This window comes from Heptranchias perlo, chromosome 15, assembly GCF_035084215.1.
Source record: "Heptranchias perlo isolate sHepPer1 chromosome 15, sHepPer1.hap1, whole genome shotgun sequence".
Lineage (NCBI taxonomy): Eukaryota > Metazoa > Chordata > Chondrichthyes > Hexanchiformes > Hexanchidae > Heptranchias > Heptranchias perlo.
In genome coordinates this window covers 5,732,984-6,021,341 of record NC_090339.1, presented here as the reverse complement: position 1 = coordinate 6,021,341, position 288,358 = coordinate 5,732,984, and the positions used below count along the sequence as shown (strand labels likewise).

General features: G+C 43.6%; 1 protein-coding gene across 5 annotated transcripts; it reads right to left on the bottom strand.

The window, feature by feature from the left end:
• Positions 1-46,002: 46,002 nt before the first annotated feature.
• Positions 46,003-287,562, bottom strand: klhl13 (kelch-like family member 13). 5 transcript variants are annotated; one of them, XM_067996801.1, is made up of 9 exons: positions 287,451-287,562; positions 248,231-248,401; positions 239,636-239,710; positions 119,143-119,284; positions 104,588-104,720; positions 95,366-95,562; positions 93,585-94,380; positions 54,786-54,899; positions 46,003-47,283 (listed from the first exon to the last, which is right to left on the bottom strand). In XM_067996801.1, the coding sequence occupies exons 2-9, from the start codon at positions 248,284-248,286 to the stop codon at positions 46,796-46,798; spliced, it is 2,001 nt and encodes a 666-aa protein (XP_067852902.1). In that variant the 5' UTR covers positions 248,287-248,401; positions 287,451-287,562; the 3' UTR covers positions 46,003-46,795. The 5 variants fall into 5 exon arrangements, with proteins under 5 accessions (XP_067852902.1, XP_067852903.1, XP_067852901.1 ...); XM_067996802.1 differs by lacking the exon at positions 248,231-248,401; XM_067996800.1 differs by lacking the exons at positions 248,231-248,401; positions 287,451-287,562 and adding an exon at positions 286,989-287,432.
• Positions 287,563-288,358: the final 796 nt, after the last annotated feature.

The window sequence follows — 288,358 nt, the reverse complement described above, 5'->3', positions numbered from 1 at the left end:
AACCAACGGGGTTAATTCCCAATCATCCAACCAAAGTGGGTAATTCCCAATAATTGAACCAAAGGGATTGGCTCGCAATAGTCCAACCAAAGGGATTAATTCCCAATAGTTGAACCACAGTCACTGATTCCCAATAGTCCAACCAAAGTGGGTAATTAATTCTCTTGTGCCATTTTAGCTTACAGAAGCAGGTGATACCAACCAAAGAAGAATTCTTCTTCTGTGGGTCAAGTGACGTTGAATGTTGGATAAAAACTATGAACCAGGCAGTCTTGTGACTGAAGTCATTGTCAAGGAGCCTTGGTGACTCTGTTATCAGTACAGCAAGCTATCTTGCTCGAGCTTCCACAGTTACCACTTTCAAAGACACATCTGTATGCTGGAGTGAACAGTAAAAAAGGATCTTATAAACAGATGGGCCATTGATTGGTCAACTCACCTGAAGTGGGATTTCTTTATGGTAGGTTTACGTATTTTAAGTTAGACATCAATCACTGAAAATGGAGAGCCTGCCTGACTGAATAAAAATGCAAAGTGTCAGTAAGCATCAAGAACGGCAGCGTGTAACAATCAGTATTGAAGGTAAACAGTATGTGCCAACTGAGCTAAATTATAAAGACAACTGAAAAAGGTAACAGCCGACGACAACTCATTGCAAACATGACTCAGGGGTGACCTCAAGGCATCACAGAGGAGAAAATCACCGTCGGACGACAGTCTGCCTGCTATCAAGGAGAGGTTATATACCAATGTCACTAAGAGACAGCTGTCACACTAGAGGCCAACCAGTGATGCACTGATTATAGACTAAGTTTGAAAGTTTAGTAACTTCTATATAGTTCTGCTAAGAAGCAAACCCTGTTAAGATAGTGGCCTACACTTTCTGGCCTCTTTCCATCAGTTTTCCCACAGATCTGGAACGAGAAGGCCAGAAATATGTGGGCAGATTACAACGAGGAAAACACAACCTTCATCATTCTGCTATTTGCCTTGTGTTAGAGATCAAGATCAAGAGCTAGCAAAGGAATCCATTCTGTATGAAAAGAATCCATTTATAAAAGTCTGCAGATGTAGCAGACCTTGCAGTGTCTGTACAGACATCAGAGACAGCCTGCTTTCTAGGTCAGGCTACACATGTTTACATTTAGGCTCAACTATATCACCCTAACTCTATCTATAATAAATACATCCTATGCTTTACTAACCCTAAACACCAGTATTTTTTGTTACTAAAATGGACGTCAGATAAATGTATAGGTAGCCTAGACATCTTGACACAAGCTGGTACAGTAAATGTGTGTAAAGGACATGGAATGCAGAATGCACATGGATTAATGCAGCTAGTCGCAGTTTAAATGAGATGAGAAGCCCTAAGTTAGAAGAAGTTAGAAGAAGCAGAAGGAGGAGATGGAGAGAGAGAGAGAGAGAAAGGAGAGAGAGGGAGAGAAAGACAGAAAGAGAAAAAGAGGAGAGAGAGGGGCTGAGCTCAACTGGCTGTAACGTGCATTCTTTTACAACAAAGCACCTCTTGTAATCCTGGTATTGGCAGTGAGTTGATATTCATTTAAACCTTAATAAATGTGTAACTGTTTGACTCCATGTCCCAACTCATTCTTGGCACATAGACATAGGACTGCAGCCTGTGTTTACATTATTACTAAAATACATCCTAACACCTGTTTGGACGCTGGATGCCAGGGGCCATCTGTTAGTCTCTTGCATCCAGCCTTCAAATAGCAGCAGAGGGGGCCTTGGAGGTTTTTGTGGGGAGGGATCTGTGCAGTGGCTCTTGGTGTTTGCACTATTAGTATATCTGCCATTCTTTCTTACAATCTGTAACACCTTGGGACGTATCTCTACTGGATTCCACCTGCTGTAGTTTGGCCCACTTGCAAACTCTGTCTGAATCCTTCTGTAGTTCAGTGGCTGCTTCCTCAGATTCCAGTGACTTCTCACTTCCCCTCCAAGTTTAGTTTCATCTTCAAATTAAAACAACTTGCATTGGGTTTCTGAATTCAGCTCAATGATGTGGATTGGAAACATACCCAGCTTACCAATCATTGCTTATGGCAAATCTTTTCTTCTCAGCTCTTGTATAATTTAAAATGTACATATTTTAAGAGAAAAGGAGGAATAAACAGAGAAGTGCATTAGGCCAATGGCCCTACAGCTATACATTAGTGTTCTTGGCATCATTCTAAAACTGACCTAGAATATATTGGGTGATTAAATAAGGTGCACCTCGCCAAAGTTGAAATGTTTTAAAATAAAGTTATGATAGAAGGTTGCTGTAGTGACTCGAGGCCAAGTCTGACTCTCTGGAGAAATAATACTTGCTTTTTTTTAAAGCACATATTCCTTGCTGAAAATCTATAAAGGCTTCAATCTTCGATAAGCCAAGGGTCTGCGCTTGAAGTTAAATAGAACCAAAGGAGAAGGATTTATTGCTGATTGATTTGGCAAAGGTGAATGTTAAAATGATGTTAGAGCCTTAAAATTCACAATGAGTTCACCCTGTTAGTTTCACTGTTATATTTGCTTTAGTTTTTATTATACTGCAGCTCAGAAGTGACCTGTCGCTGATATGAGTGAATTGACAGTTAATGTGTCCACATGAGATTCCTCTATCCTCTGACTATATATGCGGTAACTTTCAAGGAATCCTACACTCACCTGACGAAGGAGAGAGCCTCCGAAAGCTTGTGATTTTCAAATAAAACTGTTGGACTATAACCTGGTATTGTAAGATTCCTTTCTTAAAATAGCACAGAAGGGAAAGTCATCTGAACACGTTAAGAGTTTGTTCAATAATATCACTAGGAGTCATTCCTAAACTTGTAAATTTAAAGTTCAACATAAGGGATGGGTCCCTGATCCAGCATTCCCCACAGTGACCATCACTCAGAGCAAGGGCAGGTCAGAGTGAGGAGGGATGGGTCCCTGATCCGGCATTCCCAACACCGACCATCACTCACAGCAAGAACGGGTCAGAGTGAGGAGGGATGGGTCCCTGATCCAGCATTCCCAACACCGACCATCACTCACAGCAAGAACGGGTCAGAGTGAGGAGGGATGGGTCCCTGATCCAGCATTCCCAACACCGACCATCACTCACAGCAAGAGCAGGTCGGAGTGAGGAGGGATGGGTCCCTGATCCGGCATTCCCAACACCGACCATCACTCACAGCAAGAGCAGGTCGGAGTGAGGAGGGATGGGTCCCTGATCCAGCATTCCCAACACCGACCATCACTCACAGCAAGGGCAGGTCAGAGTGAGGAGGGATGGGTCCCTGATCCAGCATTCCCAACACCGACCATCACTCACAGCAAGGGCAGGTCAGAGTGAGGAGGGATGGGTCCCTGATCCAGCATTCCCCACAGTGACCATCACTCACAGCAAGAGCAGGTCAGAGTGAGGAGGGATGGGTCCCTGATCCGGCATTCCCAACACCGACCATCACTCACAGCACGAGCAGGTCAGAGTGAGGAGGGATGGGTCCCTGATCCGGCATTCCCAACACCGACCATCACTCACAGCAAGAACGGGTCAGAGTGAGGAGGGATGGGTCCCTGATCCGGCATTCCCAACACCGACCATCACTCACAGCAAGAGCAGGTCGGAGTGAGGAGGGATGGGTCCCTGATCCGGCATTCCCAACACCGACCATCACTCACAGCAAGAGCAGGTCAGAGTGAGGAGGGATGGATCCCTGATCCGGCATTCCCAACAGCGACCATCACTCACAGCAAGGACAGGTCAGAGTGAGGAGGGATGGGTCCCTGATCCAGCATTCCCAACACCGACCATCACTCACAGCAAGGGCAGGTCAGAGTGAGGAGGGATGGGTCCCTGATCCGGCATTCCCAACAGTGACCATCACTCACAGCAAGGGCAGGTCAGAGTGAGGAGGGATGGGTCCCTGATCCGGCATTCCCAACAGCGACCATCACTCACAGCAAGAGCAGGTCAGAGTGAGGAGGGATGGGTCCCTGATCCGGCATTCCCCACAGCGACCATCACTCAGAGCAAGAGCAGGTCAGAGTGAGGAGGGATGGGTCCCTGATCCGGCATTCCCCACAGCGACCATCACTCACAGCAAGAGCAGGTCGGAGTGAGGAGGGATGGGTCCCTGATCCGGCATTCCCAACAGCGACCATCACTCACAGCAAGGGCAGGTCAGAGTGAGGAGGGATGGGTCCCTGATCCAGCATTCCCAACAGTGACCATCACTCACAGCAAGGGCAGGTCAGAGTGAGGAGGGATGGGTCCCTGATCCGGCATTCCCAACACCGACCATCACTCACAGCAAGGGCAGGTCAGAGTGAGGAGGGATGGGTCCCTGATCCGGCATTCCCAACACTGACCATCACTCACAGCAAGGGCAGGTCGGAGTGAGGAGGGATGGGTCCCTGATCCGGCATTCCCAACACTGACCATCACTCACAGCAAGGGCAGGTCGGAGTGAGGAGGGATGGGTCCCTGATCCAGCATTCCCAACACCGACCATCACTCACAGCAAGAACGGGTCAGAGTGAGGAGGGATGGGTCCCTGATCCAGCACTCCCAGCAGGAAGTGGTGATCACATTGGGAAATCTTGGGAAATTGTGGCTTCGCAGCCCATTATTTCCTGGCCGTTAAAGTTAATTGTTGGAAAATCACGTCCTACGTGCCCACAATTTCTCGACATGCTGAATCTCCCCCCACCCCATGTCTGGATCACGGAATCACTCCAATAGATTCAACTTTTCAATGACTTCATCATGCTTCTCAACTCAGCTGAATTTTTATTATGAATAACTTTGATTTATTTTGCATTGAAATATGTAGAACAGAACATGGGACTGTAAGCAATAGCAGCAAAAGGTGCAGTCATACAGTGATTTATCTCACCTATATAGCTGTGACTGTCAAAATCATTGTATGACAGCAAACCAAAAACACTCGGGTGTGCATTGTGTCTTAGCACAGGCCTGGTAGGGGTTTATACCGTCTAATTTCATAGAAGGGTGCATTTTTTTCTCTGTTGTTTAGGCAGATGGAGTTTTGTGCATGAATGCAACTTACGCCTGTATATGTGGAAGAGTAGGTGGGTGGGTGGTTCAGTCTCTATCCTTTCCCTTCAGCTCAAATCCAAACCATGTGGAGATGAGGAGGTTGCTCATTACTGGATGTTGACTGACATCTGAATTCCCTTCAGTTTCTCTTTTTTCTTTTAGTTCAACCAGAAGTACTTCCCAGAATAGTATTTTCCTCAAAAAACAATGTGAAATTCTACATATTTTTTGGATTTTTTTTAACAGTTTCAATGCTGTTGAGTTAACAAAATAAACTTGCTTCGAAAGTTTGAGTTGGTCACAGTACTCTCTGCGAATCATTCAGTCCAGCTAATGAGATTAATCTGACAACAAGGAGTGTGACTGTGCACAGAGCTTGTCGAATCAATGTGGTAACAACATATGGAACATACTGAACAGTTTTACACAGTATAGCACATCATTAATATCGCAGTGAAGGCAGTTTTCTTCCTGCTTTTAATAGGGAAATATTTCTGCATTATATTTTTAGAAGTCTTTAGATAGACAGGATATGTATGATTAATAAATTGGCTTCAGATATCTATAGCTGAAAAAGGACTTCTGTTGTAACTGGAGGGCAGGAAATTGATTAATCCATAGCTTCAATGAGAACCAGATGGCTCTCTCAGTTGATGACACAGTCTGTATTAAAGGACTAATTAGATCATTATTTTGCGGCTGGGCCACAATTTCTTTGAAATGTAAATGCATGCAAGTTTTCAGCCTGGGGGAAGGTAGACAAATTCATTATCTGTATTCCACCACTCATCAGGTGATGTCAGGAGATGGGGTTAGTTAACATCTGAAAATTAACACCCTTGACATGAAAGGCTTCTTTTGACATAAAGATACCACCATATCTTTGACATAAAGATACCACCTCATCTTCAGTTCAATGTTCAATATCTTTAGCTAGTTTGGCACTTGGTCTGCCACAGCCACATACAAACATCACATCACAAATCTCTGAAAGCCTATTTCCTCAAAAAATCTTGCAGATAATTGGACTGGGTAAGAAATATATCCTGAAGAAAACATTGTGATCCTATGTGCAGTGATTCAAACCTTATTTATTTACCATATAAAGGTAATGTTTGTACCATCAGTATCTTGCTGTGCCTTTCTGGTTCTGTGTAATCATCTTAAATTAGATAAATCTGACTATTAATTTTAGTCCTAATGTAATGGTATGTATTGATATTGCAGGAGACAGAAGGGGTGTGGTGGGCACTGCACATGTGGTTCAGTGTGTTATACCCATAATTAAAGATTAATCATCCATCTCATGGCATGTTAACCATTCTATGATTCTATGATTCTAACTAGTGCCCATTTAACTGTACACCAGGAAGAATCTGTGCATTCAAGAGGAGAGAAAATAGACAAAATCCATCAACCACCAGCTTCTTGACTGAAGATTTAATTGTTACTTTAACTTTTCCTCCCTCTTTAGTTCTTCCTATGCCATGAACAATTTCCTAAGATGGCGGGCAGGTGACTTATTCCCGATGCCAATGCTGGTCTTGAGTAGGAGTTGAGGAGGTAGCAATTGAGGAGACTTGTCTCACAATTCCTCTGTCTGGTCGTGAAGAAGCTTTTGTCTTCCACCCAACCATCTGCTCCTGGCAGCAGGGCTGAGAGTGGAAACTTTCTCTGTGTATAATTGTTGGTATAAGCTGAGGCTTATCACTCTATGGCACAGCCTGATGATGTACAATACTACTGTACTGCCCATAGTATTTCAGTTTCTTAAAGGGCACTTCCCACTTGTACCTTCCCTTGGAGCTGTAGAATCTGATGTTAATGTGACATCTCTGAAGGTGCCCTTTTCAGAGCTAAGCTATTGCCAAGAAGGTTAGAGCACTTCATGGTCTAGTGATTGACTCAACTTCTGAGTAAATCTTTCTAGAGAGGGTAATTCCACATCCTGAGCCCTAATCTCAAAAACTGTTTCTGATTTCTACTTGGCATAGGGCATAAGTGAACATCCATTCCATAAGTTGCATCATGTTCCTACTCTTGTTTTGATGACATAGTACAGACAAAGCTTCCCAGTTAAATGGCAGATCTTTGGTTAAGTGTTGGGAGCAAGCCTATCCCTTTCAGTAGAGTTCGCTGTGAGAATTGTTGTAATTAAATGGGGATTTCATGCCCCTACACTTTGGGTAGCAAAATGATAATCGTCAAATCATAGAATCATACAGCACAGACGGAAGCCATTCTGCCCATCGTGCCTGTGCAAGCTCTTTAAAAGAGCTATCCAATTGGACCTACTCCTACTGGTCTTGCCCCATAACCTTACTAAGTTTTCCTTTTCAAGTATTTATCCAATTCCCTTTTGAAAATTATTATTGAATCTGCTTCCACCACCCTTTCAGACAGTGTAGTCCAGATCATCATAACTCACTGCATTAAAAAAAACTCACCTCCCCCACTGGTTCTTTTGCCAATTATCTTAAATCTGTGCCCTTGGGTTACCAGCACTCCTGCCAGTTGGAACAATTTCTCCTTATCTACTCTATCAAAACCCTTCATAATTTTGGAGGCATTATGCTGTTACTTTCTAGCTTGTTTCTAAAATGACCACCAAAATCTCCAATGAATTTCTGAAGCTCTAAAATTCTGGTAAGATTTTGAAAGAAAGTATCCTGTCTCACAATGTCCAACCAATTATGTCGTCATTCTCAATCTCACAGGCATATGAGGCAGCTCGCAGGTTTGTATTAACTACGAACACAAAGTAGATCCCAACTTATTACCTTCACTGTTGTTATGAGTGGCAACAAGAGAGAGAAAAGGACCTGGGGAAGTGACACGTCAGTCAATCCTGCCAGGATCGGTCTTTTATTCACTCAACATAGGCTCCAGTGCAGTATTGATCATGGACCCAGACAGTCTCAGCTGAAAAGAGGAAGTGTAGCATTTGGAAGCAGTAGTAATAAATTATGAATGTTATATTGCAACCTTGCACTAAAATAGCTCAACAGTATCAACATATTGATGCTTATTTGGTGTATTAAAGAAATGCAACAGAAATGTCTGGTGATCAGGATATGGTAAGGGAACACTATTTTCTCATCGGGGAGATAGCTGTGGATGGAGCTGGTCCAGGGAGGCAGGTGGATTGCAACGAACCGGTTTTAATTTTGTGTGTTCTATTATTGATATCCTTGTATTTGCTGCTTTGCTTTGTGGTAACACTGAGTCAGAAGGTTGTGGGCTCAACAACCCCACTCCAGAAACTTGAGCACATAATTTAGGCTGACACTCCCAGTGCATACCTAAGGGAGTGCTGCACTGTCAGAGGTGCTGTCTTTTGGATGAGACATTAAACCGAGACATCTTCCCTCTCAGGTTGATGTAAAGGGTCCCATGGCACTATTTGAAGAAGAGTGGGGGAGTTCTCCCAGAGTTCTGGCCAATATTTAACTCTCAACCAACATCACTAAAATAGATTGTCTGGTCATTATCTCATTGCTAATATTGAGAAACTATCTCTTGTTTGTGGGACTTTGCTGTGCATAAATTGGCTGCCGCATTTCCTACAATACAACAGTTCATAATTCATTGGTTGTAAAGAGCTTTGGGATGCCCTGAGGTCGTGAAAGAGCGCTGTATAAATGCAAGTTCTTTCTTTAACTGTATTTATTGATCAATGGCTCACTTGTGTTGTTAGTGGATTGTAAGTTCACAATGGTCCACACGCTGGAGATTTGACCCCATTTGTCGTCCTACCTCTTGAGCAGAGGTTCAATCAATAGCAACTCTTCTCCACTATTGGCCAACGGGATCAACCTCATGAAATGATTGATCATTACTAAAGTGCTCTGACCAGCCTGGCCTCGTGGAGTGATAAGACAGCTTATAATAATTGATGGCACAAATCAGAGAATCACAGGGGCAGATGTTGGTCTTTACCAGCCTGGGCGTTAAGCATCACATAGGCGGAGTGCAGAGGGCAGAATCTGGCGGGGAGGTGGGCTCACGGGTAACAGAACCCGTTGGATTTTCATTCCGTTGCAATCAGTGTTCAGGCAGGTTGTGTTAGCAGTGCGTGATCCTCCCCCCTACAGTTAAAGACAAACATTACCCCCATAGAATTTTATGGCACTGAACTGAATTTGGCTCATCACTCTGGAAGTGCAAGACATTTGTAATTATTTAATATTTTAAAGAGAAGTTACATATACAATGTATTTTAGCTGCCTGAATTTTCTTTAAAAAATAATTTTACAAATTCTACATTGTGATATCAGATCCTGTACACTATTTCTGTAATCATGCTCTTGGGCCCATTATTATCTTGTACTTGTTATATCACACATTTACTGTTATTCGTTACAGGTCAGCTCTTCTGACCTTGAGTTTAATATGGTGTTAGCCTTGGCTCAGTGAGAGCACTCTTGCCTCTGAGTCAGGTTTTTTATTGAAGTTCCACTCCAGAGATTTGAGCACATAATCCAGGCTGACACTTCAGTGCAGTACTGAGGGAGTGCTGTGCTGTCAGAGGTACTGATTTTCAGATAATTGTAAACAATTTTACAACACCAAGTTATAGTCCAACGATTTTATTTTTAATCCCACAAGCTTTCGGGGGCTTTCCCCTTCCTCAGGCGGTGTGAATTTCCACACCGCCTGAGGAAGGGGAAAGCCCCCGAAAGCTTGTGGGATTAAAAATAAAATCATTGGACTATAACTTGGTGTTGTAAAATTGTTTACAATTGTTAACCCCAGTCCATCACCGGCATCTCCACATCATGATTTTCAGATAGACATTCAGCCATTCAGCCTGCTTCCTCTGGCAATTCAGATGGCGTTAGAAATTCCATGATGCTGTTTAAAGAAAATTAGGGAGTTCTTCAGTGTCCTGGTCACCATTCCTCCCTCAACCACCACAATCAAAAACAGATGAGCTGACTGCTGCTAATTGTGGGGCTCTGTGCACACATTGGCTGGAGTGTTCTCCTACATAACAACAGTGACTGCACAGTAATTCATTGGATGTGACATAAGTTCATAACAGTGTGTCAACAAGTGTTAAATTTTAGGAGAGTGCCAAAAATTAATGAATGCTCCCTTAGTGCTGATACACAAAATGACTACAAGTGCGAGGGGCTGTCTCTTGGATAAATTAACTCGAGATATTAATGCTTGAAGCAGTCATCTGAAATCCCTCTCTTTACTATGATCTAAGCTGACACTCCAATACTGTACTGAGGGAGTGCGGCATTGTCGAAAATGCCATCTTTCAGATGAAACGTAATACCAAGCCCCCATCTTCCATCACAGGTGGATGTAAAAGACCCCATGGCACTATTCAAAGTAGAGCAGGGGAATTAACCCAGTGTCCTGGTCAACATTTATCCCACAACCTACATCACAAACAGGTATTTACCTCATTGTTGTTTGTGGAATCTTGCTGTGTGTAAATTGGCTGCTGCAATTCCCGAAATTACAACAGTGACGACACTTCAAAAAATACTTTACTGGCTCTGAAGCACTTTGGGACATCCTGAAGTTGTGAAACACATTATATAAATGGAAATGTGTTCCTTCTTTCTTTACATAACAACAACTACACTTCAAAAGTAATTAATTGTATGTGAAGTACTTTGGGACTCCCTGAGAGAGAACGATAATTACTGCATTAAAGAGTATTTTTTAAAAAGACTAGGATGCTGAATAGGACTCTGACTGTAGGGTTGTAGTATATGAACACTTAGTGGGTTCATCTGAAATTCCTCTCCTGTTTTAGTGGAGGAGTTAAACCCTTTAAAATAAATGGTTAGAATCATAGAATCATAGAAGTTTACAACATGGAAACAGGCCCTTCGGCCCAACATGTCCATGTCGCCCAGTTTATACCACTAAGCCAGTCCCAATTGCCTGCACTTGGCCCATATCCCTCTATACCCATCTTACCCATGTAACTGTCCAAATGCTTTTTAAAAGACAAAATTGTACCCGCCTCTACTACTGCCTCTGGCAGCTCGTTCCAGACACTCACCACCCTTTGAGTGAAAAAATTGCCCCTCTGGACCCTTTTGTAACTCTCCCCTCTCACCTTAAATCTATGTCCCCTCGTTATAGACTCCCCTACCTTTGGGAAAAGATTTTGACTATCTACCTTATCTATGCCCCTCATTATTTTATAGACTTCTATAAGATCACCCCTTAACCTCCTACTCTCCAGGGAAAAAAGTCCCAGTCTATCTAACCTCTCCCTATAAGTCAAACCATCAAGTCCCGGTAGCATCCTAGTAAATCTTTTCTGCACTCTCTCTAGTTTAATAATATCCTTTCTATAGTAGGGTGACCAGAACTGTACACAGTACTCCAAGTGTGGCCTTACTAATGTCTTGTACAACTTCAACAAGACATCCCAACTCCTGTATTCAATGTTCTGACCAATGAAACCAAGCATGCTGAATGCCTTCTTCACCACCCTATCCACCTGTGACTCCACTTTCAAGGAGCTATGAACCTGTACTCCTAGATCTCTTTGTTCTATAACTCTCCCCAACGCCCTACCATTAACGGAGTAGGTCCTGGTCCGATTCGATCTACCAAAATGCATCACCTCACATTTATCTAAATTAAACTCCATCTGCCATTCATCGGCCCACTGGCCCAATTTATCAAGATCCCGTTGCAATCCTAGATAACCTTCTTCACTGTCCACAATGCCACCAATCTTGGTGTCATCTGCAAACTTACTAACCATGCCTCCTAAATTCTCATCCAAATCATTAATATAAATAACAAATAACAGCAGAACCAGCACCGATCCCTGAGGCACACCGCTGGTCACAGGCCTCCAGTCTGAAAAACAACCCTCTACAACCACCCTCTGTCTTCTGTCGTCAAGCCAATTTTGTATCCAATTGGCTACCTCACTTTGGATCCTGTGAGATTTATCCTTATGTAACAACCTACCATGCGGTACCTTGTCAAAGGCTTTGCTAAAGTCCATGTAGACCACGTGGTTACCCCTTTAAAAAACTCAATCAAATTCGTGAGACATGATTTTCCTCTCACAAAACCATGCTGACTGTTCCTAATCAGTCCCTGCCTCTCCAAATGCCTGTAGATCCCGTCTCTCAGAATACCCTCTAACAACTTACCCACTACAGATGTCAGGCTCACCGGTCTGTAGTTCCCAGGCTTTTCCCTGCCGCCCTTCTTAAACAAAGGCACATCTCTAAAATAGCTGTTAAAGAAAACGTGTGCAAGAGTCTTCTTAAATGCCGAAAATAGTTGTTTGTCAAAGAAAGAGTGAGTTCATCTTTTGGCTTACATTCCTTTATTAAATTGGGTGTGGAGAGCAGTTGAACAAACAGGGTACAATCAAACATAGATATGCGTTCTTTAATTCCAGTCTGTCTCTGGGTACAGTAGAGGCATTGCCTTCAGTATTGTATTACCAACTAACAGCAAAGCATGGTCTTTTTGTGTCACCTTTCCTTATACTTGGACAGGTGTACTGAAACCTATTTAATATACATAGGCTGAGTGTCTCTGTTCGTCACTCAAACACTATTTAAAAACAACTGGCTTTGAAACGGCTATTTCCTTACAAAGATTGCTGTATCTTTGCTTACTTAAATTATGTGTGATATTCCTCCCATCAAACTTGATCTTACCCAGATTACTGTGTCCTTGTTTTACTTCCTCTTTACTTTGCAAGTAACAAGGTCAGGGCTAATTTAACAGTCTACAGGACTATCTTCTTCTTATGTATATTTTTCCTGGGCTTGAGTGATACATAATTTGCATCTACACAATACCAGTCAATTGACATGTTTCGACTTCTTTGCTCCGAGGAACTCCCTATAATTTATACCAGTATCGACCATCTGCCTCATTTCCCTTTAATTGGGTGGCTATTCAACCCTATCAGTCTCACACTGTTTCCCTTCCCCTCGTCCATGTCTCAACATACCTCACTTTTTCTTTTATTTTATTGCTCCCTTTCTTCTCTCAAATACTTAACACAACATAAAGCAACAAACAAAATAATTAAAACAATTAATACAATGATTTAAAACTCAAGAAAACGTGTGGTATTGGAAGGGCAAAATCCACAACTGCTTATAAGGCTTCTGTCTGAAGGATTTTTTGTAACATTGTGGGGCCCAACAGGCACCAATAATCTATCCCCAGTTTTGGTCATCCCTGGTTGGTGTGAGGCAAAATGTCATGTTGCTTGACAAACCAGATATATGGTGCAATGCAACACCGTCCACTCTTCAAATAAGCCATGTCAGTTCTCCAAGTTCCATCAATTGACCTGTAGAGAGCAGTTAGGGGATTCTTCATCCAGAGTGAAGCCTCCTACTAGCGATGAGCTCTACAGCACATAACAGCCGAATAGCCATTCCTGGAACAGCGAGAGGTATCTGCAGCTTTCTAGACTCCCTCATTCCCACTAACCAATGTCCTTAGATAGTTGACAAACTCCTCATGTATATCCTCTTCCAAAAAGTCTATCAAGTCCACTTTAAACATTTTCATCAGTCTTTCATCAACAGATAGCGATAGCATTGCCCCTGTTACAGGAATCAACCTTGAAATAACATCATTTCACTTGTGTCTTCCCAGCACATCACACCAATCGAAGTCTTCACACCTTACACCAAACCATATTCCCATCTAATTTCCAGATTTATTTTAATAGAATTTGGGATCCAATTGTTTACTAATACCATTTAACCCCTTTTTGAATCGGATTTAAGTAAACAAAAAATCTTCATACACAATTGCCTTTGAGAGTAGTTGTTTCTTTTTTAAAACTGTTTGACCATTACGGACAGCATCCATCGACAAAACAAAACCATTGGGTAAATGTAAAGATCAAGAATACAACACATCATTATACAATACTGTGCCTGACTCAGTGACTTCCAGTCCATCTTTACTCGGATTATTCCCTATTTCCAGGCAGGTCGTCTCCATATCCCGGCCAGTCACATTCTGTTCAGTCTCATCTTTTTCCTCAATCGGAATCCTGAGATGTTGCACTTCTGCTCTTGTCCGACAGCCTATTCCTTCCTCATTACGGTCCACGTTGCCAAGATGAGGACGACAACCGCCTCCCTGGTGTACATGTAACAAAGAAAGACCAAATGTTATATCTGTTTTTAAGCAGCAACCCTGCCCTTTCTGTAGGGTTTGCACTGGACTCTGTGATACCAGCTGTACAGTATTTTCCTTCTCTGCTTTTGTATGGCCAATTTCAAATTGCTTTCTCCCAATTTATCCATAACCTCATATGGACCTTCCCAATTGGCTTTCCAGTCACCCCCTTTTAAAAAAAATTCAGCTTAACCTGATCCCCATGGAGTATCAGACCCTTCGAACAGGTCGATGATCCTGGGGTTGTTTTCTTTGGAACAGAGGAGGCTGAGGGGTGATTTGATTGAGGTGTATAAAATTATGAGGGGCCTAGATAGAGTGGATAGGAAGGACCTATTTCCCTTAGCAGAGAGGTCAATAACCAGGGGGCATAGATTTAAAGTAACTGGTAGAAGGATTAGAGCGGAAATGAGGAAACATTTTTTTACCCAGAGGGTAGTGGGGGTCTGGAACTCACTGCCTGAGAGGCTGGTAGAGGCAGAAACCCTCAACTCATTTAAAAAGTACTTGGATGTGCACTTCAAGTGCTGTAACCTACAGGGCTACGGGCCAAATGCTGGAAAGTGAGATTAGGCTGGGTGGCTCATTTTCGGCCGGCACAGACACGATGGGCCGAATGGCCTCCTTCTGAGACATAAATTTTCTATGATTCTATGATCCTGTTGTGTATGCAATTGAGCTGCCCCCATTTTATTTGCAGCCAATAGGAGAGAGGGCTCTGAGGACCACTGCAAATTCTGGAGGAACTGATGGGTGCGGCGGGTAATGATAGGAAGTGGTCCACCTGTGGGGCGAGAGATCGGCATTTGGCGTCCCATCATGAGTTCAAACGGACTGTGTCCTGTGGAACACATGGGCATTGCCCTGATAGCCCTGAGAACCCTGGGTAATGCAGCAACCCAGTCGGTCGGATCACGTCATCCGTCCCTTTAAACACGGCTCTTTTGAGTGCAGCTTTAAGGGTGCGGTTAAATCATTCTACGTCTCACCAGATTCGGAGTGATAGGAGATGTGAAAATACTGCTACACTCCCACCACAATTGATTAATGGCGTCCTACAAGGGTAGAGAAGACCCATCGGGTGAAAATCTGTTCCCAAAAGACCCTGGCAGTTGTAACCGCATCATTCGTGCTGGGAACGCTTCTATCCATCGGGTAAACATATCGGTTACAACTAAAATATGCCGATATCCACCCTTAACAATGGGCAGTGGGCAGAGGGCCAGTGTAATCAATCTGTAATCACTCCCAAGGGCCATTGTTCAGGCGGGAAGTATCCATCGGCACTTTCTTGGCTGCAGGGGCTGGATTCATCTGGGCACAGATCAAACACAGACTGAGGTGATGCTGTATGTCGACCCACATTTTTGGCCCCAGTAACAGCTGTGGAGCATGTCTAGGACCCACTGGGTAGATGCATGACCTCCTACAGAAGGAGGCCGTTCGGCCCATCGTGTACGTGCCAGCCGAAAATTAGCTCCTTGCATAAGCATAACGGTGTAACCCACGTGAGGTTTTGGTTATGAAGAAAATACAATACATCATCATTAACAATCAATGAGTCTCTATGTGGTTGGAATAATAATGGCAGATCTGTCCCATTTTGGAGAGCATCTCTAGTAAGTTGTATGTCAGGATCGGTGGCCTGGCAGGCCGTGAGATCCATGAGGCTGGTCCTGACAGCAGCTGCCGGCAACTCCACCAAGGGCACCCAAGGGTTACCAGATATGGCCGGCTAGCGGCTTGGCCAGTTTATTGTAATCACCGTGCAAACTGCCGCCATCGTTTTGGTGCGCTTTGACCTTGCAGATGGCTATTTGCCCAGGTCGCTCCTCATATATTACGATATGGCACCCAACTCCGCCTGATGCACGAGTGGTTTGCCTTCAGCTGTACAAAAATCCCTTTTCTGCCACATTGGCAGGTACTCAATTAGAGAATTGCACACAAATGAGCTGTCAGAATAAATAGTCGCTTTTCCAGTGAGGGTCTGTAATGCGGTAACTACTGCAAAGACCTCAGCCTTTTGGGCCGAATACTGAGGGAGACATTTAATTAGTATCTCCTGATCGGCGGAGGGTGACTGTGGATCTTGTTAAGGGATCCAGCAGGCTGCTCCAGTGTGATACTGGCCTTGGTCGTAAAACCGTGAACCATCTACATAAACACAGATCGACCCCAGTATAGGTCCAGTTCATATGGGACTGGTCGACCCCAGTATAGGTCCAGTTCATATGGGACTGGTCAACCCCAGTATAGGTCCAGTTCATATGGGACTGGTCGACCCCAGTATAGGTCCAGTTCATATGGGACTGGTCGACCCCAGTATAGGTCCAGTTCATATGGGACTGGTCGATCCCAGTATAGGTCCAGTTCATATGGGACTGGTCGATCCCAGTATAGGTCCAGTTCATATGGGACTGGTCAACCCCAGTATAGGTCCAGTTCATAGGGGACTGGTCGACCCCAGTATAGGTCCAGTTCATACAGGACTGGTCGACTCCAGTATAGGTCCAGTTCATACGGGACTGGTCGACCCCAGTATAGGTCCAGTTCCTATGGGACTGGCCGACCCCTATACAGGTATCGTTCCTGTGAGACTGGTCGACCCCAGTATAGATACTGTTCATATGGGACTGGTCGACCCCAGTGCAGGTACAGTTCCCGTGGGTCTGGTCGACCCCAGTATAGGTGCAGTTCCTGTGGAACTGGTCGACCCCAGTGCAGGTACAGTTCCTATGGGACCGGTCGACCCCAGTATAGGGACTGTTCCTGTGGGACTGGTCGACCCCAGTGCAGGTACAGTTCCTATGGGACTGTTCGACCCCAGTATAGGGACTGTTGCTGTGAGACTGGTCGACCCCAGTATAGGTCCAGTTCCTGTGGGTCTGGTCGACCCCAGTGCAGGTACAGTTCCCGTGGGTCTGGTCGACCCCAGTGCAGGTACAGTTCCCGTGGGTCTGGTCGACCCCAGTATAGGTGCAGTTCCTGTGGAACTGGTCGACCCCAGTATAGGGACTGTTCCTATGAGACTGGTCGACCCCAGTATAGGTCCAGTTCCTGTGAGACTGGTCGACCCCAGTGCAGGTACAGTTCCCGTGGGACTGTTCGACCCCAGTATAGGTGCAGTTCCTGTGGAACTGGTCGACCCCAGTATAGGTGCAGTTCCTGTGGAACTGGTCGACCCCAGTGCAGGTACAGTTCCTATGGGACTGGTCGACCCCAGTATAGGTGCAGTTCCTGTGGAACTGGTCGACCCCAGTATAGGTACAGTTCCTGTGGGACTGGTCGACCCCAGTGCAGGTACAGTTCCTATGAGACTGGTCGACCCCAGTATAGGTGCAGTTCCTGTGGGACTGGTCGACCCCAGTATAGGGACTGTTCCTGTGGAACTGGTCGACCCCAGTATAGGGACTGTTCCTGTGGAACTGGTCGACCCCAGTGCAGGTGCAGTTCCTGTGGAACTGGTCGACCCCAGTATAGGGACTGTTCCTGTGGAACTGGTCGACCCCAGTATAGGGACTGTTCCTGTGGGACTGGTCGACCCCAGTATAGGTCCAGTTCATATGGGACTGGTGGACCCCGGTATAGGTCCAGTTCATATGGGACTGGTCGACCCCAGTATAGGTCCAGTTCATATGGGACTGGTCGATCCCAGTATAGGTCCAGTTCATATGGGACTGGTCAACCCCAGTATAGGTCCAGTTCGTATGGGACTGTTCGACCCCAGTATAGGTCCAGTTCATATGGGACTGGTCGACCCCAGTATAGGTCCAGTTCATATGGGACTGGTCGACCCCAGTATAGGTCCAGTTCATACGGGACTGGTCGACCCCAGTATAGGTCCAGTTCATACAGGACTGGTCGACCCCAGTATAGGTCCAGTTCATACAGGACTGGTCGACTCCAGTATAGGTCCAGTTCATACGGGACTGGACGACCCCAGTATAGGTCCAGTTCCTATGGAACTGGCCGACCCCAATACAGGTATCGTTCCTGTGAGACTGGTCGACCCCAGTATAGATACTGTTCATATGGGACTGGTCGACCCCAGTATAGGTCCAGTTCCTGTGGGAGTGGTCGATCCCAGTATAGGGACTGTTCCTGTGGGACTGGTCGACCCCAGTGCAGGTACAGTTCCCGTGGGTCTGGTCGACCCCAGTATAGGTGCAGTTCCTGTGGAACTGGTCGACCCCAGTGCAGGCACAGTTCCTATGGGACCGGTCGATCCCAGTATAGGTACAATTCCTATGGGACTGCTCGACCCCAGTATAGGGACTGTTGCTGTGAGACTGGTCGACCCCAGTGCAGGTACAGTTCCCGTGGAACTGGTCGACCCCAGTATAGATGCAGTTCCTGTGAGACTGGTCGACCCCAGTATAGGTGCAGTTCCTGTGGAACTGGTCGACGCCAGTATAGGTGCAGTTCCTGTGGAACTGGTCGACCCCAGTATAGGTACAGTTCCTGTGGGACTGGTCGACCCCTGTATAGGTGCAGTTCCTGTGGAACTGGTCGACCCCAGTATAGGTGCAGTTCCTGTGGAACTGGTCGACCCCAGTGCAGGTACAGTTCCTATGGGACTGGTCGACCCCAGTATAGGTGCAGTTCCTGTGGGACTGGTCGACCCCAGTGCAGGTACAGTTCCCGTGGGACTGTTCGACCCCAGTGCAGGTACAGTTCCTATGAGACTGGTCGACCCCAGTATAGGGACTGTTCCTGTGGAACTGGTCGACCCCAGTATAGGGACTGTTCCTGTGGGACTGGTCGACCCCAGTATAGGGACTGTTCCTGTGGAACTGGTCGACCCCAGTATAGGGACTGTTCCTGTGGAACTGGTCGACCCCAGTATAGGGACTGTTCCTGTGGAACTGGTCGACCCCAGTATAGGGACTGTTCCTGTGGGACTGGTCGACCCCAGTATAGGTCCAGTTCATATGGGACTGGTGAACCCCGGTATAGGTCCAGTTCATATGGGACTGGTCGATCCCAGTATAGGTCCAGTTCATATGGGACTGGTCAACCCCAGTATAGGTCCAGTTCATATGGGACTGGTCGACCCCAGTATAGGTCCAGTTCATACGGGACTGGTCGACCCCAGTATAGGTCCAGTTCATACAGGACTGGTCGACTCCAGTATAGGTCCAGTTCATACGGGACTGGTCGACCCCAGTATAGGTCCAGTTCCTATGGGACTGGCCGACCCCAATACAGGTATCGTTCCTGTGAGACTGGTCGACCCCAGTATAGATACTGTTCATATGGGACTGGTCGACCCCAGTATAGGTCCAGTTCCTGTGGGACTGGTCGATCCCAGTATAGGGACTGTTCCTGTGGGACTGGTCGACCCCAGTATAGGTGCAGTTCCTATGGGACCGGTCGACCCCAGTATAGGTGCAGTTCCTGTGGAACTGGTCGACCCCAGTGCAGGTACAGTTCCCGTGGGTCTGGTCGACCCCAGTATAGGTGCAGTTCCTGTGGAACTGGTCGACCCCAGTGCAGGCACAGTTCCTATGGGACCGGTCGATCCCAGTATAGGTACAATTCCTATGGGACTGCTCGACCCCAGTATAGGGACTGTTGCTGTGAGACTGGTCGACCCCAGTGCAGGTACAGTTCCCGTGGAACTGGTCGACCCCAGTATAGGTGCAGTTCCTGTGGGACTGGTCGACCCCAGTGCAGGTACAGTTCCCGTGGAACTGGTCGACCCCAGTATAGGTGCAGTTCCTGTGGAACTGGTCGACCCCAGTATAGGTGCAGTTCCTGTGGGACTGTTCGACCCCAGTATAGGTGCAGTTCCTGTGGAACTGGTCGACCCCAGTATAGGTACAGTTCCTGTGGGACTGGTCGACCCCAGTATAGGTACAGTTCCTGTGGGACTGGTCGACCCCAGTATAGGTGCAGTTCCTGTGGAACTGGTCGACCCCAGTATAGGTACAGTTCCTGTGGGACTGGTCGACCTCAGTGCAGGTACAGTTCCTATGGGACTGGTCGACCCCAGTATAGGTGCAGTTCCTGTGGAACTGGTCGACCCCAGTATAGGTACAGTTCCTGTGGGACTGTTCGACCCCAGTGCAGGTACAGTTCCTATGAGACTGGTCGACCCCAGTATAGGGACTGTTCCTGTGGGACTGGTCGACCCCAGTATAGGTGCAGTTCCTGTGGAACTGGTCGACCTCAGTGCAGGTACAGTTCCTATGGGACTGGTCGACCCCAGTATAGGTGCAGTTCCTGTGGAACTGGTCGACCCCAGTATAGGTACAGTTCCTGTGGGACTGTTCGACCCCAGTACAGGTGCAGTTCCTGTGAGACTGGTCGACCCCAGTGCAGGTGCAGTTCCCGTGGGACTGTTCGACCCCAGTATTGGTACAGTTCCCGTGGGACTGTTCGACCCCAGTATAGGTACTATTCCTGTGGGACTGGTCGATCCCAGTATAGGTACAGTTCCCGTGGGACTGTTCGACCCCAGTATAGGTACTGTTCCTGTGGGACTGGTCGACCCAAGTGCAGGTGCAGTTCCCGTGGGTCTGGTCGACCCCAGTATAGGTGCAGTTCCTGTGAGACTGGTCGACCCCAGTATAGGTCCAGTTCCTATGGGACCGGTCAATCCCAGTATAGGGACTGTTCCTGTGGGACTGGTCGACCCCAGTGCAGGTACAGTTCCTATGAGACTGGTCGACCCCAGTATAGGGACTGTTCCTGTGGAACTGGTCGACCCCAGTGCAGGTGCAGTTCCTGTGAGACTGGTCGACCCCAGTATTGGTACAGTTCCCGTGGGACTGTTCGACCCCAGTATAGGTACTGTTCCTGTGGGACTGGTCGACCCCAGTATAGGTACAGTTCCCGTGGGACTGTTCGACCCCAGTATAGGTACTGTTCCTGTGGGACTGGTCGACCCCAGTGCAGGTGCAGTTCCCGTGGGTCTGGTCGACCCCAGTATAGGTGCAGTTCCTGTGAGACTGGTCGACCCCAGTATAGGTCCAGTTCCTATGGGACCGGTCGATCCCAGTATAGGGACTGTTCCTGTGGGACTGGTCGACCCCAGTGCAGGTACAGTTCCTATGGGACTGGTCGACCCCAGTATAGGGACTGTTGCTGTGGGACTGGTCGACCCCAGTATAGGGACTGTTCCTGTGGGACTGGTCGACCCCAGTGCAGGTACAGTTCCTATGGGACCGGTCGATCCCAGTATAGGGACTGTTCCTGTGGGACTGGTCGACCCCAGTATAGGGACTGTTCCTATGGGACCGGTCGATCCCAGTATAGGTACAGTTCCTGTGGAACTGGTCGACCCCAGTATAGGGACTGTTCCTATGGGACTGGTCGACCCCAGTATAGGGACTGTTCCTATGGGACTGGTCGACCCCAGTATAGGGACTGTTCCCGTGGAACTGGTCGACCCCAGTATAGGGACTGTTCCTATGGGACTGGTCGACCCCAGTATAGGGACTGTTCCTCAAAATCCCCTGTGTCAGCAATGATTCTATGACTTCCCCTGTCATTTGCTCCGCGTCCTTGGGACAGGGGTATTGTTTCTGAGGTGGGGGATCATCCCCATTTACTGTTACCTCCATATCAGCAACTCTGCCACAGTCATGCTTATGTTCTGCCCAGACAGCCTGATGCCTCCAAAGGATGTCTGCAAGGCGATCATTGGATGTTTGTAATAGCTCATGCACATCGTAATCCCCCTTTCCCTTAACCGTATATATGGAATATACGTCAGAGATTATAGTGGAAACGTGAGTATCATGGGGTGGATCGGGTCCCTGCCAAATCATCCGGTTGGCTACATCTATAATCAATCTCCCCTTCCTAATTCCATCAGCTCCCAATATTGATCCCTCATGAGTAGAGACCACACATATCGGTGACTCAAATGCTGCCTCTCCGATTGTTAACTGGAGAGGTACAGTCATCTCAGCCGAGATGCTGCATCCTCCGACCCCTGTAAGGTGGAGGCACCGCCCACTGGGGTGAGTAATGGAGCAACCGGCCCCCGTGTCTACTAAAAGATCTTCTGGCGGCCTCGTCCCAAGGCGGGAACACAGGGTCTGCCCTCTTCATCGAAATTGAGCCGACTCACCGCGGCCACCAAGGCCACGCTCCGTCATTGAGGTTTGAAGGGGTTAAGGGGATTGTCCTTACCCTCCTTTGTCAGAGCCATCATCCCCTGGAAGACGTCCCACATCTTCTGCTCGGACTCGCTGTCCTCCACAGGTGGGGCTGAGGAGGTGGCGAACCTCTGTTGCCTGGGTCCCTGCCCGTAGGCCCCACCTCCCCTAGCCCAGCACTGTCCTTTTGAGTGGCCTGGTTTACCACAATTATCATTCATCTTTTGCTGTCGGCAATCCTTGGAGAAATGCCTGGATTTACCACAATTGTAGCAATTCCTTTGGCTTGCTCCTTTGTTGGTAACAATTGGGTCCGCCTTTATTGTGGTCACCCCCTTTTGGCGGTGAGAGGTCCTGCTTGGCCAGGCTGGAAGGGAATGTCCTGGTGTATGTTGGGCTGAGGTTAGGCAGCGGTCAAGTCTATTGCATGTTGTCGATGCGAATGGCCACAGGTGTGACTAACCTTCTGCTTACATTTACTAATAACCAAACCCCAGAACATGGGATCATTTTCATTAAGGGCAGCCCATGGGTTGTCTCCTCTATTATGATTATATACCTCCAAGACGGTCCTGAGATAATAAGTGGATTGCTCGTCTTTTGACTTATGATCTATTAACTTCCCCATGTCGGTCACCACACGATAGTTCACTGCTTCACAGACTGATCGCAGTCGTACCTTATGATCCGGCCAATGTGGACCGACCGTTAATCGATCCGGTAAGGTGACACTCAGAGGTAAGGCCGCCTGAATCAACCGGCATGTATCCCTATTAGTCAAGACATGGGACCATTGCAGTGCCCGGACCTCATTAAGCATCTGGGTTGGATCTCCTATACCCTCGTACTTGCTCCCCAAGTGCACATAGCTCAGTAAGAGTCAAGTCCCTGTCGACCTGCTGATCCTCATAATTATAAGTCGTTCGTCCTGCGGACGTATCCGTATCCCCTCTAATTCAGACCCACTTAGGAACCATCCCCACAACCCCCACTGCTTGAGACCGGGTATGGCCAGACTCCTGATTTACATTCCTTACGCCAGTACTACTAGCGCTACTACTGGACGGAGAGCTTACCCCTTGACTGCTACCACTCTCCTCCTCCCGTTCATGTCTGATGGTCTCCTTTTGATCCCCTTCCTCCCAGCTCTGGGTGGGGTCCCCCCCACTGGAATATGAACCGGACTCCCCTTCTTCCCCGTGTTCGAGGGATGGGGTCCTCCCCACTATAATCTGAACCGGACTCCCCTTCTTCCCCGTGTTCGAGGGATGGGGTCCTCCCCACTATAATCTGAACCGGACTCCCCTTCTTCCCCGTGTTCGAGGGATGGGGTCCTCCCCACTATAATCTGAACCGGACTCCCCTTCTTCCCCGTGTTCGAGGGATGGGGTCCTCCCCACTGGAGTCTGAACTCCACGGACTCCCCTTCTTCCCCGTGTTCGAGGGATGGGTTCCACCCCACTGGAGTCTAAGCCGAACTCCCCTTCTTCCCCGTGTTCGAGGAACAAAGCAGCGACCCGTATTTGTTTGTTTGATTCCTGCTCACTTTTCCTCGCTCTCCTTTCCTCCCTTAATTTGCCCTTTATTTCCCTGTCCTAATTATCAGGGTGGATCCCCCACAACTCTTTATCGGCTGTTTTAATATTAACAACAAAACAAAGAACCCTCATTACGAATCCACAGCAACGTGCCAGGAAAGAAACAAAACAGAAAAGAAAGACAAGGCCAGGCAAGTTAACCGGGTCACAATGCTTCTGAGCCCATTCCATTGCCCATGGTTTCCAGTGATCATTATTTCCTATTTCTTTTTCTGCCATCCCAGCAGAATAGTCTGTTCCTTCTTGGATTTGGCTTATTTCGAGATGATCAGTCTCCTCGCAAAGTTTTCCATACAACGACCTCCCTTTCGTGATATCCATAGAGTTGAGGACTGTATAACTGGTACAGTAGTATTCCAGCCACTATGATGTTATAACACTATACAACTTCATGTTTGTTACGCTCTTATTTAAGTACTACTCACATGTAAAATATGTTTTTTTCCTAAGCAATGTGGTTTCACGAAGCCATTGCACATTTGTTGACAGTAGGTATAGTCGGCCGTTTATCCCCCAGAGCTCGTCTACCTCGAGTCCGACGTGATGTAGGTCTTCACTATTTGTCTGATGCCAACCGCCTGAGGTGTTTTCGAAAAGCACGTAAGAAAAGGCCAGGGCTGGCTCATCATTGTTAAAGAATACGTGTACGAGAGTCTTTTTAAATACTGAAAATAATTGTTCGTCAAAGAAAGAGTGAGTTCATCGTTTGGCTTAGACTCCATTATTAAGTTCGGCGTGGAGAGCAGTTGAACAGAGTACAATCAAACGTAGATATGCGTTCTTTAATTCCAGTCTGTCTCTGGGTACAGTAGAGACATCACCTTCAGTATTGTACTAAAAACTAACAGCAAAGCATGGTCTTTTTATGTCACCCTTCCTTATACTTGGACAGGTGTACTGAAACCTATTTAATATACATAGGCTGAGTGTCTCTGTTCGTCACTCAAACACTATTTAAAAACAACTGGCTTTGAAATGGCAATTTCCTTACAATGGTTGCTGTGCCTTTATTTACACAAATTATGTATCCTCCCATCAAACTGTTTTTTTAAATTCGTTCATGGGATGTGGGCGTCGCTGGCAAGGCCAGCATTTATTGCCCACCCCTAATTGCCTTTGAGAAGGTGGTGGTGAGCCGCCTTCTTGAACCGCTGCAGTCCGTGTACTGCAGGTTCTCCCATAGTGCTGTTAGGAAGGGAGTTCCAGGGTTTTGACCCAGCGATGATGAAGGAACGACGATATATTTCCAAGTCGGAATAGTGTGTGACTTGGAGGGGAACGTGCAGGTGGTGTTGTTCCCATGTGCCTGCTGCTCTTGTCCTTCTAGGTGGTAGAGGTCGCAGGTTTGGGAGGTGCTGTCGAATAAAACTTGGCGAGTTGCTACAGTGCATCCTGTGGATGGTACACACTGCAGCCATGGTGCGCCGGTGGTGAAGGGAGTGAATGTTTAGGGTGGTGGTTGGGTGCCAATCAAGCGGGCTGCTTTATCTTGGATGGTGTCGAGCTTCTTGAGTGTTGTTGTAGCTGCACTCATCCAGGCAAGTGGAGAGTATTCCATCACACTCCTGACTTGTGCCTTTTAGACGGTGGAAAGTTCTTTGGGGAGTCAGGAGGTGAGTCACTCGCCGCAGAATACCCAGCCTCTGACCTGCTCTTGTAGCCACAGTATTTATATGGCTGGTCCAGTTAAGTTTCTGGTCATTGGTGACCGCCAGGAGGTTGATGGTGGGGGATTCGACGATGGTAATGCCGTTGAATGTCAAGGGGAGGTAGTTAAACTCTCTCTTGTTGGAGATGGTCATTGCCTGGCACTTGTCTGGCGCGAATGTTACTTGCCAATTATCGGCCCAAGCCTGGATGTTGTCCAGGTCTCGCTGCATGCGGGCTCGGACTGCTTCATTATCTGAGGGATTGCGAATGGAACTGAACACTGTGCAATCATCAGCCAGCATCCCCATTTCTGACCGAATGGTGGAGGGAAGGTCATTGATGAAGCAGCTGAAGATGGTTGGGCCTAGGACTCTGCCTTGAGGAACTCCTGCAGCAATGTCGTGGGGCTGAGATGATTGGCCTCCAACAACCACTACCATCTTCCTTTGTGCTAGGTATGACTCTAGCCACTGGAGAGTTTTCCCCCGATTCCCTTTGAGTTCAATTTTACGAGGGCTCCTTGGTGCCACACTCGGTCAAATGCTGCCTTGATGTCAAGGGCAGTCACTCTCACCTCACCTCTGGAGTTCAGCTCTTTTGTTTGGACCAAGGCTGTAATGAGGTCTGGAGCTGAGTGGTCCTGGCGGAACCCAAACTGTGCATCGGTGAGCAGGTTATTGGTGATAATATGCCGGGCTATGAGGTTACAGATTGTGGTGGAATGCAATTCTGCTGCTGCTGATGGCCCACAGCGCCTCATGGATGCCCAGTTTTGAGCTGCTAGATCTGTTCTGAATCTATCCCATTTAGCACGGTGATAGTGCCACACAACACATTGGATGGTGTCCTCAGTGCGAAGATGGGACTTTGTCTCCACAAAGACTGTGTGGTGGTCACTCCTACCAATACTGTCATGGGCAGATGCATCTGCGACAGGTGGATTGGTGAGGACGAGGTCAAGTAGGCTTTTCCCTCACCACCTGCCGCAGGCCCAGTCTGGCAGCTATGGGTAATGGACATTGAAGTCCCCCACCCAGAGTACATTCTGTGCCCTTGCTACCCGCAGTGCTTCCTCCAAATTTATTTGTTCCATTGTGCTCAACATGGAGGAAGACTGATTCATCAGCTGAGGGAGGGCGGTAGGTGGTAATCAGTAGGAGGTTTCCTTGCCCATGTTCTTACCCAGATTACTGTGTCCTTGTTTACTTCCCCTTTACTTGATGGTTCTGATTGTGTTTGCAAGTAACAAGGTCAGGGCTAATTTAAGAGTCAACAGGACTATCTTCTTCTTATGTATATTTTTCCTGGGCTTGAGTGATACCCAATTTGCATCTACACAATACCAGTCAATTGACATGTTTCAACTTCTTTGCTCTGAGGAACTCCCTATAATTTGTACCAGTATCGACCATCTGTCTCAGTCTCATTTCCCTTTAATTGGGTGGCTATTCAACCCTATCAGTCTCACACTGTTTCCCTTCCCCTCGTCCATGTCTCAAGAATAGCCAAGAGAAAATTCCAGATGAACCTTGTTCAATGCTATCCCATCATATAATTACAAGGCCCACATTTTGAGTTTGGAAACAAAATTGTGGATTCAAAAATCTAGATTTTGTGTGAAGATGTCACCAAAAGACAGAAACTGCAGATTTCATCAGCGTTTCCCACAGATTTGCACTGGCCTTGGTAATTAGTAATCAGAAGGAACAAGAAAGTAGGTATTTCAGTACCATCGGGAGGACTGCAAACAGCACTCGAACAAGCAATTTATCAACAGCAGCTGCAAGAGTGCAATTGGAAAATGCGCATGTCGATCTCATTCGTTAAGCCCAGAGGTAATGCTCAATCATCAGTAAACCTTATCTGCAACCAGCAACCCAAGTAACTAGTAGAGTTACCTCAAAAGGATTTCATGAATTTAAAAAACATTTGTTACTGGATTTACCAAACAAAAGCATTCAATATTTTATGCACCTAATAAATATTTTATAAAGATTTATAAAACAAAACACTTATTTAAAATCAAACTCATTAGGTTATAATTTAATGCCCTCTCCTCTTTGGATGGCAGTTATACTGTAACTCCCAAACTACAGTACCCATTCTCAGCTGCCAGCAAAACCGGAAAATGCTGGAAAGACTCAGCAAGTCAGGCACAGCATCTGTGGAGAAAAGTAACCAGTTAGTGTTTCAGGCATAAGCCCTTTATGAGAACTCGAAGATATTAGGGAGGGAAAAGGGGCAGGGGACATAAACACAAGAGAAGGAATGGGCTGTCAAGTGATTAGCTGGAGAACAGGAAATGGTTAACTGACAGAGGTGATGATTGTATAACACAAGAGGAGGCAGGACGAGAGAAACTAGAAGATGATGTGTGAATAGTTGAAGCAGGTAGCTGTCCTGGTGAGGAGGCAGGGGAAACATGAAAACCTGTCAAAGTGGAACTGTATTGGCTCCCCTCTCCCATCCAGAAATGCTGGCATACACGTACTACATTGCCTGCACCTATTGCTCAAGAGAAAATTGCGGCTATAGGAACATAGGAACAGGAGGAGGCCATTTAGCCCCTTGAGCCTGTTCCGCCATTCAATAAGATCATGGCCAATCTGTGACCTAACTCCATATACCCGCCTTAGTCCCATATCCATAAAATACCTTTCGTTAACAAAAATCTATCAATCTCAGATTTAAAATTAACAATTGAGCTAACATCAACTGCTGTTTGCAGAAGTGTTCCAAACTTCTACCACCCTTTGTGTGTAGAAGTGTTTCCTAACTTCACTTCTGAAAGTCCTGGCTCTAATTTTTAAGCTCTGTCCCCTAGACCGAGACTCCCCAACCAGTGGGAATAGTTTCTCTCTATCTACCCTATCAATTCCCCTTAATATCTTGAAAACTTCAATCAAAATCACCGCTCAATCTTCTAAATTCCAGGGAATACAACCCTAGTTTGTGTAATCTCTCCCTGTAATTTAACCCTTGGAGTTCATGTATCATTCTAGTAAATCTACGCTGCACTCCCTCCAAGGTCAATATATCCTTCCTAAGGTGTCGTGTCCAAAATGGAACACAGCACTCCAGGTGTGGTCTAACCAGGGCTTTGTATATCTGTAACATAACTTCTACCCCCTTTGTATTCCATTCCTCTAGATATAAAGGCCAGCATTCCATTAGCCGTTTTGATTATTTTCTGTACCTGTCCATGACATTTTAATGAACTATGTACATGAACCTCTAAGTCTTTTTGGACCTCCACTGTTTCGAGCTTTTCACCATTTAGAAAGTACTCTGATCTATCCTTTTTAGGTTCTAAGTGGACGACCTCACACTTGCTGACATTGAAATCTATTTGCCACATTTTTTCCCATTCACTTAATCTATTAATATCTCTATGTAATTTTATACTTTCATCTACACTGATTACAGTGTTGGCTATCTTTGCGATCGGCAAACTTGGATATGTGGCTCTCTATCTCGTCATCTAATTCATTAATAAATACAGTGATTAGTTGAGGCCCCAACACAGATCCCTGTGGGACACCACTAGTCACATTCTGCCAATTTGAGTACCTGCCCATTATCCCTACTCCCTGTCTCCTGCTGCTCAGCCAATTTCCTAACTGGGTCAATAATTTGCCCTCGATTCCATGAGCTTCAACTTTAGTTAACAATCACTTATGAGGTGCTTTACCGAATGCCTTCTGGAAGTCCATATAAATAACATCCAAAGACATTCCACTAACCACTACTTTAGTCACCTCTTCAAAAAATTCAATCAGGTTCGTCAGGCATGACCTACCTTTCACATATCCATGCTGGCTCTCTCAGATCAGCTGAAAATTTTTAAGGTGTTCAATCACTCTATCCTTAGTTATGTAGGGGGTGGTGGTGTGTGTCAGCTTCACCTCTGACTTCTGAGCGGTCCGAATCGCCCCCACTCCCTGGGTTCGAGACCTTGGACTTATTTGGGGGTTGTGACAAAGTGCAGCAGACAACTGGTTTTGGTGCAAGAAACTTTGACCTTTATTCAAGAGAGAAAATACAACACAACAATCTTAACACTCTAATAAAATGGGGAACACTTCAGTACACACGAGGGAAATTACAGTAGAAAGATACCTCACCCCTCCCAAATCCCACTGTACTAGCTAGGTTGGACTCTAAAGGGCCAGAGATAATGCTCACCAAACGAAACCTTGACAGTAATTCACCCAGAGGTAAGTCAGAAATAGATTGTAGAGTGGAAACTTTGCGGATCTTCGGTTTTCTCCCGAGTTGGTTTTCTTTGGTCGCGGTGGCTCATTATTACCCGGTTGGTTGGTGGTAATATTCGGTTGGTTGTTTCGTAAGGCCCTTGTTGCCGCGAGGTGTCTGATGGTCACTGGGACTGTTGCTCTGGTTTCTTCTTGTGTGTCGGCCTGCTTCTAGAGCTGCTGACCTTCCCTGTCCAACTGCTTTCCTTGTTGTCTGCTGGAAACTGCTCTTCTTTCCAGACACAGGCAGAACCAAGACAAGCAGCCCACCACAGCCAGCAAGACAGAGAGAGAGAGAGCTTTCGCCTTGTCGATGTCTCTCTTACAATGTCTGTTTAAACAGTTCTTACAAAGTTCTTTGATGGCTTTTTGATGGTCCCAATCATATTGCAAATTGCTTCTCCCAATGGGTCATTGTTTTAATTCTGATTTAGAGCTTGTCACATAAGGCTTCCTTTTGTATCCAACGTCCTAGGTGTTGGTGGTTTCGCTTTAAAACAAAAGCATGGCCCCACCATGTCTGGAAAAGTTACCTCTTTCAATGGGAGTGATTGTCGACCCCCTGCTGTCCGTTTTGCATTAAAACAGAGACATGTCTGAAGCTCCACGGTGTGTGTTTTGTTGATTTCGTCTGGTGACCTCTCACCTATCCTTCCATCTTAGGATTTTAGTCAGGGTCCACAGTTTTCCCATACTCAGGGTTTTTTAGGGTTTTTCTCCGAGTTTTGGGGGATCTGTCAATTTTGAGAATCTTACACTCCCCCCTGTGATACTTTAACCTTGCTTCAAGTATCATACTGGTAAAAGGTGAGCAAAATTCTCGATCCTCGAGAGCCAACCTTCCCCTGTAGTTTAGATGCAGACACAGGTAAGAATTCAGTTACATTCATATCCAAGCACGGAGGGGGTCCAACACCCCTGTATTGGAAAATACAGTACATACATAGAAAAATAATACACGGTGAACAATAATACTTAAACTACCAACCACCTTATTTAAAATTTAACTAAAACACCCAAACTTAACAATCTCAAAATTAAATAACAGAAGCTATGTACATCCGCCGCCCGTCCCCGGGCGGCCAGGCTAATCCCTGTTCGGGTTATAGCAAACTACTCCCTTCGGTGTGGCTGCCCTGTCCTGTACCTTTGGTCCCTCGCAGCCTGCGGCTGCTGGCTGGGGACCTCTGTCCTCAGCTCGATCCCTGACTTGAGGGGCTGCCCTTTTAAACTGGGGAGCCGGTGACCACGGTTTCTTTGGCCGTGGCGTTCATGGAGGCCTTCTAGGGACTCTGGCTGGTCGGGGTTTTCTGGCTGGTGGGTGTTTTCTGGCTGGTGAGTCTTTAACTCGAGCCACTGTCCCCTCTTGTGCGGTCTGTGGAATCTCCACTGCCACTGGCTGGGGATTTCTATCCTCAGGCTGTACCTCTTCTAAACCTGTGTCAGGGGCAGGTAACTCTCTGCCCTCAGGTCCCACCTCGTCTGAGTCCCAGATGAGCGGGGGAGTGTCCCAAACGGTGGGTGGGATGGCCCTTCCCTTAAAACAAGCCACTGCACCCGCTTGTGCAGTCTGTGAGTTTGCTCCTGCTGCAGGCTGAGGATTTTTATCCTCAGACCTTGCCCCAACTGGCTGTTCCCTTCTTTCAGATTTAAACAACTTACATTGGTTAATGTGGAACCATTTGGTGCGCCTCGGCAGCTTTATGGCGTATACCATGGGGCTTGCCTTATCTACAATGCTATAGGGCCCCATGTATAATGGTTCTAGACTGCCTACCCGAGCAAAATTCCTAACCATAACCTGATCCCCAATCTCCCACTCGTGGTGCGTACGGGGTTCTAACAGCAGTCGGTTACTCCGATGCTGTTTTCCCATGTTGCTAGCAGCCTGCCAGTGAACCTTTTTAAGGTGTTCAAACAGATTCCTGACGAAGCTGTCCCGGTTCACCTCTCTGAGCTGACCCTCCGTGAGCACCGGGGCTAGCACATGGGTGGGGGTCCACATAACCCTACCAGTCATGAGCTCGTGTGGGGAATACCCCGTGCTTTTTGACTGGCTGGCTCGGATCCCCATTGGGACCAACGGTGAGACTTCTACCCACTTTCTAGGTGAGTCTACCGTCTCTTTCCTCAGCCTTTCTTTCAAGGTTCTGTTCATCCTCTCTACAATCCCTGAGGACTGTGGGTTGTGTGCAACGTGCCATTTCCCCTCTATGCCGAGTACCATAAGGGTATTCTGCATGACCTGCCCGGTAAAGTGGCTCCCTTGGTCGGACTCCACGTGCTGTGGTAGCCCCCATCGTGAGAACACCTCCCTGACCAGGATCCTGGCTGTACTCATAGCCGTGGCTGTTCAACAGGGGAAGGCTTCTACCCACTTTGTGAATACATCTACCAGGACTAGGCAGTACTTATAGCCTCCCTGGGCGGTGGGTAGGGGCCCGATGTAGTCGACCTGGATCGACTGCCATGGTCCCTCGACCCTCCTGATGTGTCCCATAGGTACCTTCCTTTTGTGGGGGTCAGGATTGTTAGCAGCACACACCAGACAGCTGGCACAGAACTCGACATCTTCCCTGAGTCCTGGCCACCATCCTGCCTGTTCCACCCGCTGCCAGGTGGTCTCAGGCCCGGGATGCCCCGCTCCTGGACCCTCATGGGCCAGTTGAAGGAATTCCCTCCTGTGCTGCTGCGGTACTACCCATTGCTCTCCCTTAAACAGCATGCCCTCCTTTATAGAGAGGGCTGCTGTGCTGTAAGGGCCCTCTACCCGTTTCCCTTCTGCCACTGCACTGAGGACTGCCTTGAGAACGGGGTCTTGGGTTTGGACCATCTTAAGGTCCGGGGTTAAAGCTACCCCTGCACTCCCCTGTGTCCCATTCCTACCCGTGACTGCTGCTATAGGACGGGACCCAAATGGGTCCCAGAAAGTGCCTGTGCGGGCACCCTCCTTAGCTAGCACGTCGGCCTGCCGGTTGCCCTCACTCCGGGGTTCTGTGGAGAATGGGCTTTCACTTTATGGATGAAAACCTCCCCTTCCTCTCCCACTGCTGCTAAGATTTTCTCCAGCAAGGGTTTCACTGTGAGGGGTCTCCCGTCAGCGGAGGTGTATCTGTGGCGGGACCAGATGGCCAGGTACTCCGTACACGAATTGCATGTGAACATGCTGTCCGAGCAACTCGTGTATGGGGTGGGGAAGATCTCGGGGTGTGTAACCACGTACACTACCGCAGACAGTTCAGCCTGCTGGGCGCTCATGGTGCTGGGGAGCTTAATTGCCAGGTCTGCCGCTGGGTCATAAACTCCACACCCCGTGAGTCGCTCACCAGCAGATACTGTGCTGGAGCCATCCACATAGATTTCACGGCCTGTGGGGTGTATCCCGGCCCGTAAACCTATGTTTACTTCCCAAACCCCTTCTATGGAACACCGGTGGGCTGTTCCAGGATATACCAGGTTAGCTGCGAGCCGGGCCCTTTTACTTTCACCTCCATCTGTGAGAGAAGCAGGGTCCAGCGAGCAATGCGGGCACTGCTCACTGTCCCATCCTTGATTCTCCCGTCCAGGAGCATCTGGGTGGGCGTGTGATGGGTGAGGAGGGTGAGGGGAGAGGTGCCTGTGAAGATCAGCGATCTTTTCACAGCCCAATATGTGGCCAAGAGGTGCCTTTCACAATTGGTCATGATGTGGAGATGCCGGTGATGGACTGGGGTTGACAATTGTAAACAATTTTACAACACCAAGTTATAGTCCAGCAATTTTATTTTAAATTCACAAGCTTTCGGAGATTTTCTCCTTCCTCAGGCAAATGTTTCAAGATCTTCAAGAGGAGATCTTGAAACATTTGCCTGAGGAAGGAGAAAATCTCCGAAAGCTTGTGAATTTAAAATAAAATTGCTGGACTATAACTTGGTGTTGTAAAATTGTTTACAATTTCACAATTGGAGTAGCTCTTCTCCACATCTGTGAGTATCCTGGAGGAGTAGACCACCGGTCTCAGCTTGCCATGCCACTCTTGGAGCAGCACAGCACTCAGGCTGTCCCCGCTGGCTGCTACCTCCAGGAAGAACTCTTTCCCTCCATCTATGGCCCCTAGAGCTGGTGCGGTCTGCAGATCTTTCTTGAGCCTGACAAATGCTGCCTGGCAACCCTCATCCCAAACCCACTCCACTCCCTTATGCAGGAGTCGGAGCAGAGGGGCTGCTGTGGCCGCATAGTCCTCAATGAAGTCTCTGCAGTACCCGGTTAGCCCTAGAAACGATCTCACTCCTATGACTGTGTTGGGGACTGGGAACTCCTGTACTGCTTCCCTTCTAGCTTTATCTATGGCTCGTTCCCCTGCGCGGACGGTCAGGCCCAGGAATTTCACCTCCTGCTGGCCGATCTGCGCTTTCTTTGGGTTCACTTTAAAACCTTTACTCTGCAGCAGCTCCAGCAATTCGGCCAGTAGCGGGCCATGCTCCCCGACTGAGTCGGTAAACAAGAGCAGGTCGTCTACATACTGCACCAATTGCCTGGGCTGGCTAAATTCCTTTAAACTACTTGCCATGCACTGGTGAAAGATGCTGGGGCTGTTATGAAAACATTGTGGCAAACAGTTCCAAGTATACTGTTGCCCTTTAAAAGTAAAGGCGAACTTATACTGGTCTTCCCTCCTCAAGGGGATCGACCAAAACCCATTCGAAATATCCAGCACTGTGAACGTAGTCGCGGATGCTGGAATGCTTCCAATGAGGTCGGCAACTGCTGCCACTGTGGGGGCACACGCGGGGATATTGCTGTTGAGCACCCGATAGTCCACCGTGGCTCTCCATGAATTGTCCGGTTTCTTGACCGGCCAAAGCGGAGAATTAACATGAGTGGCTATGGGCCTCAGCACTCCCTGCTGCACCAACGAAGATATGGCCATCTCCATATCGGGCTCTGCTTCTCCAGGAAAGTTATACTGCTTCTGGGGCCAGGCCATGGGGTCCCCGTCTACCCTGACCTCAAACCCGGTGACCCTCCCGCAGTCGTGTTTGTGCGTGGTGAACGCAGGTAGGTGAGCCTGCACGAATGCTTTAAATTCCTCCGAGACACCCTCCATCATGAGCCCGAGGTCGTAACCTCCTTTTGGCTTCACAGTACACAGGGTTCCCTTCCCTTCTTTTCCTGGGATAACTACCACGCCATTATCCTCACCCGTGTCGGCTCCCCAAAGGCAATGGTTGCGGAGATCCACGAGAATCCCGTGGCCCACGATGAAGTCGGCCCCTAAGATCCCCTTTCCTCCCTCCACTTCCCACCTCGCCAGGACACATGTCCACTTGGTTTGGAGTGGGCCCAGGTGGACTGAGAGCGGCTTGGAGAATGCTCCCGCCTGTTCCTTACCGGTGAACCCCGATAGAACGTATGGAACTCCGCTAGACAGAGGTGAGGTGGTGGGATTAGCTGCATGGATCACGGTGCATGATGCCCCGTATCCAGCAGATAAGTCCCTTTAACCTTCTCTACCTCCATCTGCACGAGCGGTCTCTTCCATCCATCATACCGGAGAGCACACAGGTAGACAGGCTGTGCGGGCTCCAGTCATAGCGAGGCATCGTCAGAGGGGGCTGAGGGAGCTACCACACCGGTAGTGGCTGCTATTTTTCCCTGGCTGGCCATAAAAGATCGCATGGCCTCAAAAAATGACTCCATGGCAGCGGGGGCAATTCTTGTCTCTGCCTCCCCCGTCGCTGCCTTTTGGGCTGGGGCGGTGGGATTCTTTCCCTTGGTGTCCTTCCAGGGGTTTTTACAATCTTTGCGCCAGTGGCCATCCTTCCCGCACCCATAGCAGTTTAACTTAGCCTGGGCGGGACGATTCCCTTCCTGGTCCGCCCTTTCCCTTTTATGCTGGGCCCCTGGTTTAAGCTCGTGGATTTTCCCCTTGGGTTGGGGCGTCTCGATACCCCTGATATTTTTAAATGCTATCGTGAGCTGGCGGATCACCGTTTCCTCGGTGGTCTGGGGGCTACGGGGATCAAACCAGGCCACAGCTCGAGTTCGAATTTGGGGCAGGCAGTTTGTCATGAGACAGTGGAGCCAGTGGGCCAATTGATCTCTGTTCAGGAGTGTCCGCCCTGGCATTCCCAGGCATGCGCTCCGGTAGACTGGCCACAGCCTGTCTGCGAAAGCCTGTGGGGACTCCCCAGGGAGCTGTACCGTTTTTTCCACCCGGGCGAACGGACTCCCGTCATTTAGTCCCATGGCCTCCAATATCTCATCCCTTAACTCCTCGTAATCTTTCTGCCCCCTTTTGCACTCATCTGATAAGGTTTGGAGGAGGTCACCCCCCAGAGAAAACAGCAGCATTTTTGCTTGTTCTGCTTCATCGCAGTCATTAACGCACGCTGCCTGCTCCATCTCACGGAAGTGTAGAGAGGGGTCTCCCTTCACTGTAAGCTTAGGGATATGGCTAACCATGGCCCTGAGCTGTGGGGTGCCATGCGGCACTACAAACTGGTTCTGGATGGCCCCTAGGTCCTCGCCATCGGCGGGCGGGCCGTACCTCCGTTGTCGGAGGGGGTACACTGGTCCCGGTCCTGGTCTATCTACCAGGGCTTGCTGGGTCTCCCCTAATGCTTCATTCTCCACCCCCCCTTGCTGCCAGACCTCCTGAAAACTCGGGGCTATGGGTGATGGCCGTGAAGCCTCTGGTTCCCTAACCAGTGTCGTTCTGGGAGCTGCCTGTGGGACTTACCTGCTTGGGTTGCCGGTAAAATCCGACTGGCCCGCCTTCGGGCTAAGGAAGCATACCATGCCCTTGGCCCTCGCTAAGGCCATGCCCAAACGTTCTATTTCTTGCATACAAGGGCCATGATCTGCGTCTTCAAACCCCTGGGCGCAGGCCAGCTTATATGCTGCCTTTACCTCACATACTTTCTCCTCCATCTCTTTTAATTCTTGCGTGAGGCTGTGGATCTTATCCATTAACCTAGCCTCACTGCCTCTCGCCTCTCTGACCTGGTATTCCAGGTGCTCCATTCTACCTCTAGCGCTACTTTTGGGCTCAGCGATCTGGTATTCCAGGCGCTCTACCTTTGCCTGGTGGTCCCTTGCCATCTGCGCCCTTTCTTCGCTTATTGCCTGGAGCGCTGCTACCCCTTTCTCTTCCGTTGCCGTCTTTTCCTGCAACTCTGCTTAACCTTGGCTGCTTGTACTGCTACAGCACGGTCCAGTACCAAGACCTGCTTTTTAAAACACAAGAGCCAGACCGCCTTCTCAATACCCTTCTTATACTGTTTACTTGCTGTCCACTGGATGGCTGCATCTATGGGACGCTCGGCCTTTAACATATCGCCCACCCACTTTTTCACGATATTTACCTTGCCGCACACATAGGCAGACAACCTTTCCTCCATTGCGGATTCCTCTTCCAAATCAGTGTCCACTGTGTCACATACCTTTTGCCAAAGTCCCATCTGGGTCGCCATTTTTAGGGGGTGGTGGTGTGTGTCAGCTTCACCTCTGACTTCTGAGTGGTCCGAATCGCCCCCACTCCCTGGGTTCGAGACCTTGGACTTATTTGGGGGTTGTGACAAAGTGCAGCAGACAACTGGTTTTGGTGCAAGAAACTTTGACCTTTATTCAAGAGAGGAAATACAACACAACAATCTTAACACACTAATAAAATGGGGAACACTACAGTGCACGCGAGGGAAATTACAGTAGAAAGATACCTCACCCCTCCTAATCCCACTGTATAGCTAGGTTGGACTCTAAAGGACCAGGGATAATGCTCACCAAATGAAACCTTGACAGTAATTCACCCAGAGGTAAGTCAGAAATAGATTGTAGAGTGGAAACTTTGCGGATCTTCGGTTTTCTCCTGAGTTGGTTTTCTTTGGTCGCGGTGGCTCATTATTACCCGGTTGGTTGGTGGTAATATTCGGTTGGTTGTTTCGTAAGGCCCTTGTTGCCACGAGGTGTCTGATGGTCACTGGGGCTGTTGCTCTGGTTTCTTCTTGTGTGTCGGCCTGCTTCTAGAGCTGCTGACCTTCCCTGTCCAACTGCTTTCCTTGTTGTCTGCTGGAAACTGCTCTTCTTTCCAGACACAGGCAGAACCAAGACAAGCAGCCCACCACAGCCAGCAAGCCAGAGAGGGAGAGAGAGAGCTTTCGCCTTGTCGATGTCTTACAATGGTCTGTTTAAACAGTTCTTACAAAGTTCTTTGATGGCTTTTTGATGGTCCCAATCATATTGCAAATTGCTTCTCCCAATGGGTCATTGTTTTAATTCTGATTTAGAGCTTGTCACATAAGGCTTCCTTTTGTATCCAACGTCCTAGGTGTTGGTGGTTTCGCTTTAAAACAAAAGCATGGCCCCACCATGTCTGGAAAAGTTACCTCTTTCAATGGGAGTGATTGTCGACCCCCTGCTGTCCGTTTTGCATTAAAACAGAGACATGTCTGAAGCTCCACGGTGTGTGTTTTGTTGATTTCGTCTGGTGACCTCTCACCTATCCTTCCATCTTAGGATTTTAGTCAGGGTCCACAGTTTTCCCATACTCAGAGTTTTTTAGGGTTTTTCTCCGAGTTTTGGGGGATCTGTGAATTTTGAGAATCTTACAGTTATAGACTCTAGTAATTTCCCGACAACAGATGTTAGGCTAACTGGTCTATAATTCTCTGGTTTCCCTCCCTCACCTTTCTTAAATAGTGAAGTGACAAGTGCAATTTTCCAATCTAAAGGAACGGTTCCTGAATTGAGAGAACTTTAGATGATTATAGATCGGGCATCTGCAATGTTCTCACTTACTTCCTTTAAAACCCTGGGATGTAAATCATCTGGCCCTGGGGATTTGTCACTCTTTGGTGCCATTATTTTCTTCATTAGTTAATTTGCTTACATTAATTTTGATGAGTCCCCGTCCCTGATTCAAAATTAGTTTCCTTGGGGTGTCCAGAATGTTATCCTCTTCCTCTACTGTAAATACTGATGCAAAGTGAATATTTAACAGGTCTGCCATTTCCTTATTTTCATTTACAATATCACCATTATCAGTTTTTAAGGAGCCCACATTGCTCTTGACCACCCTCTTTTTCCTAATCTAATTGTATAAATATTTTGTTGATTTTGTTATCCCTTGCAAGTTTCTTTTCGTACTCCCTTTTTGTAGCTCTTACTGTCTGTTTTGTCACCCTTTGCTGTTCTTTGTATCTCTCCCAGTCACCAGGATGTGTGCTTTTTTATTTGCATTTTTGTATACTTTTTCTTTTAATTTTATATTGTCCCTTACCTCTTTTGTCAGCCAATTCTGTTTTTTTTTGGCCAGTACAGCTCTTGCCCCTAAGGGGTATAAACTGGTTCTGTATCACATTAAATTCTTTTTTGAACACCTCCCACTGATCATCTGTCATTTACCCATTAACAGATTTACCCAGTTTTCTGTGGACAGTCTCTGTCTCATCCCACTGAAGTCGGCCTTACCTAAATTTAGAATCTTAGTAGCTGTTAGGGTTTCTCCCTTTCAAACATAACATTGAACTCTATTATATTATGATCGCTATCAGATAAATGTTCACATACTGTTATGATGTGGAGATGCCGGTGATGGACTGGGGTTGACAATTGTAAACAATTTTACAACACCAAGTTATAGTCCAGCAATTTTATTTTAAATTCACAAGCTTTCGGAGGCTTCCTCCTTCGTCAGGTGAACGATGTGAAAATTTTCACATCGTTCACCTGACGAAGGAGGAAGCCTCCGAAAGCTTGTGAATTTAAAATAAAATTGCTGGACTATAACTTGGTGTTGTAAAATTGTTTACACATACTGTTAGGCTGTTAACTAAATCTGGCTCATTATTCATTATTAAATCTAATATGGCCCCTTGTTGGTTCTAGGACATATTGTTACAGAAAGCTGTCCTGAACACACAAGAAATTCAATACCTTTCTGACATGAGCTCGTCTGCTTATCTCAATCAGTATGAAAGTTAAAATCACCCATTAAAACCACTCTGCCTTTGCTACATGCTTGTCTACTATCTGCATTTATATATTCTGCCACTTCAAGCTACTACCAGGGGGCCTATACACAACCCCCACTACAGTCTTTTCTATTTCTTAAATCTACCCATAAAGTCTCCACTGCCTGTTATATCCACCTCTCGTTATATCCTCCCTTATCATTGAAGTAACTTCATCCTTAATCACTAAGGCTACTCCTCCCCCTCTACCAGTTTCCCTATCCTTCCAAAAGACCTTATAGTCTAGTATATTCAGTTCTCAGTCCTGACTATCTTGCAGCCATATCTCAGTAATGGCTACCACTTCATACCTTCGAAGTTGAATTTGCACCTGCAATTCAATTTGTTCCTTATACTCCATGCGTTTATATAAAGAACACTTATTTGGGCCACACACCCTAATCTGTCCTCTAGTTTATTGTTTTTCTCACACATTGCTTATTTTTCTCTCCTGGTTTAATTACTTTACATCTTTTAGTTTTCCCTTTACCTGTAGTGCCCAAAGCATAATTTCTGACTATTACTCTATTCTTTTCCTTTTCGTTTGTTTTAGAATTATTATTTATACTACCTTTCCCACCTGAGCCCTACAGTTAGGATCTGAAGTTGTCACAGTCAATAATGAAGCCAGTCTTGCTTCGTCGAATGATGAGGTGCTGTTCCTTGAGCTTGGGTTGAGCTTCATTGGAACAGTGTAGAAGGTCAAGGGTAGAGAGGTCAGAGCGGGAGCGGGATGGAGAATGAAAACAGCAAACGTCACTGAGCCCGGGTCACACTTGCAGACACCATGTTAAGCAAAGTGATCACCTGATCTGCGTTTGGTCTCCCCGCTTTAGAGACTGCATCGTGAGCAGCGAATACAGTATTCTCGGTTGGAGGAAGTACATGTAAATCACGCTCTCATCCGGAAGGAGAGTTTTCAGCCCTGGACGGTGGTGTGGGAAGTGGTGAATTGGCAGGTGTTGCATCTGCTGCACTCGGATGGGAAGGTGCCAGGGGAAGGAGAGCAGGTGTTAAGGGTGATGGAAGAGTGAATCAAGGTGTCCTTTGGAATGGTGAAAGGGAGGTGGTGAAGATAATCTGTTGAATGTGGAGACTGGTGGGGTGGAAGGTGAGGACAAGGGGGGCCCTATCTCAGTTCTGAGAGGGAGGGAGGGGTCAGAGCAGAAGCACAAGAAATGGGACTGACTCAGTCGAGGGTCCTATCAACCATGGTGGAGGGGAATCCTCGGTTGAGCAAACAGTGGGACATTTCAGAAGCTCTGGTGTGGAAGGTGGCATCATTAGGGATGCGATGGAGGGAGAGAAAGTGGGAGAAGGGAATAGAGTCCTTTCAGGAAGCAGGGTGGGAAGCATAATTCAGGTAGTTGTGGGAATCAGTGGGCTTGTAATGGTCACCAATTAACAGGAAGGATGTAATTGCACTTGAGAGGGTGCAGAGGAGATTTACGAGGATGTTGCCAGGATTGCAGAATTTTAGCTATGATGACAGATTGGATAGGCTGGGGCTGTTTTCCTTGGAACAGAGAAGGCTGAGGGGTGATTTGATTGAAATGTATAAAATTGAGGGGGCTAGATAGAGTGGATAGGAAGGACCTATTTCCCTTAGCAGAGGGGTCAATAACCAGGGGGCATAGATTTAAAGTGATTGGTAGAAGGATTAGAGCAGAAATGATGAAAAATTATCACCCAGAGGGTGGTGGGAGTCTGTAACTCATTGCATGAGAGGGTGGTACCCTCAACTCATTTAAAAAATACCTGGATGCGCACCTGAAGAGCCGTGACCTGCAGGGCTATGGACCAAATGTAGGAAAGAGGGATTTAGGCTGGGTGGCTCGTTTCTCAGCTGGCGCGGACACGATGGGCCGAATGGCCCCCTTCTGTGCCATAAAATTTCTATGATTTCTATGTCTATGGACAGCCTATCCATTCAGATAGAGAAGTTCAGAAGGGAAGGAAAGAATCAGAGATGGGGAACAATTTTTAAATTCTTTTTTCAGTGGCGGTTGCACCAGGGATGATGAGTAATTATTTAAAGCAAAATTAAGGCCTTTATTATTTGAAATGAAAAAAGGACTGAATTTGTTGAGGAATCATGAAGGAGGCCATTCGGCCCATCGTGCCTGTGCGGCTCTTAGAAAGAGATATCCAATTAGTCCCACTCTCCTGCTCTTTCCCCATAGACCTGCAATTTTTTCCTTTTCAAGCATATAACCAATTCCCTTTTGAAAGTTACTACTGAATCAGCTTCCGCTACCCTTTCAGGCAGTGCATTCCAGATCATCATAACTCGCTGCGCAAAACTATTTCTCTTCATTTCCCCCCTGGATTTTTTGTCAATTATCTTAAATCTGTGTCTTCTGATTACCAACCTTCCTGCCAGTGGAAACAGTTTCTCTCTGTCTATTCTATCAAAACCCTTCATAATTTTGAACACCGCTATTAAAAATCTCCCCTTAACTTTCTCTGCTTGAAGGAGAACAACCCCAGCTTCTCCACATAACTGAGGTCCATCATCCCTGGTACCATTCTAGTAAATCTCCTCTGGACCCTCTCCAAGGCCTTGACATCCTTCCTAAAGTGTGGTGCCCAGAATTGAACACAATACTCCAGTTGGGGCCTAACCAGTGTTTCATAAAGGTTTATCATAACTGTCTTGCTTTTGTACTCTATGCCTCTGTTTATAAAGCCGAGGATCCCCAATGCTTTTTTAACAGCCTTCTCAACTTGTCCTGCCACTTTCAAAGATTCTTACTTTGATTACTCTTTACGGGCCTGTTTTGTTACTTTAATTGAAACTGGTTATGTCTAATTTTACTTTATTGCAGCAATTCACATTTTCCAGCGTAAACAGTATCTAATGAGATCATATTTCAGATACCACAAACATGTCCAGATATGATTCCATTATATTTACAGTAAAACATGACATTGAAATAAAAATTAGCCATTAAATCAACAAAGCAGACAAATGGTTTGTGTTCCTCCATGATTTTTAATAATGGTGAGAAACTGGGAACTGTGGAGGAGTGAAGGGAGTTAGGTGTCCAGGTACACAAATCACTAAAAGCTAGCGGACAGGTACAAAAAGTAATCAAAAAGGCTCATGGAATGTTGACCTTTATGTCAAGAGGGCTGCAATACAAAGGGGAGGAAGTTATGCTACAGATGCATAGAGCCTATTTCATTGAGTTTAGAAGGTTGAGGGGCAATCTAATTGAGGCGTTTAAAATGATAAAAGGATTCGGTAGAGTAGATAAAGAGAAACTATTTCCTCTGGAGGCAGAATCCAGAACAAGAGGGCACAATAAAATTAGAGCTAGTCCGTCCAGTAGTGAAATCAGGAAGCACTATTTCATACAAGGAGTGGTGTAAATCTGGAACTCTCTCCCCCAAAAAGCTGTGGACTCTGGGGGTCAATTGGAGCTTTCAAGACTGAAATAGGCAGATTTTTATTATTAAGGGTATCAAGAGATGTGGATCAAAGGCGGGTAGATGGAGTTGAGGTGCAGATCGGCCGTGATTTAATGGAATGGCAGAACAGGCTAGAATGTTCATTTAAAGCAATCAATTTCATCGTTCTAAAATTAGAGACTGCCTTTTTTAAATTGCCATCTTATTGTAATAAATCAGGTCTGTCACATAGAAAATCATAGCTCTAATTACTTAAAACCCAATTTAAACATTAATTAATTTTAATGGACATTATGTCCTACAGTTACCAGCGTCCCCACTCCCCGGCCCTCTGCCTTTCCACATATTGACACCATATTCACATCTCCATAACACCAACGCCCCTCTCTCTATAGCCCTGTTCCTGCAATTGCTGTATCCCTCCCTCCATGACATTTACTTGTCAACTATACGCCCTCCTTGCCAGGCTCCAGCTGGAGCCGCACACTATAGTCCTTGATTTCAGGCTATCAGCCCGACGAGTCAGAATTTGGAAATATTTTCAGTCCCAAATCCATTTTTTAAAAAGTTTACAAATAAAGACATCACTTTTCCCAGCATGCTTGTTCAGACAAAATAAACCAAAATAATCAGTCCCCGAAGCCACATTATCATTGAGAGAGATGAAACATAGACTGAGATAGAGAGAGAATTCTCCAGGGCAAACAATGGGCCATTCGGGCAGTATTAAAACAGCAAAATACACAGTTTATTCCTCTTTCGTGGCAGATCTTTTATCACGCATAACTTTATTATACGTGAGTTATGAGATCTTTAATATTCCTTGGTATTGCATTGTGATTCATTGTGTTCCCATCCATTTCGAGGCAGAAAAAAATTAAACCAGAAGAGACCAAAGTAGGCAGATGATAGCCTGGAAACCTCATATACCAGTGGTTTTCAAACTTTTTTGTGTGGGGGCCTCCTGCAAAGTACTGCAGTACAAAGGGATCTGGGGGTCCTAGTGCAAGAAAATCAAAAAGTTAGTATGCAGGTGCAGCAGGTGATCAAGAAGGCCAACGGAATGTTGGCGTTTATTGCTAGGGGGATAGAATATAAAAAGAGAGGTATTGCTGCAGTTATATAAGGTATTGGTGAGACCGCACCTGGAATACTGCACACAGTTTTGGTCTCCATACTTAAGAAAAGACATACTTGCTCTCGAGGCAGTACAAAGAAGGTTCACTCGGTTAATCCCGGGGATGAGGGGGCGGACATATGAGGAGAGGTTGAGTAGATTGGGACTCTACTCATTGGAGTTCAGAAGAATGAGAGGCGATCTTATTGAAACATATAAGATTGTGAAGGGGCTTGATTGGGTGGATGCGGTGAGGATGTTCCCAAGGATGGGTGAAACTAGAATTTGGGGGCATAATCTTAGAATAAGGGGCTGCTCTTTCAAAACTGAGATGAGGGGAAACTTCTTCACTCAGAGGGTGGTAGGTCTGTGGAATTTGCTGCCCCAGGAAGCTGTGGAAGCTACATTTTAAATAAATTTAAAACAGAAATAGACAGTTTCCTGGAAGTAAAGGGAATTAGGGGTTACGGGGAGCGGGCAGGAAATTGGACATGAATTTAGATTTGAGGTTGGGATCAGATCAGCCATGATCTTATTAAATGGCGGAGCAGGCTCGAGGGGCCGATTGGCCTACTCCTGCTCCTATTTCTTATGTTCTTAAATATTGATCCACCCCCACAGACCCCCTGCAAATAATGACGTACTTCCAGGGACTCCCTGCAAATACTGACCCACTCCCAGGGACCCCTGCAAATATTGGCATGCCCCCAGGGACCCCCTGCAAATACTGACACACTCCACGAGTCCCCTGTAAATACTGACATATTCCCGGGGACCTCCTGCCAATACTGACACTTCAATGGACCCCCATGCAAATTCTGATACATTCTCAGGGACCCCCTGTAAATACCAAAACAACCCCTATCCTATCAATCACAACCGAGTTAACTGTGCTATTAAGTAAAAAAAAACAGAAACCTGATGACAGACTGACAGAAATCCGATAAACTTTCAAACTCACTGGGATCTCCTCAGAGAGCACTTAAGGGTCAGAGGACCTCAAGTTGAAAATTGGTGCTATAAAACCTCTAATAGTGGGTATAAAAAGCCTCTCCAGCATTTCTCAAGTACAGAATCTACTAGATCGGCCGATTCGCAGCAGTTCAATTGATGGGAACTACCTACAAGTTGGGTGCTGGGCTCACTTGGTTTAATGCAGCCAGACAAAATGAAGAGGGCAAGGGTCGAGAAAAGAAAAGCATTTTCATTTTTTAAAAAAAAGCTCAAGTATTAACTTCCTTTTGAACAGCAGAATGTCCCCTTGGAACGGACGTGGTCTCATAACACTGCAAATATAAAGACAGAGGTATCTCAGGTTTGAAAAAAAAGCTTTTATGAAGGATCTAAACCCAAAACATTAACCTGATCCTTTCTCTTTACAGATACTGACCGTCCTGCTGTGATATTTCCAGCATTTTCTGTTTATACTGTCAATCGGATACATTCTAATTGAATGGTGCAGCAGGCTCCAGAGGCCGTATAGCCTACTCCTGCTCCTAGTTCTTACATTCATTCCTTCAAAAAAAAGTGAAGTTAAACTCCATTAATCATCAGCTCAAAGGTAAAAAGAGCAAACAGTTAAATATAAGTCGATATTGTAACTTGCGTCAAGCATATTTTGGAAAGGATGCAGGTTAGGAAGAATGTAGGCCTGGTGATTTCAGTTAAACTTTTATTGAACAAAAAATGTTGAGCATCATAGTTCATGTCCACTGAGCTGCAGCAGCTCTCCTGCTGTCACTGCACGGTGTGCTAAATAACCTCATCAACAAAGATGTACAGAGGAGAGACCTATACAGCAAACAAAGGAGAAGGCAAGAACTGACCAGGGTTAAAAACAAACTGGCCAGCTCTTCGAATTCAGCAGAAGTGAAATGATGGTAGCACAAATACTGCGTACTGGAATCCAAACCATCAGCGCTGCGTTTAACTTAAGATACCAAAAGACAAGGTCTGTCCCATAATTTCAAATAGGTGGGGCAACCGATTAACTTGGGTCAACATTTTAATGGAAAACAGCCACATGGCAGGCTGTCTTCCCACATCTATACGTACTGTATTAAACTATTTTTGAAATCTTGAAGCTCATGGTAATGAAGATGCACCCATAGGTTAGTTAATGGACTGTTTTACATGAGTCATAGTGGGAGACCCTCAGCATTGCACAGTCCAAAAAAATATCACACTGTATAACAGTAAAATCGCTAAACTTTTTCAGACAGAGTTCAATCCCGGACATATATATATTATTATGTCTCTCTTGTAACAGGCAGACGACCGATGTCAACAGTACTGCACAAATAACTCAATCCACTGTTATTATACTCGTGTCACTGCCTACAATAGTTACTACCGAGCAAAATAGGCAGAAAATCTTTGATATTAATTATGATGCTGTGCAAATGAGTTCTTTGTAAGAGCTGAAATTAGAGCGGTCGTGTCCTTCTTCTAAGGTGCAGAGAGAGGTGATTCTCTGGAAGGTGACCCGGTATTGTCGTCTGGTGGAAAGACTGTAAGAGTGCATGCGCGGATTCCTCCCAGCGACTCGGGGAGATCAAACACCTTCTGCCATTCGTCTTTCTCCGGGTCATATTTCTGAACTATCTCCACCATGCAGCGGTTATTCCAGGAATACCCTCCCACCACGTAGATTTTGTTTTCAAAGACTGCCACGCCTACATCACTCTGCCCACGCAACATGGCTGCAATTGGGGTCCAGTGGTCCAGGGCAGGTGTGTAGAACTCACAGCTCAAGACATCGTCATAATCACTGGTTCCTCTGAAGTGGTTCCCTCCGATGACGTAAAGCCGATCTCCAACGGTGCACATGCAATGCAGACCCCGAACAGTGGTCATCGGAGCTTTCTGGGTCCATTTGTCTGTGTCGGGGTCAAAGCACATGAGTTCTTTCTGGAAGGTGTCATGGGTAATCCCTCCTATGGAGCAAGAACAAATCCAGAACAGTTAGGAAAAGTTTCTTTTTTAAAAATTTATTTGCTACAAGAAAATAAAAGTGGCAATGAGCTAAGTTCTTTTACGATTAAGAGTAAAACAGATGCATCAATTTAAGAATATGCCCCATAGAAACAGGAGGAGGCCATTCAGCCCTTCGAGCCTGTTCCATCATTCAATTGGCTGATCTGTACCTTAACTCCATACCTCCCTTGGTTCCATAACCCTTAATACCCTTACCTAACAAAAATATATCAATCTCAATTTTGAAATTTTTAATTGACCCCCAGCCTCAACAGCTTTTTGGGGGAAGAGTGTTCCAGATTTCCACTACCCTTTGTGTGAAGAAGTGCTTCCTGACATCACCCCTGAACTGCCTAGCTCTCATTTTAAGGTTCTGGAGTCCCCCACCAGAGGAAATAGTTTCTCTCTATCTACCCTATCAAATCCTTTGAAAGGATATATTGCCCTTGGAAGGAGTGCAGTGCAGATTCACCAGAATGTTACCAGGGTTCCAAGGGTTAAATTATGAGGAGAGATTACATAAATTAGGCTTATATTCTCTGGAATATAGAAGATTAAGGGGTGATTTGATTGAGGTTATTAGGATTTTGAAAGGAATTAATAGGGTAGATAGAGAGAAACTTTTTCTGCTCTCGGGGGAGTCTAGGACAAGGGGTCATAACCTTAAAATCAGAGCCAGGCAGTTCAGGAGAGAAGTTAGGAAACACTTCTTCATGGAAGGGTGGTAGAAGTGTGGAACTCTCTCCCATGAAAAGCAGAAGGTGCTAGCTCAATTAATAATTTTAAATCTGAGATCGATAGATTGTTGCAAGCCAAGGGTGTTAAGGGATATGGAGCTAGGATACAGATCAGCCAGGATCTCAATGAATGGTGGAACAGGCTTGAGGGGCTGAATGGCCTAATCCTGTTCCTATGTTCCTATAATCATCTTAAACAACTCAATTAGATCACCTCTTAATCTTCTATATTCAAGGGAGAGTGACAGCATTTGTAAAGGATTCTATCTATATGGATACAGTTAATTCATAAGAAGGAAAATAGTACAATTCTCACTATGAATTATAGGACACCAAACAGTGGACATGAAATAGAGGTGGAGATTTTCAGACAGTTCAGAGAGTCATGCCAAAACAACAGGGCAGTAACATTGGGTGATTTAAACCATCCTAATATAGACTGGAATAAAGATAATGCATGTGATCAAAGTGGGAAAATAAAGAAAAGAAAAAGAAAGATTTGCATTCATATAGCTGCTTTACAGTCAATGAAGTATTTTGAAATGTAGTCATTGTTGTAATACAGGAAACGTGGCAGCCAAATTGCGTGCAGCAAGCTCCCATAAACAGCAATGTGATAATGACCAATTAATCTGTTTTAGTGATGTTGGTTGAGGGATAAATATTGGCCAGGACACCGGGAAGAACTCCTCTGCTCTTCTTCGAATAGTGCCATGGGATCTTTTACATCCAAGCGAGAGGACAGGCAGGGTCTCGGTTTAACGAAAGACGGCACCTCCGACAGTGCAGCACTCCCTCAGTACTGCACTGGAGTGTCAGCCTTGATTACGTGCTCAAGTCTCTGGAGTAGGACTTGAACCCACAACCTTCTGAATCAGAGGCGAGAGTGTTACAACTTAGCCACGGCTGAAAACCCTTTCAGAATTGAGCCTAGATCAGTATTTAAATTTATTAGTGCAACGACAAAAGAAGCATAACTTAACTGAATACTAGGAAATGAAGTGGGATAAATAACTGATGCAAGAGTAGGAGAACAATTTGAAATAGCGACCACAGCATAGTTAGGTACATAACAATGTAAGAAAAGAATAATGCAGAATCAAAGATAAGGGTGCCAGACGAGAAAAAGGCATAGTTCAGCCACATAAAAGGGGATCTGGCCCAATTTAACCGGGCAGGAAAGTAAACAAAAGGGACGGAGGATCAGCAGTGGGAAATCTTCAAATGCGGGATGAACAGAGTACAAAATAGACATATTCCTGCAAGGCAAAGAAGAGTGCATCAAAGTATACAGAGGAGTGTGGATAAAAAGATAGGCTGAAACTAAACTGAAACTTAAAAGGGAGGCACATGATAAAATTAAGGCTAAAGAATAAACACGGAAGAAAATCACAAGGGAGTGGTGAGAGATGAAAAGGGAGACTAGAAGGGCTAAAAAGAAAGTACTGTACAAGAAAAAGGCTAGCAGATAATATAAAAGGAAATAATAAGGACATTTACAAACTTATAACAAGTAAAAGAACAGTTAAAGAGATGGTAGGGCTGCTCAAGGATAAGGGGATTCCAACTGTGGAGGATGAAGTATGGCACAGATATTTTGCATCAGTTTTCACAAATAGTGAAAGTGAGAATGCACTAGAAGAGGGTGTGAAACAGTTGTAGAAAAGGAATTGATTGTAAAAAGCATCAGCAGAACTCAAGGTGGATAGGTCACCAGGCCCTGATAGCATGCACCCTAGGCTGTAAAAGAAAGTTGAAGAGGAGATAGCAGAGGATCTGATCACAATATTCCAACCCTCTTTAGATATGTAAATTGTGTTATGGGATTGGAGAATGGTCAATATAACACCTTTACTCAAGAAGGGGAGAGAAGGATGAACTAGTTAATTATAGACCAGTTAGTCTAACATCCGTTGTGGGCAAACTCTTAGAATCCATAGTTTGAGATAAAGTTAGTAAGTAGTTAGAAATACATGGGTTAATCCAGGATAGCTGGTGCAGCTTTATTAAAGGCAAGTTGTGCGTGACAAATTTAATAGACTTTTGTGAAGAAGTGACAGATGGGATAAAGGGAATGCAGCAGATGTGGTGTATATGGATTTTCAGAAGGCATTCAATAAGGTGTCTGACAAGATACTTATAATTTCGGGCATATGGTTTCAGGAAATACAGTAGCAAGGATAGAAAGGTGATTGACCCACAGGAAACAAAAGGTTAGGGTTAATTTCATAGAATTATATAACATGTACAACACAGAAACAGGCCATTTGGCCCAACTGGTCCATGCCGGTGTTTATGCTCCACACAAGTCTCCTCCCACCCTCTTCATCTAATCCTATATTCCTTTCTCCCTCATGTGTTTACCCAGCTTCCCCTTAACTGCATCTATGCTAGTCGCCTCAACTACTCCTTGTGGTACTGAGTTCCGCCGTCCAACCACTCTCTGGGTAAAGAAGTTTCTCCTGAATTCCCTATTGGATTTAAAAGTGACTATCTTATATTTATGCCCCCTAGTTTTGGTCTCCCCCACAAATGGAAACACGTGGGTGCTACTCAGATGGGAGAGGGGTTGGAAGTGGTATACCCCAAGGGCCAGTGCTGAGTCACTTTTGTTCCCTGTATATATACATGATTTGGACATGGACATAGCAAGCATAATCTCAAAATTTGGTGAAAACACAAAAGAAGGAGCTTTGACAAACATCAAGAAGAATGTGAAATACTTCAGGAGAAGGTTCTGCCCTCTCTGCTCTCCAAACATTTGAATTTCTAACTTTTGGAAGAGGTTTCTGAGCATATGTGTGTCCAGGCATGCACAGATCTCTCTCCTAAACAAGACAGTTAGTTTCAAAACTAACAGCACTTGCATAGAAACTGTTCAGGGCAGAGAAAATAATCTAAAGTTAAATCACAGTGCAAGGTAATATCGTTAGCATAAGCTTGAAGAGGTCAGGCTTTAGAAGGTGCTCTCCCATTGTGGTGCTGGGAGGGGAAGAGGGAGGTTCAAACACGTTCTGTTCTTAGTACAAACAGTAACAACTTGCTTAAAATCTACCATATATTAGCTCGCAATTTTCATATAAGCAGCAGCAAATGTTACATCTGGTGTCTTGAAAACTTTTAAAATGCAAACACTGCCTGTTTGTTTTTCATTGAAAAAAGTTCCAGTAGAAAACACAATGATATCATACATCACCACTCAGATTACCAAACTATAGAAATATTATATTGTGCAAGACAGTTTACCAGGTGACCATGCCTTTAATACGAACAGTACATGTGGGCTAAAAGCAGCAGTTGTTATCTGAGAAGAACATTGGAGTGATATGTTTATCTGCTGAATCCAACCCCTTTTTGAGATACTACATGACACAAACCCAGCCAGCGTAGCTAAACCCTTAAAATTAGAGCTAGGCCGTTGGTGATGACAGGAAGCACTTCTTCACACAAAGGGTAGTGGAAATCTGGAACACTCTTCCCCCCCCCCAAAAAGCTGTTGAGGCTGGGGGTCAATTAAAAATTTCAAAATTGAGATTGATAGATTTTTGTTAGGCAAGGGTATTAAGGGTTACGGAACCAAGGCAGATTGATGGAGTTAAGATGCAGATCGGCCATGATCTAATTGAATGGCGGAACAGGCTCGAGGGGCTGAATGGCCTCCTCCTGTTCCTCTGAACTGTGAGCTGGTCAAAGCCCGCCTCAACAATTATAAAGGTGTTATAAAGGGGCTTGTATGGTTTGGATCGTGAAGAGCCCAGAATGTGGACACCGATCTGCAATCCAACTAAACAAGCACCATAGCAACAAGAATAGGCCATTTAGCCCCTCGAGCCTGTTCCACCATTCAATGAGATCATGGCTGATCTGCGACCTAACTCCATATACCTGCCGTAGCCCCATATCCCTTAACACCCTTGGTTAACAAAAATCTATCAATCTCAGATTTAAAATTAACAATTGAGCTAGCATCATCTGCCGTTTGTGGAAGAGAATTCCAAACTTCTACCACCCTTTGTGTGTAGAAGTGTTTCCTAACTTCACTCCTGAAAGTCCTGGCTCTAATTTTTAAGCTCTGTCCCCTAGTCCTAGACTCCCCAACCAGTGGAAATAGTTTCTCTCTATCTACCCTATCAGTTCCCCTTAATGTCTTGAAAACTTCAATCAAACCACCCCTTAATCGTCTAAATTCCAGGTAATACAACCTTAGTTTGTATAATCTCTCCTTGTAATTTAACCCTTGGAGTCCGGGTTCTAGTAAACTAGTAAACCTATGCTGCATTCCGTCAGAGGCCAATATATCCCTCCTAAGGTGCGTTGCCCAGAGCTGAACACAGTACTCCAGATGTGGTCTAACCAGGGTTTGTATAGCTGCAGCATAACTTCTACCCCCTTGTATTCTAGTCCTCTAGATATAAAGGCTAGCATTCCATCAGCCTTTTTGATTATTTTCTGTACCTGTCCATGACACTTTAATGATCTACGTTCATGGACCCCCTAAGTCTCTTTGGACCTCGACTGTTTTGAGCTTTTCACCATTTAGAAAGTACTCTGAATAGTGAAAAGGACTAGTGCAAAAAGCACCTTAAAATGTGGCACTGCTTTCTAATCTGTTGTGGCTAACAGATAAATAGGAGACAGAACTAGATCAACTACTCCAAAGTATACCATCTTCCTAATTGGAGACTGTCATGGTGAGGTTTGACTCAGAAGAAAAACAAAGTATTCAAAACATGACACTGGCATCACTTTAGCTGTTTTGTTCTCCAATTAGAGGTAACTTCTGCTTATTTCTAGAATCAAACACTTTCCCGTCATCTAAAAGCACTAAGTAACATACCAGTTGGCAGGTTTGAACACCACGTCTACTGCATACAAGTGGCCTTTCATTGGTGTTTTGTAAGGAATATGACGACATGGGATAATTAAATGGAATAGTCTCAAGTAAGAAGTTGCTGTCTTGAACGGGGTTCTCGATTACCAAAGATCCGGGCTTCATGTGGGCTCAGGCTAAGCCACTCATATTCAGTGCTTCAAAATACCATGCCCTATTCAAGCAGTTACACAGTGACACTGGTGCACAGCCCTGGTTTAATAAATATTTCAGTATTAGGGGAGTGGGACTACCTGGTTTGCTCTTGCAGAGAGCCGGCACAGGCTCGACGGGCCAAATGGCCTCCTTCTCTGCTGTAACTATTCTATGATGCTACAAATAGGTTTTGATAGGGTAGACACAGAGAAACTATTTCCTCTGGTAATTCCCTCCCTAAACTTCTCAGCATCTTCACCTCTCTCTCTTCCTTTAAGACGCTCCTTAAAACTTACCTCTTTCACCTGTCCTAATATCCCTTTACGTGGCTCGTGTCAAATTTTGTTTGATAATGCTCCTGTGAAATGCCTTGGGACGTTTTACTATGTAAAAGGCGCTATTATAAATGCAAGTTGCTGTTGTTGGTGGGGGAATTAAAAACCAGGGGGACATAATCTTATAATTAGAGCCAGGCCATTTAGGAGGGAATTCAGGAATCACTTTTCACACAAAGGGCAGTATAAATCTGGAAGTCTCTCCTCCAAAAGGCTGTGGAAGCTGGGAGATAAATGGAGCTTTCAAAACTGAGATTGATAGATTTTTTTTAGGTAAAGGCATCAAGGGATATGGAGCTAATGTGGGTAAATGGAGTTAAGATACAGATCAGCCAGGATCTAATTGAATGGCGGAGCAGGCTCGAGGGGCTGAAAGCCTACTCCCTGTTCCTAATGTAACTATGAAAAGTAGAAATGACTAGAAATGAAATAGATAGGAAAGATCAGGAAACTGAAAGGACAAGGAAATCTTCCTCCAAACTAATATCCCAGTGTGAAATTAACCTATCATCAGGGGGTAAGGACTACAAGTCTGAGATCAGGTCTAATCCGCATGATTGTGGAACAAGGTCCAAGGGTAGGTGTAAGATGGTCAAATGAGTTCCCAACATCAGGCCCAGCCCCGATTCTATCTCTGCTTTAAGAGGTGAGTCACATATGGTGACTTCTCAAGCTGGAAGAATTAGTTGCTCCCCTGACCCATCCATTTCAAGTTTTTCTATGAAGTGAGGCCAGCAAACACTATACGTATTCACAAGATAGGACCACGGTCAATTATGATAAAGCTCATGGAAAGTTTCAGAACAAATCAGTCACGTTGCGCGTGTGTTAGCACAGTTTAAAATTACTCCCGCCAAGGTTAAGAAGGGGAAAACTAATGCACAGGGTATGAAATGGTCATGGGAGGAGGGAAACTGGCAGATAGATTTTCTATTCAACCAATGTTACTCTAACACCTTTTTTTGTTACAAACTAGTAGATGGAATGGCTCACGGCAATGGGAGAATATGCTGTGTTATACAGCAAGAGCCTTATTCCACATAACACACAGTGTATCATTAAGTAATGAGGTTATATTTACATCTTAATAGGTTTTTCTTAATAAATGTAAAGAGTAAAGCTGTTTGCTACAAAGTGCAGCTGTGTTTAAGTGATGAGTCCTTCTACAAAGGAAAAAAGAACTTGCATTTATATAGCACTTTTCACAACCTCAAGACCTCCCAAAGCGCTTTACAGCCGATGAAGTACCGACTTACTTGTGGAAACTCAAAAACATTCAAGATTAATGGGTATGTTCTGCTTCGAAAGCTTTTAGATGAATTTAATGGAACACTGTTCAAGCGGTAGTGACAGCCAAGAATTACCTGAAATGTACATGAAGCCGCCGTAAACAGTCCCAGCATGTCCGTAGTGAGGTTCATTCATTTTTGCCACATAGTTCCATTCATTGGTTCTTGGATTGTAGCATTCCACAGTGGCTGTTGTAAAGAAATGAGAAATGATTATGAAATACATTAAATGCTACAAAACATGAGAAGAACCATTTCTTGTAAAGGTTCACTGAACACTGCTGTGCCATTGTTAGAACTAATCATGGAGCTATTCTAGACTTCCAACAGCTAACGATTATACAGAAATACCTTAATACATTAATATCAATACTAATATATAACAGTGACATATATGTCCATTACTCCTCACAAAAAACACTGTATTGCATCCATTGTGGATTGTCATTAGTTCCCACATGTACTATGAGGGGCCACGGTACACGACAGTCATTCATCTATTGCCACTGAGGTTGTTTCACCTTGTTCACATCTTCTCCTTTATTGCACCTAGGCCTTGAAATTGCACCGTGAGACATGAATGTTCAAACCCTTAGCATGCTCGTCTGAAATTTTCCTCTCCATTTTAACAGAAGCATTAACCCACTTGCTTTAAATGGGTTTAGACCTCTGCTAAAATAGCAGATAGAGGAATTTCAGGTGAACACAGAATTACATAGGTATTACCACAGAAACAGGCCTTTCAGTCCAATCAGTCTGTGTTGGTCTTTATCCTCCACATAAGCAGTATCCTAATCCCATGACCCTGCCATGTCCCATATTCCTTTATTCCCATTTCCTTCAACCACCTATCTAATCCATTCTTAACTGTTGACACGGTCTCTGTTTCCCCTGCTCTCTTTATTTAATCTTATATCTAAGTCTCCTCGTTCCAGTCCCCTCAATCACTGGAAACAGTCAATTTCTATCTACCCTGTTCCATTCCATCATAATTTTAAACACTATCAACTCAACCCGTAATCTCTTCTGTTCTAATGCCAACACCAACAATTTTTCCAGTCTTTGTATTTGTATTTCCTCATACCAGGCAGCATCCGAGTGAATTTATGCTGTACCCTCTCTATTGCCTTAACATCCTTCCTATATTGTGGAGCAAAAAACTGCACAGTATTCCAACACACTAAGTGTTTGGACATTAGGATCCCATTGCGTAATTTTAAGGCCCAATTACCTACATATTGGATTACATTTTGAATACAATGTATTTACAAACATGACAATGGATTAGGAAAGTAACTAACTGAAGATATTTGCTTTTAATATAATCTGTCGCCCAATTTACATCTATTCTTTCATTGGTTTAACTCTGCAGAATATCCTGAAGCTTTAAATCCACAAAACTGTTCCATTTTCAGTTTAACAATAGGGTAGCCGCTAACAAGACAACAACAACTTGCATTTATATAGCACCTAGTAGAATGTCCCAAGCCACTTCACAGGAGGGTTATCAAACAAAATTTGACACCGAGCCACATAAGGAGATATTAGGTCAGGTGACCAAAAGCTTGGTCAAAGAGATAGGTTTTATGGAGCATCTTAAAGGAGGAGAGAGGTAAAGAGTCAGAGAGGTTTAGGGAGGGAATTCCGGAGCTTAGGGCCTAGGCAGCCAATGGTGGAGCGATTACAATCGGAGATGCGCAAGAGACAAGAATTGGAGGAGCAGAGAGATCTCGGATGGTTGTAGGGCTGGAGGAAGTTACAGACATAGGGAGGAGCGAGGCCATGGAGGGATCTGAAAACAAGGATGAGAATTTTAATATCGAGGCGTTCCCAGACCGGGAGTCAATGTAGGTCAGCGATCACAGGGGTGATGGGTGAATCTTGGTGGGACTTGGTGCGAGTTAGGATACGGGCAGCAGAGTTTTGGATGAGCTCAAGTTTATGGAGGATGGAAGATGGGAGGCCGGGTAGGAAAGCATTGGAATAGTCAAGTCTAGAGGTAACATAGGCAAGGATGAGGGTTTCAGCGCAGATGAGCTGAGGCAGGGGCGGAGATGGGCGATATTATGGAGATGGAAGTAGGTGGTCTTGGTGATGGAGCGGATATGGGGTCGGAAGCTCAACCTCGGAATGTTGCGAACGGTCTGGTTCAGCCTCAGACAGTGGCCAGGGAGAGAGATGGAGTCGGTGGCTAGGGGATAGAGTTTGTGGCGGGGACAGAAGGTAATAGCTACAGTCTTCCCAATATTTAGCTGGAGGAATTTATTTTTTATCCAGTACTGGATGTCGGACAAGCAGTGTGACAAATCAGAGACAGTGGAGGGGTCGAGAGAGGTGGTGGTGAGGTAGAGCTGGATGTGGACAGTGTATGGAATACTCTCCACTTGCCTGGATGAGTGCAGCTCCAACAACACTCAAGAAGCTCGACATTATCCAAGGACAAAGCAGCCCGCTTGATTGGCACCCCATCCACCACCCTAAACATTCACTCCCTTCACCACCGGCGCACTGTGGCTGCAGTGTGTACCATCCACAGGAAGCACTGCAGCAACTCGCCAAGGCTTCTTCGACAACGCCTCACAAACCTGCGACCTCTACCATCTAGAAGGACAAGAGCAGCAGGCACATGGGAACAACACCACCTGCATGTTCCCCTCCAAGTCGCACACCATCCGACTTGGAAATATATCGCCGTTCCTTCATCGTCGCTGGGTCAAAATCCTGGGACTCCCTTCCTAATAGCACTGCGGGAGAACCTTCAGCACACGGACTGCAGCGGTTCAAGAAGGCGGCTCACCACCACCTTCTCAGGGGAAATTAGGGATGGGCAATAAATGCCGGCCTTGCCAGCGATGCCCACATCCCATGAACAAATTAAAAAAAAACATGTGGAATCTAACGTTGTGTTTTCGGATGATGTCGCCAAGGGGCAGTATATAGATGAGAAATAGAAGGGGGCCAAGGATAGATCCTTGGGAGACTCCAGAGGTAATGGTGTGGGAGCGGGAGGAGGAGCCATTGCAGGTGATTCTCTGGCTATGACTGGAGAGATAAGAATGGAACCAGGCGAGTGCAGAAATTAGATGTATGCTTTGCTCGATTATAATTTTAAAAATCTTACTGTTAGATGAATGTTTCTTGTCAAACAAGTCTTAAAAACTTCTGAAAACAAAAATTCACTGCGGAGGATTCCATCTAATATTTTATTAATTCAATTTAATATACCACATACTTTCTCCTAAACTCCCAGAGTAATACCGAACTTTGTGGATTTTTTTTGAAGATGATGATAGTTTAGTGCAGGTTAAGAATGATCACACTTACATTAGCTAGCCTCTGTCGACTGAACTATGGCCTAGAAATTGCTTTGGGCAATAAGAGGGCGAATGCTCAATACTTTCCTCTATCCAATGGTGGAGGTGTCAACCAAACAACAGGTCATGCTCGCGTTAAAATAGCAGGCAGAGGAACGTCATACACATGCGTCAAGTATTCGCCTCCTGAGATGGCCTACAGTAATTTGAAGATCAAAGTGGTGCTAAGAGGCTGGGGGATAGCACGTGTGCAGATACAAAACCAAGAGACTTTTTTGATTCTAAAACTGCTATGGATTAATTAAATATTCTGTGTTTCAACACATGTTTCTTGTCAAATTTTTTTAACACTCCATATTAAGGTGCAAGAGTTCAGTTTTGTGAATGGTACACGGAAGGGGTAGGCAGGCTGCTGAATGAACAATGAGAACATTTACATTTGCAAAGGTGAGAATGGAGGCCTAATAACCTGCTGGATTTGTGTGAATACCAGGAGTAGCATTCCACATCATGAATACCAGGAGTAGCATTCCTCATTCTCTGCTATTTCTGCACTGCAGTAACTGACCTTTGGGTCAATATATATTTCTAATTGTCTGACTTTCTCCGGCAGCAAATAATGCCATTCCCCTCAACCAGCAACAGCTTGCATTTATATAATGCCAAGGCGTTTCACAGAGGTGAGAAACAGTCACTGAACCAAAGAGAGAGATTACAAGGGGTGATCAGAAGCTAAGACAAAGAGTTAGGTCTCAAGGAGGGCCTTAAAGAAGAGGGAGATGGAGGGCAAAGGGGGGGATTTCCAGACAGTGGGACCGAGGGAACTGAAAGTACAGCTGCAACCAGTGGGACAACAGGAGAGGGGGATGCACAAGAGGCCAAGGGTCAGAGGTATCAAGAGTTTGCAAGAGACTGTAGGATTGGATGGGTTATGGAGGTAGGGAGGTGCAAGGCAATGAAGGGATTTTAAACATAAGGGCAAGAATTTTAAATATGAGGATCAGGAGCCACTGTAGGTCAGCGAGGACTGCATACAAGCTGCAGAGTTTTGTATGAGCTGTAGATTATGGAGGGAGGTGGATGGCAAGCTGGCATGGAGTGTGTTAGAGTCTGGGGGTGACAAAAGCATGGATGAAGGTTTCAGCAGTGAATGGCTGAGGTAAAGGCGGAGGTGGGCAATGTTATGGAGGTGGAAGCAGGAAGTCTTTGTGATGCAGAGAATATAGGGATAGAAACTAAGCTTGGAGTTGAGTAGGACTCCAAGGTCCTGAACAGTCTAGTTAAGGATAAGAATCAGAGAAAATTCACGGCACAGAAGGAGGACATTTGGCCCATCGTGTCTGTGCCAGCTGAGAAACGAGCCACCCAGCCGAATCCCACTTTCCCGCATTTGGTTCATAGCCCTGCAGGTCACGGCTCTTCAGGTGCACATCCAAGTTTTTTTTTTACATGAGTTAAGGGTTTCTGCCTCTACCACCCTCTCAGGCAGTGAGTTCCAGACCCCCAGCACCCTTTGGGTGAAAAATTATTTTCTCTTTTCCACTCTAATCCTTCCACCAATCACTTTAAATCTATGCCCCCTGGTTATTGACCCCCCCACCCTGCCAAGGGAAATACAGTGGATAGGAAGGACCTATCGAGGCCCCTCATAATTTTGTACACCTCAATCCAATCACCCCTCAGCCACCTCTATTCCAAGCAAAACAACCCCAGCCTATCCAATCTGTCCATAGCTAAAACCTATCCAATCATAGCTAAAATTCTCCAGTCCTGGCAACATCCTCGTAAATCTCCTCTGCACCCTCTCTAGTGCAATTACATTCTTCCTGTAATGTGGTGATCAGAACTGTGTATAGTACTCAGTACACAAGCTGTGGTCAAACTAGTGTTTTATACAGTTCCAGCAAAACATTCCTGCTTTTATATTCTATGCCTCGGCTAATAAAGGAAAGTATTCCATATGCCTTCTTAACCACCTTATCTACCTGTCCTGCTACCTTCAGGGACCTTGGGACATGCACTCCAAGGTCCCTCACTTCCTCTACTCCTCTCAGTATCCTCCCATTTATTGTGTATTCCCTTGCCTTGTTTGCTCTCCCCAAATGCATTACCCCACACTTCTCCAGATTGAATTCCATTTGCCACTTTTCTGCCCATCTGACCAGTCCATTAATATCTTTTTTAAAATTCGTTAATGGGATGTGGGCATCGCTGGCAAGGCCAGCATTTATTGCCCATCCTTAGGTGGTAGTGAGCCGCCTTTTTGAACTGCTGCAGTCCGTGTGGTGAAGGTTCTCCCACAGTGCTGTTAGGAAGGGAGTTCCAGGATTTTGAACCAGCGACGATGAAGGAACGGCGATATATTTCCAAGTCGGGATGGTGTGTGACTTGGAGGGGAACGTGCAGGTGGTGTTGTTCCCATCTTCCTGCAGTCTACAACTTTCCTCCTCACTATCAACCACACTATCTTTGTGTCATCCGCACATTTCTTAATCATGCCCCCCACGTTTAAGTCCAAATTGTTAATGTGTATCACAAAAAGCAAAGGACCTAGTCCTGCGGCACCCCACTGGAAACAGCCTTCCAGTCGCAAAAACACCCGTCGACCATTACCCTTTGCTTCCTGTCACTGAGCCAATTTTGTATCCAATTTGCCACATTCTTTTGGATCCCATGGGCCTTTACTTTTTTGACCGATCTGCCATGTGGGACCGTCAAAAGCCTTGCTAAAATCCATGTAGACTACATCAATTGCGCTACCCTCATCGATCCTCCTTGTCACCTCCTCAAAAAATTCAATGAGGTTAGTCAGACAAGACCTCCCCTTAACAAATCTGTGCTGACAGTCCTTGATTAGTCTGTGCCTTTCTAAATTACAGTTTATCCTGTCCCTCAGAATTGATTCCAATAATTTGCCCACCACTGAGGTTAGGCTGTCTGGCCTGTAATTACTCGGTCTATCCTTCGCTCCCTTTATAAACAACGGTACAATGTTAGCAGTCCTGAATCCTCCGGCACTAAGCCTGTATCCAGTGAAGTTTGGAAAATGATTGTTAAAGCCTCCGCTATTTCCTCCCTGGCTTCTTTTAACAGCCTGGGATACATTTCATCCAGCCCTGGTGATTTATCTACTTTCAAAGATACTAATCCCCTTAATACTTCCTCTCTCACTATGTTTATCCCATCCAATATTTCACACTCCTCCTCCTTAACTTCAATCCCTGGATCATCCCTCTCCTTTGTGAAGACAGATGCAAAGTATTCATTAACAACCATACCCACATCTTCCGCCTCCACCTTTTTGGTCTCCAGTAGGCCTTACTCTTAGCTTTCCTCTTGCTCTTAATGTATTGATAAAACATCTTTGGGCTTTCTTTGATTTTACCCGCTAATATTTTTTCATGCCCTCTCTTTGCTTTCCTAATTTCCTTTTTAACTTCACCCCTGCACTTTGTTTACTCCTCTAAGCTTTCCGTAGTATTGAGTTCCCGGTGTCTATCACAGGCTTTCTTTTTCTGCCTTATCTCACCCTGAATGCTTCTTGACATCCAGGGGGCTCTAGATTTGGCAGCCCCTCCCTTTATCTTTGTGGGAACATGTTTACCCTGAACCCCTTAAATGTCTCCCACTGCTCTGACATTGATTTACCTTCAAGCAGCTGTTTCCAGTTTACTTCTGCTAAATCACTTCTCAGTTTAGTAAAATTGGCCTTTTCCCAACTGAAAACTTTAACTCCTGCTCTGTCTTTGTCCTTTTCCATAACTATGTTAAAACTAACTGTATTATGATCACTACCACCAACATGCTCTCCCACTGCTACTTCTTCCACCTGCCCCTCTTCATTTCCTAGAACTAAATCCAGAACTGCCCCCCCTCTCGTTGGGCTTGCTATATACTGGCTAAAAAAATTCTCCTGAATACAATTTAAGAATTCTGCGCCCTCTATACCATTCACACTATTTGTATCCCAGTTAATATTAGGGTAGTTGAAATCCCCTATTACTGCTCTATTGTTTTTGCACGTCTCAGAAATTTGCCTGCATATTTGCTCCTCTATCTCCCTCTGACTGTTTGGGGGTCTATAGTACACTCCCTGGAATGTGACTGCCTCTTTTTTGTTCTTTAGTTCAACCCATAAGGCCTCATTTGATGCTCCTTCTAAAATATCATCCCTCCTCAAAACTGTAATTGTTTCCTTAACCAATATTGCCACCCCACCCCCTCCTTTTTTATCCCCCTCTCTATCGCGTTGAAAACCCTGTATCCAGGGACGTTGAGCTGCCAGTCCTGCCCCTCTTTAAGCCATGTTTCTGAAATAGTTATGATATACTGCCACGTGTCTGTCTGTGCCCTCAGCTCATCCGCCTTACTTCCTATACTCCTTGATTGAGGTAAATACATTTAAGGACTGCCAAACTCCTCTATTGTTTATTTTCTAACCTTCGTTCCCTCTGCCTTCCAGACTCACTCGCTAATTTTCTGCCTTCCATTTCCAGTTCTGACTTTATCCCATCTGAATCCACACTCGGGTTCCCAACCCCCTGCCAAGCTCGTTTAAACCCTCCCAACAGCACTAGCACACCTCCCCACAAGGATATTGGTCCCGGCCCTGTTGAGGTGCAACCCGTCCGACTTGTACAGGTCCCACCTCCCCCAGAACCGGTCCCGATGCCCCAGCAATCTAAAGCCCTCCCCCTTGCACTATCTTTGCAGCTACGCATTCATCTGCTCTATCCTATTTCTATTCTCACTAGCGCGTGGCACTGGGAGTAATCCGGAGATTACTACCTTTGAGGTCCTGCTTTTTAATCTTTTTCCTAGCTCCTTAAACTCTGCCTGCAGGACCTCAGCCCTCTTTCTACCTATGTTGTTGGTCCCAATATGGACCATGACCTCTGGCTGTTCACCCTCCCCCCCCCCAGATTGTTCTGCAGCCACTCAGTGACATCCATGACCCTGGCACCAGGGAGGCAACATACCATCCTGGAATCACGTCTGCGGCCGCAGAAACGCCTGCCTGCTCCCCTAACTATTGAATCCCCTATCACTATTGCTCACCCGACCTGTCTCCTCCCCCCCGTACAGCTGAGCCACCCCCGGCGCCCTGGTCTTGGCTCTGGCTGCACTCCCCAGGGGAACCCTCTTCCCCACCAGTATTCAGAAAAATACTGGTTAGAGAGCGAGATGCACTCAGGGGCTTCCTGAACTACCTGCCTGGTCCTCCTTGTCTGTCTGGCAGTCACCCAGTCCCTCTCTGCCTGCACTCTCTTAAGCTGTGGGGTGACCATCTCTGAAACGATAACAGTATGGCTATGGTGCGGCCGAAGACTATGACTTCAGTATTCCCGATATTCAGCTGTAGGAAGTTAAGGCCCAACAAGGGTCGGATTGTCAGACTAGCAGTCGAATGGAAGAGGCGCAGTGGAGGGGTTGTGGGAGGTGGGAAAGGTAGAACTATGTGTACATGTAAAAGCTGACCCTGTGTCTACAGATGGTGTCACAGGGGACAGCTCATAGATGAGGAGAACAGGGCCAAGGATCATAATTGTAACCTCCAACCTCTTCGTAAGAATGTATTTTCCCTCCCCCTCCACAGGTTCCCTTGCTTCATGCACCTTTTCTTGGTTGAGACAAGAGCAGGCAACCCCCTTCCCGGTTCATCGATGTTGTATACTTGGCTATGGAAGATTGGGCCAGGCTGACTTCTCATATGTGACAGTAACCTGCTACGTCACGGAGCAGCGCACCACTCTGCCACCCTCACTTAGAACCCAGGCAACTGATCCATTATATGGGCCACACTGAGGGCCCCTCTCAGTACGGGGTGGGTGGAAGATGTTAAAATTGAATAGCCATGTGGTGAAGGATAGAATACTAGAGAGCCTGGTCTTTAGTTGTTTCCAAACCTTTATTCACAGAGATTCCCCTTACACACACAACACACCCTAGATTAGCTCTCCTATAAAAGGATACGAGAGTCCCCAATTGATACCCACCACCTGAGTACAATTTACATTAATTGATATAAATCATACAATTAACAGAAGAGAGAGAGAGAGAAGGAAAGGAAGCTTTGAGTTAGATGCCATTTTGAGTTAGATGCCATTTCTTGGCCATTAACTGAGGCTGCTCTTTCAAGACACAGTGAATTTTTAAAAGCCACAAAATGAATTTCCAAATCATTTTCACTTTTGAGATATAGGAAAGAGGGAATTTTACAAATTTAACAACAATTTATGGAGATTCGTAATTTTCAAAGAATCAATGCCCACAATTTTCCACTACTCCAGGCTGCAGTGTGTGGAGCACTGCACTGAGGGAGCATGCACTTAAAACAGCTTAATAAATAGTTCTATGAAAGTGATATCACGCTACCCCAGAAGCCTCAACAAATGTTAAAATTGGATAGCCATGTGGTGAAGAATAGAATACTAGAGGTTTGCTACTGCTGTTGGGGAAGGTTTAAACTGGAGTGGCAGGGGGATGGGAACCTGAGCGGGGAGTCAGAAGAGAGTAAAGTTGAAAGCAGCAAGAGAGGGGAGGACCCAGGGGAAATTTACAATACAAATAGTACAAATAGTTGTTCATGAACAAGTGAAAGGGAAAAGCGTAGAGCAGCAGAAAGAAAGTGTACTTTAGACACTACAGATAAAATGAAAACTAGAAGGTGTAAAGCGATTAACCCAACATCAAAGCTGAAGGACAGGCTAGGGTGTGTGGCCCAACTAAGAGTTCTATATACAAACGCACTGAGTATAAGGAATAAATTAAATGAACTACAGGCACAAATTCAAATTGGAGGGTATGACATGATAGCTATTACTGAGACATGGCTGCAGGATGGTCAGGATTGGGAACTAAATATACCAGGTTATAAGGTCTACAGGAGAGATAGGGAAAATGGAAGAGGGGGAGAAGTAGCCTTAGTGATTAGAGATGAAATCACTTCAATGATAAAGGGGGATATAACGAGAGGTAAGCAGCCAACAGAGATCTTATGGGTTGAATTAGAAATAGGAAAGGATCTAAGACTATAGTGGAGGCTGTGTATAGGACCCCTGGCAGCAGCTCTGAAGTGCTAGATTGTATAAATGCAGAGATTAGACAAGCGTGTAACAAAGGCATAGTAGTCTTAATGGGGGAACTTTAACCTTCACATAGATTAGGAAAAGCAGACTAGCAACTGTCAGAAAGGTAGCGAATTTCTTGAGTGTGTCCGGGATAGTTTTCTACAGCAGTATGTCCAAGAGCAACAAGGGGGCAAGCCATACTAGATTTAGTTATGAGTAATGAACCAAATTTAGTTAACAGCTAAATTGTGCGTGAACATCTATCCAATAGCGATCATAACATGATCAAGTTCAAGGTAGTGTTTGAAAGGGAAAAAAGTGAATCAGCTGCTAAGCTTCTAGATTTGGGTAAGGCCGACTTCAATGGGATGAGACAGAGACTGTCCACAGTAAACTGGGCAAATTGGTTAATGGGTAAATGACTGATGATCAGTGGGAAATGTTTAAATAAACATTTAACGTGATACGGAACTGGTTTTTCCCAAGGGGCAAGAACTCTACTTGCCAAAAAAAACAGCCATGGACAACTAAAGAGGTAAGGGACAGTATAAGACATCAGGAAAGGGCATGCAAAAAGGCAAAAAACGGCACAGATCCTGGCGAATGGGAAAGATACAAAGATCAACAAAGGGTCACAAAACAGATAGTAAGAGCTACAAAAAGAGAGTATGAAAAGAAACTTGCATGGATATCAAAACCACTATGAAGAGCTTTTATAGTTATATTAGGAAAAAGAGGGTGGTCAGGAGCAGTGTTGGCCACTTAAAAACTGAAAGTGGGGATATTGTCATTAACAATGGGGAAATGGCGGACATGTTGAATAATTACTTTGCATCAGTATTTACAGTAGAAAAAGAGGATAGGAAACTAATATTGAATCGGGGACAGGGACACAATAAAATTAACATAAGACAAACAACAGTAATGAAGAAAATAATAGCACTGAAGAGTGACAAATCCCCAGGACCAGATGGTTTCCATCCCAGGGTTTTAAAGGAAGTAGGTGAGCACATTGCAGATGCCCTAACTATAATCTTTCAAACTTCTCTAGATTCAGGAACCGTCCCTCTAGATTGGAAAGGAGGGGGAAACCAGGGAATTATAGACCAGTTAGCCTAACATCTGTTGTGGGGAAAATGCTGGAGTCTATAATTAAGGATAGGGTGACTGAACACCTTGAAAATTTTCAGTTAATTAAGAGAGAGCCAGCATGGATTTGTGAAAGGTAGGTCGTGCCTGACAAACCTGATTGAATTTTTTGAAGAGGTGACTAAAGTAGTGGACAGGGGAATGTCAATGGATGTTATTTATATGGACTTGCAGAAGGCATTTGATAAAGTCCCACATAAGAGACTGTTCGCTAAGATAGAAGCCCATGGAATTGAGGGAAAAGTACAGACTTGGTTAGGAAGTTGGCCTAGCGAAAGGTGACAGAGAGTAGGGATAATGGGAAGGTACTCACATTGGCAGGATGTGACTCGTGGAGTCCTGCAGGGATCTGTCATGGGGCCTCAATTATTCACAATATTTATTAACGACTTAGATGAAGGCAGAGAAAGTGTCATATCTAAGTTTGCCGATGACACAAAGATTGGTGGCATTGTAAGCAGTGCAGATGAACACATAAAATTACAAAGTGATATTGATAGATTAGGTGAATGGGCAAAACTGTGACAAATGGAATTCAATGTAGGCAAATATGAGGTCATCCACTTTGGACCAAAAAAGGATAGAACAGGGTACTTTCTAAATGGTAAGAAGTTAAAAACAGTGGATGTCCAAAGGGACTTAGGGGTTCAGGTACATAGATCATTGAAGTGTCATGAACAGGTGCAGAAAATAATCAATAAGGTTAATGGAATGCTGGCTTTTATATCCAGAGGACTAGAGTACAAGGGGGCAGAAGTTATGCTGCAGCTATACAAAACCCTGGTTAGACTGCACCTGGAGTACTGTGAGCAGTTCTGGGCACCGCACCTTCGGAAGGACATATTGGCCTTGGAGGGAGTGCAGCGTAAGTTTACTAGAATGATACCTGGACTTCAAGGGTTAAGTTATTGGGGCTGTCGTCTCTTGAGTTTAGAAGGTTAAGGGGTGATCTGATCGAAGTTTATAAGATATTAAGTGGAACAGATAGGGTGGATAGAGAAACTATTTCCGCTGGTTGGGGATTCTAGGACTAGGGGGCCCAGTCTAAAAATTAGAGCCAGACCTTTCAGGAGTGAGATTAGAAAACACTTCTACACACAAAGGGTGGTAGAAGTTTGGAGCTCTCTTCTGCAAACGGCAACTGATGCTAGCTCAATTGCTAAATTTAAATGAGAGATAGATAGCTTTTTGCCAACCAAAGGTATTAAGGGATATGGGCCAAAGGCAGGTATATGGAGTTCGATCACAGATCAGCCATGATCTTATCAAATAACGGAGCGGGCTCAAGGGGCTGAATGGCCTACTCCTGTTCCTATGTTCCTAAATGTAGAAATGAAACTGCATATCCATTCAATTACTTGCTGACCCCTTAAATTATACAAGTTCACGTTTTTTTGCAATTATGCTGGCAGCACATGTACACCTGAGTTATGTTCTGGAACAGCTCTCGACTGCAGTATATTGCGAAGCAACATGGCAATATTTCAGGTATTTATGCCTTCCCACACCCTCCTTTCAGTTCCGCCAACATATACTGAAATTCTCTCCTTAGCTACTCGTATGAAATGGGAAAAAAGTGAAAATAAAATAAAAAAGACTTTCAAAATGACTAATGAGCTTTCAGATTATCTGTTTTAATTGATATCATGTAATTATTTTATTTTTGAAAGTATTTTGATAAACAGTCTACAGCACCGAATGCTTTTGATAAGGCATGCAAACAGGGTTTGAGCAAAGCAAATATATTCCAAGTGTTCTGTTCATCCATTTGTGAATTTAGATGGAGGAGGTATGTAAAAGGTTGGCAGCGGCCAAAGTAGAAAAGTCACCTGGTCCGGATGGGATGCATCCTAGGTTGGTGAGGGAAGTAAGGGTGGAAATAGTAGAGGGTCTAGCCACAATCTTCCAATTCTCCTTAGATATGGGAGCAGTGTCAGAGGACTGGAGGATTGCAAATGTTACACCCCTGTTCAAGAAAAGGGGTGAAGGATAAACCTGTCAACTACAGGCCAGTTAGCCTAAAATTGGTGGTAGGAAAACTTTTAGAGACAATAATCCGAGACAAAATCCATTGTTACTTGAAAAAATATGGGTTAATAAATGACAGGCAGCATGGATTTGTTAAAGGCAAATCATATTTGACTTACTTGATTGAGTTCTTTGATAAAGTAATGGAGAGGGTTGATGAGAGTAGTGCAGTTGATGTGTAAATGGACTTTCAAAAGGCATATAGACTTGTTAGCAAAATTGAAGCCCGTGGGATTAAAGGGGTACTGGCAGCATAGATACAAAATTGGCTAAGAGACAGAAATCAGAGTAGTGGTGACCGGATTTTCAGACTGGAGGGAAGTATACAATGGGGTACCCCAGGGGTCAGTATTAGGACCACTGCTCTTTTTGAAAATATTAATGACCTGGACGCAGAGAAGTGTGAAGTAATGCATTTTGGTAGGACGAATGAGGAGAGGCAATATATCCCAGACAGTACAATTTTACAGGGGTACAGGAACAGAGACACCTGGAGGTGCACGTACACAAATCTTTGAAGGCGGCAGGACAAGTTGAGAAGGCAGTCAAGAAAGCATATGGGATCCTTGGCTTTATAAATAGAGGCATTGAGTACAAAAGCAAGGAAGTTATACCAAACATTTATAAAACACTGGTTAGGTTCCAGCTTGGGTACTGTGTCCAATTCTGGGCAAGGATGTCAAGGCCTTAGAGAGGAGATTTACTAGAATGGTACCGGGGATGCGTGGCTTCAGTTATGCGGCGAGAGTGGAGAAGCTGGGGTTCTTCTCCTTAGAGCAGAGAAGGTTAAGGGGAGATTTGATAGAGGTGTTCAAAATCATGAAGGGTTTTGATAGAGTAAATAAGGAGAAACTGTTTCCAGTGGCAGAAGGGACAGTAATTAGAGGACACAGATTTAAAATAATTGGCAAAAGAACTAGAGGCGAGATGAGGAGATTTTTTTTTAACGCAGTGCATTATTATGATTTGGAATGCGCTGCCTGAAAGGGTGGTAAAAGCAGATTCAATAACAACTTTTAAAAGAGAATTGGATAATACCTGAAGGGGAAAAATTGCAGAGCTATGGGGAAAGAGCAGGGAATGGGACTAATTGGATAGCCATTTCAAAGAGCCGGCACAGGCATGATGGGCCTATTGGCCTCCTTCTGTGCTGTATCCTTCTATGATTCCATGATATGCTTTTTAATTATTTGGCAACTTTACGTTAAAATGCTGCCAATTGTACACCCCACAGTCCCATTCCACTATGGCAGGTTTGTCTAAATGCCTTTAACTGCACATGAAAGTTGTGTACAATCTAAGGGTGATTCATAGAATCATAGAAAGTTACGGCACAGGAGTCCATTCGGCCCATCGTGTCCGTTCTGGCTGAAAAAGAGCTATCCAGCTTAATCCCACTTTCCAGCACTTGGTCCGTAGCCTTGTAGGTTACGACACTTCAAGTGCACATCCAAGTACTTTTTAAAAGTGTTGAGGGTTTCTGCCTCCACCACCCTTTCAGGCAGTGAGTTCCAGACACCTCTGGGTGAAATAATTTCTCCTCAGCTCCCCTCTAATCCTTCTACCCATTATTTTAAATCTATGCTCCCTGGTCACTGACCCCTCTGCTAAGGGAAATAGGTCCTCCCTATCCACTCTATCCAGTCCCCTCATAATTTTACATACCTCAATTAAATCAACCCTCAGCCTCCTCTGTTCCAATGAAAACTACCCCAGCCTATCCAATCTTTCTTTATAGCTAAAATTCTCCAGTCCTGGCAACATCCTCGTAAATCTCCTTTGTACCCTCTCTCGTGCAATCACATCTTTCCTGTAATGTGGTGACCAGAACTGTGCCTAATTAGTGTTTATACAGTTCTGGGATAACTTCCCTGCTCTTATATTCTATTCCTTGGCTAATAAAGGAAAGTATCCCATACGCCTTTTTAACCACCTTATCTACCTGTCCTGCTACATCCAGGTCCCTCTGTTCTCTCTCATTATCCTCCCATTTATTATGTATTCCCTTGCCTTGTTTGCCCTCCCCAAATGCCTTAACCTCACACTTCTGATTGTGATTCCACCATCCCATGTCCCCAGCGGGAAGCTGAGCTCGGAGAATCTGGGCTATAAACTTGCCACACAGAAACACCCCTCAGTATTAGTGCCATGCACAGTCTTTTCAGCTCTAAACTACCAGTGTACTTCGTTAAGAGTTACCTATTAAAGTAATTTAAAATCAGTAAATTAAATTGTTTTTACACTGTTTAATAAGAAAGTGGCTTGTTTCCAAGAGCTGCCTTTTGTGAAAATAAATCCACTAAAAGCATCTACTACTGCCAGTGATTAGTACTGTGCACGGTATCCTTGGTACATTGATTAAAAGGCTCCATTTCAAACTAAGTGGACCTGTAAGAGATTGTTATCACATATTGGTCAGTCGAATGAGGACATTGGAGCCACATACAATATTTGAGTAAAAACATTGGTACATAGTAGCAGTACTGACCAGACAAATTCCTCCACTGCCCAGGACAGGTAGTACAATTTCTCTCTTTCCCCGCTACCCCTTTCTGACTATGTTTAAATGCGGTTTGGGGGCCACTTCACCGGTTGCTAATGTACTGCTAAACTATAATTTCTAGCCATTATGTAAGAAACCAATTATTATAATCAGCTGATATTGTAGCCATGCATACATCTTTGTTCCAGAAATTTCGACAAAGTACAAATAAAATTGTGGTTATTTCAAATACAAATTAACATAAGAACAAACTATCATTCCATTTCGTATAGGTTTTCATATCCTTCATAAGAACATGGGAATTGCTAGACAAAAAAAGGCCAAGGTCCATCCAGTTCACCTTCTACCATCCTGGTAGTCACATGATACAACGATAATGGAGTTGTTGACTAATCATGGCAATCAATCTCTATCAATGAGTCTACAACAGACCCAGACATGAGGCGAGGAAAACCCCAGTGGTGGAGAGCTTTGGGAACCATTGGTCCAAAGTCACCTGTTCACCCAAAGCATGTTACACTTACCACATGTCATGTCTCAAATTACTCTTATACTGTATCCCAAAATGTTATTTTCTGAAAGAAATCTAACTTGCATTTGAATGAATCAATACTAACTGCTTCCACCATCTCCCCAGGGATCCTGTTCCATAGATTGACCACTCACTCACTGAAATAGTTTCCGCAGATGAGTGTTCAATTTACCCCCCTTCGAGTGCAGGCCGTGTCATCTGGTTCTACAGTTCTGGACAAGGTGAAATAGCTTGTCTACATTATCTGGTCCCTTTAGAATCCTAAAAACAGCAACCATATCACCTCTCAACCATCTCTTTTCCAGTGAGAACATGCCCAATTTACATGATCACTCCTCACAACCCAATCCCTCCAACTCCTCAATCATTCTGGTTTCCCTCTTCTGTATTCTTACATTTCCTACACCGTTCCTTGATTTTCAGGCCTCTGACAATGGTTGGTCAACCTTTCAGAAATGACATAAGTTGTCCTCAAATTTTCCTTCCCTCTGAGGCAGCACCTTGCATTCTCTTGGTGGCTGATTCCAACAACTTAGCTGGGAATCACAGTTGAGGGTATTAACAGCAATTCTGCCCAGGTAAGACCACTGGACAGGATGAGATCTTTGAGAAAAACAGTGATACAACTTGCAAGCCCATGGAAATGAACAGAGAAGTCATTGCTTTTCACAAAAAACAGAAACTGTCATTCCATCACTTCATCGACAGCAGCTCCCAAACCCGCGACCTCCACCACGTAGAAGGACAAAAGTAGCAGGTGCATGGGAACACCATCACCTCCAAGTTCCCCTCCAAGTCACACACCATCCTGACTTGGAAATATATTACCGTTCTTTAATCGTCACTGGGTCAAAATCCTGGTTCTCCCTATCTAATAGCACTTTGGGAATACCTTCACCACACGGACTACAGCGGTTCAAGAAGGCGGCTCACCACCACCTTCTCAAAGGCAACTAGGAATGGGCAATAAATGTTGGCCTTGCTAATGTCGCCTACATCCCAAGAGTTAATATAAAAATGTTAGATGCTGAAATGAATATCATGTTATGCCACTCCATACATTCTCCAGTGTAATTCACTGCAGATTAAATTCTGATAATATTGTAGGCACTGAGTGAGATGGGATCTTCAAGACATTAATTGGTGTAGAAAAGATAAATGCAGAGCACTGCTTAAACGTAAGCCACAACTAAAGAGCAAAGGGTTGGGGTCAATTTCGGACTGACATACAAAGAACGATCAACATTTGGAATAGCATTCTGGGTAGGGTAGCAGAGGTGAAAACTTCAAGGTTCATTCAAGATCCAGTTGGATGACATGATGGAGAAGATTTTTTCTGGTCCTGTCTTGGCTGGGGTGGAGGTCACCTTGTACAAGAAGGTAGGTACTGCATGGCATTATCAGGGACAGAGTGATCTCCTGGAGGTAGTTTTGATCGCCTTAGAGGGTCGGAGAGGAACTTCCCAGATTTCTTTCCTCTAACTGGTCTGGGTTTTTAATCTGGTTTTCGCCTCTCCTAGATCATCACCTGGCTTTCAGGTGGGATGCGGAGTGTATATATTGTGATGCACAAGGCAACGCAGTTGTGTGGGACAGGCTGAATGGACCAGAGGATCTTTTCCAGTCCGTCATTGTTCGTATGTAAGAGGGCAAGGAGAGGGGGAGTGCCTTTTGTTCCTGGTAGATAAGCTAAGAATGACTGTCATCTGTCTTTGTCCTGTTTTCTGGACACATACAATTTATCCTATAATGGACTCTACCCAAATTATTCACCCTCATCAGGGAAGAAAAACTCCAGAATGTCCATCTGACTTTACCACATAATTCACCCATCACCAGTTGACCGCCATAGCAGGAGCTTCATATTCCTTAGAGTATTTGACTTTCTTTACCCACACTTGTCTTTACAACCTTTAATCCCATTCACGATCAGATATTCATCCAGCTGTTAGTGACTGGGTGTCTGCTCTACATGTGTACTACCTTCTGTGTTGATTCCTTTTTTTAAAAACTAATCTCTAGTCTCGCTTGAGGCTTGTTAACTTTGCATTTGCTCTAGTTTTGCTGTCAGTCCAACTCGAATAACTTTCTTGTATCTACATGTTCTATGCTTCTCAGTCATTTTTAGTTCCTGAATCAAGTCCCCTCTGAATCTTCTTTTCTCCATCGAAAACAAGTGATTCTCATGGTAATTTGTGACCTATTTATATTGGAGAAGAGAAACAGTTTCGCAGTATTGCTTTGTGTCCTTATGCTGCAGAAACCTCTCCGTGCATATCTGTGGGATGGACTCCCAGCAGCCAGCGCACAAAAGACAATACGCCTGTACACGTGCAGTTTTAAAATGGCGATTTGTGACTTGGTTTGTTATGCATACAGATCAGCGAGTGAAAAATGACTATGCTTGCCTGTATGGGTAGGCTGAGCTCAGTAATGCCTAGAAAAGATGGCTACCTGTACTTCAGATGGCACTGTTTATGTCGCCTTTTGGGGAAATACTTCCTTGAGTCAGGCTACTGAAATCATCTGTTTGTGAAGTGGGGGGGGGGGTCTCAATTCTTCTGGAGTCAATTGTGTTGCCTCGTTTGTACCAACAGGTTGTTGCCACAGTCACAATTTCCATACAGTGGGTAATACAGAGGGGTAGAGAGGGGTAACTGGTATACTTAACCAAATAATATGGCATCATCAAACACAAAAAGTAAATTTTGACCGATGAAATGAAAAGCTCATGTATTAGTTTAATTTGAAATCATATAACATGGCACAGCTATTTTGTTGTTTAACAAAACAGTGTTAGAAAAAAAGAGGAATGTTTGAGTAGGTTCTACATACTGCAATGGATGTTCCCAAGAGTATGACCTTACCTTTAATGAATTCTTTTTTTTAAGGATTTTAAATTCATGGAAGGAATCCCAATGCATGCAATGAAACCAGAAAAACAACATCTAAAATATCTTTCTTGGCAACTGCACTGAGCTAATGGAGATGCCACTATTTTTATCTGAACTAATTACCGTTACAATTAAATTCAACCACGACAACACACATCAGCTAAGCAAGAATAGTACTTTCCAAAAAAATAATAAAAACACATACCAAGGACGTGCTTATACGACAAGTTAGATCTGATTCAAAGAGGTTTGGCTTCACACCAATGTGAAACTCGTAGCATAAAACAGGTGTTAAGATCCAAACTGACTCCAGAACAAAGTGCATCGCACGAATGCTACAACTGTAGTATAAATATACTCCAAGAGGGCAGTGAATATCAAGTTACATTGTTTTTTAAGTTTGCTAAGGCTTGATATGGAAACTTGTTTCCAACAGACACACATTCATTATCCCGGTTTAACCATGTAAAATAATGTCTAGTCTCCAAAACGTGGGTATCCAGGGAAGAGGTCAAACAACAGTCAAAGATGAGCCTAGACTGTGTTTCTGCACGAACTGCTGCAGGGGTGAGTGTGGTTAAGAACAGACTGAACTGCTGTATGGCTCTTTCTTTGTGCTTATCCCACAAAGAAGCCTAGGATAAGTGATGTGGCAGCTCTAATAAAACACGTTCCCGATGTGTTTTTGGCTGACTCTTTCCTAGGAAAGTTTTAAAAAAAGAAACCAAGCAAGTGGAACAGCCTGCAGAAGTTTACAGCTTATGAAACATTCTGGGACATTGCTGCAGCCATGTCAATTCTTCTACAGCCATCCCTCAATATTATGCAAACCACAAACAAAACTTTGTGTGGACACAGCAGTGGTGACTCTCGGTAACAGGAAGCGACTTTCTGCAATTCACATAGATTTCCAAACTAATAACTGACATAGAATGGAACAAAGTCTCTGAAGTACATTATAGGAGGGAAAACGGCTCATAAGCAAAGCTGGATGCAGGACCAACAACTACAAGTTGTCTTACTCACCTAAGGATAATACAAGAGTATGATGAATGACAATGGTGGGAATGCAAACAAGAAGGAAAAAACAGATGTGATACATAACGATGACAGAATGTGCTCTCACAGGGCATGATAAACCTTCTTTAAGTGGCAAGCTGATTTTAGAAAATACTCACACACTGTATAGGAAATGAGAGAACATAATACGTGCTCTTTTCTCTAGATAAGTACTGAGCCAGAACAGCGTTCTCAGTGTCAGAGCAGTGGGAGGCATTCAAGGGGGAGATAGTGAGGATTTAGAGCAAATATGTCCCCAAAGAAATAGGGGGGGAATGCCAAATCTAGAGTGCCCTGTATGTCAAGGAGCATACATGGTAAGATAATGCAAAAAAGGGAAGCTTATGTCAGACACCGAGAGCTCAATACTACAGAAAGCCGACAAGAGTATAGAATTGGGGTGAAATTAAAAAGGAAATTAGGAAAGCAAAGAGAGGGCATGAAAAAAGATTGGCAAGTAAAATCAAGGAAAACCCAAAGATGTTTTGTAAATACACAAAGAGCAAGAGGATAACTAAGGAAAGAGTAGGGCCTATTAGACACCAAACAGGTAACCTATGCGTGGAGGCTGAAGATGTGCTTCGGTTCTTAATGAATACTTTGCATCTGCCTTCAGAAAAGAGAGGGACGATGCAGACATTGTAGTTAAGGAGGAGGAGTGTGAAATATTGGATGGGATAAACATAGTGAGAGAGGAAGTATTAAGGGGTTTAGCATCTTTGAAAGTAGATAAATTGCCAGTCCCGGATGAAATGTATCCCAGGCTGTTAAGAGAAGCAAGGGAGGAAATAACGGAGGCTCTGACCATCATTTTCTAATCCTCCCTGGCTACAGGCATGGTGTTGAAGGATTGGAGGGCTGCTAACGTTGCACCATTGTTTAAAAAGGGATAGACTGAGTAATTACAGGCCAGTCAACCTGACCTCGGTGGTAGACAAATTATTGGAAATAATTCTGAAGGACAGTATTAATCGTCATTTAGAAAGGCATGGATTAATCAAGGACAGTCAGCATGGATTTGTTAAGGGAAGGTCGTGTCTAACTAACTTAATTAAATTTTTTGAGGTAACAAGGAGGGTCGATGAGAATAGCGTGTTTGATGTAGTCTACATGGATTTTAAGCAAGGCTTTTGACAAGGTCACACATGGCAGACTGGTCAAACAAGTAAAAGCCCATGGGATCCAAGGGAGAGTGGCAAGTTCGATCCAAAATTGGCTCAGTGGCAGGAAGCAAAGGGTAATGATCGACGGGTGTTTTTGTGACTGGAAGGCTGTTTCCAGTGGGGTTCCGCAGGGCTCAGTACTAGGTCCCTTGCTTTTTGTGGTATATATTAATGATTTAGACTTAAATGTAGGGGCATGATGAAGAAGTTTGCAGATGATAGAAAAATTGGCCGTGTGGTTGATAGTGAGAATGAAAGCTGTAGACTGCAGGAAGATATCAATGGACTGGTCAGGTGGGCAGAAAAGTGGCAAATGGAATTCAATTCGGAGAAGTGTGAGATAATGCATATGGGGAGGGCAAACTAGGCAAGCGAAGGGAATACACAATAAATGGGAGGGTACTGAGAGGTGTAGAGGAACAGAGGGACCTTGGACAGCTTGTCCACAGATCCTTGAAGGTAGGAGGACAGATAGATAAGGTGATTAAGAAGGCATACGGGATACATTCCTTTATTAGCTGAGGCACAGAATATAAGAGCAGGGAAGTTATGCTAGAACTGTATAAAACACTAGTTAGGCGACAGCTTGAGCACTGTGTACAGTTCTGGTCACCACATTACAGGAAAGATGTGATTGCATTGGAGAGGGTACAGAGGAGATTTACGAGGATGTTGCCAGGACTGGAGAATTTTAGCTGTGAGGAAAGATTGGATAGGCTGGGGTTGTTTTCTTTGGAACAGAGGAGATTGAGGGGAGATTTAATTGAAATGTATAAAATTATGAGGGGCCTAGATAGAGTGGACAGGAAGGACCTATTTCCCTTAGCAGAGAGGTCAATAACCAGGGGGCATAGATTTAAAGTAATTGGTAGAAGGATTAGAGGGGAGCTGAGAAGAAATGTTTTCATCCAGAGGGTGGTGGGGGTCTGGAACTCACTGCCTGAAATTGTGGTAGAGGCAGAAACCCTCAACTCATTTAAAAAACACTTGGATATGCACTTGAAGTTGTATAATCTACAAGGCTACGGACCAAGTGCTGGAAAGTGGGATTAAACTGGATGGCTCTTTTTTTGGCCAGCACAGACATGATGGGCTGAATGGCCTCCTTCTGTGCCATACATTTCTATGATTCTATAAAAAGAGAAGGTTGAGGGATGACGTAGAGAAGGTGATTCCACCTATGGGGGAGACCAAAACTAGTGGCCATAAATTCAGGAGAAATTTCTTTACCCAGAGAGTGGTTAGAATGTGGAACTATCACAAAGAGTAGTTGAGGGGAATAGCATTTAAGGGGAAGCTAGATAAACACATGAAGAAAGGAATAGAAGAATATGCAGCTAGGATTAGATGAAGTAGGATGGGAGGAGGCTGGTGTGGAGACCAGTTGGGTCAAATGGCCTGTTTCTGTGTTGTACATTCTATGTAATAGATCGAAGAATAAAGATTTCCTTGGAAAAAACATTCCTTGTAGAGAACATGTATCCTGTTTCTATAAGAGGAAAGATTCCTTAATGGCACTCAAATTGTCATAGTGCCGAAGTATCATTGCAGACTGTTGACGATGTGAGATATACTGTAATTGCAAATTACACTTAAATATCACAAGAGACTTATGGATGAGAGGGGCCATTTGGCCCATCTTAAATCATTCCATCTAGAAAGGCCCTACAGTCCCCTTATTGTTGCATCTAATTGTTTCTTAACTGATTCCAGGGGGTTTTGTGGCCCCACATTCTATCTGAAAGCCCTGCTCCCGAACTGAAACCATTACATCTATCTACCTTTTTAAATAAATCTTGAGGCCTCACCTCCTCCTATCTCCTCCCCTTCCTTTCACCCAGTCAAGCCACCTTTCATCTCTCCTAGATTTTTGGAAACTAAGGGAATCATTTGGAAAAATTAATGGCTACATTTTGCCATTCCTTAAATAACTCTCCCTACCCCCTCCATCCTCACCTCCAAAAACAAGTACATGGAGCTCATGGACATCTTGGTCACTAAGATTGAAACCATATGTTCAATTACATCTGCCAGACTCCCACTCCCCCTTGGTTACCAAGCCAAAACATCCCAAGGTCCCCCCCAACCCTCAACCCATGTCTCTCTGTAATTTTCTCCTATCTCCCCATATGCCCTCAGGAAGCTCACCTTATCCATGAATCATAGAAAGTTACGGCACAGAAGGAGGCCATTCGGCTCATTGTGTCCGTGCTGGCCGAGAAAGAGCTATCCAGCTTAATCCCACTTTCCAGCACTTGGTCCATAGCCCTGTAGGTTAAGGCACTTCAAGAGCACACCCAAGAACTTTTTAAATGAGTTGAGGGTTTCTGCCTCTACTACCCTTTCAGGCAATGAGTTCCAGATCCCCACCACCCTCTGGGTGAAAAAATTTCTCCTCAGCTCCCCTCTAATCCTTCTACCAACTACTTTAAATCTATGCCCCCCGGTCACTGACCCTCTGGTAAGGGAAATAGGTCCTCCCTATTCACTCTATCTAGACCCGTCATAATTTTATATTTCTCAATTAAATCTCCCCTCAGCCTCCTCTGTTCCAAAGAGAACAACCCCAGCCTATCCAATCTTTTCTCATTGCTAAAATTCTCTAGCCCTGGCAACATCCTCGTAAATCTCTGTACCCTCTCGAGTGCAATCACATCTTTCCTATAATGTGGTGACCAGAACTGTACGCAGTACTCAAGCTGTGGCCTAATAAATATTTTATACAGTTCCAGCATAACCTCCCTGCTCTTATATTCCATGCCTTGGCTAATAAAGGAAAGTATCCCGTATGTCTTTTTAACCACCGTATCCACCTCTCCTGCCACCTTCAAGGATCTGTGGACATGCACTCCAAGGTCCCTTTGTTCCTCTACACCTCAGTGTCCTCCAATTTATTGTGCACTTCCTTGCCTTGTTTGCTCTCCCCATATGCATTACCTCATACTTCTCTGGATTGAATTCTATTTGCCACTTTTCTGCCCATGCTGATCAGTCCATTAATATCTTCCTGCAGTCTACAGCTTTCCTCCTATCAACCACATGGCCAATTTTTGTATCATCTGAAAACTTCTTGATCAAGCCCCCCACATTCAAGTCCAGATCATTAATATATACTTCAAAAAGCAAGAGACCTAGTACTGAGCCCTGGGAACCCCACTGAAAACAGCCTTCCAGTCACAAAAACACTCGTTGACCATTACCCTTTGCTTCCAGCCACTGAGCCAATTTTGGATCGAACTTACCACTTTCCCTTGGATCCCATGGGCTTTTACTTTTTTGACCAGTCTGCCATGTGTGACCTTGTCAAAAGCCTTGCTAAAATCCATGTGCACCACATCAAACGCGTTACCCTCATCGACCCTCCTTATTACCGCCTCAAAAAATTCAATCAAGTTAATCAGACACGACCTTCCCGTAACAAAATCCATGCTGACTGTCCTTGATTAACCCATGCCTTTCTAAATGATGATTTATGCTGTCCCTCAGAATTGATTCCAATAATTTACCCACCACCGAGGTTAGACTGACTGGCCTGAGGCCCACCTCCTGCTCTCTTGACCCCATTCTCACTAAACTGACCACCCAACTTCCCTTCCTGGCTCCCATGCTTGTTGACATTGTAAATAGTTCCCTCTCCTCAGATACAGTCCCCCTCTCTTTAAAACCACCATCATACCTCCATCCTCAAAAAACCCTCCCACAACCCCTCTATTCTTGCAAACTAGGGCCCGCCTCCAATCTCCTTTTCCTCTCCGAAGTCCTTGAATGTGTTATCACCTCCCAAATCCATGCTTATTTTTCCCACAATCCAAAGCAATCATCCATACCCTTGTCACCTATTCCATCTCCTCCCCGGCCACTGTCTCACATTGAACCACACTGTTCTCAACCTCGCCATCCTATTTGACCCCGAGCTGAGCTTCTGACGCCATATCCTCTCCTTCACAAAGAACCGACTACTTCCACCTATGTAACAACGCCCAGCCCTACCCTGTCTCAGCCACATGCTGCTGAAACCCTCGTCCATGCCTTTGTTAACTCCAGACTTGACTATTCCAATGCCTAATCCCGCCACAATCTTCAGCTCACTTAAAACTCTGCTGCCCATATCTTATTCCATACCAAGTATGACTTACCCATCAACCCCTGTGCTCATTGACCGAAATTGGCTTTCAGTCCCTCGACATTTCAAGTTTAAAATTCTCATCCTCGTGCTTAAATCTTTTCATGGCCTCGCCCCTCCCTATCTCTGAAACCTTCTCCAGCTCCACAACCCTCCTAGAATTCTGCGTTCCGCCAACTCTGGCTTCATGTGCATCCCCCCCCCCCAATCCTTTCATCCCACCACTGGCGGCTGTGACTTCAGCCATCTAGGCCCAATGCACTGGAATTTACTCCCTAAACCGCTCTGCCTCTCCTCCTTTAAAATCCTACTTAAAACTTACCTATTGACCAAGTTTTTAATCACTTCCCCCGCCCCCAAATATCTCCTTCTTTGGCTATTTCTCTTTGAATACAATACAGTGAAGTCCCTTCTACATTAAAAATCTTTATAAATGCAAGTTACTTCTGTTGTTGTTGATCACTCTCTGAATTTTTTTTTTATTCGTTCACGGGATGTGGGCGTCGCTGGCGAGGCCAGCATTTATTGCCCATCCCTAATTGCCCTTGAGAAGGTGGTGGTGAGCCGCCTTCTTGAACCGCTGCAGTCCGTGTGGTGACGGTTCTCCCACAGTGCTGTTAGGAAGGGAGTTCCAGGATTTTGACCCAGCGACAATGAAGGAACGGCGATATATTTCCAAGTCGGGATGGTGTGTGGCTTGGAGCGAAACGTGCAGGTGATGTTGTTCCCATGTGCCTGCTGCCCTTGTCCTTCTAGGTGGTAGAGGTCGCGGGTTTGGGAGGTGCTGTCGAAGAAGCCTTGGCGAGTTGCTGCAGTGCATCCTGTGGATGGTACACACTGCAGCCACAGTGCGCCGGTGGTGAAGGGAGTGAATGTTTAGGGTGGTGGATGGGGTGCCAATCAAGTGGGCTGCTTTATCTTGGATGGTGTCGAGCTTCTTGAGTGTTGTTGGAGCTGCACTCATCCAAGCAAGTGGAGAGTATTCCATCACACTCCTGACTTGTGCCTTGTAGATGGTGGAAAGGCTTTGAGGAGTCAGGAGGTGAGTCACTCGCCGCAGAATACCCAGCCTCTGACCTGCTCTCGTAGCCACAGTATTTATATAGCTGGTCCAGTTAAGTTTCTGGTCAATGGTGACACCCAGGATGTTGATGGTGGGGGATTCGGCGATGGTAATGCCGTTGAATGTCAAAGGGAGGTGGTTAGACTCTCTCTTGTTGGAGATGGTCATTGCCTGGCACTTATCTGCCGTGAATGTTACTTGCCACTTATGAGCCCAAGCCTGGATGTTGTCCAGGTCTTGCTGCATGCGGGCCCGGACTGCTTCATTATTTGAGGGGTTACGAATGGAACTGAACACTGTGCAGTCATCAGCGAACATCCCCATTTCTGACCTTATGATGGAGGGAAGGTCATTGATGAAGCAGCTGAAGATGGTTGGGCCTAGGACACTGCCCTGAGGAACTCCTGCAGCAATGTCCTGGGGCTGAGATGATTGGCCTCCAACAACCACTACCATCTTCCTTTGTGCTAGGTATGACTCCAGCCACTGGAGAGTTTTCCCCCAGATTCCCATTGACTTCAATTTTACGAGGGCTCCTTGGTGCCACACTCGGTTAAATGCTGCCTTGATGTCAAGGGCAGTCACTCTAACCTCACCTCTGGAATTCAACTCTTTTGTCCATGTTTGGACCAAAGCTGTAATGAGGTCTGGAGCCGAGTGGTCCTGGCAGAACCCAAACTGAGCATCGGTGAACAGGTTATTGGTGAGTAAGTGCCGCTTGATAGCACTGTCGTCGATACCTTCCATCACTTTGCTGATGATTGAGAGTAGACTGATGGGGCGGTAATTGGCCGGATTGGATTTGTCCTGCTTTTTGTGGACAGGACATACCTGGGCAATTTTCCACATTGTTGGGTAGATGCCAGTGTTGTAGCTGGAACAGCTTGGCTAGAGGCGCAGCTAGTTCTGGAACACAAGTCTTCAGTACTAAAGCTGGGATGTTGTCGGGGCCCATAGCCTTTGCTGTATCCAGTGCACTCAGCCGTTTCTTGATATCACGTGGAGTGAATCGAATTGGCCGAAGACTGGCTTCCGTGATGGTGGGGATATCGGGAGGAGGCCGAGATGGATCATCCACTCAGCACTTCTGGCTGAAGATGGTTGCAAACGCTTCAGCCTTGTCTTTTGCACTCACGTGCTGCACTCCGCCGTCATTGAGGATGGGGATGTTTGCAGAGCCTCCTCCTCCCGTTAGTTGTTTAATTGTCCACCACCATTCACGACTGGATGTGGCAGGACTGCAGAGTTTTGATCTGATCCGTTGGTTGTGGAATCGCTTAGCTCTGTCTATAGCATGTTGCTTCCGCTGTTTAGCATGCATGTAGTCCTGAGTTGTAGCTTCACCAGGTTGGCACCTCATTTTTAGGTACGCCTGCTGCTGCTCCTGGCATGCTCTTCTACACTCCTCATTGAACCAGGGTTGATCCCCTGGCTTGTTGGTAATGGTAGAGTGAGGAATATGCCGGGCCATGAGGTTACAGATTTTGCTGGAATACAATTCTGCTGCTGATGGCCCACAGCGCCTCATGGATGCCCAGTTTTGAGCTGCTAGATCTGTTCTGAATCTATCCCATTTAGCACGGTGGTAGTGCCACACAACACGTTGGATGGTGTCCTCAGTGCGAAGACAGGACTTCATCTCCACGAGGACTGTGCGGTGGTCACTCCTTCCAATACTGTCATGGACAGATGCATTTGCGACAGGTAGATTGGTGAGGACGAGGTCAAGTAAGTTTTTCCCTCGTGTTGGTTCGCTTCCCACCTGCCGCAGGCCCAGTCTGGCAGCTATGTCCTTCAGGACTCGGCCAGCTCGGTCAGTAGTGGTGCTACCGAGCCACTCTTGGTGATGGACATTGAAGTCCCCCACCCAGAGTACATTTTGTGCCCTTGCTCCCCTCAGTGCTTCCTCCAAGTGGTGCTCAACATGGAGGAGGACTGATTCATCAGCTGAGGGAGGACGGTAGGTGGTAATCAGCAGGTTTCCTTGCCCATGTTTGACCTGATGCCATGAGATTTCATGGGGTCCAGAGTCAATGTTGAGGACTCGCAGGGCCACTCCCTCCTGACTGTATATCACTGTACCGCCACCTCTGGTGGGTCTGTCCTGCCGGTGGGACAGGACATACCCAGGGATGGTGATAGAAGAGCCTGGGACGCTGGCTGAAAGGTATGATTCTGTGAGTATGGCTATGTCAGGCTGTTGCTTGACTAGTCTGTGGGACAGCTCTCTCAATTTTGGCACAAGTCCCCAGATGTTAGTGAGGAGGACCTTGCAGGGTCGACTGGGCTTGGTGTTTTGCCGTTGTCGTGTCTGGTGTCTAGTGGTCCGATGCTGGGTGGTCCGTCCGGTTTTATTCTTGTTATAACTTTTCGTAGCGAGATTTTACAACTGAGTGGCTTGCTAGGCCATTTCAGAGGGCAATTAAGAATCAACCACATTGCTCTGGGTCTGGAGTCACATATAGGCCAGACCGGGTAAGGACGGCAGGTTTCCTTCCCTAAAGACATTAGTGAACCAGATGGGTTTTTACGACAATCCGGTAGTTTCATGGCCATCATTACTGATACTAGTACTTTAATTCCAGATCTTTATTTAATTAATTGAATTTAATTAATTAATTGAATTTAAATTCGCCAGCTGCCGTGGCGGGATTTGAACTCATGACTCTGGATTTTAGTCCAGGCCTCTGGATTACTAGTCCAGTGACATAACCACTATGCTACCGTACCCGGAATTTCATGCTATCAGTCCTAAAATTACCTTTTATTAGTTTGAACCTGTATCCCTTTGCCCGAATCCCATAGTTTAATTTAAAAGTAGTATTCCGGATTTACCATTTTCATATCATTTACTATCTTATACACCTCGAAAATAACCTCTAAGACACCTCCTTTCCAGGCTGAAAATCTCAAGTTTCTCCAGTCTTTCCTCATAACTCAGACCTCTGACACTAGGGATGAACATAGTGGCTTTTCTCTGCACTGCCTCCAGCATTTGAATGTCTCCCTTGTGTCTCAGAACTAGACACAGTACTCCAGGTGCAGTCTGACCAAAGTATGGTACAGTTTGATCATGATCTCCTCTAGAATCATAGAAAGGTTACAGCACGTAAGGAGGCCATTGCAAGAGCAATCCAGCTGGTGCCACTCCCCACCCGATGTCCGTAACCCTGCAATTTTTTTCTTTTCAAGTACTTATTCAGTTCCCATTTGAATCATGGTTGAATCTGCCTCCACTACCCCCTCGGGCAGTGCATTCCAGATCATAACCACTGTGTAAAAAAGTTTTTCCTCATGTCTCCTTCGGTTCTTTTGCCAATCACCTTAAATCTATGTCCTCTGGTTCTTGACCCTTCTGCCAATGGGAACAGTTTCTCTCTATCTACTCTGTCTGGACCCTTCATGATTTTGAATACCTCTGTCAAATCTCCTTGCAACCGTCTCTGTTCTAAGGGGAACAACCCCAGCTTCTCCAGTCTAAAGCCCCTCATCGCTGGAATCATTCCAGTAAATCTCTTCTGCACCCTCACTAAGGCCTTCACATCTTTCCTGAAGTGCGGTGCCCAGAACTGGACACAATACCCAGCTGTGGCCGAACCAGTGTTTTATAAAGGTTCATCATGACTTCCGTACTTTTGTACTCGATGCCTCTATTTATTAAGCCCAGGATCCCGTATGCTTTTTTAACCACTTTCTCAAGCTGCCCTGCCACCCTCAACGATTTGTGCACATATACCCCCAGATCGCTCTGTTCCTGTACTCTTTTTAGAGTAATGCCCTCCAGTTTACATTGCCTCTCCTCGTTCTTCCAACCAAAATGTATCACTTCACATTTTTCTGCGTTAAATTTCATCTGCCATGTGTCCGCCCATGCCACCAGCCTGTCTATATCCTCTTGAAGTCTATCACGAGCCCCCTCACTGTTTACTACCCTTCCAAGTTTTGTGTCATTTTTTTTATTCGTTCGTGGGACATGGGCATCGTTGGCGAGGCCGGCATTTATTGCCCATCCCTAATTGCCCTTGAGAAGGTGGTGGTGAGCCGCCTTCTTGAACCGCTGCAGTCCGTGTGGTGACGGTTCTCCCACAGTGCTGTTAGGAAGGGAGTTCCAGGATTTTGACCCAGCGACGATGAAGGAACGGCGATATATTTCCAAGTCGGGATGGTGTGTGACTTGGAGGGGAACGTGCAGGTGGTGTCGTTCCCATGTGCTGTCGAAGAAGCCTTGGCGAGTTGCTGTGGATGGTACACACTGCGCCGGTGGTGAAGGAAGTGAATGTTTAGGGTGTTGGATGGGGTGCCAATCAAGCAGGCTGCTTTGTCCTGGATGGTGTCGAGCTTCTTGAGTGTTGATGGAGCTGCACTCATCCAAGCAAGTGGAGAGTATTCCATCACACTCCTGACTTGTGCCTTGTAGATGGTGGAAAGGCTTCGGGGAGTCAGGAGGTGAGTCACTCGTCGCAGAATACCCAGCCTCTGACCTGCTCTTGTAGCCACAGTATTTATATGGCTGGTCCAGTTAAGTTTCTGGTCAATGGTGACCCCCAGGATGTTGCTGGTGGGGGATTCGGTGATGGTAATGGCGTTGAATGTCAAGGGGAGGTGGTCAGGCTCTCTCTTGTTGGAGATGGTCATTGCCTGACACTTGTCTGGCGCGAATGTTACTTGCTACTTATGAACCTAAGCCTGGATGTTGTCCAGGTCTTGCTGCATGCAGGCTCGGACTGCTTCATTATCTGAGGGGTTGCAAATGGAACTGAACATTGTGCAATCATCAGCCAACGTCCCCATTTCTGACCTTATGATGGAGGGAAGGTCATTGATGAAGCAGCTGAAGATGGTTGGGGCTGGGACACTGCCCTGAGGAACTCGTGTAGCAATGCCCTGGGGCTGAGATGATTGGCCTCCAACAACCACTACCATCTTCCTTTGTGCTAGGTATGACTCCAGCCACTGGAGAGTTTTTCCCCTGATTCCCATTGACTTCAATTTTACGAGGGCTCCTTGGTGCCACACTCGGTCAAATGCTGCCTTGACGTCAAGGGCAGTCACTCTCACCTCACCTCTGGAATTCAGCTCTTCTGTCCACGTTTCGACCAAGGCTGTAATGAGGTCTGGAGCCGAGTGGTCCTGGCGGAACCCAAACTGAGCATCGGTGAGCAGGTTATTGGTGAGTAAGTGCCGCTTGATAGCACTGTCGTCGACACCTTCCATCACTTTGCTGATGATTGAGAGTAGACTGATGGGGCGGTAATTGGCCGGATTGGATTTGTCCTGTTTTTTGTGGACAGGACATACCTGGGCAATTTTCCACATTGTCGGGTAGATGCCAGTGTTGTTGCTGTACTGGAACAGCTTGGCTAGAGGCGCAGCTAATTCTGAAGCACAAGTCTTCAGCACTACAGCTGGGATGTTGTCGGGGCCCATAGCCTTTGCTGTATCCAGTGCACTCAGCCGTTTCTTGATATCACGTGGAGTGAATCGAATTGGCTGAAGATTGGCTTTTGTGATGGTGGGGATATCGGGAGGAGGCAGAGATGGATCATCCACTCGGCACTTCTGGCTGAAGATGGTTGCAAACGCTTCAGCCTTGTCTTTTGCACTCAAGTGCTGGACTCCGCCATCATTGAGGATGGGGATGTTTGTCGAGCCTCCTCCTCTCGTTCGTTGTTTAATTGTCCACCACCATTCACGACTGGATGTGGCAGGACTGCAGAGCTTTGATCTGATCCGTTGGTTGTGGAATCGTTTAGCTCTGTCTATAGCATGTTGCTTCCGCTGTTTAGCATGCATGTAGTCCTGAGTTGCAGCTTCACCAGGTTGGCACCTCATTTTTAGGTATGCCTGGTGCTGCTCCTGGCATGCTCTTCTACACTCCTCATTGAACCAGGGTTGATCCCCTGGCTTGTTGGTAATGGAAGAGTGAGGAATATGCCGGGCCATGAGGTTACAGATTGTGCTGGAATACAATTCTGCTGCTGCTGATGGCCCACAGCGCCTCATGGATGCCCAGTTTTGAGCTGCTAGATCTGTTCTGAATCTATCCCATTTAGCACGGTGGTAGTGCCACACAACACGTTGGATGGTGCCCTCAGTGCGAAGACGGAACTTCATCTCCACGAGGACTGTGCGGTGATCACTCCTACCAATACTGTCATGGACAGATGCATTTGCGACAGGTAGATTGGTGAGGACGAGGTCAAGTAAGTTTTTCCCTCGTGTTGGTTCGCTTACCACCTGCCGCAGGCCCAGTCTGGCAGCTATGTCCTTCAGGACTCGGCCAGCTTGGTCAATGGTGGTGCTACCGAGCCACTCTTGGTGATGGACATTGAAGTCCCCCACCCAGAGTACATTCTGTGCCCTTGCTACCCTCAGTGCTTCCTCCAAGTGGTGCTCAACATGGAGGAGGACTGATTCATCAGCTGAGGGAGGACGGTAGGTGGTAATCAGCAGGAGGTTTCCTTGCCCATGTTTGACCTGATGCCATGAGATTTCATGGGGTCCGGAGTCAATGTTGAGGACTCGCAGGGCCACTCCCTCCTGACTGTATATCACTGTATCGCCACCTCTGGTGGGTCTGTCCTGCCGGTGGGACAGGACATACCCAGGGATGGTGATAGAAGAGCCTGGGACGCTGGCTGAAAGGTATGATTCTGTGAGTATGGCTATGTCAGGCTGTTGCTTGACTAGTCTGTGGGACAGCTCTCCCAATTTTGGCACAAGTCCCCAGATGTTAGTGAGGAGGACTTTGCAGGGTCGACTGGGCTTGGTTTGCCGTTGTCCTGTCCGGTGCCTTGTGGTCCGATGCCGGTTGGTCCGTACGGTTTTATTCTTATTGTTACTTTTTTTAGCGAGATTTTACAACTGAGTGCTTGCTGGGCCATTTCAGAGGGCAATTAAGAATCAACCACATTGCTGTGGGTGTGGAGTCACATTTCGGCCAGACCAGGTAAGGATGGCAGGTTTCCTCCCCTGAAGGACATCTGCAAATTTGGAAACTGTGCCCTGTACACCCAAGTCCAAGTCATTAATATATATATCAAGAAAAGCTGTGGTCCCAGCACTGACCCCTGGGGAACACCACTGTACACCTCCCTCCTGTCCGAAATAAAACCGTTCACCACTACTCTCTGTTTCCTGTCACTTAGCCAATTCTGTATCCATGTTGCTGCTGCCCCCTTTATTCCATGGGCCGCAATCTTGATGATAAGCCTACCATGCGGCACTTTATCAAACGCCTTTTGAAAGTCCATATACACCACATCAACTGCATTGCCCTCATCTACCCTCTCTGTTACCTCATCAAAAAACTCTAGCAGGTTATTTAAACACGATTTGCCTTTAACAAATCCGTGCTGGCTTTCCCAAATCAATCCACACTTGTCCAAGTGACTTAATTCTATCCTGAATTATCATTTCTAAACGTTTCCCCACCACTGAGGTTAAACTGACTGGCCTATAGTTGCTGGCTTTATCCTTACATCCTTTTTTGAACAAGGGTGTAACATTTGCAATTCTCCAGTCCTCTGGCACCACCCCCGTATCTACAGATGTTTGGAAGATTATGGCCAGAACCTCCGCAATTTCCTCCTTTACTTCCCTCAGCAACCTAGGATGCATCCCATCCGGACCGGGTAACTTATCTACTTTAAGTACAGCTAGCCTTTCAAGTACCTCTTCTTTATCAATTTTTAGACCATCCAGTATCTCAACTATATCTTCCTTTACCATAGGAGACCATAAGAGATAGGAGCAGGAGTAGGCCATTCAGCCCCTCGAACCTGCTCCACCATTTAATGAGATCATGGCTGATCTGATTTTTACCTCAACTCCACTTTCCTGTCCTTTCCCCTTATCCTTTGACTTCCTTGCTGATCAAAAATTTGTCTAACTCAGCCTTGAATGTGTTCAATGACTCAGCCTCCACAGCTTTTGGAGGTAAAGAAGTCCAAAGATTCACGACCCTCTGGGAGAAGAAACTCCTCCTCATTTCTGTCTTAAACGGACGACCCCTTATTCTGAGACTATGCCCCCTCGTTTTAGATTCCACCATGAGGGGTAACATCCTCTCAGCATCTACCCTATCGCGTCCCCTCAGAATCTTGTATGTTTCAATAAGATCTCCTCTCATTCTTCTAAACTCCAATGAGTATAGACCCAACCTGTTCAATCTTTCCTCATAAGACAACTTTTCCATACCCAGAATCAATATAAGTGAACCTTTACTTGGAGAAGGGCCAATTTTCAATGGAATGAGAACAGATCTGGCCCCGGTAAACTGGAATCAAAGATTGGCAGGCAAAACTGTAATTGAACAGTGGGCAGCCTTTAAAGGAGGAGATGGTTCAGATACAGTCCACGCACATTCCCACGAGGCAGAAAGGCAGCGCAACTAAAGCTAGAGCTCCCTGGATGAAGTGAGGCTCTGGCTGCATCTTCTTCCTTGGTAAAGACAGATTCAAAGTGCTCGTTTAGTACCTCGGCCATCCCTCTGCCGTCATGAGTAAATCTCTTTTATGGTCCCTAATCGGCCCCACCCCTCCTTTTTCTACCCGTTTACCGTTTACATGCCTGTCGAAGACTTTTGGATTCCCTTTTATGTTGGCCGCCAGTCTATTCTCATAATCTCTCTTTGCCCCTCTTATTTCCTTTTTCACTTCCCCTCTGAACTTTCTATATTCTGTCTGGTTCTCACTTGTGTTATTAACCTGACATCTGTCATATGCTCCTTTTTTCCATTTCATCTTACTCACTATCGCTTTTATCATCCAGGGAGCTCTAGCTTTAGTTGCGCTGCCTTTCTGCCTCGTGGGAATGTGCGTGGACTGTATCCGAACCATCTCCTCCTTTGAAGGCCGCCCACTGTTCAATTACAGTTTTGCCTGCCAATCTTTGATTCCAGTTTACCCAGGCCAGATCTGTTCTCATTCCATTGAAAATTGGCCCTTCTCCAAGTGAGTATTTTTACTTTCGAGTGGTCCGTGTCCTCTTCCATAGCTATTCTAAACCTTATGATACTATGATCGCTGATCCCTAAATCCTCCCCCACTGATACTTGCTCCACTTGGCCAGTCTCATTCCCGAGAACCAAGTCCAGCAATGCCTCCTTCCTCGTTGGGCTGGAAACGTACTGGTTAAGAAAGTTACCCTAAACACATCTCAAAAATTCCTCCCCTCTTTCCCCTTATATTATTATTGTTATCCCAGTCCATATTAGGATAGTTGAAATCCCTCTTTATCACTACTCTATAGCTTTTGCACCTCTCTGTAATTTCCCTGCAAATTTGCTCCTCTATATCCTTCCCATTAGTTGGTGGCCTATAGAATACACCCAGTAGTGTAATGGCACCTCTTTTACTTCTTAACTCTAACCAAATAGATTCTGTCCTTGACCCCTCCAGGACATCCTCTCTCTCCAGGACTGCAATATTCTCCTTAATCAATACTGCCCCCCCCCTCTTTTCTTTCCTTCCCTATCTTTCCTGAACACCTTATATCCAGGAATATTTAATACCCAATCCTGCCCTTTCTTGAGTCAGGTCTCCGTTATCATCATATTCCCATGTGGCTATTTGCGCCTGCAGCTCACCAACCTTGTTTACCACACTTCGTGTGTTTACACACATGCACTGCAAACCAGTCTTAGACTTTCTTGTACTCTCTCTTAGTCTGATCCCACCTAATACTGCACTATTACTTGCTCTAATGCTATCTTTCTCTCCCGATCCTTTGTTCCCTTTGTTTCTCCTTTCCAATGCTACATCCTGGTATCCATCCCCCTGCCAAATTAGTTTAAGCCTCCCCCCCGATAGAGCACTAGCGAACCTCCCCGCGAGGACATTAGTCCCAGTTCCGTTGAGCTGCAACCTGTCCGGGCTGTACAGATCCCACCTTCCCCAGAAATGGTCCCAATGCCCCAGGAATCTAAAGCCCTCCCTCTCCTGCACCATCTCTCCAGTCACGCATTCATCTGCTCCATCCTCCTATTTCCATACTCACTAGCATGTGGCACTGGGAGTAATCTGGAGATTACTACCTTTCAGGTCTTGCGTCTTAATCTCTTTCCTAACTCCTTAAAATCTTCCTGCAGGACCTCATCCCTCTTTCTCCCTATGTCGCTGGTACCGATATGGACCACGACCTCTGGCTGTTCACCCCGCCCACCCCCCACAGAATGTTCTACAGCCGCTCAGTGACATACTTGACCCAGGCACCAGGGAGGCAACATACCATCCTGGAATCACGTCTGCGGCCGCAGAAACGCCTGTCTGTTCCTCTAACTATAGAACCCCCTATCACTATTGCTCTCCTGACCTTTCTCCTCCCCCCCTGTATAACTGAGCCATCCATGGTGCTGTGGACTTGGCTCTGGCTGCACTACACACAGGAACCCTCTCCCTCACTGGTTAGAGAGCGACATGCACTCAGGGGACTCCTGCACTACCTGCCTGGTCCTGCTTGTCTGTCTGGTGGTTACCCAGTCCCCCTCTGCCTGCACTCTCTTAAGGGGTGCTATCCACGAAACTCTCAGCCTCGCGGATGCACTGCAATGACGCCAGCTGCTGCTGAAGCTCTGAAATCCTAAGCTCGAGCTCCTCCAGCTGACACTTCTTGCACCTGTGGTTGTCCTGGACACGGGAAGCATCCTGGAGTTCCCACATGGCACAGGCTGTGTATAACGGCTCTAACTTCTATTCTACTGGCTTTGGCTATGTAGTTCAACATTCTATTGGCTTTGTTGATTGCCGCTCTGCATTGGTTGGACAAGTTGATTGTGGAGTCAACTAATTCTTTAAAATCTACTAAACAAATCTCAAAATACTCTGCAGTGTATTCAGCTAAGCTCCCAGCCATGTTTAGGGCCATTGGGAATATTGTTGAATAGCACTATTGTAATAAACCATCCAACTGGTTTGAGTGGACACCAGTTCTAAATTCATATTCCAAAAAGGATTATGTGGCAACCTATCTACAGGTTGTGCGGTAATGTGCAGCAATGTGCAGGTTCTATTTTGGAAAGAAAGGGATTGAACAAATCAAATCTGCGCAAAACCATCACAGTGAAACTCAATGGGGCATATTTTCCTGTTCCTGGGTGTACTGGGTCAGATTTACTGGTACTTTGCTAACTAAACTCAATAACTAAACATGGACTGCAGCGGTTCAAGAAGGCGGCTCACCACCACCTTCTCAAGGGCTATTAGGGATGGGCAATAAATGCCGGCCTTGCCAGCGATGCCCACATCCCATGAACGAATAAAAAAAACCGTCCCCACCACTTACATCATCTACGCTTCTCCTGGGCAGCCGCCTATATCAGGCAAATGGCACTAACCATCATCATTGAAGTCAATTACAAAGGCACTTCTTATACCACATTAAACGGGCCTGCTTTATTGGGTAATTCAATAAGCTATTCGCACCTCGTTGAAGTGCCATTAAGTGCTGTTAACTATTTACCTGAGGAGCTGAACACCTCTGAGCGCTGTCCACCCCTTTTATCTGTTTCTCACGCCCCAGGAACAGCTGATTGAAGCTCCCCGAAATCTCCACTTTCTGACTGCGAGCAGCTGAGGGAGACTTTGGGCAGCTTCAATCAGCTGTGCGCTAAATACAGATGATCTGTCGGCGTCCATTTAACTAAATCATTATCCGATTTTGGATCGATTTAGCATCATTCAATACAGTCTCCACCACTTTTTAACTAAATTAGGGATCCTAGATCCTTACCTCATCAATATCAATCTTCAACCATTGCACTTGGGAGTCCGGTGGATTTACCACCCACCCCGTAGAGCGGGCAAATCGTGTTAATATGAACACGCGTCCGCTACATGCGGTGGGGGCTGTACCTGCATTGCATGGTTCTCGGTTTCAAAAGCATAGGTGAGAGTCCTAATAATCAGATACTTTACACAGAAATTCTATTGGCTGTAAAAATCCCAATTAAAATTACCAATAAGAAAAAATACCTACCCAATTCTCCAGCTGCATTTCTACCACCAACTGCATAAAGATGTCCTTTCAGGGCACTTAGGTGGAAGAAAGTACGCTTTTCATTTAACGATGCTACTTGCATCCATTTGTTGTACCGGGGGTCGTATCTGAACACGGTGTCAACGGCAGTCTTTCCTTTCGTATCGTAATTGCTCTGCCCACCAACAACGTAAAGGAAGTTTCCAATCACTGCAATTCCGTGCTGGTACCTCGGTGCATCCATTGGAGCTAGCGATTTCCATTCGTGGGCTTTTTCATCATATAATCTTAGCTCTTTGCTCACAACCAGCTGCTGCCTTAACACTCCGCCCAAGGTTACTAAGTGTGTGTTATCCGAACGGATACAGGTTCTCTCAGACTGCATAACAGGCTGCATGTAGGGCATCATCTGATAGTTACTAGCTTCCAGTAACAGATTGACGCAAATGTTGTCCGTTCTCATGAAGTCCACCGTTTGAACATGATTAATTAATTCCTGCGGCGACATCAGCGGAAATCTAATGTTCTTCATGATCTTTGAGGCAAAATCCATCCGCGAGTCTTCATACCTCAACCAACGGCAGGCCGACTTGAAAAGTTCAAGTTCAGTGCAGTTTTTGAGGCTGTTGCTTGAAAGCACAAAGGCAAGTCGCTCAAACGGGAGTTTCACAAATTCCCCAGTACTTAGCAGTGCGGGGAAATTCTTCAGAATGAAGTTATTTACATATTTATCTACTTCTGTCAAATTGTAGGTATTAGCGATACGTCCAACCTCAACACAGTTTTCAAGCGAAACCTAGGAAGTATCAGAAATAACAGGTTAAATATTAAGCTTCTAATTCAAAGCTCAGTCTTCCTTGTCTGAGTTTTTTTTCAAATGTTCATCAAGGTGAGGGATGTTGGTGCTGAGGAATGGAAAGCACTTCCCATTTCAGGCACCTAGTGTCACTCCCAGGGTAGGTACAGCACAGAGGAAAGCTCTCTCTACTTTGCTGCAACAATGCGCTTCAGTCTCAACCTCACAAGAGCACCAGTGTGCCATTTTCTCCCCTTTTCTCACATAAAAAGCGTGCTTAATCCTGCCCGAGTGAGTTAGATCCCTAATTAGTGCCAAATTGGGGACAGTTTTGTGCTGTACACCCAGTAAGTAAGTGGAGTGAGACTGCCAAACTCATTTCACATTAGGAGCCTTTACACCCAGCAGACAGAGGAGACTTTCATACCGTCAGTCTGGAGTGGATCTGAACCCAGATCTCAGAGGTAAAAGGCCAGTGTCTAACCCACTGTGCCACCCAGTTTACCTGCAAATATTTTGAAAGAACTAGGTACTGCACAGCAGACTATCTGAATTTGGAAGTCTGGACGACGTTAAATATAAAGATTTATGAATTTTGGAGTAAGTAAAATTGCAGATATTGTTAATTAATGTCAGGTTTCTCAAACAAAGCAAGATTAATCTAATAAACACAAAAAACAAATTTGACAGCAAATCAATTTGCTGCTTACAAATGATATGTAAAAGCCGCTGGGATTCTGCACTAGATATATATCTAATTTGCCAAAGACTAACTGTGACAAAGTGCTTGTGCTTGCAAAATACAAATGCTGACAGCAAGAGATGAATATCAGCTTCTATATTTCTAACCTAACAAAGTCACAGTGCAACTGCTGGAAATATCTTCGGAATTAATCTAGATATCAATATTCAACATTAAATATATATACATCACACACGCTTCAAAATTTAATATTGAAAAAGTGCAACAAAAAAAAAATCTTACCCCAGAGATAAGAAATACTTTACAGAAGTCCAGGACTGGCAAAATCTGCAGAAAGCTTGCTGCTTCCAAAGTATCCTGGAGGTTGTCCATGTTCAGGGAGAGCTTCGCAGTGTAAATGAAATCAATGATTTTCTTAAGCCCTATTCGGTTCACTCCATGAAGTTTAATGCACATTAGGTCCTGCTCCTTCATTCCACCTGATCACAAGAAAGAAAATTGTCTTTTAATTTTGTGTCGGCATGGAACCGTACAATGGTGTTATTATTTACAGACAAAAATCAACAAGTGGAGATTTCTTAGTAGGTCCGGAGGTCAGAAACTATTGATTAACCCACTTTAACGTTGCAAGTAATGTTGGAATATTGGAAAATTATCTTTTAAGTTAAATCATGAAGAGAGTCAATAATAATAAAGAAGCATTAATTGCGGTCTGTAAATTCTCATTGCTTTGATATCAGGAAATCTTTTGATACTGTGAAGGAGATAGTTCAATACAATTTGGTTTCTCCATTGGCTCAAAACAAAGCGTTGCCTAAAATAGCAGCAACTTACATAGCACTTTTAAAACTAGAAAATGTCCCAAGGAACTTTACAGAGGAGGAAAAAAATAAAAGCAACGACACTGATCCTGTGTTGGGGAGTTAGAAGAGGTGACCGAGAGCTTGGCTGAAAAGATGGGTTTTAAGAAGGTTTTTTTTTTAAGGTGGTGGGATGACTGCTTGGGGAGGGGCGGAGTTTCACACAGTAAGGTTGAGGTGACTGAAGGCTTGACCACAATTTGCAGTAGTCCATAATCTGGACCAGAAGTGGCCAGGTTTGATCCTCAGTCTGTGCTGTTAGCCGATTTCGGATGGGGTAACTGTAGGGGCCCTACAAGTGGCCTCCTTTCCTGGGTTAGGAGGGCAAATATTAGCCAAGGTCCCCACTCCCGATTGCTATCCAGCAGCCGTGCCCCCTACTAGAAAGTACACGTGTGGATTTCATGTGAGAGGTTTTGATGCCCTCTGTGGTCAAATAGCCCACTGACAAATCAGGCTGACACATGAAGACTGGCCAATTGGCATAGATTCTGGAGGACTATCCTTGGTTTTTTCCCTGGGCCTTGACTAAGACTATATTCGGACAAATGCACTTGATTGATTTGTATGATGAAACAAGGACAGTTTAAGACTGGATCTACACTGCACACTTGGGGAACTCTAACCAGCCTCCTGGAGGGGGTCACACATCTCAGGGCACTCAGTGGGCTCAAGCTATCATGGAATCCTAGAATGATACAGCACAAGGAGGCCATTTGGCTCATCATGCCTGTGCCAGCTCTTTGAAAGAGCTATCCAATTAGTCCCATTGCCCTGCTCTTTCCACATAGCCCTGCAAATTTTTCCACTTCAATTATTTATCTAATTCCCTTTTGAAAGTTATTACTGAATCTGCTTCCCTCCCCCTTTCAGGCAGCGCATTCCAGATCATAATAACTCGCTGCGTAAAATATTTTTCCTCATGTCACCTCTGGTTCTTTTGTCAGTTATTTAAATTTGTGTCCTCTGGTTACCGATCCTTCTGCCACTGGAAACAATTTCTCCTTATTTACTCAATCAAAACTGTTCATGAGTTTGAAAACCTCAATCAAATCTCCCCTTGACCTTCTCTGCTCTAAGGAGATCAATCCCAGCTTCTCCACGTAACTGAAGTCTTTCATCCCTAGTAAATCTCTTCTGCATTCTCTCTAAGGCTTTGACATCCTTCTTAAAGTGTGGTGCCCAGAATTGGTCACAATACTCCAACTGGGGCCTAACCAGTGATTTATAAAGGTTTAGCATAATTTCCTTGCTTTTGTACTCTATGTCTCTATTCATAAAGCAATGGATCACGTATGCTTTCTTAACAGCCTTCACAACTTGTCCTGCCACCTTCAAAGTTTTGTGTACGTACACCACCAGGTCTCTCTGGAAGTGTATGTACCCCTTTAAAATTGTACCACTTAGTTTATATTGCCTTTCCTCATTCTGCCTATCGAAATGCATCACTTCACACTTCTCAGCGTTAAATTACATCTGCCACATGTCTGCCCATTTCACCAGTTTGTCTATGTCCTCCTGAAGTCTGTTACTATCCTCCTCACTGTTTACTATATTTCCGAGTTTCATGTCATCTGCAAACTATGAAATTATGTCCTGTATACCCAAATCCAGGACATTAATATATATCATAAAGAGCAGTGGTCCCAATACAGACCCCTGGGGAACACCACTGTATACTTCCCTCCAGTCTGAAAAACGACCATTCACCACTACTCTCTGCTTTCTGTCCCATAGCCAATTTCATATCCACGCAGCAACTGCTCCTTTAATCCCATGGGCTTCAATTTTGAAAACAAATCTATTATGTGGTACTTTATCAAACGCCTTTTGAAAGTCCATATACACAACATCAACTGCACCACCCTCATCAATCCTCTGCGTTATTGCATCAAAGAACTCAATCAAATTAGTCAAACATGATTTGCCTTGAACAAATCCCTTCTGGCTTTCATTTATTAAGTCAGATTTTTCTAAGTGCCAATTAAATTTGTCTCAGATTAATGTCTCTAAAGGTTTCCCCATCACCGACGATAGGCTGACTGGCCTGTAGTTGCCGGATTTACCCCTCTCCCCTTCTTGCACTGATTGGTATCCAAAATCACCTTTCTCTGACGCAAAGGTGGCAGTACAATGGAAGCCTAAAGTGCAGACAGGAATAGTCGTAATGGGCAGGCTATGTCAGATGGCACGATGAATAGATGGCCATTTTCGACAGCAGGAATAGGTTGTAAAATTAGACATTTAAAGCATTTCTTTTTAACAAAAGAGGTGCCCAATGAAATGGACCACTGAAGGTTGGTTTTGTTTTTAAAAACTAAGAAAATAAATAACTAGTCAGACGGGAAGGGGGGGGGGGAGGGGGGAGGGATCTGGTGAAAATAACTTAAGTCTGAAGATAAAAGAAATAGGAGATGAGAGTAAAGGTCAGGCCAAGGTAAGGAACAAGGGTAACATAAACGGTCAGAGAACAAATACAGTTAGAGAACATAAGCGCAAAACGACTATTAAAAATAAAGTGAGGGGAAAAATTATTAAAAACAAATTAAATTGCCTGTACATCATTGTGCACAGCATCCGAAACAAAACAGGAGAACTGGAGGCAATAATTTGAAGCGAGGAGCCGGATGTAATAGGGATAACTGAAACACGGCTACATAAAGAACAGGACTGGCAGTTAAATATTGCAGGGTATAACGTATTTAGAAAGGATAGGGAAGGAAGAATGGGGGGAGGAGTAGCTGCATTAATTAGAGACAATACAAAGGCAATAGAAAAAAGTCATAAGCAATATTAAGATAGAAACAGAATCCATATGGATTGAGACAAAGGATAAGAAGGGATCGATCAGGTTAATATGGGTATTCCACAGACCACATAATAGTGGAAGGGAAGTGGAGGATGAAATACGTAGGCAAATCTATGAAATGACTAAAAAACATCAAATAATAATCATGAGAGATTTCAACTAACCCCAAATAAACTGGCAAGAGGTAGGAAAAGGGGACAGGGAAGGGAGTTTTTACAGTGTGTACATGACTCCTTTCTTACCCAGTATGTGAGAAGCCCAACAAGAGAGGAATCACTGCTGGATCTAGTAATGGGAAATGAACCAGAGTAGATAAGAGAAGTAAGCATAGAGGAACATCTAGGCAATAGCGATCATAACATAATAAGGTTTGAAATAATGATTGAGAAAGACATAAGTAAGAAAAAGACCAAAGTAATAGATTGGAAAAAAGCTAATTTTGAAGGGCTGAGAATGGAACTAGAGAAGGTAAACTGGAAAATAAATTGACAAAAGGGATAGAATAGCAGTGGGAAATATTTAAAATGGTGATCAATAGAGTTCAGGAGAAATATATTCCTCTAAAAAACAAGAACAAATTAGCCAATAATGAAACACCGTGGATGAATAGAGAGATAAGGTTAAAATTGAAACTAAAGATAAAGGCATACGCTAAGTACATAGACAATGAAGGAGAGGATGACAAAAGGGAATGAAGAGGTTTGGAACGAAGTGAAAAAATACAATTAGGAAAGCAAAAAGGTACTACAAAATTAAATTAGCAAGGAAAATAAGAAGAAATATTCTACGGGCACACAAATAACAAAATAAATAACAAAAGAAAAATTAGGATAGGGACAGGGCCACTAAGGGCACACAATAAACTCACAGGTAATGACAGCAAAATGGCAGAAATATTGAATGGTTACTTCGCCTCAGTATTTACATTTAAGATAGAAAGGAGGGAGACAATTGATATGCTTATCAAATTTAGAGAGGATAAAAGGCCTGATCCAGATGGATTGCATCCGCGCATTTTAAAAGAAGTTAGGGAAGAGATAGCAGAGGCACCATTACATATATATAAAAATTCATTTGAAAAGGGAATAGTGCCAGAGGACTGGCGGACAGCTAATGTGATTCCTATATTTTAAAAAGGAGATAGAACAAGTCCAGGGAACCAAAGACCAGTTAGCTTAATGTCAGTGGTAGGAAAGATAATGGAATCTTTACTCAAAGATGTAATAGAAAAATATCTAGAGAAGGAAAATATAATAAAGAGTCGTCAGCACGGATTTCAGAAGGGAAAGTCATGCTTGACCAACCTTGTTGATTTCTTTGAAGAAGTAACAGAAAGAGTAGACAAGGGTAGTGTAGTAGATGTAATGTATTGGGATTTTCAAAAGGCCTTTGATAAGGTGCTGCATTGTAGACTCATGACTAAAGTCAGAGCCTATGCTGTCAGAGGACAGGTAGCAGAATGGATAGCAAGCTGGCTACAAAACAGAAAACAGAAAGTAAAGATTAAGGGTAGCTACTCAGACTGGCAAAAGGTGGGAAGCGGTGTTCAACAGGGATCGGTGCTGGGACAACTGTTCACAATTTACGTCAACGATTTGGACTTGGGAATCGGAAGTACAATTTTAAAATTTGTGGATGACATTGGAATTGGGGGGGGGGAGGGGGTGTAATTAATACAAAGGAAGAATGCGTCAAAATGCAAGAAGACATTAATAAACTTGCAGAACGGACATGTAATTGGCAAATAAATTTCAATATAAATAAGTGTGAGGTGGTGTATTCTGGTAGGAAGAATAAGGAGGCCACGTATTGCTTGCATAATAAGAGTCTAAATTGGGTAGAGGAGCAAAGGAATCCTGGGGTACAGATACACAAATCACTAAAAGTAGCAATGCAGGTTAATAAGGCCATAAAAAAGGGTAAACCAAGCGCTGGGGTTCATTTCTACAGGGATAGAATTGAAAAGCAGAGAAGTTAGGTTAAACTTGTATAGAACCTTGGTTAGACCACACTTGGAGTACTGTGCACAGTTCTGGTCTCCATATTATAGAAAGGATATAGAGGCAACGGAGAAGGTGCAAAAAAGATTCACAAGGATCATACCAGAACTGAGAGGATATACTTATCAGGAAAGACTAAACAGGCTGGGGCTCTTTTCTCTAGAAAAGAGAAGGCTGAAGGGTGACCTGATAGAGATCTTCAAGATAACGGAAGGGTTTGATAAGGTAGATGTAAAGAAAATATTTCCACTTGTGGGAGAGTCCAAATCTAGATGTCATAAATATAAGATAGTCACTAATAAATCCAATAGGGAATTGAGGAGAAACTTCTTTACCCAAAGAGTTGTAAGAATGTGGAATGCGTCACTATAAGGAGTAGTTGAGGCAAATAGCATAGATGCATTTAAGGGGAAGCTAGATAAGCACATGTAGGAGAAAGGAATAGAAGTGTGTGCTGATAGGGTTAGATGCAGTAGGGAGGGAGGAGGCTCATTTGGAGCATAAACTCCAGCGCAGACCAATTGGGCTGAATGGCCTGTTTCTGTGCTGTGGACTCGAGGTAACCTGTATTTATATAGCACCTTTCACCACCTCAGGACATCACAAAGCGCTGATGTGGTGGGACTCCGGTAAAACTGGTTGCGCATATGTGTTTTACTACTCACTGCCCATGTTTTAACTGTTATTACGATTCTTTGTAAGCGTTCAGTGTTCTTCATACTTAAAAAGTGATACTATGATCGGATAAACTGTCACTTGGAAAGGCATGGTTTAATAAGGGATAGTCAGCATGGATTTGTTCAGGGAAGGTCACGCCTTACAAATCTGATTGAATTCTTTAAGGAAGTGACAAGGAGGATTGATGAGGGTAGTGCAGTGGATGTTGTCTACATGGATTTTAGTAAGACATTTGACAAGGTCCCACATGGCAGACTGGTCAGAAAGGTAAAAGCCCATGGGATACAGGGAAATGTGGCGAATTGGATCCAAAATTGGCTCAGTAACAGGAAACAAAGGGTAAAAGTCGATGGATGTCTTTGCGAATGGAAATCCGTTTCCAGTGGTGTGCCACAGGGCTCAGTGTTGGGTCCCTTGCTGTTTGTGGTATATATTAATGATTTGGACTTGAATGTAGGGGGCATGATTGGCAAATTTGCAGACGACACAAAAATTGGCCATGTAGTTGATAGTGAAGAGGATAGCTGTAGACTCCAAGAAGATATCAATGGGTTGGTGGAATGGGCGGAAAAGTGGCAAATGGAGTTCAACCCAGAGAAGTGTGAGGTAATGCACTTAGGGAGAGCAAACAGTAAAAGGGAATACGCAGTAAATGGGAATATATTGAGAGGGGTAGAGGAAGTGAGAGACCTTGGAGTGCATGTGCACAGGTGCCTGAAGGTGGCAGTACAGGTAGATAAAGTTGTGAAGAAGGCATACGGAATGCTCTCCATTATTAGCCGAGGTATAGAATACAAAAGCAGGAATGTAATGATGGAACTGTATAAAATGCTGGTAAGGCCAGAGCTGGAGTATTGTGCGCAGTTCTGGTTACCACATTACAGGAAGGACATAATTGCTCTGAAGAAAGTGCAGAGAAGATTTATAAGAATGTTGCCAGGGCTTGAAAATTGCAGCTACAAGGAGAGATTGGATAGGCTGGGGTTGTTTTTCTTGGAGCAGAGGAGGCTGAGGGGTGACTTGATTGAGGTGTACAAAAGTAGACAGGAAGTACCTGTTTCCCCTAGTGGAGAGTTCAAGAACTAGAGAACGTAGATTGAAGCTGATTGGCGGAAGGATTAGAGGGGACATGAGGAAAAACTTTTTTACCCAGAGGGTGGTGGGTGTATGGAATTCGCTGGCCGAATTGGTGGTAGAGGCAAGGACCCTCAACTCTTTTAAAAAGTACCTGGATCTACACCTAAAGTGCTGTAGCTGCAGGGCTACGGACCGGGTGCTGGAAGGTGGGATTAGAATGGGCACCTGGTTGTTCTTCGAGCCGGCGCGGACACGATGGGCCAAATGGCCCCCTTCTGTGCTGTATCTTTTCTATGGTTCTATGCTGAGTCACAATTTTAAGCCAGGGTAATTTCAAGATGCAGAATGACATTTCATTAATTTAAGAGCAGCCATACATATTTTGTCAGAAAAACTATGGGGCCAAGTTGGAGGAAATCCAACACGGTACTAGTGATTCAACCCATTTTTAGCAGTAACAATGATTTTGAACAGCTTGCTAGTTGGAGTAATGGCTTTGATTTGTGCTGTCTAAAAATAAATCAAATCTGAACCTGTTGAAAAACATTACCATGAAAATGACACCGGAATCCATGCTCACTCCCATAATGGACACCTAGAATTAATCTTGTAAAATGATACATCTGAAATAACCTTTGACTTGTGGTTGCATTAATTGATTTTGCTTTTTATAAATAGGAGCGTAGAATACAAGAATAAAGAAGTACTGATACATTTGTACAAGGCAATGGTTAGGCCACAGTTGAAGTGCTGGGTGCTGTTGTGAGGGCCCCATTGTAGAATGGGCATTAAAGCAATTGAGTGTGTACAGCATAGATTCACCAGGATGACATCAGGGATGGAAAACTATATTTATGAGAAAAGATTTGAGATACTATTTCCACTGAAGCAGGGAAGGCCAAGGGGAGATTTATGAAAGATTTAGATAGTTACTAGGGAAAGACTATTTCCTCTGGGTGGGCAATCAGTGACGAGAGGTCACCAATTTAAAATTGTCACTAAGAGAGTGCTGTTGGAGGATGGAATGCTTTGCCACAGGGGGTAGTTGAGGCAGAGACCGCTGTATCGAAGGGAAAAGTGGATAAATATATGAAGCAGAGAAAGATACAGGGCTGTTGGGAGAAAGGAGGGTAGTGGGATTAGTTTTAGATGGCACGAGCAAAGAGTCGGCAGGGACATGATGGGTCAAATGGCTTCCTTCGATGCTGTAAAGCCCTGTGGCTCTCATTCAGTTTCCAAAATTCTTTTGCATTGTTTCCTGCTGTTTCTTTTTATCAGCTCCATTTTGGAGATTGTGTGTAATCCCAAATCTGTGAAAATTTATAATGGCAGGCAAGGCCCGAGCTTGAATTACAGCCTGATGCAAATTCATGCAGCGATGGGAAGAGACCCCTCACTGTCCCTTTTTTCAAATAGCAAATAAATATATACACCAGACTGCAAAACAAGCAGCAAGGTATTTCTTACTGAAAGGACTTGCCTGCTATGATGGAGGTGGGGAAGAAACATATCCTCTTTATTTGACAGGTGGTTAGAGTTGCAAACTCTGGTTGGAAGTATTCCTGGAGGTTTCATCATTTGACCACCTGTTTCCCACTGCTCCAACTACACCATTGGTCTACCAACATGTCCATTTTCAACTTCAGTCAAACAGCCCTTTTTCCCATCTCCAATGTTTTTTTATATAACTAATAAGCAGAAGTGTTCAAAGAAAATTATAAAAAACACACAATAATCTTAATGTTCCGATGATTTTCCACCAGGATTTGCTCGCAGCAGTGCCTTGGAGATCAATCTTCAATTCCTGGAGACTCCAGGACAATCGTGGGGGGTTGCCAACCCTACATGTGGTAGTACTTCACGCTCAAAATGCTTAGCGAGAACACTGTACACTGCAACATTTGCATTTAGGACATAATTGCACTTGTCTGTTTGAAAGGTTTCAATGGAGGCAGATACAAGAGTAGAGAGTCTGACAACATTCATCCAAGCACAAAACGTTCCAAGCGCTAGCACAGTTGTCATCTAATTATACAATTCCTTACATTTCACAACAGCTATGCCATTTTTTGTATCTTACCTGTGAACATAGCCTTAAAATAGTCACTGGCTGAGGCCATCATTGCTCTATGGACTGGAAATACTTCATCACCATCTCCTGGCACCAAGGTGACATCACAAAGTAAACCTTCAATCCGGAGCTGGTCAAACCCCTACAAAATGTAGATATCTCAAGATCAAGTTTCCAGTTGTTAAATGTAAATTAAAAGCACTTAATTCATCAAAACCTGCAGCATATGTCTACCTGATGTACAATCGCTTAACAATGAGCATTATATACATATGAGCAAATTTGTCTCAGTTGGTAGCATTCTCACGTCTAGGTAGAAAGATGTGGGTTCAAGTCTCACACCAGGACTCAAGCACATAATCCAGGCTGACATTTCAGTGCAGTACTGATGGAATGCTGCACTGTCAGATGTTAAATTTAAGCCCCTTCTGCCTGTTCAGGTGGACACAAGAGATTCCATGGCACTATTTGAGCAGGGACAAGAAGTTCTCCTGATGTTATGGTAAACAATCTTCCTTCAACCAACATCAAAAAGGTTAAATGGTCATTCATCTCAATTGTTATTTTGTGGGATCTTGCTGTGTATACATTGGCTGCTGCATTTGCCGACATGACTAAATTGCAATTAATTAGATGTGAAGCACTTTAGATTTCTTGAGGGAATGATATTGGTCTAAAAAAAAAATCAAAGTTCCTTCACATCCCTTGCTCTTCCATCACCATCAAGCTGGGAGACCAATCCTGGTTCAATGGTGAGGGCAGAGAGGAGTGCCAGGAGCAACACCAGGCATATCTTGGAATGAGGCGCCAAGCTCACGAAGCTAGAGCACTGAGTTAACTGCGTGCAAAAACATCAAAAGCAGAAGGCCACAGACAAACTAAGTGGTTCCAAAATCAGCAAAGCTCTGTAGCCCTAACACATCCGGTCAAGAATGGCAGTGGATCAATCAGGCAACTGATGGGAGGAGCTGGCTTCATGAACATCCCCATCCTCAATCATAGTAGAGCCTAGCACGTGAGTGCAAGAACAAGGCTGACATGCTTGAAAACGTTTTCAGTAAAAGTACCAAGTGGATGATCCAAATTGGCTTGGTCCTGGGTTCCCAGCATCATAGATGTCGATGTCCAGCCAACTGCATTTACCCCAAGGGACATTAAAAAGCAGCTGAACACACTGGACACAGCAAAGTCCATGGACTTGAACAACATCTTGACTATACTGCTGAAGACCTGGTCAACAGAATGAGCCATCCCCAAGTCAAACAGGTATACCGTTTTGGATACTGTTGGGGGAGATGGCTCACCAGGGGAAGGTGGCAGCGGCCAGGTTAATGGCACCGTGGCTGGCTCTGCTGCACAGGAGGGCAGGAAAAAGAGTGGCAGAGCTATAGTGATAGGGGACTCGATTGTAAGGGGAATAGACAGGCGTTTCTGCGGACGCAACCAAGACTCCAGGATGGTATGTTGCCTCCCTGGTGCAAGGGTCAGGGATGTCTCGGAGCGGCTGCAGGACATTCTGGAGGGGGAGGGTGAATAGCCAGTTGTCGTGGTGCATATAGGTACCAACGATATAGGTAAAAAAACGGGATGAGGTCCTACAAGCTGAATTTAGGGAGTTTGGAGTTAAACTAAAAAGTAGGACCTCAAAGGTAGTAATCTCAGGACTGCTACCAGTGCCACGGGCTAGTCAGAGTAGGAATGACAGGATAGCTAGGATGAATACGTGGCTTGAGAGATGGTGCAAGAGGGAGGGATTCACATTCCTGGGACATTGGAACCGGTTCTGGGGGAGGTGGGACCAGTACAAATTGGACGGTCTGCATCTGGGCAGGACTGGAACCAATGTCCTAGGGGGAGTGTTTGCTAGTGCTGTTGGGGAGGGTTTAAACTAATGTGGCAGGGGGATGGGAACCGATGCAGGAAGTCAGTGGGAAGTAAAGTGGTGACAGAAACAAAAGGCAGTAAGGGAGAGTGTACAAAACATGACCGGACAGATGGTCTGAGAAAGCAGGGCAAAGACCAAGGGAAGTCTAGATTAAACTGCATTTATTTCAATGCAAGAAGTCTGATGGGCAAGGCAGATGAACTCAGGGCATGGATGGGTACATGGGACTGGGATGTTATAGCTATTACTGAAACATGGCTAAGGGAGGGGCAGGACTGGCAGCTCAATGTTCCAGGGTACAGATGCTATAGGAAAGATAGAGCAGGAGGTAAGAGAGGAGGGGCAGTTGCGCTCTTGATTAGGGAGAACATCACGGCAGTAGTGAGAGAGGATATATCCGAGGGTTCGCCCACTGAGTCTATATGGGTAGAACTGAAAAATAAGAAGGGAGAGATCACTTTGATAGGATTGTACTACAGACCCCCAAATAGTCAACAGGAAATTGAGGAGCAAATATGTAAGGAGATTACAGACAGCTGCAAGAAAAATAGGGTGGTAATAGTAGGGGACTTTAACTTTCCCAACATTGACTGGGACAGCCATAGCATTAGGGGCTTGGATGGAGAGAAATTTGTTGAGTGTATTCAGGAGGAATTTCTCATTCAGCATGTGGATGGCCTGACTAGAGAGGGGGCAAAACCTGACCTCCTCTTGGGAAATAAGGAAGGGCAGGTGACAGAAGTGTTAGTGAGGGATCACTTTGGGACCAGTGATCATAATTCCATTAGTTTTAAGATAGCTATGGAGAATGATAGGTCTGGCCCAAAAGTTAAAATTCTAAATTGGGGAAAGGCCAATTTTGATGGTATTAGACAGGAACTTTCAGAAGTTGATTGGGAGAGTCTGTTGGCAGGCAAAGGGACGTCTGGTAAGTGGGAGGCCTTCAAAAGTGTGTTAACCAGGGTTCAGGGTAAGCACATTCCTTATAAAGTGAAGGGCAAGGCTGGTAGAAGTAGGGAACCTTGGATGACTCGGGAGATTGAGGCCCTAGTCAGAAAGAAGAAGGAGGCATATGACATGCATAGGCAGCTGGGATCAAGTGGATCCCTTGAAGAGTATAGTGATTGCCGGAGTAGAGTTAAGAGAGAAATCAGGAGGGCAAAAAGGGGACATGAGATTGCTTTGGCAAATAAGGCAAAGGTGAATCCAAAGAGCTTCGACAAACACATAAAGGGCAAAAGAGTAACTAGGGAGAGAGTAGGGCCTCTTAGGGATCAACAAGGTCATCTATGTGCGGAACCACAAGAGATGGGTGAGATCCTAAATGAATATTTCACATCGATATTTACGGTTGAGAAAGGCATGGATGTTAGGGAACTTGGGGAAATAAATAGTGATGTCTTGAGGAGTGTACATATTACAGAGAGGGAGGTGCTGGAAGTCTTAACGCGCATCAAGGTAGATAAATCTCCGGGACCTGATGAAATGTATCCCAGGACGTTATGGGAGGTTAGGGAGGAAATTGCGGGTCCCCTAGCAGAGATATTTGAATCATCCACCGCGACAGGTGAGGTGCCTGAAGATTGGAGGGTAGCAAATGTTGTGCCTTTGTTTAAGAAGGGCGGCAGGGAAAAGCCTGGGAACTACAGGTGAGCCTGACATCTGTAGTGGGTAAGTTGTTCGAGGGTATTCTGAGACACAGGATCTACGGGCATTTGGAGAGGCAGAGACTGATTAGGAACAGTCAGCATGGTTTTGTGAGAGGAAAATCATGTCTCACAAATTTGATTGAGTTTTTTGAAGGGGTAACCAAGAAGATAGATGAGGGCTGTGCAGTAGACGTGATCTACATGGACTTCAGCAAAGCATTTGACAAGGTACCGCATGGTAGGTTGTTACATAAGGTTAGATCTCACGGGATCCAAGGTGAGGTAGCCAATTGGATACAAAATTGGATTGACGACAGAAGACAGAGGGTGGTTGTAGAGGATTGTTTTTCAAACTGGATGCCTGTGTCCAGCGGTGTGCCTCAGGGATCGGTGCTGGGTCCGCTGTTATTTGTTATTTATATTAATGATTTGGATGAGAATTTAGGAGGCATGGTTAGTAAGTTTGCAGATGACACCAAGATTGGTGGCATTGTGGACAGTGAAGAAGGTTATCTAGGATTGCAACGGGATCTTGATAAATTGGGCCAGTGGGCCGATGAATGGCAGATGGAGTTTAATTTAGATAAATGTGAGGTGATGCATTTTGGTAGATCAAATCGGGCCAGGACCTACTCCGTTAATGGTAGGGCGTTGGGGAGAGTTATAGAACAAAGAGATCTAGGAGTACAGGTTCATAGCTCCTTGAAAGTGGAGTCACAGGTGGATAGGGTGGTGAAGAAGGCATTCAGCATGCTTGGTTTCATTGGTCAGAACAGTGAATACAGGAGTTGGGATGTCTTATTGAAGTTGTACAAGACATTAGTAAGGCCACACTTGGAATACTGTGTACAGTTCTGGTCACCCTATTATAGAAAGGATATTATTAAACTAGAAAGAGTGCAGAAAAGATTTACTAGGATGCTACCGGGACTTGATGGTTTGACTTATAGGGAAAGGTTGGATAGACTGAGACTTTTTTCCCTGGAGAGTAGGAGGTTTAGGGGTGATCTTATAGAAGTCTATAAAATAATGAGGGGCATAGATAAGGTAGATAGTCAAAATCTTTTCCCAAAGGTAGGGGAGTCTATAACGAGGGGGCATAGATTTAAGGTGAGAAGGGAGAGATACAAAAGGGTCCAGAGGGGCAAATTTTTCACTCAAAGGGTGGTGAGTGTCTGGAACGAGCTGCCAGAGGCAGTCGTAGAGGCGGGTACAATTTTGTCTTTTAAAAAGCATTTGGACAGTTACATGGGTAAGATGGGTATAGAGGGATATGGGCCAAGTGCAGGCAATTGGGACTAGCTTAGTGGTATAAACTGGGCGACATGGACATGTTGGGCCGAAGGGCCTGTTTCCATGTTGTAAACTTCGATGATTCTATTCTAGTGCAGCTATGACAGTGGCATCTACCTGACCATGTGTAAAATTGCCTCGGTGTGTCCTATCCACAAAAAGCAGGGCAAATCTAATCGGGCCAATTACCACCATATCAGCCTCCTCCCAATCATCAGCAAAGTGATGAAAGTAGTCACCAACAGTGCCATCAAGCGATACCTATTCACCAACAATCTGCTCAGTTCAGGCTCCACCAGATACACTTAGCTCCCAGATCTCGTCATACCTTGATCCAGACATGGACTCATGAGCTGAAGATCAGAGAAGAGATAAGAGTAGTTTCCCTTGACATTAACACAGCATTGACTAAGTATGGCACTAAGGGGTCCAAACAAAACTGAAATCAACGGGAGTTGGTGGGGGGCTGGAATCATGCCTGACACAAAGGAAGATGGTTGTGGTTATCCGAGGCCAATCATCGTAGGCCAAGGACATCGCTGTAGCAGTTCCACAGCTGTTCCATTAATGACCTTCCCTCCACGCACACCAAACTCACTTCGACAGCCCCACGATCTCTACCACCAAGTGCAGCAAGATCATGGAAACACAGTCATGTCCAAGTGCTCCTTTCAAGGCACACACTGCCCTGATTCGGACAGACACCACCGTTCGGTTAGCTAACAGGAAACAGAGAGTAGGCATAAATGGGCCGTTTTCAGGTTGACAAGATGTAACGAGTGGAGTGCCACAGGGATCAGAGCTTGGACCTCAACTATTTACAATCTAGATCAATGACTTGGATGAAGGGGCCGAATGTATGGTTGCTAAATTTGCTGATGACACAAAGGTAGATAGGAAAGTAAGTTGCGAAGAGGACATAAGGGCCCCGATATCAGGGGGGAGGCGGGATGGCAGAAGGGGGCGGAGGTTGGGCGCGTGGCAAACCCGTATAAAGCAAATTTACCGTTTCTGATGCGCTTGCACGTTGATTGCCAAGTGGTTAACGTCCTCTCCAGGTTTCAGGCCCGTCTGCTAGTCTGATTGACAGGCTGGGGGGGAAAGGGGAAGACATCGGGAGGGCGAGATCGGGGAGACATCGGGAGGGTGAAGAAGCGGACATTGGAGATTGGAGCAGGTTTCAAAAGGTAGGTTCGTTTAGCGTTTTCACTTCATTGCATGTTTTTTTATTTAATTTATTCTGTTTCTCATTCCCTGATCCGGCCCTTCACGTCTGGTTCACCAGGCGTGAATCAGAAGCAGTGGGCAAGCTGCCCAGGTAAGTTAAAAATCTTTCTAATCCCTTCATCTGTCACAAGTAAAGTGTCTTAAGTACCTCAATGAGGTACATTTGACTCTTTTAACGGTCTTCCCGCCGGCTTTAACTGCTGGCAGGACTTCCGGTTTCGGGTCGCCCGCGCACACACAGATGGGTCCCTGGGAAACTTGGAAGTCAGTGGGTTGGAGCCGGCTTCCGAACCCGAACAGGATTTGGGTGATTTTCGGAGCCCCCCTGCCCCCAACGCACCCGCACTTGCTTCCTAAAATCACCCCCAAGCAGTCTGCAAAAGGATATTGATAGGTTAAGTGAGTGGGCAAAAATTTGGCTGATGGAGTATAATGTGGGAAATTGTGAACTTGTCCACTTTGGCAGGAGGATTAGAAAAGCAGTATATTATTTAACTGGAAAGAGATTGCAGAACTCTGAGGTACAGAGGGATCTGGGTGTCCAAGTACATGAATCACAAAGTTAGTATGCAGGTACAGGAAGTGATTAGGAAGGCAAATGGAATGTTGTCATTTATTGCAAGGGGAATGGAATATAAAAGCGGAGATGTTTTGCTACAGTTGTACAGGGCATTGGTGAGACCACATCTCGAATATTGTGTGCAGTTCTGGTCTCCCTATTTAAGAAAGGACATAATTGCTTTGGAGGCGGTTCAGAGAAGGTTCACTCGACTGATTCCTGGGATGAGGGGATTATCTTATGAGGAAATGTTGAACAAGTTGGGCCTGTATACACTGGAGTTTAGAAGAATGAGAGGTGATCTTATTGAAACATATAAGATCCTGAGGGGATTAGAAGGGGTAGATGCTGAGAGGATGTTTCCCCTTGTGGGAGAGACTAGAACTAAGGGCCACAGTTTAAAAATAAGGGGTCTCCCATTTAAGACGGAGATGAGGAGAAATTTTTTCTCTGAGGGTCGTGAGTCTGTGGAACTCCCTTCCCCAGAGAGCGGTGGAGGCAGGGTCATTGAATATTTTTAAGGCTGAGTTAGATAGATTACTGATTAATAAAGGAGTCAAAGGTTACAGTAGGTAGACGGGAAAGTAGGGTTGAGGTCCCAATCAGATCAGCCATGTGTATTTTTTTTAAAATTCGTTCATGGGATATGGGCATCGCTGGCAAGGCCAGCATTTATTACCCATCCCTAATTGCTCGAGAAGGTGTTGATGAGCTGCCTTCTTGAACTGCTGCAGTTCTTGTGGTGAAGGTTCTCCCACAGTGCTGTTAGGGAGGGAGTTCAAGGATTTTGACCCAGCGACAATGAAGGAATGGCGATATCTTTGCAAGTCAGGATGGAGTGTGACTTGGAGGGGAACGTGCAGATGTTGTTCTTCCCATGTGCCTGCTGCTCTTGTCCTTCTAGGTGGTAGAGGTCGCGGGTTTGGGAGGTGCTGTCGAAGAAGCCTTGGCGAGTTGCTGCAGTGCATCCTGTGGTTGGTACACACTGCAGCCACGGTTTGCCGGTGGTGAAGGGAGTGAATGTTTAGGGTGGTGGATGGGGTGCCAATCAAGCGGGCTGCTTTGTCCTGGATGGTGTCGAGCTTCTTGTGTGTTGTTGGAGCTGCACTCATCCAGGCAAGTGGAGAGTATTCCATCACACTCCTGACTTGTGCCTTGTAGATGGTGGAAAGGCTTTGGGGAGTCAGGAGGTGAGTCACTCGCCGCAGAATACCCAGCCTCTGATCTGCTCTTGTAGCCACAGTATTTAAGTGGCTGGTCCAGTTAAGTTTCTGGTCAATGGTGACCCCCAGGATGTTGATGGTAGGGGATTCGGTGATGGTAATGCCGTTGAATGTCAAGGGGAGGTGGTTAGACTCTCTCTTGTTGGAGATGGTCATTGCCTGGAACTTGTCTGTTTTAAGCAGACATCAAATTCTTTTTTGTTGCATTACCAGGCTTCAAAGTGATACAACACACACCCCCTCTCACGGCATCTCCTGCAGCAGGAATATATCACATTTATAATCTGCAGCAAGGTACCAAAATACATGAGAAAAGCTGGAGAACAAATTTCACATTGCAGGAGTGGAGTGAATAAAAAGGTCTAATTAGTTGTCTTTAAGGTGAAGGTGATCGAGGCTGAGGTGGAGAAAAGGAAGAGTTCGGTGCAAATGAGTTCGGTGCCCAGGACTGACAAAAGAACAAGTACATTCCTCACAATTTGTGGCAAGGCTGAACGTCATCCTAAATGTCACTGCCAGATTGCTGCATTCACGCCACAATGAATAGATTCCTTTATAAACAAGATAATTACACAGAAGCATAGAATTACATAGCATTTTACAGCACAGAAACAGGCCATTCGGCCCAACAGGTCTATGTCGGTGTTTATGCTCCACACGAGCCTGCTTCCACACTACTTCATCTAACCCTATCAGCATATCCTTCTATTCCTTTCTCCCTCATGTACTTATCTAACTTCCCTTAAATGCATCTATGTTAGTCGCCTCAAATACTCCTTGTGGGAGTGAGTTCCACACTCTCACCACTCTCAGAAGCAGACATACATAGCAAGCTAATGATGGTACAAATACTTAGAATACAATAAAGGTAGAATCAGTGGATAAATATTTTCTTCAGAACATAGTTCTTCCACAATCCAAATAAGATTTTTGAAGGAAACCGTCTTTTGTACACTTGCTGAAGTGATGCTTTTGTGTGTGGGGTGCAACATCCTGCCCACAGTATGGAGTTCAAGTTTCAATTACAGAAACAACACCATACTGAAAATATTGAGAAAAGCTGGCAGTATATATCTCAGACGTTGAATAAAAAGCAGCCAACCAATCAAGTTCAAAGGGCATAATTTATGCCCGGAGCCGGGAAGGGGGCGAGGGGGGTCGAATTGTAGACGGGAAATCCTGAAGTACAGGTTTCCCGGACATCCTTACGATTTTGACATGAGGACGCTGGGTTTTTTTTGATTTCCCGCCCGACAGGCCGGTCTCAGTCAGACGGGAGAAGAGGACATCTTCAGTTAAGTGTTAGATGGGATCAATGGGGGGGAAATCAGCAGGCACAGGGGGGTGCATGTCATCGGGGGTCAGGGTCAGTCATTGGGGAGAGGGATTGGGGATCGTCGAGGGTAGATCGGGGGTCAGACATCGGGGGGGGGGGGGGGGGGGGGATCGGGGATCATCGGCCGGGGGGGGGGGGGGGTGGGTCGGGCTCAGTCATCAGGGGGATCGTGGTCCGGGGCAATCGTGGTGAGGGATCGCTGCAGGTAGGCTTCTTCATAGAAATCATAGAAAATTTACGGCACAGAAGGAGGCCATTCGGCCCATCGTGTCCGCGCCGGCTGAGAAACGAGCCACCCAGCCTAATCCCACTTTCCCGCATTTGGTCTGTAACCCTATAGGTCACGGCTCTTCAGGTGCACATCCAGGTACTTTTTAAAAAATGAGTTGAGGGTTTCTGCCTCCACCACCCTCTCAGGCAGTGATGAAAAAATATTTTCTCACTCTAATCCTTCCACCAATTACTTTAAATCTATGCCCCCTGGTTATTGACCCCTCTGCTAAAGGAATGAGGTCCTCGCTATCCACTCTATCTAGGCCCCTCATAATTTATTACACCTCAATCAAATCACCCCTCAGCTTCCTCTGTTCCAAGGAAAACAGCCCCAGTCTATCCAATCTGTCATCATAGCTAAAATTCTCGAGCCCTGTCAACATCTTCTTAAATCTCCTCTGCACCCTCTCTAGTGCAATTACATCCTTCCTGTAATGTGGTGACCAGAACTGTGTGCAGTACTCAAGCTGTGGCCTAACTAGTGTTTTATACAGTTCCAGCATAACATCCTTGCTTCTATATTCCTGGGCCTGAGGAACATAGGAACAGGAGTAGGCCATTCAGCCCCTCGTGCCTGCTCCGCCATTTGATAAGATCATGGCTGATCCGTGATCTAACTCCATATACCTGCCTTTGGCCCATATCCCTTAATACCTTTGGTTGCCAAAAAGCTATCTATCTCAGATTTAAATTTAGCAATTGAGCGGAAGAGAGTTCCAAACTTCTACAACACTTTGTGTGTAGAAATGTTTTCTAATCTCGCTCCTGAAAGGTCCGGCTCTAATTTATAGACTCCTAAAATCCCCAACCAGCGGAAATAGTTTCTCTCTATCCACCCTATCTGTTCCATTTAATATCTTAGAAACTTCGATCAGATCACCCCTTAACCTTCTAAACTCAAGAGACTACAGCCCCAATTTGTGTAATCTCTCCTCGGAACTTAACCCTTGAAGTCCGGGTATCATTCTAGTAAACCTACGCTGCACTCCCTAACCAGGGTTTTGTATAGCTTCTTGTATAGCATAACTTCTGCCCCCTTGTACTCTAGATATAAAGGCCAGCATTCCAGTAGCCTTATTGATTATTTTCTGTACCTGTTCATGACACTTCAATGATCTATGTACCTGAACCCCTAAGTCCCTTTGGACATCCACTGTTTTTAACTTCTTACCATTTAGAAAGTACCCTGTTCTATCCTTTTTTGATCCAAAGTGGATGACCTCACATTTGTCTACATTGAATTCCATTTGCCACAGTTTTGCCCATTCACCGAATCTATCAATATCGCTTTGTAATTTTATGTTTTCATCTACACTGCTTACAATGCCACCAATCTTTGTGTCATTGGCAAACTTAGATATGAGACTTTCTATGCCTTCATCTAAGTCGTTAATAAATATTGTGAATAATTGAGGCCCCAAGACAGATCCCTGCAGGACTCCACGAGTCACATCCTGCCAATTTGAGTACCTTCCCATTATCCCTACTCTCTGTCGCCTTTCGCTCAGCCAACTTCCTAACCAAGTCCGTACTTTTCCCTCGATTCCATGGGCTTCTATCTTAGCTAACAGTCTTTTATGTGGGACCTTATCAAATGCCTTCTGGAAGTCCATAAAAATAACATCCATTGACATTCCCCTGTCCACTACTTTAGTCACCTCTTCAAAAAATTCAATCAGGTTTGTCAGGCACGACCTGCCTTTCACAAATCCATGCTGGCTCTCTCTGACTAACTGAAAATTCTCGAGGTGTTCAGTCACCCTATCCTTAATTATAGACTCCAGCATTTTCCCCACAACAGATGTTAGGCTAACTGGTCTATAATTCCCTGGTTTCCCTCTCTCTCCTTTCTTAAAAAGCAGTGTGACATGTGCAATTTTCCAATCTCGAGGGACAGTTCCTGAATCTAGAGAACTTTGAAAGATTATAGTTAGGGCATCTGCAATGTGCTCACCTACTTCCTTTAAAACCCTGGGATGGAAACCATCTGGTCCTGGGGATTTATCACTCTTCAGTGCTATTATTTTCTTCATTACTGTTGCTTTACTTATGTTAATTTTATCAACTCCCTGTCCCCGATTCAATATTAGTTTTCTTGGGATTTCCGGCATGCTATCCTCTTTTTCTACTGTAAATACTGACGCAAAGTAATCGTTCAACATGTGCGCCATTTCCCCATTGTCAATGACAATATCCCCACTTTCAGTTTTTAAGGGGCCAACACTGCTCCTGACCATCCTCTTTTTCCTAATATAACTATAAAAGTTCTTCGTATTGGTTTTGATATCCCTTGCGAGTTTCTTTTCATACTCTCTTTTTGTAGCCCTTACTATCTGTTTTGTGACCCTTTGTTGATCTTTGTATCTTTCCCATTCGCCAGGATCTGTGCCATTTTTTGCCTCTTTGTATGCCCTTTCCTGATGTCTTATACTGTCCCTTACCTCTTTAGTTGTCCATGGCTGTTTTTTTTGGCAAGTAGAGTTCTTGCCCCTCAGGGGTATAAACTGATTCTGTATCACGTTAAATGTTTCTTTAAACATTTCCCACTGATCATCAGTCGTTTTACCCAGTTTACTGTGGACAGTCTCTGTCTCATCCCACTGAAGTCGGCCTTGCCCAAGTCTAGAATCTTAGCAGCTGATTCACTTTTTTCCCTTTCAAACACTACGTTGATCTCGATCATGTTATGATCACTATTGGATTGATGTTCACGCACAGTTAAGCCGTTAACTAAATCTGGTTCATTACTCATTACTAAATCTAGTATGGCTTGCCCCCTTGTTGCCTCTTGGACATACTGCTGTAGAAAACTATCCCGGACACACTCAAGTAATTCACTACCTTTCTGACAGTTGCTAGTCTGCTTTTCCCAATCTATGTGAAGGTTAAAATCCCCCATTAAGACCACTATGCCTTTCTTACACGCTTGTCTAATCTCTGCATTTATACAATCTAGCACTTCAGAGCTGCTGCCAGGGCTCCTATATACAACTCCCACTATAGTCTTAGATCCTTTCCTATTTTTCAATTCAACCCGTAAGGTCTCTGTTGGCTGCTTACCTCTCGTTATATCCCCCTTTATCATTGAAGTGATTTCATCTCTAATCACTAAGGCTACTCCTCCCCTTCTTCCATTTTCCCTATCTCTCCTGTAGACCTTATAACCCGGTATATTTAGTTCCCAATCTTGACCATCCTGCAGCCAAGTCTCAGTAATAGCTATCATGTCATACCCTCCAATTTGAATTTGAACCTGTAGTTCATTTAATTTATTCCTTATACTCAGTGCATTTGTATATAGAACTCTTAGTTGGGCCACACACCCTAGCCTGACCTTCAGCTTTGATGCTGGGTTAATCGCCTTACGCCTTCTAGTTTTTATTTTATCTGTCGTGCCTAAAGTACACTTTCTTTCCGCTGCTCTACGCTTTTCCCTTTCACTTGTTCTTGAACAACTGTTTGTACTATTTGTATTGTAAATTTCCCCTGGGTCCTCCCCTCCCTTGCTGCTCTCAACTTTATTCCCTTCTGACTCCCCGCTCAGGTTCCCATCCCCCTGCCACTCTAGTTTAAACCTTCCCCAACAGCACTAACAAATGAGGGAATCACTCCTGCTCCTCCGGGCCCACAAGCTGTGCTATAAAGGCACTTACCTCCAGTTTCAGGCCTTCTCGCCTCCTCTCACATGATGTGAAGTAGAAGGCCCGGGAATCCCGGCCCCCCAGGGGCTGAAATCAAAAAAGCTTTGAAAACGGAGGCCCGCTGCCTCTTTGAAAGCTTTTAATGACCAACCCGCCTCCTGAGAGCAGGTTGGTTGCCCGCCCCTCATCCCGCCCCCATGAAAACCGGAAATTGGTGGGTTGGAGGTGGGTTTTAGATTTTTGCAATTTTTACTGCCTCCCTGCCCTCAATCCAACTGTTTTTCCAGGCTAAAATCATGCCCATAGACACAGTAATGCATCCTGGGCACAGAATTTTTTTTTTCTTGTTCTGGTCTGGCACAGGAATTGTGTTTGGAATAGGATTTCACAAAGGCAATGTGATTCTGATTCTAACTTGGACTGCCTGAAGCAGTTTTACAATTTGTGGCAATCGTACTTCCCACAACCTGCAAATTCGCTTCCCGATAAAAAGCATTCTGCACATGCGGCTGCATTGTCAATTACATCAGTGTTTCACGGTGTTATTTATGGCTTTTAATAAGTGCAACAAAACTCTGGGAGAGCTGAGACATTACTTTTTCCCCCCTAAATTGAAGATATTCCCTTAAGTGCCTAGTCATCCGACAGTTGTAATTCACATTTATTAAAAAGCCCACAAAGAATTATGGGGCACAAGCAAATATGAAGAAACTGATTTGCAGTCACACAGCACCCTGACCTCCCCAGAAACACGTGGGCCAATCAACAACAGCCCAGCAAATGGGAAAGAATCTAAACTGGCTGCACTCTCGATTATACTGCAGCAGAACCAGCAAACAGCAGTATAAACAGCACTTCAGAGAGATTCAAGAACTGACAAGAGTATTCACTACAGCATTAACATAGAAAATATAGAAACATAGAAAATAGGAGCAAGAGAAGGCCATTCGGCCCTTCGGGCCTGCTCCACCATTCAAAATGATGGCTGATCGTCTAACTCAGTATCCGGTTCCCGCTTTTTCCCATATCCCTTGATCCCTTTAGCATTAAGAAATATATCCATCTCCTTCTTCAATACATCTAATGACTTGGCCTCCACTGCCTTCTGTGGTAGAGAATTCCACAGGTTCACCACCCTCGGAGTGAAGAAATTTCTCCTCATCTTGGTTCTAAATGGCATACCCCGTATCCTGAGACTGTGACCCCTGGTTCTGGACTCCCCAGCCATTGGGAACATCCTCCCTGCATCTACTCTGTCTATAAATAATTAAAAGTGGGATTTTTTGAATGATCAAGCGCAGACAGTTTTGGAACATTTGCGCACTCTACCATGTCCACTATCTGGTTAAGCAGAGGTCGTGTCATCTTACTACGGGCAGATGAGCAGGGATTAATAAGCCCGGTCTCTGGAAGGCTAACAAATACAAAATAGCAACGATCAGGCTGCCATTGGCGCAAACTAAGAACAAATGCCATACCTGTAACACTACAGAACTATGGGTGTTGCTCGTGAAGAAGCGAGTGTTGCCCGTCTTTGAAGACTGCAAATGGGTTGTCACGCCCATGTCGCCACTTGCCAAGGACACTTTCAGATGAGGATCTTCCTCTTCGACCAACGATCTGTAGAAATTGTAAAGGAGAAATTAATGCATTTCGATATTGAAGGAAAGCGGTGCTGTACAGCAAAGACTAAATTTAGAAAGCAGTAAAACAGACCGACATGCTGTTCTTTCAACTGCTTAGCACTTTCACATTATTCCATGATATAGCTCCACAACGGTTATTGCATTTCAATTGTGAATCTTAACATAAATAGAAAGTGTACATTAAACAAACATTACTTCAAATTATTATTTTAAAAATGTGCGCAAGCTGGAGCAACTCTGAATTGTGAGATACAAGGCAGGAACAACTGATTGGTATAAAAGTATTTTATGTAATCAGCAAAAAAGAAAAGTGCTGTATGTATAGAATCTACTTATACTGAAAAGGGCTGTGAACAGGAAAGAAAAATATATTTAGAAAGTCCATTGCGTTCGACTACTGGAAGTTACCTGTGCTTCGAGAAGCTGCAAAACTCAAAGTCAGGGATGACTAAACTACAGCCCAAGGTCTACATGCAGTCCCTGAGCCCTGGTAATCTGATCAGCAAAGCTCAGAAATAAATATTTGCACTTGTATTTCTCTCAGGTTTATCCTGTTTAAATTTTGTGGGCCTGGAGGTTTGAAAAACACCACTCTTAGGGGTGCTGTTTCATTGATGGCTAAATCTAAAATCACAACACCAAGATCTGTTCGTATCCGTAGCACTGGATATATGGAAATTACAAGAACACAGATTTAAACTTCATGCATGCCTGGCAAAGCTCCACAGAAACAAAAAGCTTGGACACTCCTGCTCAGTGGTGCAAGGTGCAATATTGGGAATCAGGGGGAAAACTCTCCAGTGGCTGGAGTCATACCTAGCACAAAGGAAAATGGTAGTGGTTGTTGGAGGCCAATCATCTCAGCCCCAGGACATTGCTGCAGGAGTTCCTCAGGGCAGTGTCCTAGGCCCAACCATCTTCAGCTGCTTCATCAATGCCTTCCCTCCATCATAAGGTCAGAAATGGGATGTTCGCTGATGATTGCACAGTGTTCAGTTCCATTCACAACCCCTCAGATAATGAAGCAGTCCGTGCCCGCATGCAGCAAGACCGTGACAACATCCAGGCTTGGGCTGATAAGTGGCAAGTGACATTCACGCCAGACAAGTGCCAGGCAATGACCATCTCCAACAGGAGAGAATCTAACCATCTCCCCTTGACATTCAAGGGCATTACCATCGCTGAATCCCCCACCATCAACATCCTGGGAGTCACTATTGACCAGAAACTTAACTGGACCAGCCACATAAATACCGTGACTACAAAAGCAGGTCAGGGGGTTGGGTATTCTGTGGTGAGTGACTCACCTCCTGACTCCCCAAAGCCTTTCCACCATCTCCAAGGCACAAGTCAGGAGTGTGATGGGATACTCTCCACTTGCCTGGATGAGTGCAGCTCCAACAATACTCAAGAAGCTCGACACCATCCAAGATAAAGCAGCCCGCTTGATTGGCACCCCATCCACCGCCCTAAACATTCACTCCCTCCACCACCGGTGCACAGTGGCTGCAGTGTGTACCATCCACAGGATGCACTGCAGCAACTCGCAAAGGCTTCTTCAACAGCACCTCCCAAACCTATGGCCTCTACCACCTAGAAGGACAAGGGCAGCAGGCACATGGGAACAACACCACCTGCACGTTCCCCTCCAAGTCACACACCATCCCGACTTGGAAATATATCGCCGTTCCTTCATCGTCGCTGGGTCAAAATCCTGGAACTCCCTTCCTAACAGCACTGTGGGAGAACTGTCACCACACGGACTGCAGCGGTTCAAGAAGGCGGCTCACCACCACCTTCTCAAGGGCAATTAGGGATGCCAGCGACGCCCACATCCCATGAATGAATTTAAAAAAAATTAGTGTTGGAAGTCCTGGATTGGGACTTGAACCCACATGTAAGGTGGCTCATAAACCACAAATAGGATCGAGATTAGATTTAGTTCACATTCTCCCTGTTTAATTAATCTGTTTGTGAGATTTAAAAATGCTCCATTTCCCTTCCTCTTCTCATTATTCTGAATCCCTATAGAATAAGATAGTAATTAGCACCCAGTCTCCTCTAACCTTTAGAGCTGAAAGCAAAAATCACTTAAATTAAGTATTAAGTCTGTGTAAATTCCCCAATTTTTAAATAAATAAAAATATTTTAAATTGGTCCTTTCCAGCACTTTATAACACTCGGAGTTGGAGAAGGTCAAGTCTACTTCCATTAGATTTTAACCGATACTATTTTCCATCATCACACTGTAATGCATAAAATTATACTGAAAATTGATCAGCAATCTGGGCTACAGATGTGAAGGTACAGGGCGGCTATTGTAGTCTGAAATGGGACCAAAAAACCCTAGAAGTTTACAACACAGAAGGAGGCCATTTGGCTTAATGTGTCTGTGCTGGCTTTTTGCTGGAGCAATCCAAAACTAATCCCACTGCCTCGCAGTCTCCCCACAACCCTGTATCTTTCTCCACTTCCATTATTTATCTCTGCCTCAACTACTCCCTGTTGCAAAGCCTTCCATGCTCCAACAACCCCTCTGTGTAAAGAAATTTCTCCTAACCTCTCTCCTCACTCTCAGTGACAATATTAAATCAAAGCCCATCCTAATTTTAAAGTCCTTTATTAAATCTCCTCTTAGCCTTCTCTGTTCCTGTGGAAATAGCCCTAACATTTCAAGTCTCTCCTCATAACTATAGCGTCTCATCTTTGGTATCATCCTGGTGAATCTACTCTTCAATATCCTTTCTATAATGAGATGCCCAAAACTGCATAAGATACTCCAACTGTGGCCTAATCAATATTTTTTTTAGAAATTTATCTTCTGTATTCTTGTACTCTATGCCCCTATTTTGGTCCCCCCACATGGTGGATGATATAGCAGCCTTGGAAAAGGTCCATAGGAGCGCTATGAGAGTGATTCCTAGCTTAAGGAACCTCAGCTCCTTAGACAGGCTTAAGGACCGTGGTCTATTTGCTTTACAGCAGCATAGACTTTGAGGAGACCTCATAAAATAATTAAAGGGCTGGACAGCGTCCCTATTGATAAATTATCCCAGTTTAACAGGTTGAGGAGGACCAGGGGACATGAGTTTAAACAATGGAAGAGTAGGAATAGACTGGATGTTGGGCATTTCTTCTTTTCCCAGAGAGCAGTGAGCCTCTGGAATACATTGCTGGCTGGTGTGGTGGGTGCTGACACTCTGCCTTCAGGAGGGAGCTGGACCACTTCTTGACTGGGGAAGAGATCAAATCATATAGAAGCTAAGAGTCTTTATGGATAACACTTGCTCCTTGGACTGGTTTCGATCGCCTGAGGGGGTTGAAGAGGAATTTTCTGGAGTATTTTTTCCCTTAACGGCTCTGGGATTTTGCACTTTCTTTTGCCTCTCCCAGGGGATTAAATGACTGTGGGGGTGGGAGGGGAGGGTGGGAAGTGTCTAGTCAGGATGCTGCAGTCATCATGAAGTGTGGGGCAGGATTGATGGACCAGCTGGTCTTTTCCTGCCTGTCAATTTTGTATGTTGGTATTTGTAAAATCCAAAGTGCTGTTGGTCTTTTTTAATGGTTTTATCTACCCACACTCACACTTCCAAGGAATTGCGTATTTGAACCCCTAAGTTCAAAAGTAGTTGTACAAATTATAAATGTAGGCAATAAAGAACAGACACGGCATCTATATGTGTCAGTGTGACTCAGTTCGTAGCACTGTTGCTTTTGAATCAGATGGTTGTGGGTTCAAGCCCCACTCCAGGACTTGAGCTCCTGACCTAGACTAACACTCTAGCATAGCAGTACGGGAGTGCTGCATTGTCAGCGGTGCCGTCCTTTGAATGAGTTAAACCAAAGCTGTGTCTGCCTGTTCTGGTGGTTCATGTGAGCTTTAAAGATCACACGGCACTATTCAAGGAAGAGCAGGGAGATCCTTGTCAGCATTCCTCCCTCAGCCATCATCAATGTAATTCCACGTAACAAAAGCTGCCATGTCTCCCTACCTCAAAATCATCTATAAGCAAAAATAGATTAACCCCCACCCCACTCATCTAATTTCTATAATGGGATCTTGTGGTCAAAATGATGGCTGTATTTGCCCACTGCACTTCAAAATAGTATTGATACAAGTGTGTGGCATGCTTTGTGATACTTCAGAGAGAAGTGATAGGTTGCTGTATTACTGCAAGTCTTACCTCTTCATGTGGCAAGGGTTTTAAATGAAGTACAGTTAACGTTTAACCATGCTCGCGACTGTTTTGACACAAAGCGAAGTTTTGTGTTAAAATAATTGCTGGTATGATGAAACCCTGAAATCAGCACAGCTTGAACTTCATCATGATTTTTGTGTTATTATTTTTTTTATTAAATAAACAAACTAAAATAACAACTGAAAACGACAGTTGGAACAGCAGAAGGAATGAGAGGCATGAGGCAGGGTCCATTTGAATTACAAATGACCAATCTGATTCTACCTTTTGATATTCTGATATCCGCTTACAGCTGTGGCATTGCCTCGGCAGTGATTTGATGGAAATTAGTTTACTCACAAACATTTTCCAAGTGCTCTTAACCATATGCTCCTTCATGCAATGCATTCTGGGAGGGACTGCATCAGCAGTCAGTTCGCCCTCTGTGGTAGCGGTAATGAAAGGAACATTTCCGGACTATCTTGACTTAGAATTAAGAGAAATTTCTTTTTGAAAACATGCTGAGATTCTGCAAAAATTTTTAGGATTTTTAGAGCAAAGTCCATTCACAGTGAGGTCATCCTATTCAGAACACGTTGCACGAGGCAGGAATGGAGATTCCTGATGGGGAAAGAATGCTATTCCCCGAGCTGGATTTTTCCACGACTCGCAGACCAAGTGCGTTACTAACCATGTTAGTGAATAAATCATATATTTGTTTTATATAAAGTAGGGCTAAAGTCTGAATGGTGGCTTATTCATATGCAGCCCCGGCCAGTTTTTGCAATGAGGTTTTTAATCGTATGCCGCCATAGAAATAGGAACAGCAGAACGTTTACAAACATGCAAATACGCCCGACAGCAATTACACCAGAACATCCCAGGAGTTGTTTATAAGCAGGAATGTGCACTGATAACAGTGCCTTATAACATCTCTCACGACATCCCAAAGCGCTTCAAGTACAGTGAAGTACTTTTGAAGTGAAGTTAGTAAGCGCATGTGGTCGATATTTTGTGTGCAGTAAGTGTGATCAGCAATTAAATTAATCTATTTTTGGTGATTACAGTTGAGGGAGGAATGCTGGCTAGGACATGGGATCATTAACGCCCAACTGAACAGGGACACACTCATTTGAAGTTTGGGACCTCCAAAATACACCACTCCCTCAGTGGAATGGGAGCCTAAATTATGTGCTCAAGTCTTGGATAAAGTTGACAACCCTCCTGTGTGATTGACTTCCACTCTGCCACTACTCCCCCAATCTCTGACACCTGATTCCTCCAGTAACACTCCTCTGCCTGCCTCCACTCTCAATAACGACCAGTTGAATTGCGGAGTGGGGTCTGAGTGGCGGGGAGAGGGAGAGACAGGGAGAGAGAGAGAGAGCAAGAGAGGAATTTTGACCAGGCGTCATAGAGGTCGGATTATCTTGGACATTGGAGTTTACAAAAAAATATAATTTAAAAAAATCTTTTTCTGTCGTTCAAAAAACACAAAAAAACATTGTCACGGTAGTTCCAGCATCCAATATTATCCAATCAGACTGTGGCCAAAATTTGATCGACAGAAGGAACATCCAATCAGCTCACACTCCTATTTTTGTTGACCAGTCAGGTGGGAGCATGGGGGCATGTCTGTTGGAGGCCATGTGATGAAACCTCTCTGAAGTGATCAAATTTGTGCTTCATTTAGATTTACAGTGATGTCACCTCAACCAAGATATGGTTTATTCCCATATGGATTTTGCATTACTGGCTTGTGCCAGGCAAGCTCAGCTGCTATATACCTGAACTCAGTTGTTTTTCATTGTTGCTGGCAATGCTCTGGTTTCCTCCTTGAAACTAAATCAGGGCAGATTCCAGAACACCATCGGCATATCCTCATGGTCATAAATATTTTTCTTGGAGTTTGGGTAAAAGGACTTGAGCACATAATGTAGGCTGACACTCCAGTGCAGCACTAAGGGAGTGTTGCACTGTCAGACATTTGGATGATACATTAAACCAAGACCCTTTTTGGTTGATAACAAAGATTCCACCATACTATTTTGGAGAAGAGCAGGGAGTTCTCCCGGTGTCCAGGCCAATATTCTTCCCCCCAACCAACACAACTAAAAACAGACTAACTTGTCATTTATCTCTGTTGTACTCAAAATGGATGCCGCATTTGCCTACATAGCTTCAAAGTAGTTCACGTGAAGCACTATGGGACACTTCTGTGAGACTTACAGAAGCGTTATTTGAATGCAGGTTCTTCTTAAACAGGGAAAATCTGATACTGAAGCAGAGTACTCTTGGCTTGTGGATCAGTAAAAATGTTCAAAGATTCTATTGTCTTTCATCGCGTGCGCACAAGAAACAATAATTCCCATTTTCTCTCCAGATGTTTGGTAGCATTTTTTCTTTGAAAATTTGCAGTAGATCAAGAGTGGGGGAGTTGCCAACATTTCATCCCGATGATCTGAGATCCACATGTTCATTACCTTAAATCACGCTTTATACTAAAAACATTTATATCTTTAAAAGTTCCCCGATCATTGCGGTTCATTAATGCAAGCTGTGCGAGTGGAATTTTTGCATCGCTTTCCAGCCAGTTATATACACTTCTTTCACCAGACAACTGCATTACCATCTGCTTGACTCCCTGCTCATTCCATGGTATCCTGCCCATCCATTTATCTGCACTCCTTTCCCCATTGTGAGTGCTTTATAGAATCTTTAAGTCACCTGTTCTATCTATTTTGAAAATGGGAACTTACATTTTAAAAAGAAGTTTTCATTGGCTTTAAAGCCAGTTTACAGCCAACGAAAAGCCGAGATTCCGCACATTAATACACTCATATGTGTCTGTGATGCTAACATAGTGTCAAAAGCACCGAATGCTTTGTCAGTTGCCTTGGAGATGTAAACTTGGTCACAGCTCTGTAAGGGTTAACATTCCTTAGATACATATTCGACTAATTATATTCTAATATTTTAAATAATAGTGCTCAGGATAGGTTAACATATTTGTAATGCACGTCTGGTAACATATGCTAGACATCTAATTGAGCACATCTAGAGGACACGGCAATATGATTGAATGGATAGATTACATTCATCCATCTGATTGCTATTATGCTGTCTCAGAATGCTAATCTGCCATTATTCAGTTGTCCAGTGCTTTGAAGATCTCCAATCGCATGATTTTACACATCCAACCTTAAACGAGGCAGCTTGGCATTTAAGGTTGCTGGAAGGTCATGATGGATGGGATCCCTGCTTTACTGAGGGAGATGAAATTCACACTGCACAACAGTTACAAGTGTAAAGTTGGTGAATTTACCCTAATGTTTCTACCTGTAGGGGCAGTGAATTTACCCTAATGTTTCTACCTGTAGGGGCAGTGAATTTACCCTAATGTTTCTACCTGTAGGGGCTGTGAATTTACCCGAATGTTTCTACCTGTAGGGTCGGTGAATTTACCCTAATGTTTCTACCTGTAGGGGCTGTGAATTTACCCGAATGTTTCTACCTGTCGGGTCGGTGAATTTACCCGAATGTTTCTACCTGTAGGGGCTGTGAATTTACCCTAATGTTTCTACCTGTAGGGTCGGAGAATTTACCCTAATGTTTCTACCTGTAGGGTCGGTGAATTTACCCTAATGTTTCTACCTGAAGGGTCGGTGAATTTACCCTAATGTTTCTACCTGTAGGGGCAGTTAATTTACCCGAATGTTTCTACCTGTAGGGTCGGTGAATTTACCCTAATGTTTCTACCTGTAGGGTCGGTGAATTTACCCTAATGTTTCTACCTGTAGGGTCGGTGAATTTACCCTAATGTTTCCACCTGTAGGGGCAGTGAATTTACCCTAATGTTTCTACCTGTAGGGTCGGTGAATTTACCCTAATGTTTCCACCTGTAGGGTTGGTGAATTTACCCTAATGTTTCTACCTGTAGGGGCAGTGAATTTACCCTAATGTTTCTACCTGTAGGGTCGGTGAATTTACCCTAATGTTTCTACCTGTAGGGTCGGTGAATTTACCCTAATGTTTCCACCTGTAGGGTCGGTGAATTTACCCTAATGTTTCCACCTGTAGGGGCAGTGAATTTACCCTAATGTTTCTACCTGTAGGGGCAGTGAATTTACCCGAATGTTTCTACCTGTAGGGTCGGTGAATTTACCCGAATGTTTCCACCTGTAGGGGCAGTGAATTTACCCTAATGTTTCCACCTGTAGGGTTGGTGAATTTACCCTAATGTTTCTACCTGTAGGGGCAGTGAATTTACCCTAATGTTTCTACCTGTAGGGTCGGTGAATTTACCCTAATGTTTCTACCTGTAGGGTCGGTGAATTTACCCTAATGTTTCCACCTGTAGGGTTGGTGAATTTACCCTAATGTTTCTACCTGTAGGGGCTGTGAATTTACCCGAATGTTTCTACCTGTAGGGTCGATGAATTTACCCTAATGTTTCCACCTGTAGGGGCAGTGAATTTACCCTAATGTTTCTACCTGTAGGGTCGGTGAATTTACCCGAATGTTTCTACCTGTAGGGTCGATGAATTTACCCTAATGTTTCTACCTGTAGGGGCAGTGAATTTACCCGAATGTTTCTACCTGTAGGGTCGGTGAATTTACCCTAATGTTTCTACCTGTAGGGTCGGTGAATTTACCCTAATTTTTCCACCTGTAGGGGCAGTGAATTTACCCGAATGTTTCCACCTGTAGGGGCTGTGAATTTACCCGAATGTTTCTACCTGTAGGGGCAGTGAATTTACCCGAATGTTTCTACCTGTAGGGTCGGTGAATTTACCCGAATGTTTCTACCTGTAGGGGCAGTGAATTTACCCGAATGTTTCCACCTGTAGGGGCAGTGAATTTACCCGAATGTTTCTACCTGTAGGGTCGGTGAATTTACCCTAATGTTTCTACCTGTAGGGTCGGTGAATTTACCCTAATGTTTCCACCTGTAGGGTCGGTGAATTTACCCTAATGTTTCCACCTGTAGGGGCAGTGAATTTACCCTAATGTTTCTACCTGTAGGGGCAGTGAATTTACCCGAATGTTTCTACCTGTAGGGTCGGTGAATTTACCCGAATGTTTCCACCTGTAGGGGCAGTGAATTTACCCTAATGTTTCCACCTGTAGGGGCAGTGAATTTACCCTAATGTTTCTACCTGTAGGGGCAGTGAATTTACCCTAATGTTTCTACCTGTAGGGGCTGTGAATTTACCCTAATGTTTCTACCTGTAGGGGCTGTGAATTTACCCGAATGTTTCTACCTGTAGGGGCAGTGAATTTACCCGAATGTTTCTACCTGTAGGGGCAGTGAATTTATCCTAATGTTTCTACCTGTAGGGGCAGTGAATTTACCCTAATGTTTCTACCTGTAGGGTCGGTGAATTTACCCTAATGTTTCTACCTGTAGGGCAGTGAATTTACCCGAATGTTTCTACCTGTAGGGTCGGTGAATTTACCCTAATGTTTCTACCTGTAGGGTCGGTGAATTTACCCGAATGTTTCTACCTGTAGGGCAGTGAATTTACCCGAATGTTTCTACCTGTAGGGTCGGTGAATTTACCCTAATGTTTCTACCTGTAGGGGCAGTGAATTTACCCTAATGTTTCTACCTGTAGGGTCGGTGAATTTACCCGAATGTTTCTACCTGTAGGGGCAGTGAATTTACCCGAATGTTTCTACCTGTAGGGGCAGTGAATTTACCCGAATGTTTCTACCTGTAGGGTCGGTGAATTTATCCGAATGTTTCTACCTGTAGGGGCAGTGAATTTACCCGAATGTTTCTACCTGTAGGGTCGGTGAATTTACCCGAATGTTTCTACCTGTAGGGGCAGTGAATTTACCCGAATGTTTCTACCTGTAGGGGCAGTGAATTTACCCTAATGTTTCTACCTGTAGGGGCAGTGAATTTACCCGAATGTTTCTACCTGTAGGGTCGGTGAATTTACCCTAATGTTTCTACCTGTAGGGTCGGTGAATTTACCCTAATGTTTCTACCTGTAGGGGCAGTGAATTTACCCGAATGTTTCTACCTGTAGGGTCGGTGAATTTACCCGAATGTTTCTACCTGTAGGGTCGGTGAATTTACCCTAATGTTTCTACCTGTAATGCCTACAGAATTATTACTGGAGTATCATCAGCCATAGCTTTACATCCACTGTGAAAAATACATACGGAGGTGAAAGAGGTGAAGAGTGAGAGACAGTGCAATGCCGCTAGCTAATCCCTTCCCATACCGCGGCCTTAAAAACGGACCCATTGTCAATGGCAAACGCACATTGGTCATGTCCTTCATGTAAGGTTAGCCTTCAGAAAACAGTCAGAGACAAGCAGCGATACACAGAGGAGGCATACAGAAAGTCCTTCATATCATACAAGTATGGCCATTATATCAATGTCAACGCCTGTACAACTGTCACTTTTTTTCCTGATGTGGAGATGCCGGTGATGGACTGGGGTTGACAATTGTAAACAATTTTACAACACCAAGTTATAGTCCAGCAATTTTATTTTAAATTTGAATTAAATTTACTTTTTTTCCTCACCTTCCTTATATAGATTCCAAGAGCAGAATAGATTGCTACTCCAGGATTTTTCTTTTCACAAACCTTTTTCCAAGTCTGACTGATCAGCAGAACTATAAATACTATGAGCTAAAATACTGTGTTGAGTTATTGTACACTTCCACTGTTGACTTCCAAAAGTGTGCATCTTCTTCATTAAATAAAACTCATCTTGGGCAGATATCTTCTGTCAGGTTTGACTTAACAGTGGCACGCAAACAGAATGAGCTCATGTGTTTTTAAAGGAATGAAATGCACACTTGTTATATTCTTCACATAGGTCAACTTTCCCAAGTTCAAGCTGTCTGTTTGATGCCTTCCAAAGACATTTCTAATCACCATCTCCTTCATGTGTGCATCTAATTCTGAAGCACTACAGCACCACAGCATATCGCAGCAACTCAAAATTTCTGCACATCATCTTCAAATAATGAAATACGCATTCTTTGTCTCTTCACACCGGACTAACAGACATGAGGTCAATATTTATGAGGAAGATCAGACAACATACATCAAACAGCACTTGCACAAAGAGCGATAGAGAATGATACAAAATACACATTCAGTTCACTTGTATGAGGGTGCCAAGTAGCTGGATTTGCATTATAGATCATAATTGCTACATAAGGGCATCCTTTCAGAGAAATGTGCACAATAACACCCCCTGTAAAACTGAAGGATAAATATGGTAAAATACTCATGTTATTTGTCAGTGAGTATTGTCACAGTAGATCAATACATGTACATAATATGTCGACTTTGCCATAAAAAACTGATCACTTCGATTCCAGCTCCAATAGCGTTAATAAGGAGCGGTAATAATATTTTACAATTTAAAGAAAATGTGGGCATCAGAGACATTGATGTATCTTACTATATCATGGTTTAACCCAAAATGGAATTGTAAAACTAAGGCTCACCTGGGTATTAACCCTACAGTCTGGAGTGTGGAAGAAGGTGAATCACATCCCCATTGTTAGTTCGGGAAGAATTTTATTTATATTCGTTCATGGGATGTGGGCGTCGCTGACGAGGCCAGCATTTATTGCCCATCCCGAATTGCCCTTGAGAAGGTGGTGGGGAGCCGCCTTCTTGAACCGCTGCAGTCCGTGTGCTGAAGGTTCTCCCACAGTGCTGTTTGGAAGGGAGTTCCAGGATTTTGACCCAGCGACGATGAAGGAATGGCGATATATTTCCAAGTCAGGATGGTGTGTGACTTGCAGGGGAACGTGCAGGTGGTGTTGTTCCCATGTACCTGCTGCTCTTGTCCTTCTAGGTGGTAGAGGTCACGGGTTTGGGAGGTGCTGTCGAAGAAGCCTTGGTGAGTTGCTTCAGTCCATACTGTGGATGGTACACACTGCAGCCACAGTGCGCCGGTGGTGAAGGGAGTGAATGTTTAGGGTGGTGGATGGGGTGCCAATCAAGCGGGCTGCTTTGTCCTGGATGGTGTCGAGCTTCTTGAGTGTCGTTGGAGCTTCACTCATCCAAGCAAGTGGAGAGTATTCCATCACACTCCTGACTTGTGCCTCGTAGATGGTGGAAAGGTTTTGGGAAGTCAGGAGGTGAGTCACTCGCCGCAGAATACCCAGCCTCTGACCTGCTCTTGTAGCCACAGTATTTATATGGCTGGTCCAGTTAAGTTTCTGGTCAATGGTGACCCCCAGGATGTTGATGGTGGGGGATTCAGCGATGGTAATGCCGTTGAATGTCAAGGGGAGGTGGTTAGACTCTCTCTTGTTGGAGATGATCATTTTTTAAAATTTTTTAAAAATTCGTTCATGGGATGTGGGCGTCGCTGACGAGGCCAGCATTTATTGCCCATCCCTAATTGCCCTCGAGAAGGTGGTGGTGAGCCGCCTTCTTGAACCGCTGCAGTCCGTGTGGTGACGGTTCTCCCACAGTGCTGTTCGGAAGGGAGTTCCAGGATTTTGACCCAGCGACGATGAAGGAACGGCGATATATTTCCAAGTTGGGATGGTGTGTGACTTGGAAGGGAACGTGCAGGTGGTGTTGTTCCCATGCGTCTGCTGCTCTTGTCCTTCTAGGTGGTAGAGGTCGCGGATTTGGGAGGTGCTGTCGAAGAAGCCTTGGCGAGTTGCTGCAGTGCCTGGCACTTGTCTGGCACGAATGTTACTTGCCACTTATCAGCCCAAGCCTGGATGTTGTCAGGTCTTGCTGCATGTGGGCACGGACTGCTTCATTATTTGAGGGGTTGCGAATGGAACTGAACACTGTGCAATCATCAGCGAACATCCCCGTTTCTGACCTTATGATGGAGGGAAGGTCATTGATGAAGCAGCTGAAGATGGTTGGGCCTAGGACACTGCCTTGAGGAACTCCTGCAGCAATGTCCTGAGGCTGAGATGATTGGCCTCCAACAACCACTACCATCTTCCTTTGTGCTAGGTATGACTCCAGCCACTGGAGAGTTTTCCCCCTGATTCCCATTGACTTCAATTTTACAAGGGCTCCTTGGTGCCACACTCGGTCAAATGCTGCCTTGATGTCAAGGGCAGTCACTCTCACCTCACCTCTGGAATTCAGCTCTTTTGTCCATGTTTGGACCAAGGCTGTAATAAGGTCTGGAGCCGAGTGGAGGTCAACAATCCCCTTCTATGTAAATCGAGCACTTGGGATGTTGCAATTTTTATAAAATGGTAGGAGCATATTGGGATAGTTCACGATTGGTCAGAGTGCGGTGGTCACTCCTACCAATACTGTCATGGACAGATGCATTTGCGACAGGTAGATTGGTGAGGACGAGGTCAAGTAAGTTTTTCCCTCGTGTTGGTTCGCTCACCACCTGCCGTAGGCCCAGTCTGGCAGCTATGTCCTTCAGGACTCGGCCAGCTCGGTCAGTAGTGGTGCTACCGAGCCACTCTTGGTGATGGACATTGAAGTCCCCCACCCAGAGTACATTTTGTGCCCTTGCTACTCTCAGTGCTTCCTCCAAGTGGTGCTCAACATGGAGGAGGACTGATTCATCAGCTGAGGGAGGACGGTAGGTGGTAATCAGCAGGAGGTTTCCTTGCCCATGTTTGACCTGATGCCATGAGATTTCATGGGGTCCAGAGTCAATGTTGAGCACTCCCAGGGCCACTCCCTCCTGACTGTATATCACTGTACCGCCACCTCTGGTGGGTCTGTCCTGCCGGTGGGACAGGACATACCCAGGGATGGTGATGGAAGAGTCTGGGATGTTGGCTGAAAAATATGATTCTGTGAGTATGGCTATGTCAGGCTGTTGCTTGTCTGTGGGACAGCTCTCCCAATTTTGGCACAAGTCCCCAGATGTTAGTAAGGAGGACCTTGCAGGGTCGACTGGGCTTGGTGTTTTGCCGTTCTCGTGTCCGGTGTCTAGTGGTCCGATGCCGGGTGGTCCGTCCGGTTTTTTAATTCTTATTATGACTTTTCGTAGCGAGATTTTACAACTGAGTGGCTTGCTAGGCCATTTCAGAGGGCAATTAAGAATCAACCACATTGCTGTGGGTCTGGAGTCACATATAGGCCAGACTGGGTAAGGACGGCAGGTTTCCTTCCCTAAAGACATTAGTGAACCAGATGGGTTTTTACAACAATCCGGTAGTTCCAGATTTTATTTAATTAATTGAATTTTTTAATTAATTAATTGAATTTAAATTCGCCAGCTGCCGTGGCGGGATTTGAACTCATGACTCTGGATTTTAGTCCAGGCCTCTGGATTACTAGTCCAGTAACATAACCACTATGCTACCGTACCCGTGCATTTTGGTAGATCGAATCGGGCCAGGACCTACTCCGTTAATGGTAGGGCGTTGGGGAGAGTTATGGAACAAAGAAATCTAGGAGTACAGGTTCATAGCTCCTTGAAAGTGGAGTCACAGGTGGATAGGGTGGTGAAGAAGGCATTCAGCATGCTTGGTTTCATTGGTCAGAACATTGAATACAGGAGTTGGGATGTCTTGTTGAAGTTGTACAAGACATTAGTAAGTCCACACTTGGAATACTGTGTACAGTTCTGGTCACCCTATTATAGAAAGGATATTATTAAACTAGAAAGAGTGCAGAAAAGATTTACTAGGATGCTACCGGGACTTGATGGTTTGACTTATAGGGAGAGGTTGGATAGACTGAGACTTTTTTTCCCTGGAGAGTAGGAGGTTTAGGGGTGATCTTATAGAAGTCTATCAAATAATGAGGGGCTTAGATAAGGTAGATAGTCAAAATCTTTTCCCAAAGGTAGGGGAGTCTATAACGAGGGGGCATAGATTTAAGGTGAGAGGGGAGAGATACAAAAGGGTCCAGAGGGGCAATTTTTTCACTCAAAGGGTGGTGAGTGTCTGGAATGAGCTGCCAGAGGCAGTAGTAGAGGCGGGTACAATTTTGTCTTTTAAAAAGCATTTGGACAGTTACATGGGTAAGATGGGTATAGAGGGATATGGGCCAAGTGCAGGAAATTGGGACTAGCTTAGTGGTATAAACTGGGCGACATGGACATGTTGGGCCGAAGGGCCTGTTTCCATGTTGTAAACTTCTATGATTCTATGACTTTGGCACATCTGGGACAGTGGGTGCAATGTGACCTAACGGAAGGTCCAGTGCATAATAAAAGTACACTTTGATATACCCTCTGCTTAACGAAACTAACTGCCAATTCACTCTGGCACCAACTCAGTTGCAAACAAATCTCCCACATTCAAATGTTACGGAGTTTGCTAAAGCTATGTCTATATGTGCTGCATAAACTTAAATATAACTAGCACGTTACATACCTGCAAATAGAACATTAGAACATAAGAAATAGGAGCAGGAGTAGGCCACACAGCCCCTCAAGCCTTCTCCATGGCTGATCTTCGGCCTCAATTCCACTTTCCCGCCTGATCCCCATATCCCTTGATTCCCCTCGAGTCCAAAAATCTATCCATCTCAGTCTTGAACATATTCAACAACTCAGCATCCACAGCCCTCTGAGGTTAAGAATTTCCAAGATTCACAACCCTCTGAGTGAAGAAATTCCTCATCTCAGTCTTAAATGGCCGACCCCTTATCCTGCGATTATGCCCTCTAGTTCTAGACTCTCCAGACAGGGAAACAACCTCTCAGCATCTACCCTGTCAAGCCCCCTCAGAATCTTATATGTTTCAATGCGATCACCTCTCATTCTTTTAAATTCCAGAGGGTATAAGCCCATTCTACTCAACCTCTCTTCATTGGACAACCCTCTCATCCCAGGAATTAATCTAGTGAACCTTTGTCGCACCGCCTCCAAGGCAAGTATATCCTTCCTTAGATAGGGAGACCAAAACTGTACACAGTATTCCAGGTGAGATCTCACCAAAGCCCTGTACAACTGTAGTAAGACTCCCTTACTCTTGTACTCTAGCTCCCTCACAATAAAGGCCAAAATGCCATTTGCTTTCCTAATTGCATGCTGTACCTGCATGCCAATTTTTTATGTTTCTTGTACGAGGACACCCATGTCTCTCTGAACACCAACACTTAATAGTTTCTCACCATTTGAAAAATATTGTTTTTCTATTCCTCCTACCAAATTGAATAACCTCACATTTCCGCACATTATACTCCATCTGCCACCTTCTTGCCCATTCACTTAACCTCTCTATGTCCCTTTGCAGATTCTTTGGGCTCAATTTTAAAACCAAGCCAGGAAGGGAGTGGGGAGGTCAAATTGAGGTCGGGAAATCCATTAGTACTGGTTTCCCGGACGTCCTTACAATTTTGATGTTCAGCATGTCTTTTATTTATTTTTGTTGGTTTCCCGTCCAACTGACTGACAGGCTGATCTCTGACGGACGGGAGACCAGCCAGGGAGATGACATCTTTGTTTGTATGAGTGGGTGGGCAAGGTGGGGCATGGGGGGCACAGGTGGGCAAAGGGGCATCAGGGTGTGGATTGGCACGGGGGCGTGGGTTGGTAGGGGGGGTGTCGGGATCGGGGGTCATCGCGGGAGTCCGCGGTTGTTGAGGGGGTGGATCGGGGGTCGGAGGATTGGAAGGTTGGGGGGGGGGGGCGGGAAGGATCGAGGGTCAGAGGATCGGAGTGGGGGGAGGATCGGGTTCGGGGATTGGAATGGGGAGGGGAGAATCAGGATTGGAGGTCCACAATCGAGGGTCGGGTGTCCGTGATCGTTGCGGGGTCAGTGCAGCTAGGCTTGTTGAGCCTGGGGGTAGCACCCCTGCTCCCCCGGGCCCACAAGCTGTGCCTTTCCAGGCACCTACCTGTTAGTCTCGGGCCTTCTTGCCTCCCTTCATTGCGGCGTAAAACAGAAGGCCAGGGAATCCGGCCTCCCGGGATTGAAATCGGAAAAGCCAGAAAAATGGAGGCCCGAAGCCTCCTTGAAAGGTTTTAAGGCCCGACCTGCCTCCTGGGAGCAGGTTGGTCGCCCGCCCCTCTTCTCGCCCCAGCGAAAACCGGAAATGGGCGGTTGGAGGTGGCAATTTTCAATGCCCCCCCGCCCTTATCCACCCGTTTTTCAATGTTAACATTGAGCCCTTTGTGTCCTCCTCACAGCTTACTTTCCCACCTAGCTTTGTATCATCAGAAAACTTGGATATATTACACTCAGTCCCTTCATCTAAGTTATTAATACAGATTGTAAATAGCTGAGGCCCAAGCACCAATCCTTGCGGCACCCCACTAGTTACAACCTGCCAACCTGAAAATCATCCGTTTATCCCTACTCTCTATTTTCTGTCTGTTAACCAATCCTCTATCCATGCTAATATGTTACCCCCAACCCCATGAGCCCTTATCATGTGTAACAACCTTTTGTGTGGCACCTTATCGAATGCCTTTTGAAAATCCAAATATACGACATTCACTGGTTCCCCTTTATCTACCCTGCTCGTTACATCCTCAAAAAACTCTAATAGATTTGTCAAATATGATTTCCCTTTCATAAAACCATGTTGACTCTGCCTAATCATATTATGATTTTCTAAGTGCCCTGTTACCACTTTCTTAATAATGGATTGCAGCATTTTTCCGACAACTGATGTTAGGCTAACTGGCCTGTGATTCCGTTTTTTTTCTCATTCCTTTCTTGAATAGCAGGGTCACATTTGCTACCTTCCAATCTGCTGGGACCATTCTAGAATCTAGGGAATTTTGGAAGATCACAACCAATGCATCCACTATCTCTGTAGCCACCTCTTTTAGAACCCTCGGATGTAGGCCATCAGGTCCAGGGAACATGGCCTTTTGTATTTTTTGTTCCTTAAAGGAAAGGTATTCAATATCCTGATTTTTGCTTCTGTTTGGTGTCTCAGCAGAGATACTTGTGATATGGGGAAACTTGGGGTCAGCTTGGCTCAGAGCTAGCAGATTATGAGTTCAAGCTCCACTCGAGGCTGACACGACAGGGGAGAACTGAGGGAGTGATACGTTGCTGTCCTCCCAGATGTTCAACCAAGGCCCTGAACAGGTGAATTTAAAGATCCTATGGTACTATTTGAACAAAGGCAGGGAGGTATCCTGATGTTCTGACCGATGTTCCTCTCTCAGATAACACAACAGAACATATTAATTGGACTTTCATTGCTTGGCTGTTGATGGGATCCTGCGGGGTGCAAAATGGCTGCTGTCTGTACCTACATAACAGTTACTGCGCTCCAAAGTAATTTATTGTACACAAGGTGCTTTGAGATGTTTGGCAGGTATGCTAAGGCACCATATAAGCGCAAGCAATTCTTCCTTTCTATCTCTCACCCTACCATTTCAGGTTACTAACAGTATACTCACAATGTCCTCAAAAACTGGGGTGCCTGCTGAGATACTTTTAAAAAAAAAGTGATGTATATTAGATAATGCTTCTCTGGAACAATACAGAATATGGAGAAAGAACACTGTGCCACTGAGATCTGAATGTAACCTCAAACAGTTCCTGCCACGTAGCAGTATTTGTCTATGAACATCACGCTTATGGGTTACTTCAAGATAAGTTGACAGTAGCTGACTGATTTCAAATTCACTAACTTCATTTTATCATCTCCAATCTTGGCAGTCCAAAGAAAGTCTATTATCATTTAGATAGGTATAAAGCAAGTCTCATGCAGCATGCTGACAATATTAATACGCAGTGTGCATCCCACTAGATATATCCTTTGTTGCTCTATGTACGCACTACGGTTACTGTGGGAGCATATAGAAACTGCAAATGCCGTAAGTCTAAAATTAAAACAGAAATCTGTCAGATGTTAGTCAGCAGTTCTAAAGAGTTATACCCAAAACCTTTGTATCTTTCTCTTTCAAGCTGACCCACCCACTGTGTTCTTCCAACATTTGCTATTTTACTTCTACGGTTCTGTTAGTGGATTATTAAATAGTGAAGCAGCCACGGCATGTCTAATCTCTCAGCAAAGGTGTACTGATCTAAATATATGGCTCTTTGTCAGTGAACCAATAAAAATAGTAAAACACTTCAACACATTTACAGTACACACTTTATTGCAGGGATGAAAATTGAAATAGTGTAGCCCAGTCCAAACATCTTTACAGTGCAGATGTTGGTACCTTTGTTCTGGTTATGTAGTTCCACATGCTTTGGCTTTGTTGATCGCTGCTGTGCATTGGATGGACATGTTGAGCATCAAACCTACTAATACTCCTAAATTTCATCCTTAGCAATTTCAACACCATTAATGAAGTATGCAAGTTGTCCTTCCTATGTGTAGCACTTTACACTTGTCCGCATTAAATCTCATCTGCCATCTGCTATCCCGGCCTACATATTTTGTCCAATTCTATCTGGAATTTCTCAGCTGCCTCTCCTAGTTTGGTTTCATTGCAAATTTGACCAATTTGCATTGAGTTTCTGACTCCAAGTCATCGATGTAAATCAGGCAGCACTGATCTGGCACCAATCCCTGGGACACCCTAATCAGTACTTCCCCCACCACCACCATCCCAACATAACTCCTTCATTCTTTTTTTTTAACCCTTTAGCCAATTTCTTATCTACTCCCAAGATTTACTCAATGTCCACAGCTTTGTGTTTAGCTAATAACCTCTCATCTGGAACTCTGGACGTCTAGAAGAGGTTTCCACAGTCCACTTGGATTGTCATTTCCTCAAAGAAGTCAAGGAGCCTGGCCAGACATTTTTTTTCAAGATGTCCTGTTTTTCATCAAACAATGGGGAAAGAAACGTGAGAGTAATCAGCAAGGTACGATGTGAATCAGAGCTGAAACTCACTTCTGGTTCACTAAATATATACAACTAGCACTTGGAAATCTTTAGATGCTACAGGCTTTGAAACATACGATCCAGCACTACAGAGAGATTTTTAAAAAATCATTTAAAATAATTAAGAACTGAAGCAGTTGGCTATTAGCTATGTCCAAATTTAAGATGCATTTTTCATCACCTTCCTCACTCTACATTTCTGCTTCTTACTGTGAATGAACTGCTAGCAGGCCATGGGTTTACAGCTCCTGACTAAGCTTATATCTCTACATTGTTTGAAGTCCCCATGTTTCCTCATTCTGCAGAATATGGTGGTTTTGCCCACATAAAATATTTCTTGTTGCTGAACATACAATTAACTTGTTACAGTTACACCCAAACTGAGTAAACCTGGAGGAGCATGGATGATGTTATATACGCCATTACTGACTGTACATGCAAATACAGCATCATTTAATTTGAGTTGGAATAAAATGCTTAAAGGCTTTTAGGTAAAGCATTCTATTCGTAAAAGCATAAAACCAACCGGCTGTACAGCAGCCAGTTTGATGCAGGTTTACTGGTACATTTTGTTGTTATAACAAGTGATGCAAATCTTCAATAGCGATTATGCAGTAATAAGTGTACATTCAAACGAACCAGCCATTAGCATGGCCGACAGATCTGCAGTGAGCTTTTTCAAATCAACAGAATTCAGGATTCAGATCTGAACAGGATTCAGATGCATCAGTTACTTCAAATCTGTATTGTAGTATACAAAACAGCTTCATGATACCAACCAGAACTGTCACAGAAGTAAAATACTGCAATACAGACATTTTTTTAAAAAAAGCAATTACTAGTGGATTCTTGTGGTATTGTTCAGGAGTGGGAGAAGCTGGATCCTGGGCTGGGAGAACAAGGAGGTGGATTTGTGCTTTCTCGGAAGACGTGAAGCATCATTTGGGTATTTCACTGGATTTTTTTTCTATCAAGAGAATTTGCTATTTATATCATATTGGGATTCAAGAGACAAACTGCACAATCTCACATGGTGCCAAAAGCATGTAGCTCTGCTCCCCTTGCCAGCTCCTCTCGTCTCCTATTCCCAGCATCCCTCATCCCTGGGTCCTGCTGGCTCCTCCCAGCTCCTGTCACTCATCCATCACAGGGCAACAGTTCATGAACCTGCCAAATCCCTATTCTTGCTTGCCTCCCTTTATTGGCTTTGCTCCAGAGCACTGTCAATCAAATGCAAAACAATCAGGTCAGTCACAGACCTATCGAGAATTAATGAGATTGCGAGAATACAGCACAAACATTTCAAAGGTCACGAGATCACAATTCGTCAATGAGATTCCTAGAAAGAGACACTAACCAGACAGGTAACATTACTATTCTCCAATGAGATTGTTTACAAATGTCTTGTACATTTGAAGGATTATATAACTATTTGCCAATAAGATCCCTAGGAAGTAACTGCAAAGGCCATTTGACTAATTATGGCCAATGAAATTGCTCAAAAGGGACATATGATATATTTTTTTAAATCATAGATTATCAGACTACTAGATAGAACTGTGCATTTATAGAGCAACTTAGGACATCCTCAGGACATGCCAGAGTGCTCCACATCCAATGAATCACCTTTGAAGAGTCATCACTGTTGTTGTGTTGGCCAATGTGGCAGCTAATTTGCACACAGCAAGGTCCCACAAACAGTAAAAGAATTGAATGACCAGGTCATCTGTTTTTGGTGGTAATGGTTGAAGAAGGAATATTGACCAGTCACTGGGATAACGCCGTGCTGTTCGTGCCATGAGATCTTTTATGTCCACTTGAACAGACAGTCATGACCTCAATTTAACATCTCACCCGAAAGACTACTCGTAGAACTGAGGTGCAGTAATTTTCAACTTGTAATAATACGTTGTCACAAATGAGTATAAATATTTGTCTTACTGCCCTGTATCAGGTTTTAACACAATATTACATGCACCTATTTTCAACTTAAAAAAGCAAAAAATTCAGGTAACAGTAATAAATATCTTTATTTGGTTTTACTTGTTGCAGTGCACCGGGGACAATAACTGGCCACCTTTTTTTCTAGATATTTTTGCTCTAGCTTTACATTTGTAACCTTCATAGCGCAGCAAATATGAGGGAAATAGATGATGATTTTAATTTCCTAATTTCCTCATATGTCTAGTGAGGGAATAAAAATCAGATTCTCCTGTCCTCTACAATATATTCCAATAATCAAGCGACATCAAGACTAATTTTAGGGCTTGTTTTAACATTAGTTTTAATGAGGAACATCACAAGTATAGAGAATGTTATAATAAAAAAAGCTTGCACTTATATAGTGTCATATTACTTCCCTTCGAAATGTCCAAAGCACTTGACATACAATGAGCTACTTTCTGCACTGCACTGCAAATGCAGCAGCAAGATCTTACAAACACACTGAGATGAAGGGGCAGTAAATCTGTTGAGAAGCTAATGTGAGGAGTGAATACTGCTCACTTTGTCTGGGTGACACAGCACTTCGGTGTTTAATTTCACAGACTGGTTTAGGATGTGGGTTTGTGCCTACAATCCTACTCCTATTGAGTTCCTGAGCTTACACCCAGGGAAGCGCCAAATGGTGATCAGGGGCTGTCCTGTGGAGGGAGATCATGGCCTGGAATTTGCTGCAGCCAGTCAATGAACCGCACCAGCTGTTAGTTAGACTTACCCTGGTCTGTTTAATCACCATGATATTTTGCGCCCAAGTTGCTGGAAGTGCGAGCTGATAATGTCGTGGTGAGGGAAACAGGACAAGCAACTGTGTATCTCCTTAATCAATCAGATTGAAGGATTGTGAAATTAACATGGACAGGACTCACCATAATTAACATAGGCAAATTAACAGTAATGAAGAAAATAATGAGGCTAAAGAGTGACAAATCCCCAGGACCAGATGATTTCCATCCCAGGGTTTTAAAGGAAGTAGGTGAGAACATTGCAGATGCCCGAACTATAATCTTCCAAAGTTCTCTAGATTCAGGAACTGTTCCTGTAGATTGGAAAATTGCACATGACACTCCGCTATTTAAGAAAGGTGAGAGAGGGAAACCAGGGAATTATAGACCATTTAGCCTAACATTTGTTGTTGGGAAATTAATAGAGTCTATAATTAAGGATAGAGTAACTGAACACCTTGAAAATTTTCAGCTGATTACAGAGAGCCAGCATGGGTTGTATAGGTTAGGTCATGCCTGACAAACCTGATTAATTTTTTTGAAGAAGTGATTAAAGTAGTAGACAGGGGAATGTCTATGGTTGTTGTTTATATGGACTTCCAGAAGGCATTTGATAAAGTCCCTCATAAGAGACTGTTAACTAAAGTAGAAGATCATGGAATCGAGGGCAAATCAATGACCCAGTTAGGAAATTGGCAGAGCGACAGGAGGCAGAGAGTAGGGATAATGGGCAGGTACTCAAATTTGGCAGGATGTGACTAGTGGTGTCCCACAGGGATCTGTGTTGGGGCCTCAACTATTCACTGTATTTATTAACAACTTAGATGATGAGATAGAGAGCCACATATCCAAGTTTGCCGATGACACAAACATAGGCAGCATTGTAAGCAGTGTAGATGGAAGCACAAAATTACAGAGAAATAGTAACAGATTAGGTGAATGGGCAAAACTGTGACAAATGGATTTCAATGTTGGCAAGTGTGAGGTCATCTACTTTGGACCTAAAAAGGATAGATCAGAGTACTTTCTAAATGGTGAAAAGCTCAAAACAGTGGATGTCCAAAGAGACTTAGGGGTCCATGTACATAGATCATTAAAATGTCATGGGCAGGTACAGAAAATAATCAAAAATCTAAAGGACTAGAATACATGGGGGTAGAAGTTATGCTATAGCCAGACAAAGCCCTGGTTCATAGAATCATAGAATGGTTACAGCATAGAAGGAGGCCATTCGGCCTGTCGAGTTCGTGCCAGCTCTCTGCAAGTAGTCCAGCTAGTCCCACTCCCCGCCCTTTCCTCGTAGCCCTGCAATTTTTTGTTTCCTTCAAGTACTTATCCAGTTCCCTTTTGAAGGCCATGATTGAATCTGCCTCCACCACCCCCTCGGGCAGTGGATTCCAGGTCATAACCACTCGCTGTGTAAAAAAGTTTTTCCTCATGTCGCCTTTGTTTTTTTTTGCCAATCTCCTTAAATCTGTGTCCTCTGGTTCTTGATCCTTCCGCCAATGGAAACAGTTTCTCTCTACCTACTCGGTCTAGACCCCTCATGATTTTGAACACCTCTATCAAATCTCCTCTCAACCTTTTCTGCTCTGAGAACAACCCAACTTCTCCAGTCTATTCACGTAACTAAAGTCCCTCATCCCTGGAACCAATCTAGTAAACCTCATCTGCACCCTCTCGAAGGCCATCACATCCTTCCTAAAATGCGGTGCCCAGAACTGAACACAATACTCCAATTGTGGCCGAACCAGTGTTTTATAAAGGTTCATCACAACTTCCTTGCTTTTGTACTCTATGCCTCTATTTATAAAGCCCAGGATCCCGTATGCTTTTTTAACCACTTTCTCAACCTGCCCTGCCACCTTCAATGATTTGTGCACATATACCCCCATGTCTCTCTCTTCCTGCACCCCCTTTACAATTGTACCCTTTAGTTTATATTACTTCTCTTCGTTCTTTCTACCAAAATGTATCACTTCGCACTTCTCTGCATTAAATTTCATCTGCCACGTGTCCGCCCATTCCACCAGCCTGTCTATATCCTCTTGAAGTCTATCATTATCCTCCTCACTGTTCACTACACTTCCAAGTTTTGTGTCATCTGCAAATTTTGAAATTGTGCCCTGTACACCCAAGTCCAAGTCATTAATATATATCAAAAAAAGCAGTGGTCCTAGTACTGACCCTTGAGGAACACCACTGTATAACCTCCCTCCAGTCTGAAAAACATCTGTTCACCACTACTCTCTGTTTCCTGTCACTTAGTCAATTTCGTATCCATGCTGCCACTGCCCCTTTTATTCCATGGGCTTCAACTTTGATGACAAGCCTATTATGCGGCACTTTATCAAATGCCTTTTGGAAGTCCATATACACCATATCAACCACATTGCCCTTATCGACCTTCTCTGTTACCTTATTAATAAACTCAATCAAGTTAGATAAACATGATTTGCCTTTAACAAATCCTTAATTAATCCCCACTTGTCCAAGTGACTGTTAATTTTCTTGTGGATTATCATTTCTAAAAGTTTCCCCACCACTGAGGTTAAACTGACTTGCCGGGTTTATCCTTAAACCATTTTTTGAACAAGGGTGTAACATTTTCAATTCTCCAGTCCTCTGGCACCACCCCCATATCCAAGGATGATTGGACGATTATGGCCAGTACCTCCGCAATTTCCATCCTTATTTCCCTCAGCAACCTAGGATGCATCCCATGTGGACTGGGTGACTGATCTACTTTAAGTGCAGCTAGCCTTTCTAGTACCTTCTCTTTTTCAATTTTTAGTCCATCCAGAATCTCAGCTACCTCTTCTGTTACCATACCTGGAGCACTGTGTTTAGTTCTGGGCACTACACCTCAGGAAGGATATATTGGCCTTGTACAGAGTGCAGTGTAGATTTACTAGAATGATACCTGGACTCCAAGGGTTAAATTACGAGGAGAGATTACACAAACTAGGGCTGTATTCCCTGGAATTTAGAAGATTGAGGGGTGATTTGATCGAAGTTTTCAAGAGATTAAGGGGATCTGATAGTTTCTCTCTATCTACCCTATTTCCGCTGGTTGGGGAGTCTAGGACCAGGGAACATAGCCTAAACATTAGAGATTGGACTTTCAGGAGTGAAGTAACACTTCGACATGCAAAGGGTGGTAGAAGTTTGGAACTCCTCCACAAACGGCAGTTGATGCTAGCTCAATTGTTAATTTATATCTCAGATTGATAGACTTTTGTTAACCAAAGGTGTTAAGGGATATGGGGCTACAGCAGGTATATGGAGTTAGGTCGCAGATCAAGCATGATCTCATTGAATGGTGGAATAGGCACGAGGGGCAAAATGGCCTATTCCTGTTCCTGTGTTCCTAACAGCGCAAGGAATGAGAAGGAAGTGTAAGTAAGAATAGCGAATTCAATGTCAAATCAGATACAGAAAGAGAAATAAAGAGAGAATGAAAGATTGGATTAAGAAAGAAAACAACTACAAAAAGTTTTAAAAAATTTAAATTTTTAAATAAAAATCTCCAACAATTAATACCTGGAGGAATGAGACTCCACACTTATAATAGTTAATTTTCAGTGCCAGAGAAGTTGATTGGCAGTAAATAACACCTATCACGTCATTAAAAGGGTACTTAGACTTGAAATGACGTGACATCTTTCTGTGGTGCGTTTAGTTAGTCTCTACCGCGCAAATACAGGGTAATTTACACCATTCAATGCATTTCAATGGTGAGGCAGACAGCAAGATCCCATTTTCTGTCAGATTGGCACATCTCGGGCAGCAACGTTTGGATTGCCGTGTTTAACCGCGATTCTGCCCTCGCCTGAAGTTGCTGTACTACTTGCGCATAAATAATGGTGAGCGCCATTAGCCTCACTGTTATTTTGACAGCAAATTCTGAGCCAATCTCGCTCATTACTTTAGAAAGCACTCCCCACTTCATCACGCGGGCTGCTCATCACCTTTTCCCAGAGGTGAATGGAAATCTCCCTCAATAGGGAGCAAGGGTTAAACTGGCAGAGCTGCCACCTACTCAATGCGGAACGTGTAGGCTTTGGTCGGTGGAATGGTATAACCCTAGAACGGAAAAGCTCACCAGTGCCATTCTGTGTGGGCCGTGCTCCCTGTTCCATTCTGTGCGGACCGTGCTCCCTGTTCCAGTCTGTGCGGACCGTGCTCCCTGTTCCAGTCTGTGCGGACCGTGCTCCCTGTTCCAGTCTGTGCGGACCGTGCTCCCTGTTCCAGTCTGTGCGGACCGTGCTCCCTGTTCCAGTCTGTGCGGACCGTGCTCCCTGTTCCAGTCTGTGCGGACCGTGCTCCCTGTTCCAGTCTGTGCGGACCGTGCTCCCTGTTCCAGTCTGTGCGGACCGTGCTCCCTGTTCCAGTCTGTGCGGACCGTGCTCCCTGTTCCAGTCTGTGCGGACCGTGCTCCCTGTTCCAGTCTGTGCGGACCGTGCTCCCTGTTCCAGTCTGTGCGGACCGTGCTCCCTGTTCCAGTCTGTGCGGACCGTGCTCCCTGTTCCAGTCTGTGCGGACCGTGCTCCCTGTTCCAGTCTGTGCGGGCCGTGCTCCCTGTTCCAGTCTGTGTGGACCGTGCTCCCTGTTCCAGTCTGTGTGGACCGTGCTCCCTGTTCCAGTCTGTGTGGACCGTGCTCCCTGTTCCATTCTGTGTGGACCGTGCTTCCTGTTCCAGTCTGTGTGGACCGTGCTCCCTGTTCCATTCTGTGTGGACCGTGCTCCCTGTTCCAGTCTGTGCGGACCGTGCTCCCTGTTCCAGTCTGTGCGGACCGTGCTCCCTGTTCCAGTCTGTGCGGACAGTGCTCCCTGTTCCAGTCTGTGCGGACCGTGCTCCCTGTTCCAGTCTGTGTGGACCGTGCTCCCTGTTCCAGTCTGTGTGGACCGTGCTCCCTGTTCCAGTCTGTGTGGACCGTGCTCCCTGTTCCAGTCTGTGTGGACCGTGCTCCCTGTTCCAGTCTGTGTGGACCGTGCTCCCTGTTCCAGTCTGTGTGGACCGTGCTCCCTGTTCCAGTCTGTGTGGACCGTGCTCCCTGTTCCATTCTGTGTGGACCGTGCTCCCTGTTCCATTCTGTGTGGACCGTGCTCCCTGTTCCAGTCTGTGTGGACTGTGCTCCCTGTTCCAGTCTGTGTGGACCGTGCTTACTGTCATGCAGAACTCTGATACAACCAACACAAAAGAACTGTCCAGTACAGCCATGTGTGGAAGTAATGGGGTAACCCTGATTGAAAACATCTTCCACAGCTCCCAGATCATACAAGCCCATTTAGCAAAATGATAATAAAGTATTATTTTGGCTACTACCATTTAGCACGGTTTGTTCCAGTCAGCTGACATATTAAAAAGAACAATTAAGTTAACAGGCTTCAGTTTTGACCATTATGCATCTTTCGGATGAGGCCCCGTCTGCTCTCTCAGGTGGATGTGAAAGGTCCCATGGCATTATTCAAAGAGCAGGAGAGTTCTCCCGATGTCCTGGCCAACATTTATCCATCAACCAAAATCCAGAAACAGATGATCTGGTCACTTATTTCATTGCTGTTTGTGGGATCTTGCTGTGTGTAAATTGGCTGCCAGGTTTCCTACATTACAACAGTGACTATGTTCAAAAGTATTTTGTTGGCTGTGAAGTGCTTTGGGATGTCCTGAGATCATGAAAGGCGCTATATAAATGCACGCCTTTTTATCGCATTGGGCCATTTTGATAGATTGAATACCGTTGTTAAATACGTTTTTACTTTTACCACGTGGCTGAAATTGTTGACTGCAAAAATCAGCTCCTACGTGACTCTAGATGAGCTGATTAAATTTTCAGCGCAAATGATGCATGAATTTTGAAGATCAACTTTACGTTAGTGAAAAGCAGTACTCTGTTACACTAATTGGATTGCTTATCATGTGGAAACAAGGGAGAGAAAACATCCATTTAATTTGAAATGCGGCAGTGAGCACCAAGAAGGCAGGATGTGAAGAACCAGAGCCTCAGTTTCAAAACAATTTAAAATAGTAATTGCTACCTTTTTAATATTAATATAAAATGAATGGGATTACTGAAGTAGTGATTCTTGCTACTGTGGTCATAGTTCAATTCATTACTTGTAGCTGTGCTGTTATTGACAGTCTGCAGGGGGGGGTGGGGGGTGACTGAGTGTAAAGCCAGCGCTGTAGCGTGCCACCATTTTAAATGGTAACCAAGTGGTTATGGTATTGGACTTGCAACCAAGAGGTTGTGAGTTCAAATCCCACCATGGCAAGTTGTGAATTGAATTCAGTAAATCTGGTAATTTGTCAGCCAGCAGCAGAAAAAATGACCAGAAAAGCTTCCAGATTGTTGTAAAAAAAACACAACCCAACTGGTTCACTAATGTCCTTCAGGAAGGTAATCTCTACCCCTACCTGGTTTGGCCTACATGTGACTCCAGTCTCACCACTTGGTTGACTCTTAATGCCCTCAGGTTAATTAGGGATGGTCAATAAATTCTGCCTTGCCAGTAGTGCCCAGAGTGGTGAGTTTGGCCATTTCTCTACTTCATCACTTGGTAGGTGAGTATGAAACAACTATCTAAACAATACAAAGTTTCACGCCTGACAAAGTGTCTATAGAACGTGGGAAAGTGTCCATCAGGTCTGAAACATGCTGCATGGGCTAAATTTTCAATTCACTAAAAATCAACCAATTAAAACCACTATCTATGTAAAAAAAAATTTCACCATTTCTAAAAAGAAATTAGAAATCATCACAAATTTCTATTCGCTAAAAGCAAAGCTATTCGCTAACCAGCAACCACCACAGGAGCAATCAATCAAATCCCTGTATTTTTTCCCCTCCAAACTCCATTCAGTGACTATTTTGTTTCCTGCTCAACCAATTACATACTGCGAAAAATAAAAATTGTAACCATCCCAATGTTACAAATTTCCCCCAACACTGAGCCTCTTTGTATCGCTTCACTCCTGGAACTAGTTAATTACTTCCTACTGTGAGTTTAAAGCTCCACACATGTACACCAGAGCCCCCTCAATTTCGGGTTTGGGTCTCTGCGAACGTGTGAGTATCGGTGCCCCTCCAGCTGAGGTTTGTGCATGTGAAAACACTGTGCTCCACTCCTGTCCAGCTGTGATTGGATTTCCTCAGGAAGGATATATTGGCCTTGGAGGAGGTGCAGTGCAGATTCACCAGAATGATATAGAGTCTAAAAGAGTTAAATTATGAAGACAGGTTGCATAGACTAGGCTTGTATTCTCTTGAGTATAGAAGATTAAGGGGTGATCTAATTGTAGTGCTTAAGATGATCAAAGGAGTTGATAGGGTAGATAGAGAGAAACAATTTCCTCTGCTGGAGGAAACCAGAACAAGGGGACATAATCTTAAAATGAGAGCTAGGCCGTTCAGAAGTAATGTCAGGAAGCACTTCTTCACACAAAGGAGATTGGAAATCTGGAACACTTGCCCCCAAAAACATGTTGAGGCTGGGGGTCAATTGAAAATTTGAGATTGATAAGATTTTTTTTTTAGGCGAGAGTATTAATGGTTAAAGAACCAAGGAAGGTAGATGGAGTTAAGATACAGATCAGCCATGACCTAACTGAATAGTGGAACAGGTTCAAGGGGCTGAATGGCCTACTCCTGTTCCTATGTTCCTCTGATTGCTCTCTCTGTTACCAGCAGCCATGGACACTCTCTTCCTACAAGTAGCCACAAAAGCTTTCTGTTCTTTCGGCAGCCAAAAGATAGCATGTTATAGCATAAAGAAAGCATATTCAGTCTCCTCCCAGTGGTTGCCGCCTCTGCCTGTTCCCGACACCTTTGCTGTGCTACGTTCCCCACACCCCTCTCATCCAAAGTACTACTAGCCCACCTCTCAATACCATGGACACATTCTATCCTCCTGGTAAATTAGTTCTCACCTGTCCTCCCAAGGCTCAGTCCCTCCAATGCTGCCAGATTTCACCTGCCGGCACCAGCCGTGGCTCAATGGGTTGCAGTCTCTGAGTTAAAAGACCATGGGCTCAAACCCCACTCCAGAGACTTAAGCACATGATCTAGGCTGACAGTCCATTGCAGTACTGAGGGAGCACTGCACTGCCGTCTTTCGGATGAAACGTTAAACTGGGGCCCCATCTGGTGGATGTAAAAGATCCTATGGCACTATGTGACGAAAAGCAGGGGCGTTTTCCCAGTGATCTGGCCAACATTAAACCCTCAACCAACACCGCTAGAACACAGATTATCCGAGTGTCTGCCTGATTGCTGTTTGTGGCATCTTGCTGTGCGCAAATTGGCTGCAGCATTTGCCTATATTACAACAGTGACTACACTTCAAAAGTAATTTATTGGCTGTTAAGTGTTTTGGGACATTGTGAGGATAATGAAAGACTGTATATAAATACAAGTTCTTTCTTTCTGGAAAACTTCCTAGCCCCAGACACTGATCCTCCAGGGCTCCTAGTCTCCAGTTAATCCATCCCCACTGCTCCAAAGTGCTCCGTCATTTTCAAAATTTGTTTCATATCTCCTGTGAATCATCTTTCTGATTAGATTCAACTAGAAATGCTGGAAATACAGAGCAGATCAGTCAGCATCTATAAAGACACGGTTAACATTTCAGGTGTAACCCTCTATCAGAAGTGGAAATTGGAACACAAGCAAGCAGTTTAGTTTAGGGTGGGAAGAAACAACAGATATTGCAATCACGACAAGGAAGTTAATGGGTTGAATAACATGCAAAAAGACTCAAGATTCCTTAGCATCCCTCCACAGCACACTAACTTAATCCCTAGAACCATGTTTGTTGGCCTATGAATCCTTTCCACTGCCTATGTAGCTTCATAAATAAAGTGACAATAACCAGACAATATTCCACTGACACAAACACTCTAACGCATCTGTGAGGTCGGAGCACCATTTCATTGGACCTGTATTCTATTTGTATGTCTACTTGTACGTTCATGAGATTTATTTTGCAATAATAAATGTTGCCATGTACCGTGCTGAAACTTTCGATTTTTTGTCAAATGTTACATCTAGAATCTTTTTCTTGACTCACTATGTTATGATACCCATCATTCTTAATTAAATCTGCCATTTTAGTTCCAATATATGTAACACCACACATTTCTCAATATTAAATGTCACCAATGATTCATCTGCCTAGCTCTCTCTGAATCATACTTTGCTCCAAATATCCTGCCTTCCCACGTAACCTGGTATCATCCGCAGATTCGATCCACACATTTGAAACAACATTAGCGATAATGCTATGCCTATTTTTAAGGAACTGTACTAAACATTCAGCCCCACTGCTCCCTACTTCTACCCTTATTTCCCCTGTGTAGATTTGAATGCATTCTATCTGATCCAGTTGCCTTATGAGTAAAGGAAAAACACACAAAAAACAAAGACAAGAGGAGGCTGTTTGGACCATCGGAACTCAACCCTCCAGTTTTTAAACTGAACTTCTCATTAATGATCTCTATTTTCTCTAAGAACTGGGACACATCTCCTAGTGAATACTCCGGTGGGGAAATAAAAACCCACTGCATCCTTTTCCCCTCAGCTTACATCACATACACAAAGTAACAGAAGTAATATTTTGGGCAGGAGAAGCTCTTTGGTCCATTTAGCCTACCCTTTGAAATCTCCGATCAGTTTCCTTACAGTGACTTTGGACCAATTGGCCTGTAGCCCCCGTCCTGACAGGAATTCATCCGGTGCCTTTTTTAAAACAAAAACCTGCTCTAGTTTTCTACTCCATCACATTTGCTGGTAATCTATCCCATAATTCTATCAATCTTCTACTTAAAAAAAAATAAAGTTGTGAAATAACGTTCAGGTTCAGTGTCACCTGTCACTCCCATAAGTGGACCCCATGACTCTTATGATCTGGAGTATACCTTTACTGCTCAATGTCTAGCTGTATGATGGGGTGACATGGGAGGGGCGGTAACAATAAAACCCCTCATTCTGTGCACTGATTCTCTCATTCCCATTTTCCCTATGTGCATTTCTCTCCTCTTCAAGAATGCAGACCAATAAACACTCTAGTGAGACAAGGTCAATTATAAACAAACAAACTGGTTGATTTTATATGATATATTTGCATGAACAGAATGGAGTCTTCTAGAAAAATGCAATCTATTTCACGTCACTCTTAGTAGCTTGGAAAATAATAAAGAATTCAATTCCACCCCTTAATGGGCTAGACTCACTTTACAGGTTGGCAATCCCAGAAACCAGCCAGTATTAACATATCCCATTATATATCTTGTGTGCATGCTTAAACCTGGAGTCTTTAACAGCCTTCCTCTGGCTGGAGAGAAAGTGAGGCCTCTCTGTCTCACTGACTTTGTTTTAAATTCTGAGTGCAAACAATCATATTGCAGCGAGGGGCGAAAACAAAAACTTGACCACTGACCCCTCCCTCACTGTTGTCTGTCAAGGATCAGCTTGCTGAGTTGCCAATCATGCCACCACCTAGGATCAGAGATCTCCCGTTTGGTTGGCCACCTGCCCTGGTCAATGAATGAGACCAATCCAACATTATATCCAATTACTCTCTAGAATATGCTAACAATCTTCTCCACTGTCTCAAACTGGGTGTTGGTTGAGGGCAGACTGCTGGCCAAGACGCTGGGAGAACTCCTTGAGTAGTGCCATAGGATCTTTTGCATGCACCTGAAAAAGTAGATGGTGCTTCGGTTTAACACCTCATGTGAAAGGCGGCACCCTCCAACAACGTTACATTGAAATGTCAGCCTAGATTACGTGCTCAAGTCCTGGGGGGGACTCAAATTCATGACATTTTGACTCAAAGCCAAGCTGAAACTTAGCATGTGACAAGTCTGTTTCCAAATTTGAGGCTGTCCTGAGCTTTACACCAGTATTCCGACAATGAAAACAGCTTCCAGCAGAGAGAAGTACATTCCCACTCAACTCAATGGCTCATTCCCACTTAACTCAATGGTAGATGGCTCAGACCCTGTGGTTTGATCATCACCTTTTTTGGTAGGGAGGTCACTTATTGCAGGCCTATACAAAGCTGCTTTCTCGATTGGAACAAATGGGAGTATCTCCCAGCAGAAACAAGCGTATTAATCTTTTTTTAAAAAAAACCCTCTCGCCAGGGAGTACGTTGTACTGAAAGTATTTCCTGTGAGAGATATCCATTTTAGAAATCCAAGTCATCTTTTTGTGCGACTAAATATTTTTTTGCAGCCTACAAGTAAGCATTAAAATAATTAACTTACAAATTGAGTTAATAGGTTTCTAGTTGTGCGAGGGCCCTTATTACAAACATTCTATACTATTTTAAGTGCATAGCAACAGCATCATAAGGTGATTTTAGCAAAATTATAGACTGCGTTTGCATAATCAACAGAATTCTAAAACATGTTTAAAAGATCTGAAAGGTCTTTTCGGTCAACCATTCAAGGTATAATGAAGGTAGTACAGGGCCTACTGTAATCACTGTAATTCACAGCTGGGAGCTACGGGACATATCTATCCAACTGCCTTCAATTAGGGATTATCATCATGTCACATCCGTCAATATTGGAGACATGGCATTTCCAGCAACTCTCCTTGAACAAAATATTCAGCAAGTGAACAACAAGCAAAGGCAGGATCGTAAGGTAGGACGGCCTCCTTCCACGGCTACCTGGACCATGAAACCATGTTAAACTACTTTACAAACATGCTGACAATGTACCCTCTTGTAAATACTGTACCAACAAAATGTACAACTACACTAATATGTAAACCACTGTACCACCTTTCTCTTTGACTGTGAATTGTTATGTTTGCCTGTTTTCCTGTTCAGATTTGCAATCACTGCTTTTATTCAATCCAGCTTTTGGTCGCCGCTTCTAATTTCTCTCGGGGTGTGTTTTCTACCTGTTAAGTGCATTGGGACATTTTTACATTAAAGGCACTATATATTGGAAGTTGTTATTGAGATAATGTTTTTATGCACTGAAAAATAGCAGCACAGGACTTGCTTTATTGGGCCTCCACTAGATGACATAATTATCTAACTTTAAAGATGAACATTTATGGTAGAGATCACTGTACACTTTAAGGTAAAAGCAGATAAATATTTGAAGCAGAGGAAGATACAGGACTATGGATTGCTCTAGCATAGAGCTGGCACAGGCATGAAGGGCCAAATGGCCTTCATTTGTGCTATAAATTCCTGCAGTTCTATTTGCATTCCATATCTATTTAAAGGTTCCTGTCTCTTTGGAGACAAGCATAAGTGACTGTCAAGTATTTAAAAATTGCATTAACTTTGAATGGCACTCCCAATCAAATTAAAATAAATGTACAGGCCACTGAAATCCAACTCTGAAGTGACCCTGGGCAGCCCAAAGGCTCTTCCCATTGTGATGCTTGCTCTCATAAATAATGCTGCTCCTGCCAATTTTAACAAGCTATAAACTTGAGCTCATCCAAAACTCTGCTGGCCATATCCTAACTCGCACCAAGTCCCGTCCACCCATCACCCGTGTTCGCTGACCTACACTGGCTCCCAGTCCGGCAACGCCTCGATTTCAAAATTGTCATCCTTGTTTTCAAATTCCTCCATGGCCTCCCCCCTCCTTGCCTCAGTAACCTTCTCCAGCCTTACAACCCTCCAAGATCTCTACGTTCTTCCACTTCAGGCCTCCTGTGCATCTCCGATTTTAATCGTTCCACTACTGGTGGCCGTGCCTTCAGCTGCCTTGGCTCTAAGCTCTGGAATTCTCTCCCCAAACCTTTCCCGTTCTCTACCTCTCTCTCCTCTAAGACATTCCTTAAAATCTACCTCTTTGACCAACCCTTTGGTCACCTGTCCTAATATCTCCTTATGTGGCTTGGTGTCAAACTTTGTTTGATAACCTTGGGACGTTTTACTACGTTAAAGATGCTATATAAATGCAAATTGTTGTATATGTGCAGAAAAATGTAAAAGCTAGGACACTACAGTTTGTTAGTTTATATCTGCACCACCAAATTTACAGGTTTCTTTTTATTCAGCAGAACTGCTTCTTCCAGACAAAGCAACTTTTTAATTTAAGAAAGCCTGAATTAGTTCTGATGACTGTTAATGATCTCCCCCTACAATCTCTAGCCTACACTTCTAAACACCTCACAAAGATAATTCAATCTTAAGAGCTGTCGGGGTTTTTGCTCTTGATTATTGCTACGCAGATGCAAAGCCATTCTTTATAATGGAAAAAAATCCAATTTCCAGAACTATCACATCGGTTCTGTAGATGATGCAACTTTATTTCCTTATTTCCCAAACTACTGTGCTGTACAATACCACTAACCAATCAAGCAACACTGAAGCAACTTCTAAGAGGTTACATCTGCACATAACATGATGGCATTTGCCTTCAAATCTATCATTTGAATTTCAAATGTTCTTATTTTCTTTCTCTTGCTACAGCATTTTTACAAAACACCAAGCTAGCCTGCTGGTACTGCAGTAAACAAACCTGTGAAGATTTGAATTTGAGCAGCACAAAGAATTAACATCCTTTATAACATCCACGCTACACTGTCACCAATTCCCTCAGGGCTTTCACACTTGAAGCAGGCTGAAAAAAGTTGCTGAAATTGCATACCATCTTAGTCCTGAGCAAAAGTGAGCGATTTGGAGAGTTCCCACCAATTCTTAAACCAGCTCACTGGTACATAGGGTTGCTAACTCTGGTTGTACATATTTCTGGATGTATATGGACATGACCTCCCACCTACACCTGCCCCGCCCCCACGCTCCTGCCATTGGTCGCTCAATGCTTCCATTATCACAGTGCACCATCTTCCCACGTCAAATGGAAAGCGAACGGACCCTTCGTTACCCGAATGGATGATTCTTGATTGTCAATCAGACAGCCTGTTCCCGCCATCTCCAATATTTTTTATATAACTAATAAACAAAAGTGTTCAAAGGAAATGGAAAAAAAACTCACTTTTTTTTTAAAAATGCCCCTATGACTTTTCTCCAGAGTTCATGGAATCATAGAAAGCTATGGCACAGAAGGCAGCCATTCGGCCCATCGTGTTCATGCCGGCTGAAAAAGAGCTTTCCAGCTTAATCCCACTTTCCAGCACTTAGTCCGTAGCCCTGTAGGTTACGGCACTTCGAGTGCACATCCAAGTACTTTTTAAATGAGTTGAGGGTTTCTGCCTCTATCAGCCTTTCAGGCAATGAGTTCCAGACCCCCACTACCCTCTGGGTGAAAAAAAATTCTCCTCAGCTCCCCTCTAATCCTTCTACCACAATCACTTTAAATCTATGTCCTCCTGGTCACAGACCCCTCTGCTAAGGGAAATAGGTTCTCCTATCCACTCTATCTAGTCCCATCATAATTTTATATACCTCAATTAAATCTCTCCTCAGCCTCCTCTGTTCCAAAGAAAACAACCCCAGCCTATCCAATCTTTTCTCATAGCTAAAATTCTCCAGCCCTGGCAACATCCTCGTAAATCTCCTCTGTACCCTCTCTCATGCAATCACATCTTTCCTGTAATGTAGTGACCAGAAGTTTATGCAGTACTCAAGCTGTGGCCTAACCAATGTTTTATACAGTTCTAGCATAACTTCCCTGCTCTTATATTCTGTGTCTCTGCTAATAAAGGAAAATATCCCGTATGCCTTTTTAACCACCAGTTGCTGGAAGCAGTGCCCTAGAGAACCATCTTTAATTCCTGGAGACTCCAGGACAATCCTGGAGGGTTGGCAACCCTACTGGTACAAGGATGGTCTCTAGTAACCAGCTGCTTCAGGACTTCACATCTGCCACAGCAAGTTAATGTCACAGCCAAAGTATTAATAAATCATCGTGTCACAGTTTGGGATTCTTTGGTCATTTTTCCACATAAAGGTCTTGGGCTTGAGCTCTTTGAAAATGTGTTTTGAGCAAAAGTTGCCTTAAAGGGATTAGCTTCTCAAGATGCTGGGCTGTAGATCCACAGGCACAAAAAAGGTGATTAAAATGTAAAATAAAACCAGAAAATGCTGGAAACACTCAGCAGGTCAGGCAGCATCTGTGGAGAGAGAAACAGAGTTTGCGTCTCAGGTCGACGACCTTTCATCAGAACAGATGTAAGATGGGGAATTATTCCTTGCAGAGACCAAACAATGGCCAAATAGCTAAGGTGCCTGCTCATTCAGGAAGACAACTCTTTTGATCTCTCTTAGTCGGGGAGAAAGGCTTTTAAAAATCGGAAAAGACACCAAAAAGGGAGTCAAGCAGCAGCAAACCGGGCAGGGAAAAGATCTCTGCCCTGGACCGTAGGACAGGGTGCAGAGAAGTTGGTCACAGTTCAGCTAATGATATTGCACAACAACTTTTTTCCTGTACAGGAAATGAACAAATTTATATTGCTCGGCATAAGCTCTTACTTATTACTTACTAATTTGGTCACTGTTTGACAAATCATTCAAATTCCATTTTACTTGCATGGAATTCCAGGGTTTTTAAACCAGCATCTGGAAAATCGTATTCCACAATTCTGTCTCTTCATTAGGCCCACTGGCGTGTGGTGATCAAATAAATCAAATTCTGTTTTTATTACATGGGATTACAACAACAATTTGCATTTACATAGCACCTTTAACGTCATAAAATATCCCTAGGTGCTTCACAGGAACGTAATCAGACAAAATTTAACACCGACCCATGTGAAGAGATATTAGGACAGGTGACCAAATGCTTGGTCAAAGAAGAAGGTTTTAAGGAGCGACTTAAAGGAGCGAGAGGTCGAGGGGTTTAGGGAGGGAATTCCAGAGCTTAGGGCTGAGACAACTGAAGGCACGTCTGCCAATGGTGGGGCGAAGGAAGTGAGGGATGCGCTTTCCAGGATTTATAGTAGTCTTTAAATGTTCATGTTCCATGATTCCATTTAGTTTTCCATCAAGATCTCAAATCAGTGGTTTTGCTCATTCTTTATCAATGTATAACTGTATTTATCGGTAAGGATGTGAAGACTGTGACAGTGAAGGTGGTGTGAACTGTGATGGATACCCTCTTGATGTCACTATTTTCCTTTCTCCATAATAAACCTTCTGGATTTAGCTGAAAGTGAGACACGACTACCACTTCCACCGAGTAGTACCAGAAACTCAAACTTCGGTCATCAACACGGTGAAAATTGCACCTTGCTCACAAACACTGGTTCAATCTCCTCTATCTGCACCTACAAAAGGAATTAGCACAGCCAGTTGAGGAAAGCAAGTCGTGAAGTTGCAATGCAGATATCACAAACAAGTGCCCAAGTAAGAGCGAGGATGCACTGGTGGGTGGCAGTATTACTGTGTAAATGAGATATACATTAGACAGCGCACAAGTCCGCAGATGAAAGACTGGAAAATACTGAAGAATTCTCCTCGATCTCACTGCTAGACTCAAAATCGATGCAATACAATGCACAACAGAGAATAATTCAAACATTGTCATAAGTGCTATGACCCATAGAGTGAACTTTGTAGGGTCAAGTCTGAGGGAAGACCTCGCAAATCTCAGAATGAATTGAAGCAAACAATCTAAGGTTTGTCAGATATCTGCTGGCTGGATGACAATCTCGAGCAACTGCTTACCATGCTACAACAAAACTTGGGGCATCAGAGGGACTTCCTCAAAATTGGGCTGAATCTTGCTGGAAATATAATGGTTTGTTAACGACGCACTCCGTTATTAATGCGCAAATCAGCCAGGGGATTAAAAGACACGGCATGAGTTGAGTAGCTCCAGAACTTGCTGGTCGATTTACGTCATTCCACTGTTTGCTTCGCACAAACAGCATCTTGCCCTTAGCATCAGCATTATTAATTGCCCATTAAACTCTCCGCAGAAAATTAGGGCTGGAATTTAACAGCTTAAGTGCCTTATAAAAACGTGACAATTATTAATACAATGCCAATCAATCTCTCCGGCACAGAAAGGGAACAATTTATACTGTTCAATCTCATTCCTAAACGTAGTAAATTGTTAGAGATTTTAAAAATGTCAAATTTTAAATGGAACTTTTTTTTCTTACTTTTCCTTTTCTGTGTCTTTTTTCTTTCTCTTAATCCAATCTTTCTTTCCCTCTCTTTATTTGTCTTTCTGTACTTGACTCTAATTCACCCTCCTTCACCGTCGTTCCTCTGTTTCTTTTGCAATCCCTAAAACTCATTGGTTAAGGAGACAGACTGTTGCTCCCATCATTCACTAAGGTCCCAGATGCCCCTTGCCCTCACCATGCCATTATCAGCTCGCACTTCCAGCAAGTTACAGTGGAAAAAATTTTTGAGCTGAAGGGTGCAGGAGAAAGTCTAACTAATGACGTACCCCATGAAATGCCCCGCTCCAGCAAGATCTGGTCCATTATCTGTGGTGATGTCTAGCTTGAACATGTAATCCATAGAGGCAATAAAAGACATTGGGCCTGCCGACAGATGGTTCAAGACATTACTTTGCCTGATGCACAGACACTGCTACTGCAGCATTCCTTATCCACAGCCTAGAGACTAAGCACTCATCCTCCACAAGTGGCAAATTATTCTAGGGTTACAAGGAGAAAATCATTATGGTACCAAGATTGAGAGCACACATTTTATAAATGTGTAAACTGCCACATAATTTCTCATATTTGTTTGTCATTTTTAAAGCTTAAAATATGGGTATTATGCATGAATGTATGAAAGCATCTCTCTATCACAATGGTTATGTGGACATTGTGTTTATAGGATTACAATACTTGATAGTTAATGCATACAATTCAAGATGCAGTGGAAGCTTAATTATCCATTTTAATAATGGAAGGGATCTCACTGGTAGATTATGGAAATTGGCAGATAATCCCACATCTTTCCATTTTAAAAGCTAGTTTAATAGCTGAAAAATGACTGCTGTGTTCACCTACAGTTATTGCATGTGAAGCGTTCTGGAATGTCCGAAGAAATGTAACCCCATACAAAAGAAAGTTTCGGCTTTCTTATTTGATGCCTTGTGGCTTTGCTCATGGATAAAAGTAAATAAATTGTGCTCTTCCTGTAGCTGACACCTGCACGTCTCCCTCTCTCTCTCTTTTTGTTTGCTTCCATTATGTCTCCCTTTATCTTTCTGGCCCTTACACATTTTCTTATTGCCAAGTCTAAAGCTCTGTTTAGTTCTTTCAAATTCTTTCTTCCTCTGTATGGCCTTGCTGTTATCTGGTTAGAGCTGTTACGGCAGTGGTTGGGAGCTTTACTCTGAAGGTCTTTTCAGCAAATATCAACAAACGTTTATCTTATCTGATCTCATTCCTAGATATCTCCCAGATACTGGGGAGTTTGCTACCAACTGAGCAATCAGACGAGCTACCATTTTTGTTTTGCTTTTCTACGAGAAAGAAATTTCCTGAGGGAAGTGGCAAGAGGTCGTGTTTGCTTGTCTCACCTAGCGAGATAGATTGTCTCAACTACCATCCTGTACACCCGTCAGAAGCACTGTCTATTTTTTTTAATGAACTTATGACTTTAGAAATTACCGTTGGCAATATCAATGCATAAACACCTAAGGCACTCGTATGAAATTCTTCTTTCAGTAGAGGCATTAACCCAAATGAATTTATTGAGCATTCTGTCTGCTAATATTGCCTAAATTAGCTTCTAGGCTTTTAAAAAAATCCTCATTGTGCTTTCTATTTGCTGTTTTATACCAAAATATTTAAACTATTTCAAACAACTACAATCATCTTCTCACCCACGTCTCTCAGCTCCTTATCCAAGATACCACATGCCTGATATACTGATGCAATATACTGCTGTAATCTCGGACCTTCTCAGCATGCTACTATACCAGGCTACCACATCCAATAGTGACGTCATAACAAAAGCGGGACAGTGAGAGGGGTAACTCCTGGCAAACTATCCGGCAATACTGCTGTTAGAGTTCTGGAAATTGATTAGAAACAGGGATCTTTCTAGACTGAGAAAATCTGACAAATGCAAATGGTTGTACCAGTTTTATACATAGCTAAACAAAGTAACACGTGATGAAAAGTTCACTCAGGAAAATAAGTGAAGTGTATGGCTTGATCATTGTTTATCTTCCATCCTACAGGCCAATGAGCTTGATCAGTGACATTGCTCTAGATACGCCATTGTTTTTAATAATATAGATGGTTGTTGACTTGTGTGCTGGCAGCGTGGATTCCCAATGGTCCTTACAGGAAACGTCTGTGCTTTCCGCACTGTAAAGAAGTTAAAAATACTCCAGTGTCGTATGTCGCCTTTAGAAGAATAAATTAATATCCTCAGCAGAGAGGTGACTAAATGGTTCAAGCCTGATATATCCATGAGGGAGCATTCACTGTCAGTGGATTTACTTTACTGGCTTGAGTGCAGTGTATGATTGTTTTCTGTGCCTGAACATGACAGAGATCCTATCCCTTGCAATACTGGCTAACATCCCTAACTGTTGCTGCTCCCCGACGATGAAAATCTCCCAGCCGAATCAGATACGAGGATAACTGGAACGCAGCTGACTGAGATCACACTGCCTCTGCCTCTCCACCTCTCTCTCCTCCTTTAAGGCCATCTATAAAGCCCACGTTTTTAAGCAAGCTTTTAGTCACCCCTCCTAATAACTCTTTCTTTGTCTCAGCGTACATTTCAGTTTGATTACAACTCAGTGAAACACCTGGGGATGTTTTTTATGTTAAAGGCGCTATATAAATGCAAATCGTTGTGACAAACATACTATTTTATAAGCCACATTCACCAAGCATTAAGAATAGCCCACAACAAAAAACAGAGCAGTTCATTGCTTTCACTAAATTCAGTAATTCCTCATGCAGAGTTGATTTCAATCAGTTGGTTGTTCAGTTTTCTAGATGTGGACAATTGGAAGATCCTCCTTTGCCTGCATACATGCATCAATAATATCAAGGTATAGACTGCCAGATTATACGAAGTTAAGATCGTACACATCTTTACAGAGCAGCTCTGTAACGCACTGCCAGATCAATCCCTTGCCTCCGCTTTCAAGATCCTAAATATAGGCTCAACAATTTCATCTAGTGTTGTAATGTGACTGGTTATATTTTACTTCTGCTTCATTTTGTGATTTTTGCACTCATGCCATCAGCCAAAGTTTCAAAATATCCTTGTAATCATTCTTTTTAAATAATGCAGAAATACATGAACTTTGTAGAATTACACAGTGAATTAGCAATTGTGGAAATTTCAAGGAAGGGACCAGAAGCATAATCAATGACCCAACAAAAATGAATAGCAATGTTTGAGGGGAAGGAAGCCTGGACCGGAAAAGGGAGGGACATGGTTCTAATGATGAAAGAGTAAAAGAATTAGAGAAATATCATAGCTGTGATGAACAGAAGAAAATAAATTAGGTTTAAATGACTTTAATTTTTTTAAATTTTCAATGCTGCAAGGGAGTGTGACTCATCAAAAGCAGATGGGGAAAGCTCCACTTACTTAATGAATGAAGATAAAGTCATCTCAGCAAAATGGATGATATAAAAACGAGGGTATGATCATTTTCGGGTCTTTGGTTTTCTGGATGACGTAAGTAGTTGGCATATACACCTTGGGAGGACTTGTCGCCAATCACGGCCCTCCAAAAAGAAACGCATGTCTTTGTAACTAAATTACTGTACTATCGGACAAAGGCAGTAATAGATGTATTACAAGAATGGGGCAGCAGATGTAGGAATATAATGGTACTGGTAAATGAATTGTCATTCCCCAAAAAGAATTTGATGGGCTGTGCAATTCAACGACGATAAAGAAACAAAGAGATGATTTCCTCAGGTCTCACAGTGGCTTTTGCTCTAGTCCAACTCACTCAGAAATGTAAAATTAATGCTTATTTGCCACTGTTTTTAGCATGTATGAAATATGTACTTAGTAGACACATGTTATGTTAGTGAATTCATTAATAAGGTTAATGTGCAATAGTAGAAGCAGGGTGTACAGATCTAAAGATGTTCTTGTAATACATCAGGGAGACTATACTTTAAATATATTATTCTAAAATCTAGTGTACATGTCCCTTATTGTACAGATGATTTGTTGGACAAAGTGTCATATCCCTTACACAGGAACAGGAGTAGGCCATTCATCCCCTCGAGTCTCTTCCATCATTCAATTAGATCATGGCTGCTCTGTTCCTCGACTCCATTTACCTGCCGTTGATCCATATCTCTTCATGCCCTTACACAACAAAAATCTATCGATCAGAGTCTTGAAAATTCCAACTGTCCCCCAGCATCCACAGCCTTATGGGGTAGCGGGTTCCAGATTTCTACTACCCTTCGTGTGAAAAAGTTTCTCTGGATTTCACTCCAGAATGGCCTAGCACTAATTTTAAGATGATGCCCTCTTGTTCTGGATTTCCCCACCAGAGGAAATAGTTTCTTTGTATGTAGACTATTGAATTCCTTTATCATTTTAAAGACCTTGATTAGATCACCCCTCAACTTTCTAAACTCAAATGTAAGGAGTCTTACAACACCAGGTTATAGTCCAACAGCTTTATTTGAAATCACAAGCTTTTGGAGCTTTCCTCCTTCGTCACTCACCAAACGAAGGAGGAAAGCTCCGAAATCTTGTGATTTCAAATAAAGCTGTTGGACTATAACCTGGTGTTGTAAGACTCCTTACATTTGTCCACCCCAGTCCATCACCGGCATCTCCACATCATCACTTCTAAACTCAAAGGAATATAAGCCAAGTTCATGCAACCTGTCTTCACAATTCAACCCTTTAATCCCTGCTGTCGTTCTGGTGAATCTGCGCTGTACTTCCTCCATGGATAATATATCTTTTCTGAGATTCGGTGCCCAAAACTGAACACAATGCCCCAGATGGGGTCTGGCCAAGGTTCAGTACTTTTGAATTCTAACCCCCTTGAGATAAAGGCTAACATTCCATTAGCCTTTTTGATTACCTTTCTGTACCTGTGCATTATCACTTCCTGCTCCCATCTACACAACTTACTGTGCTTCTACCCCTTACATAGAACAAAATAAAAATATTTCATTACAGTAACAGCATTCCAATGCATAATATATCAACTTCTTATAGTTATATTTGAACTGCAACATTGTGTTTTTACAGTTATTGGCTTGTATTTCTGTGCTCAGTTCTGCTAGTTCTCCAACATTCTTTCCTCTCAGGTTTCTTTTCCACATACCATAGGTCTCAAGATTAAGGCCATATGGTCACTGCAGGACCAGTAATGGCAATAGTGGGAAATATATTAGAAAAGTATATAAAAATAGTGAAACCTCAATTACCTGCCAAAATAGATGGCCTGCTCCCCATCAATAATGGTGGATAATTGAGGGTCCCCAAATGTTGGCCTTGCACATATGATACAGTAATATGTTGACCTTAGGAATAAAGAATAAAGTACAGGCCTAAAGACCTAAGAGAGCAAATTGAATTCTTGGGCTATAATTTATAACAGAATGGAGCGGTTTGCTGCCATGAAGTAACGTTTCTCAAGACATAGTCCCACAAAAGATTTAGTGGATAATCAGGGCAGGTAATTGGAGCTTGGATAATGGAAGTTACACTGTGTAAAAAAACATGTGAAAGGATTTTGCTGCCATCTCCTTGGCTATTTCAATGGATAAATGCACTACACATAATGTGATACTGAGACATGCAGGCCAGGAGGTGCCCAGGTTTGAGAAAAAAGCTCCCAACTGTTACCTACCACTTGTCACATCCTGCCAATCAGAGAATTTTCCCTTCGTCCCTACTTCCCAACCAATTTCCAACCCATGCCACACCTCTCTCTCCTCCTTTAAGCCCTTCCTTAAAACCCAACTCTTTGATTAAGCGTTTGATCACCCATTATAATATATCCTCCTTTAGCCCAACATCCATTTTTTGCCTGATTAGTGTTCTGTGAAGCACCTTGGGACTTGTTTCTATGTTTAAGGTGTTATATAAATGGAAGTTTAGTTGTTAAGGACATAAGAAATAGGATCAGGAGTGGGCCATATAGCCCCTCGAGCCTGCTCTGCCATTCAATCAGATCTTGGCTGATCTTCGACCTCAACTCCACTTTCCTGCCCAATCCCCATATCCCATGATTCCCTTAGAGGACAAAAATCTATCTATCTCAATCTTGAATATACTCAACGACTCAGCATCCACAGCCCTCTGGGGTAGAGAATTCCAAAGATTCACAACCCTCTGAGTGAAGAAATTCCTCCTCATCTCAATCTTAAATGGCTGACCCCTTATCCTGAGTCTATGCCCCCTAGTTCTAGACACTCCAGACAGGGAAAACCACCTCTCAGCATCTACCCTGTCAAGCCCCCTCAGAATCTTATATGTTTCAATGAGATCACCTCGCATTCTTCTAAATTCCAGACAGTATCGGCCCAGTCTACTCAACCTCTCTTCATAGGACAACCCTCTCATCCAGGAATTAATCTAGGGCACCTTTGTTGCACCGCCTCTAAGGCAAGTATATCCGTCCTTAGATAAGGAGACTAAAACTGTATGCAGTACTCCAGGTGAGGTCTCACCAAAGCCCTGTACAACTGTAGTAAGACTTCCTTACTCTTGTAATCCAACCCCCTTGCAATAAAGACCAACATGCCATTTGCTTTCCTAATTGCTCGCTGTACCTGCATGCTAACTTTTTGTGTTTCCTGTACGTGGACACCCAAGTCTCTTTGGACACCAACATTTACTAATTTCTCACCATTTAAAAAATATTCTCTTTTTTTATTCTTCCTACCAAAGTGAATAACCCCACATTTCCGCATATTATACTCCATCTGCCACCTTCTTGCCCACTCAATTAATCTGTCTATATCCCTTTGCAGACTCTTTGTGTCCTCCTCACGGCTTACTTTCCCACTTAGCTTTGTATCGTCAGCAAACTTGGATACATTACACTTGGTCCCTTCATCTAAGTCATTAATATAGATTGTGAATAGCTGAGGTCCAAGCACCGATCCTTGCGGCACCCCACTAGTTACAGTCTGCCAACCTGAAAATGACACGTTTATGCCTACTCTCTGCTTTCCGTCCGTTAACCAATCCTCTATCCATGTTACCCCCAACCCCATGAGCCCGTATCTTGCGTAACAATCTTTTATGTGGCACCTTATCGAATGCCTTTTGAAAATCCAAATATATAACATTCACTGGTTCCCCCTTATCTACCCTACTAGTTAAATCCTCAAAAAACTCTAATAGGTTTGTCAAACATGATTTCCCTTTCATAAAACCATGTTGATTCTGCCTAATCATATGATTTTCTACGTGCCCTGTTACCACTTCCTTAATAATGGATTCCAGCATCCTCCTGATGACTGATGTCCGGCTAACTGGCCTGTAGTTCCCTGTTTTTTCTCTCACTCCTTTCTTCAATAGCAGGGTCACATTTGCTGCCTTCCAATCCGCTGGGACCATTCTAGAATCTAGGGAATTTTGGAAGATCACAACCAATGCATCCACTATCTCTGCCACCATCTCTTTCAGAACCCTCAGATGTTGGCCGTCAGGTCCAGAGGGTTTATCGGCTTTTAGTCCCATCAGTTTCTCCAGTACTTTTTCTCCACTGATATTAATTACTTTAAGTTCCTTACTCTCATTAGCCCCTTGGTTCCCTACTATTTCTGGTATGCTTTCTGTGTCTTCTATTGTGAAGACGGATACAAAATATTTGTTTAATGCATCTGCCATTTCCTGATTCCCCGTTATAATTTCTCCTGTCTCAGCCTCTAAAGGATCAACGTTTACTTTTGCTACTCTCTTCCTTTTTACATACTTGTAAAAGCTCTTACAATCCGTTTTTATATTTCTTGCTAGTTTACTTTCAGATTCTATTTTCTCTCTTTTTAATCAATTTTTTGGTCATCCTTTGCTGGTTTCTAAAACTCTCCCAATCCTCAGGCTTACTGCTCTTCTTGGCAACATTATTAGCCTCTTCTTTTATTCCAATACTGTCCTTAACTTCTTTAGTTAGCCATGGATGGATCACTTTTCCCATGGAGTTTTTATTTCTCAATGGAATGTGTATTTGTTGAGAATATTGAAATATTTCTTTAAATGTTTGCCATTGTTTATCAACCGTCATACCCTTTAACCTAATTTCCCAATCTACTCTAGCCAACTTGCTCCTCATACCTAAGTAATTGGCTTTATTTAAGTTTAAGCCTCTAGTTTCTGACTGAAGTACATCACTCTCAAACTCAATGTGAAATTCTATCACATTATGATCACTCTTGCCCAGAGGATCCTTTACTATGAGATTACCAATTAACCCTGTCTCATTACATAAGAGAAGTCTAAAATAGCCTGTTCCCTGGTTGGTTCCATGACGTACTGTTCTAGGAAACCATCTTGAATGCATTCCATGAACTCGTGCTCCAGACTACCGTTGCCAATTTGATTTGCCCAGTTTATATGAAGATTAAAGTCCCCCACGATTACTGCATTACCCTTGTTACAAGCTCCTATTATTCATGATTAATACTCTGTTCAATGGTATAGCTACTATTAGGGGGCCTATAAACTGCTCCCACCAGAGTTTTCTGCCCCTTGTTATTTCTTATTTCCACCCATACTGATTCTACTTCCTGATCTTCTGAGCCAAGATCCTTTCTCACAACTGTCCTTATGTCATCCTATTAGGGCTACACCCCCTCCTTTTCTATTCTGCCTGTCTTTTCTAAACGTCATGTACCCTGGAATATTTAGTTCCCAACCTCGGTCACTTTGCAACCATGTCTCTGTAATGGCTATTAGATCAAACCCATTTATCTCTATTTGTGCTACTAATTCGTCCATCTTGTTACGAATGCTCTGTGCATTCAGATAAAGATCCTTTAGCTTTGACCTTATTTGCTGATGCACTATTAGTGGTAAATTCTCTAGCCCTTCCTGCCACACTCTGCTTATCTTTACCCAAATCACCACACTGTTCTGTTGCCTTGACTTTACTCATTAGATTTCTAAATTTCCTCTCTCCTGACCCCTCCCCCCTCCTTTTTAGTTTAAAGCCCCATCTACATGTTTGGGATATCTGTTGTTTGTGATGTTGGGCTGGAGGAAATTGCAGAGGTGAAGTGGAAGCAAGGCAATGAAAGAATTTGTAGAAAAAGACTAAGATTTTGAATTCAATGCGTTGGGGTACAGACAGCAAATGAAGGGTGGTAAAGACAGGGGGGATGGGGGCTCAGGACGGAATGTGGGCAGCAGACAAATTGGAAGCTTGTGCAGGATGGAGCTCAAGGCCCAGCAAGGTGGGCTTGGAGAAGCAGGCTCAATCATTCATCTGTACTATAAGTTGATCTTACATGGCGGCAGCAATCCAGATTGGGAAGAGCAAAATCAGCCGTCTTCCCACTGCTGATTGCCATCCTGCAAATCTTACTCGGTATGGGTGCTGAGTGAGAACAGGATTGAGATCGGATGTGATGTCCTCCAGTTGAATAGCTAGCCAGCACTCATCAAGCAGGCTCACATCAGAAAAATTACTGTTTGGGTGCAATATTGGAAGACATCCTGTGGTCGCGGAACCATCAGCGAGGGAGATGATGCCTTCAGGCCAGGAGAACATTGGGATAAGAAAGGGGAAAAACAATAGAGGTAGCAATACATGATTAGAGAGGAAAGGAAAATATACTCAATTTTGTTGAAGTTAAATATTGAAGATAGAATATTTTATACCCGTTAATTTTCACAGGAAAGCTGCATAATTTGTTCTTAAAATGTTGCTTTTTTTGTGCATGTATCTCCTCAGTAGCATTGCTTCACAGATGACTTATCACATGTAAAAGGGATTCATAAAAGTAATAGGGGTAATTCTAACCACCCCCCTCCCCCTCCGATTTTCTTCATGCCCCGCCACCCCTCGATGTCCCCCCCACCCGACCCATGATCTCTCCGTCACTCCACTCCACTCCACTCCACTCCACTCTCCGGCAGCGGCCTGGCGCCACAAGCCTTCCCGCCTGACAGCCAGTCAGCCTCTCAATCTGGCTGCCGGCTGGGAAACGGAGACAAAAAATTTAAATGAGGTCCTGCCGAACCTCCGGGAAACCCACATTTCTGGGTTTCCTGGCCGCTAAATCTCCCCCCCAACATCGGGCCAATGGCTCTTAAGGGTAGACTGGTAATAATTTATCAAAGCATTCCAACATAAAAAAACTAATTCCTGAAGATTTTCCTCGAGGAAAAAATTCACTCACTACAAAAGGTTTCTATGTAACCACAGCCTACGGAGACTGCAAGAATATAGAAACCTCAAGATTCGAAGGCAAAACTCCAGAGTAAGAGACAGCACCGTATAGTTGACAAATATTATTTGAATCCTGTGATGAAAGGTTTGTAGAGAATCCACTTCATTGTAAGACCAAGAATTCGAAGAAGTAAGAAACTTCTCCATGTCAGTGGATCTACTCAATACGACTTCATAATTATTTATCATCAGACAGATTGCTGAATCCTGCTATTTTCATTGGCTAACACAGCAAGCATCAATGTGTGGTTAAGCCGGTATTCCTAGAACAAGATCAACATGCATAGCTCAGTAGTCAGATTATCTCAAGCTGATTAAAGCACTTGAGTCGACCCTGTCTTCCAATCTAGCATAAACAAGCTAGACTGTTTGATGGAACCAAATTAGAGAGATTTTCAGACGTATTGCTGCAGATGTTAAGCCTGGGAAGATTGCTGCACTTGCAAAGTTGAAAATTTGGTTACTGAGAAAAACGGGACTGAAGATATATTATGCATTCAAGAGGCATAGTTTGGGTCCATTTCCTATTAAAATACATTTATCTTTGAAAATAATTCTCTGTACAGTTTTGCTTAAAAACAATGTCCCACTTTATTTCATATTCCCTCCGCCTCCAACGCTGTTCCCCTTCAGTTGGAAATTTCTGTGCAATTTAGCAAATACAAGCTATTTACTGGCTCTCAAATTCTTAAACCCAGATCCTCAGCATGGAAGCCCAGCAAATCTATTCCTGGAGGTACCATCAACACTGGGTTGGTTTTTAGAAACTATTTAGCTTGGAACTTCCCATGTGCACAGTACATTGAGCTTTTCAATAAAACTAAAACAGCTGAGGCCAGCTGACCCATCAGCATCCTCATGTCATTACATAAACTCACAAAACTATCAGGGGCAAGACCACATATATTAAATAGCATATTGTCACTTCTGGTATAATATTTTACACAGTAAAAGTATGAAAATTCAATTAATTCCTGGTGTTTTGAAAACTATGCAGACTCCATAGGACGAGTATTTTTTTCCTTCTTCCTTCTTGTTCCATGTCTCTTTGGTTCCTCTCCCAATTCCCAATGCTTCCACTTTGGCGCTTCTCATCCATTCTCCCACCAGCACCCGGGAATGTCGAAGAGTAATACAGAGTGTAACAGTTAGGGGCTGTCAGAGTATCCTCAGCAAATCATGGGAACAGGACTAGGCCATTCAGCTCCTTGAGCCTGCTCTGCCATTCAATTAAATGATAACTGATCTGTACCTCAACTCCATTTACCCGCCTTTGCTCCAGAGAGCTTGATACCCTTACCCAACAAAAATCTACCAATCTGTCTTGAAAGCTCCAACTGACTCCCAGCATCCACAGCCTTTTGGGGGGAGAATTCCAGATTTCCACTACCCTTTGTGTGAAAAGGTGCTTCCTGATTTCACTCCTAAATGGCCTAGCTCTAATTTAAGATGATGCCCTCTTGTTCTGTTGTCCTCACTGGCACAGGAGATGAGCGAATAGCCCAACTCTGCAGCAACCCTGGTTACTGTAAGTGGGAGGCTGAGGGGAAACAGCAAGACAAGAGTGGGAGGAGGATGAAGGTGAATGGGCAGGAGGAAGTTGAAGTTGTCATCCGATTGGCTGTTATTTGCAAAACTATGCTACTCCAGCTGATGCTTTTCGACATATACAGAATATAAAATGTGACGCAGGAAAGGACAGCAGTATGCAACACAAATGACTGATCAATAACCCACTGAGAACTTTTGCTCCTACCCTTCTGTATATTCTAGGTCTTATAGCTTCTGCTATCACTACCTTTTATTACACAGCCGTAAGTCATTTAAGAACAAATAGCCGTTGAATATGAATACTGACAGCAATGGGCAATTGGGATTATTAACAATATAACCTTTATTGTTCTGAGGAGTTATAGATAATGGAGCTGTGGGACAGGACATGGTGTGAATTACATCCATTGTCCCAAATATTCAGTAACCCATCAAAAACAAACCACCATTACAGTTCATGACATGCACCATCCATATAATAGCAGTATCTACGAGTATGCTTTTTAAATGCTTGATATTTAATAAAAGTAGGAATTAAGGACATGCAGTGTCCCTAAATACACACATTCTGCTCAGTTTCCAGTAATCATTTTTCAGTGATTTTTAATTGACGCCTAATTTAGTGTTTTATCTCTGTTTTCAGTTGCCTTTCAGCGAGATATTTACTAAATCCGCATTTCATCTGTAGTTGCTGCAAACTTTATTTCCCCTAGAAATAATGGCTCCCAGGTTTATAGTCTGTCCCTCAATTGTCAACTCCACTGCCTTGTTTTCTCCAATATCGCACTGCTTGCTTTACAGATCACTGGCCAATTAGGTGCTGCACACTCCAGTCAAAATGGCCTGAATGGTCAGTAATTGCTGTGTCGACGCCCGTGATATTCGTCCTCACCCATGGCTCGCAATTCAATGTTTTTTTCTCTGGAAACCTATATGTCCTGATTGGATGAGTGGAGGGAAAAAGCCAAATGGAAGTGGTATAATCACTAAGCAAGTTGCACTGAGCTGCAGTGTCATGACTTCTGGCAGGAGTGAGAAACATACAAGCCACACAATATTTTTATAGCTTCTGAGTTTTGCTTTGCAGGATCTTATCAGTGTTACCAAAATGAACACAGGCACCAAATTTATTTGCCAGGTTTCATCAGTTAAATCCGAAAACTCCAATTATATTCAGAACTACCTACACTAATAATTACAGTAGTTCCAAAACATCCAAGGGAGAAAGTCAGACCAGATTACAACTTGCGACATACAAATACAGACATGCCTACCTACACTAATAAATTCTTGAATAAATTGCTACAGAAAGCAGAATAAAAAAAGAGCATATATATTGAACAAAATCCTAATTACAAATATCTTACACAGAAACTAGGGACAGTTTTTTTTGTTAACATTAAAGGTGCTATATATAGGCAAGTTGTTGTAGTCAGTTTAATTTTACACAAGTTAACCTATTTCAAACCACAAAACTTATAAATAAGACAACTGAATATATGGGAAGCTGGCTTCCTACCTATCGTATCCTATCTAAACTAAGGTTCAAACAAAGTAAGTTGTCTAAATTCAGCAGGTGGAGCCTCTCCGCCTTCATATTATAAGCTAGAAAAAGAAACCTGAGCCAGGACTTTACAAAGCATCACTTGACACTCAATTGTGACCCCATGACACCTTTACCCTTAAATTACAGATAATTTTGGTATTAAAAAAAATGGTTTAAAAAAAAATTTGTAATTCAATTTTTTAAAAAAAAAGCTGCATATGCAACCACCTTAACAACATGAACATTTTTCAAACTGAAAAATGTTTGATGGACACTCACTCAGGTGCCTTAACTCTCACATCCTTGCGTGCGCACGTGCCAAAGCAGCACTGTACAACGTGTCAGAAGATGAGCAAGGATAAAAAGGATTCAACAATTCAACCAGGACACCTGGTGGCATTCAACGGTAAAGTAAAAAAATACAAAAAACCTGAATGCAGGGATTGATGCTGATAACAATGAGGCTGAATTACAGAGGCATCGTTGCAATAAATGATCAAGTGTCAGATACTGCACAATGCAGCACGCTTCAAATGCAGTCATTTAGTGCATTCAGCCTTATCCTTAAATGGTAAACGGCAGCATAAATCCTTACAAAAAAAACATTAAGTGCATACAGCACATAGAATCTAATACATTTTTGCTGTCAGTCCTGAACCATCAGCTCAGTAATAAATGCTAGAAAGTGCGTTAATGAATAATTCACATTACACTACAGAGCATTGACATGCAAAACCACACAGCGTTTTAGCAAGCTGGCATCTGCGAACTTACATGTATGCTGGAGTCAGTGTTGTTGTCCTAGATGGTTTAAGCACAGAAACTGGGAATTTCCAGTTAGTGGGGTTGCTCGTTTTCCATTTCAATGGCATGTTGTTATAAAGGTACTACGATACCAGCGACAAGCATTTCCAAAACAGACTTCCAGCTATGAGCTCCATACCAGACAAGACTGTTCACAGTGGCTGCTGCTTAGAACACGTGAATAATTCTGGCACTGCTCTTAAGCTAATGTTTTCGATTGCTGTATTTAGTGGAATAGGGCTGAAAGGCATTTTCTTTTCCCAAATCCTTTGTCTCCCCTAAAGCATTAAGATGTGGTTTCTATCGTGCTAACTCAACAATAGTGCCACCTTGTTCAAGAGAAGCTCCGACTGCAACGCACAGACCGATTCTCTCGGAGCAGCACATTAGGGCTTTGTTTACCAGCACACTGTTAGAATAAGATAAGAGCTGCAAGAGCAGTGCTACCTGTACGGAGCTCTGCAATGAAGCAGTAAATTATTCACAGTTTACACCCTTCATTTCAAGAAGATTTGAACAGCACTGTAGAGATAAAAAAACACAAAAGGATCATGTGATATATCTGAGTCATCAACATACCTACTCAGAATACACTTGTCATCCTCTGTAAATTCTTCTTTTGGGCTGCAACAATACAAATGGGATATAAATTTCAGCATAGCCTTGGGCCACTGCTAATAGACACCAGGGAACAAATTCAGCAGCCTGATTTTCTCCTGTAAAAGCTCCAGCCAAACATAGCATCAATGCTATTATGATAAAAACCTTTTCCCATTCTAACAGTCCATCACAGCCATAATGCAGAGTCCAAGATGTCAAAAAAATCAGAACTGATGCAATTTCCTGGATACCCGTCTATTGACTGCTGCTCAGTGTGCTTTTATTTTCCCCATACTTCTTGCCGAGCAGGATACTCAAAGACCCGAGCATTTTACAACGGGCTGTATTACATGACTCTCATTCTGGATCTTCTGCAGGGAACAGGGCTTGCTTGCAGTATGTTCCAGCAGTCACAATCAGCAATGCTGCTAACGATCCGATTCAACGGCTCTCGAATACCTCATAAACCACTTGAAGTTCTGGCGGAGCAGTTGGTCAAGCAGGTGGCCACCTGGGACCACTCTGCAGTTCCGTGGTCTGCTCGTGACCCCAGGAGCTGGTGACTGATAAGAATCCTTGATGATAAAACCCAGGGCATGTGGCTTCATAAATAAGATCGCGGAGAGCAACATATTAATATTTGACCAGCCCCTTTCTTTTTAAAAAAAATGATTACCGAATGCGTTGCTTTCAAAGGGACTTCAACCTACTTCAGAATATTTTATGCTAAATTTTCAACACCTTCACAAGACATTTATTCACTGCATATTATCTGACCTTTGAATAAAGGCAGAATATATTTATCTAATATCCAATCATATGCGACCAATTTAAAAACTCTACTTCCCATATCTGCAGTGAAATGGAAACTGCAAATAGAGTAACAGTCACATTTTAATCTGCAACTTGTCCCAAGAGAAATGTTTATATTATGCAGAACAAATACAAGACATGAAATACCATGACAACTTGAATTATTACAGTTTCAGCAAACCATTAAAAAATTAAATTGTCCATAGCCTTACAATGAAAGTGTATTCACGCTGTAACTGTACTGTTAGTGAAAAGTGCTTTCGCTTCGCACCAACGCTGCAGTTGTGGTGTAAATGTGGCTTGAATCCGTTGTCAGAGCCTGGCCTGACATCAAAGTCAGTTCGGGCCTTAACATTCGATTTACACTGCACAAGTTCAACGTTGGTGCAAAGCTGAAACCACTTGGTACGGACACTTAACGTGGTGTAAATATACTAGTACATTATGGAAAACTACAACAGCACATTTCTGCAATTGCCTTTTCTTGCTCAGATTATAAAACTGATCGCCTATAAGCCCCAGAATTCAATTCTACGGAGATTATAACTGTAATTACACCACATGCTACAATCACTACTCCAAGTAATTTTTTGTGTGTGTGTATTTCGTTGAGGTGATAACACAGTTTCGAAGAAACAGCACGGGGGAAACAAAACAAAATATTCCAGAGTGCCAAATCCAGAACCATTCTATAACCCGCGCATCTGCTTAGTTCTTCAAATCTTATGTCTCATTTTAATTCTGATTACTTACTTAATTTGGGTTTAAACAGAATACACGATGAAAAGCCAGGCAAGACCATCTACATCCTGACTGGCCATTAACTCAGATCAATGTACTTATGGGATACAGATCCTATTCCGTGGTTCCTCATCATACATCTGCAACAACACTGGGCTCCAGAGAAGCCACACACCACAATGCTAACAGTCTGGCACCAGACACGAAGGGGAAGAGAGAGGGCAGGATTACTGACCGATATGCTGCTACTTTAATGTTGAATAATGAGCAATCATGACAACAGGTTAACTAATTTGAGTCTTACAGAATCTGCTGTGAGATTACAAACCGTAAAACACAACATCTGTAGTATGGATTTCCAAACAGATTCATTTTCGATTGGTTTGCTGCTACATTTGAAGAACAGAAAGAAAAATCACTTGGGAAAATTGTAACTAAAATCTATTTTAATTTCTGTAACATTAAATTGAAGCCCATGGGATGAAAGGGGCAGTGGCAGCGTGTATATGAAATTGGCTACGAAACAGAAAGCAGAGAGTAGTGGTGAACGGTTATTTTTCAGGCTGGGGAGGGAAGTATACAGTGGTGTTCCCCAGGGATCAGTATGAGGACCACTGCTCTTTTTGATATATATTAATGACCTAGACTGGAGGAGAAAGAGTATAATTTCAAAGTTTGCGGATGATATAAAGCTCGGAAATGTAGTAAACAGTGAGGAGGATAGTAGCAGGCTTCAGGACAGCACAGACAGACTGGTGAAATGGGCAGACATGTGGCAAATGCAATTTAACGCAGAGAAGAGTGAAGTGATGCATTTTGAAAAAAATTACAAGAGGAAGTATAAACTAAATGGCACAATTTTAAATGGGGTGCAGGAACAGAGAGACCTGGGGATGTATGTACACAAGTCTTTGAAGGTGGAGGACAAGTTGATAAATTTGTTTAAAAAGCATATGGGATCCTGGGCTTTATAAATAGAGGCAGAGAGTTCAAAAGCAAGGAAGTTATGCTAAATCTTTATAAAACACTGGTTAGGCCCCAGCTGGAGTATTGTGTTCAATTCTGGGCACCACACTTTAGGGAGGATGTCAAGGCCTTGGAGAGGGTGCAGAGAAGATTTACTAGAATGGTACCAGGGATGAGAGACTTCAGTTATCTGGAGAGATTAAAGAAGCTGGGATTGTTCTCCTTAGAGCAGAGAAGGTTAAGGTCAGATTTAATAGAAATATTCAAAATTATGACGAGTTTTGATGGGGTAGATAGGGAGAAACTGTTTCAACTGGCAGGAGGGTCAGTAACCAGAGGGGGCAGATTTAAAATAATTAACAAAAAAGCAAGGGGGGAGATGAGAATTTTTTTTTTTTTACTTAGTGAGTTGTTATGATGTGGAATGCGCTGCCTGAAAGGGTGGTGGAAGCAGATTCAATAATAACTTTCGAACGGGGATTGGATCTCTACTTAAAAAGGAAAACATTAGCAGGGCTTTGGGAAACGAGCAGGGGAGTGACACTAATTGGTTAGCTCTTTCAAAGAGCCGGCAAAGGTAAGATGGGCCGAATGGCCTCCTTCTGTAAGATTCTATAAGTCTCAGCAGTGGGTCTTGTACCCATGACTTCTGAATCAGAGGTAAGATTGCCACCATTGAGCCCAGGCTGACTGTAATTTAGGTACTGTTACAGTTCATGAAAACTATGCATTTTGTATATGTCAACTGATGTATCTAAAGTGATTAAAATTGGGGGAGGGAGGAATCAACCCTAAGTACTGGTGGGTTACTGCAAAGGCTGCACTCTAATCTATACAAAGCGATCGCTTTATCAAAATACCATATATGCCATTATCTTTCACTTTGCACCAAGCTGTTTGTAAATTCACTTCACATTGCATAATCACTACAAAATGCTACTTTTCCTGAGGCTATAGTCGCAGCTCTTACAAGGATCCATAAGAAAAGAAAAATAAGTATTATTCACTTAACGCAATTTTATCTTGAGCTGAAAAAAAGGCAAAACGAGTGTGTGTGAATGTAGCAATGAAAGTTACAGTCAATTAAACAGATGAGCAGTTTTCATTATGGCAACCTCATCACATAAGGGTAATTTTACAATTCAAATTTTGTTTGATTACGCTCCTGTGAAGCGCTGAGACATTTTACTATGTTAAAGGTGCTATATAAATGCAAGTTGTTGTTGTTGTTGACTTGCATCCCTGGGGTGAAGCTCTGCCCTCCAGGTCCACGTATTGGGAATTCAGGTTTGAGTCTTCCATGATTTTGGGCAGAAAATTCCTCATACATGCGCCCATGGAGTGAAGTTCCGCACTAAGAGCGCAAATCATAACATTACCCCTAAATAAGCCAATGCAAAATAAAAAAATACTTGAAATCAAACTTGCATTTATCAGAGAACTACTGCCTAGAATAATATTTGCATACAAAAGTGTATGAATATATAGTAAAATTGTTACTCATTCTAAGCTACTATAATATTGGTTCACGTTTGATTTTCAGTAAGTTGGAACAGATTTTCTACTTAGCTGCCACTATCACAGTATCTGTAAGTGTTCAATAACTGGTGCATCAACCCACCTAAATCAGTTAATGAAAACTATGCATTTTGTATATGTCAACTGATGTATCTGAAGTGATTAAAATTGGGGGAGGGAGGAAACAATTGTTTCCAAGCTTTATCATGTGGCACATTCCTATACACTCCCAGAAACGCTGATGCCCTCCCATGGACCCCTTGTTCTAAAACTTGATTGTTCAACATTCAGAAAATCAACAACTCAGGTGTGTGTTTCTGCAAATTAGTGTAAATTTAATAGGATTGCCCCAACGGAGGTGAAGGACACTGAAGTGGAACTTTCATAATACGTACCAAAGATGAGGGTACCAAAAATGTAATATTTCTATTCACAGCTTTCAAAGCTTCAAAACTTAATTGATGCGCTTCATCAATCTGTCACCTGAAGGTCAAGGCACTGGACATTATCCAGTGGGGGAAATGTAACAGGACCGTGTTGCAGTGCAACTGTAGGCTTGTCTAGGGAACAGAGGAACATTACACACCCCAAACTTTAGACACAAACACACTGTCCACCTGAACCCACATAGTCCCATTAGCTTCATGGTGTATTTCTCATGACTGCATGACCCTCCTGCCTATCCCTTGATACAATTAGTTTCTCCCTCCCTCAGCCCTTGACTCTATCACCACTTGTTTCTACTGTTACATACTTGTAGTAATTATGGCCTTTCAGACTCCAAGAAATGTTTGTGGATAGATTGGCTAGATTTATTCCAGAAAATAACATTTTGGGATACAGTATATCAGTAATTTGAGATATGACATGGGGTAAGTGTAGTGTACTTGGGATGAACAGGTGACTTTGGTCCATGTAGCACCCGTTTTGTAGGCGTGTACGGCCTCCTAAGGACCCAAAATGACGTCCGGAATGCACGTGCACATTTCTAGCGTGACGTGCGCTGGACACCATCTTAGTAAAGGCGCTTGCGCATGCGCAGATAATGAACGCCGGCAGCATGTAAAGTAGGGAGAATGTGCGGTAGATCAGTGTGTAACGCTGACTTAAAGAAACATACGCTATTTTGGAACTCAACGCTCCAGCCAATGCACTGCCTTAATCTCGCACAGCTGAACAGGTGATAAACAGCATGTAGGATCCCCCACCAGCGCTATTTAAAGGGATCATGAAGGAGTTATGGATTAGTTGCTGGATTATTGCTTCTGGCTGCTGATTCATTTGTACCTGTTTTTGGAGGTCTTTTATACTTGAATACTAGAACTAGGGGACATAGCCTAAAAATTAGAGCCAGGACTTGCAGGAGTGAAATTAGGAAACACGTCTACATGCAAAGGGTGGTAGCAACTCTCTTCTGCAAACAGCAGTTGATGTTAGCTCAATTGTTAATTTTAAATCTGAGATTGATAGGTTTTTGTTAACCGAACGTATTAAGGGATATGGGGCTAAGGCGGGTATTTGGAGTTAGGTCACAGATCAACCATGATCTCATTGAATGGCGGAACAGGTTCGAGGGACTGAATGAGCCACTCCTGTTCTTATCTTCCTTTGTTCCTATAATAAAGTTCCAATACTCTATAGGGAGTGGGCTGGCTAGCCGACAGGCAACAGCAAGGGCACTGGCAGAGTTGTAGGGGTGGGACAGGAATGCTGTCATCCTGAGAGAGGACAGCAGGTTCATGTTCCATGGAGCCATGGCCACTTGCTGCCTCCTGTTATGCACCACCTTCTCCTGCAAGAAAACATGACATGTGACAGTGAGTGTCCTGCAAGATGTTTGGGTGATATGCCTGTCGTGGTTGAATAGCTGCCAGTGTGTGTGAGACCTGAGAGTTGTGGGTATGCGGCTTGCAACAGTGGTAATGTGTGAGCGTGAGAGGAAGCATCTGATTGGAAAGTTGAGTACCGATTGGAAATTTGTTGGTAGGTGGGTGATGGGGGGTGTAGTGCGTGGAGCCGTGGATGCGGCTAGTGGTGCAGTTGGTAGGAGACGCCACTTGACCTCACTCACCTTGACCACTGGTGTCAAAGCATTGAACTTCTTCCTGCATTGCATCCACGTTCGTGGTGGTAGGGGTCTGGCATTGACTTTGTCCCCTACTGCCTCGGGAGCCTATGTCTGGAGGACCTCTTGCCCCCCTGCGGATATAGGATGCCCCTCCTTCTGTCCACCTCTTGCACCAAGGCCTTTAGTGCATCAGCAGAGAACCTTGGCGCACGCACTCTCGCAGGCCCGGTACAAACTCAGATTAGCAGATTGGTGAGGTCTGGCATGCAGATTGGAGGATGAGAGATTTAGTGGCGCACAACCTTATGCTTTAACATAACTCAACAGTCTGTAAACATAGGGATGGGACCTGCATCTATGCTTTACGTGTGCGATGTCTGATCTCCCTTCAAACTCCAAATAAGAGGTGCAGGCTGCCTTTAAGTGGTGTTAGCCACTCGCAATATCAGGGCCCTCTGCTCGTGAGCAGCCACTAAACAGTGCAGCTAGGCCTGGCTGCTCGCAGCTACCAGGTAAATCACCAGGCAGCACAAATGTTATGTGCTGCCTGCATCTCAACGACTGGGCGCGGGTTAATCGCACACCGTGATCGGTTTCGGGTGGTTATCCAATATAACCCCCATGGTTTCCAAAGCTCTCCGCCACTGGGGCCTTCCTCACCTCATGTCTGGGTCTGTTGTACGTATAGAGACTGATTGCCATGATTAATCAACAACTCCAGTATCGTTGTATCAGGCGACTACCAGGATGGTCGAAGGTGAACTAGATGGACCTTGGCCTTTTTTTGTCTAGCAATTCCTACCTTCCTATCTCCAAATGATTCATATACCCCAGTTTCAAACCACTCATCAAAATCAATCCAATTCACCAGACTGTTCATGAGAGAAATATGAATCAGGTTACAATTTACAAAACACAATGCAGCCTAACAGAGGCACAGCATTTCATACATTAAAATTTAAGTTTTAAAAAATCCTATCTCTTATTACTTGTGACACCACATTGGAAGTTAGAGATAATACTGTGCATAGCTTAAGTTTTAACTAAGAATTTTGAAAAAGTTTTTGGTGAAGTTTGTGTATTCTAACCGACTAACCTTCATAATCAGATTCTATAATTTTACAAACATCTGATCATTTCTCAACTGAGATTAGACTATCTATATCAGCCTCTTATGCTGTACTTCATTTATTATTTGTTCTTGGGATGTGGCAAGGCAGTATTAATTGCCCATCCCTACTTGTCTTGAGCACATTAAGAGGCAACCACAGGGTGGGACTGCAGTCACAGGTAGGGGTGGAAGAGTCCCTTCCCTGAAGGACATTAGTGAATCAGTTGGGTTTTTGAAGCAAAACACATTTTTTCTGGTGCCAGATCATAAATTACCATTAATTGAAGTTGATTTCTGAAGTTTCCAATCCAGGATTTGAACTCATGACCTCTGGGTTGCTAGTCCAGTACTATAATCACTAGGCTACCCAACACTGTCCCTTTAGATGCTGTATCACTGACATAAAAACTGAAAATATATTGTTGCACCACACTATTTGGTGTCAGTCAATTTTCTGGCAGAAGAAAGAGGGACTCCCCCTGCAAATAATTGTATTTGTCTAAATCTAAAGCCCCTTTCAATTTGCTCAAAGGATCTTAAAAATACTCTGTGCAAAATGGTTTGTTAATAACCTTCTCCAATTCATATTCAGATGTAAAACGTTGGCTGTGACCGACTATACAAGATGAAATGAAGGGTCATTGCCATATTGGAGGATTAGGGTGAGGGAAGGTGGAATTGGGTGATAATTCTCTATCCTATGCCAAATTGGAATTGATCTGTAACCTCCAGGTTCTGACAAAGGGTCATAGACCTGAAATATTAACCCTACCATCCTCTGTCCACAGATTCTACCTTACCTGCTGAGTGTTTCCTGCTTTTTCTGTTATATTTCAGATATCCAGCATCTGCAGTATTTTGCTTTATGATCTGCAATCTGCTGGACATGTGGTAGGTGCTAAAAAGAACAATACTGCATATTGATGGTGAACTACCCAATAAAATACCGAAACAAACATGAAATGCTGAAAATACACAGATCAGTCAGTATTTGAAAAGAGAAAAACAAGTTAATGTTTCAAGTGTAACCCTTCACCAGTCCCGAGCGAGCCATGTAAAAAATGTTCACAAGGCATGCAAATCCAAAGTATCTTCCACATAGTATGCAATTTTGGTTGGTACAGAACTGACACGGTCAGTTTGCAAGGAGAGGCAGTAAAAATTACCTAAATATAATTGTCTAAAAATGAATTTTTGAACAACACAATCACTAATGTCAACTCCCAAATCATAATATTGCTGTGTAATGCTGGGAGTGCGGGATTGGTGAATTTATTCTTTCGCGATAACTTGGGTGGAGGCTTAAATTAGTAAAGTCTGCTCTGACCAGGGGAATAAAATTAGCGTATATGTGAAACAGGAGAAACATAATAAAATGGAATTATTTAACAGTGAAGTTTAATCATAGCATGCCCCACCTGAGGGATTGTAATGGTCTTGATTTTAGATGAATGGTCTTGGGTGGGAGGGGCAGGGTGTCAGGAAAAATTTAATACAAATAATGATCAATTTTTATCAGTTTTCACAATATTGTGGAAGAGGAGGTAATCAAAACAATTGATAGAACTTACAGGTGGCCAAAAATGGCAGGCCCTGCTTCTTCACATGCCCTTCTCTCCCCACATTTTCTTTTGCCCTCCCAAGTTAATTTCCTATATTCCCATTATTCTCAGGGCTATCTAGCCCATGGACAGCTCCATGCTTCTTGGAAGGAGACAAACAAAAGCACTACGGGTGAGAATCCCTTCCAAAGAAGAACGATCCTCCTTCAGAAGACCCCGCACATCACTCAATTAGTATCATACTGGATGCATTTACACTTCCCCAAATATTCTGAGAGCTTGCTAAGGGGTTCAACACAGATTTACTTCCAAATTTGATCTTACTTTCTGCTTCTGAAATTGGGTTGAAGCCTTATGACATTCTTATGATGTCTCGACATGCGCTTTGGAATCCAAACTGTTAAAGACCACGTTATCACTTGGGATCCGCAGTTTGGGTGTAAAAGTGAAACCGCAGCTGCTTGGGGTGTCACTTCCAATTTGCAGGTGTAATCTGAATTCAAATCACTACAGGGGATCCCTGTTTACACACCAACCGCCAAGTGCAATAAAAGATTCACTGCCCTGTTAGAGCATAAATAAACTGCATGAAAACGAAAGCCATGCCAGTAGGCAGAGAGGCTTCTCCATATTATTAGCACATTCCACTTCATATGGGTTCTGGCAAGCTTCAAGTGCTTGGAGGTTAATCTAACCCCTTGAGTACCAAAAACTCTACCAAGCCAACTTCTCAAGAATATTCAAGGTTGTCCAGGAGGGAGTGGTTTGTTGAACATACTTCCCAATCTCTCAGGCAAGGAGAATGAGTGTGCTCAAAATGAAGATCCTATCAAGGCTCCTACACCTGTTCTAAATGCTCCTAGACAAAATCTTCTAAACTGCCTTTCCCAAATTAGCAAAGTATCAGCCTTAGCCCTGTGATTAGCCCAGCCATAGCTTTAGCACACTCACCTCTGAGTCAGAATGCTGTGGGTTCAAGCCCTACAACAAAGATTTGAGCACTTAATCTAGGCTGATACTTCAGTGCAGTACTGAGGGAGTGCTGCACTGTCAGAGGCGCCGTTAAACTGAGGCCCCGCCTGCCCTCTCAGGTGGATGTAAATGATCCCATGGCACTATTTCAAAGAGGACCTGTGGAGTTGTCCTGGTCAATATTTATCCTCAACCAACACCATCAAGACAGATTAGCTCATTACTGTTTGTGGGACCTTGCAAATTGGCTGCTGCGTTCCCTACAATACCCCAGTGACTACACTTCAAAAGTACATCATTGGCTGTAAAACATTTTGAGATGTTGTGAAAGGCACTATGTAAATGCAAGTTGGTTCTTTCTTTAGATTACCAGATTCATCAGAAAGAGGAAGTAATTCAGGGAACTACAACTACTTGAAGACAGAGGAGCACCCTCCCAAACTGTTATCACTATTACTGGGCAACATATCTCCAGACCTCAGCGACAGGGGCCCATACCCTGCCAAACAATCCCTGTGTAGCTCCAGCACAAAAGTGATAAGTCCAACTCCCTGGTCCCCCAGTAAATTATAGAATCAGACTTTTGTGGGCTGCGGAGATAAGGGAGCCAGATTTATCAGTACAAACACTGGGAACTGGAACACAGTCTCGCAGAATCTGGATTAAAACAGTGCGAGTATAAAGGCTGGCTTTAAATAAAATAAAGTGTTTCAATCCACATTGAATGGTTGGTACTCCTGACCACACCTCAGTAGGATGTATACCGATGGGCCGCAGTCTGGAGAAATCCCAAGAGTTTGCCCGTGTTGGGGCTGAGTGGATCAGTGTGGGAAGAGCAAGAAGTAGCTAATTTGCATACAAACAGCAATGAGATAAACGACTAGTTCATCTGCTTTGGTAATACTGATTTAGGGATGAATGTTATCCAGGACAGTGGGCGAACTCCCTGGTGCAAAGGGATCTTTTACATCTACTTGAACAGGCAGAGGAGGCCTCGGTTTAACATGTCATCTAAAAAACGGCACCTCCAGTACTAGCCTGAGGTGTCAGTGTGGATTAATTTACAAGTCCCTGGAGGGGGAATGAACCAATAACCTTCTGACTCAGAGGCAAGAGTGATACCACTGAGCCAGGCTTGCAAAATGATTACAGTGCTGATGATAAATTGTAATCGTTCAATAAAAAGCACGGATATATCTTCATCTAACAAAAGATGATGTACACAGCATTTTCAGAATGCGAGAAGGGGAATAACACTCATGGTTGAATAGGCTCCATTTACACTACAATTGTAATGTTGGTGTGAAGCAGTTTCATTTTGAATCAAATATTAGCCCCATGTTCCGGAATTCTTTCCCTAAACCCCTCTGTCTTTCCACCTCCCTCTCCTCCCTTAAGACCCTCCTTAAACTCACCTCCGTCACCCCTCCCAATACCTGCTTCTTTGGCTCAGCATCCATTTTTGGTTATGCCTCTGAGTCCCGTTGGGATGTTTTTCTACGTTGAAGGCGCTAAATAAATGCAAGTTGTTGTTGCAGTGTTAATCCACAGTCAATTTCACTCCCTTTTGTACTGGGTTCACACTATGGAGGCGGAAGAGATACGGTTTGTAATGAATACTTTACGTCTGTCTTCACAAAAGAGGGGGATGATGCAGAGATTATAGTTAAGGAGGAGGTGTGTGAAATATTGGATGGGATAACCATAGTGAGAGAGGAAGTATTAAAAGATTTAGCATTTTTGAAAGTAGATAAATCGCCAGGCCCGGATGAAATGTATCCCAGGCTGTTAAGAGAAGCAAGAGAGGAAATAGTGGAGGCTCTGACCATCATTTTCCAATCCTTCCTGGCTACAGGCGTGGTGCCAGAGGATTGGAGGACTGCTAATGTCGTACTGTTGATTAAAAAGGGAGAAGAGGATAGACTGTCTATAAGTCAGTCAGTCTAACCTCGGTGGTGGGCAAATTATTGGAATCAATTCTGAGGGACAGCATAAATCGTCATTTAGAAAGTTACGAGTTAATCAAGGACAGTCAGCATGGATTTGTTAAGGGAAGGTTGTGGCTGACTAACTTGATTGAATTTTTTGAGGTGGTAACAAGGAGGGTAGATGAGGGTAACGTGTTTGATGTAGGCTACATAGATTTTAGTAAGGCTTTTGACAAGGTCACACATGACAGACTGGTCAAACAAGTAAACGCCCATGGGATCCAAGGGAAAGTGGCAAGTTGGATCCAAAATTGGCTCAGTGGCAGGAAGTAAAGGGTAATGGTCAACGGATGTTTTTGTGGCTGGAAGGCTGTTTCCAGTGGGGTTCTGTAGGGCTCAGTACTAGGTCCCTTGCTTTTTGTGGTATGTGTTAATGATTTGGACTTGAATGTAGGGGGCATGATCAAGAAGTTTGCAGATGACACAAAAATTGGCCGTGTGGTTGATAGTGAGGAGGAAAGCTGTAGACTGCAGGAAGATGTCAATGGACTGGTCAGGTGGGCAGAAAAGTGCCAAATGGAATTCAACCCAGAGAAGTGTGAGGTGATGCATTTGGGGAGAGCAAACAAGGCAATAGAATACACAATAAATGGGAGGATACTGAGAGGTATAGAGGAACAGAGGGACCTTGGAGTGCATGTCCACAGATCCCTGAAGGTAGCAGGACAGATAGATAAGGTGGATAAGAAGGCATATGGGATATTTTCCTTTATTAGCCGAGGCATAGAATATGAGCAGGGATGTTATGCTGGAACTGTATAAAACTCTAGTTAGGCCACAGCTTGAGTACTGCGTACAGTTCTGGTCACATTACAGGAAAGATGTGATTGCACAGGAGAGGGTACAGAGGAGATTTACGGGGATGTTGCCAGGGCTGAAGAATTTTAGCTATGAGGAAAGATTGGATAGGCTGGGGTTGTTTTCTTTGGAACAAAGGAGGCTGAGGGGGAATTTAATTGAAGTACATAAAATTATGACAGGACTAGATAGAGTGGATAGGGAGGACCTGTTTTCCTTAGCAGAGAGGTGAGCGACCAGAGGGCATAGATTTGAAGTAATTGGTAGAAGGATTAGAGGGGAGCTGAGGAGAATTTTTTTCATCCAGAGGGTGGTGGGGGTCTGGAACTCACTGCCTGAAAGGGTGGTAGAGGCAGAAACCCTCAACTCATTTAAAAAGTACATGGATGTGCACTTGGAGTGCAGTAACCTACAGGGCTACGGACCAAATGCTGGTAAGTGGGATTAAGCTGGACAGCTCTTTTCGACCAGCAAGGACACGACGGGCCGAGTGGCCTCCTTCTGTGCAGTAACTTTCTATGATTCTATACAGCTTCTTAGTTTTGGTCCTAAGCGGATATATTTCGCACCAATGCTACAGTTATAGTGCACATACACTATAATTGATCTTCATCCTCAGTGTAAGGTGCTCTAAGACATCTTTCTGTCTGAAATGCACTACAGAAATGTAAGGTGTGGTTCATTGACATTACCAAAATTGCACATTAGCTACTTGCAAGTGGAATTTTGCAGTGTGATCATGACTATCGATTGACTTTTTATTTAAAGCGACAGTGGGCTCAATTTTACACTTGAGATACTGTGGGCAGCAGGCATACTTTAGTAACTTGCCTTTTGGGTTATTTTCCTAGATCCATTAGAAATGCTTTAAGGTAGTTCACAAGAGGTAGGCTCTGTGGTGGAAAGTCTGTGGCTCTGTCTCCACCCACAGGCAGTCAGCTGGAATGCATGTGCCAGAATAACTGCACGAGTTGTCCTGAAACTGTTCTAGAATAAATTGGGGTTTTTAAGCTGGACTTTTGGCAAATTTTGCACAAATCTAGAGAATGATCAGTTGTAAACAGAAAAGAACAATCATTTGAATTGGAGAAAAAAAATTGTTGTCGAATTAGGAAGGGATAGTTTGCCTGCGAAACAGCAGTAACTACACTTCTAAAGTAATGCATTGGCTGTCGGACGCCTTGAGGACATGAAATGAAAGTTCTTTCTTCTAGGATCTTTTTGATTATGTAACGGGTGAATTGAGATTTTTTTTTGAATATCTCTCCTCCTCTCTCCACCCCCCCCCCCCCTCACCCCCTCCACAATCCGGTAATATTTGCTAATATTGTCCTCTTTACTATAAATAGCTCCCTGGGATTAAAAAGACACATGGTGAAATAGCAAATCAATAAGCAATCTTATATTGATAACTGTCTTTTGTCCAACAGCAATGAAGTACAAATACCTTAGCCTTGCACAAAGCACTAAGCAAAAATCTATTTATGATCAATGGACAAAATTATGTTGAGAAGCTCTTGTTGCACATTTAAACAGTGCTTCTTTATATCCTGATATTTAAACTTTTTGGGACAATTTAAAGCTATAACGTGCCATATTTTAAATAAACACCAGATTGCCTAATAGGTAAAAGGTGAGAGAATGTCAGGGCTGAAGAACTTTTTATTCCGAGAGTGTTTCCAAATAAATGTATTGTCGAGCTAGAATTGTGTTTTGTAATAAAAAAAATGCTGTTTTTTTTAAACCCTCAAGTCGGGTTTCCCGTCCCGCTGGTTGCTGCAGTGATATCGACAGGGATCATCTGCATGCATCCTGCTAGTGCACCACAGACCAACTGCATGGCTGAGACTTTGGACCAGCTGCAGGCACCCAATCCAGGGTACAACACTATTAAGCTGGGGTGCAGACTTCTCAGCCAGCAGCATGTTTCTAGGGGTCCCGCAGCTCTCAGGCTGGCCTGAATTAGTAGGCCTCACTGTTTGATATAGAAGTATTCCAGTACTCAAGAGAGACGCTCCGTCAGTGATTTTACCGGAGTGGGCGTACAGAGAGGGAGATCTGACTCGAGGCTCTGAACACAGGTCAGAACACTGACGTTTTTATAAAAAGCGTCAAAAAGAATCCTAATGAGTCCACTATGCTATCTATAAATTATGGGGAGATCTTCAAACAAGAAGTGCTCTCATTATTATTTATTTTCTCTTTAATTCTGATTATCGCAGTTCATTAACAGAAGGCAATTCTACAGCTGCCTAACCCTGGGCCTACTCTTTAGAAGGCCACATTTTGGATCATACTTTCCTGCTGTATTTTCAAATGTTTGTCGACTCTCTCCTTTCCTAGGTGCTGTTTCCGTGCATTTGTTCAGTTCTCTGTTTCTCTCTTCTTATCAATCCTCCTCTTCTACCTCTGGGGACCCACCAGTTCCCTTTTACAGGCAAGACTTCCTATTGTCACACTTACCCACAGAAGGTGGTGAAACTTTACTACCTTTGAAGCCAATTTTTTCATCTCAGCGCTCGTTAGTCACTTGGTCATGTGGCTTCATCACAACTGATTTCTCACCAACATTCACTTCGAATGTACCATGGGAGAAAAGTAGTCAAAAATGGCACAAAAAATTTTGAAATATGATCTCTTCAGTTCTTTGTTAAGATTTCCACCCAACAGAGTACTTAACAGTGGGAGGTTAGCCAAGCATCACCAGTTCCCTCGCCTCCCATGAACTGAAACTGAACAGGATTGGGCAGGAGATTGAGATGGAGGAAGGAAGAAAGGTATTTTCCTTCAAGGAAAATGCTACCAAGCCTGAGAGCAGCAAGAATCTGCTATTAGTTATAAATTATGACAGGAATGCAGAGCATGTTATGTTTGACGGGCACAGCCCATCCCACAAAACAACACATCACACATTAGAGAAATCTGTAAGTGAAACTGCTATGGTTTGCCACCATTGATTGTTATGAATATGGAGCAATGACCATAATGGCTGTCCATCTGTGGATACATACAGAGGAATAACATTCAGAATATTAAAAAAATAAATTAGTTCATCTCCTGAGGTACAACTCATAGAAACTTTTAAAAAAAGTATTCTATGTACTACCTCCACATTTCTTGCTGCTCCATTGCTCACCTGCCTGTACTACATATATTTCGGTAAATGTTATAATAAAAGTGAAGAAAATGTTGACCGTCTCGAAATTTATATTTCTTCAACTTACAACCCTACTACTAATTTTATTTCTTGAAAGGTAACGTTTTTTGGCAGCCCAAGAAAAATCAGTTGAACTTGCCCACGCTGTCAGTCAGTGTGACATTATTCATGGTTGCATCGTATGATAACTAGGGATCCTTGAGGTGTGGTTATCAGGAATTAACCATAACATTCAAAAAACTAAGACGAGTGGCTTCCACGGAACCAAACCAAATCCTTGCTCCTTCCCCTCAGCTTGCCCTCATCACGTTGGTCCAGAGCCCTGTCAAACAGTCAGGGCTGACACACGCTTACCAGAGAGCGAGAGGGTGATTTACTCATAAGACGCAGATTGTGTTAGAATGGTAGTACAGAGAAGTACTAGATACACTGCCAGCAACGACTGAAATCTTTTGACTCGTACTAGCAATTCTCATACCCATTACAGTATTTTCAGAGTAAAAACCATGCATGCCCTCCATCAAGATTTAGAGCACCAAGAAGAGTACGACTTTGTAACTGGAATACTTCAATAAGTCATTAATTGCAATGACAACTAGGGTAAAGATCATTAACAAGTAAAACTGGCAAAGTATAGTACATCTATAGCATATAAAACAGAGACCGTAGTTATACTAATACACTGTACATAAAGAATACTAACTATACTGTATGATATATAGACAATAGTTGTAACATACTGTAAAGTATACCACTGTCCTGTATAGTTATACTAATGCACTGTACATAAAGCACATATTAGGTGATCTCTAACTTTACAGTAGAGAATGACTAGTGGGTTAAAGTACACTGCTTTATTTGATTGTGAAAGAGAAATCTTTATGAATTACTATGTCCAACTGATAAATGAATTGTTTATTCTATTACTGGTTCCTAGTCTCGTTGTTTCTGTTACTGATAACAATGAAATCACTTCTGTTTCTGTTACTTTCCAGTCTTCAATATAATTTTGCTGCTTATACCCTCACTTCATCCGTTCTCTTCACTTTAGATCTATTGTGGCCATCTTTCTGTTTTACAATTCCAAGTCTGGGAACCTCACTGGATGCATCAGCTTTCGAGCCACAATCAATTCCTGAAATTGGCACTGTGGAACAAAGCCAATAGCAAATGACCCTGAAGTTACTAGATCTAAGTTTTAATGAAAATTTATGTAAAGACTTAGGGCAAAGCACATCGTTAGAAAAAGATATTTTGTAAGAAAATAAATGATGCATCAATCGAATTATCAAAGTACGTTGTACAAGTACAAATGAATTCACACCTCAGAGCAGTGGGCATTTTTATTCAAATCACAAACTGAAGACCATCTTTTCCATCATAACATCCACTAAAGCTACAGTCAGTTTTGTAATAGGGTTAGTTAGCATCTTGAATGCAAAGTAGTTATGCCAGTAAAAGTCTGCAAATAATCGAAGTCATCTGCTTTAGTCCCTTCATTTCTGCGTCTGGCAGACCCGGTAGTTGATTGAGAAAAGCATGAACTTTCAAAACCAGGCTTTGCCAAGATAAACTCTTATATGGATGGCTGACATTATAAATAGTAAAATATCAGCCTTGGCTCAGTAGTAGCACACTAAACTCTGAGACAAAAGGTTGGGTTCAAACCCCACTCCAGCACCTAAGCACAAAATCTAGGCTGACAGTTCAGTGCAGTACTGAGGGAGTGCCATTGTTCAGATGAGATGCTCAACTGAGGCCCTGCCTCCCTGCTCAGGTTGAATAAGACCCCATGGCACTATTCAAAAAAATGTGCGTCTGTGTCCTGGCCAACATTTATACCTCAACCAGCAACTTCAAAAACAGATTAACTAGTCATTTATCTCATTTGCTGTTTGTGGGATTTTGCTGTGTGCAAATTGGCTACCATGTTTGCCTAAATAACAGTAACTACACTTAGAAAATAAATCATTGGTTGTGAAATGCTTTGGGACATTATGATTAGCGCTATATAAATGGGTGTTCTTTCTCTCGTAGTTCAGCTTTTAAATTTTAAAATTCACCTACTGAACCAAAATCATATTATAATTCCAAACAGAATGCTTCTCTGGTGATGGAGATAACTAGTCCTTAGTATGTAGCATATGTTGGTTTGTACTGGTGATTCTCCATACAGGTAGGCCCAACCAAAGCCAAACCAGAGGGGAGAAAATTGAGGAGGCCCAGTTAATTCAATCTCATCTGGTCTGCCTCATGGCCAGCTCAGCAGTGGAAAAATATGACTTAAGGAGTGTAATACACGTGCTGGGGGGGGGGGGGGGGAAGAGGAATATGTGGAACTTAATAGTGGGAGATGTTAGCAGCTAAACATCACAGCCAGCCCCAGACTCCTGGTGAGCAACTCCACAAGATCCTCTAGTATAATTAATTACTCTTGCAGTAGGTATTTTTCCAATTACAGATGGATGAGGCAAGAGATCATTAGGAATTCCAAATAGATGGGTTTTTTTTTTAGTAATTGTTCATTTTACTAAAGAAAAACAATGCTTTACTGTTTCCAGTCAGCTGCCTTGATCTCACAACTATGCTGGCAGCACCAGAAAGGCAAAGGAAAACAGTGGCTGTTAACATTCACGATGGATGACAGCATCATGTGCCTTAAACTGTAATATACTTAAAGCAAATAACAGGACATCACTACATACAACACCCAACATACATGTGGTTATCATACTTATAGTATTATATCTCCTTATTAATGTGTGAAACAACACCATCATTCTTCAGAGCATTTTGATTTGAAATTCCGAAGCCTGTGGCATACTCTTTGATCTCTAAACATAATGGGGTAGATTTTCAACTTGACTTCAATGGAAATGAAAGGAAAAGCGGTTGGTTCCTATAACCAGCAGCCGATCCACAACGCCGGTTTTACACCCGAGCAATGCTGCCAGCAGCTGAGTTCTGACGAAGGGTCCACACTCGAAATGTTAACTCATCTGCTCTCTTCACAGATGCTGCCTGATCTGCAGTTTGCAGCAATATCTGTTCTTGTTTCAGATTTCCAGCATCTGCAGTTTTTTAGTTTATCAAAATCTGAGGCTGTTACTGTCATTCTGAGAGTGAAAAAGATCAGATGCAGTGTTTTTAAAAATGCAGTGTGCATAGAAAGCCGCATGGGGATCTGAAATAATTGTAAAAATATTCAGACAGCAGATCATAGAGGCATCCTCACAAAGCTGCAGTACCCAACAAGTTGCATTTATATACTGCTTTTAATGAGGGTGGAGGGGGCAAGGGAGAGAGCGGGGTTAAAGGAGACGGTTGGTAGTCTTTGCTCTCCAGGTTGATCTTGGAATAGGATGTGAGAGAGTAAGGGTTTTACTCCCTCTCCTCCACCTTGGGCATCAAAGGTGGAGGAGACGGGGTAGTTAAGCGCTCTAGGTTTCTAAGTTTAAAAACCCAGAATCTACTTGTATGACTCAATACGACTGCTGCCTAAATATAGTGCATCGCCTCTAGAGGCTTGTCCAAATTCAGTGAGCAGCTATTTGGTGGTACATATTTTAGTTACTGAGAGGAGGCTTGGAATGGACATGTAGCATTGCTCCCTGCAGAGTTCAGTAATTCACATAAATCTTTCTTTAATTTTTCTATCTCAAGGGGCATTTAAAAGGTTCTCATTTTTAAATTGAACTAAATATTTGCAAAGCACAACGAACTTCTCATCTCCAGGCACTCGGTTAAGTTTCTCTAAACCTACGGCATTGTAATGTACCATTTTCTTATACTTCAAGTAATCATTCTGCTGTAGCATTGGTCTTAAGTTGGAGTATTCACTAACATACAAAATTTAACTCAGATTGTTCATATTTCAGTTAGTACAAGGGTTTTATACCGAAGGTTTATTTCATCAAAATATCCATACTAATGGATTTAATTTCTTAGCCAATCCCCACATGGCACCCATGTGGGGTTATACCTGCTGGTGTAGCTGGAAACTGGCAGTCTCCATTTTGGGAGCATAAGATCAAGGAGATTAGCCTGCACACTGAGTTAGTTATGACTCTAAACTGGTCCCCATCACAGATGAGGTCTTATGTGGGTTCACACAAATTAAGAGTCTGACACAGTCCTTCGGTGTGTATAGCCTTCCGAAATTAGCCTGCAACTCCAAGTTCTATATGGAACACAAAGTCAGGATAAGAGAAAAAGAGAGAGAGAGACAGACAGAGACTGAGAGAGACATTTACACTACAACTACATTGCTGTGTGACTTCACTTCAACACTGATGCTGAAGGTGTATAGTGCAAATCTGGAGTTAGGGCTCGACCTGCTTTAATGGAAATGGCACCATTGACTTCCCAAAACTCCTTCTACAATGGCCAATGTAATGAGGTACTGGGAGGGAAGCTTTCCAAGTGTTCGATAAGGATGGCAACAGATGCTTCAGTTCTGCAGAGCTGCTTCACGTCAGGACAAACCTGGGAGAGAAAGTGACTTGACAAAGCAGTGGATGAAATGATAAAGGGCTCACCAGAGTGAGATTCTCTGGTGAAACTACATCTTTTCACTAACCACCGACACCAAAGCAGCAGCGTAAACCTGACTCGAAAGTGTTGAGACTCCCTCCTCCAGGGGGTCGGTGTGACGGAAAATCACACAGCAAAATAGTTAGCGTAAATGAGAGGGAAAAATACTTAAAGCTTAGTTCAGCAGATCCAACCTACATAGCTTTAACGACACCTAAGTATGCTTAAACCTACCAGATTACTAACTTAGAATGCTTTCCCCCACAATGTGCAAATGCGGAAAATAATATTGATCTTTATAAATGGGTGAAAAACAGGAAGCTTGGTGCTTCCACTTAAAAAATATATTTGTAAACAAGCATTTACAAAGAAATTTGTAAAATTGTGATGGGTAAGCACCAATTGTAACTGATTTTACAACACACCTATAGAAAGGTATTTCCTAAGCAGCATATATTTGAACTGTTATCCTTTCAGGCAGAAAACACCAAGCATGCTTTTACCACTTTATGTCAAACATTAGACCTTGTACTAATACAGTGATACTAGCTTACTTATCAGATTTACAAATTACTGCAACTCTGATGAGAATATTATTCCTAATATTATTCTTTTATTCCTAAATCCAAAAAATTCAAATATATCTAAAAACAGACTAAGCCAAAAATGTCACCACTGACAATTTATATTTTAAATGATAAGATTAAGGGTTTTTTAGATTAAAGGCCACTATGGGGAGAAAAAAGCATTGTGGAAATTTTAGCAACTCTACAATGGATGACGATCAAACTGTCATGAACCAGTAACTATCAGAAATCACACATGTATCATAATCACCAGTTCAACTTTTAACAGTTAAATTATGATGCTGCACACAGCACAGATGTGGCCAATCACATCTTGAAACCAAGCGTGACTCGAATTAAAATATTTAATTCTTTTTAAATAATTAAATTTGCTAAGATTGTGTCTGTGTGTGCTGATATTACACAGTCAATTAAGAAGACACAAAATAAGTCACTTATAACTAACAAGGACGCAGGCGTGCCTAGATCTATATTCTCAGAGAGACAGCTTTACAGGCACACAATCGGGTCAATGAATTAAGAGAGACACGAGCAAGATTTGGTTAAAGGACCTCGAGTCTCGAGGCTACATCTTCATCTCCAGCAACTGGGAGGTCCAGTTTGGAGCTCCTGACGAATTATGCCCACTTAATTTAAGCCTTTTTGTGCTGGGACTGAAGATGTGTACCATAAACATGTGTGAAAAAGAATGCTGACAAAATAAATGCAGGGCTGAGGTTTTCCATTTAAATATCCCATAATCAAGCTGCAGTACAGCTGGTGAGGGCCCTGCTACATTCTGCCATTCACAGAATTTCTAGGGCCGATTTTGAAGTGTTTATAATTTATAGTCTTAATCAAAGAACCCCACTAAGCTGATTAAAAATGATAAAATCGCGCACACAAAATTATTCAGACATGTTTGTGAAGTCTTATTTCTTATTGCATAGATACAGAGTTCGTCATACAGCACCACTCAAACAGCAATAATTATTCATCTTACTGCACTCCATTGTTGTGGAAAAAAATAATTATAGGCTGTGTTGACAGACATCACACATTGTGTGTGCACAATGGTTCACCACAGCACTCATCACTTCAATCAATACATATGCTAATGACTGAACACAATTGGATCGCCACTTTGCTTAGGTCAGAGTGGGCATATTTAATTTTGCCATGAGCAAAAATCCAGAAACTCTGGAGCAAAATTATTTCATGTTTATATTTAATAAGCTGGTCTCAGTCATGCAACAACTTCATCCTTCACAGTAAATGCTCAAACCCCCGCTCCATCTCTGTCCTCGTGTGTTCTGTAGCTGTGGTGCTTCCTCTCTCTTTGAGTGCCTCTTTGGTTCTCTGTGACCTTCTGTATCTCCACGGTTCTCTATATCCCCATGTATATCTCTGGTTATCTCTCTGTCCCTATGTGTTTCTGTGATTTCCTCTGCGTCCGTGTGTGTCTACGGTTCTCTCTCTGTCTTTGTGTTTGTGTCTGTAGTTCTCTGTCCCGGGGGTGGGGTGCGTGTATGTATCTGCATGTGCCTCTCTTTCCCTTTCCCTGTGTGTCTGTCATTCTCTCTCTCTCCCGAAATGCATTGGTGTTTCTTTCTTTCTCTCTCTCTCTCTCTGTGCCTGTGCATATCTATAAGATCAAAGTGTCTTTTGTAAAAGGATGATTTGGAATAGCAAAGCTGAATCTCAGAAGGGGGTTCGAAAACAGCTCAGTACTCCAATTATAAATCTGGCAATCTTCCTGCTGTTGCCAAAACGTTTACCAGCAATCAGCTGCAGGAGCAACAACTGAAAATTCTACATTATACCTGCTGCTCACTAGCATGGCTGCACTGTAGGTGGGGTGCGATTACAGATCAGCAATACCACTGATTTATAGCGATTGAATAAGTTGAATTCCATGGTTAGTGTATGGAATTTTTACATGAAATATTCAGGAAACAATTCTGTCCATTTTACAACATGGGGTCCTGGGTTATGGCGACTGAATAAGTCAAATTTTAAAGCAATGTATTAGGATCTGATTTCATGTTCCTTCTACCTTTCCATGAAAAGTGCAAACCTGTGGCTTTGCAGGTTATACCAGGCCATGAAACTTCAGGTTGATCACAGATATCTTCAACGTACTCAATACGTTGTGTTTCCCTGTAGAGATTCCATGGGACATTCAATCAACTGCGGGCAGTGACGCCATTTCAATGGGTGGAAAGAGCGATTATGGAAGATGGTTAATGAGGATTATGTGTTGCCTTTGTTAAATTTATTCTTTTGTGGTCTCCCTTTCCAAATTATTCATACAAGAATTGGGAAACTTGCTCAGACTTGCCCAGGCTTGGCCCTTGGTTCTGCCCCGGAGTTGGACTTGGGAGGTACTGGAGAGATCCATACAACCCCTCGAGCCTGCTCCATCATTCAATAAGATCATGGCTGATCTTCTACCTCAACTCCATTTTCCTGCCCTATCCCCATATCCCTTGATTCCTCTAGTGTCCAAAAATCTATCGATCTCAGTCTTGAATATACTCAACGACTGAGCATCCACGGCCCTCTGGGGTAGAGAATTCCAAAGATTCACAACCCTGACTGAATAAATGTTGGCATAAATTTCCATCCAATACGTAATTGGTTATTATGATGACTTCTCTCTCATTTAATGTGGTTCAGAACAAAGGCTTGTTGAAGATTCCTGTATTGTGATTTTGTGGGATGGGGGATACTGCAACATTCAATTATCATTTTTGCATCATTGTACAAATTCCTCCACTCTTCTCCAAGGTTATCATTCACCAACCAGCAGGTACCACAAAATCTCTCAAACCATTTTATCCTCCTGGATCATGATTTTAGCAGAGCTAGCTGACTGCACAAACCTAAAAAAATATTATTTAGAATTAAAAAAAAACTCTCGGGAGCCCTGAGGTTAAGTTTTAGTGTTTCCCTGACCTTCAGTTGTTTAGCTGGGTTTTTTTGCTAGTTTTTCCCCCTGTTCATTTTTGATGGAATATATTATATATAATTTTACCTGCTTGTAATTATTTGCCAGTTGTTGTGGTCCTTTAGTGATTAACATGCCTTTTAAAAAAATTTCTAAAAGCCAGACTATGCTTATGTATGTGTGTCAGATGATCTTTGGCCCTACATAAGGTTACATGTGGCACCCTCATCCTTTAAGGGGTATTTATATGTGGTTCAAAGTTTGTTTCCTGTACCTTTTGGTAAGTGTGGTATAGTTATTTTAAGGTTTTGAGCAATGCAAGGTTGACAATTTCACAATTAGGCCAGAACTATGGATGTCCACAGCATAGACAGAGGCCACTCAGCTTATCATGTCTGTCCCGGCTCTTTGCTACAGCAAACCAAAACTAATGCCACTGCCTCACTCTCCCCTCACCCCATATCTTCCTCTGCTTCAAACGTTTAACCATTAGTTTCCTGAAATTTTTTATATTACTATATCACAGGGTTTGAACACAGCTTTGTGCCGCCTTTGTGCTTTCTATAGCACTTTATGTTTTGTCAACGGTTAGAATTATGGTGTCTGTAAAATCTTAGAAAATTCTGAATTTTAAAAAAGGTTTCAGATGATAATTGGAATGGATGTTAATAAAATGGCTGCTGTCACTGCACAAGACGTTACTTGCAACATACATTGTTTGTTTCACAGCACAATGTTCCTCTTATAAAGAGGCATACCACCCGATCTGACGACAGCAATGCCACAGGAGAGCCATCAGCAAGTAACTAATATTTTTAGAAAATAGAATTACATAGAATCTACAGGACAGTAACAGGCCATTCGGCCCAATTCGTCTATGCTGATGATTCCACACGAGCCTCCTCCCACTCTAATTAACTCCTCCCACCCTGACCCAATTTCTTCGAGTCCCTTCTCCCTCATATATGCATCAAGCCTCCCTTTAAATATGATGTGGAGATGCCGGTGATGGACTGGGGTTGACAATTGTAAACAATTTTACAACACCAAGTTATAGTCCAGCAATTTTATTTTAAATTCACAAGCTTTCGGAGGCTACCTCCTTCCTCAGGTGAACGATGTGGAAATGAAGTCCTCGAAATGAAGTCGCATTTATAATTCACAGAACAATGCTGGTGATAACAGACAGTTTTTTCAACTGCCCGTTGCCAAGGCAATCAGTGTGCAGACAGACAGGTGTTACCTGCCAGGTCTCTATCTCTGTTTTTTTTTGTTTGTTGTTTTTTTTGGTGATTTGTATATTCTGAGACCTGGCAGGTAACACCTGTCTGTCTGCACACTGATTGCCTTGGCAACGGGCAGTTGAAAAAACTGTCTGTTATCACCAGCATTGTTCTGTGAATTATAAATGCGACTTCATTTCGAGGACTTCATTTCCACATCGTTCACCTGAGGAAGGAGGTAGCCTCCGAAAGCTTGTGAATTTAAAATAAAATTGCTGGACTATAACTTGGTGTTGTAAAATTGTTTACAACCCTTTAAATATGTCAGTGCTATCTGTTTCAAGCATTCCATGTGGCAGCGAGTTCCACATTCTTACCACACTCGATAAAGAATTTTGAAGGAATTTCTTTATTTGATCTGTTAGTGGCTATTTTATAGTTATGCCCCCTTGTCCTGGACTCACCCACAAGTAGAAACAGTTTCTTCACATCAAACCTATTGAGATTCTTCATAATTTTAAAGACCCCTATCAGGTCCCCTCTTGGTCTTTTCTTTTCCAGAGTAAAGAGCCCCGGCCTGCTCCGTCTTTCCCAATTGTTGCACCCTCTAAATTCTGGTAACATCCTCGTAAATCTTCTCTGTACTTTCTCCCATGCTTCAATATTGTAGTATGGAGACCAGAACAGGGGCCATAATCCTTTAGGCTTTTCTGACAAAGGCCAATAATAATAATCACCAGCTGTACCGTTAATAAAGGGATCCGGATTTACGCCACAAATACAGTGAAAGCATTAAGTGCAAATCTACATTAGGGTGCAATTTAACCCTATTTCTCTTTGCTCTCGGTCTCTATGCCTTGTATAAACACTAGGTGTTCACTCACATAACAAAACAACTTACAACTAGTGCTATTACAGAGCTCTCAGCATGCCCACGTAAAATCAAACCATGGCCCTGACAGAACTCCATGATGCGTGAACTACTGACAGATGGCAATATGGAACTAAACTCTGTGCCCATGACAAGCAGACGTGCAACACAGGTAACTTCCAGTATCCTGTGAGCACTTTTGTTCATTTCACCACATGAATAGGGGAAAGTAACAAAGATTTGCTGTGTCACTCAAAATTGTGAACTAAGTGTGCCCCAGTGAGTTGAAACTCATGGTGGGCTGAAAGTCTCTTTTCCCTGTCAGATAGTGAGGTCTCTATTTAAAATGAGTTTGGATGTTTTCCACTCAGTGCCTTGTGTGAAAGATTTACAGCACAAAAATTGTCCATAACTTAGCTCCAATTGGTACAGAGTTGGCAACCTGGAGAAGAGCCACAACAATATCTAGCATTTCGATAGCGATCCTCACGTAAAGGAAAAAGACTGAGTGCTTTACACAGTGATGGGAGGAAAGACGAGAGAATAAGAGAAGGAAATTGTTGGGGAAGTGGGGAGAGCAGGGAGGGAAAGTGGCGGGATTGAGCGAGATTGTTCCAGAGGGCATAGGATTTAGTGGCTCAGAAAACAGCTACTGATGGTGGAGCAGAGGGAACGGGGAGCAAGGAGCAGAGGGTGCATGGAAGGACATACAGCTGAAAACAGCTGAGGTAGGGTGGGGCAAGGCCATGGTGGGATTTGTAAACAGGACGAGCATCTTAAAATCAGGTGGGGGGAGCCTGTAGAGATTGGAGTGCGGGATTCTAAACGATGAGGATTTGCAGTGCTGTACTTGCTTTCTCTGGAGAAAAGACTGGGTGAGGAGGGAAGACACATATTTAACATGTTGAAAGGCACAGACGTAAGCAGGCTAAATGATTTGGACTCTGAGCACAGAAAGCAAAATTTTAAAAATAAGAAGCATCAAGCAAGAATAGAGATGAGGTGAAATATTCGCCCACCCCCCAGCAAGGAAGATGTGAAATATGCTTCCAGCAATAGCAGTTGGTGTTGTGTCGACGAATTCCTGTAGAGAGAGCTGAATAGGCATCTGGTTGGGAACAGGATTAGAAGTTATAGATAGAAGTAGGTGTACAACGAGATGGTCAAATACTCCATGGGACGCAATGGTTTGTGTGCTGCTGGGACTGGGATGGGGATCTAACTCCAGAGGGCAGTAGGCAGAGTTGTACAGTGGACATATGAGAATGGTTAAATATTCTGAATCATAGAATCATAGAAGTTTACAACATGGAAAAAGGCCCTTCGGCCCAACCTGTCCATGTCGCCCAGTTTATACCACTAAGCTAGTCTCAATTGCCTGCACTTGGCCCATATCCCTCTATACCCATCTTACCCATGTAACTGTCCAAATGCTTTTTAAAAGACAAAATTGTACCCGCCTCTACTACTGCCTCTGGCAGCTCGTTCCAGACACTCACCACCCTTTGAGTGAAAAAATTGCCCCTCTGGACCCTTTTGTATCTCTCCCCTCTCACCTTAAATCTATGCCCCTTCGTTATAGACTCCCCTACCTTTGGAAAAAGATTTTGACTATCTACCTTATCTATGCCCCTCATTATATTATAGACTTCTATAAGATCACCCCTAAACCTCCTACTCTCCAGGGAAAAAAGTCTCAGAAGCTTTGCTCGAATATCTCTGGGGATCAGGGAATACTTATACTGAACTCTCCTTCTAGAGATTAAATTGGTGAGGTAGAGTCCACGGTAAGGTCATTAGAAGGACAGACTTAATGAGCTAGATGGTCTTGAGTCGTTCCATGCTTTCTTATGATCATCTCTCACAGAGTGTGACAGGTGGCCAAGTCACAGTAGAAGCTTCACCCAGGATCTTAAGTGTGATATGACTGACCTTGGTGGGTTATTGCAAAACCTGGTGTTCATTCCTAGCACTGATGAACCCAAAGACAATTGGAAAAAAGTTTGAATTGTTTTAAATGTGTCCACAAGCAATGCATAAAATTATGAACACTAAAAGGATATTTTAGAAGCCATGGAGAATAGGCGAGAGAGAGCTCCTGGGTGTAGGGATGTCAACCCTCGAGGATTGTGCTGGAGTCCCCAGCAATTAAAGATTAATTCTCCTGTACACTGCTGCGAACATCCAGAGAGAAAAATCATTAGGGCATTCATTTTCTTTGAACAGTTTTGTTTATTAGTTGTAAAAATATTGGAGATAGAAAAAAAATGCTGTTTGACTGGGTGAGGTGGGAGGTCATGTGATGAAATCTCTATGAATACGCCCAACCAGAGTTGACAACTCTTCCATGGGTGGCTAAGAAAATCTCTGTTGAATTTTGAGTAAATTCTGACAATACCCCCGCCTCAGCTCATCTGCTGCTGAAACCCTCATCCATGCCTTTGTTATCCCCATACTCGACTATTCCAATCATCTTCTGGCCGGCCTTCCATCTTCCACCCTCCATAAACTTGAGCTCATCCAAAACTCTGCTGCCCGCATCCTAACTCCCACCAAGTCCCGTTCTCCCAACGTCCCTGTGCTCGCTGACCTACATTGGCTCCCGGTCAGGGAAAGCCTCAATATTAAAATTCTCATCCTTGTTTTCAAATCTCTCCATGGCCTTGCCCCTCGCGATTTCTGTAACCACCTCCAACCCGACAACCCTCCAATTCTGGCCTCTTGCGCATCCCCGATTTTAATCACTCCACCATTGGCGGCCATGCTTTCAACTGCCTGGGCCCTAAGCTCTGGAATTCCCCCCCTAAACCTCTCCGCCTCTTTACCTCTCTCTCCTCCTTTAAGATGCTCCTTAAAACCTATGTCTGACCAATCTTTTGGTCACCTGTCCTAACATCTCCTTATGTAGCTCGGTCTCAAATTTTGTTTGTTAACGCTCCTGTGAAGCACCTTGGGACGTTTTACCATATTTAAGACGCTATATAAATGCAAGTTGTCATTGTTGTTTATGAGGACGTTGCTATGTGTAGCATAGTGCTGCATATAAACGGGCAAATAAAGTACATTCAGCATTAAAGCTAGTCGATCACATCTCTGGTAAGAGTCTCTCTCTCTCTCTCAAGCTTGGAGAGCTGCAGCATCAAACATACTTTGCTACAAGCTGAGGACGTGCTACAAGCACCAAGGTTATACAACGTGAAATGTAGCCAGTTACTAGACCAATGGGTTCCTTTAAAACCTTCTTGAAAGTTGTGTCAATATACTGCTATACTTTTGTGTTGCTTCTTATCCTTCAAGTTATTTGTACCATAAACATCTGATATTGCACACTAAATAGGGGTCCTTTCGACAGTATTGTAATCTAATTACTGAACGAAAAAAAGAATAGGCTGCTCACTTCCTCTAAGCAAAGTTTAAGTTCCGCCTGCAGTATTAATCTTCCCAGGAAGCTAAAGGTTTGGTGCTGTTCTCACAGAAGAATTCTCATTTGATTTGAAAGGAAGGGTTTTTAAAGAGTAAGTTACATTATAATATAATCGCCAAATACCCAGTTTTTCAAGTACTTGACTGCGCCATGGGAAAATTAAAAAAAAACTTTTGTGGCATGAAACTAAATTGTGCCTCGCTTGCGCTCCCATTTGAATCGACATGCTTCACCAAAATTATCTGGTTATACAGTCATGCGCCCCAGATACATAACCTATAAAAATCTGAATTAGTGGAGAGACAAAACATGGGGGATATTTTCCTCTTCTTGCAAAAAAAAGTTACTTGTACATTTTTCATTGATTTTAATGGACCCAAATCAAAGTGGCTGGTGCTTGTGACTGCGCTGCAGGTAACTTGGAGCAAGATGAATTAGTTAGCAGGAACCGAAGAAAACCAATAAACTGTGTCGCAGCCTCAGTAATGTCTCTATGTATTAGCCTTGGCTCAGTTGGTAGCACTCTTGCCTCTGAATCAAAGGGTTATGGGTTCAAGCCCCACTCCAAAGACTTGAGCACATAAACTAGACTGATATTTCAATGCAATACTGAGGGAGAAGATTAGATTGTAATGAATTAAGGGGAGAGTAACAAATTCTATTAAAAACTGGTTCGAAGGGAGGAAACAGAGTAGAAGTAAAGACTCAGAGTACTTGTAAGTGGATAGCAGTGCCCCACAGGATTCTGCCCTAGGACCACTGTGTATATCAATGATTTGGATATCGGGCTGGAGGGAGTGCTATCCAAATACACAGACAATACTAAAATAGGAGGCATCGTAAACATTTTTGAAGACCAAAGTGATAAGATGGTGGAATGGCCAAAAAAGTGACAGATGGAATTCAATGTCAGTAAATGTGAGGTGGCATATTTTGATAAAAAAATAAAAGTAATAATACTTTGAAGGGTGGAATGTTGGAATGATGTGGAAGAGCAGAGCAATTTGGGAGCTCAGGTTCACAAGACATTAAATGCAGCACCCTCGAGTGAATAAAGCCATGAAACAAAGCTAATGCAATACTAGGTTTTATAGCAAGAGGTATAGACTATAAAAGCTGTGATGTAATTGTGAATCTACATAAACTTTGATTAGACCACAGTTGAAATAATATGGACAGTTTTGGACTCCACACGATAGGAAGGATGTTGAGACAGAGCAGATGCAGTGGGATTCTGTCTGGTATGAGGAGGAATTATAGATACAAACAGAGATTTGAAAAATTGAGCTGTTTTTGTTAAAACAGAGGAGATTAAGGGTGATTTGAAACAAGTGTTTACATAGGAACATAAAAACAGGAGTAGGCTATTCAGCCTCTCATGCTATTCTATTAGATCATGGCTGATCTGTATCTCGACTCCATATCCCTTGATACCCTTACCTAACAAAAATCTATTGATCGTTTAAAATTACGAAGGGATTGGAAAGATAAATAGAAATGGATTATTTCCAGTGACTGACGGGTCTAGAACAAGGAGGCATAGATACAAGATTAAATGTAAGAGATTTAAAACGGAAAGCAAGAGAAACCTTTTTTTGCAGGGGGTTGCAAGACTGTGGAATGCACTACCGGAGTTAGTGACTGAAGTAGAAACCATGTCAACATTTAAGAGTAGGTTAGATAGGTGGTTGAAAGAAAGAAGTATGGGAACAGGTCGGGCACATGGGATTAGGACCACTGCTCATGTGGAGGGTAAACACCAACACAGACTGTTCGGGCTGAACAGCCTGTTACCTTCTTGTAATTCTGTGTAACAGTGCTGCAATCCATGGGCTGATATAGAAACATGATCTCAGGAGATAGATTACAAATGCGGCAGCCGATTAACAGGCAGTAAGGTGCCACAAACAGTAAATGGGATCAATTACTGGTGGATCTGTTTCTGGTGGTATGTTGTTCAGGATGCTAGGATTCTTCCCGCTTTTCTTTAAAAATATCCTTAAGATCTTTCACGTTCAATGGAACCATCCAAAAGGCGGCACCTCTAACAGTGCAGCACTCTCAGCACATCAGACAAAATTGTTAAAGTGCTAGAGTGGGGCTTGAACCCCCACCTTTCGACTCAGAGGGGAGAGTGCTAACAACTGAGCCAAGCCGACATTAATTGAGATTAAATATTGCACCGCAATCAGAATTTAAGTTTTCAATTTCAAACCAAAATGCTTTGAACAAAACCTCAAAGTGTTTATGAAACGGTAAGAATGGCCAATTCTACTTGTACTGTTCTCCAGTGTATATGTGGTTATTACTGCTGACTCGTTCTATAGTTTCACTGAGTTATAACAGAGAAACACTCATAGCAAAGTGTGGGAAAGAGAACGAGTGGCAGGTAACACTTCAGCAGCTATGGTAAACCTGCCTATTTGGTATTTTGTGAAACATTGCATTCCCAGTTAAGAGCATCAAAGGTAATTACGATCTGATGTATTTAAAAATATTTACAAGAGAAGAAAATTCTAACAATGTTGAAAAGCCAGACATAGCTTGATGCTAACAGATGGTAACAGGAAACAGTGCTGATTCCATCCTGGGCAACCAGGAGTGTCTGAGGACGGTACTCGTGAGAGTGTAACTGGCACTGCAGAAAGTCCCTGCAACACGTGCTCTCCCATCACGTAAGATGCCGTATTCTTTCATTCACCTCAGAAAGGATAAAAGCCTAAGTGAACCCCACTGGAGTTTGAACCCAGGACCCTCAGCCAAAAGGGATTACAATACCTTTTTTTAAATGTAAAAATCAAAGTCTGAAGCTGTAGAACACAAGCTTGTGGTGACCCTAATAAATCAATAATGATAATTAATATATTTGTGCCATATTTTTAAACAGATTTTGACATGCTGTTTGTTTCTACATCGACTTGCCTTATTTAACTGTTATTCAACATTCTGGGTTTACGATGCAATGACCAAACAGCATTGAGTTACTGCCTATTCCCTGGAAAATAATTGCTACAGGAAGAGTAAATGTTTATAGAAATAATTTGAATAAAAATATAATTTAATATGGATGCAAAACGCAAACTGTACATTGTGCTTCTTTTTACATTTAGAGCACATAGTATGGAATAACAATAAGGTTATTGAATGAGGTTAAGTAAATATTTATATCTCAGTTCAATTTTTCTGCACAGCTATGATTAAGTAGCCATGTACTAGGAATAAAGCTGACCCTGAGTGAATGAAGAGGGGCAGAAGTGCACAGGAACACTGACTCTGTGCCAACAGGATGTCACTTATTTGCAAAGAACTGTGGTCATCTAATAGCGAAGGGCGATCTAATATGATTAGTCAACTGGAGTGATTGTGTTGGGGAGCTCCCATTCTCTTACATGGGGTCGAACCCCATGTCAGGAGACACTCATTCTGTTTTAGAACTACATTTCATCCTTTTCGAATTACTGTTTCTCTCAGGTCCTGTAACACAGGCCACAAGAGGCTCAAACTATAATACAGAGCAGTTGCCCTACTGCACTTGAAGTTGTGTGTCAAAAGGGAGTTCCCCATAGTAGATTTCAGGTAAATATTTATTGATCAGTCCTCTATCATTGCTGGTTATGCACTGCATCAAATTAAATTGTTAAAATACAATTTAAACACATTTATTAAAATCTTACCCTTCCTTTGTGCAAGTATTTGACAGGTCTGCAGGAGAGTGACTCCATTTTAATTTCTCTTCCTTCCTCTTCTCTCTCCCCACCACCCCCCCCCCCCCCCAACACACACACAAACAATTCTGCTAGTTTCTCATAATTTCCTTTTAAGGTCGTAACAGTCTTCAAAAAGTATTTGTTCCCTGTTAATTTCCCGAACCATACTTCAGCATGAGAGCAAGACTCAAACAACAGTAAAAACAGGAGAACTTTTTAACCTGCCTTGCTCACCTGTTCACTCACCCATTGTCTCGAGTTTGTAAAACTACCATGAACAGTATAGTACCGCCATATGTGTGTCAGAGCTGTTCAGTAAAACAGACCAACTCACTAGACATCAGACAAAAACATCCTTCGACATAACTGTTCACCTGATAAGTTGTTTTCTCCCAAATAGGTTACTCTAACAGGACAAATGTTGAATTACAGCGTAAACCGGGTAACAAATTTTTACAAGCCTCACCCAATAATTGAATGAACTGTTTTCCACACAATTGTAGGACACCATCTCCTCACTGAAAAATCACAGGAAACATTTCTGAAAACAGACCATATGCCACCGTGTGAAGAGTAAAATCCAACCATCATTGGTAAATTAAAAATCCTCTGACGCCACACAAAAATTGAAAATTCTTAAAAGGTAGGCAAAGGAGCAACCTCTTTGCAACAAATTGTCTTCCAATAACAAATTTCCACAGAGCTCGAGCTTCCATGATTTATGATGGTTTGTGAACAGTAATGTATGTAAATGACAACATTACTAATAACGGCAAACGACTCTGGCCGTAAACTTTAAGCAGACAAATGTACTGCCTCAGGTTCCATGGTTTGTATCACACAAGACTGCCTTTGAACAAAATGTGTTCAAAAGCAAAGTGAAATCTAGTTTGTGGTACAGTGAAAAGTTCAGTCTTTGGGGCAGATTTGATTTGTTTGAAGAAGCTGATTCAGGGAGGTTATTGGTTCTTGGTGAGATTTATACAGAAGTCATACGTCCCCGAGGCTTCACTAATCGTGCTGAGCATAGAGGCTTAAATAATTCTGCTTCACAGCTGTCATTCTAGTCCACTTGCGATTTCTGTGGCTTCAAGTCTGTTCCCCAGAGCAGCAGAAATCCTGAAGCTTGGTTCTCTTGAGCATCAAAGCTCAAAGTTCAAAATCTCAAGTTTACTGCAGGAATATTATTGATGGCATGAAAATTACTTGTAACAAAATGATGATTAATATTTTGGAATTTAACAAGTGTTATTTTCCAGGGAGTATTGGGTTGTTCATCTCACTAGAACTGTCTTAACACTTTCTGTTGGGTGTTTATCACAATTACTACAGGAATCCCAAAGTGATAGAAGCCTCCAATCACCCAGTGTCTTGGCATTTCTAGAGTACTGTGAATCAGTTATTCCTTCAATAAACCATTCCGGAAAACACCTGGAAAAAGTTTCACAAAAGGGATCCAAAGCATACTCCATCAGCAATGAAATAGGAGTAATATTTCAACCAGTTGGATCATTATAAGCCTGGAAATCACACTGTGATTCTATGATCAATATGATCATAGAAGCTTGGGTGAGTTGGTACCACTCTCGCCTCTGAGTCAGAGTGCATAACACATGAGCACTTAATCCAGACTATCACTTCACTGAGGGAGTGTTGCGTTGTCAGAGGTACCGCCTTTTGGGTGAGACATTAAACAGAGGCCTTGTCTGCCTGTCCAACTAGAAGTGAAGGAATATTTGAAATGCAGAGAATTCTCCGGGTGTCCTAGCCCACATGCTTCCCTCAATCAACACTGCCAAAGCAAAAATTAATTGGTCATTCATCTCATTCACTGCTTGTGGAACTTTGTGGTATGCAAATTGTCTGCTGCGTTTGGCTACGTAACAGTGGCTGCACTTCAAAAATTCTTTTCTCTTTTTATCTCTTTTTGTATCTCTATCCAGTCCACTCCAGTATTTTGATAGAAATGTTGCCAGTCTATTTTAAACCGGTTAACTCCTACAGTAAAATAAACTTGGTCTCTCGTGTCCTGGCCAATATTCATCCCTCAACCAACACCATTAACACAGATTATCTGGTCATTCATCTCATTACTGTTTGTGGACCTTGCTGTGTGCAAATTGGCTGCCTCATTTCCCTACATTACAACAGTGACTACACTTCAAAAGTATTTAATTGGTTGTAAAGCATTTTGGGACGTCCTGAGGTTGTGAAGGTTGCTATATTGATGCAAGTACTTTCTTTTCCTTCCCATCATACAGAGCAATTTCTAGGCTATTGTTCCTTAAAATTGATCATTTTGTAACAAGTTTCTGGACAAATCATATATTTTTAACAGGATCATGACATCACAACAAAGGGGTTAAGAGGGAATACAACGTTAAAGTAAAACATGTCAATGCTGAGGAGTAGATTCTGTCACCTAGTATCAGCATCGGGCAGGTGTACCAACTCCCAAAGCCCACTGCATAGCTTCAGCTCTGCTTCAAAGCCCCAACCTCAAAGGGCGAACCCTATTGCATCATTGTCAATTTTCTACAACACCACCTGCATTTATATAGCACCTTTAACACAATAGAATGTCCCAAACGACATACAGATGACAACCAGACACTAAGCAGCGATAGGAAAGGCTAAGGAGGTGACTGCAAGGACAGTCAAAGGGGTAGGTTTTGAGGAAGAAGCAAGAGGTAGCAAGGTGGCAGGAATTAAGGACAGCATCCCAGGGTGTATGACCGAGATGGCTGAAGGGAGGTTAGAGTCAGAGCAACAGGCAGCACATGCTGGAACAGGGGGCCATGAGAATATTGAATTCGGGAGGGGCGAAGCCGTGAAGAGACACAAGGACAAAGAGCCTGAATTTGGTGCAGTTGTGGGAGAACAGTAATCCAACCAAAGTGGTTAATTCCCTTATGTTTTCAGTGTTCACCCAAAATGGCACCATCACATATAGAGACAGGTTACAAACCAAACAAAGGACATCTTGGGGTGGGGATTTTCTTCTCTAGGCACCCATCAGAGACAACACAATTAAATGTATTTTTCCTTCCCCTGGCTATTTACATGCAAATACAAGTGCAGCTCAGATTGATGAGTTTTTAATGTGCATATTGGTGATGGGGCGGGGGTGGGGGGAGATTCGCTTGATGCCCTTCCACTAACACGGGCTACATACTGGGATTTTGCAGTGCAACATTTCCGTCTGTGTAGGATTTACATTCTATCCTGCATCCCAATGGAGTTTGGCAAGGAGAGGGGTGATAGTATAGCAGGGCAGGATGCGGACAGCAAGATTTTGGCCGAGTTGCAGCATATAAAGGAAGGCTGGTGAGCACAGCATTGGAGTAAATGGAGCCTAGTGGTGCCAACAGTTTCAGCAGTAACGGGAGTGAGTTTAGCATGACGGTAGGCCCTGTTGCAAAGGTGGAAACAGGCCGTCTTGGTGGTGGGGTTTGAAGTTCAACTCGGGGTCAAAAAACAGAGCGAGGTTGGAAACCAGCGGACAAGCCTGAGCAAGATGCCAGGAATCAAGGGCCAGGCTGTGGAGATATAGGCAGGAGGCAAACAGCATGGCTTCATTCTTGACTATCTTTAGTTGAAGCAAGTTTTTGCTCATCAATAACTTGTTGGGTAGGACAGTGGAGGTCATGAAGTCAGGAATGATGACAGAGAGTAGAATTTTGTGTCATCAGCATACATGTGAAAGCTCACTCATGCCTACAAATTATATCAAAGGACAGCACATAAACGAGGAAAAGAAGCCAAGGACGGAACCTTGGGGCACACGCAAAGTAACCAAGCAAAGGTAGGAGAACCAATGCAAGAGGTGTGCTGGCTACACTGGGATAGGGAGGAGTGGAACCAAATGAGAACAGTGTCAGGCAGGAAGTGAATGGGTGACCACCAGGAAGAGTAAGAGATGCAGGCAGGTAGTGCAGGGGTCCCCTGTGGCCATCCCCCTCTCAAACAGATATGCCACTTTGGATGCTGTTGGGGGGGATGACTTATCAGGGGAAGGCAGCAGCAGCCAACTTCCTGGCACCACGGGTAGCTCTGCTGCACAGGCTGGGAGGAAAAAGAGTGGCAGAGCTATAGTGATAGGGGACTCGATTGTAAGGGGAATAGAAAGGCGTTTCTGCGGCCGCAACCGAGACTCCAGGATGGTGTGTTGCCTCCCTGGTGCAAGGATCAAGGATGTATCGGAGCGGCTACAGAACATTTTGGAGGGGGAGGGCGAACAGCCAGCTGTCGTGGTGCACATAGGCACCAACGATATAGGTAAAAAAGGGGATGAGGTCCTAAAAGCAGAATATAGGGAGTTAGGAGGTAAATTAAAAAATAGGACCTCAAAGGTAGTAATCTCAGGATTGCTGCCAGTGCCACGTGCTAGTCAGAGTAGAAATAGGAGGATATTTCAAATGAATACGTGGCTAGAGGAATGGTGCAAGGGGGAGGGATTCAAATTCCTGGGACACTGGAAACGGTTCTGGGGGAGGTGGGACCAGTACAAACCGGATGGTCTGCACCTGGGCAGGGCCGGGACCGCTGTCCTAGGAGGAGTGTTTGCTAGTGCTGTTGGGGAGGGTTTAAACTAAAGTGGCAGGGGGTTGGGAACCTGAGCAGGGAGAGAGAGGAAAGCGTAACAGGAAGGGACAGAAGGTATGGAGTAATAGGTAAAGTGTTAAAAAAGGAAAAAGCAGGAACTAAGCGTCACAAAACAGATTTGAAAGTTCTTTATCTGAATGCACGTAGCATTCGTAATAAAATGGACGAGTTAACGGCACAAATAACTACGTATGGGTATGATCTTGTGGCCATCACAGAAACATGGCTGCAGGGTGACAACGACTGGGAATTAAATATGCCAGGGTATTTAACAATCAGGAAGGACAGGCAGGAAGGAAGGGGAGGTGGGGTGGCTATGTTAATAAAGGAAGGAATCACTGTAATACAGAGAAATGATATTGGGACAAAGCATCAAGATAATGAAACAGTTTGGGTGGAGATAAGGAATAATAAGGGAAAAAAAACATTAGTGGGCGTAGTATATAGGCCTCCTAATAGTTGCAACTCTGCTGGAAGAAGTATTAATCAGGAAATAGTCGGGGCATGTAATAAGGGAACAGCCATAATTATGGGGGATTTTAATTATCATATTAACTGGACAAATCAAATTGGGCAGAGCAGCCTTGAGGACGAGTTCATTGAGTGCATCAGGGATGGATTTCTTGAGCAGTATGTAACTGATCCTACAAGGGGGCAGGCAACCTTGGACCTGGTCCTGTGTAATGAGTCAGGATTAATTAATAATGTCCTAGTTAAGGATCCCCTTGGAACGAGCGACCACAACATGGTTGAATTCCATATCCAATTAGAGGGTGAGAAGGTTGATTCTCAAACAAGCGTACTGAGCTTGAATAAAGGAGACTATGATGGTATGAGAGCGGAATTGATTAAAGTGGACTGGGAAAATAGATTAAAGGGTAAGACGGTACATGAGCAGTGGTGTTCATTTAGGGAGTTATTTTACAACTTTCAAAATAAATATATTCCACTGAGGAAAAAAGGGTGTAAAAGAAATGACAGCCATCCGTGGCTAAGTAAAGAAATCAAGGATAGTATCCGACTAAAAACAAGGACATATAAGGTAGCCAAACTTAGTGGGAGGATAGAAGATTGGGAATTCTTCAAAAGACAGCAAAAAGTAACTAAAGGATTGATTAAGAAAGGGAAGTTAGATTATGAAAAGAAATTAGCAAAAAATATAAAAACAGATAGCAAGAGTTTCTATAGTTATATAAAAAGAAAAAGGGTGGCTAAGGCAAACATAGGTCCCTTAGAGGATGAGACCGGGAAATTAATGGTGGGAAACATGGAGATGGCAAAAATGCTGAACAAATATTTTGTTTCAGTCTTTACAGTAGAGGACACTAAGAATATCCCAACACTGGACAAACAGGGGACTCTCGGGGGGGAGGAGCTAAATACGATTAAAATCACTCAGGAGATGGTACTCAGTAAAATAATGGGACTCAAGGCGGATAAATCCCCTGGACCTGATGGCTTCCATCCTAGGGTCTTGAGGGAAGTGGCAGTAGGGATTGTGGATGCTTTGGTGATAGTTTTCCAAAATTCCCTGGACTCAGGAGAGGTCCCTGCAGATTGGAAAACTGCTAATGTAACACCGTTATTTAAAAAGGGTAGTAGGCAGAAGGCTGGAAATTATAGGCCAGTTAGCTTAACATCTGTGGTGGGTAAAATTTTGGAGTCTATTATTAAGGAGACAGTAACGGAACATTTAGATAAGTATAATTTAATAGGACAAAGTCAGCATGGCTTTATGAAGGGGAAGTCATGTCTGACAAATTTGCTTGAGTTCTTCGAGGATATAACGTATAGGGTGGATAAAGGGGAACCAGTGGACATAGTGTATTTAGACTTCCAGAAGGCATTCGACAAGGTGCCACATAAAAGATTATTACTTAAGATAAAAAATCACGGGATTGGGGGTAATATTCTGGCATGGGTGGAGGATTGGTTATCGAACAGGAAGCAGAGAGTTGGGATAAATGGTTCATTTTCGGACTGGCAACCAGTAACCAGTGGTGTTCCACAGGGGTCGGTGCTGGGTCCCCAACTCTTTACAATCTATATTAACGATTTGGAGGAGGGGACCGAGTGCAACATATCAAAATTTGCAGATGATACAAAGATGGGAGGGAAAGTAGAGAGTGAGGAGGACATAAAAAACCTGCAAGGGGATATAGACAGGCTGGGTGAGTGGGCGGAGATTTGGCAGATGCAATATAATATTGGAAAATGTGAGGTTATGCACTTTGGCAGGAAAAATCAGAGAGCAAGTTATTTTCTTAATGGCGAGAGACTGGAAAGTACTGCAGTACAAAGGGATCTGGGGGTCCTAGTGCAAGAAAATCAAAAAGTTGGTATGCAGGTGCAGCAGGTGATCAAGAAAGCCAACGGAATGTTGGCTTTTATTGCTAGGGGGATAGAATATAAAAACAAGGAGGTATTGCTGCAGTTATATAAGGTATTGGTGAGACCGCACCTGGAATACTGCATACAGTTTTGGTCTCCATACTTAAGAAAAGACATACTTGCTCTCGAGGCAGTACAAAGAAGGTTCACTCGGTTAATCCCGGGGATGAGGGGGCGGACATATGAGGAGAGGTTGAGTAGATTGGGACTCTACTCATTGGAGTTCAGAAGAATGAGAGGCGATCTTATTGAAACATATAAGATTGTGAAGGGTCTTGATCGGGTGGATGCAGTAAGGATGTTCCCAAAGATGGGTGAAACTAGAACTAGGGGGCATAATCTTAGAATAAGGGGCTGCTCTTTCAAAACTGAGATGAGGAGAAACTTCTTCACTCAGAGGGTGGTAGGTCTGTGGAATTTGCTGCCCCAGGAAGCTGTGGAAGCTACATCATTAGATAAATTTAAAACAGAAATAGACAGTTTCCTAGAAGTAAAGGGAATTAGGGGTTATGGGGAGCGGGCAGGAAATTGGACATGAAGCTGAGTTCGGATCGGTCAATGCCCTGTGGGTGGCGGAAAGGGCCCAGGGGCTATGTGGCCGGGTCCTGCTCCGACTTCTTGTGTTCTTTAGATTTGTGGTTGGGATCAGATCAGCCATGATCTTATTGAATGGCGGAGCAGGCTCGAGGGGCCGATTGGCCTACTCCTGCTCCAATTTCTTATGTTCTTATGTTCTTATGTCATGGAAGTGGACCAGTGGACAGATGATGGCGGAGGATGGAGTGATAGCCCATTTTGGTTGCTGTGGAGAGGATAAGGAGAGTTGGTGCAGACATAAAATATATCGGTGACTTTGACCAGGATATTCTTGGTGTTGTAAGATGGATGGAAATGGGATTCTATATATCATCAATTATTATGGCGCACAAGATTGCCAATTTAGTGCCTCTTCATGATGAGCTAGAGGCAGCTTTTGCAGTTTATGCAGATTAGGAACTGGATTAAGAGTGCCCATATTGACATCACATTGAACCCTTACAATCAACAGGTTGAGGAGACTTTAGTCCTACTAGTTTGGACTCGATTCAAATATAGGTCCTAGAAGTGAAGAAATAAACAAGCGACTAACCCATTGCATCACTCAGTCCCACGAACAAACAGCTAAATTGTGTAACTGCAATTCTACAAGAAATATGTGTGGCTTGAGTTACCATCTACCGGCATTATCATGGCAAGAAAAAAACTAAACCTTTGCCAATTAGCGCAGTTTTACATATCACAATTCATCGGCCTGATATCTCTGCAGGTTGACCTGCTATTTCCTCCAGCTAGACCAGACATTTCATTTACAGTCAGTTGTTAAATAGTGCAGAACCTATACTAAGCCTGGCACTGTCCTTTTGAAGTTGAGTTTGATTGTTGCTGTGGTAATAGAGAGCCACTTCTGCTACACTGTCTTGACTACTCCTTTCCTGTACTGTAGCCAAGGTAAGGACAAGGGGGGAATAAAAGCACTGGACAAAGATGTGAGCCAGCCAAGGGAGGGTGGGAGTGATCAAGATGGCCACATTCTCCGACCTGCCTGTTCCAAATACGGAAGTCTTTGTATAAACAGTGTGGTTGTCTGAGGCAGCAGGAATTACATAGAATTACAGCACAGAAATAGGCCATTCGGCCCAACAGGTCCATGCCAGTGTTCATGCTCCACACGAGCCTCCTCGCACCATTCTTCATCTAACCCCATCAACATATCCTTCTATTCCTTTCTCCCTCATGTGTTTATCTAGCTTCCCCTTAAATGCACCGATGGTATTCGCCTCGACCAGTCCTTGTGGTAGCAAGTTCTACATTCTAACCACTCTCTGGGTAAAGAGGTTTCTCCTGAATTCCTTATTGGATTTATTAGTGACTATCTTATATTTATAGTCCCTAGTTCTGGTCACCCTCAAATGGAAGCATCTGTTCTACATCTACCCTATCAAACCCTTTCATAATCTTAAAAGACCTCTATCAAGTCACTCCTCGGTCTTCTCTTTTCTGGACAATAGAACCCCAGCCTGTTCAATCTTTCCTGATAGGTATAACCTCAGTTCTGGTATCATCCTAGTAAATCTTTTTGCACCTTCTCCAGTGCATCATATGCTTTTTATAATATAGACACCGGGACTGTGCACAGTACTCCCAGTGTGGTCTAACTAAGGTTCTATACAAGTTTAACATAACTTCCCTGCTTTTCAACTCTATCCCTCTAGAAATGAACCCCAGTACTTTGTTTGCTTTTTTCTTTATGGCCTTATTAACCTGCGTCGCTACTTTTAATGATTTGTGTATCTGTACCCCCAGATCCCTCTGCTCCTTTATCCCATTTAGACTCTTATTTTCCAAGGAGTACGTGGCCTCTTTATTCTTCCTACCAAAATGGACCACCTCACACTTATCGATGTTGAACTTCATTTGCCAATTACATGCCCATTCTGCAAGTTTATTAATGTCTTTCTGTACTTTGTCGTTGTCCTCAGTATTAACTGTACCCTCCAATTTGGTGCCATCTGCAAATTTTGAAATTGTACTTCCGATTCCTGAGTCCAAATCCATTTATGTAAATAGTGAACAACAGTGGTCCCAGCACCGATCCTTGTAGAACACCACTTCCCAACTTTTGCCAGTCTGAGTAACTAACTTTAACCCTTATTCTCTGTTTTCTGTTTTGTAGCCAGCTTGCTATCCATTCTGCTACTTGTCCCCTGACTCCATAGGCTCTGACCTTAGTCATGAGTCTACAATGCAGCACCTTATCAAAGGCCTTTTGAAAATCCAAATGTATTACATCTACTGCATTACCCTTGTCTACTGTTTCTGTTACTTCTTCAAAGAATTCAATAAGGTTGGTCAAGCATGACCTTTCCCTTCTGAAATCTGTGCTGATGGCTCTATTATATTTTCGGTTTCCAGATGTTTTTCTATTACATCTTTGAGTAAGGATTCATTATCTTTCCTACCACTGATGTTAAGCTAACTGGTCTATAGTTCGCTGGACTTGTTCTATTTCCCTTTTTAAATCTAGAAATCACATTAACTGTCTGCCAGTCCTCTGGCACTATTCCCTTTTCTAATGAATTTTTAAAAATATGTAATAATGCCTCTGCTATCTCTTCCCTAACTTCTTTTAATATGCGCAAATGCAATGCATCTGGACCAAGAGTTTTATCCGCTTTAAGCTTGATTAATTTTATCAATTATCTCCCACCCTTCTATCTTAAATGTCTTAATAGCTTTTTTGATCTCTTCTTCTAATGTCATGCCCACCATGTTAGTCTCACTGGTAAATACTGAGGCTAAGTAATTATTGCCATTTTGCTGTCATCACCTGTGAGTTTGTCATGTGTATCCCACAGTGACTCTATCCCGATCCTGATTTTTCTTTTGTTATTTATGCGTCTGTAGAATACTTAACTATTTCTTTTTATATTCCTTGATAATTTAGTTACGTAGTTTCACTTTGCCTTCCAAATTTTTTTTAAAACTTTTTTCCTAACCTTTTTGTATTCCCCTTTGTCATCCTCTCCTTTGTCTGTGTCTTTAGTGTATGTCTTTTCCTTTAATTTCAATTTTGCCCTTATTTCTTTATCCATCCATGGTGTGTCATTACTGGCTAGTTTGCTCTTGCTTTTTAGTGGGATATATTTCTCCTGGACTCTATTGATCACCGTTTTAAATGTTTCCCACTGCTCTTCTATTTCTTTGTTTGTCAGTAAATGTTGCCAGTTTATTTTCCCTAATTCCATTCTCATCCCTTAAGATCAGTTTTTTTCCAATTTATTACTTTGGTCTTTGTCTTACTTATGTCCTTCTCAATCTTTATCTTAAACCTTGATAAGTTGTGATCGCTATTGCCTAGATATTCCCCCTATGCTTTCTTCTCTTATCTGTTCTGGTTCGTTTCCCATTATTAGATCCATCAGTACTTCCTCTCTTGTTGGCTTTTTACATACTGGGTAAAAAAGGAATCCTGCACACATGAACATTAGAATGCAGCCTAAATCCCATTAAATCCAATATCAGCATTAAGATTGCCACGCTCCTAGATTATCCGGGAATCTCTCGGGATTGAGGATTGATCGTCCAGGCATTGCTTTGAGCAATGCTGGAGAAAAATTTGACTGCTGGCACAAATCCACGAGCAAAGATACTCAACTACAGGGGACAAAACCTTTACAATAACATATGCAAATTGCGGGCAAGTGTCATGTGCATCTCATAGTGACCCTATTCCTATCCCTATGATCAGATGTCACGTGACAACCCTCCAGGTATATGTCCAATGACAGCTGGGAACTTTAATTTTCATGCAAGAAATGGGGCAAGAGAATGATAGGCAGACTAACAAACATTTCACATTATGTACACACCACTTAATTCACCTGCACAGCCCAAAGTGGACAGATACATTTTATTTCCAAGTTCCAAAATGTTGCTTGTGTAAATATTTCATGGGAAACTGTTGGGCGGAACAAAACAAAACAAGCACATGAATCTATTTCCCCTGCGGTACCTTCTTCACACCATCAACACAACTCAGCTTCCAATGTGTGCGACTTATATCTTAGTAGCCGTTGGTAAATTAAGGGTACATTTACACTATAAGTTCAGGGTCAGTTTGAAGTGGTTTCAGCTTCACACCAACACTAAAGGTGCAGTGTAAATCAGGTGCTGGGACATGAACTGACTCCAAAGTGAAGCAGTCATATTCCCTCCTCCAGGAGTCTGATTCCATTTCACTCTGCTGTCAGTCAGGCCCTGACTCCAGTTTCAGGTTGCAATTACACTAGAACTGTGAAACTTCTTTGCACCAACACTACAGTTGTGCAGATGCACCCTTAAAGGACTTACAGCATCTAATTAAACCACGCAGATCATACTTCAAATTACGCATATGGAGCTCAAAGCAGATTCCATTTATCCCAAGTGACAGATGGGACAGGCAGCCATCTGCTGATAGAGATCCCTAATCTTTAAAAGAACACATTTACCATCAAATTAAATCTGCATGATTTTTATCCAGTATGTCCTGCTTTACCAGGGCATGTAAAGCTTGAAGCATTTTTAAATGTGTAATTATCCTGATTGAGGGAGAGATTAGGAACAGCCTCCCTTTCCAAAGTTTCTCGCCTCAAACTTCAGGTGGAACGTTACACTGCTCCATCCTACAAACTACACCCCTACAACTCAACTCAGAGGACATGCTCGTATTTGGGAAATGTAGCCATGGTCAGCTTTAATCTCCTCTGTGGATGGATGTATCTGGACCATGATAAGGTTGAGAATCTGTCCTGCAAAAATTTGGCAAGTGGTAAGAAAAAGCTAGTCAAATTCTCAACAGGAAGCTGCTGGTTTTCTGTTCTCAACATCTTGTAATCACGTAGCCTCTATAACACAGTGAAACGTCCCAAGGCGTTTCACATCAGGACGGGGAAAAAGCGGACAATGATTAGGAGCTCAAACAGCTAAGGAAAAAAACAAAGGCGTGGTCAGAGGAGGCTATTTTCTGAAGAGATGCAGCAAGACTGAATTTGTGTAGAGTGGAGTTCAGAGGACAGGAGGGGGCAGAAAAGAGCGAAGAGAGGGGTGAAAAGCAAGAGGAAGAGAGGGAGAGGGCAACCGAACCTCAGGAAAGATATATTAGCCTTGGAAGGGTTACAGTGCAGATTTACCAGAATGATACCAAGGTTTAATGAGTTAAATTATGAGGACAAGTTGCATAAATTTGCCTTATATTCCTGTGAGTTTAGATGGTTGAGCCATGATCTAATTGAGGAGTCTAAAATGATAAAAGGATTCGATGGAGTAGATACAATGAAGCTAATAGGGGAATCCAGAACAAGGGGGCACAATCGTAAGATTAGAGCTAGGCCATTCAGGAGGGAAAACAGGAAGCACTTTTTCACACAACGGGCAGCAGAAATCTGCAACTCTCCCCCCAAAATCTTTGTTGGGTAAGGGTATCAAGGGATATAAAGCAAAAGCGAGTATATGGAGTTGAGGTACAGATCAGCCATGATCTAATTGAACGGCAGAGCAGGTCCAAAGGGCTGAATGGACCCTGTTCATATAAAAATGCTATAAAAAAGCAAGTTCATTCTCTTGTTGAGCCAGGGCATTTGCTCAGTGGTCTTTTTGGGAAAAGAAACACACACATGTGCACAGATACATGTGCACACACACTCAACTTAAGTACATCAGCTCTGTTAACACACCAAATAATGTTAGCATTTTACAAGGAACACAGGAACTCTTCAATAATGAAACTGCTCAGATCAACATCAAATCATAAATCTACCACCCACAACACTCAATATTAAATATACTGCACCACAGAGTTTCTATTGTCAGTCATAATTAGTGACAGATTTTTATTATTGAAAACTATCAACTTTATTATTTATAATCTAAGAGGCACAGAAAAGTAATGTTCAATACTTCTATCCCACTATGCAGACTGAAATAATACATGTACAATATAAACTGTGATGAAGAGATAAATCGTTGGGCTGTAGTTACTGGAACTATTGCGAGTCAGCATTTTGGCAAACACTAAACAAATGTCAATTCACTGACAGTATTGACGGCTAATGGCACTTCAGCATTATATTGCGACAGGAAATTTGGCGAGGGTGACAAAATTTTAAAAAATCAGCAAATGCTCTGGTGGCAAAATAAAGCAAATGAATGAGATTCCTGGAGGGGTCAGTTCTCGCCCCCCAAAACCCCCGTCCCCAGCAGCAACTCCAGATCAGAATAATTCAGCATTTGCATTAGTCGAGTACGTAAAATAGGGCCAGCAAGAAACATCAACACCTACAACTCCTAACAGATGCCGACGAGGACCTCTAGGCAGCAGCAGCCCTGGTGCCACAAACTCATGGAGATGGAAGAGTTTAGTACTGAAATTACACTATAGGATAGTAGCATACAAAAGCTTCCCTCCTCTATTTTAGCAGAGGCATTTATTTATTTGAAGTAAACATGCTAATACCGCCACTAAAATAGCGGCAAAGGGAATTTCAGATGCATTAAGCATTACAACATGCATTTACATAGCACCTTTAACGTAGTAAAAAACATACCAATACGCTTTACTGGAGTATAATCAGACAAAATTTGACACCAAGCCAAAGAAGGAGACATTAGGACCGGTGACCAAAAGTTTGGTCAGAGAGTTAGGTTTTAAGGAGCGTCTTAAAAGAGGAGAAAGAGGCGGTGAGGTTTAGGGCTGGAATTCCAGAGTTTAGGGCCTAGACGGCTGATGGCACAGCCATCAATCGTAAGGCGAAGGAAGTGGGGGATGCACAAGAGCCCAGAGTTGGAGGAATGCAGAGATCTCAGAGGGTTGTTGGGCTGTAGGAAGTTACAGAGATAGGAAGGGGCGAGGCCATGCAGGGATTTAAACACAAGGATGAGAATTTTTAAATCGAGGTGTTGCTGGATTGGGAGCTAATGTAGGTCAGCGAGCACAGGGGTGATGTGTGAATGGGTAGCAGGCTTTGGATGAGTTACCAAAGCTTAATTCAAGTAATCTGTTTTTGTTTATTGACTATACTTCCAGTTGGTGGTGAGTTAAATGCTCCTACACGCTGGCACAGTCTGGATGATGCAGTGAGTGGACACGAGAACTGAGAAACATCATACCCATTCGGAGCCCAAACTGACAGGCTTACCCAGGCAGCTGACACGAGCACTAATAGGATACGTGGCCTTGGTATATCTTATGAATTAGTTTCTCGGTTGCCAACTGCAAAGGGCCTAGATAGAGATGTTTGAAAACACTCCAGATGTGATTGCTCAGGGAAGTGTGCAGCTGTGCTGTGACATCATTGCTACACAAACATGCAATTTGAAAATCAGTCTGAACAAAGTGCACATTGTGTTGGACTGGGTTTAAAAACAAGCAGGCAAGGACCACTGCATCCAAATTTGCTTCTGGGACTTACTTCAGTGGACAGCTGTCACCCCTGCCTCTCACGTACCTCCAAACAGGAAGGTCTTAACCTGACAAGTGATCGCCTGCAGATCCACTCAGCTGTAGTGGTCTCTGCCAAGGACATCAAAAAAGGGAATAAAATAAAAAAGCATAATTTTTGAAGTTGCACCCACACTTTCACTATGACACAGGTTCTTTATTCATTAAATAGCTGGAACATACTCTACAATTCTGCTAGCTGAAGTTAGGGCTGATATTTTAAGCTAACGTTTGCAGACACTGACATTATAGATCAAAATAAATCAGTGAAAGCTAACCACTATCACTCGATATTTGTCTTCTGCAATGGCCTACAAACCAAAATATGTATCAACATGTATTTAAATAAAAGGTGTCCAAACCTTTTGTCTTTGTGGGCCACCCTAGTGTAACCCAAGGAACCTCACAGGGCACAATTAAAATTTGAACCATTAATTTGCACACATGTCAAGCTGCAGATACCAACAGATCTAGATCTTCTGATTTAGGAGTCATCCACCAATGAACGATAGTATTAAGAACAGCCCTTTCCAAACCTCCAGGCCCATAAAATTCAAAACTGGACAAACCAGTCAGTAAAGAAATGTAAGCTAAGTAGAACAAAGTTACCTGGGCTTCATGGGCTGTATTGTCAGGGCTCACGGGTTGGATACAGCCCACAGGCTGTAAGCTTGGAGACCCCTGATGTAAATACAGCAGTATTCCAGTGCACAGTGCCACAAAATGCTAAGTTATAGACTACACTCGTGATTTCCTACATGTCAAGCTCAGCCACAATATCAGAGATGTCTCAAATGAAGGCAAGAACTGACCCACAGGGCATGAGGAAAGAATATGTAAAGTGGAGGGCCAGTCACCCAGGCTGCTCTCACACATCTGCAAGCAACCAGATCATGAGTGACACTGACACAGGCCTGGCAACAAGTCACCACCTGGTTTGGCAACAGGTCACCAACATACCCACCGCAACGGCTGAATGGTTAATAAGCATGAAAAGTCATAGACACTGCTACTTGCAGACTTACATTCATGTTGATGAGCCTAACAATGGAGTACACCTTACTTCAGCAATTCACCTTAACAATCAACACTGGGCACTGCTCCTCAGGAAGGATATATTGACCTTGGAGTGGGGTACAGTGCAAATTTACCAAAATGATATCAGGATTAAAGGGGTAAATTATGAGGACAAGTTGCATAAACCTGGCTTGTATTCCCTTGAGTTTGGAAGGTTGAGGCGTGCTCCAAGTGAGCTCTTTAAAATGATTCGATATAGTACCCGCATAGTAGGTTGTTACATAAGGTTAAATCTCACGGGATCCAAGGTGAGGTAGCCAATTGGATACAACATTGGCTTGACGACAGAAGACAGAGGGTGGGTGTAGAGGGTTGTTTTTCAAATTGGAGGCCTGTGACCAGCGGTGTGCCTCAGGGATCAGTGCTGGGTCCGCTGTTATTTGTTATTTATATTAATGATTTGGATGAGAATTTAGGAGGCATGGTTAGTAAGTTTGCAGATGACACCAAGATTGGTGGCATTGTGGACAGTGAAGAAGGTTATCTAGGATTGCAACGGGATCTTGATAAATTGGGCCAGTGGGCCGATAAATGGCAGATGGAGTTTAATTTAGATAAATGTGAGGTGATGCATTTTGGTAGATCGAATCGGGCCAGGACCTACTCCGTTAATGGTAGGGCGTTGGGGAGAGTTATAGAACAAAGAGATCTAGGAGTACAGGTTCATAGCTCCTTGAAAGTGGAGTCACAGGTGGATAGGGTGGTGAAGAAGGCATTCAGCTTGCTTGGTTTCATTGGTCAGAACATTGAATACAGGAGTTGGGATGTCTTGTTGAAGTTGTACAAGACATTAGTAAGGCCACACTTGGAGTACTGTGTACAGTTCTGGTCACCCTATTATAGAAAGGATATTATTAAACTAGAAAGAGTGCAGAAAAGATTGACTAGGATGCTGCCGGTTTGACTTATAGGGAGAGGTTAGATAGACTGGGACTTTTTTCCCTGGAGAGTAGGAGGTTGAGGGGTGATCTTATACAAGTCTATAAAATAATGAGGGGCATAGATAAGGTGGATAGTCAAAATCTTTTCCCAAAGGTAGGGGAGTCTATAACGAGGGGACATAGATTTAAGGTGAGAGGGGCAATTTTTTCACTCAAAGGGTGGTGAGTGTCTGGAACGAGCTGCCAGAGGCAGTAGTAGAGGCGGGTACAATTTTGTCTTTTAAAAAGCATTTGGACAGTTACATGGGTAAGATGGGTATGGAGGGATATGGGCCAAGTGCAGGCAATTGGGACTAGCTTAGTGGTATAAACTGGGCGACATGGACATGTTGGGCCGAAGGGCCTGTTTCCATGTTGTAAACTTCTATGATTCTATGATTCAGAGAAACGATTTCCCCTCATGGGGGAATCAAGAACAAGGGGGCACAATCTTAATATTAGAGCTCAGCCATTCAGGAGTGATATCAGGAAGCACTTTTTCACACAATGTAGTAAAAATCTTGAATTCTCTCCCCCACAAGGCTGCAGGTGCTAGGACAACTGGAGCTTTCAAAACTGAGATCGATAGATTTTTGTTAGGTAAGGGTATCATGGGATATGAGCAAATGCAGGAAAATGGAGTTACGGTACAGATCAGCCATTATCTAATTGAGTGGTGAAGCAGGCTCAAGGGGCTGAATGGCCTCCTCCTGTTCCTGTGTTCCTATCTCTGCAACCTTCTCCAGCCCTACAACCCTCCAAGAACTCTGCATTCCTCCAATGCTGGCCTCTTGTGCACTCCTCACTTCCCTTGCCATGCCTTCAGCCATCTAGAACTTAAGCTCTGGAATTCCTTCCCTAAACCTCTCTGCCTCTCCACCTCCTTTGAGATGCTCCTTAAAACCTAGCTCTTTAACCAAGCTTTTGGTCACCCCTCGTAATATCTCCTTCTTTGGCTCGGTGTCATTTTTTGTTTGATAACGCTCCTGTGAAGCGCTTTGGGATGTTTTCCTACGTTAAAGGCGCTATATAAATTCAAGTTGTTGTAGTTCCTAGGACGATTTGCACTGTCATTTTCCTATGTTTCACCCTCTTGTAATATTTCATAGGGGAATAATGAATGGCATTTGAAATAAATAGAAGCAGTGGCTTCCTTGGATTAACTAAGCAACTGTCTAATACCGTGAGCATGCCCTTTAGCTAATACAAGATATTTTCCGTGATTGAAGAATTTGTTTTGTTTTAACTTTGCAGCGCATGATCATTTGGTTACATTCTGCCTTAAAAACCCTTTGGACTGACAATTTTATTTTATTGCTACATACAGAGATGTGTGTTTGCTGATGCATCTAATTATTCTGGGGAGGGTGGAAAGGTCCTCTGTATAATGGCTCACAATTGCACTCGCTAATGACTGCATGTGAAACTCTAGGTTTAAGGAAGAACACTTTGGTAACCAAATACTGAATATTTTCAAAATTCAGTTTGCAATTTCCAAGAGAAGTGACATTGCAATAATATTAATATGCAATTTCCAAAATGTTGGTGAATCCCTGCTTCAAATTTTTGTCTAAACCATGAATTACCTTCTGTGACAGAACATCAAAGTCAATCTGTTCCAATTAATCATGAAGCTAAAACATGATACACACAGCTTCTAAGGATGCACTTAACTGTTAACTATGTAAATACATACTACATTCATGGTCAGGGCCTGACCTAACACTGGAACAAAGTGAAGTGCAACTCCACAGAGGAGGGAGTCACGCTTCTCTTCATTTCAGATTCAGTTTGATTTACATTCCAATTTTACCGTCAGTTTCTGTGAAGTGTGAATGCAACGCATAAGTGACAGATGGAAAGGGATCCATAAGCCTGCTCAGTTTTTAAAACACGTTTAACAATTTCTGTACTAATATAAAATTATTTAAAACTTGCATTTATATAAGATAAACATGGTTTGTTTATTCAGGAAAAAAATTAAGGAATTAAGAGACTATATCCACAACTACCAGCAGTATTCCATTCATCCCAGTCAATGAAAAGATTAGGCACAAATTTGAATGAATATGTTTTAAGGAGCGTCTTGAGGATGCATTCCCTGCCTCATTTACTCTCGTAACTGAAACTCTGATTCATGCACCACGTTTTGAAGAGGCACCTTCTTAAAGAGAAGCATTTCCAAACAAAAATTCAAAACAAGGGTTGCTAAATACGAGGGTAACGGCTGTCAGCCATTACCTTGTGAATGCTTATGGTGCTCGTACCAAGTTCCTGTCTCCACCATTGTATTGGAGATGTTAGACCTGCCTCTCTTATTTCAAGAGGTGTTAAGCCACTTAAAATAAACAGGTCGACATCATTGTTAAAATAGCAGAGACAGGAATTTGGTACAAGCAGATTACACATTCACACAACATCTCTGACAGTCATTTCTACCCTGCGATGCCTTAACATATATCACATTGAAAGGCACTACTGTATATCATCATCATGGTGAAAATGACATGGATCTTCTCCCACTCAACACAAACTGTTTTTGTTTAGTGAGGACAGCGCCCAACTAAAAATTATTTTATGTTGCTATGATCTTCGGTTGCTGGGATGCAACCGTGCTGGACGGTAGGTTTCAGAATCAAAAGTATGTACATTAATATATGGAAGAAAACCCATTTCAGTTTTATATTCATATTAAAAAGCATTGACATCTTTAAATCTAGACAGATTATTACTGCAATGTTTTAAGAATGTACAAAATTTTGTATTATATATTTAGGTTCAAAAAATTATGCAGTTAATCAATTTTAAAACAGGCAACTTACAAGGTACCAGCCTCCATTGTTAGACCACAACTTGTTCTAAGTCAATTACAACTCTGGTCTATACTGAAATCTACATCACAGTGCCCTTAAAATTAAATTCTGTGAAAAATGAACCGTATAGAAGTAGTTTTCGTAATCTGCATACTGTCTGTCACGAGTTCACAAGAGAACTAATCTGAAAGCAGATCACCAGAAGGGAACACCACAGCTTTCTATTCAACATGGAGTTTTTTTTATAGAATCACATTTCTGCTTTTCACATCCTCTATCTTCATCAAAAAATCTTCATCATTTTTGTTTATTCGTTCATGGGATAGTGGCGTCGTTGGCAAAGTCAGCATTTATTGCTGTACTTACTGTAGTGTGCTGCCATATAAAGGCAACTCCTGGTTTCAATACAACCAACTGTAATTTGAATTTAAAGCAAACTAAGGAAGATAAGCATTTTGAAAACATCCATAAAAATGTTACAAGCAACCTATTCCAGGACAGCCTTTTGGAAGGATGCTTCTTGTGTAGATACCATACATTCTGATGACCATACATACACTACAAGGCTGATACCAGAGTTGAGTGGGTACAACTATCAGGAAAGACTAAACAGGCTAGGACTCTTTGCTTTAGAAAAGAGAAGGCTGAAAGGTGACCTGATAGAGGTCTTCAAAATTATGAAGGGGTTTGATAGGGTAGACGTAGAGAAGATGATTCCACTTGTAGAGTCCAAAACTAGGCGCCATAAATATAAGATAGTCACTAATAAATCCAATAAGGAATTCAGGAGAAACTTCTTTACCAAGAGGGTGGTTGGAATGTGGAACTTGCTACCACCTGGAGTAGTTGAGGCAAATAGCATAGATGCATTTAAGAGAAAGTTAGATAAACACATGAGAAAGGAATAGAAGAATATGTTGACAGGATGAGATGAAGTAAGTAGAGTGGGAGGAGCACAAACAGGGGCATAGACCAGTTGAGACGAATGGCCTGCTTCTGTGCTGTAAACACTATGTAATTCTGATAGAAATGCTAATGTGCCAAATATTGCTAACGCTTTTACTCAAACAGGCAAAAGCACAAGCTTATTTGCCTCTATTCTGATGGAGAACTCAACCCTCCTTTATTAAAAAAACAGGTTGTATACAGCTGTAAGTTTTCACTCAATTTCAACTGATCGAAGTTGCAAAGTTCAGTGCCATTAATCTTAATCTATCATTGGCATAAGTGTAAGGATTCGGTTGAAATGAAAATGCAGCAATTAGTTAATTGCTTAAGTCATGTTAGTTATCAACAGAAAGGTACGAGAGTTTCTTTCTGAGAAGACTTAGTGAAAATGACCATCTATTGTGATTGTTGTGGGTTTTTGTTTTCTTTAGTCCTGTGCCCAGCAGCAAAAAAATTCAAATACAAAGTTGCCATTTGTTACTTCAAATGTGTAACAGGAAGAATGTTCACCACTAGCCTGCGGCAATGGGATCCAAAGGGTTTCATGAATAAAATTCCAAGTTCCAATCTACTTGTGATTTATTTTGATATATTTGCTTACTGAAGTCTCAGGAATTTCCAATGGCTGTGCAAAAATAGAAACAGATCTCTCGACAGGCTACCTGAATAATGGTAGGTAAGGAGGGAATTTTCTGGGGCAGTGAAACAGGTAACTATGACTACCCAAATGGCAATCTACACTGGGACAGGTAAATCTGGACAATCCAGATCTCGACTTTGCTGGCCCAATATCTGTTTCACCGGGTCTGCGACAGTTCTTTCTACTGACATCAGCACGTTTCCCAAAAACACTGATAGCCTGAAAATGAAACTGGTGTGTGACATCCCAATAGCGAGCCTGGCTCAGTCCTTGGAGTCTCCAGTCTCCTCTCCGGATTAAAAGGCACCTCGGAAGGTGTCACTTCAGTGCAGCACTGAGGGAGTGCTGCACTGTTGGAGAGTGTCTTTCAGGAGAGACATTAAACCGAGGCCCAGTCTGCCTTCTCAGGTGGATGTAAAATATCCCAAGGCATTATTTGAAGAAGAGCACGGGAGTTCTCCCGGTGTCCTGACCAACATTTATCCCTCAACCAACATCACTAAGAACAGATTATTTGGTTATTATCTCAGTGCTGTTTGTGGGACCTTGCTGTGCACAAAATGGCTGTCACATTTCCTACATTACAAGTGACTACACTTGAATAAAGTACTTCATTGGCTGTACAGCACTTTGGGACGTCCCGAGGTCATGAAAGGCGCTATATAAATGCAAGTTCTTTCCTTTTCCTTTATAAAGTTTTGCTGGAATTCCTTGAGAGATCAAACTGAGGAAAGCTTTATTTAACGTTACAAAGACCCATATTCAAGCAGGGTCTACTGCATTCGGCAAAAGGTCACTTGTTAACAATGATGACTATTCAGGCGACACTCAGATTCCAAAACATCTTACTATGCCAGCGCTGAGAGTTCATACACCAGTTGCAATTACAAAAAATGTAACAGTAGGAACACTAAGACTCAGCTGTCTTTACAAGGGAGTTTTTGTTATTTTAACCCACCACGTTATGCCATGAAAAAAATCTTTTGTGTCAACAGTATCTTCAACTGAAAGACTGCCTAATGTGCACATTTTAAATTGAAATTAATTTTTATAAAATATCTATTTTTAAATTAAATATATGCATACTTGGAATACTCTAAATTTGCTCAAGAACTTTTCAGCCTGTACGGGTCTCCTTACTGCTGTGTGCATCTGAATAAAAAGTAGTTGCACCTCATTTTGTTTTACAGAAGCTTGCACCAAAGCACTCAAGGGAAAACAATGTGTGCAGGTGGCAATTTTATGTGCCGATTAAGTTTAACTAACAATGTGCTGCAGGTTGAAACTACTGGGGTATTCTATTTCTGTACTCACAGGACAGGAAGTAACAGCAGAACTGCCACTAACAGCCGTTGGTTTCTGAACTGCAGCAAATTTTCACACATATGCAAAACCAGAACTTAGGTCCCAAGATTCTGTACAAAGCTGTAACATTCCATAGCAAACGCTCTGTAGGATATAATTTTAATGCGAGGCAGTCATTCCCTCACTGCCACCCTCCTCCACACACATACAAAATTAATTTTATGCAAGTTTTAAAAATGGGTAAAATCTTCTGTCCACAAAAGTACCACACTTAGAACATGTACCGACGAAAGGACTGCGACCTGAAACTTTAACTCTGTTTCTCTCTCCACAGATGCTGCCTCACTTGCTGGGCTTTTCCAGCATTTTCTATTTTTATTTCAGATTTCCATATTCCTCAGTACTTTGCTTTTGATAGAACATGTACTGTATGCGTACTGACCTTTTTTATCCCTATTAGGTAGAATAACAAGACAAAGCTCGAGGCAAGTACAGTGACCAATGAATATGAACCCAATGTTTGCTTGGAGCACAGAATTAAAGAAGTTGTACTGAGGAACCAACAGGCAAGTTCCCAAAACCTAACGCACGCTCCAACAACTCTAAAGGTGCAAGTGATTGTTAATTCTGTATCGGAACTTCTAATCAAAAACCTGTCTGGTCACTCAAGTGTTACATTTGGGGTTCTCTGTTTTTGGCTTAAGCTAACAAAACCCTCTAGAATCCCACCAAACTGGAAATTTGTCAAATTGGTGCTTATTGTCATAAAGTGTCACTACCACAATGGGTAGTGGAAATCTGGAATTCTCTTCCACAAAAGGCTGTGGATGCTGGGCCAATTGAAACTTTCAAAACTGAGACGATAGATTTTTGTTTGGTAAAGGTATTAAGGGATATGGAACCAAGGCGATAGATGGAGTTAAGATACAGATCAGCCATGATCTAATTGAATGGTGAAACAGGCTCGAGGGGCTGAATGGCCTACTCCTGTTCCTAACATGTTCCTATGTAAAGCCTGAAAATGTTGCCAATAAAAGATCTAATATTCTCATCAGGATCTCTCCATAAATCTTTCAGGCTGCGTTGAAATGTTTAATTGTGCCTGCTTGATTGTGACAGGAAACCCATGGAATGGCACGTCCACTGCTTCCGGTCACTGACACTGGCACCACAGTGCCAAACTCATTAAAATTCTACAAAGTACAAAACGCCTGCCCAGAGGTACTGCAGAGGCCCAGAACTCTAGAACATTATGCTAAATTAAATCCTGATAATATCTGAGGATATGAGAGGGGAGAATGGTTTAGTTTTCAAGTAGTGCCATGTAACAATACCACCTGACACTAAAAATACAGCAATCCATATCACTAAATATTTGCAATTGCAGACTTAAAGAATGAACCAGCAAGTTAAGATGGCAACAGCCCTAGCCAGATAAATCCTGTTAAGACAATCATTACATTAAAAAGGAAATGCAAAGAAGAAAAAGCTGGGATTCGTGCAAATCAGGTCCCATTTGTGTCCTTTATCTAGAAGATGGTTCTTGCTGGTAAGACTTTGCCGGAATCTACCCAAGATTGTCCATGCAAGGCAAGTATCGGTCTGAAGTATCTGACATCAACGTCCAACACATGAGGCATTAATTCACGATGGCCAACATTGTGACAATTAATGAAACCCCATAGGATGAACAGGGACCCAGAAATGGCGGTAAAACTTAATGCAGACAACTGTAAATTACCACACATAGAAAGAACAATGGATAACACGAATGACATTGAAATGGCTATGGGTGATGTAAGAGATTTTGGGGTTTTAATAGACTTAAGACTTAAAGACTCAAGGGTCAACATGTCCAATTAAAGTGAAGCTTTCGGGAGCCTAGAGTCCAGAGAGAGCGCGGACCTGCGAGAGACCGGGGGCAAAGCATCACGAGCGAGAGAGGACCTGCGAGAGACCGGGAGGCGGGGGATCACGAGCGAGTGAGGACCTGCGAGAGACCGGGAGGCGGGGGATCGGAGCAGATAAAAAGCGAGGTCCAGGGAGCAAGGTAAAAACCTAAAGTGACGTCAGCACAAGGGACGGAACTGATTGGCGAGTAGCTGGTGAGTGTTTTTTTTAGTCTTTAGTTTATTTCTGTTAAGTTTAGTTGGTAATCTAATAAAATGAGGCATGGCAGGGCAGCTCAGACATGTCGAATGCACATCCTGTGCCACGTGGGAACTCCAGGACGCCTCCTGTGTCCTGGACAACCACAGGTGCAGGAAGTGTTGTCAGCTGGAGGAGCTCGAGCTCAGGGTTTCGGAGCTTGAGCAACAGCTGGCGTCACTGCAGTGCATTCGCTAGGCTGAGAGTTTCGTGGATAGCACGTTTCAGGAGGTGGTCACTCTGCAGCTTAAGAGAGTGCAGGCAGAGAGGGACTGGGTGACCGCCAGACAGACAAGGAGGGCCAGGCAGGTAGTGCAGGAGTCCCCTGGGGGCATCTCACTCTCTAAACGGTATTCAGTTCCGAATACTGACGAGGGAGATGTTTCCTCTGGGGAGTACAGCCAGAGTCAAGTCCACGGCACCACGGGTGGCTCAACTGTATTGGGGGGGGGGCGGGGGGAGGGAGGTCAGGAAAGCAATAGTGATAGGGGATTCCTTAGTTAGGGGAACAGACAGGCATTTCTGCAGCCGTAGACGTGACTCCAGAAAGATATGTTGCCTCCCTGGTGTCAGGGTCAAGAATGTCACTGAGCAGCTGCAGAACATTCTGGTGAACAGCCAGAGGTTGTGGTCCATATCAGTACCAACGACATAGGTAGAAAGAGGGATGAGGTTCTGCAGGCAGAGTTTAGGGAGCTAGGAAAAAGATGAAAGAACAGGACTTCAAGGGTAGTAATCTCAAGATTACTCCTGGTGCCACATGTCGGTGAGTATAGAAATAGGAGGATAGAGCAGATGAATGCATAGCTGGAGGGATGGTGTAGGAGGGAGGGCTTTAAATTCCTGGGGCATTGGGACCAGTACAAGCCGGACGGGTCGCACCTCAACAGAGCTGGGACCAATGTCCTCCCGGGGAGGTTCATTAGTGCCGTGGGAGGGGGTTTAAACTAATTTGGCTGGGGGATGGGTACCAGGATGTAGTATTAGAAAAGAGAAACAAGGTGCACAAAGGATTGGGAGAGAAAGATAGCACTGGAGTAAGAAATAGTACAGTATTAAGTGGAGTCAGTCTAAGATAGGCTTACAGTGCATGTGTGTGAACACTTGAAGTGTGGTAAATAAGGTCGGTGAGCTGCAGGCGCAAATAACCACATGGGAATATGATGTTGTGGCGATAACGGAGACCTGGCTCACAAAAGGGCAGGATTGGGTACTAAATATTCCTGGATACAAGGTGTTCAGGAAAGATAGGGAAGGAAAGAAAGGAGGGGGGTGGGGGGGGGGTGTCAGTATTGATTAAGGAGAATATTACACTGCTGGAGAGAGAGGATGTCCTGGAGGGGTCAAGGACAGAATCTATTTTGGTTAGAGTTAAGAAACAAAGAGGCGCCATTACACTACTGGGTGTATTCTATAGGCCACCAACTAATGGGAAGGATACAGAGGAGCAAATTTGCAGGAAAATTACAGAGAGGTGCAAGAACCATAGAGTAGTGATAATGGGGGAACTTCAACTACCCTAATATAGACTGGGACAGTAATAGTGTAAACGGCAAAGAGAGGGAAGAATTTCTGAAGTGTGTTCAGGAGAACTTTCTTAACCAGTACGTTTCCGGCCCAACGAGGAAGGAGGCATTGCTGGATCTGGTTCTGGGGAACGAGGTGGGTCAATTGGAGCGAGCGTCAGTAGGGGAACATTTAGGGAACGATGATCATAGTATCATAAGGTTTAGATTAGTTACGGAAAAGGACACAGAGCAATCTAGAGTAAAAATACGAAATTGGAGGAGGGTCAATTTCAGTGGGTTGAGAACAGATGTGGCCCGAGTAAATTGGAATCAAAGATTGGCAGGCAAAACTGTAATTGAACAGTGGGTGGCCTTTAAAGAGGAGATGGTTCAGGTACAGACAAGATACATTTCCACAAGGGGGAAAGGTAGAACAACCAAAGCTAGGACTCCCTGGATAACGAAAGAGATAGAGAGCAAGATGAAGCAGAAAAAGGGGGCGTATAACAGATGTCAGGTTGTTAATACAAGTAAGAACCAGGCTGAATATAGAAAGTTCAGAGGGAAAGTAAAGATGGAAATAAGAGGGGCAAAGAGTGAGTATGAGAATAGACTGGCAGCCAACATAAAAGGGAATCCAAAAATCTTCTATAGGCATATAAATTGTAAACGGATAGTAAGAGGAGGTGTGGGGCCGATTAGGGACCAAAAAGGAGATCTACGCATGGAGGCAGAGGGCATGGCTGAGGTTCTAAATGAGTATTTTGCATCTTTCTTCACCAAGGAAAAAGATACGGCTAAAGCCACATAAAAGAGAAGGTAAAAATTGATACTAGAAAGGCTGGCTATACTTAATAGATAAGTCACCAGGTCCAGATGAGATGCATCCTAGGTTGCTGAGGGAAGGAAGGGTCAAAATTGCAGAGGTGCTGGCCACAATCTTCCAATCCTCCTTAAACACTGGAGAATTGCAAATGTTACACCCTTGTTCAAAAAAGGACGTAAAGATAAACCCAGCAACTACAGGCCAGTCAGTTTAACCTCGGTGGTGGGGAAACTTTCAGAAACAATAATCCGGGACAAAATTAAGTCACTTGGACAAGTGTGGATTCATAAGGGAAAGCCAGCATGGATGTGAAAGACAAATCATGTTTGACTAACTTGATTGAGTTTTTTGATGACGTAACAGAGAGGGTTGATGAGGGCAATGTGGTTGATAATGTGTATATGAACTTTCAAAAGGCTTTTGATAAAGTGCCGCATAATAGGCTTGTCAATAAAACTGAAGTACACGGAATAAAAGGGGCAGGGCAACATGAATATGAAATTGGCTAAGTAATAGGAAATGGAGGGTAGTGGTGAACGGCTGTTTCTCAGTCTGGAGGGAGGTGTACAGTGGTATCCCCCAGGGGCCGGTACTAGGACCACTGCTTTTCTTGATATATATTAATGACTTGAACTTGGGTGTACAGTGCACAATTTCAAAACTTGCAGATGACACAAAGCTTGGAAGTGTAGTAAAGAGTGAGGAGGATAGAGATAGACTTCAGGAGCACATAGACCGGCTGAAATGGGCGGACACATGGCAGATGAAATTTAACGCTGAGAAGTGTAAGGTGACACATTTTGGTAGGAGCAATGAGGAGAGGCAGTATAAACTAAAGTGTACAACTCTAAAGGGGATGCAGGAACAGAGAGACCTGGGAGTATATGTACACAGGTCGTTGAAGGTGACAGGACAGGTTGAGAAAGCATATGGGATCCTGGGCTTTATAAATAGAGGCATAGAGTACAAAAGCAAGGATGTTATGTTGAACCTTTATAAAACACTGGTTCGGCCACAATTGGAGTATTGTCTCCAATTCTGGGCACCACACTTAAGGAAGGATATGAAGGCCTTAGAGAGGGTGCAGAAAAGATTTACTAGAATGGTCCCAGGGATGAGGGACCTCAGTTACATGGATAGACTGGAAAAGCTGGGGTTGTTCTCCTTAGAGCAGAGAAGGTTGAGAGGAGATTTAATAGAGGTGTTCAAAATCATGAAGGTTCTAGACAAAGTAATTAAAGAAAAACTGTTCCAACTGGCAGAAGGGTTGCAAACCAAAGGACACAGGTTTAAGGTGATTGGCAAAAGAACCAAAGGCGACACAAGGAGAAACTTTTTTACGCAGCGAGTGGTTAGGGTCTGGAATGCACTGCCTGAAAGGGTGGTAGAAGCAGGGTCAATTGTGGCTTTCAAAACGGAATTAGATAGTTACCCGAAGGAGAAAAATTTGCAGGGCTACGAGGAAAGAGCGGGGAATGGGACTAGCTGGATTGCTCTTGCAGAGGACCAGCGCAGGCTCAAAGGGCCGAATGGCCTCCTTTTGTGCCGTAACCAGTCTATGATTCTATGAAGCAGCATTCAACAAAGCAGAAATATTTCCAAAACAATAGAGTAAAGGTCGATGGAAGTCATGCTCAAATTGTACACTACTCTGGTCAGACCAAACCTTGAGTATATGCCCAGTTCATCCCATTGAGACAGAAGGGAGCCCTGGAGGCAGTTCAGAGAAGATCCACGAGACTGACAACTAGCATCAGAGGGACTGAGTTAGAAGGCAACTGAAAGGTGATCTTATAGAAGTATATAGGGTGGTAAACAGTACAAAGAAGGTAAATCAGGAACACTACTTCAAACTAAACAATGGCAATAGGATATGGGACACACATTCAGGCTAGTCAACGGGAAACGGACAACTCTCAAGTAGCTCCTAAATATAAAGTGATTGATACAGGAATGGAGCCAAGTGATTGACAGAGTAATGGAGGCAAAAAGCCTGCCATCAGGTAAGAGACAGTTGGATGCTGTAATGGGGAGACTAGGGTCTTATGGATGGATGAGTTGAGATGGGCAGTACTGCCTTGTTAATCGCTGTTTATCTTGTAAACCGCTGTACACCTCACGATCTCATAAAAGGCCAGATGTACTTTTGTAGCTGACCTAGAAATTGTGAGTCCTACAAAACTCTGTCCATTGCTACTCTGAGCCAGAAAGGGCTGGAAAATTTCAAAAAACAGTGAGAAGCTGTTGTGTGCCTTGGTAGCAACTCTGAGTTATAGGAAAAAATTGTGTGGAAACTTCCTAAAGACTAAGCCACAGTTCAAAGTCTTTCCAGTCGGTAACTTCTACCATTTTTGCTCAGTAAAGCAACTGGAAGCCCTACGCAACCATGTTGACAGTGAAGAGTTTGTATACTGCAACTGCTAACCAATAATATTACTCCTTTTGGAAAAATAACGAAGAGACTGGAATCTGAGAACTACATTCATCATTGGATCAAGACCAGAATTCTATTTTACAGCAAACTACAAAATTGCATAGAGTTTAGGCTTGCTACCTGAGCGCTCCCAATCTATTTGCTATTTTACAGGCAGTGCAATTTAAAAACCACTGTTAGTTCAGCTTTTTCCAGGCACCAGGTATAACATAGGTGAACATCAATGTAATGGATTCGGCCAACTACAATGCCTTTTGAAGTGGATAATGCATCAATCTGGTTTTAGCGCAAGTCTTTCATCCATATAGGTGTGGATTCTCTTCACGAAGAGTTTGTTTTTCACTGATTCAACGTCTCTAACAAGGTGATATGTTTCTATTTCAGTTTCTAAGCACCTTGCTGAGCCTCTCTGCGAACAAGAATTTTCAAGTTCATCAATTCTGCAGGCAAAGCATCAACACTCATTTTGTCAAGAGCCATTTCCCAGTTCAAACTCTTTCCTAGTCAGAGGGAGCAAAAATGTTCAATGAGCTGCTAAAAATGTGAACTGGTTCCAATTCATCAGGAAAGACTGAGGCAGATCACAATGTCGATACTTTGACAGTTTTCTTTTACTGAACCATTTACTGTTATAACCATTTTACCCTTTTATATTTTGTTCCCTTACTGTTGCACTGCAACCAATAAAAATACATTGACACCTACTCTCTGACTAAAACCTTTTGAAGTTCAAATTTAAGTGATTATGAATGAGTTTTACTGGAACAGACTGAAAACATCAAATTTGGCAAAACCAAGAAAAGACAGGAATCCTAATTTTATTGTATATACTTTCAAGTTGGTCTGTCCCTAAAAGTATTTACTTTCTGGAGCCCATCTTAAATCCATTGGAGGAGTTATTCACATTGCACAAATAATCTGAGTTTTGTACCTCATTTGCAACACATGGGCTGACTTCAAAGTGACTCAGTACATGTGCAATCTTTCCAGCAGCAGGAACAGGGAAGTGCTGGAAGCACAAAAGCATGGCCACTGCCTGCAGCCCCTTTTAGACAATCTGTACTAAAGCTGAAGTATTTTTGGAGCACTGACCTACATCTAGTTTTATACCATGAGACAGGAAAGTTACAGGGGCAGTTCATGCTCTGAAAATGCTTCATTTGCAGCCTTGCCAGAGAAGGGGCAGTTGAGCTGGCTGTGGCAAGTTTTCTGGCTCGTGCCGACATCTCACTCACTGCCACCATGGATTACAGTGACCAGGAAGTGAAGTGAAAGCCCGGCCCCCTACTAGTATCTTTTGGAAAACTACCTAGGGCTTCAGGTCAGGTTTTGTGTAATCCTCTGTGGCCAATCGGAGCCAAATTAACATATTACCAATCCCCCAAAAAAGCAGATGCACCCAAACAACAAAGATTGTCTCTTATGCAGAAATGGACTCAACAGCATACTAGAAATATTAAGGCAGAAATTGTTTGTAAAATAACGGTGAGCTTAACAGCGTTCATCGTTGTTAGTGGTGAAATCAAGAAGCAAGTTCTGGCGTTCGCAAATGCGAAGTGAAATGTGGAAATCTGAGACTTGCTCCTACTGGTTCGCCGGTGATATGACAGCTTCAAATTAAAGGGAGATCGTCGGCTGGAATTAGTGGAAACAACGGACCAGTGCCAACTTGCTCATCTGTCCAGCTGGAAAGTAACTAATATCACCACAAATTGGGTACGCTTAAATATACCGGATCTAAACTAAGTTTGAACAGCATGGTAAGTCTTAATGACTGCCAAACAACTAAAAATTAACTTTTAAAAATGTGGAGTCTCATTAATCCTTATTTTAATAGTTTTTAGTCATTAAAAAAGTTTTTAAAAATTAAAAAAACTTTTTTTTTACTTTTCCCTTCTGTCTCTATTTAATTCAATTATGTCTTACCTTCTCTTTTTTTCGCTGTCTATACGCTGTTTTTACAATTATTTCAATGTTGTACCTTTTGCTTCCTGGTTTTAACTATGGAAGCCTGCAGAGACAGTGAACGCAGCTTGTCAAAAATGCTGCGATCTGATTGGTCAAGGGGAGCGATTGATCCTCTCGCTTCTCCCAGGGTCCGAGCGTCACTTGATCTGAGGCTGGGCTCTTCCCCGCTTCTTATTCGAGGAAGTGCCCGAAGAAAAGTAAGTTAGTGGGTTAGTATAAATCCATAGAGTAATGAGCACTGTTGGTTCACTGCTCCGAGCAATTCCTGCCCCATTATAATAAACAAGTGCAATATAGTCAACTTGTGTCAGCCATGGCTCAGTGGTAGCACTCTCGCCTCTGAGCCAGAAGGTTATGGGTTCAAGCCCCATTCCAGGACTTGACACAATATAGGCTGATACTTCAGTGCAGTACTGAGGGAGTGATACATCATCAAAGATGCCGCTTTTCAGATGAGACGTTAAAACGAGGCCCTGTCTGCCCTCTTACGTGAAGACAAGAGATCCCATGGCACTATTCTAAGAAGAGCAGGGGAATTCTCTCAATGTCCTGGCCAATAGTTATCCCTCAACCACTACCACCAAAAAGGAAACAGATTAACTTATCATGCGTCTCATTGCTATTCGTGGGACCTTACAGTGTGCAAACTAGCTGCCATGTTTGCCTATAAAAACAAGTGACTATACTTGAAAATGCTGTAAAGCATTTTAGGACATCCTGAGGACATTCAATGCACTGTATAAATGCAAGTTCTCTCCTTTTGTTTCTTTTTGCTTTTTCTTTGTAGTGAAGGTTAGTGCACACACTCTATGACTCCAGTTCATATATTATCTCCAACATCCAGGCATTAAACTCCTTTAAAAGGGAATGTTATCAGTGCCCAACTGTTTTCCCAGTAAGACACTTGATGCACGCGGTGTGGCATTATGTATGAATCACAACCAAGGACAAATGAAACCTAGTTACGAGTGTATCCTTTGTCAGAGTTCCCAGACAGATTTTTACTGCATGCGTGACAAATTTCTCTAGCTGTTCCCTGCTCCTGTATCTGATCCACAGTCTGCATTTTCAATGACAGCGAGCCAAGCATTGGTGTGTGGACTTGCAAGACTGAAGTTCCCCATAGGTTAGCTACTATATAACAAAGATGGTTCACACTAAATGTCTTATCAGTGAATGCACAACAGTAATTGTTCCATGAGGCAACCTATTGTAGGTGGACATTTCAACTGCAGGGAGAGAAACATGACTACACACGTCAGTGCAGATAAATTACTTTCAAGCCACATCCAATTGTTTTCTGAACAATATGTAACTGTGTGCACATTACATACCTCTCATGGAGTCCTGTTGCCATTAGATCCCCTCTGAGCGGAGAGTTATCCATTTTCTCACCACCAGCACCTCCTCTGTCAAAATAGGAAAAAAAGGTGTTGAATTTAGACCTGGAACTCCATTCCCTCTTCCAAGCTGTGGTTAAAACGTGTACATAAAATCAATCATGTCACTAGGTCTACGTGAATAAACAATCAAAAGGACACTGTTACTTGGTTGGCAAATGTGGGTCCGTACCGCCTGCAAGGCAAAATTAATGTGCTTGTCTTGTTGAAATTCAGAGGCAAAATTAAGTCCCAGTTATGTAGAAATACACAGAAGTACACAAACTTCTAAACTGCTGCTGCGACATCTACAAGAGACGCTGTACAACCTTTCTAAGGTTAAGAGCTGGCACACAAATTATATAAAAACTAACAGCCACAAATTTTAACTATAGAATGCTATTATGCTCACTGCTAGTCTCACTGTATCTACAGCAAAATTTTGAAACCTGGCCCATTAAGGTGATTTTTCACATGCTTTGTTTCCAACTTGAAATCTAGATTGTATTTTCTCATTCTCACATGCTCTCATTTCTCCTTGTTCCCTTTCATTTCAGATTTCACCTTCAGTGCCACTTGCTTTCATTCCCTAGCTCTCTCACTCACATTCTTTATCTCTTTTTATTTCATTTCCTCTTTTCTCCATGTGTCTCGCATTCGCTTTCTCTTATTCCCACCCTGATTTTCTCTTTATCGGTCTTCTTCCCTATTTCTCCCTCTCTTCATTGCTCTTCCCCTCTTACGCACCGTTATTGATACTGGCTCTTTTTTCAAACCTGAGCTGAGCCTCCACTGCAGTTAAAACCATCTCTTTTGGTGTAGAGGTCGGCAGTGTTTGTGGCAGAAACATTGGCCTCGCTCCCCGTTTACTACTTTGCTAGGCTTCACACCGCTTTGGTTGTTCAACAGCTGAGTTTGCACAGCAGTTCCCCCTTTACAGTGGCGCATTCGGGCTAATATTGATCAATCAAAAATGAATCCATAAATCCACATAAATAAACAAGTTTATCTTTGGGCTAGTCCATTCCAGAATGATTAGCAGGTAAGAATCTGTCGATGCTCACATCCACATGTTTCCTGTTCATGAGACAAATATGGATGAGGAAGGCCATTCGGCCCATCTTAGTTCATCATCCAGAAAGATCCTACTCTTCCACCTCCCCCAGTCACAGCATTTAATTTCAGGGTTTTTTTTGCCTCTACTACTCTACATGGAAGACCCATTCAATGTGTTAATCACTCTTTATGTGAAGAACTTCCTGACACCAGTCCTAAATTTGTCTTTAATTGGTTTGGACCTGTGTCTCCTTATCCTACTCTCATGGTTTTGCTTGAAGTCATTTTCCGGATTCATCTTTTTCATACTGTTCACTATAACATATACCTCCATACGGTCAACTCTGTCATCTTCTTTCAAGGCTGAGAAGACATTGGGGTAGATTTTCATCGTCTTCACCTGGTCAAATGTAATTCCTCTATCCTTCAGCCAATTTCTTATCCATTCACAAATCTTACCCTAAATTGCTACCACTTTCAGCTTAACTGGTAGCCTTTTGTGCAGAACTTTGTCAAATGCTTTCTGAAAGTCTAGATACATGGCGTCAGAGATAATATGCGCTTTGGGACGTGCTGAGATCATAAAAGGCGCTATAGAAATGAGAGTTCTTCTATGTTTGCTTGAGCCTTCACTTGCTCAAAAAATAAGCAGCTTCAACCGTTGAAAACATTTGGAACTTCACTTCTGAACGCTGCTTCCACAACTACACCTAGCTCTACTGCCTCTATGCTGTCAGACTGCTTGTCCAACATTAAAAGCTGGATGAATCATAACCTCCTCAACATCAAGAAGACCTAAGCCCAGCATCTTCAGCCCCCACTATGAACTCTACTCCATTGCTACAGATTCAATCACCCTCCTCAGCCACTGTATTAGGCCTTGGTGTTCTGTTAAAGCCTGAGCCGAGGTTTAAACCCTGCATCCTGTCTATCATTAAGACCACTTAATTCCACCACTGCAACATTGCACCTACCTAAGCCCAACTACTGCTGAAATCTTTATGTCTTTGTCACCTCTAGACTCAACCACTCCAACACTTTCCTTGAAGGCCTCCCATCCTCCACCCTCCATAATCTCCAAATATTCAATCCTACACTAAGTCCTGCTCACCAGTCATGCCTGTCCTTGTTGACCGATATTGGCTTCTATACCCCAACATGTAAAATTTAAAATCTTTGTCCTCTTCTTCAAATCACTCCAATGCCTCACCCCAGTCTCCACCAGTTCCATACCCCTGCCAAACGCTCCGTTCCTCTAACTCCAGCCTATGGTCAACGCCCCCCCCCACCCCCCCGTCCCCTTCACCCCATCACTGGTGGTAGTCTTCAGCCGCCTCAGTCCCACTCTCCAGAGCTGTCTCCCTAAACCTCTCCACTTATCCATTTTTAAAAATCATCTCAAAACCCATTTTTTAAACCAAGCTATCAGCACCCCTCTTAATCTCTCCTTTGTTGGTTCAGTGTGTTTCCCTTATGTCTATTTGCAGAGCACCTTGAGAAGTTTGTTTACATTAAAGACACCACATAAGTGCAAGTTGTTGCTCATTAAAAAGTCACTCCTTTGTTACTTGTTTCTCTATTTTCCTCTATGGCCCTCTTTTATCCTCTCTCATTTTCTTGGAGTATAATTCCCTTGTCTATTTGCTCAGTAATTTCCTCAAAGAATTTAACCTGCCCTTTATAAATCCATGTTGATTAAAAATATCTTTCTAAGTGTTGACTAATGTCCCTTATTATGATCCTTGGCAGTTTTCCATTGACATCAGATTAACTGCTCTATATTTTACATGTCCCCTTCTCTACATTAGCCACCCACCAATCATTTAGTACAATTCCTGTTTCAAAGAATTTTGGAAAATTCAGGTGAATACTTGTGCCACTTCATTACGAACCTCATTCAATATTCTGGAGCTTGGTGACTTGTCAGCTTTTAAGTCCTATAGCCCCTTTAATAGTTTTCTTTTTAATGTTTATATACATCTGGTAATGGTTGCTCCAGGTCCGCCCATTTACCCTTGCAGTCCTCGCTCATCTCTCTCATCTCTCTCTTTAAATACAGAGGTGAGGTACTGGTTCAGCATCTCTGCCATTCCTTTATCATCTAATATAATTTACAGATTAGTCTCCTGCTGCCAATTTTCTTTTCATCTAAATGAATTGAGTGAATGTCTTAATCTCAAGACACTTAATGGAAGAGCCTGTATATAATATGCATATATTAAATGTTTTAATGCATTTTAAGTTGGAAAAGTGGGCAGTCAGCCAATTCAAGTGTAAAACACTGCCACGGTTCAATACAACCATAAGATGATCATTATTTTATAAATCATTAATAAATTCTCACTTGTAGCACCATTCCTCATAGTTTATTGCTATATTTGCAAATTAACTCTAACTATGTGTAAAAAAAACAATTTAAGGTTTTTTCCAATTTTACTGCTTTTGTTCTTCAACACTTTAGGCAATAGCATGTTTGTATGTATATGTGCCTTCTGTGCATGTGTGTATTATGTTATTGGATTTCTGAACGCGATGTTTTCCCAGGATCAGCATCATCGGCTACTCCCGTAACCAGACCTTGTGTCCCTATATCTGCCAATCTCTAGGGTAGTGATAGGGATTGAAACACAGCACCCTTACTTTGTCCACCATCTGCTACCATGTGATCCTCCTCTTTTTGAAAGTGGCCTAGATATTCACTCTTAATAGACTGAACCAGCAAGTGCTTTTATTTAAATGACAGATAAATGGAAGAAAGTAGAAAGAATTTGCATTTATATGGTGCCTTTCATGTCCTCAGGATGTTCCAAAGCATTTTTCAGCTGATTAATTACTTTTGAAGATGTCACTATTGCTTTGAAAGTGAACGCGGCAGTCAATCTGTGCACAGCAAGGTCCCACAACAGCAATGAAATAAAATAAACAGTTTGCAATGTAACAGAATGAAACATGTATTCCTGTACCCTCCTTGATACATAAAATAATAAAGACGCCACTCACTTTCTCTCTAAATATAGACTTGAAAATGCAGAAACACTTCTTCCCCTGTAGAACAGGCTACTGTTTGAAATCAAGCTCACTACATGCTGGCTGTTCTAAAATTTTAAGGAACTGCCCTCTGACTGCAGCTACAGAACTCAAATAATAACTGTAGACAGATTCCTGAGGCCTAATACAATTCTCAAATACAAAGTCCCTGATCACCAAATTTTCAGTCAAGGAGGATTCCAGTCAATCAATAACCCTGTCCCCTTTTCAAAGATCGAAGACACAACAGACAATTAAAATCAGTACTCCAGTTTGTGGCCTATTCTTTGATCTCTGTCAAAACAATTTGGGACCGTTCCCTGCCCAACTATCCTGGCGAAAAAAGCAGTAGATCGCTGCACCTCTCAATTACATTGGATCAAACAGCCATTCATCATTATTGAATGGAAGCAATCTTTGACAATAGCAAAGATGTTTGTAATTCAATATAATGGCACCAGGTTGATTAAATATTAACACTTTAGATAACCATTGTCTGGAATTGAATTAGTGACCTTCCTTTGCAAAATACTCTGTGATCTTGGGTTGTTAATGCCTCACATGTCGTTTCTAGTAATAAAGAATAAAAGTTAAAATTTCAACAGGCAAATTCAAATTAATTTTTGCTACAACGTGTATATTATATGAGTATGTGTCCATATATGAGTATATGTAACTGCATGTACCTGGACCTGTGTGTGCGTATATGCATGTGTATGTATGTATGTGATTGTATGTGTGCGAGAGATTTATAATATGCAGTACTGAGTGGTTTTGATACTATTACCTGATCTGTGCCTTTCAGGTGAGTTGGTGGTAACTAGGTATGTTACTGGACTAGTAATATAAAGGCTTAGACTAATAATCCAGAGAATAAGAGTTCAAATCCCACCATAGCAGTTTGAGAATTTGAATTCAATTTTTAAAAAATGTGAAAATAAAAAGTGTTGGTGTAAAAGTGACCATGAAGCGGTCGGATTGTCGTAAAAACCCAACTGGTTCACTAGTGTCCTTTAGCGAAAGAAACCCAGTCCTTACCCTGTCCGGCCTGTGACTCCAGTTCCACACCAATGTGGCTGACTCTTAACTGCCCTCTGAAGTGGCCGAGCAACCCACTCAGTTGTCTCGAACCCCATCAAAAAGGCCAAGCACCACCTTCTCAGGACAACTAGGGATAGGCAATAAATGCCAGCCTTGCCCACATCCCGAGAGTGACTGAAAAAAACACTAGCGCCCACTTATTTTAGAAACTGCAAACAAACTTGACATCACAGCAGCCAGTTAAAAAAATATTTTTAAATGTTGCCTTTATATAGTCACTCCACTCAGCACCTTCTGAGGGGGATATACCAAATAATTTCTGAGATAGCAGGGACACATCAAATAGAATAGTACAACACACTGCAGCTACACATTATTTTCTAGTATAAAGATTCCTTCTTGTCAAGTCTCAAAACCACACATTTTCGGTTAAAACTCCCTTTTCCTGTCAAGTGACAACAAAGGTCTGTTTAGCCATTGACAGTAAAACTGCCAGAAAACAATCCCTCCCTTCCTGGAAGATTATATATAGGAAGGTCCGATACGGTCACTGGTTATATTATGATCTCAGCTTTCTGATGAGTATACAGATCCAATTTTAGTTTATAATAGCATTGACGATCAAAGATAGTTTATGCAGAAAGCCCAAAAAGCAGAAAGGGACAGAAACAGTGGATCAGAACTCCTAACTTCTCTATAATTTTCTTTTGGTCAGCCGGTTATCTGACGCATTTAGAAACCCATCGCCTTTATAAGGGTGCCCAAACTACACTGAGAATTCCACTGTTTGCCAGATATGGAATGCACACACTGGGACACACTGCACTTACCTAGGTCCAGAAAACTTAGGTGCAGTTTGGCAACAGTCAAGGATTAAGGACCCTCTATTATGCAGAGAAGTACAGCTGGAGTTTGACCAGCTAGAATCCCGGCAGCTTAGCAGCACGGAGCACTGGTTACCTTTCCACTGCTTGTCCAGCTTAAACAAAGGGCAGAGTTTTCATTGATATCACGTGTGGGTCGTTGGAGAACTGACCCACATGGGTTTGAGTCCTTGCTAGAGGAGCAACAGGCACCAAAAACTCCTGACATACAACCCACAAAATGCGCAAGTACATTAGCCCCACATATCACTGTAGATTGGGCACACAAATGTAATTCAAATGCACAGAGGAACTCGTCACTCGGCTTCTAGTGCAACCCATTCAAAGTTTCTTAAAGCACTGTCAGTTTTGCTCTGTTGGTTCAAGCCCCACTTCAGCACATCAACGGTCAGAGGCGCTGTCCTTCAGAGGAGATGTTAAACCGAGGCCCGGTCTGCTTGTTCCAGTGAACATTAAAGATCCCGTAGCAGTTTTCAAAGAACAATAGAGTCCTTCTGGTGCCGTGGCCAATGTTACTCCCTCAACCAACAACACAGCAACTCATCACTGTTTGGGGAATCTTGCTGTGTACAAAATAGCCCCAAGTTTGCCCACGCAACAACAATCAAGAAGATGAAAGATGTGCTATGTAAATCTAAGTCTTTTTTTGAACATATGTCGTCATCTTCAACCCGTGAAACAAGACACAGCTAACAATCACAACCACTTTTTCTGCAGCCTCCACAAAACCACAGACTTCAGCCATGTTGTGTCTGCACTTGCATTGGAACAGATGCAAAAAGAAACTAGCGCTGTTCAGAGCCAGCGTGTCCTTAAACTTCATTCTACAAAGTGTTTTTTTTAAAATGAGAATCACTCAGGTCCTGTAGAAAGACTAAATAAACATAATGGGCTATTTAAAAAAGTAACAGAATAAATAATATTTCTTAAAACAAACAACTTTTGCCACTGTAGTAAGCAACCTAGCTTTCAGCTGGAGCAGAAAGGTTCTGTGAGCTCATTATGTGCTGAGCTACAAAACCGAATGGAATTAACAATCATAAGAGTCAGGTCAGCCTATCTATTTCTATAAACGCTTGGAATGTGTGTCACATTGCAGAAATTACATATTGTATAAAACACCAACAAATCATAGCTCCGCAATCTTAAAAAAAAAACTAGAAAATGAGAATGAAAGTTATTTCCTGTAGATTTCTCTAATCCTGAGATAATGTGGAGAGCCAAGCTGCTGCCAATCTGGAGAAACCGCCAATAATAATTAGTCTCTGATTGACTTCAGGATCTATTTAGATCACATCCTACAGGGACTATCTGAGGGATAAGTTACCAGCTAAACATTACAATCATGCTCTAGGCCACTATGAGCATCATCACAGAGAAATCAGCTGGACGCCTTAAAATACCTGATACGAGTCCATACCTATTGTAGTTTGGATCTAAATAGGTAATGGCGCATTTTAAACAGAATGCTTGCATCCAAGGTCATTGCCATATAGGAGAGACAATGCTTACAGACATGGTTGGTGGTATCTGGGCAGGTGCGGCAAATCAGGACATGCTGCCTGCTTATCACCCTGACCTACTTCCATGCAGTACCACTTAAAAGCATGACTAGCATGTTGGGTATGTTAGTCAGGCATTCACATAGCTTAGTGTTGTCATCGAATCTGCTGTCCCATCTTCAATTGGAAAGAGGAGCCTCTGCATGCACTAACTGCCGCCCAAAGCGAGATCTGGTCACCTATATCTGCAGATGCACGTCTGAGGGTCCCATGGGTGATCTCAGACCACCTGGCCTAGCATTCCTTAATTGGTCCTCCTCTACTTCTTCCAAATAACTCAATTATGACGATCCCCATTGGGAAACCCATTGATACCCGTAATGGTACTGAGGGCAATAAAAAAAATTAGAACAACTGGCACAAATACTAAAGAGTACCTAAGTGCCAGCAGAAAAAAAATAAACAAAACAATCAAGAAATGACTGGGAAATTGATGATTTAATTTACTTACTCGTGTCCTTTAGATCAGTTGGTTTCCTAGTAGCATTGGATGGCCATTGTACATGGACTTCCTTGAGAATCAACATCCCACATGTTTGAAAAACAGGAAGCTGCATGCAGGAATTCCACGTCCCCAAATGAATGTTAAAATGAAGCTCCGACCTATGTGAGGCGAGGGGGCTTGCAACAACACTGGGCCCACCACCAGAAATTCAGATTTAGCGCAAAATGGGTGAAGGTCCAACTGAACGGAACTCCCACCCATCTTCCATTCTTGGCCACCCAATATACACTGGTAGAACAGGAGGCCGAGAGTGGAGGCCTAGGCTCATGATCCTGAGTAAGTGATGAGCAATACCAGTGACATCTCTTGCTTGCAAATATTTTAAACAAACTCAACATGACAAATCCCCAATTTGAATGTAGCAGACTTGATTTAAGAACAGACACACAAAGGAGCAGGAGCACTCCTCTGGGAGGCCCCACAAAATAATCTGGGCCACTGCTGTCGCAGGACCCCACCCGCACTCTGCACTTACCTTGATGGTGGCCGAGGTGGCCCGATATTGGCCAGCCTTAATCCGGCGAACTGCATCAGGATGCCCGTTTGGTGCCCCACAGCTTGCTGGCCCGATGTAAATGAGACTGGTGCCTGAAAATCGTGGCCGCCTCTTCTCTGCGGGTATGGGTGACCTCCCGGCACGCTCCGCCTGTTGGTCGCCGAAAAGTCAAAATCGACCCCATTAAATCTTGCCTTTCACGTATTGCCTCAGTTCCTAAGCTAACAGGCCCCTCATTAAACAGTTCTCAATCCCTGTACCTCCCTAACTTTCAACGTTCCAAAAAAGTGTTCATTATCCCATCTTTACAGTAACAAACTGCAAATAAATGGTCTCTATTTGCGTTAAATAAAACAGCTCAACTTCAGTGCTTATTCAACATGCAAGAGCAGTTTGTTACTGTGAATGCTAACTTACTGATGTACTAATGCTAAAACCTTACCTGATCTTCCTTAAGCTAATAGTGTCTCTGAACCATAAGCAGTTTTTTTTAAAAATGACTAAAGTTCAGATATCTACACTAAACTTAGTTTGAAATGTTACTGTAAGCTTAGTTGGAGAAAAGAATTTAAAACAATGTGATATGCTTGGCTCATTTTGTACGTGATGGACAGTTCCTTTTTATATTTGAGTGGTGGGATCAGTTTGAAATTCCTGAGAGAAAAACAGGTTTGAATTTCCAAGAAACAGTGCGATTTACTTAGGCTCCCACAGTGCTAAGAAATTCAAGACAAAGATACACTATTATTTACAACGAATTCGTTTAGTTCTTAGAATTACAATCTTTTATATTGTCCACTTGAGGACTTAGGTGGAAGGCTGTCTATTAATATATAACTAGATTATATGAATGTCACTTATATGTTCATCTTTTGCTTTAGAAATGTGGTTGATAGTTTTAACTTAAAACGAGGTCAGATGTGAGACCCTGTGCCCCTTTCGGAGGTCAGATGTGAGACCCTGCCCCTTTCGAAGGCCAGGGTGAGACCCTGCCCCTTTCGAAGGCCAGGGTGAGACCCTGCCCCTTTCGAAGGCCAGGGTGAGACCCTGCCCCTTTCGAAGGCCAGGGTGAGACCCTGCCCCTTTCGAAGTAGCTTAATGCAATTACCAGACATGGTCTGCTGTTTGCTTTCCTGAGCACATTACCAAAACCGTAGCTAGATCTCTAGCCAAGAACAGACATGCGTTAAGGTATGGGGAGTTGAGACTCACCCACAAGTGATGTAAGGCCAGAATAATCTAGGGTACGGTTAGAAAAGAACCAAAAATGTAAATTTGCATGGCTCTGCTCCCATTGTAGAGCCTCGGTAACAGCCAGCGCAGTAGCAGAGATAAGGCTATAAAATTGTAGTCCTGATATTCTGATCCAAGCTTGCTACCATCAAGGCTTTCCACTGGGAATGGAACCTTAAAATTATGCCCTATATAAATTAGTCTTTAAAGGCACACCAAGCTGAGTCGGTTTCATGCTAGTGGACGTAGACTTCTTAGTAAGACTAATGATCTATGATCATTACAGATTACAGAGCAGTGTCTCCAAGCAGTATTACGCTCAGCCTCCATTAGTAGGCAACTGACCCTTTTCGGCCAGTCATTGGAGCAATGCACCACTGTTCAAGCACAGCAGAAATTGACTACTGTGAGCCCCAATTCAAGCTGCTTAATGAGCCTTCGTCCCAGTACCACTCATTTTAGAATAAGTCTTTTTCAAGTGTTAAGGGAATTTAAATTTGAACAACATGGTCCCAAATTGAACAATTTCTGACATGGAGAGCAGGGTGCACTGACTCAGAGGGTTAGTAATGGGGTGTACATTAGACGACTTTATATTCTGAAGGCTTTTAGTACAAATCTAAACTCATTTAGATGCATGAAAAGGAGAACTAATGCTGTTTTGTCATCTCAACTCTCTTATTGTATTCATTACTTGTTCCAAAAGGTTCTGTACATAGTGTAATTATTGTCTATTGACCTTTTAATTCTAGAAATAAACTACTAAAACATGTCTAAACCACTAAATACCAGAGCAGCAGGAAAAGGCACACAAACTAAAGTGACAAATGATGCAGGAAAAAAAACAGAAAAATAAAATTAGGGTGGGTGGGGGGAGGGGAAGTGTGTAAGAGAAACTACAACAGCCTGACACACTTGCATAAGTCTATATACAATTAAAGAAAGGACTTGCATTTCTATAGCGCCTTTCACAACTTCAGGACATCCCAAAGTGCTTCACAGCCAATTAAGTACTGTCGAAGCATAGTCACTGTTGTAATGTAGGGAAATGAGGCAGTCAATCTGCGCACAGCAAGATCCCACAAACAGCAATGACATAAACGGCCAGATAATCTGTGTTGGTTGAGCATTAAATGTTGGCCAGAACACCGGGACAACTCCCCTGCTCTTATTTGAATAGTGCCATGGGATCTTTTACATCCATCTGAGAAGGTAGACGGGGCCTCGGTTTAACACCACATTCAAAAAGACATCACCTACAACAGTGCAGCACTCCCTCAGTACTGCACTGGAGTGGCAGCCTAAATTATGTGCTCAAGTCCTGGGAGAGGCGAGAATGCTACCATTGAGCCAAGGCTGACATCTTCATAGAATCACAGAATCTTACAGCACAGGAGGAGGCCAGACAGCCAAGCATGCCTGTGCTGGTTCTTGAAAAGAGCTATCCAATTAGTCCCATTCCCCTGCTCTTTCCCCTCAAGCCTTCAAATTTCTCCTTTTCAAGTATACATCAAATTTCCTTTTGAAAGTAACTACTGAATCTGTTTCTACCACCCTTTCAGGCAGTGCATTGCAGATCACAGCAACTCGATGCTCCTTATCTCCCCCTGGTTCTTTTTCCAATGATCTTATTTCCGTGTCCTCTGGTTAGCGACCCTCCTGCCAGTGACAACAGTTTCTTCCTATCTACTCCATCAAAACCCTTCATAATTTTGAATATTTCTATTAAATCTCCCCTTAACCTTCTCTGCTCTAAGGAGAACAATCCCAGCTTCTCCAGTCTCTCCAGATAACTGAAGTCCCTCATCCCTGGTACCATTCTACTAAATCTCCTCTGCATCCCCTCCATGGCCTTGACATCCTATCTAAAGTGTGATGCCCAGAAATGGGACACAATTACTTAATGTTGACTTAGAGACTTTATCAATATTAGAATTTGGTGGGGAAACTGTGCTATTTTCATAACCACTGCTGCTGTCTTCCAAAGCATATCCAAACAGTTTGATACTTACTCCACGGAGTTACCGGCCATTTCTAACATGAAGAAAGAATTTTAAACATATAACAAACTGGTGTAGTACAGTCAGACGTGCATGGTTGCTGAGTGACAGCTCGCAATATATATATATATTTTGAGATATAAAAAACCTGCTGCGATTTGAGGAGCACAGTAAGTAATTTTCTGTTGCTAAGCTATGATGTCACAATGGATGTGACTTTAAGCTTGTTGCCCTCCTGACATCACATAAACTACTGCACTGCACCGGTGTAGCTCATTAAAATGGACACCAGGGTTCAAAGGCTATAGAACAAGCAGCATGATCCACAATAAAAGTATGTTTCTAATTTGCTGCTCCAACTTGTATATACAACCACACCCGCATGCACACTTACATGGATTTATTGGGGGAGAAAGCTTTACACAAGATTTTTGCCTACAGAAAGAACGAACCTATGAATTTAGTGGTCTGTTTAACGAAGAAAGAAAGAACGTGCATTGATATAATGCCTTGCAAGACCTCAGGACATCCAAAGCCCTTTACAGTCAATCAAGTACTTTCTTTTTGAAGTGTAGTTGCTGCTGTAAAGTATGCAAACATGGTAGCTGATTTCTGCACAAGGTCCCACAAACAATGAGATAAATCACCAGATAATCTTAAGTGACGTTGGCTGTGTTGGTGAACATATATTTACACTGGAACCAACCCACCGGTATCTTAGACCACACCACCATTGTCAATGGTGAATTGGCATTGTCCTGCTACAATTTTAAAACTTGTGAAACTGGGAAAGCCACCAAATGCTCAACCTAGCTGTACAAGCCAGCAATGGGGATTTAAAGACAATCCCCACTCATAACAGAAAGTGAGCAGCAGTTATGACTTTTAAATTGCAGTTGCTTCCCAGTCATATCCAGTGATCTAAAATCCAACCCATCAAATTAAATAGGGCGGATTTGAGGGTCTCAGCACACTGCCGAACTGCTTCAAGTAGGGATTGACACAAAAACAACAATTACTGAAGATATCTGAAATAAAACAGGAAATGCTGGAAGCACACAGCAGTCAGTGAACATCCAAAACAGGTTAGCACTTTGGGTGGGTCCTTTCATGGGTTGGGAGGTAGGAGACAAACAGTAGGAACAAAGGAAATGTTCTCTGATTGGCAGGATGTGGCACGGGGTTGAATAAACTTGGTCTGAATTCCCTTGAGTTTAGAAGGTTGAGAAATGATCTAATCAAGGTATTTAAAATGATTAAGGGATTCGATAGGGTTGATACAGAGAAACTGTCTCCTCTGGTGAGGGAATCCAGAACAAGGGGACACAATCTTAAAATTAGAGCTAGGCCATTCAGGAGTGAAATCAGGAAGCACTTTTTCACGCAAAGGGTAGTGGAAAATTGGAACTCTCTCCCCCAAAAGGCTGAGGATGCTGGGACAATTGGAGCTTTCAAGGCTGAGATCAATATGTTGGGTAATGGTAGCAAGGAATGTGGCGTAAAGGCGGGTAAATGAAGTTGAGGTACAGATCAGCCATGATCTAACTGAATGGCAGAACAGGCTCAAGGGGCTACTGTTGTTATGTTCATCAACAGTACCAGAATCAGTCATAGAATCATAAGAGTGATACAGCACAGGAGGCCATCCGGTCCATTTTGCCTGTGCCGACTCTTTGAAAGAGCTATCCAATTAGTCCCGTTCCCCTGCTCTTACCCCATAGCCTTGCAAAGTTTTCCTCTTCAAGTATTTATCCAATTCCCTTTTGAAAGTTATTACTGAATCTGCTTCCACCACCCCTTCAGGCAGTGCATTCCAGATCATAACAACTCGCTGCGTAAAAAAATTCTCCTCATCTCGCCTATGGTTCTTTTGCCAATTACCTTAAATCTGTGTCCTCTGGTTACCCTTCAGCAACTGGAAACAGTTTCTCCTGATTTACTCTAAAAATCATTCATGATTTTGTACACCGCTATCAAATCTCCCCTTAACCTTCTCTGCTCTAAGGAGAACAATCCCAGATTCTCTAGTCTCTCCACATAACTGAAGTCCCACATCCCTGGTACCATTCTACTAAATCTCCTCTACTCTCTCCAAGGACCTGATATCCTTCCTAAAGTGTGGTGCCCAGAAATGGACACAATACTCCAGCTGGGGCCTAACCAGTGATTTATAAAGGTTTGGTATAACTTCCTTGCTTTTGTACTCATGCCTGCAACTCCTGCAACATCAGCAGGACATTGAATTACTGTATGAGAAGGTACATTATTGAATTTTTGCAGCAGTCAGTACTGTCATCTTTTACTGCTGTAACTTAATTAGCATCCTCACTCAAAGGAGCCGTAAGGTTGCCTCGAGTAGGAAGGAAAAAGTTCACACTGATGGAACTGGAGGGGAGGGGGGAGGGGGGGGGGGGGAGGAGGAAGAGCAGGTGCAGAAGCTATGTTCTGCACTTTTAGCTGTTCTATATCTGGCCTGGAAGTGCATGATTCTGACAACGGAGGACAAAAATGAAAAAAAGTGTTCCAACATGAAAACAAATCTTTAATTCTTAAGAAAAACTTCGATCATCAACAATCAAATTCACATTGAGTATTGATGAGCTGATCTGTACCTCAATCCCATTTACCTGGCTTTGTTCTAGATCTCTTGATACCTTCCCAACAAAAATCTATTGATTTCAGTACTTCCTGATTTCACTCTTAGATAGCCTAGCTCTAATTTTAAGATTGTGCCCCCTTTTTCTGGATTTCCCCACCAGAGGAAACAGTTTCTCTGTATCTACCCCATCGAATCCCTCAATCATTTTAAACACCCTGGCTCAGTGGTAGCACTTTCGCCTGAGTTAAAAAGTTTCCCATTTCAGGGCTTAAGCATATAATCCAGACTATTATTTCAGTGCAGTACTATTCAAAAAAGTGCAGGGAATTTCTCTGGCTTCTCGGCCAATTTTGATCCATTGATCAACACTACTAAAAACAGATTATCTGGTCATTTATCTCATTACTGTTTACGGTGCCTTGCTGTGTACAAATTAGGTGCTGCGAACACCCTACAGTGACTACACTTCAAAAGTAATTCATTGTAAAACTCTTTGGGGCGTCCTGAGGCTATGAAAAGCGCCAGATAAACGCAAGTTCTTTTCTCCTTTTCATGTTGAGTATTTTGTCCACCATGGAACAAATTTTAAATCTTTGAAAATCATTAATAGCAATAGAGAACAGGACTTCTGACAGGGGGTGGGGGGAATGAAATTTCTCTCTTTTATGCTCACACCGACTTTCTCCATAATTTCAGCCCCACGGGTTACAAATTAGAACTCAAAACTCCATTGATTCTTTGATGGACTGCCAGATAGAAGTGCTGTACAATCATGCAGTGTTTGAGGTCAGGAAGAGGAAAGTCTGCCTGGTCCTGTCAGCAGGTTATGGAGGCGCATGGATGGAAGATATCCAGGTCAAGACCCGTCTTGTAATTACAGTCAGAAGTTGTTACCCAAATTCATATTAATCATGAGTACTGATTACCAGTGAGTAATTTATTCCAAGACATCTAAATCTCAGGGTTTTACTAGTGTTTTGTCACCTGATAAAACTGCTGCTATGGTTAGGAACTCAAATACGAACCAAGGAATTGATTGTTGCCACAAAATATATATAGCCGATCTTCAGTGGCACTGCACACTGAGTTCGAGAATACGCTCACTCTCTTAACCTGCCTCCTCTGTCTGTGTTGCTGATTCTCTCTTCTGCTTCGCTCTCTCTTTCTCTTCTCTGCTCCTTCTCTTCTTAAATCTTTTTGCTTCTCTTTGTCTTTTCTTTCCTTTTAGGTGCGAGGTATGGTGAGGAAAGGAGCTACTGAGGGCCGCAGGCTGCATTTAGGGCAGGTGCTGCGGGAGATAATGTGGCTTCCGTGCCTCCCTTCCCATCTCCTCCCCCAATCACTCACCCCCATCATGTCCCTTACCCTTTCATCTTGCCACCACCTATACCTTTTCCTACCACCCCCTCATTTCCATCACTAGCCCACCTTTTCCTCTCTGAACGACCCACTCAACTCCTGTACTCTCTCCTTCCCCTTGCTTCACTATCACTCACCTCAACCGTAACCCTTTAACTACTCTTCCCCACTCCCAAGGGTGGAAGCCTCCTCACCCTCAACCAGTTTCCCTCCCACACCTATGCTCCCTTGCTGTTTCCTTTCAAAGTTCAACTTGTTTTTTTTCAAAATTAGGATGAGGGGAAAAGTGACCTGTCTGCATTCCCTTCATCTGTCTCTCTGTCTCTGTCTCACGGGTGTATTTAATTAACATTGACCTTTTCTAAATGTCAAATGGAGACACTAAATTGGTTTCAAAATTCAACTTTCTTTAGAAAATTGAATTAACTTTTAAATTAAGAGAGTGCCTTCATTTAGAGACTTTTAAAAAAAAGTATAGAGCATAAAGCAACAAGTGTGCAATTAGAACAGTCGCTTTATTTTGTATCTCTCATAACCTTGGTATTTTGCTGAAAAAAAATGTAAATTTTACCTCAGTAAAGCTTTTGAAATTTGTCCTCCTGTTTTTCAAAATTACTCAAAGAAAAGTTATGGGCAGAAACTGCAGAGGTAAAAATAAATTAGCCATCCACACAGCTGGCTGAATGGTACAGGTGCAACCTGGGAAATTAGGTACGCTGCACATGCTCAGACTGCACAATCCAAATTCAAGAGTAAAAGCTCTGGGCAAAAAATATGAAGTCAAGTCCAAGCTTTTAGAGAGGCTAAGGCCTTCAAGTAAAAAAATGTTAATGAAGGCATTAAAAGACAATTCGATGAATAATATGATTGTGAAATATGTAATTCTTTAAATTTTCTTAATTTTGTTTAAGCCCTTATTTTTAATATTAAGAAATTTCAGTTACTGAGAAAAAAAGCAGCTGCAAAAAATTTGAGATCATTTTGAACGATTTACAGGAACTCGGTAATGTACTCCAACTATGAAATAGCAGCTGTGTCACACAGCATAACCCCTTTACCACTGAAAATACCTATCACGGCACTGTCAAGAGGAGGAACATGTTTTCAATGCGCCCCATGTACCAAATTTTATAATATAGATATGCTGCGTCAAGTGCATGTGATCACACCTAAAAGCATCACACTTGAGCCTGATTTACTGTTTTATGAATATGACATATCAGCCAATAACCTAGCCATTCTGGGCTGTTTACTTCCAACTCACACCTCCAATGAGTTAGCCTACAACATTATATACACGCTACACCTTTCTTAAATAGTTTATTTAATATTTCTTTCATTAAAATTAATTTTTTTAAATGTTTGCAACAACAAAGCACACGGTAATTGTCCCATAACACATTAAGGCTGTCCATTAGTCTCTGAAGTACTCTATTTCATCTGCATCACTCACTCCACTTGTAGAATTTGCTTTGTTTGGTTGCTGGAAAGAAAGAAGAAAGGCTTGCATTCATATAGCTCCTGTCACAACCACAGGATGCCCCAAAGTGCTTTGCAGCCAATGAATTACTTTTGAAGTGTAGTCTCTGTTGTAAAGTAGAAAAGGAAATGTGGCAGCCAATTTGCACACAGCAAAGTCCTACAAACAGCAATGTGATGATGACCAGATAATCTGTTTTAGTGATGTTGGTTGAGGGATAAATATTGGCGAGGATAATGGAGATAACTCCCCTGCTCTTCTTTGAGTTAGTGCCATGGGATCTTTTGCATCCACTTGAGGGGGAAGACGGGGTCTCGGTTTAACGTCTCAATGGAAAGATGGCTCCTCCGACAATGCAGCACTCCCTCAGAACTGCACAGAAGCGACAGCCTGAATTATGTGCTCAAGTCTCTAGAGTGGGACTTCAGCCCACGATCATCTGACTCAAGGGGCGACATTGCTACCCGATTAATCCACGGCTGACATCGTGGAAGGAACGTCTTGGGGGAATTTTTTTAAAGGGCTTTCTCACTTTACATCCCATCCTCGCCTTTGGGGCAGTGTTGGATGCTTGCACGCGTTGTATCCAATTGGATAAAATCAAACCTGAAGAAAATAAATACTCATGATTGGTACTAGAAGCATCGAGGATGAAGTTAGCAGGATTTTCTTTCAGGCAAATAGTCATTAGGGTAGGGAATGCTTTTCCACAAGTGACTATTGAAGGAGAGTCAATCATGACATTTAATGCAGATTAGATAAACACTTGAAAGAGCAGGGAAGTGAGATTAGAGTAAATATCTCTAGTGGAAAAGCAATCACCCTCCTTGGGTTGACTGGCCTCCTCCTGTCCTGAAATTTGAATATGATTTCTTAAAAACAAGTATTTTAAAAAGATAGGGAAGCAAAGCCTGCTGGTTTCTTCTGACCTTGTTAACTTGGCCCATCTCCCAGCTGAAGAACCAGGGATCAGCAAGCAGCTGCCAACCTAAAGAACCTTCGCTCAGTAGCAGCAATTAGCCGATAACCGATTACAGTGTACACCTATTTAGACCATTACCCCAGAGTGAATAATGGGCCGGCGGCCTTAAAGGGCCAGTGAAGCTAAACGCAGTTTCACCCGAGCAGCCAAAAACACAAGTGCATTCCAGGTCCAAGAGCAGCGCCAAAGAAAATCTGTCATATAGGAAAATGCTCATGCAAAAAATTATTTAAATAAACAAATAAGTAAAAGGAAAATTATGCAGAAGAAGCAGTTTAATTCTAACAGTCAAAGTGAACATTATAAATGCACACACTGAGAGCTGAATTAGCCAATCACACCAGTACTACTCTTTCATCATAGTCAAATGTACTTTTTTGTGGGCGACTTTCTTCGCTCTTCCTTCCTTGAAGGGTTTGGCTCCCTGCTGGGGTACAGTTCCACGGGCAGCGGGCATTCGCTGGTACTGAGTGGTCATTCCTACTGCGTGAGCCTTTGACAGCAAGTGGCAGCTAACACCCACAAACACTTCCAGTAGGAATCGCTGGATGGTGATCAGGAGTGGCTAATTTCTTCTCTGCTGGCCGCGGGCTTCTTCAGGCCAGCTGTAGTGCCTTGCTGGCTGAGATGAGCCAACTCACAGAGAGCAGTGATCAAAACTGAGACCTTCCTGGTCTACATGGCTCAGCCATTCACATGCTAAATCCGGGAGGAGCCCAAATATGTATTTATGTCTGGTCTCAATCATTTATAATGACTAATGATCCAAAAGCAGGTAAAGTACACAGCAAGGGGTATGCTGCAAAATTCTCACAAGCCAATTTGTTTTCTTCATTTAGGGTTAATTGTATGAGATATTCTTACTGGCCTTGTTTGAATCTGCCTGTCATCTCCTTTCATCTCAATTTAAGTCTTCTCTTCCTTCCTTCTCTCCTCTCTCAACATCCTTCAGTAGCCGTTGCTATGAAAACCTCTCTGTAGAAGAACACAAAGTGCACTGAGCCCTCAGTTATTATCCAGGGTCCTCAAGGCTATTACTTTGATGCAGTCCTGTTCTTCGCAGGACCAGAAGTAAACAGAAAATGACTTTTAAGCTGTAGATCAAACAGGTAAGTTTACAGAGGAAATGCTTGAAATGCAGACTACGTCAGTCAGCAAACAGTAACTTAAAAGGCACAGTGTACAATGTGCACACCAAGTAATCCCAAGTTAATACTTTTGTACCAATTTCTAATCAATCCTTTTGTATTTGCACAGTTTACAGCATTTTGATGTTAGCACTGGGAAGCTCAGAATTCAGAAATGCAGTTTAAAGATTGTCTGAGTGGTCATTCGCGACCATTTTCGCCAGGACTGTTCTTGTGACCTCTGGCCCACTTACAGCATTAAGCAGCGAAGTTCTAATTCGATCATGGAAAAGTTCACATTGCTACCATATTGGCAAGGAAAACTGCTGCATCCCTTGTGATGTTGGCGCAATTTCATACGTCTACAGTAGATATTCTCCCAGGTTCAGCATCACCAGTCACCCTTGAAAGCGTCCTCGTGTCCCCGATGATCAAGAATGCACCTTTATTGTCCCACATTAAACAACAGCATAACATAAGAGCAAGAGTAGGCCATACAGCCCCTCAAACCTCTTCTGCCATTCAATTAGATCATGGCTGATCTGTACCTCTACGCCATTTACTCACCTTTAATCCATATCCCTTCATACCCTTACCTAACAAAAATCAATCGATCTGTCTTGAAAATTTCAATTGTCCCCCTGCATCCACAGCCTTTTGAGGGTGAGAATTCCACATGTCCACTATTGCTTCTGTGAAAAAATGCTTCCTGATTTCACTCCCGATTGGGCTAGCTCTAATTTTAAGATTCGATAAGGTGCTACATAAAAGGTTGTTACACAAGGTAAGGGCGCATGGGGTTGGGGGTAATATATTAGCATGGATAGAGGATTGATTAACGGACAGAAAACAGAGAGTAAGGATAAACGGGTCATTTTCAGGTTGGCGGGTTGTAACTAGTGCGGTGCCGCAAGGATCAGTGCTTGGGCCTCAGCTATTTACAATCTATATTAATGACTTAGATGAAGGGACCGAGTGTAATGTATCCAAGTTTGCTGACGATACAAAGCTAGGTGGGAAAGTAAGAGGAGGGCACAAATAGTCTGCAAAGGGATATCGACAGATGAAGTGAGTGGGCAAGAAGGTGGCAGATGGAGTATAATGTGGGGAAATGTGAGGTTATTCACTTTGGAAGGAAGAACAGAAAAACAGAATATTTTTAAAATGTTGAGAAACTATTAAATTGGTGTTCAGAGAGATTTCTGTGTCCTTGTACACGAAACACCGAAAGTTAACATTCAGGTACAGCAAGCAATTAGGAAGGCGAATGGTATGTTCGCCTTTACTACAAGGGGGTGGAGTACAACAGTGAGAAAGTCTTGCCGCAATTATACAGGACTTCGGTAAGATCTCACCTGGGGGTACTGTGTAGAGTTTTGGTCTCCATACCTAAGGAAGGATATCCTTGCCTTAGAGGCGGTGCAACAAAGTGTTCACTAGATTGATTCCTGAGATGAGAGGACTGTCCTATGAGGAGAGATTGAGTAGAATGGGCCGACACTCTCTGGAGTTTAGAAGAATGAAAAGTGATCTCATTGAAACATGTAAGATTCTGAGAGGGCTTGACAGGGTAGATGCTGAGAGGCTGTCTCCCCTGGCTGAAGAATCTAGAACTAGAGGGCATAGTCTCAGGATAAGTGGTCGGCCATTTAGGACTGAGATGAGGAGAAATTTCTTCAATCAGAGGGTTGTGAATCTTTGGAATTCTCTACCCTAGAGGGTTGTAGATGCTCAGTCACTGAATATATTCAAGAATGAGACTGATAGATTTTTGGACTCTAAATCAATCAAGAAATATGGGGATCAGGCGGGAAAGTGGAGTTGAGGTCGAAGATCAGCCATGATCGTATTCAATTGCGGAGCAGGCTCGAGAGGCCGTATGGCAAGCATGTAGCACTTTCCCACATTGCACTTCATCTGTCATAGTTTTGCCCAGTCACTTAATCTGTCTATGTCTCTTTGCAACTTCCTGCTCCCATCCACAGTCCCTCCTAACTTACTGTCATCATCAAACTTGGATATACTTATTCATTCTTAACTTCCATCAATATATATGATGAAAAGCTGAGGCACAGTACAGATCCCTGGAGACCACCACTTGTCACATCCCGCCAATCAGTTCCCTTTATCCCTACTCTGTGTCTTCTACCTCCCAACTAATTACCAGCCCATATCACAAGGTCACCTCCAATGCTGTGGGCTTTCATTATTGCTAATAATCTCTTGTGCAGAATCTTATCAAATGCCTCCATATAGACAACATCCATGGACACTCCCCTATCCATCATGCTAGAGGTTCCTCAAAAAATTCAACAAGATTACTCAGATACGACCTGCCTGTCACAAGATATAGTTGATCATTTTACACTGTGAGTGAGCAGATACTAAATTTTGTTTTGAAAGCTCCAAATACATGGACTATCTGGTGTCCTTCTTGCTGGGTCAAAAACTGGAACCACTTTTCTTTTAGCGATCAATTTTGGTTTTGTTTCGTTTTTCATAACACACTGTCACTCTTGCTTATTCTATTTAGACCTTTATTGTGAGCTACCTTTAAATGGCAAAACCATTTTCTGTATTCCTCCATATCATTGTTTTTGAAACTGTTCATTTTTTAACATAGCTTAGCTAAGATAATGCAACTGCAGTGGATATAGGTAATCCACGCCTGTTTTTTGCTAAATAGAGGTTTCTACAAAGATATGAAGCTCCTGTTCTCTGGAGCAGGTAATTTCAACCAAACACGCCGGGAGGGTAACCCACGGGATTGGGTGGAACACTGGTTTTAAACCCCGCCAGATATTACTATCCAGTGAGTTCAATGGAGAGTAAAATCAGACGGGGTGTAAAACCAGCGTTACACCCAATCCCGTCAGTTTCCCAACGGGCGGGCTGGGTTAAAATTGCCCACGTAGTTTCCATATTACTTTAGCTTTGCGCTTCATTATCCTACATATACTGCCTCAACAATACAATCTCACATTGGTCAACAAAGGTGAAATGGGTCATTTCTGGGTATTAATGGCCTGCACTTACAGTATGATGTTGCATTGGATGGCCTCACCATTCATAAATTGGCAAAACAGCATTGGTTTGGGTGTGCAGTAACGACGCACGGCATGCAAATTATCGATAATGTAAGCTTCGATCTCCAGAAAGATTCAGCACGCAAACTCTTCACGGCCACACACGCAATGAATTAATGAATTTTAAAATGCAGATACCTGAATAAATAAGGTAGGGCTGCAACTGAATATATCACTTCCAGATACTGACCTGCTGCGATTAAACAAATCTTGTGGTGTATGCTTCAGCGTACTAAATCTATGTACACCGACAGGTTAGCTTTCTGCACGACCCATAATCTCAACATTGCATAAACCGAAGAATACATTCTTCCTGTTTTTTAGTTCTCCTTTCCCAATATCACAGTTTATCAGCTCTCAACATCTGCAGTTAGCTAAGACAGTAAGCAACTACACGATATCAGAGGTAGCCCCTCCTGCTCCCCAGAAGTCCATGTGGGCCCCAAGTTCACATTATACAAGTAGAATTATTTTTAAATGAGCAAATTGCCCATGGCTTTGCTCCTGGTAATCAGAGGGTACGCTGTTTTGTGAGGAGAGGAGCATAATATCATGTAAAGCACAATGTATTATTCTACTGCTCAGGAGCACGCCCCTTTAAGGCCACAAGATCTAATTGTTTAAATCATTTAGAGGCTAATTATTCGTGACTCCTGAAGTCAATTAGTATTTCCTGCTGCAGAGACAGTTTCCCCGTAGACTAGAAATTATGCTAAACCTTTATAAATCATTGGTTGGGCCTCGACTGGAGCATCGTATTGTATCCAATTATGGGCACCATATTTTAGGAAAGATGTCAAGGACTTGGGAGAGGGTGCACAGGAGAATTATTACAATAGTACCAGGGATGAGAAACTTCACTTATGAAAAGAGACCAGAGCTGGGATTGTTCTCCTTAGAGCAGAGAAGGTTAAGGGGAGATTTAATAGAGGTGTTCAAAATTATGACAGGTTTTGATAGAATGGATAGAGAGAAAATGTTTCCATTGGTGGGTGGGTCGGTAACCAGAGGACACAGATTTAAGATAATTGGAAAAAGAACCAGAGGGGGAAGAACAGAAGAATATAAGAAATAGGAGCAGGAGTAGGCCACATGGCCCCTCGAGCCTGCTCCGCCATTCAATCAGATCATGGCTGATCTTCGAGCTCAACTCCACTTTCCTGCCCGATCCCCATATCCCTTGATTCCCCTAGAGTCAGTAGGCAGCTACATGATGGCAGAGGTAGCCCCTCCCTGCTCCCCAGAAATCCACATGGGCTCCAAGTTCACATTACATAAGTAGAATTACTTTTAAACGAGGAGATGAGGAGAAATTTTTTACTCAGCAAGTTGTTATAATCTAGAATGCACTGCCTGAAAGGGAGGTGGAAGCAGATTCAATAGTCACTTTCAAAAGGGAATTGGAGATATACTTGAAAAGGAGGAATTTGCAGGGCTATGGGGAAAGGGCAGGGGAGTGGGATCAATTGGATTGCTCTTTCAAAGAACCGGAAAGGTACGATGGGCCGAATGGCCTCCTTCTGTTCTGTTTGATTCTATGATTGGCTTTCTTTCTCCTTTTTTATACTTTCCTTCAAATGTGTGACAGAAATCGGCTTGCATGATCGTGTGCCTTTTACTCCGAGCGAAGTATCCCACGCGTCCGCAGATGTTGATGTGGGGGACCCGAGCGAATTGAGCGCGTCACAATCTGCGATCGCAACTCAACTGAAAGTATGTATTTGAGATTCTGAGTTTCCCACGTGCCAGGCAGCCAGATTGACAGGCTGGCTATCTGTCGGCAGTGAAAGGAGCGATAAATCAGAGAGGGGGGCGGAAGGGAGAGAGAGATCATCGGGCTTGGAAAAAATCGGAGGGGGGGGGGGGGGGGAGAGGGGGTCAGCCAGCGGCAGGGCTCGGGGTGGGGTCAGCCAGCGGCAGGGCTCGGGGTGGGGTCAGCCAGCGGCAGGGCTCGGGGTGGGGTCAGCCAGCGGCAGGGCTCGGGGTGGGGTCAGCCAGCGGCAGGGCTCGGGGTGGGGTCAGCCAGCGGCAGGGCTCGGGGTGGGGTCAGCCAGCGGCAGGGCTCGGGGTGGGGTCAGCCAGCGGCAGGGCTCGGGGTGGGGTCAGCCAGCGGCAGGGCTCGGGGTGGGGTCAGCCAGCGGCAGGGCTCGGGGTGGGGTCAGCCAGCGGCAGGGCTCGGGGTGGGGTCAGCCAGCGGCAGGGCTCGGGGTGGGGTCAGCCAGCGGCAGGGCTCGGGGTGGGGTCAGCCAGCGGCAGGGCTCGGGGTGGGGTCAGCCAGCGGCAGGGCTCGGGGTGGGGTCAGCCAGCGGCAGGGCTCGGGGTGGGGTCAGCCAGCGGCAGGGCTCGGGGTGGGGTCAGCCAGCGGCAGGGCTCGGGGTGGGGTCAGGCAGCGGCAGGGCTCGGGGTGGGGTCAGGCAGCGGCAGGGCTCGGGGTGGGGTCAGGCAGCGGCAGGGCTCGGGGTGGGGTCAGCCAGCGGCAGGGCTCGGGGTGGGGTCAGCCAGCGGCAGGGCTCGGGGTGGGGTCAGCCAGCGGCAGGGCTCGGGGTGGGGTCAGCCAGCGGCAGGGCTCGGGGTGGGGTCAGCCAGCGGCAGGGCTCGGGGTGGGGTCAGCCAGCGGCAGGGCTCGGGGTGGGGTCAGCCAGCGGCAGGGCTCGGGGTGGGGTCAGCCAGCGGCAGGGCTCGGGGTGGGGTCAGCCAGCGGCAGGGCTCGGGGTGGGGTCAGCCAGCGGCAGGGCTCGGGGTGGGGTCAGCCAGCGGCAGGGCTCGGGGTGGGGTCAGCCAGCGGCAGGGCTCGGGGTGGGGGTAGGGGGGGGTCAGCCAGCGGCGGGGCTCAGGGGTCAGGCATGGGCGGGGCTCAGAGTGGGGGGGGGGGGGTCAGGCATGGGCGGGGCTCAGAGTGGGGGGGGGGGGGGTCAGGCAGCGGCAGGGCTCGGGGTGGGGGGGGGGGGGGTCAGGCAGCGGCGGGGCTCGGGGTGGAGGGGGGGGTCAGGCAGCGGCGGGGCTCGGGGTGGGGGGGGGGTCAGGCAGCGGCGGGACTCGGGGTGGGGGGGGGGGGGGTCAGGCAGCGGCGGGACTCGGGGTGGGGGGGGGGGTCAGGCAGCGGCGGGACTCGGGGTGGGGGGGGGGGGTCAGGCAGCGGCGGGACTCGGGGTGGGGGGGGGGGGTCAGGCAGCGGCGGGACTCGGGGTGGGGGGGGGGGTCAGGCAGCGGCGGGGCTCGGGGTGGGGGGGGGGGGTCAGGCAGCGGCAGGGCTCGGGGTGGTGTGGGGGGGGGGTCAGACAGCGGCGGGGCTCGGGGTGGTGTGGGGGGGGGGGTCAGACAGCGGCGGGGCTCGGGGTGGTGTGGGGGGGGGGTCAGACAGCGGCGGGGCTCGGGGTGGGGTCAGACAGCGGCGGGGCTCGGGGTGGGGGGGGGTCAGACAGCGGCGGGGCTCAGGGTGGGGGGGGGGTCAGACAGCGGCGGGGCTCGGGGTGGGGGGGGTCAGACAGCGGCGGGGCTCGGGGTGGGGGGGGTCAGACAGCGGCGGGGCTCGGGGTGGGGGGGGTCAGACAGCGGCGGGGCTCGGGGTGGGGGGGGGTCAGACAGCGGCGGGGCTCGGGGTGTGGGGGGTCAGACAGCGGCGGGGCTCGGGGTGGGGTCAGACAGCGGCGGGGCTCGGGGTGGGGAGTGCAGTAGATATAGATCACCATAAATGGTTAAAAACAGCAATTTTCTTTAAATAACTGAATGTTCGAGCTCCTTTTTTCTGTTCTTCATCAGGAATCTCATTCACAAAGTTTAAAACTCAGACACTGACAAAAAACCTTCACAGCAACAACAGCATTCCTTACATCTGTCAACGCAGAGTATAAGCTAAGGAGTAAACTCTTGTACCTACACAACACTGCCTGCAGTTCTAAAGTAACTCATTCGCTGTGAAGTGCGCTGGGATGTTCTGAAAACGTGATAACGCTGTCGCAACAATCCACAACCTTGGTGTGCAGTTAGAGCCCGAACCAAGCTTAAAGCCCCACATCTTCACCGCCAAGAGTGCCCACTTCCACCTCCGTGCCTGCCTCTGCTCCTCGTTCACTCCCACAGCCAATGAAAGCCTTACTGTTGCCTTTGTTACTTGGAGGCTTGATCACTCAAACACTCTCCTCACTGTCCTCCCGAGATCCCACCTTCACAAATCACAACTTGGCCACAACTCTACCTCCCGCATGCTAAAGGAAGAAAACAAGGAGTAGAGGCATAGGGCTTTAGGGAGGGAATTCAAGGCATGGAGCCTGGTAGCTGAAGGCACAGCCACCAATCGTGGTGCGAAGGGAGGTACAGTGCACGAGGCCAGAGGTAAAAGAATTTGCATTTATAAAGTGCCTTTCATGACCTCAGGAAATCCCAAAGCGCTTTACAGCTAATGAAGTATTTTTGAAGTGTTGTGACTAATATAATGTAGGAAACACGGCAGCCAATTTGCGCACAGCGAGGTCCCACAAACAGCAATGTGATAATGACTAGATAATCTGTTTGTATTGGTGATGTTGGTTGAGGGATAAATATTGGCCAGGTAGGGCAACGGAGTGTTCATGGGACAAGAGTTTCAGGGCTGGAGGAGGTTCTAGAGATAGGGAGGGACAAGGCCATGAAGGGATTTAAACAAGACGATGTTCATTTTAAATTTGAGGCATTGGGGGGCTTTTTAAAAAATTTGTTCATGGGATGTGGGCGTCGCTGGCAAGGCCGGCATTTATTGCCCATCCCTAATTGCCCTTGAGAAGGTGGTGGTGAGCCACCTTCTTGAACCGCTGCAGTCCGTGTGGTGAAGGTTCTCCCACAGTGCTGTTAGGAAGGGAGTGCCAGGATTTTGACCCAGAGACGATGAAGGAACGGCGATATATTTCCGAGTCGGGATGGTGTGTGACTTGGAGGGGAACGTGCAGGTGATGTTGTTCCCATGTACCTGCTGCTCTTGTCCTTCTAGGTGGTAGAGGTCGTGGGTTTGGGAGGTGCTGTCGAAGAAGCCTTGGCGAGTTGCTGCAGTGCATCCTGTGGATGGTGCACACTGCAGCCACTGTGCGCCAGTGGTGAAGGGAGTGAATGTTTAGGGTGGTGGATGGGGTGCCAATCAAGCGGGCTGCTTTGTCCTGGATGGTGCCGAGCTTCTTGAGTGTTGTTGGAGCTGCACTCATCCAGGCAAGTGGAGAATATTCCATCACACTCCTGACTTGTGCCTTGTAGATGGTGGAAAGGCTTTGGGGAGTCAGGAGGTGAGTCACTCGCCGCAGAATACCCAGCCTCTGACCTGCTCTTGTAGCCACAGTATTTATATGGCTGGTCCAGTTAAGTTTCTGGTCATTGGTGACCCCCAGGATGTTGATGGTGGAGGATTCGGTGATGGTAATGCCGTTGAATGTCAAGGTGAGGTGGTTAGACTCTCTTGTTGGAGATGGTCATTGCTTGGCACTTGTCTGGCGAGAATGTTACTTGCCACTTATGAGCCCAAGCCTGGATGTTGTCCAGGTCTTGCTGCATGCAGGCTCGGACTGCTTCATTATCTGCTAGCCAGTGTAGGTCAACAAGCACAGGAGTGATGGTGAGTGGGACTTGGTGCGGGTTGGGATACGGGCAGTACAGTTTCTGGATGAGCTGAAGTTTACAGAAGCCATCCAGCAGAGTATTGGAATAGTTGAGTCTGGAGGTATCAAAGGCATGGATGAGGGTTTCAGCAACAGATGAACTGAGGCTGAGGCAAAGGTGGGCAATGTTACAGAGGTGGAAGTAAGCGGTCATGGTGACGGAGAGGATAAGGATCAGAAGTTCAGCTCAGAGTCAAGCAGTACGCCAAGGTTACAAACAGTCTGGTTCAGCCTTTGACAGTGGCTGGGGAGGGGGATGGAATCAGTGGCAAGGATATGGATTTTGTAGAGGAGGCTTAAGATGATGTTTTTAGTCTTCGCAATGTTTAACTGGAGAAAATTGTGACTCATCCAAAACTGGATGTCGGACAAGCAGTCTGAAGACACAGAGGTGGCGAGGTAGTGCAGGGTTTGTCAGTGTGCAGATAAAAGCTGACCCCATGCCTGCGGAGGATATCATCAAGGGCTGCATATTGATGAGAAGAGTGGGGGCAGGGGGCCAAGGATGGATCCTTGGGAGGCTCCGGAGGCAACAGTGCAGGGCAGGAAGAGAGCCCATTGCTGGAGATGCTCTGACTACGATTGGATAGATAAAATAAGAACCAAGTGAGGACAATCCCAATGAGCTGGAAAATGGAGGAAAGGCATTGCAGGAGGATGGTGTGTTCGACCACAAGGCTGCAACGAGGTTGAGTAGTGATATGCACCATGGGCACAGTCACAGTTGTGATTTTGATTAGGGCCGTCTTGGTGCTGTGGCAGGGGTGCAAACCTAATTGGAGAGATTGAAACAGGGAGTTAGGGGAAAGATGGACATAGAATTAGGCCTGCTTGAGAAATTTGAGCTGATCAGAATTTTTTTTTGTGTGATGGATAATTTCTCTGAAACGTTCTCCCCGCAAAGTCCTTTCAGCTGTTTTGTTGGTTCCTTCAGGCAGGATGTTCCTTCTTTTCTTGTCATCTTCAGCTGCTCCTATTTATTTGTTCCTGCTCATGTCTGTTGATTTATTTATTGTCAGCCTGCTCCCACTGCACAATTTATTCATTCCAGTTGACCCCATTTTTATTTATTTCCCTTTTACCCACCCCCCCACCCCATGCCATAGTTAACACCTCCAATCCGCACAACTTTTTGACCGTCACGTGAACACACACACACACCCCCCCCATTCTATCGTATAACACTTCAACAAAACAGTATGTCCTTCAATTCATCACATGAAACACATTGGGAAATTTGCTGGTATTTGCAAAATACCTGGAGGTAGGTCTTTGCAGAGGGAACTTGTAGGTCAAGAAACTGTTATTTGACCAATGCAATTGACAATAGTTTCTTGAGGGAAACGGTTTACATTACGAAAAAGTTTACTATAAAAACACATACACACATATATAGTGGTTTTTCTTATCGAGGTGGCAGAATTGAGAGCAATTTTGTAGGAAAAGCAATCCAAAGTAGGTAGTTACAAACATTGGATAAGTTTACATCCTGAAATCATACGAAGGTAAATGCAAATGCATAGCCTGGATATCAATTCTAAGTTAGATCATTTTTTTGCGATATCAAAGGCACTACTCTTGGCCCACCTGGCTCACAATGAGGGTTGACAAAATCTATGGTGTGTGTGGCTGGCAGACTTAAGTATAATCTCAACAATGTGATATGGGAATCAGGAACCAAGACATTATCGAGGAAGGAACTAGAAAACGTACAATGAAACACTGCGAGGAAACCCACCATGCACGTGCATGCAAATGTCACTAAACTGAAAAAAAAAACTTGTGCAAAGTCGATGCAAATCGTCACTTTCCATTTACTACTGCAAGAATCACATTTAGCCTCCTTGCTTTTAAGTTATGTCAAAGGCCAGAATCACTAAACCTGGAAGCAGGCTTATTGCCTTAACAGTGAACACTGCAGCTATTATAGCATTGTTAATAAATCAGAGCAGATCCAATTTGCTGCTGTACAACTAAAAATTATAAAAACAAGTTGAAACTAGTAAAAGGCAAAATTTAGGACTGATTGCATCAAATGAAAAAAACTTTTATACAAAAATTACTACATGGAAACAGGCCGCTCAGCCCAACCAGTTCGTGTTTCTCCACAAGAGCAGTATTCTAATCCCATGTGTCCTCCCTGTACACCTTCCCTTCAACCATCTACCTAATGTACTCTTAAATAAATGTTTGAAAGTTCTTCATCACACAAAGAGCGATCAGCATGTGGAAGGACTTCTGGGTACAATAGTCGAGGCAAAAACTCTGGAATTGTTTAAAAAGCAGTTCCATAGTGTGACGGGGCTGTAGAGTCTTTCTGGATGGATGAGCTAAGATGGGTTGAACGTTCTTCATCATCTACATCTATCAAGTGCAATCGGCAGTCTGTGCTGATTTATCAATCTCAGCCGGGGGAGTACTGGAAATAATAGCATTTACTTGAGTGTCCCCGGGTTACAGAAAGGGAAAATATATTTTAAAAAAACAAGTTTTCTGCTTTTGATCACTATCCAGCAACATTTGCTAGAAGTGCATGTGTGTAGATGTTGTGTGACAAGAGAATTATTCAAAGAGGCATATTCCAACCATACAAGATTATTAAAATATTCAAGATTTCCTCTGGCGTGTAGGAGATCCTGCACTGAAAGCAGCCTGCTGCACTGATATTTGTTCTAATGAGTAACATTGACCCTTTTTTTTTTAAATGGATGCTGCATTTAAAATCCTATCTCAGTCTCTTAATCTGGGGGAAAACGTTTGTTGAAACCCCATGCCAATGGTGACTGCTGGTTATTTCTTCCACAGTAGCATTCTCATTCACAAGTCCACTAAAAACATTACTCGCTCTACTTCGGGTGGTATTCTCAAACTTCTGATAACTTTCATGGCACCAGCCAGTGACCAGGCCAGCCAGTGAGGGGTGGTGGTAATGTGGGTTCAATAGCTCCTCCCTGCTGAGTTCCTGATCTCACCTTTGGTGCTCTAACAAATGGGAAAAAAAATTCAGTGAGCTATTCCCATCCCATGTTGCACAGCTCCTTGAGCCAACTCAAAACAGTACAGGGAGAAGCCTAAGAGCAGTTTGCTGCAGCCTGACCATTTTAATGAACATAAAATTGAAAATACCTTATACACCAGATGATTCAATAGGTTTTGCAACTTTGTACTTTACAAATCTTATTAAAAAGCAGAATTAAGAGCACCTCTAATGTCTCAGTTACATATAGAACTGAGCCATATAGATCAGGATGGTGACAGATTTGATCCCTGGCTTGTCCCGAGTTAGATAATCTCAGAAAACATGGCACTAACAGTGTTACAACTGGCCTTAGCAGCAGTGGTCTGAGGGTTAAAAAAGTTAGCTAGGGCCCCACCCATGGTGCGTGCGTGGATATCGCTGATCTATCTCAGCTCCAACAACCCGAGTCAAATTACCTGCTGATACTCAGTATACGGGTAAGCACGTGAAGGGCCATGTCAGCGGGAGTGCAGACAACACCTCCAGAAAGCTCCCCTAGGACAAGACAGTGCCTTCAGGAGAGGAGCAGAGAAACAATATTAACAAAGGAGAACACTACCAATTTATGGCAAGGTGAAGGGACATGTATGTTCAGGGACAATGCAAGCATAGAGGCAATGAAAGCTTGCTTGTGCTAAGTACTAGGAGGCACATTTTTGAACAATGAATACAGTCCCAACAGAGAAATAAAACACTGTTTCTCAAACTATGTGTGTCATAGAACTCTCTTCGAGTAAAAATCAAGATTAATACTGCCCTGGAGCATTAATTCATGCTAAAGTAGGAACCAACCAAAACTGGATGCAAACATTCCCTGATGAGGATTTTGTCTTTTCATTAAAGCTTTCCTCATTAACCAAAGACTGGCGAAATGTTATCTGACGTTTTCTTGTACAAATGTGATCTACGTAGAAGCACAATATAGGTAGAGGTAGAATAGCCACATAAATTTGAAATGGGACTCCAGATCAGATATCACAAATACAAATAATGTAAAAAGATAACAACTTAATTTATATAGCGCCTTTAATGTAGTAAAACGTCCCAAGGCACTTCACAGGCGTGTAATCAAACAGACTTTAACATCGAGCTACATAAGGAGATACTTGGACAGGTGAGGTAGGTTTTCAGGAGTGTCTTAAAGGAGGAGAGAGAGATGGAGAGGCAGAGAGGTTTAGGGAGGAAATTCCAGAACTTAGGGCCTAGACAGCTGAAGGCACGACCGCCAATGGTGGGGCGAAGGAAATCGGGGACGCACAAGAGGCCAGAATTGGAGGAACGCAGAGGTCTCGGAGGATTGTATGGCTGGAGGAGGTTACAGAGACAGGGTGGGTGAGGCCAAGGAAGGATCTGATCACAAGGATGCAAATTTTAAATTCTAGGCGTTGCTGGACCAGGAGGCCAAAGTAGGTCAGCGAGCACAAGGGTGATGGGTGAACGGGACTTGGTACAACTTAAGATACGGGAGGCCGGCCAGGAGAGAATTGGAATAGTCGAGTTTGGAGGTAACAAAAATATGGATGAGGGTTTCAGCAATAGTTGAGGCAGAGGTGGAAACGGGCGATATTATGGAGGTGGAAGTAGGCGGTATTGATGATGGAGAGGATATGGGGTCGGAAGCTCAGCCCAGGGTCAAATGGGACGTTGAGGTTGTGAACTATCTGGTTCAGCTTCAGACAGTGGCCAGGGAGTGGAATGGAATCAGTGACTAGGGAACGGAGTTTGTGGAGCAGGGCTGAAGACAATGGCTTTGGTCTTCCCAATATTTAATTGGAGGAAATTTCTGCTCATTCAATAATGGGTGTCAGACAAACAACGTGACAAATCATAGGCAGTGGAGGGGTCAAGAGAGGTGGTGGTGAGGTAGAGCTGGGTGTCGTCAGCACACGTGTGGAATCTGACTACGTGTTTTCGGATGATGTCGCTGAGGGGGCAGCATGTAGATGAGAAATAGGAGGGAGCCAAGGATAGATCCTTGGGGGACTCCAGAGGTAACAGTGTGGGAGCGTGAAGAGAAACAGGGCCTGAGCTCACTTCTGTATAAGTCTCTTTAGCAGTGTTACAAAATTTTTGTTGAGTGCCATGATCCCAACCCATGTCACGTTTGAGGGCGATCCTCACAAATGCTGCACCACAGAATGACGGGACATGGGTCTGCACCAACGTGCCTTCAGGCAGGGAGCTTCTGGTTTCAATCATGACACTGCGGGCAGTTGCCAAGTGGAGGCTAGATACTTCTGCTCAAGAGAGGGAAAAAATAAAACTGAAGAACCGATTTGCCTATTATTTTAATTTGCCCCTTCTCACTTGCTGAACAGAAATTGGGACAACCTTGCCTCCTAATAGCATTCCTTTTCCTCTTTTACTGGAGATAAACAAGGAAGAAATCATAATTGAATTCCACTCTGGTCGACATCCCCCAGCTGTTGGACAAGCCATCAATGGAGGCCCATGGAGCAGCAAGCTGCCAAGACCACACATGAATGGAGGCATGCTGGCCGTAAATGTCCCCTGGGCCTTGTTATGGGTGTCAATGCCATATATAGTGGAAGCTCCCGTATCTGCTCCAAGGAAGGGAACACCCCTCCCTTCCATGGATAATGGAAGCTGGAAGGTAACTGTGAATCCCAAAATGAGGTCTTAAGCACAGAAGTGAAGACAAGGACAGAACAAATAACAAAAGAAACATTATGTGGTTTTGTTTGTGGGAATGTTAATCAGGAAGGTGCAGACATTCTGACTCTGGCAGAGTATCTCTGTAGATCCTTATATTTTGCTTGGAAGTTTGACATAGAAAGTGAAGTTCAGCACAAAGCGTAACAGAGAGTTGTGCATTTCCTGTCCATCACGTCTTATGAAACAAAGATTTGTGTATCGTCTCACTAAGCTTCAAACCACACAGTACAAATAAACTCAGAATAGGTTGCTGTCACACTTTTGGTATTTATTTATTAGAACCATAAATCTATTCTACTATTGGTTGAAAAGATTTTAAGAAACACTGAACATAGGAACTGCTTGATGAAAAAAGACCAAGGTCCATCTAGTTCACCTTCTACCATCCTGGTAATCTCATGATACAACGATAATGGAGTTACTGACTAATCACGGCAATCAATCTCTATCAATTAGTGCACAACAGATCCAGACATAAGGTGAGAAAAATCCCAGTGGTGGAGATTTGGGAACCATAGGTCCAAAGTCACCTGTTCCTCCTCACAGAAAGCCAGGAAGTTAGATTGACAAAACCTCCCATTCATGAACCCATACTGGCTATGGGCTTTTATTTTATTTGGATATGGGTTATGATTTTATTTCTATCCAAATGCTCCATAATCTTATCTTTAATAACGGATTCCATAACTTTACCCACAATGGGTGCCAAACTCACTGGTGTCTGTAGTTTCCTGGGTCACTTTTGCTACCTTTAAAAAAAATAGGAGTAACATCTGCCTTTCTCCAGTCCCCAGAAACCTCTCCAGTATTCAGCGATTTCTGGAAGATTTTGTGCCAGAGTTCCTGCAATTTCCTTAAGGATCCTCGGATGCATGTAATCCTGCAAAATGCAAAGAAGACATGGCATGAGGAGGTTTTGTTCTCGGCATAAAACAGCAGTTCCAAATTGCTGAAATGAAGTGTTGCAGTGAACTGACCTGGGTTGTGCTTTCACCTCTGAGATCTGTGTCCACGAGAATGATGAGGGCACATGTCTCCTCTCTCTGTCCGTGGTAAGAATTGTATGCCTGACTTACTTTATCAGGCTGCCACATTTAAATAAAGTAGCACCGATGCCCACAAGGTCCGAGACACACCTAACCAGAATTTTTTTTTACCAGCACCTCTAGCAATGGAAGTAATTCCGCTTGAGACACAGGGCACTGTGTTTTCTGGCCTGCCTATTCTAGCCTGTTTGTTCCTCCCCAGCCAGAAACAAAGTTGTAAATCGTTCCTTAAGACAACTGTGTGAGCCCCCTAAAAGTAGACAGGGCAAATTTACCAACTCCCTCAGGCGATACTGCAGGACCATTTCGTAAGATGCCTCTGTAGTGCAAATAAGCCATTCAAGTTGTTTTTACATTGCAGCCTGGGTCTTGGGGAAAGCAAACTAGCTCAGCTGCTCTCCTACATTTTGTTCTGTAATGTGCAGCCGGCCTTCCTGTAAACTGGCTGCATTCTGGGAACCTAACATTCCTCACAGTGCGCAGGTTGCCTGTGCAGGAGAGTGACTCCACACCTCCATAATAAGAAAGACGACTTGCATTTCTCGGGGCATCCCAAAGCACCTTACAGCCAATGAAGTACTTTTGAAGTATAGTCACTGTTGCAATGTAGGAAACACGTCAGCCAATTTGCACACAGCAAGATCCCACAAACAGCAATGAGATAAATGGCCAGTTATTCTATTTTACACGTTGGTTGAGAGATAAATGTCGGCCAGAACACCAGGAGGCTTCAGTTTAACGTCTCACCTGAAAGAAGGCACCTCCAAGAGTGCAGCACTCCCTCAGTACTGCACTGGAGTGTCAGTCCAGATTATGTGCTCAAATCTTTGGAGTGAGACTCGAACCCACAACCGTCCCACTCAAGAGGCAAGAGTGCTACTAACTGAGTCATGGCTGACACCACAACTCTAGTAAACGCAACAGGAAAGAAGACCCAGGGAAAAACAGCCTTGGTCACCACCAGTCTAAAAATAATCTGGCAGTGTTATGTTGATGTAGCCACCGGCTGAGGGAGACCTGCACATTGGGAGCCATGGACCAAATAAGTGAGTTTGGTCAGTCTCAAGAAGTCCTTAACAGATGTGAGTGCACAATTCAGCACAAGTTGGGACTCTCGCTCAGAGGGCATTAGGAGAGCTGGTGTGTGAATAGAAATAAAATAAACATTGGTGCATTAAGTGGTTGGGGTTATTGATGGGGCAGGGGAAGGAGTAGTTTATTCTGCATCTGGTCCATGCCACACCTGTGCTGACAATATCACCTGACGAAGGAGAAAGCCTCCGAAAGCTTGTGATTTTCAAATAAAACAGTTGGACTATAACCCGGTGTTGTAAGATTCCTTACATTTGTCAACCCCAGTCCATCACCGGCATCTCCACATCATGACAATATCACTGGGAGCCAAGAGTAGAAAAGGGCTCCATTTCCCAACACTGACATCCCTTACTTTTAATGGATGCAATTCACCTGAACTGTAGCTGTAATGTATTTTGACAGAAAATTGCCTGCAAGTTAGTGTGCTAACATTTCTGGTCTGAGGTCAGTTTAACTGCTGTGCCCTGTTGTAATGCATTTATTGTACAGAGCCACTTTCACAAGAGCTTCTGTGTACCTGCTACTCTCAATGCCTCAGCGTTTCTACTCCACAGCAATTTCGGCAGAGAAAAAAATCAGAACAATAATTGCATCAGCCGATAAACATGCTGTAGGAACATTAGGGATAGGAGAAGACCATTCAGCCCATTGAGCCTGCTCCGCCATTCAATTAGATTGTGGCTGATGTGCACCTCCCCTCCATTTGCCCGCCTTTCTTCTATATCCCTTGATACCCTTACCTAACAAAAATCTATTGATCTCAGCCTTGAAAACTCAAATTGATCCCCAGCATCCACAGCCTTTTGGGGGAAGAGAGTTCCAGATTTCCATTACCTTCTGTGTGAAAAAGTACTTCCTGTTATCACCCCTGAATGGCCGAGCTCTAATTTTATTATGTCCTCTTATTCTGGATTGCCCCATCAGAGGAAATAGTTTCTCCATATCTCCCCTATCAAATCCTTTTAATATTTTAAACACCTCGGTCAGATCACCCCTTAATTTTCTAAATTCAATGGAATACAAGGCAAGTTTATGCAACCTGTCCTCATAATTTAACCCCTTACCTAGCCAGCTGACAACCTCCTACTTGCTTCAACTTCTTCCCACCCACCTTAGTTTTTGGGACACTTCTCTGTGCCTTATCTCTTCTATATAGTAACTGATCTAAGAAAAAAACTCACATTCCAATCATTGTGCACTCATGCAGCACACTGGTTCATGGGTTTATTAATTTTTTTTTAGTCAGTCAGGGTTATTTCGAAGAACTGAAGCACAGCGAAGTGCCCTTAAACCTGCTTCAACTGCAGTGAGTATTATGTTTTATGACTGCCACATATTATATTACAGCCTACAACAGTGAAGCCAAAGTCACTTCTCCAGTTGCCTGACTTTTGGAAACTGACCAAAAAAGTAGGTGGTAAAGGGGAGCTAAATCACATACTGATTCAGACCCTGCTTGTTATACACCCATTATTATTCCTGTCACACACTGCACCATAATGCAGTTTCTGCATTAATTCATGTACAGTGCAGCCATAGAGCGTTCACACTCCCAAGATCAGCTCTACTTCACTCTGACTACATGGCAACTGCAGATGTACTAAATCAGATGCACCACTATTGTGCCACTGCACCTGCTGTTGTGGTTAAACAGTTTTAAACAAAAAGTACATCTCCAAAGATCAACAGGTTTCCACTAGGAAATAAGGATGTTCCCAATTCACCATTACAAATACAATGACGCAGACAAGTTTCCAAAAGGCAGCCTAATAGGAAGTCTTCACATTACTCAATAAAAGATGCAACCGTTGACAATACTTCATTCGATGTGGTGGTTGCAAAGCTAAGAATTACAAACAGCATCCCAAGTACTTTTCAGTAAACGTGGTTAGGGCTTAATTGCCCCTAATTTATGATCATGTTGACAAGTAAGCAAGAATAGAGCAAAAAAGTTTATTTTCTCTTGAAGGACTCTGACTAAAACGGGGCTGGGAAAATGACTCACAATTAGAACCAGAGTGCTATTTTCCATCCAAATGTTTGAATAGCAGGCTGCGGCTTTAAGCGTGGCACAGAATCCCGCTTCTTTATGTCAAAAAAAGAGAAAATATTAAATCCCCATGTTGCCCTATGTTGTGCTCAGTTACCAAACTAAAGTAAGCCCACGCAAGTGGCACATCAGAATTTAAATAGTGCAGTAGTGTACCGTATCACGGCAGCGTTACCGGGGTGTACCTCAAATCACACTACACAGAGTTTAAGCAGTGAACCTACTTTACTCCATGAAGGGCAAAGAGAGGCATTTTCACTATCCATCCCGATCATAAGCATGCAATGTCAGCAGCTTTACACCTACTTCCTCGTAACATAATGTCCTTTGAATTGCATCTGATGTCACTGTCTATCTATGAAACTTATTTGTTTATCTCTTCAACTTGAACTCAGCTTGGAGTTTACCAATTGTGCAACTTGCTAACGGTTCCATTTTCTGAACAACTTCTGCTTTACTTACATTACCGGAAAATCTGTGGCAGTTATTTCACAGTAATTTTTTTTTAAATGAGTGGCTGAAAGCACTCTACCATGTCTTATGTTCCTACAGATGGTAATGTTTTGATTCCATATCAAGCAAAACAGAGACTGGCGATCACTGTTCCGTACAACACAAATCCACATCAAGAGGTCGAACTGATTAATCCCGCCAACAATTATTGGAATACCACAGTCTACCTCCTGTTAATTCAAAGTCATTTTTTTGTGCTCAAAAAAAATGTGAATTATCCAGTAATTTAAACTAAGTATGGTAAACAAAACAGCAAAAGGGCTTTTAGTTCACAAAAAATTCAAATGAACGACTTTGTTGCATTTCAAAATGTCTGAGGAGCGACAAAGACCAGCACCAGATGAGTGTGAAGAAAGCAATGAATAAAGTGATGGCAAAGGGCAGCAAGAAGTGGAGAAGGTGAAGGAAGGAGAGTTACTCCATCCACATCTACAAAGTGATGCAGCAGGTTCACCCCCCGACACCATGAACATCATGAGCTCCTTTGTGAGCGATATTTTTGAGCTCATGGCAGGTGAAGCTGCCCGTCTTGACCATTATAACAAGTGCCACACCATCAGCTCCCGGGAGACCCAGACCGCCGTGCTGCCTGCTGCTGCCCAGGGAGCTGGCCAAGCACACTGTGTTGGAAGGGACAAAGGCTGTGACCAAGTACACCAGCTCCAAATGATGCCCCACAGTATATTGAAAAAGGCAGTTCTGAAAGCCTCTAGCTTATTTAGGTTTATTTATGAAATACTGAGATTTCAACTTCTCCGCAGTAACTTTCTTGTCATGTGTCTCTGGGAACTCAGTGTGTGCAAAGTACTTGACAATCAGTCGTCATTTCAATAGCTGCTGAAACTTACATCTCATTTGATTGCATAGGACTTTCCTCAGTCCCAACAAGATGGTAATATTTTAGAAAGGATAGGAAACATTGTGCACATTACCAAACTTGTTATTACAAAAGTAAATAAGCAATCAAATAAATTGATAAGATTGAATAAAACACGTCATCAGTGATTACAATGTAACCCTATTTGACACGAGAATGATATACTATCAGTAAGACTGGAACTGGTAATGCTGTACAGCTGGGGTGGTTCAAAAATGCACACACAGCAAAATCTGTTGATTGCACAAAAGGGAACCAACAATAGACAATTAAGTCATTGTCTTGACTGGTTCACCAATAGAGAAAAACAACCATGCACTGCCACAGACAAGCTCAACGGTTCAAGGTACAGGAGCTGCAAACCCATACAAAAACATCAGCCTAAAGTAAAATATTTTATTATTCTGCTGCAACACAATATCTTCTTCCTCTCCACTCGCCCATCACCCCTGTCCTCGCTGACATAAAGACTTGGATTTATATAGCTCTTTTCACGGCCTCGGGACTTCCCAGAACGCTTTTCAATCAATGAATAACTTTTGAAGTGTAATCACTGTTGTAATGTAGGACTCGTGGAAGAATTTTTTTTTTTGCACAACAAGCTCTCACAAACAGCAATGAAATAATGACCAGATAATCTGTTTTAGGTGTTGGGTGAGGGATAAATATTGGTCCGGACACCAGGAGAACTCCCCTGCTCTTCTTCGAATGGTGCTTTGGGATCTTTTACATCCACGTGAGAGGGCAGACAGGGCTTCGGTTTAACGTTTCATCCGAACTATGGCACCTCCAACAGTGCAGCGCTCCCTCAGTACTGCACTGGAGTGCTAGCCGAGATTGTTTGCTCAAATCTCTGGAGACTTGAACCCACGACCTTCTGTCTCAAAGGCGAGAGTGAAACCAATGAGCCATGGCTAACACTGACATTGGCTCCTGGTCCCCAACGCCTTAATTTTAAAATGCGCATCCTCTTCATGGCCTCTCCCCTCCCTATCTCTGTAACCTCCCCCACCTAAACACCCTGTTTCTCTGAATCTGGCCTCTTGTGCATCCCCTCTCCCTTAGCCCCACCATTGGTAGCTGGGCCCACACTCTGGAAATCGCTCCCGAAACCCTTCCGCTTCTCCTCCTTTAAGACCCCTCATTAAAACCCAACTCTTTGACCAGGCATTTGGTCATCCCTCCTAATATCTCGTTTTTCTTTTAGCTCAGCGTCCATTTTTTTTTCCATTACACCTCTGTCAAGATACGTTTTTCGACACTAAAGGTGCTATATAAATGCGAGTTGCTGAGGCTCATTGAGAACCGATATTGATTTCTAGTCCCAGAAATAAATTAGCCCAACTTGTTTTCAGCCATTTTCTTTTTTTTTGGTGGGGGGGGGGGGGTGCTGAAAATTTTGACGTTGCCCCAAAACTCTCTCAATCCTTGATAATACAAACCAGAGGTACAGAAAGAAATCATTTCATAACTGGAATTGCCACAGATTTCAGAAGTATGCTGAAACTGAAGTAATCAACTGCGGCTTACGTAACACATGGCAGTCACACTTAAACATGTTAAAACTGCAAAAAAAAAGTATTAAGTTCCCATATATCAGCTATAAAAATAGATAAGTACCTCAGCAGTGGTACTTAAAGGCACTAAACTGAAAATTAGATGCATACATTCAAGGGGATAAATCCTTCATTAACTCTGAGACCTGACACAATTATTGAGACACAGGCATCTGATCACATTTTTCTTGAAACACACCAAAATAACAATGGCCCAGATTTTGCTGTAGTAGGGCATCTAATGGTGTCTGCCGTTAGTTAGACATGGCCTTTTGCAAGTTTAGGTTTTTTAATTTTTTGCATGGCAAGCTGCTGAAAGTGCGAGGTGATAACGGGGCAGAGGGAAACAGGGCATCTGGGACCTGAGTGAACAGGCAAACAACAGGGTATCTCCTTGACCAGCAGATTGAAGGGTTGAGAAATAAACAGAGGAACGACTGAGAAGGAGGGTGAATTAGAGTGGGTGAATTCAATGTCGATTCAGGTACAGAAAGAGAAATAAAGAGGGAAAGACTGCATTAAGAAAAAGAGACAGAAATGAGAAGTAAAAGAAATTTTTACATTTCTAAAATCTCCAACCAGAATTAATACCTGAAGGGATGAGACTCCACACTAGTTAATTTTCAGTGCCAGAGAGCTTGACTGACAGTAATTAACAATTATCGTATCATTAAAAGGGAACTTAGACTTGAAGAAACAAGACTTAACTTTGTGATGAGTTTAGTTTGTATCTCCCGCGCAAATACAGAAACTTCATGCCTTTTTTAAAATTCGTTCACGGGATGTGGGCGTCGCTGGCGAGGGCGGCATTTATTGCCCATCCCTAATTGCCCTTGAGAAGGTGGTGGTGAGCCGCCTTCTTGAACCACTGCAGTCCGTGTGCTGAAGGTTCTCCCACAGTGCTGTTAGGAAGGGAGTTCCAGGATTTTGCCCCAGCGACGATGAAGGAACGGCGATATATTTCCAAGTCAGGATGGTGTGTGACTTGGAGGGGATCGTGCAGGTGGTGTTGTTCCCATGTGCCTGCTGCTCTTGTCCTTCTAGGTGGTAGAAGTTGCGGGTTCGGGAGGTGCTGTCGAAGAAGCCTTGGCGAGTTGCTGCAGTGCATCCTGTGGATGGTACACACTGCAGCCACAGTGCGCCGGTAGTGAAGGGAGTGAATGTTTAGGGTGGTGGATGGGGTGCCAATCAAGCGGGCTGCTTTGTCCTGGATGGTGTCGAGCTTCTTGAGTGTTGTTGGAGCTGCGCTCATCCAGGCAAGTGGAGAGTACTCCATCACACTCCTGACTTGTGCCTCACGTCAATGGTGAGGCAGACAGCGAGATGCTGTTCTCGTGAAGCTAACGGCAGAGTGGCGCATCTCAGACAGCAATTTCTGGATATCCACGTTTAACCGCACATCTGCCCCTCGCCTGAAGTTGCTGTACCATTTGCGCATCAATAACGGCAAGCGCCATTAGCCTCATCATTATTTTGACAGCAACATCTGGCTCAGTGTGTCTTAAAACAGTTATGAATATAAAACATGATGAATATACAAATAACCTTTCCTGACTAGATAGGTTTGGGAAAGGCAACTGCATAAAAGACACACAGAATTTCATGGACTTTGTTTTTAAAGAAGTAAAAGTCTGATTAACTTTTCAACATACGAGTGATTTAATTTATCAACCTTGAATTATCCAGTCTTGGTTGTTCAAACATTACATTTCATTTATATAGTGCTATCCTAAAAGAAAGCTCAACATAATCGGCACTGGGAAATTAACAAGATCATTACAACAACTCCTATTTATATAGCGCCTTTAAACTAATAAACATCACAAGTTGCTTAACAAAATAGAAAAAGCAGGGACCAAGCATTAGTAGTCAGGGAGGTGAATGAAGGCATGGTCAAAGTGGTAGGGAAAGATGAGACTTTTTAAAGGTAGAGGAAGAGCGAGCTCGGGGGGGTGCAGGGCGGGAGCGAGCTCAAGGGCGCAGGCTAAGATTGCTGAAGCTGTCACTGAAGATGGGGCAAAGGCAGGAGAAAATGCCAGAGGTGGCCAGAGTCAGAAGTGCAGAGGGCACCACTGGTACGTAGACTTAGAATAGGTTGGTTGTAAAGGTATGCCTCATTTAAAATTCAATGTGTTAGAGACATGGAAGCAGTGAAGGTGTGCGAGGTCAGGAATGAGAGGATGAGCAGGACTTATGCAAGGCACACAACAAGCAGAAAAGGCTTGAACAATCAGTGCTGAAAAAACAACCCTATCTCTATCCAAAATGTTAACTTGTCTTTTCTTTTTCACGTGCTGTATATTTCCAGCAATTTATATTTTTATATTAAAAAAAGTCATTAGATTCTCTCATGATGTCATGTTTAAATGCACCAGGCCCTGTCACATGGACCAGGGAGCTCCCACAACCTGTGCTTGACCTCTGCCAACATACTGTACTACATTTCCTAACCAAACATGTACTTGGTGGTGTAAGTGAGAGTAAATCAGTCAGGGATTCCAATCCTGACCCCTCTCCAGTGACCCCCTGGTGCGAAGTGCATGTATGTGGAGATCAGGTGAGAACATGATCGGGTACAGCCACGGTTGAATAGCCTACCAGTACTCACTGCCTAGGCGCACACCTGAATATACATGGGCAGGTATCATGGGGCAGCTGGTGTCCATGAAACTATGCCCCAGATTGAGGGGAAAAGACTGGATGGGAGGGGGGGGGGGGGGGGAGAAATCAGTCACGTTAGAAACATTTATAAATTGGAGCCAGGAGTGGGAATCTTTGCCGTTTTGCCCTCTCCGCAGCCTGGAGGCAGTGAGGCCAATTGTAACACCCCCACCACCAGCCTAGCTGGAACCAGCTAAGTCAGTACGTACTGGGGTCTTCAGGACGTGTATGTTTCAGAATCACTCTGAGGATTGCATTAACACACTGTGCTGTCAGGGAATCTGGATACCAACATATTAGAAGAAATACTGGAGGAGGGGAGATAAATCACCCTAAAAATTCTTTTCAGTGCAATGATACCAATTCAAACGGATAACAGATCAATGCATAGTTCAAAACTCTTACACAGTGGAATGTGTTTGTGAGTGAAGTACTTTAATCTGGCCCTTTTAGAACACAAGAAACTGCTAAAAATACAGAACAAGTCCACCGGCATCTGAAAAGGAGAAAAGACACTGGAACGATTGGGGCCTAAACCCTTCATCAAAACTGGAAAGTGGAAGCGAAGGGAGCCCCTAATTGGGGTTTGAGGGGAGGGTGCGGAGGGAGAAGAGAACGGCAGGTCGGTGTCACAAATCAGGAGTGCTGACTCCCGTCAGAGAAAGACGACAACAGGTTGAACACCCGACAAATGGATTTTTGAAAGAAAAACTGATAAATGCACTGAAAAGTTCTCAGCAAAGCAGTGACAATCCATTGAAGAAAAGGGCATAAAAGTAGCTAATTAAGGCAAAGGAAATGGGATGACAGTCTTGAAAAAGTTCCATTCCATTCTTCATTGTAATTTTTGTTTGTCTCTTTATTTCATAGTTGCAATCTTTCTTTTTATTTGTATTAGATGTGAAGCCTTTAAATCTTCTAAATCTTGAGCTCAGCTTCAGGAAATATCTTTCTTTGTAGCAGTTAATCCCAGTATATCGCACCACTTACACTTATACTAACTGTGTTACTACAAAAAGTAAAAGTGCAATTCTCAGGTTTTCCGATAATTTATTTTCCCCATACAAAAAAAAAGTAGAATCAAAATTAATGAACTTATATGAAATAAAACCATCACTTATGGAAACTGTAATCTAGCCACAAACTAGGGAAAACCTTGAACTATAACACCGAGATTTCACACATGGTAAATCACCTGATATCATCCAGGAGCATCAGTGAAGGGGGGAGGGAGAACGTGAAGTGTTTGCCCTGAACAATGTCCTCAATGAGATGACAAGTCAACATTCTTGTGCTTTTTCGGAGTTTAAATGGAGGAATAGAAACTAGTTCCCTGCCCATTTTTCACATCGTTCACCTGACGAAGGAGGTAGCCTCCGAAAGCTTGTGAATTTAAAATAAAATTGCTGGACTATAACTTGGTGTTGTAAAATTGTTTACAATCCTCTTTAAAGAAAGACCTTGCTTTATATGACACCTTTCACGACCTCTGGATGACCCAAAATGCTTGACAGACAATGAAGTACTTTTGAAGTGTGGTCATTGTTGTAAAAGAGGAACAGACCATTTAGCTGTGGGGAGCATCACAATCAAGTACAAACACATGCTCCCAGAACATGCACACATTCCAACAGGAGTCACTGAATGGCTATCCGCAGCAGAAATCATGAGTAATCTTTTTTCCTTCCAACCCAAATTAAGTCAACTTAACATAGACCAGGAATGGAAACAGGGACCTTCCTGATCTTAACTTTTGTAAACAATTTTACAACACCAAGTTATAGTCCAGCAATTTTATTTTAAATTCACAAGCTTTCGGAGGCTTCCTCCTTCGTCAGGTGAACGATGTGAAGGAGGAAGCTTCACCTGACGAAGGAGGAAGCCTCCGAAAGCTTGTGAATTTAAAATAAAATTGCTGGACTATAACTTGGTGTTGTAAAATTGTTTACAATTGTCAACCCCAGTCCATCACCAGCATCTCCACATCTTAACTTTTGTAGTCCTGGATTTGTTGACACCCTCTTTATTTCAGCATCATTCAATATTGTATCCAACATGTTTCCAAAACATAGCCTCTAGTTTTTTTATTCTTCGCCCCTCCTGAAGGACTTACGGATACAATGCCACAGACACCCAATGGTACCTCAGCCAAGTGACCATTATCCATATATGAGCCGAATCGGTGAGTGTCGGCAGGCTATCCAACCTCAGAAGGCATCACAGCCAAGCCTGATTCTGTCCTCACCTGACATCAACAAAGGTGCAGTTTCAGTCGAAGTGACTGGGGATCAGCAACAGGAATCCTAGCCAAATTTTCCCTTCTTAACCCAAGTTATTTAAGAACATAGGAACAGCAATAGGCCATTCAACCGCTCGGACCTGCTCTGCCATTCAATTAGATCATGGCTGATCTGAACCTCAACTCCATTTATCTGCCTTTGCTCCAAATCCCTCGATACACTTACCCAACAAAAATCTATTAATCTCAGTCTTGAGGGCTCCAATTGTTCCAGCATCCACAGCCCTTTGTGGGAGAGTGTTCCTGATTTCTATTATCCTTTACATGGAAAAAGTGCCTCCTGATTTCACTCCTAAGTGACCTAGCTCTAATTTTATTATGTCCCCTTGTTCTGGATCCCCTCCATTAGAAGAAATAGCTTCTCCATATCTACGCTATTGAATCCTTTTATCATTTTAAATACCTCAACCTTCTATACTTAAGGGAATACAAGCCAAATTTATGCAACCTATCCTCATAATTTAACCTTCTAAGTCCAGCATCATTTGGCTATGAAGATCAAATAACTCAGCATTCCTTCCTTTTACTGTCACAGCAGGAATCAGCGAATCCAGCACAAACGAAGAATCAAACCTTCCTGATCTGTACGACTCAGCTACTCACTGAAATTTCTGACCCATTGAAGGAGTTGCACATTCTCTAGTTATCTGCACCACTTCAGCACTTTTGAATATCTCATGCTCATAGCATGTACCTCTTTACCTGGTTCCACACTGCTGCAAAAATCTGAAGTCAATACTGAGCGAAAATCATTTAAATCACAAACCATGACTGTCCCATCAAATAATTTTCAACACAACTATACACATAAACATGCATGAGAAATAAATCAAATTACAGGTTTTGAAATGCTTTCAATCACTTGGCACAACTACATCATTCTTGAAACTACACGCAAGTACAAGGTGGGTCCACTATTTTTATTTATTTATTTTCATTCATTGTTTATATCACTGTATTAGCTAACCACTGCATGTACAGACTATCAGATAGGTTCCAGTGTGATAAACAGCATTAAGAAGCTATCACAGAAACTCAATGAGATCACTTGCATCACTCATACGTTAGTTGCTCTGTGATATCCTCATATTGTTTCAGCTCACAAAAATGTGACAGAACAATCCCTTTTCATTGACAAAATCTATTAATATTTAAAAATCACAGCCTGTTGCTTCTTTTTCCATCACAAATTGCTAAGTCCACATCTACATGGAAACAGCCTATGTAAACTTGTTGCTTGTCGGGAGTAATTGGGAGGCCCTGTCACACCTCTACTGGAGGGATGGTGTAACTGCAGCGTGACACGTTTACATAGGCAGTCTCCATTATAAAGGCAGTCACGGTAATTTGCAATGGAAATATTGGACAGAATTTTGGTGACCGAAGCCTTGGTCCAATTATTTCCCTCCTTCCCCTCTGCAACCCTACCTCACTTGAAGGCTAAACTTGGCCTGGACTCACCCTGGGCTATGGCAGTGCAACAGATTGAAAACAAAAGCGGAGCCCAACTGGACTTTTCTCTCTGGTTGGGTGAACTTTCTGTACATTGACTGGAGAAGGTCTTGAGCTTCAGAGAGCCGAGTGTATTTATTATAAATATCACTGATGAGAGTTGAAGGTATTATTTATATATTTGGGAGGGCTGAAGGACAACAAAACACAGCGGCAAACACGTGTAAGTGAGACCGGCGGCTCTGGGGTAAGGGGCAAAGCCCTTTAAAGGCGCCGCTCAAACTAACTCCGGACGGGGGCCGGGCCTGGGGCTCCGCTCGCACTTCAACCGGCTCCTGTCAAACTGCTCTACCGTTTGTGAAGAGGGGGGAGTCCCGGGGTCAGCCCGCTCTCCCCCCGGGCCCAGGCCCAGGCCCAGGGGAGGGGGAAGCCCAGTCCGTCCCGTCCGATCGCCGGCCGCCGCTTCTTTACCTGCCGGAGAGCCCGCCGTCCTCCTGCCGCCGCTCGCTCGGCGATGGCCGAACCCTCCGCCCGGGCCCGCTCCGGTCCGGCCCCGCCCCGCCGCCTCGCTCATTGGCCGGGGGAGGAGACCGGGCCCCGCCGCGGGGTGACGTCACTTCCGCCGCGAGGGGAGGAGCGAAACCGGGAGATCGAGAGAGGGCCCGAGATACCCGGGGACAGGGGAGAGAGAGAGAGAGAGAGAGAGACCCGGGGATAGGGGAGAGAGAGAGAGAGAGAGACCCGGGGATAGGGGAGAGAGAGAGAGAGAGAGAGAGAGACCCGGGGATAGGGGAGAGAGAGAGAGAGAGAGACCCGGGGATAGGGGGGAGAGAGAGAGAGAGAGAGAGACCCGGGGATAGGGGAGAGAGAGAGAGAGAGAGACCCGGGGATAGGGGAGAGAGAGAGAGAGAGAGAGAGACCCGGGGATAGGGGAGAGAGAGAGAGAGAGAGACCCGGGGATAGGGGAGAGAGAGAGAGAGAGACCCGGGGATAGGGGAGAGAGAGAGAGAGAGAGACCCGGGGATAGGGGAGAGAGAGAGAGAGAGAGACCCGGGGATAGGGGAGAGAGAGAGAGAGAGAGACCCGGGGATAGGGGGGGAGGGAGAGAGACCCGGGGATAGGGGGGAGAGAGAGAGAGAGAGAGAGACCCGGGGATAGGGGGGAGAGAGAGAGAGAGAGACCCGGGGATAGGGGAGAGAGAGAGAGAGAGAGAGACCCGGGGATAGGGGGGAGAGAGAGAGAGAGATACCCGGGGACAGGGGAGAGAGAGAGAGAGAGACCCGGGGGAGAGGGGAGAGAGAGAGAGAGAGAGAGACCCGGGGATAGGGGAGAGAGAGAGAGAGACCCGGGGATAGGGGGAGAGAGAGAGAGAGAGACCC

Excerpts from the sequence above, each read along its gene's own strand:
- klhl13 (XM_067996800.1), bottom strand. The coding sequence starts at position 287,074 with ATGTACAGAAAGTTCACCCAACCAGAGAGAAAAGTCCAGTTGGGCTCC. Across the intron at positions 239,711-286,988 it reads TTGCACTGCCATAGCCCAGG|AGGAGGTGCTGGTGGTGAGA; the intron begins GTGAGTCCAGGC and ends CTATTTTGACAG. Across the intron at positions 104,721-119,142 it reads ATAGTTCTGTAGTGTTACAG|GGGTTTGACCAGCTCCGGAT; the intron begins GTATGGCATTTG and ends TACATTTTGTAG.